Below are 288,358 nucleotides of genomic sequence, written 5' to 3'. Positions count from 1 at the left end.
GGTCAACTAGATTAGTTGAGAGAATTCGTTATCGATATTGTTTTGGCACATTTTGCATGTTATAGGATGAGTACAACGAAACACAAGTGCTGAGTAGAGAAAATTTCCGGCTCGATGAGCTCTTTGACCGGCTCGGTAATCGAACCCGATTTCACGACCGTTTTCGAGAGCTAGCCGACCGACATCGCTAACCACCGAGCCACTGGGATCACGTAAGGCCAGAAATAGAACCAAATTAAACCCGGAAGGTCAGAAAATTCAAGAAAATGAAACCCGGGGTTTTTGTTTTAGCCAAGTGGGTTAATGATTGAAATGCTTTGGAAGCCTACATACAACTAATTTTCTGCAAAGACTGTGCCCAATAAACCGGAAGGTCAAGATTCGAAAGTGAATTGTCAGTGCTTCAGCTTTGCTTGCAAAAATACCGAAAATGAGCTCAGAATTAAGAGAGGCCGAAAAACACGAAAAAAGATAATACGAAAATTGAGCATAAATTTTCGCTCGAATTCAAATAACCCTTTGTTGACCTCAGCAAGTCAAAGAGCGCTCTAAAAAGCCAAAATGGGCAGAAAACAGAACAGAAATAGGTTTGGTTTAAACGAAAAATACTTCTAAGCATCTAAAAGAGGCAACTAACATGACGAAGAACGCTTCTAAAAACCACAAAATTACACAACAGGTGAAAAATGTGTCTGTTCAGTATCACCAGAAACGCTCCTAACAGCCAAAAAAGTCCAAAGAGGAATTAATCTCCGGATAGCCAAAGCCGCTACAAGAAAAGGCAAAAGAACAGAGAGCGATCCTAAAATTAACCCAGAATATTAAAATAATTCCAAATAAGCCTCAAATGTTGAAAAAACGCTTCTGAAGGTCAAACAAGGCAAAAAGTATATTCCAAATTGAGTTTAAAATGACAAATAAATATTTCTAAAGTCGCAAAAAACGCAAAAAATTATAATCCCTAATAAAGTTGGCGGAGCCACCCTTTAAAAGCCAGAAAATGAGATTAGAATTACAGGAAAAAAAAAATTTCTAAAGGCCAGATCTATTAAAAGTACATCCAATCTGAGATGAAGAAATTTTGTAATAGGCACAAAATGATCCGAATTTGAGTTTAGATGGCAGATAAAACGCATTTTTAGTCTAAAAGATGAACCCGAAAAGATGAGATAAGGAGGAAATAGTCCTAAAAGTACAATGATTTCAAACTAAGCTCAGAATTGCCGAAATAGTTTCGAAAAACCAGGAAATTCCAAAACGTTGCCGTTTTTTTTCTTTATCATAAAACGTTAACGTTAACGGTAAAAATTTTCAATATTAAAAAAGTTTTAAAAGTAAAACAAAATAGAAGATAAAAACCTAAATTAATCCACCTAGCGGTCAGACTCAGCCTTTCTCATTCAAACTTATTATTTGTGAAGATAGGTTTACATGAACGCTTCAATCCAATAAATGTGTATTCACTTTTTGGGTTCTAAAATAATGATGTTGTAATTGAAGAATAAAATAAGGAATTTGACGTAATGTAAATGCTCAAGAAATAGCGAAATAAAAGAAATGACTCTTAATTTAGAACAATTCAATCACGAGCGATACCTGGAACATTCAAATGGTACAATACCACATTTAAATTATATTGAGGCCACATATATTGATCAAAGCAGGTATAGTTTTAAATAGCCTTTGAATTCCTTTTCTTTCCAAAACTTTTGAACCACATATCAAATTGTTATGAAGTTTGTTATTTGTAAGTTTGAAAAATGACTCGTTTGCATGACACTAGTTATGTTCAAATAAGTCGTGTAATCATTGAGATAATAGACTTTCGTTGTTTTATTAACAATTTAATACATAACGGTTGCTTAGTTCGATTATAATCAAATGAATTGAGAACATATAGGGCAGCCAAACTTTGAAACTACGTGTTAAATCATAATTCATCAGTTAACCCTTAACTAGCCCGTTCATCTGATAATACTTTTGATCAAACCGGTTGTGTACTTTCTGAGATAATGAAGTTTCGTGATTTTCACAATTCGGTACATTACAGACGAAGTTACAGTTCGATTACAGTAAAATTCAATAGGGTGTTATGGGGCAGCTAGAACTTTCATTTGACACTAATTTCGTGAAAATCGGTTCAGCCATCTCTGAGAAAAGTGAGTGAGTTTATGTATTCTTCGAAATATGTTTCTTTTCATAGCTAGATTTCACATTTTTAAACATAACAGGCAAAGTAATAGTCCGATTGCAAAAAAATCAATAGGGTCTTATGGGGTAACTAGACCTTTCATATGACACTGATTCTGTGGAAATCGGTCCAGCCATCTCTGAGAAACATGAGTGAAATTAAACAGTCTTCAGAAGACGTTTCTTTTCATAACTTTTGAACCATATGTTCAATCTAAATGAAATTCAAAAGTTAAGGGTTTTTAAGATAGCCCGTTCATTTGATACCAATTTTATTGAAATCGGTTGTGTGGTTTCTGAGATATTGATGTTTCGTGATTTTTACATTTTTAAACATAACCTCTAAAATCAAAATCCAATTACAATGAAATTTAATAGTGTCTTATGGGGCAACTATTACTTTCATTTGCATATAATTTATTTAAAATCGGTCCAGGCATCTCTGAGAAAAGTGAGTGAAAATAAAAATCTGCACATCTTCATTCACGAGCAATACCGGGAACGTACGAATAGCACAATACCAAATTTAAATTTTGTTGAGGCCATATGTTTTGATCAAAGCAGTTACAGTTTTAAATAGCCTTTGAATTTCGTTTCTTTTCATAACTTTTGAACAACATATCAAATTGCTATGAAATTTCTTACTTGTAAGTTTGAGAGACAACCCGTTCAAATGACATTAGATATGTTCAAATAAGTCGTGTGATCTTTGAGATAATGGACTTTCGTTGATTTTATAATTTAATACATAACGGTTGGAATAAAAATACGATTATAGTCAAATAAAATGGGAATCTATAGGAAAGCCAAACTTTCCATTCTACACTACAGATTGTTGAATTTAGTCCAGCCATTTTTGGGAAAACGAGTGAATCTGAAAAGTCACCGGAACATCTTTTTTTCCACAATTTTTGAACCACGTGTTTAATCACTATGAAATTCATCAATTAACCTTTAACTAGCCCGTTCGTTTGATACCAATATTGTTCAAATCGGCTGTGTACTTTCTGAGATAATGAAGTTTCATGATTTTCATATTTTGATACTTTACAGACAAACTAACTGACCGATTACATTGAAATTCAATGGGGTGTTATGAGGCAGCTAGACCTTTCATTTGACACTAATTTCGTGGAAATCGGTTCAGCCATCTTTGAGAAAAGTGAGTGTGTTCAAGTAGTCTTCGGAATATGATTCTTTTCAAAGCTGGGTTTCACATTTTTAAACATAACAGGCAAAGTAATAGTCCGATTGCAAAAAAAATCAATAAGATTTTATGGGGTAATTAGACCTTTCAAATGACACTGATTTTGTAGAAATCGGTTCAGCCATCTCTGAGAAACATGAGTGAGATTAAACACTCTCCAGAACACGTTTTTTCAAATAACTTCTGAACCACACGTTCAATCTTCATGAAACTCAAAATTTAAGTGTTTTTTTCAGTAGCTCGTTCATTCAAAATCAATTTTGTTAAAATCGGTTGAGTAGTTTCTGAGATAATGATGTTTCGTGTATTTTAACATTTTTAAACATAACCTCTAAACTAAAAATCCGATTGCAATGAAATTCAATAGGGTCTTATGGGGCAACTAGACCTCTCATTTGCAATTAATTTCATGAGGATCGGTCCAGCCATCTCTGAGAAAATCGAGTGAGATTGGGAGAGCGTTCCATATACACACACATACACACACATACACACACATACACACACATACACACACACACACACACACACACACACACACATACAGAAAATGCTCAGCTCGTCAAACTAAGTCGATTGATATACGAGATTCGACCCTTTGGAGCACTTTTATACCTTTGGTTTTTCCAGTGATTGCTATACCTTTCTAGGAGAAAGGCAAAAATCTTAAATGCCGATAGTCAAAATGTCGAAAAGAAGAAAAATATAAAAGAAGAAAATTAAAGGCCAACAACAAAGGTACAGTTGAAGAAATAGCAGTAAGCAGTTAGATAAAGTTTCGATGAACATGAAAAAGGAAGTTCAGCCTGTAGCTAATGGTAACAAACGGAAGACCCCCTCTTGTGTTTGGTCTGAGACAATAGTAACATTCATTGAACCGCGGCAATGCATCGTAGCTGGTTTCGAGGCTTAAAATCGAACATGCAACAACGAGACACGATTTCAGCAAACAATGTTCATTGAAGAGAAAAAGACTTCCACGTCCAGCAGCTCTAAGCATCGTGCATCGAAGCCAAGTCACGAAACATGTGTCAAAACCTATACTGTAAACAAGAAAAAAAAACCATCTCCACTCCAATGCGAACCTTGTCGAATTGCGGAAAAAGGCAGTAGCTAGAGCTACTGCATTCAGGAATGCAATGCAACAGTCTCCGGTTCTGCAAATGACAGAGGGAATGCAATATTCGAATGGAATTCGCCTAACAACAGCGAAAAAAAAAGAAAAGAAAACAACAAAAACCCGCTGGTAGTAGATCGACATCTACGAACCGTCGACGGCCTCGGAATCTGACCCAGTTGAAAGCCGAAGGAAATGCGAGAGTACGCTTCTCGAACAAAAGTTTCCCATTTTCGTCGTCCTGCTGTGCGCTTTCAGCTACTAGCGTTCCGCTTGGAATCGCCGGCTATGGCGAATTAGGAATGGCCATCGGATCGGAGAAAACAACCAAAAAAAAAAAAGCTGAGACAATGGATAGATGTGGGAACGAACGGAAAACTATTTCGCTTTTCCATCCCGGGCCTGGTCGGGCCCGGACTGCCAAAAGTTTCGGGTTTGTTTATTCGAAGCTAGAGTGCTTGAGTTTCCCTGCCTACGTAAATACAGTCCTATCCCTCACTCTCCTCTGGTCCTTTTTGAACAAATAATTTGTGCAAATATAAAAGTGGCTTCCCACGGTTTCCAATTGGTGGAAAGAGGGAAGGGAACACACTTTACTTAATCGAACATGCTGAGGGAAACTGGCAGCTGGTGGAGAATCGTATTTTAAAGGGTGTTCAATCTTTAAGTGGTATTCTGTTTCTTTCGGTGTTCGGTAGCCTTGAGAGCCACTTCGCCACTTGCTAGACAATGACGATGATGGTGTCAGTTCAGTTTCTATTATGATACACCAAAATAAAATGCACCTCACCGAGTCGAACAATTGGGACGAGGATGCTGATGATGATAATGATGGGATGAGAGAAGAAAAAAAATCAACAACAACAATGACGATGCTCTTGAATTGGGAAAAATTGCTGCGGAGCTGGAGGCACCACGGACAGGCAGAAGACGGCCGCACTTTCGAACGAACGAGAGATCATTATGTTCTCGTTATGGTTTCATTACGGCATCAGGAGCCGAGACCCATTATCACTTTTACGCGCTAAACGACGGCGGTGACTGAGTGGGTCGTGCAGTGATTGCGGGAAGTCATAATCATAATCGTTTTGGATGGATGTGAGCTTTTCCTTCGGATGGCATACATTTCCTAAGTGATGGCGTACAAACTGAAACAATTTTTTGCTGGCCGCCTTGCGGAACGTTGGTAACAGGAGCAATTTAAACGAAACATTTGTAACATTCGATACAACAAATGTTCACAAAATTCACAAATCATTTATTATTTTATATTCATTTTGGACAGTGTTAGCTCTTTTAATTTTTATTGATTTTTGCAACTTTTTATCACAACTTTCTTGTTTTTTTTTTCGACACTTTATTTTCAATTTTTTGACTTTCGACTTTAGATCAATTTGTGACTTGTTTCCTGTTTGTATTTTATCTGTGTTCAAGCCTCCGTTTTTCTAGATATTTTCGAGATTGGAAATCTCCTGTCTGTTGTCATTATCTAATGATGTTTATTGCTTTTCAGCTTGTTTGCTTTTTTCTATTTCTATAATGTACATTTTCATATAGTGTCAACATTTGGCTTTTATGTCTTCGACACTATTTTAACCCATCCACTCTACTAACTTTTCGTTTACTTTGTCATTTTTTGACATTCCTTATTATTTTCTATTTTTTTCTGACATTTTCTGACCATCACAGACTATTTTTGATTGTCAAAACATTTTTGATTTGTTGGCCGTTTTTAACCCTTTAGTTATTTCAAATGTTATATGTTGACTTTCGAAATTTGACTTTTGACTTTCGACTTTCGACTTTCAAATTTCGACTTTCGACGTTGGACTATTAACTTTTAGCTTTTGATTTTCAACTTTCAATTTTCAACTTTGTTGCGACTTTCGATTTTCGACTTTCGACTTTCAAATTTCGACTTCCGACGTTGGACTATTAACTTTTAGCTTTTGATTTTCAACTTTCAATTTTCAACTTTGTTGCGACTTTCGATTATCGACTTTTGACTTTCGACTTTCGACTTTGGACGTCCGCCTTTCGACTTTTAACTTTCCACTTTCGACTTTCGACTTTCGACTTTTGACTCTTAATTTTCAACTTTTGAAGTTGAATACTTCCATTTTTCGCCTCTCGACTTTTGACTTTCGAATTCCGACGATCGACTTTCCATTTTTGAGTTTCGACTTTTTACTTTCCACTTTCGATTTCGACTTTCGACTTTTGACTTCCGACTTTTTTATTTCACATAGTTCACTAGTTGTTTTTTGTTGAATGTATATTTTTTTATTTTGTGTTTTTATCTACATATTTTGATTTTTTTACATGACTTTCTTATCCCAAGTAACAATCAACATGCCTCAAAGACTTTGGCTTGTTTTGTTTTCGTTTTATGTTAACTTACATTAAAGTCTTCGATTATAATTTGGTTTTATTCGATAGTCACAAAATATGGTTCGCAAGTATTCTTCACAGCCATCCTATGCCAACCGTCATATGCATGAAGTTGTATGATAGTCCCTCTGAGACCAAATAAAACTAAAAACCTGCAGACTATAATAGTGGCTAAGATAAAACTTGATGATCGTTACTTAGGCAGATGAATACCGTGATAGGCGTATTGGATTTAATATACGCTAAGTTCTGATCAAATTAAGAGAATCAGTTATGATGAAGGATTTTGAGAGCGTTCGAAGGTTTATCCGAAAACAATATGTCACTTTGAATGAAAAAATGCGGAATTATGAAATTCAATCCTAAATCAGCATTTTATTTTACAATATTACCGATACCACAGAGTAGTTTTGAAATTCGAATGATGGATAAAGTTATAGATTAAACAAAATACGACAAATCATGGCATTTATTCAATCATCATTCTAGTTCAGAAGAATTAAATTTTTATTGAATAGTCATTTTCTACAGAATTACGGCGGCGAGCGGTAATTACGATAAAATTTGTATCTTGTTTCACCATAAATATTTCACGGCATGAGCATGAGCATGAGCATGATTAACCGCCCGCGGTTGCTACTCCGTTATTGCCAGATCAGCAGTAATTACACAGAGAACCAATAGATGATGCTTGGGACCAACATGCATCCTCAATGTGTAAAAACTGGTGACCTTAATCTGTTTATTAGACAATACCAGCGCCGGCCGCATCCGAATGCAGGTCAAAGAAGGAGTTTGTATAGGAAAATGTTGACGTGATACTAGCTTTATGGAAGCCGAGAACACCTCTGCACTTCCACGAGAAATCACTGGGATGTTGGAGAAAGGGCAAGGTATACATCAGGGTTCGTTTTGGTAAACGATGCGCTGATTTCGAGCGTCGGGTTCTTCAGAACAACTGTCGGGTCATTACATCTGCCACGATTTTCATAATGCAATTCGAATCAATAAATCGTACGCAAGGATACTGGATCTTTGACCGAATTGAGACAACTTCAAATGATTGGATATCTCCTCGTAAGGTGATCCTCTTTATACCGAAAGCCATTGCGCGTTGGTGATCTAACTGAAGATAATACGGCTTCATGAAAGGTATAAACGCGCAGTCTCTAGGGGTTCGGTCAACCGGATATTTTCTATCTAACAGATCGACTAACGACGTCTCGCGTATTCACTTCGTCTGCTCTAAAAAGAAAACGATCCCGCGAAAAACACACCTGAAAAACGGAATATAAAAATGTTGTGCGCTTATTACGGAAACAAACCATGAGTATCTTTCTTGCCAAACACCGCGATTTTTTACGTATGACGCGCGCGGAGTAGCCTTTGCTACTTGTGGCAACCAGTTATTTGTCAATCCCGAGTACACGTCGGCTGACGTGATTTTTTGGAAGGTATATATCGGGGCTTATTACGGATGTCACCTCACGGTGAGAACGAAGTGAACAAATCTCACGGTGAAAAATGACGCGTGCATCAAATAGGAATCACTGTCACCGTGCCTATTACGGTTTTCATCTCACCGTGAAGTGACTCCCGTAATAAGCCCCATCGCGTTTTCGTTAGTCACGATATTTATCGACCGAACGAAATTTTCGGATAAATGGTCACTGTGAGACATGAACAAGTATCTGGGTAGGTATACCCCGCGAAATCACTTCATTTCGAAAACGTTCATATGAGCGAAACTCTCCTGAGCCGGAAACGCGGCTTACACCGAAGCATTACGCACGACCGCTAATTTCCCTTCTACCGACGCAGACGCTCGGGGATACGACATTTCGATGCGAGTTACCTATTAAATAGAAAAATTGGTAAAGTTTCATGCATACAAAGCCTTAATTATTTAAAAACGCAGATATCCAAATCGACCAGTATACAGTATTAAGTTTATTAACAAAATGCCGAACTAGTCATAGTTGGAACATAGTATATAAACCATCTGCCCAAAAGCTAGAAAAATCGAAAAAGTGAAACATACACACTTAGTTATACAGCTGTGCTTTCATGTAATCACGATTTACAAAACTTTGAAATAGTCAATCAAAAATCAATAATTGTTCAAAAGCTAGGAAAATCTGGAAATGAAGCTTGACGAAATACCCACAAAATTATGTGAAAGTTTAAGTTATTTAAATCTTGAAAATATCAGAAAAGATTCCATAAAACTAGCTTATATTTAATATTTCAAGGAAGATATAAAACAAATCTACTAAAGTTTCGAAAAAGAATCACTCAACCACTGAGCGAAATTATAAAATAAATGTTTTTGTAAATATAAACACAATGCACTTATCTCATACATCGAGTCAGCATTTATGAGCATGAGCATGAGCATGAGCATGATTGACCGCCCGCGGTTGCTACTCCGTTATTGCCAGATCAGCTGTAATTGCACAGAGAACCAACAGATGATGCTTGGGACTAACATTCATCTTCAATGTGTAAAAACTGGTGACCTTAATCTTTATGTTAGGCAATACCAGCGCCGGCCGCATCCGAATGCAGGTCAAAGAAGGAGTGTGTATAGGAATATGTTGACGTGATACTCGCTTTATTGGAAGCCGAGAACACCTCTGCACTTCCACGAGAAATCACTGGGATGTTGGAGAAAAGGTTAAGGTTTGCAGCAGGTTTCGTTTTGGTAAACGATGCGCTGAGTTCGAGTACCGGGTTCATAATAATAAATATCGCACGTACGAGTTCATTATACCTTCCACGGAAGTCATAACGCGATCAATATGTTAGATGAAGTAACACCGCAAAAATAAAGCGCACGCGAGGATACCGGACCTATGACTCAATCAAGACCGACTCAAATATTTGAACATCTGTTTATGTAGCTATTATGCAACTACCGAAACGTATCTCCCATTGATTGATCTCAGCTGACTACACAATGTTACGAAAGCTACAAGAGTTGAGTCCACGTTACCGCCTCGCGACTCCTATCACTTCTTCGTGAAGTGACCCTATTTATATCGAAAATTATAACACGGTTATAACCAATCTGTAGAAAATACGACCTCATGAAAGGTATCGACGCGAAGTCTCTAGATATTCGGTCCTCATACATCGAGTCAGCATTCAGCGCACAAAGCATTCCGTTACTTTTTTTCACCACTCGCACACAAACAATCACACCGTTTCCTTGGTGATTGTGAGCACTTTCGAAGAAGCGCTCCGCCACCGGATGAAGTGGCTGCTTCCAGGAATCATCGTATAATTTTACTGAATCATGTCTGGCACAATGTACATTAACCTTCACACATTTATGATTGCAAGTTCCAGGTCACGTCTTTCCTCACTTGGCTCCAGTTTGCAGCTTTTATTTCAAACTGCATAACAATATTCATAAAACTACACTTTTTCTCTGCAGATGGACAGTCCGAAAACAGTGATAAACGAAAAAGATCCACGCATAACAGCGAATAAAACGGGGATTTCAATTTTTTCAAGTTCTTAGGCACTTTAGCACGAGAAACTGCAAAAAAATTGCGAATTGACACAAAAAAAATCACAAGCGAAATCTTTTTACATTCACTCGCGGTCGCAGCTTTTTCACCATAAATATTTCACGGCATGTGTTTTTACTTGCACGAAAACGATTCAAATGACACTAATAATCAATCATTATAAGAAGAACTAACACATTTCTGTTTTCACGACATTGTCGAAATATAATGTTGGCATTGAGAAATGAAACCAACATAGAATTTATTGTTTCACATTTAATTTGGAGAATATATCTCAGCTAAAATTTCGAGGCCATTCTATGGCAGGCAAATCGACCTGTTAAAAACATCTGGTCCTATGATGGAGCGCATATGAAGTTTTGATGACTGCAATAAACCTGGGCCAACTAGCCATGACACATGTATATAGCTGTTGTTAATAGGTTGTTATAGCCACGTGGTCGCCATTGAAGGTTTTATGTTTTGGTTCTATCTAGCTCTAAAAAACTCAGATATAACCTATTTTGTTACTTGGGTATATTGTTATTTCCTTGTTAATTTTTATTTCTTTCATTTTTGTCCTCAGAGATTCAGTTTCGAGCTTGAATCAATTTGACTATTTTGCAATTTCCTATTTTTCTCTTGTTTTTTTTTATTTCTGCCTTCATGTATATTTTTCGTATGTTGACATGTTGAGCTTCTTTTATATTTCTTCGAATTTTCAATCTTTTCTGATTGGTATGACATGTTTTTACTTTTTTGTTTCCTTTGTGTTTGTTTAATTTAAACTTGTTGATTGCTCCAATTGTTTGATTTTTTCTCTTTTTGATTGATTGTTAATTTTTGACTTGATTTCTAATTTTTTAACCCAAAGCTTTTAGTTCCAAACCTTTGAATTTTGAGTTTTCAACTTTCAACATCTACTTTTACATTTTGACTGGCTTGCCTTTTCCAATTTTTGAATTTCAACTTTTTACCTTTCTCCTAGAAAGGTATAGCAATCACTTGCAAAACCGAAAGTATAAAAGTGCTCCAGAGGGCCGAATGGCATATATCAATCGACGTGTGTGTGTATGTGTGTGTGTGTGTGTGTGTGTATGTGCAGATTTTTATTCTCACTCACTTTTCTCAGAGATGGCTGGACCGATTTTCATGAAATTAATTGCAAATGAAAGGTCTCGTTGTCCCATAAGACCTTATTAAATTTCATTGTAATCGAACTTTTAGTTTAGAGGTTATGTTTAAAAATGTGAAAACCACGAAACAACAATATCTCAGAAACCACACAACCGATTTGAACAAAATTGGTCTCAAAAAAACCCTTAACTTTTGAATTTTATGAAGATTGAATATGTGGTTCAAAAGTTATGAGAAGAAACGTGTTTTGAAGACTACTTATTCTCACTCATGTTTCTCAGAGATGGCTGCACCGATTTTCATAATATCAGTGTCAAATGGAAGGTCTAGTTGCCCCATAAGACCCTATTGTTTTGTTTTGCAATCGGGCTATTACTTTGCCTGTTATGTTTAAAAATGTGAAATCCAGCTATGCAAAGGAACATATTCCGAAGACTACTTGGACTCACTCACTTATCTCAGAGATGGCAGACCCGATTTCCACAAAATTAGTGTCAAATTAATGGTCTAGCTGCCTCAGAAGTCCTTTTTGAATTTTACTGTAATCGAACTGTAACTTCATTTGTAATAGGCCGACTTGTGAAAATCACGAAACTTCATTATCTCAAAAACTACACAACCGATTTGATTATTATTATCAGATGAGCGGGCTAGTTAAGGGTTGACTGATGAATTATGATTTAACACGTAGTTTCAAAGTTTGGCTGCCCTACACGTTCCCATTTCATTTGATTATAATCGAACTTAAGCAACCGTTATGTATTAAATTGTTAATAAAACAACGAAAGTCTATTATCTCAAAGATTACATGACTTATTTGAACATAACTAGTGTCATGCAAACGAGTCATTTCTCAAACTTACAAATAACAAACTTCATAACAATTTGATATGTGGCTCAAAAGTTATGGAAAGAAGAGAAATTCAAAGACTATTTAAAACTATACCTGCTTTGATCGATGTATGTGGCCTCAACATAATTTAAATGTGGTCTCGTACTATTTGAACGTTCCAAATTCATTGATTCCTTGCAATGTGTTTAAAATCTGGAAATGCACGACGAATCGGTCATAGGATATGATCAAAGTCAAATAACAAACCGTTTGAAATGATTGGTTTTATCGAAATGACAATATCCTCAACTTTTGGCTTCTGTACATCGCCTTAATTCTGAATATATTCATATTGAGTGGTATTCTGTCCTTTTCAGCAGACTTTCTGGCATCAATCTGACACGGGAAATACCCATATTGGGAGGTATTTTTGGTTATTTTCCAGAAACTAAAAGTGGTCGTCTTTAAATTCAAAATGGTGTCCAGGGTCAATGTTTGGTTTCTATGCATCTTCTCGATTACGGAAATATCCATATTGAGTATTATTCGGTCATTTCCGACTGTTGCCTATAAGTTGCCATTTAGCAATTCAAAATGGTGCCTGAGGTCAATTGTTAGCTCCTTGCATCATTCTGGTTCCAGAGATACTCAAATTTATTTGTTGAGTATTTGTTTATTTTAGGCTGTTTTTCACAAACCGGAAGTCGCCATCTTGGATTTCAAAATTGTATTTAGGATACTGGTTAAAGAAAAACTCATATTGGGTGATATTTTGTCACTTTGGACTGTTTTTCAGAAGCCGAAAGTCGTCATTTTGGACTTTAAAATTGCCTGTGAAATCAATTTCTGTCATCTGGGCGTAATTCTGGTTCCGAAAACATTCATATTGAATGGTATTTAGTCATTTCCGGCTGTTTGCCAGACACCGGAAGTCACCATCTTAAAATTCAAGATTGTGTCTGTGATCAATTTTTAGCTTCTGTGCATCTTTCTGGTTCCAGAAATACTAATATTTAATGGGAATCGTCCATTTCAGGCTGTTTTCCAGAAACCGGAAGTTGCCATCTTACAATCCAAAATGTTGTCTGAAGTCGATTTGTGGCTCCAGTGCATCATTATGGTTCCGGAAATACCCATATTGGGTAGTATTTGGTCATTTGCCGCTGTTTTTCCGACACCGGAAGTCGCCATCTTGGATTTCATAATGGCATTTGGAGACAATTTCTGGATTTTGAACGGCATACTGGTTAAAGAAAAACTAATATTGGGTGGTATTTGGTCATTTTCAGCTGTTTTCAGAAACCGGAAGTCGCCATCTTAGAATTTAAAATGCTATCTGTGGTCGATTTTAGCTCCTGTGTATTATTCTAGATCCGGATATTATTATATTGGGTGGAAATCGGCCATTTTTGGCTGTTTTCCAGAAACCGGAAGTTGCCATCTTACAATCCAAAATGTTGTCTGAGGTCTATTATGGAACATATCTGTTACCACTAAAAACATTCACCTGTCAATATGGTTCCATTTAGTTGATTAGTTCGCGAGATGTGCAGAAATTTGTGAAGTAACATGTACCTCCAGAAGAGGGAGGGGCGTCAAACCATTATGGACAGATTTGTTACCTCTAAAAACATCCACATACCAAATTTGGTTGTATTTTCTTGATTGGTTCTTGAGCTGTGCGAAATTTGTGTTTCATTTTCATGGGATCCCTCCCTTATAGAAGAGGGAGTCGGGTGTCAAACCATTATGTACATATTTGTTACCACTAAAAACATTTACCTGCCAAATTTTGTTCCATTTGGTTGATTAGTTCTCGAGATGTGCACAAATTTGTGTTTCATCCAACTATTATGGACATATTAGTTACCCCTTAAAACATCCACATGCCAAATTCGGTTTCATTTGCTTGGTTTGTTCTTGAGTTACGCAGAAATTTATGTTTCATTTGTATGGAACCCCTCCCTTCCAGAAGAGGGAGGGGTCTCAAACTATCATAAAAACCTTTATCGGGACCAAAAATCCCTACATTCAAATTTTCACGTCGATCGGTTCGGTAGTTTTCGAGCCTATTTGGATCAAACAGACAGACAGACCGGACTGCATTTTTATATGTAAAGATTACAACATCAATATTTTAGAACCTAAAGAGTGAATATACAATTATTGTATTGAAGCGGTCATGTAAATCTATTTTTACAAATAAAAATTGAATGAGGAAGGCTGGGTCTGACCGCTAGGTGGATTAATTTAGGTTTTTATTTTGATTTTTTGTACATCTTTGATCATTGTTTTTTACCTTCAGCTATTCTTTCAATGCTTGTATTTATTTTGACTTTATGGAAATTCTTTTCACTTTGTTGATTTTACCATTGTTTTTTCTACTTTTTCGTGGTTTAGTACACGTTTTCACTGCTGTTTTGATTTTTTTGATTGTGTCTTTTCTATATGTTTTGACTTGTTTGGACATGATTTCCTTATCTTTTCACTATATTTTACAATTTTCACTCTTTGATTCTTGATTTTAATAATTAGACTTTTTTATTTCGATTGTTGAATTTGGACATTTGACATTTAAGGTTTGACTTTGGGATGTTGATTTCCTACTTACAACTTTCAACTTTTGACTCTTAATTGTTAACTTTTGACTGCCGAGTTTGACTTTTGAATTTTAGCTTTTTGTTTTTGGTTTCTTACTTTCGTCTTTCGAGTTTTGAATCTTGATTGTTGATTCTATTGATAGCATGACCGTTTCGACTTTGGCAGCTTTTATTTTTTTTTACTGCTTTTTAATTTTTACCTTGTGTTTTTTTTATGTTCTTCAACAGATTATTTCTATTCTTATTTGTTTCCTTTTTAAATTTCTACTTGTTTCTGACTATTGTGACGTTTTTTTTTCATTTGTTTCTTTTTTTCGTTTATTTCGACTTTTGGGCAGCTCCGATCAATTTACTTTTTTAAATCTTCCGCTCTAACTAATATCATGATCTTCGGATATTTTCTTTTTGGACTTTTTATATTTTTCGTGACATTTTTGACATATTTTACTCGTTACACTTATTTTGTGGTTTGTTAATGTTTAAAACTTTTTAAACTTTCCAAAATATGTTTAGCTGTTTGACTGAGCAAAGTTTTTTTTGTCTGGATTTGTTTAATTTCATTGTGTTTGTATAATTTGTTTTAACTTTTTCGATGTTGTTTACATTTTTACCCTTGTTTCAAAATACTTGCTTTCACCAATTTTTGACTACCGTTTTTTGCTAACTATTTAAACAACAACAACACACATTTTCAGTTATCTTGATAGTTTTTAGATTTCCGAATAATGATTTTGATTACTTTTCTTCAACTTGTTTGAATTTTTCAGCTCCTATATAATCTTTATATAGTGTTGAAAAAAAATTCTTGTCTTTGACACTCTTTTGATTTCTTTTTTAAATTTTACTACTCGATTCGAAGTTTTTACCTTTTCGACATTTTTAAAACTTTTCAGAGTCTTTTTAATATCCTCTGACTTTCCAAACATTTTCAACATGTAGGATATCAAATAATTCTATATCTTTTCGAACATATTCGGATCCTTATTTTATTGTTTTAGATATTTGAAATTTTTGTATCATTTATGGGCATAGTTTTGCTTGTTGTTGCTTTTGTGATATTTTTGCCTTTGGCATTCCTTATCAACTCTTCACATTAGCAACCAATTCTTACGGGAAGAGACAGAGGACAGGATGTTCAGCGCACTACTGTTTAATTTTTTCCTATTTCCGACGTTTATATTTTTATAAAAAAACATTAACAAATACATTATATATTATACATTTTCGTTCTAATTAGCGAATGACTGGAGAACCGAAAAAGTCATTTTGCTGAAGTTGTAATTAGGAATATGGTTTACAGAGTTTTTGAAAATCTTGAAATTGCCGCAATTATTGACTTTGGGACTTTGGTAATTGAAACAAGAACGTAATCCAAATATCTTCTGAATTTTTGAAATTCAACCATTCGAGCATCAAATTGATTAGCTTACCACGGGAAGATTTATATGCATGGTATTCAGTTAAAATTTTCTTTCAGCGCACTTTTCCATTCACCAACCCATTCATGTCAAAGCTTCCAGATAAAACCAAGTCACATCGTCAGAGGTCACTACAGTAATCTGTTCACCACGAAACCGATATATCTCTACCACTCGGCATGCTCATCAAATCAAGATTTGCTGAACGTTTCGTGTCCCCCAGACGACAATGTCGGTTGCGTATCCAACCGAAGCCACCGAAACCAGCACAAATGACGGACGATTGTCGAACCGAACCGAACCTCACCATCATTAAACCCCACAATGAAATCTGTTTTCGGGGCGAACGCGCAGCAAAAAAAAAAATCGAACAATACAACGAACCAAAATCTGTATCCGTTCCCGTTTCTAGCCCGTTCCTGTTCCCTACTATCACCAATTCGGGAACCCCGGGAGCTGACAGTAATGAACGATAATGGATAAAATATTCATTCTTCGGGGAGGATGGTTTAGCATCGCCACCGTTGCCGGGTTCTGATTTGGAGCATTATTTTTTTTTTATTTTGTTTCGGGAAACCTTTTTCTTCTCCCAGCGGAAAATCCCAGGCACGTGCGAACGACGGTTATTATTGATATTACTATTATTACGTCTCATTACTATTTCGTACCCAAGGGACCTCGTCGCTTCCCCTCCGCTTCTGGCGGGGATGAACCAGGAATCTCGGAATTATAAATGTGCACACACATTTCACGCAATCAAAACGTCGACGCACAACGCCGACGACGATAGCGTACTGAATATTTAAAATTGCCCCCTGCTTTTTGGAGCTGTCTCTGCCAAGGTGAATAATTGCTTTTCTCCTGATTGCCAGCATCTGGTCCCCAACCGACCGACAGAGGACCGGCCAGCCATGAATAATTGGCACAAGCCGCATTTTATATTTGTAATTTTTCCCGCTCGTATTCTCGTTTTGTGGTTTGCTCTCGATGGTTTTCAATTTATGGCTTTTGGTAAGTCGGAATAAAATTTTTATGAGTTTCTTCGCTGTATTTATAGTGGGATTATTTTTCAATTCGAGAATTCAGATTTAAGAAGAAAATTAAAACTGAATCCTGCCTTTTTCACAGTAATTTTATAAGCATCGTTGTTCGTTTCTGATTGACATCACCGGTGAAGACCGAGGAAAAAACGCTAGAATCGAGTTCACCTGAATACGTCAATTTAAATTTAAATTTCGGAAAAAGCAACGACAGACACCCCCTGCAACTCACGCTCTCTCTCTCGCGTGCACAATGACGATTTCTGAAAACTCACCACCTAACAACCAAGATGGAATCCGCCTGCAGGTACGAAATCGGTTTTGTTAAATTCCCGAGCTGCCGACACTGGATCTGACAACCAGTGCACCGCCCTTCGGTTGAACGTCCTGCGGAACAGAACGAAGCCGGGAATGACTCAAATGCAAATTGGCAATGAATTTCTCCGCTTTTCAATACGACTGGTAGTGATAATAGTATCCCTTATTCAGCTTAACGGGCAGCGAAAATTGCAAGTATCTGATGTCAGCGGGACAAGGGAATTCAAATTCAGGACCATGCACGGAGGCTGGCTACAGCAAAAAAAAAAAAAGCGGTGGATCGAATTTCAGCAAAAGAAGACAATTACGGCATCCGATACGTGCTAGTTGGAACTGTGTGTCACAGCTGATAGGAACCAAAAAACGTAGCTACTCTTATCGGAAGCAAGCGAAGGATTTTTTATGCATCATTTCGATTTTTTTTATGTGCAGAACTGTTATGATATTTGTTCGGTACGATGAATTTAGAATTTAGAAAGAAACCCCTTTCCAGCTAATTCATTTTACTGAACTCAAAACAGGTTTAGTTTAGCGGCATCCAACTTATCACCTGGTCGCTTCTAGAGATGAGAACAGGGTGGTTTAGTGTAGAATTGTTCTTTCCATGTGCCGTTTAGAATCACTAAACAGATTTTGTCACAAATATCTTAATCAATATGTGAAGTTTGCCTCAAACTTCTTGTGTAACAATCAACTAAAAATCAATGTAAAAAGTAGCGGCAGCCGAACCATGTTTTACGAGGCTCCACCTTTTTTACAAGTTATGCCATTTCTCTAGTTTCGCAAGATCCAAACAAAATTTATTCCTTATGTTACACGCATGTAGGCAAAAAGAATCTCATTTTGGAAGACGACCAAAGTCTTCTCGTGCCAGATAGCAGAAGACGCATCGCACTCTCAACCACGCAACAGTTCATTACGCTGTTGCGTGTTGCATATTGAAGCTGTGCGGCTAAGGAACAACAATATTCTGTTCGTCCTGACGTTGACTGGTGGCAGACATGAGAATGGAATTCGAAATGCTGCCAAAAAGTTACCCGTCTTTGTTAAGGGGTTTCAACATTTCGTAAGAAGTGTAATGAATCTTCTGCATTTTCAGCAGAACACGCTGAACTTTTGATTGAAATCGGATTAGTTTTGTATATAGAATTCCCTTCGACGACAAAATATCAATTGGAGGAGCAGGGGTCGCTTTCTGTTCCCGTAGTTCACTTTTTTATTATATGTTTTGTCTATACCAGTTTCGTCTGATGCAAAGGGGTTTTATTCTGTATGTGATACGATTGTACGAAAAATGCATTTCATTGAATGTTGGTGACACATTTCGTGCAATCAAAACATCGACACACAACGCCGGCCACGATTGCGTACTGAATATTTAAAATTGACTTCTGGTTTTTAGAACTGTCTTTGCCAAGGTGAATAATTGCTTTTCTCCTCGGATCTGCCGATTTCTGAATGCCAGCATGAAAGTTCATAGCAGGAGGGACAATACTCTCAGCCACGCAACAGTTTATTACACTGTTGTGTGTTGTGTATTGCACTTGTGGGGTGCTACCATTTTCAATTCTACCTTAATTCCCATAACCAAATTACAATGTTCAAACTCGAACAAATTCAGAACAGCGGATTACGCGCCTCTAGAAGTCCAAAAAAAACGAAAAAAGATTGAACTCGAAATGACTATGGAATGTTGCTGAAAACTAAAAAAAGAAAATTAATAGGTTCAAAATGGCCAAGAAAATCAAGGAATAATCCAAACTGAAGTACAAATTATTGTAATGTATGATTAAAAGAGGTCAAATTATTCAAAATTGAATTCATAATGACAAAATGCTTATTTACAATTATTTGGGTTTAAAACGCAAAAAAAAAAACGGTGAAACGCAACAAAAAGTTTTTTTTCCTGAATGTGCGTTCTCACTGCGATCAAAATCGTTGATTTGTTGCGAGATATGTCCGGGAGTCTGCTGTATCCCGCACTTCTGTTATTAGCAATACGGCTATTGGTTATGAGACCAGCTCAGCCTTATTTATTGAATGCCATCTCGAATGTATTAGTAACGATAGTATATAGAGTGTAATACATGAGTCTCTCTGAGAGAGTGAGAAGTAATGATTTTCGGGCTTCGCCTCAACTAAGCCATTTCGTATTCACGACATTTCTCCCCTTTTTAGAAAACGTTTATAATTCAAGCAAACTAAATATTTTTCTATAACATTTGAAAACGCATCGATATTATTTTAAAACTATTGCTAATAAGATTTTTAATCAAATGAAAGCGTTTTTTTAAATCGAGCAGGATAAATCCAACAGATATGCGTTCTTTGACGCCAAAATCATTTAAATGCACGAGCTCATCCTTTGATGAAATAATCGCTACTTAAACTGTTTGAAGCACATTTTTCTTCCTTTTAGTCTTTCCGATCGCCTCTGCTCCTGCATCACTTCTGTACCATCCGACCGCTTTCTCTATGCCGCTTCCGTAGTCGTCGAGTCATCGTCAGGAAATCCCAGAAACTCCTCCTCGGCATCAGAATGACTTCTTTTGACGTTTCTCCTACTCGGTGCCGCTATGTTCTGACGCACGTTAATCATCTCGGGTGGCCTCAATTGCGCGCGGTGCGCACGCACCAACACGTTTCCAACACTGATCTGAAAGATTGTAGGAGAAACTCGTTTTAGAAATTTAGCCTTTACCCATCTGGCAGGATCTCTGGGATTGTTGTTCTTATACCAAATGGTATCTCCTAAAATCAGACCTGAGATTGATCTTTAGAAACTGGTTCGTTATTACTAGTAATATCACAGTTTCTACTATTTGTTTTAACATCATCAATAGAATCGTCAAGTTTCTTCGGTATATAACATCTCTTAGAGTAAATAAATCTAATAAAATCTTTGGTTTAAATGAGAATATCTTTTCTGAGGGAAAAGAGCCATCTTTTGGCAGGCAAGAATTTCTATAATTTATCAGAAACAAATTGATTTGATCTTCTATATCCAACTTCCTTACCTCTTCATCAAAAAGAAATTTTTTTTTAATACGTCTTTTACAATTCTGACTGACCTTTCTGCCTGTAACGCCTCTAAATGTAGTATAGGGTAAGCACGCTGAGCTTTATTAAGAGAGAAAGAAGTGAAACATATTGGTTTTTCTTTGCCATCAACTATATGCGCTATGACTCCCCCCAGTCCATAGCCGGAAGTGTCACTCACTACCACAATCGGCTTTCTTGAATCGTAGAATTCCAGAATATTTGCTTCTAGAAGAGCCTGTTTGCTATTTTTAAACGCCTTATCGCAGTTACTATCCCAAACGAATTTCACATCTTTTTTTAATAACTGATAAAGACTAAACAGTTTGGACGACAGATGAGGAACAAACTTCCCATAATAGTTAACGAGACCTAAATAAGCTTTTAACTCAGTCACATTTGTAGGAGGAACTGTCTCACTAATTGTATTAATCTTGTCTGGACTAGGAAGTAAACCATTCTCAGAAATTATATACTCCAGGTATGGTAGGCTTGAAACAAAAAATTTACATTTGCCCAAGTTCACCTTAATATTGGCTTTTTGTAATCGGTCTAAAACTGCGTAAAGTTTTTAACGACAATTATCCAAATTTTCTCCTGCTATTAAAACGTCATCTAAATACACAGACACACAGTCAAGCCCTGCCAGTACCTGCTCCATCACTTGCTGGAATATTGCTGCGCTCGAAGACGCTCCCTGAGGCAAACGGTTATAAGTATAAAGTCCTTTAATAGTGTTAATTGTCATAAACTTTTTTGATTTTTCCGACAAGGCTAATTGAGTATAAGCACCTTCTAGGTCGAGTGAACAAAAAATCTTGCAACCTGCCAACTTAGCAAACAAATCCTGTGGAACCGGAAGAGGGTATGTGTTTGGAATGATAAGCTTATTTATTGATACCTTGCAATCAATAACTAAACGTATCTCCTGGTTCTTTTTCATCACTACAATTACCGGTGAAGCCCATTCACTTGTTTTTATGGGCGTTATGACTTCCATTTTTTCCAGCATTTCTAAATGTTTTATAACCTTCTCCTGTAATCTGTATGGAACATCATAAGCTCTTTTATTTTTTTTTTATTCTCGCTTGTTTTCCGTCGGTCTATTTCCGCCACTGTTGTGGCCAATTACCGGCGCCCAGGGAGGCGACTCCACACCCAGGTCCCTAACTCACGACCCGTTTATTAACATACCGGCGCCAACGGCTTTACTTCCTCATGCGATGGAAGGCGTGATCCCAGAGATTTTTCGCCTCAGAAAATCTCCCGGTGTCGGCTAGGATTGAATCTAGACCAGTTGGGTTGGTTGTGAGTGGATCACGCCACCTCTACAACCCTGCCATAAACTGACAACCTTTCACCATTTACAACTACCAGCTTTTTGTACACACCTGAATCGGCGTATCGAAAAATTTGTTATATAATTGCTTACCAATGAGAGAAACAGAAAAGCCACTGTCCACCTCCATCTTAAATATGTGATTTTCAATAGACACATCCACCAAACAAGGCTCATTTAAATTTTTTGACGTGGGACACGTCTTTGTTTACTATACTGGGATGCATTCTGTAAAATTGGAAATGAAACGGGCAAATGTTGCGTCAGATTTCAAACGCTAATAACAGCATAACCACATGATGGATAACAATAACCAATATGTTGTTGGATAGATAAAATGTATAACAATTTTGTAATGTGTTAATTATCACTCTTATTTCATTGCTAAGCGGTAAAATTGATAATAATTTCAATAACAAGTTTACGCGAATAATGAACCAATTACATGCGAGCATTCCTAGCACAGACGACGTGAATGGACACCATCCGTTCCCTGTGATATTCCCTGTATCAATTTCGAAATAAAAATTGACAGAGTCTCCCCGTCCCAATAGGTCAATTTATTTTTGCTTCCATGAGCTTAGACTAATATGATGTCTCGAAGGTAAAAGTTTTCCTAAAAGTTTGAAACAATACCCATCCTTGAACAATCTCTAAACCTGCGTGTTAGGTACTGTAGAACCTAATAAAAACTGATGTCTTGAAAGAAAACATGCCAGTAAAAGCAACAGTACCAGTGGAGTATAGAACCGCAGGTCTCTCGTCGTCTAAGATTACATTGGTACTCTTCTATTCGTACTGCAGCAGTACTATTCGTATTGCAGTGGTACACTTTTGTTCGTACATTTCTATTCGTATGCAATTGAGGAAAAACTACAATGCTGCTGTTGATGGTGATTGAAAGTTTATTTCATAAATATGATTGCCATGAATTACTCAACAAGAATTGTAAATTTTTGCAACGGATATTTTTTAAATTTTATCTTCGATATTCACTAAATAATCGTGACCGGATAGTATCGAAAGAGTAAATTCCTAAATATATACATTTATAGAAGATTTATAGAAGAGTAAGAACCTGCTTGTGATTTTTTAGTTTATTTAGTAAGATTCGTACAGAATCTCTTTTTATATTTCAAAATTGTTAGATGATATATTATTATTCTAAGCTTTACCATAATAAACGTATATTTCCTGTCTTCGTAATACAGCGAATGTAGTTGCAGGCAAATGAAAAATTGTCAAGCAAAAAATTAAAATGTAATTGTGGATTTCTACGATTTTTTGCTGGAACTTGTTAGGAATTTTGTTCAAAATATTTTCTTATGTTTTCCAATTGATGAACCTTTGTAAGGGCTTCCATATTATTTTGAAAGTAATATCCATACTATAGATTTGATTTAGTTAGAGTTAAATAAGACAAAACCATTCATTATGATAACGTAAGCATTATTGGATTTGGTTTTTGAGGATATAGAGATAATTCTGACTTTGACGCATTATGAGAAATTCTTGGTGCTTCTTTAACAAGCACGCTATGCTTGTGCCTTGTTAAATAAATATTTTTTTGCACAAAAAGAAAAAATACTAAAGGCATAATATCGCCAAATATAAATGATATTTCTTCGAGTGTTGTTAAATATATTCCAAAAATTGATTTCCAGGGGAGGCTGAAAATAAACACATTGACTCTGTCTGCAGACTCTGTATATTTTGTAACAAAAAATCCCCTAATTACAGTGTTTAGTCCCACGTCACCATTTCATACAACCCTAGGGCTGTATACCTTGTAGTATTTTTTTGAATTTTTTCTATTTTTTTCATCTTACGGTGTATATTTTGACGTAGAATTACGTCTTGCGGCAACATGGCTGCAAATTGCAAAGTCGAGAGCGTCACGAAATTGTTCACTTCCAAACTCTGAGCTCAGTCAGTTTCCGACGGATTTCCTTCATTCGTACGGCAATCGATTGCAAAGTTAGCTATGCGTCCATAACCGACACTAAACGGTTGACCGATCACTGCAGTAAGAGAATGGTTTACTGGAAACTGGTTCGACTTGTAGCAAACAAGGCAGCGGCTGATCTCGGTGTAGCAAGGCTGAGCAGTTGTTGTTCGCCGCCACAACAGCAGACGAACCAACAAAGGAAACTGGCGGACCGCACTGCACTGAAGTACTGAACATGCCCGGACAGTGATTCTGTCCGGATCTGGCGCGGTCACTCTCAGCCGTTTGTTTATTTCTAATTTGTGTAGAGTCATGGGCACTTTTAAGCGCCCCAAAATCATGGAACTAAAGAAGTTCATATTCTTACCTGTGGATTCTTTTTCTAGGTGGTTTCTCGCTCGCTCGACACGCTCACCGCACAGTTGTCTAGAAAGGTAAAAAGTGGTGTCTTCGGAAAAATTGTTTGTACAATTTACGATTTTACCTTACAGAGTAATAGCTTATTTAAGCTTGCATTCTAGGAAAATTTTAAGTGCACCGGAAGTGTAACTCTCAGTAGTCACGACCAGAAGCTAACATGCAGAAATTTGAACTTTTTTGTCCATCCGATCACTGTTGCAAGAACTGGATCAATAGGTAGCAAGCAGAGCTGTCGCAAGTCGTAGCACAGCAGGTGGTGATTTCAAATAGCTCGCAGTCTTCCAAAGCGGACGGACAAACAGAAGAAACCGCGGGCTGCGCACTGGTGATTGTGATTTTACCTTTTACCTATTCTAGATCTATCGACTGTGTGGTAAGCACCGTCATACTTGCATGTTCCCAGGTTTGTGTAAACCAAAACCAACCGCCCTTTTAAGGATGACCACAAGTTGTTATCTCGTCATTATTTGCTAACATCCCACAATAGATAGACGGGTGCTCCAGCATCAGAACAATTCTCCTCGCACTGCAGACGCTGGATTTGGCCTACCGAACCCCATCGCTCCTATTTATCCAATTTGCTGTAAAATTTAACTTTTTCTCGATTCAGTCGAGTGGTCGGACGTTTTACTTTGCAGAAAAGTAGCAAAGTTTGACGGTAAATGCGACAAATGAGAGCGATTAGATGAATATAGGTGCTAAGATGGATATCGGAATTGTTCTCCTACTTGTTCTTGTTCGAAACACTTTAGACTCGTATTTTTTTGTTTGGTTCTTAGGAAATTCGTTTATTATTATTTATTAATTTAATTCATATAATTCAATTCATTTTATTTTGAAAAAAATGTTGCTTTTAAGTCGTTTGAACAATTCAAGATTTTTCCACGAAAACTAAAAGTTTTTCAGGGAAAAATTTGAGATCGCACGGTGTTTAATTTTAACGTCATTGAAAATATAACAGTTAGTTCAATTTTATCTCATCCTCAATTTTTTTATTTTTCTATACATCTAGTAGTGCTGAAAACGGTTTACAAGTTTAAATAAAAAAGCTTGAAACTTCGTGTAAACTTCCCTGTAATCATTTTGTTTTAATATACAAAACTGAATATTTTACAACAACATTTTACATCAGTGGTTTCCAACCGGGGGTCCGCGAGGGTCATCCAAAGGGGCCTTGAAACTCTTAAATTTGGCAAGTACATAAGGTTTCTCTCTAGATACCTCTGTGAGAGCGGATTTTCAATTTTTCTGCGTATTAGGACCACGAAGTGAAACGAATTAGGCATGCAGGACGATATGAGACTGGAAAATCTTCTTATTTTTCAAAATATCTCCCTATGAACCACACTGTGCAAAACGTGACCCAAAAATCTGAAAAGTACAATAAATTTCTCATAGGCTGTTAGTTATTCGATCTTTCCAAACTGTTTCACAAGATTGTACGGAAGAAATGAGTTCGGAAATACATGTTTTTTGGCTTCCCAGCAATATGTTTTACCTCGACTGAGTAATTGGTTGTATTTTTGGCAAGGCTTAAAAACTACCCAAAGATACATAAATTTTCCTTCAAAATTGAGCTTGCTGAATCAAAATAGGATCAAAACTAAGGGAGAAGTTGAGCTAAAAAATAGCGTTGCACCGAATAATAGGGCTGGGAAAAAGTTTTTTTGTGGGAAGTACCGAGTCTTCAGTTTACGGAATGATTCTTTAAACTTGGGCTTTTTAGGGGGGTAATTCACTTTAAGTCAAGTATAATTTGATTTTCATTTTTTCTTATCTTATCATCATGTTTCGTTGAATATTCAGCCAAATATTGTACAGAACATGATGATTAAATGAGAAAAATTAAAAAACCAAATTACTCTTCGGAGCAACTTTACTAAAAATAGTGGTTTTCAAACATGAAAATCATCGAAATTGTCTGATGTAGCAACATTCAACCTACCTACTATTTTACTTCTACTACTAAACCGTCCATTACAACTAGCAGATAGACAACAGAGTTAAATAATACGCACGAGTGACAGAAAATTATACAGCGCTGAGAAGCTAATTTCAACTGGGTTTACATAAGAACATATGGATCGTATTCCCAAACCCATTGCAAGAAATTCGTTGACACTATTGGCATAAACATAATACCAATCAAACAAACCGTTGCATTTTAAGTTTTTGACGTAGGACTACGTCTTTGTTTTCTATACTGGGATGCATTCTGTAAAATAAGAAACGAAACTGGCAAATGTTACATCAGATTTCAAACGATAATAACAGCATAAATAACACGATGGATAACAATAACCAATATATTGTTGGATAGATAAAACGTCTAACAATTTTATAATATGCTAGTCATTATTATTATTTCACTGCTCAACGGTGAAAATAGATAAAAAGTAACAAGAAAATATGCGCGAACAATGGACCAATCACACGCGAGCATTCCTAGCACAGACGATTTGAATGGACACCAACCATTCCCTGCGATATTTTCTGTTTCAATTTAAAAATAAAATGAACAGAGTTTCCCCGTCCCAACAGGTTAATTTAAGTTTGCTTCGAAGGTAAAGATCTTTTAAAAAGTTTTGAAGAAAGCCTTTTACTTGAACAATTTCTAAACCTGCTGTCGAAGCATAATAAAAACTGATGTCTTGAAAGAAAACATGCTGGTAAAAGCAACAATACCGTACAGTATAATATACATATTATGTGAGTAGAGCACCGCTGGTCTCTCGTCGTATATCATTGCAGTGGTATACGACTTCTATTTCCGTGAAATCAAGGGAAAACTGCAATGCTGCTGCATTGATAGTGATTAAAAGTTTATCTTATGAAGTGTTACCTTAGACAAAAAAAAAAACTATTCAACAAGAATTGAGCATTTTTGTAACGGTCATATATTTTTTTGCATTTTATCTTCGATTTTCACTAAATGATCGTGATCGAAAGAGTAGATTTCGGAAAATACGAAATTATAGAAGCTTAAGAGCCAGCGAATGCTTCTGAATATTTGTCGATTCACTAGGATTTATTCAGAATCTTTGTTCACATTTCAATATTGTTGGATGATATATTTTTGTTTTCAACTTAACAAATAATATTCTTACGTTTATTAGCTGTCTTTGTAATACAGTGAATGTAATTATTGGCAAATGAAAAAAATTTGTCAAACAAAAAACAGAAATTAATCATTTCAAACTTTAACTTTCTTATAATTATTGATTGTTATGATTTTCCGCTGGAACTTGGTAATTATTTTGTTCAACATCTTATGTGTCCCTATGAGTGAACATATGTAACGGCTTCGAAATTATTTCCATAATAGAGTTAATTCTGATTCAGACGCATTGCGAGAAATTCTTGGTGCTTCTATAATAACAACGACACGCTTGTGCCTCGTAAATAAATGTTGCTCGCACAAAAAAACACTACATAATATCGTTAAGTGTGGTCGAAGTTCTTTAGATTGTTGTTCAATATATTTTTAAAAAGAAAATTTATGGGGAGGCTGCGTATAAAAAAATAGTTGAACCACAGAACAAGCGAATTGTTGCTGTCTGCAGATTCTGTAACCTTTGTAACTAAAAATCCTTCTAATTACAATGTTTAGTCTCACGTCACCATTTCATACAACCCTAGGGCTGTATATCTTGTAGTATTTTATTATTAATAGACATGCAAACAAATTCACCTGAATCATCCGATGAATCGACCAGGCTCGTAGGCTTCAGCCTTTTAAAAAGCAATTCTATTTTGTTCGTTCCGCTAGAACTTGGTCGGGGCTCGTTTGCAAACCTAATCGTAGGTCTCCTCTGGCTGTTAATGTATTTGAAGCACTTTTTTAAAACATGGCCCGTTTTACCGCAGAAATAGCAAACCATGTTTCTTTTAAACCAAAATATTTGACGCGAATTACTCCGGCTTCTATCTTTGCTTCCACTCAGGCTTCTCTTCTTACCATATCTCCAACCAGATCTACTCCTACTTCTGCTTCTGCTTCTAGATTGCCTATTATTGCGAAAACTATCTCTTCTTCCTAGCCTTGTTTTCACCGAAGCCACTAGATCTTGCTTCCCACCTATCATCCTGGCTCGCGACCCTGCCAGTTCCCAGTTAACCAACATTCTTTCAGCCGAAGCTAAGGTTAAATTCTCTTCTCCTAACATTTTCTGTTGCAAGTTTTTGCCGTACACTCCCATTAAAAGCTTATCCCTTATTGCCGTCTCTTTGAATTCCCCGAATTCGCAAAATTCCGCCTGTAATTTAATTGCTAATACGAAATTTTCCGCAGTGTCGTTCATCCCTTGCACTCTGTTATAAAATTTAAATCTCTGAATTAAATCAGACTCTTTTTTATCGAACCGTTCCTTCAACTTTCTCATAATTTCTGAATACTGTAAGGATGACAAGTCTCGCGCCGGGTACAGCAGCTTTAATTCCTCAAAAACTGCTGGACCACTAAGCGTGATAAACAGGGCTTTTTGGGAATTTTCAGGTACATTATTGTACTGAAAAATAAACCCGAGACGCTCTATGTAATTCGAGAAGGAAGCTCCCGGAACATAAGGTTCAATTGAACCTACGATACTAGATGCCATATCGATAAATCAGTGCTAAGAAAATAAAATGCAGTCAAGAAAAAAGTACTAAAGGATAAGAGAAAATAATCACTCAACAAAACCGCTTTTTTCTTACCACAGGGAAAACTTTGCTCACTTACAAAAATTGAATTTTATCGTTGTTCCTTTGTAACATAAATTAAAAAAAAAAATTATACCACTATAAATATTTTTTTTTAAATTTTAAATTTTTTTCAATGTATTAGCACAACCTTTTAAAATTTTATTTAAATTTAATAATCACTATAATTTTTGCCTTTCTTTTCTCCCCCACGAAAGTTTTAGAATTTACTTTGTCTCATTTAATAAATTTTTGTTTTACTCGCAAAAGCGCAAAACTTCCTTTTATTTCATTTAATAGGCACTTCTCTTGCACCACAATAGCTTTAAAATTTCATTTGATTTATGCGATAGTTTCTTTGTTCTTCACTACAATTGCGCTCACAATCCTTTTGTTTCATAAAATAAAAGCTCTTTTGTTTCACTTAATTGCTCCTTTGTTGCATCTCATAAGGCTCTTTTGTTCCACTTAATTGCTCCTTTGTTTCTTCTCACAAAGCTCTTTTGTTCTCATAAAATTCTTTTCTCTTTAACCTTACACCAAAGACTTTCTTCTCTTTTGTATAAAATCTTGCCTTTGCTTTAAACAGTTTAATTTTCTCTTATAATGCTTTTTTTGTTAAACTTAGTTCCCCCTTCTTAGATGCCAGACCAAATTACTTTTTTATATAAAATCGATTTTACCGCCTTTTTTTTGCAACGTTGAGCACCGTTGCACTTCTAAGGTTAGCAAAAAAACCACTACTACACACAACGCTTGCACTTACGTGGCTTTTCCACCGTAATTCCCAATGGCGTCCGCTGCGTCGTAAATTTTTTCCGCGCCCCGTATCGGCAACCAAAAGCAACAAACTCGAACCTTTGTTCGATGACGTACCGTCGTACTTTTTCACTTCCTAACGCTCGCGAAACCGATAAAAACCACTTTTAAATATAAACTAACCGCGTCATGAACCGAACTTTACCTTCGTCGCCAATTATTATATCGCGCGAACCGTAGCTGAGCTAAGCGGGAACCGAGGTTTTTCGGAACGGGAAACTAAGATGAACTGAATAGGTTAACTGTTAAAAATCTTCTGACGCTGAGACCAGCTCAGCCGTCTTTATTGAATGCCATCTCGAATGTATTAGTAACGATAGTATATAGAGTGTAATACATGAGTCTCTCTGAGAGAGTGAGAAGTAATGATTTTCGGGCTTCGCCTCAGCTAAGCCATTTCGTATTCACGACACCGGCAAGTATCTCCAATTTGAATTCCCTGGAGAAGTTTCTTGTGCGTTTTCATGGCCAGGTGACTTATTTTGTTGTCATTCGCCTGAAGCGGGTTATTGGGGAGCCTGAGAATAAACCCATGCTTAAGTCATTCAAATTCTACAAAGCGGACTGTGTAACCTTGACGCCGCTCCCGAATAGAGCTTAGGATGATGAAAAAAAGTAGGAGGGTGGTATTCAAGACACGACCGCATGACGTTGACTACCGTATTCTTAAAAAAAAAAATATTCCATTGAAGCAAAAATAGTATAGGGAATTGCAACGCTTCTTTTACAAAACTTCTGTAACAAAATTTCGAGGCTCCAAAAGGTACCAGTTTCCGATTATTTTCGTCCAGAATTCCAGCCATTTTAGTATTTTGCAGTAGCCATTTATTACTAACAGCCACCAGCATAACGGGTGAAACCGGCACGAGATGACCGGTACTATTTTGTCTTTCCTCCTTTCAGCTGCTAACACCTAGCGCTGTCGTGAAATTAACATCAACATGAACATGCATTTTTGCAAGGTTTTTTTTCCGCTAGCAACAGCAATTGTAAAACATAAAATTCAACTAACAGCTTCTATTATAAAACTGCGAGGCACCAAAAGGTGCCAGTTGCCGATTTCTTGTTTACTGGTTTCCGTCCAGAATTCCAGCCATTTTAGTACTTTGCAGTAGCCACCAGCATCACGGATCAAACCGGCACGAGATGACCGGTACTATTTTGTTTTTCCTCCGAGCGTCCGTATGTATCCGGTACGGTTTAATAATGAAACTGATGGGGTGAAATGTTCGAACGATACGTTTTATACCAAGGCTTCGTCAGATAAATAGAAAGAGGGATGGGCTACATAGATGATGAAATGGCAGAGACAAATGTTTCTTGAAAGCTGCGCCGGCCGCTGTCGTAATATTAACACCAACACAAACATGCATTTTTGCAAGGTTTTTTTCCGCTAGCAGCAGCATTTGGTAAAACAGAAAATTCAATTAGCCGCTTCTGTACCAAAATTTCGAGGCACCAAAAGGTGCCAGTTGCCGATTATAGTTTCCTGGTTAGTCCGTCCAGAATTCCAGCCATTTAAGTGTTTTGCAGTAGCCATTTACTACTAAAGCCACCAGCATTACGGGTGAAACCGGCACGAGATGACCGGTACTATTTTGTATTTCCTCCTTTCAGCTGCTATCACCTAGCGTCCGCATGTCACTGGTGCGGTTTTGGAATCAGAATGATGGGGCGCCGGCCGCTGTCGTAAAATTAACACCAACAAAAAGATGCATATTTGCAAGGTTTTTTCCGCTAGCAGCAGCATTTTGTAATAAAACAGAAAATTCAATTAGCCGCTTCTGTAACAAAATTTCGAGGCACCAAAAGGGGCCAGGTGCCGAATATATCCATGTTTTTGGTCAGTCCGTCCAGAATTCTTTCAAGATAGCGTCCGTATGTAGCCGGTACGGTTTAGTAATGAAACTGATGGGGTGAAATGTTGTTTAAGTTTATCTGTATTTTTATGCTTTTGTAGGGTATAATACATGTTTTTAAAAGTATAAGTGATTCACATTACTGTTTTCATCTTTGATGTGCGAGTTTTGATTTTTGTTTTACTAAGCTTTCTAATTGTAGAGATTTTGAATTTTAGATTGTCCACTTTGGTGGCGCTTGTTTGAAAGAAAACTACTTAAAACTACTATTTACAGCTTAAAATTACTATTTACAGCTTAGAACTAACTTAACCTACTATGTACAAACCGCTTATTAAAGCGTATTCTGAATGCTGACATTTATGTACAAATTTGGTTTTGGTTTCTGTTATTCTGGCATCTACTTTTGGAGTAACTGCTTCTTGGTGGAGATCTGTGATCCTGGTGTCATAGGGACAATCGAGGATCATCCGTAAAATTCGGTTTCGCGCAATCTGTATTTTGTTCCTGTGAGTTTGTGCACATGACTCCCACACCGGAGCTGCGTAAAAGACCGCGGGGGCAATTATTTGTTTGTAGACTGCCAGTTTGTTTGTTCTTGAGAGGCGAGATCTGCGACAAATTAGCGGGTATAGTGACCGAACCAAAGCTGAGCACTTAACCAGTGTCCTCTCCACTTGCGATCGGAAAAGAAGTTTCTCGTCGAATAGCAGTCCAAGATAGGTAACTTCGGAAGACCACTCAACCCCTGTACCGTTCATAACCACAACGCATGATGGAGGGGGCTTCAGTTTGGGGGATTGTCGATGAAGGAACATTATTGTCTGGGTTTTGGAAGCGTTGATCTTGATTTTCCAGGTGTTAGCATACTCGACAAAGGCGTCTAAGCATCGCTGAAGTTTGTTGGTGATCTCACGAGGCATTCTTCCCTTGACGGCAATTGCAGTGTCATCTGCGAACAGAAAGAGCACGCAGCCATCTCCCAGGGAAGGAATGTCGGAGGTGTAAATGTTGTATAGCAAAGGGCCCAGCAGACTGCCCTGCGGGACCCCTGCTGGGATGGAAAAAGTATTTGATAAACAACCATTCAGCGATACCCTGAACGACCTCTGCCGAAGGTAGCTGCAGATGATTTTCGTCAAATATGATGGAAAGTTGAGGGCACAGAGCTTGTATACCAGACCGTCATGCCAGACATTGTCAAACGCCTTTTCGACGTCCAACAATGCCATGGCTGTGGACTTGGATACAGCCCTGTCCCTTCTGATGTTGTTCATCACCCGCACCAGCTGGTGCGTGGTGGAGTGACCCTTCCTAAACCCAAACTGTTCCGGGAGTAAGATGTTGTTTTCCTCAGCCACCTTCATCATGCGGTTGAGGATCAGTTTTTCAAACAGTTTGCCCAGCGATGAGAGTAGGCTGATCGGACGGTAGCTTGATGCTAACGTCGGATCTTTCCCGGGTTTGCGGATCGGTATGATCTTGGCTATCTTCCAAATGCTTGGATAGTAGTGCAATTCCAAGCATCTGTTGAAGATAGAGCTCAACAACAGGTGAACCCTGTTGCTGAGCTTTTTTAAGACCATATTGAAGACCCCGTCAAACCCAGGAGCCTTCATGTTCTTAGTACTCATCAGCGCTGAGCAAACCTGTTCTGCTGTGATTTTATGTTCTTGAGGAACGGTACAGGGGAAGTTTTCGAGGTCGCGGACGCACTGCTCGACCTGGTCTTCCATTGGACTAGCCATGGTCGAGCCAAGCAAATGCGATGAGGCAATGTGATTGCCTACCGCATTTGCTCTCTCGACCGGTGCAACAAGAAGCCTCTCTCCGACCCTGAGGGGAGGAACTGGTTTGGGGTGCGATTTCAGCACTTTGGCTACTTTCCAGAATGGCCTGGAGCGGTCGTCCAAACTTTGGACTAAGCGTCCGAAATTTTCATTCCGGAGTGAGACCATCCTGGAAGCAATTTGCCTATTCAGATCGGTCACCTCGAGCCTAATGTCCAGATCCCTGGTCCTCTGGAACTGGCGTCTACGCACATTCCGCAATCTAATTAGCAGCCGGGTATGGGAATCAATAGCAAGGAACTTACCCCTCACAGGAACACGTCGCACACACGCCTCGTCGGCCACGTTTATGGCTCGTTGGAGACCCTCCAACGCCTGGTCGATGTTTTCCACGCTGTCGAGTGGCGGCGCCTCGTCGATGTTGTTGTCCACCATTCGAGCAAAGCGCTCCCAGTCGACATGATGGTAATCTTTCCGCAGACAGCTGACAGGAGCAACACCGATCCCCACCTCAGCAACGACAGGTTGGTGGTCTGAGCTCAGATCGTTGAGGGCCACTGGTTTGGAGAGCTCGATGTTGGCCAGGAAGAAGTCCAGGGTTGAAGGGTTCCCCGCTGGGGAGATGAAAGTCGGCTCATCCGGAAACTGCACCGTATAAAACCCATGCAGCGAGTGTTCGAAGAGTTGACGACCGTTCAGATTCTGCCGATAATTTCGCCAAGCCTCGTGCCGAGCATTTAGGTCTCCCCCAACGACGAAGCGGGAGTTGGTCCTGGTGATGGTTGCCAGGTCGTTCTTGAACTGCATTGCTGTACCGTTGCTGATACTACACTGGCGAGGACAGTAGACGACGATGAACCGGATGAACCCGGTAGCTGATTTGACCTCCACACTAAGGGCTTCGATGATGGCGGTGTGGATGTGCGGCAAGATGTTGTATTTCATCCCTTTTCTAACGATGATCGCTATACCACCCCCCCTGGAGTTGGTGCGATCGAGACGGATGATGTTGTGATCCGGCAGCCAAAAACTGTCGCCGGACTTTAGGTGGGTCTCTGTGAGTAGACCCACGTCGATGTTGTACTTGCGGAGAAAGTCAGCAAGCTCAATGTTTTTTGCTCTAATAGAGCAAGCGTTCCAGGTGACGATGGAGATGGGTTTAGGATACATATTGGATAATAAATTTACCGAGCACATGGATTTGCTCGGGCTTGTTGCGACACGCACGAAGGGCATTGGTCATGCTGCTAAAAATTTCTAGCAGCTCATCCGCAGAGTACTTCTCGGACTCAGCGCTCGGTGGTGTTGTTGTGGGTGGACGCCAGTAGCCAGGGGGGGGAGGCGACCGTTGACCGGCTGACCCGCCGGATGGTAAGTGTGGAAGGTCAAGTTGCGTACGCGTACTTGGGTGCCCTGCTTGCTGGGATGAACGCAGAGGAGGAAAATCTTCCGCCCTGAAGACCGGTGGTTTGTCTTTCTTCCTGCTCGGCTGGTTGGTTGACGACGCCTGCTTGCGGATATGTTTGAAGCTCTCCCTTTTCGGGCACTGTCGATCAGAGCTCTGGTGATCACCGCCACAGTTAGCACACTTAAACTGTACCGCACCGGCACCGTCCACAGGGCAATCCGATGTAGAGTGGTCCTTGGCGCAAATGTTGCAACGCGGTTTGATGTTGCAGTTCCGGGTACCGTGACCGAAGTTGAGGCACCTCTGACACTGCGTAACGTCTCGGCGGCCTCCTCGATAGGGCTCCCAACGGATGATAATGGAGAACAGAGAGCGGATGGCTCGCAAAGCGCTCAGTGTAACTGTCCCTTTTGGGAAATGAACCAGAAAGAGGCAGTCCGGGTATTTCCTTTCATTTTCATTTCTGCGTTTGATCGGATAGACAGCAATTGGGGCCAATTTGTACCGATCCTTGATTTCGGCACCGATCAGCTTGGGGTCGAAACCTGGCAAGCCTCTGATGACCACCTTGAAAGGCTTTTCCCCAGGAATGTCGTGGGTGAAGAACTCAGATTTAGAATTTTTCAAAAACTTCGTGGCCTTCTCAAAATCCACCTTCGTGTGGAGCATAACCTTCGTACCGATGCCGCATAACTTATATTCAGCTGCTACGCCCAGCGATGCAAAGTCGCTAATGAGCTTGTTGAGAGGAACGTTTTTCACTACCAGCGGGGGAAGCTTCACTTTCACCGTATTGGGGCTGGCAGAATCCGGAACATCAGTCGGCCCGCCAAAATCTCCAACGTCGCTAGCGTTTGTCACCGTGTCGCAGTCAGCCACACTTTTCGAAGTGCAACTGCTTCCGCCTGGTTTCTTCTTTTACTGCCTACTTCAGCAGCAGAGTTTTGTTTCGCAGGGCTCGAGCCTGCTCTTCTCTTTTTCTTTGACATCACACAGCGATGCAAGCGACGAACTGTCGCACAAAACGGAATAAAATTTTTAACTAACCCGGCTTTTCAGAAATAGAACTGTACTTCTCAACAGTCTGAGAGCGAATGATGATGGTGGGGTGAAATGTTCGAACGGTACGTTTTATACCAAGGCTTCGTCAGATAAATTAAAAGAGGGATGGGCTACGCAAATTATGGAATGGAAGAGACAAATGTTTCTTGAAAGCTGCGCCGGCCGCTGTCATAATATTAACACCAACACAAACATGCATTTTTGCAAGGTTTTTTCCGCTAGCAGCATCATTTGGTAAAACAGAAAATTCAATTTGCCGCTTCTGTAACAAAATTTAGAGGCACCAAAAGGTGCCAGTTGCCGATTATAGTTTCCTGGTTGGTCCGTCCAGAATTCCAGCCATTTAAGTGTTTTGCAGTAGCCATTTACTACTAAAGCCACCAGCATTACGGGTGAAACCGGCACGAGATGACCGGTACTATATTGTATTTCCTCCTTTCAGCTGCTATCACCTAGCGTCCGCATGTCACTGGTGCGGTTTTGGAATCAGAATGATGGGGCGCCGGCCGCTGTCGTAAAATTAACACCAACAAAAAGATGCATATTTGCAAGGTTTTTTCCGCTAGCAGCAGCATAAACATCGGAAACAGAAAGTGACAACAACAATAACAACAAAGTCAGATCGATTGTATCCGTTAGTGTCGACTGTGCTTGGGAAGAGAGGTAGTGATTGGCTGCGCGGTATGATTTAGACAATCGATATTAATTACCAATTTTTCAATAGTGTATCTCAAACAATAGTTTGTTTTTGTTACATAAATTTAACCGTAAAAGAATTTCTGATCGATTGATGCCAAAACCTCGAAAACCTGATTATAGATGACTGCAAAATAAGCGCTCAAAACCTGACCACTTTTCTCTGGTTTTCCCTGGTTGAATTACTAGATTTTTAAATTCAGGGGCCTAACTTCGATATAGACGTTAGTCAACGTCAAAAATTCTGCATGCCAGGAAAAAATATTACCGAAATGAGCTAAAAATAAAAACAAAAAATAGCTAACATTAAGCACATAAAAAAATAAATCAAAATAAACTCAACATAGATTAAACAATGGTCGCAGTAACTTAATCTCGTTCATGAAAAAAGCTCAAATTGGTTAAAAACGATTTCCAAGGCCAAAACTCGAAAATAATTCTCAAACACGTGGCTAAAAGGCCAAAAAAAGCAAAAAACGCATCTAAAGAGTGTTGAGCAAAGATTAAGGATAGAACGCATCAAAAGGGCCAACAAGTGAATCACAAATGAGCTTGAAATTGTCAAAAAAGGATCTTGAAGACTTAAAACTAAATTCCAATTCATTTTCTAAGGGCAAAACAGAAAAAAAACTTCCCAAATTCAGGCTTCGAATGTAATGCAATGCCGTAAAAACGCTGTTGAAGATAGAAAAACAGATTCCAAATTTAGCTAAGAATGGGAAACAAATTCTGCAGAAGAAATAAAGTTACTTAGAATGACAAGAAAATGTGAAATTGAGTTCAGGGCAGCCAAAATCAAATCTCAAATTCAACTCGGATTCCAGAAAATGCTGCTGAGGATCAAAAAAAAAATTTTTTTTTTCTTGATATTTATTGCTTTTTTTTTTTTTTTAAGGGGGGATTTGTTAGTAGCTTAAGTATTTATGATAAATATTAGTAAATAATGAGTATGTGTGTCCAATCACAAATGGTGACTTCTCAACACTGTTAGAAATTTGTAATTTTAATTGTTAGGATTTGTTTGCTTTCGCAATTAGGACTTATCATTCGTAGGGATTTAAACCTACTTGTCAGAAAAGGGGAAGTAAACTTACAACTAACTTAATTGCTAACTGCTAACTATTGGCTATAAAGAGAGCTTATCGTAGCAATTGAGGATTGCAACGATTTTTGTCGAAAATTGTTAATTATTTTATTTGACATAGCTTCTAATGGTTCAAAACCAGTAAGTCTATGTAATTCGAGTGTACCAAACCAAGGAGGACGCTTTAAAATTATTTTCAGAATTTTATTCTGAATCCTTTGGAGCGTTTTCTTCCTTGTTGAACAGCAACTTGACCAGATCGGTACAGCATAAAGCATTGCTGGTCTAAAAATTTGTTTGTAAATCAAAAGTTTGTTCTTTAAACAAAGTTTAGAATTCCTGTTAATAAGAGGATATAAACATTTCGTATATTTGATGCACTTGGCTTGTATACTCTCAATGTGCTCTTTGAAAATAAGTTTTTTATCATAAATTAGTCCCAAGTACTTAACCTTGTCGGACCAACTTAAAATAACCCCATTCATCTTGACAACGTGATTATTGTTTGGCTTGAGGAAAGAAGCCCTAGGCTTATGAGGAAAAATTATCATTTGAGTTTTAGAAGCATTGGGAGAGATTTTCCACTTTTGCAAGTAGGAAGAAAAAATATCTAAACTTTTCTGCAATCGACTGCATATGACACGAAGACTTTTTCCTTTTACGGAAATGCTTGTGTCATCGCAGAACAATGACTTTGTGCATCCTGGAGGCAAATCAGGAAGATCTGAAGTGAATATGTTGTACAGGACTGGACCCAAGACTGAACCTTGAGGTACACCTGCTCTGACAGGAAATCTATCAGATTTTGAATTCTGATAGACAACCTGCAGAGTTCGATCAGTAAGATAATTTTTTAAAATTTTGATTAGGAAAATTGGAAAATTAAAAGTTTGCAATTTCGCAATCAAACCTTTATGCCAAACACTGTCGAATGCTTTTTCTATGACTAAAAGAGCAGCTCCAGTGGAATAACCTTCAGATTTGTTAGCTCGTATCATATTAGTAACTCTGAGCAATTGATGAGTTGTGGAATGCCCATGGCGAAATCCAAACTGTTCATTTGCAAAAATTGAATTTTCGTTGATGTGTGACATCATTCTGTTAAGAATAATTCTCTCAAACAGTTTACTTATTGAAGAAAGCAAACTGATTGGTCGATAACTTGAAACTTCAGCTGGGTTCTTATCCGGTTTTAAAATGGGAGTAATTTTTGCATTTTTCCATAATTTGGGAAAATATGCAATTTTGAAGCAGCAATTGAAAATTTTCACTAAAAATTCCATTGTGCTCTCAGGGAGATGTTTGATTAGTATATTAAAGATTCCATCGTCACCAGGTGCTTTCATATTTTTGAAATTTTTAATAATTGATTTAATCTCATTCAAGTTAGTTTCAATTATTTCTGCAGGTAAAAAATTCTGGGAAGAAATTAAATCAAATTGACGTGTGACTTCATTTTCAATTGGACTCACAAAATTCAAATTTGAGTTATGAACACTCTCAAACTGCTGAGCAAGTCTTTGAGCCTTTTGTTCATTGGATACAAGAAAACGTTCACCATCTTTTAAAACTGGAATAGGCTTTGAAGGTTTCTTAAGAATCTTCGACAGCTTCCAAAATGGTTTTGAATATGGTTTCAATTTTTCAACTTTAGTCTCAAAATTTTGATTTCTCAGAAGAGTAAATCTATGTTTAATCTCTTTCTGTAAATCTTTGTAAATAGTTTTAAAAACAGGGTCACGAGAACGTTGATATTGACGTCTGCGGACATTTTTCAAACGAATTAGAAGTTGAAAATTTTCGTCAATTATTGGTGAATCAAATTTCACTTGAGCCTTTGGAACAGAATAATTCCTGGCATCAACAATTGCACATTTTAATGCTTCCAAAGCGGAATCAATATTCACTTCGTTTTGCAAATCAAGCTCATTATTGAAATTTCTCTCAATATGAGTTTTGTATCTTTCCCAATTAGCCTTGTTATAATTAAAAACAGAGCTCATAGGGTTTAAAACTGATTCATGTGATAAAGAAAAAGTTATTGGAAGATGGTCAGAATCAAAGTCAGCATGTGTGACTACATACATGACTTTGATCTGTTAGCACCAAATCAATTGTTGAAGGGTTTCTTACAGAAGAAAAGTATGTAGGACTATTCGGAGACAAAATAGAATAGTATCCTGAAGAACAACCATTGAATAAAATTTTGCCATTGGAATTACTTTGAGAATTATTCCATGAACGATGTTTAGCGTTAAAATCGCCGATTATGAAAAATTTCGAACGATTTCTGGTGAGTTTTTGTAAATCACCTTTAAAATAATTTTTGTGCTCGCGTGTGCATTGAAATGGTAAATATGCTGCGGCAATAAATAAAATCCCAAGTTCAGTTTGAACTTCAATTCCCAAAGTTTCAATAACTTTCGTCTCAAGATGGGGAAGAGCACGATGTTTGATTCGGCGATGAATAACAATTGCAACTCCACCGCCGGAACCCTGAATCCTATCATATCTATGAACCACGTAATTGGGATCATATTTTAATTTTATGTTAGGTTTCAAAAATGTTTCAGTAATAATTGCAATATGCACATTATTTACTGTTAAAAAATTAAAAAGCTCATTCTCATTGGCCTTCAATGAGCGAGCATTCCAATTTAATATTTTAATTGTTTTATTTAAAATCATTGCTAAATTTTAAATTAGAAACAATTTTAATAGTAAAATTTGTGCCTATTTGAATGGCTTCAAACATTGATTTTGCCTGCAACATGGCGTTCATAAGATCGAACATTGCCTGTTGCAAAAAAGAAAGTTTACCTGCCGTAATAGGCCCCAGGCAGTTGACATTAGAAAAAATATTTTCGGCAGCAATATTAGCTGGAGTGATAGGTGTACAATTATTTTCTAGCGTGTTTTGCTTACCCATATTAACGGTCATTTTCGAACTACCAACACTAGGCGGTATAATGTTCGAACTACCTGTAACCTGTGCATAAGTTAAACGGGTATACAAAGGAGTAGGTAAACTATGCGTCACTGGTACGCTTGGAGAATTTTGTTTTGAAATTTGTTTACCTTGCCTTGCCTTAACAATTGCTAAACGGGCTGGGCATTGATAAAAATTCGACATATGGTTGCCGTTACAATTCGCACAGCGAAAATTTTTACTCTCTTTCACAGGACATGTGTCCTTTTTGTGAGAAGAGTCTCCACAAATGAGGCATTTTTGGTCCATGTTACAAAACTTTGAACCATGGCCATAACGTTGGCAAACACGGCATTGGGTGATATGCTTTTCACCTCCGCCAAACTTTCGATATAATTCCCATTTTACACGCACGTTAAAAAATTTAAGTTATTAACCTCACTGCGGTTAAAATGAATTAAATAATTTACAAGGGAAATTCCAGTTCGCTGACTGTTTTCGCCTCGTGATTTTTGTTTCATCAGAATTACTCAGGGTAGGGGCTATACCAAGTAATTCTGTCAAAGTAATTTTGATCTCATCAACGGTTTGATCGTTGGTGAGACCTTTCAAGACAACCTTGAACGGCTTGGCGTTCTTGGTGTCATATGTAAAAAAATTGTGCATCTTGTCAGTTAAATACTGAACAAGACGATCACGACCCTTTACTGAGTCGGCTAATAAGCGGTATTCACCTCTACGGCCAATTTGACAGGTAACTTTAACGTCAGAAACAAACGTTGAAAGTTCCTTTTTGAATATATTAAATTCAGAAGAAATAGTTACCACAATAGGTGGAACTTTCTCCTTTTTCAAAGATTTTATATTTTGTATAGTTTCATTATTGGTAACTTCCATTTCACCAGCTTCTTGCTCAGGCAAAATATCAAAAGGATTGTCACTACAGACACTCGAAGTGTCAGAAAGAGATGCCTCTCTTTTCCTCCCCGCAGCGATGCGAGGTTTCTTTTTCCGTCCAGCCATTTCAGGTGATACGAAAAAAGTTAAAACAAATGTTAAATTTAAAAGTAGGTAGTCTTGAGAAAGACTGATGGGAAATAACTTATAGGTAGTCTTTAAAAGACACACTGACAAAACACAAACTTTGAAGCTATAGGCAGTCAAAGACCAGTCCACAAGCAACCGAAAAAACGTCTGATCTGTAGGACAGTTCAAGACGCACTGGACTAATATGATATTTATTGCTTAACACTGCTTCGTGGGGTGCTTCAGCTAATAGCTTAAACGTAAATTACAATCGCCGTTACCCGAAATTCTTTTCCAGCTGTTTTTACTTCCAATCCCTAGTCATGTTAGGCTGACAAAAATAAGTCTAAGGTTATAAATCTGTGAAACATAACATTTTACGCTTCATGAATTCGGTTTCAAAATCATAAGCTGGTTATCGGGTACTCCTCATCAAACCGGATTAAAGCTGAGATTTTAGCACAACATTGCCTGTCTTACTAGCTTGCTTAAAGAAAGCAAATAAAAAAAGTAGGAGGGTGGTATTCAAGACACGACCGCATGACGTTGACTACCGTATTCTTAAAAAAAAAAAATATTCCATTGAAGCAAATAGTATAGGGAATTGCAACGCTTCTTTTACAAAACTTCTGTAACAAAATTTCGAGGCTCCAAAAGGTACCAGTTTCCGATTATTTTCGTCCAGAATTCCAGCCATTTGAGTATTTTGCAGTAGCCATTTATTACTAACAGCCACCAGCATAACGGGTGAAACCGGCACGAGATGACCGGTACTATTTTGTCTTTCCTCCTTTCAGCTGCTAACACCTAGCGCTGTCGTGAAATTAACATCAACATGAACATGCATTTTTGCAAGATTTTTTTTTCCGCTAGCAACAGCAATTGTAAAACATAAAATTCAACTAACCGCTTCTATTATAAAACTGCGAGGCACCAAAAGGTGCCAGTTGCCGATTTCTTGTTTACTGGTTTCCGTCCAGAATTCCAGCCATTTTAGTACTTTGCAGTAGCCACCAGCATCACGGATCAAACCGGCACGAGATGACCGGTACTATTTTGTTTTTCCTCCGAGCGTCCGTATGTATCCGGTACGGTTTAATAATGAAACTGATGGGGTGAAATGTTCGAACGGTACGTTTTATACCAAGGCTTCGTCAGATAAATTAAAAGAGGGATGGGCTACGCAAATTATGGAATGGAAGAGACAAATGTTTCTTGAAAGCTGCGCCGGCCGCTGTCATAATATTAACACCAACACAAACATGCATTTTTGCAAGGTTTTTTCCGCTAGCAGCATCATTTGGTAAAACAGAAAATTCAATTTGCCGCTTCTGTAACAAAATTTAGAGGCACCAAAAGGTGCCAGTTGCCGATTACATTGTTGTTTTCTGGTTAATCTACTAAAAGCCACCAGCATAACGGGTGAAACCGGCACGAGATGACCGGTACTATTTTGTATTTCCTCCTTTCAGCTGCTAACACCTAGCGCTGTCGTGAAATTTACATCAACATGAACATGCATTTTTGCAAGGTTTTTTTTCCGCTAGCAACAGCAATTGTAAAACATAAAATTCAACTAACTGCTTCTATTATAAAACTGCGAGGCACCAAAAGGTGCCAGTTGCCGATTTCTTGTTTACTGGTTTCCGTCCAGAATTCCAGCCATTTTAGTACTTTGCAGTAGCCACCAGCATCACGGATCAAACCGGCACGAGATGACCGGTACTATTTTGTTTTTCCTCCGAGCGTCCGTATGTATCCGGTACGGTTTAATAATGAAACTGATGGGGTGAAATGTTCGAACGGTACGTTTTATACCAAGGCTTCGTCAGATAAATTAAAAGAGGGATGGGCTACGCAAATTATGAAATGGAAGAGACAAATGTTTCTTGAAAGCTGCGCCGGCCGCTGTCATAATATTAACACCAACACAAACATGCATTTTTGCAAGGTTTTTTCCGCTAGCAGCATCATTTGGTAAAACAGAAAATTCAATTTGCCGCTTCTGTAACAAAATTTAGAGGCACCAAAAGGTGCCAGTTGCCGATTACATTGTTGTTTTCTGGTTAATCTACTAAAAGCCACCAGCATAACGGGTGAAACCGGCACGAGATGACCGGTACTATTTTGTATTTCCTCCTTTCAGCTGCTAACACCTAGCGCTGTCGTGAAATTAACATCAACATGAACATGCATTTTTGCAAGGTTTTTTTTCCGCTAGCAACAGCAATTGTAAAACATAAAATTCAACTAACCGCTTCTATTATAAAACTGCGAGGCACCAAAAGGTGCCAGTTGCCGATTTCTTGTTTACTGGTTTCCGTCCAGAATTCCAGCCATTTTAGTACTTTGCAGTAGCCACCAGCATCACGGATCAAACCGGCACGAGATGACCGGTACTATTTTGTTTTTCCTCCGAGCGTCCGTATGTATCCGGTACGGTTTAATAATGAAACTGATGGGGTGAAATGTTCGAACGGTACGTTTTATACCAAGGCTTCGTCAGATAAATTAAAAGAGGGATGGGCTACGCAAATTATGAAATGGAAGAGACAAATGTTTCTTGAAAGCTGCGCCGGCCGCTGTCATAATATTAACACCAACACAAACATGCATTTTTGCAAGGTTTTTTCCGCTAGCAGCATCATTTGGTAAAACAGAAAATTCAATTTGCCGCTTCTGTAACAAAATTTAGAGGCACCAAAAGGTGCCAGTTGCCGATTACATTGTTGTTTTCTGGTTAATCTACTAAAAGCCACCAGCATAACGGGTGAAACCGGCACGAGATGACCGGTACTATTTTGTATTTCCTCCTTTCAGCTGCTAACACCTAGCGCTGTCGTGAAATTTACATCAACATGAACATGCATTTTTGCAAGGTTTTTTTTCCGCTAGCAACAGCAATTGTAAAACATAAAATTCAACTAACTGCTTCTATTATAAAACTGCGAGGCACCAAAAGGTGCCAGTTGCCGATTTCTTGTTTACTGGTTTCCGTCCAGAATTCCAGCCATTTTAGTACTTTGCAGTAGCCACCAGCATCACGGATCAAACCGGCACGAGATGACCGGTACTATTTTGTTTTTCCTCCGAGCGTCCGTATGTATCCGGTACGGTTTAATAATGAAACTGATGGGGTGAAATGTTCGAACGGTACGTTTTATACCAAGGCTTCGTCAGATAAATTAAAAGAGGGATGGGCTACGCAAATTATGAAATGGAAGAGACAAATGTTTCTTGAAAGCTGCGCCGGCCGCTGTCATAATATTAACACCAACACAAACATGCATTTTTGCAAGGTTTTTTCCGCTAGCAGCATCATTTGGTAAAACAGAAAATTCAATTTGCCGCTTCTGTAACAAAATTTAGAGGCACCAAAAGGTGCCAGTTGCCGATTACATTGTTGTTTTCTGGTTAATCTACTAAAAGCCACCAGCATAACGGGTGAAACCGGCACGAGATGACCGGTACTATTTTGTATTTCCTCCTTTCAGCTGCTAACACCTAGCGCTGTCGTGAAATTTACATCAACATGAACATGCATTTTTGCAAGGTTTTTTTTCCGCTAGCAACAGCAATTGTAAAACATAAAATTCAACTAACTGCTTCTATTATAAAACTGCGAGGCACCAAAAGGTGCCAGTTGCCGATTTCTTGTTTACTGGTTTCCGTCCAGAATTCCAGCCATTTTAGTACTTTGCAGTAGCCACCAGCATCACGGATCAAACCGGCACGAGATGACCGGTACTATTTTGTTTTTCCTCCGAGCGTCCGTATGTATCCGGTACGGTTTAATAATGAAACTGATGGGGTGAAATGTTCGAACGGTACGTTTTATACCAAGGCTTCGTCAGATAAATTAAAAGAGGGATGGGCTACGCAAATTATGAAATGGAAGAGACAAATGTTTCTTGAAAGCTGCGCCGGCCGCTGTCATAATATTAACACCAACACAAACATGCATTTTTGCAAGGTTTTTTCCGCTAGCAGCATCATTTGGTAAAACAGAAAATTCAATTTGCCGCTTCTGTAACAAAATTTAGAGGCACCAAAAGGTGCCAGTTGCCGATTACATTGTTGTTTTCTGGTTAATCTACTAAAAGCCACCAGCATAACGGGTGAAACCGGCACGAGATGACCGGTACTATTTTGTATTTCCTCCTTTCAGCTGCTAACACCTAGCGCTGTCGTGAAATTTACATCAACATGAACATGCATTTTTGCAAGGTTTTTTTTCCGCTAGCAACAGCAATTGTAAAACATAAAATTCAACTAACTGCTTCTATTATAAAACTGCGAGGCACCAAAAGGTGCCAGTTGCCGATTTCTTGTTTACTGGTTTCCGTCCAGAATTCCAGCCATTTTAGTACTTTGCAGTAGCCACCAGCATCACGGATCAAACCGGCACGAGATGACCGGTACTATTTTGTTTTTCCTCCGAGCGTCCGTATGTATCCGGTACGGTTTAATAATGAAACTGATGGGGTGAAATGTTCGAACGGTACGTTTTATACCAAGGCTTCGTCAGATAAATTAAAAGAGGGATGGGCTACGCAAATTATGAAATGGAAGAGACAAATGTTTCTTGAAAGCTGCGCCGGCCGCTGTCATAATATTAACACCAACACAAACATGCATTTTTGCAAGGTTTTTTCCGCTAGCAGCATCATTTGGTAAAACAGAAAATTCAATTTGCCGCTTCTGTAACAAAATTTAGAGGCACCAAAAGGTGCCAGTTGCCGATTACATTGTTGTTTTCTGGTTAATCTACTAAAAGCCACCAGCATAACGGGTGAAACCGGCACGAGATGACCGGTACTATTTTGTATTTCCTCCTTTCAGCTGCTAACACCTAGCGCTGTCGTGAAATTTACATCAACATGAACATGCATTTTTGCAAGGTTTTTTTTCCGCTAGCAACAGCAATTGTAAAACATAAAATTCAACTAACCGCTTCTATTATAAAACTGCGAGGCACCAAAAGGTGCCAGTTGCCGATTTCTTGTTTACTGGTTTCCGTCCAGAATTCCAGCCATTTTAGTACTTTGCAGTAGCCACCAGCATCACGGATCAAACCGGCACGAGATGACCGGTACTATTTTGTTTTTCCTCCTTTTAGCTGCTAACACCGAGCGTCCGTATGTATCCGGTACGGTTTAATAATGAAACTGATGGGGTGAAATGTTCGAACGATACGTTTTATACCAAGGCTTCGTCAGATAAATAGAAAGAGGGATGGGCTACATAGATGATGAAATGGCAGAGACAAATGTTTCTTGAAAGCTGCGCCGGCCGCTGTCGTAATATTAACACCAACACAAACATGCATTTTTGCAAGGTTTTTTTCCGCTAGCAGCATCATTTGGTAAAACAGAAAATTCAATTAGCCGCTTCTGTACCAAAATTTCGAGGCACCAAAAGGTGCCAGTTGCCGATTATAGTTTCCTGGTTAGTCCGTCCAGAATTCCAGCCATTTAAGTGTTTTGCAGTAGCCATTTACTACTAAAGCCACCAGCATTACGGGTGAAACCGGCACGAGATGACCGGTACTATTTTGTATTTCCTCCTTTCAGCTGCTATCACCTAGCGTCCGCATGTCACTGGTGCGGTTTTGGAATCAGAATGATGGGGTGCCGGCCGCTGTCGTAAAATTAACACCAACAAAAAGATGCATATTTGCAAGGTTTTTTCCGCTAGCAGCAGCATAAACATCGGAAACAGAAAGTGACAACAACAATAACAACAAAGTCAGATCGATTGTATCCGTTAGTGTCGACTGTGCTTGGGAAGAGAGGTAGTGATTGGCTGCGCGGTATGATTTAGACAATCGATATTAATTACCAATTTTTCAATAGTGTATCTCAAACAATAGTTTGTTTTTGTTACATAAATTTAACCGTAAAAGAATTTCTGATCGATTGATGCCAAAACCTCGAAAACCTGATTATAGATGACTGCAAAATAAGCGCTCAAAACCTGACCACTTTTCTCTGGTTTTCCCTGGTTGAATTACTAGATTTTTAAATTCAGGGGCCTAACTTCGATATAGACGTTAGTCAACGTCAAAATACTACCTAATGATAGCCTAATGTAACGAATAGCAATCAAACATTAAAACCTTCCAGCAGCCAAGCTGGCGAAGAAAAACAGAAAGACAATTTTCCAAGACATACAAGACGTGCCAATTACCGCAACAAAAACATCACGCCATTCGGTGTTTACTTTTCTAGGACTTTTTCCCAGCATGAGAGATTGGTTGAATAATAATCATAACTTCGACGGTGGAGAGAGGAAAGCACGGGGAGAAATTCAATTCAAGCCCAATCGATTTAATCCCATCTGCCTTTCCCGAGTTCCCAGAGTGGATCTGCAGATATTAATTTTCTGCTAACCTCCTCCTATATTTATGTACTCTAGATACTCACACACAGAGCAAGCTGCTAGCATCCAATGTTTTTCCCGAGAGCGAATCAATACTGGCTTCTGCTGTTTGTTTGTAATGCGCCATCCTAAGCCTAAGCAAATCTCAGCTGCTTGAAGCTTTTCCCAGGCAGTTACTGGCTGGAAGGTGGATGAGGGCAAGCAAATAGCTAGCCCTCGTGCTTTCACTTTGAATAATTAAAGGCTCAACTTCTACCCCCTCACACACACACTTACAGAAAATGCAATGAAACATACTTTTGTGCAGATGCAGCAGATTTTCTTTCTCTGCCAGTGTGGAAATGGAACACAAAGGTGGTGGAGAATTGTGTGTTTACGAATGGAAATGCGTAAGATGAGGAAAAGATCTGCTGCTGCTCCGGCTGCTTCGGGACATACGGGTTCCGACTTACGTCTTTCGAAAAACATGAAAGCTATCTGTTTAGTCAACGCAAACAGTTGCTTTCCGCTTACGTGTACTCCGACTTCCCGGCTGCCGGATGTTTCACCGATTCCGGACGGTTATTCCGGGTCATATGTTACCAACAGTTGGAGAGCCTGCAGCACTGCAGCTTAATCCTGTCGGAGGCGGGAAAGGGGGGAAAGCAAAAGCATAGAAACGTAGAAGGTTCCGTATAGTAAATCAAATTAGGTCTCGCCAGGCTTAGAGATCATCATCTTTAAATAAATGTGAGCTGAGCAAGGAATCTTCTTATCTGTAACTCACCCGATGTGTGTCTGTCACTGGAAACCGAAAAGGTTTTGTTTACAGTGGAGAGTATGCACGGAAAGAAGAGTGATTTTGCGCCAGGTGTGCCGGAGGAGATACTGAAAGCAGGGCGAAAAATAACACAGAAAAAAGGAGAGACGGAACGGAACGTTCCTGTTAGAGTTAGACTTTGTAGAATTGAAACCGATCCTAAGCATCCTCATCCTCATCATCATCATCATCATCAGATTCAGATCTTGTTTGTTGCACGAAAAGTGAAGAAATATTTGCACGAGCAAAATAATGACAATTTCGTAGGAATCTGCATGCTTTTTTTTCGTTTATTTTCGTATACGACATTTAGTCCGTTTGAAGCTGTTTTTTGTTTCATTTTCTTATTTTGTTTGTATGAAGCGAACAGAACAGATTGAATCGTATTAAAGTACCGAGAAATATTAATTGAAAAGATCCAAAACGACGGTACACGACAGATTGACGTCACCCACGTAATGTTGAGGGATTTGATTTGACGTCTTTCTCTAACATGTCAAGATCATCATTTTTTCTTTTGTGTTTTCAAACAAAGCTTCTTTTCGCGAACATATGTTGAATCCTCGAGGTTATCTAAAAGTAATTAAGAGATCTAATTTCAAATTCAACGAATATGTTAAGACAATTTAAGAGTTTCGATGTCATTGAAACATTTTTAGACATTTCTAGGATGTTCCGAGACATAAAAAAAATTGGGATCGGGGACATAGTTGAAACAATATTAAAACAGGCTCAAGACATTTTAAAATATTTTTGTTATTTTTGTATATTTTTGCAGTTTTAATTTTTCTGAAAATTTAGATTGCTTCTTTTTCACTCCAAACCATCAAAATTGAGTAAATTTTCTATCAAGAGTGCAATTTTTAACCAAATGTTATGCTTAGTTGTTCGTTTCGAGTTCCCGAACCCCATAAAAAATGAACCGAATTTTGCTTTCTGCCGGGTGCACAAATAAACCTACAATATTCAAACTGACAAATGATCACATTTGTTTGACAAAGTATAACTTTCCAAACGCTACGGGGACCGTCAATAACGAGCCGAAAAATCGTTTGAATAATCAGTGCTTGCCGTATCCCCGGGATCCGACGTGGGAGTGAAACACCCACGAAGAAGGGAGCGGAGGCGGACTGATATCACAAAATTGGTAAAATAAACACATTTCTCCTGTATTGTGCCTCACTCACTCCTTCTGCGATGAGGTGGAATCAGCTTGATTCCTAGTTTGTTCATCTAATTGATGGCGTTTGAGTTGCACTCCAGTGTGTTTGTGGCAGCTTTTTTGTTGCCCCTGGGACCGGGAGCTAATTTATTCAGTGCTTCTGTGGCTGATACCCCACACCGCCGCCAGTAGCGTCTGAAGATGGGTGATGCTAAGTGGGTTGTTGATTAAAATTTCAACATGTTGAAACTGACAGTCGAGATAAGCTAATGCTAACAAAATGCTAAATTCATAGCTTGGTAGCGTGTTGAATGGGTGGAAAATTATACTATTATTATAGTTCCATGTTTTCGGTTGGTAACGAAAACTTTAGCAATTATTCCATAAATCTTCACCCTAACTTTCACTGTAATCTGTCGCTTTGATCAAACCATAACATATTATTTCTTTTCCGCCAATTTACAACCGACTAACTTTTCTTAGTTCCATTAATTAACAAGAGCAAATGTTGTGCTTGCGTACGGAATTTATATTGCGCTGTTGTCTGACTTCTAACACCCCCTTTCGAAGCTCCCCCAAAAAACTATTGCTTACATTGCACACTTTGTAGAATAAATACCATATTTATACTTTCAATAAAAGCATAAACAAGACGCAAGATAACAGCGCACAGGCAAGAGATTACCAACAACTGATATGATGAACTTTTCCTTTCGCATTCGACACTCGAGCTGGAGCGTAGCGACATGAGGGAAAATCGAAGTGAATCGACGCCAGAAGATATGTCCTCTTTCCGCCTTAAAACGAGCACTCCGTCTTTTGGCTCGCTGCCTATTTTTGTCCTAAACACACGCGAAACGATGCTTTTTCCAATGCCAAAGGCACCGTTTAGTGATGCGAATGCAGATTAGACCCCTGAGTTGCACATGCAGCTGAAACTAAACTTGATCATCCCTTCGAAGCGCCTTTAAAAAACCCCACTATCGGAAACGTACAAAAGAAGCTCGGGGCTGCACGGGTGTGGACTGCCAGCTGAAAATTGAACAATGATGGTATTAGCGAAGAAACGGAAGCAGTAAATCAAGAAACGATAAAGCAGCTCCCGCCCAGTCCGCACGTTGTTCGCGCTCAATAAATGTGCAACATTGTCTACCACCCCCCCCCCCCCATCGAAAACTCCCGAACAGCAAGAAGACGAACGAAGCATTCAGCTGTGCTAGCGTTTATTTTTCATTCACATCGTTGTCCCAGGCAGGCTCCGGGTAGCGAGAGCAGCGTGTGGAAAGTTTTCCACTCTATTGGCAGAAAGCTCGACTTGTGTACGACTTGTGAAAAGCAGAGCAGAACGGTCCCAAAGCGACATGAGCGACTCGCACATATTTGCAGCTAATGAAGATCTTTATCGAATTGTGGCAGCTAATGTTGCGACTTCTGTCGGATAGGGATGAGGTACCGGTTGCACTGACTGTCACTGATAGCAGCAGCGGCTACGGTATCCTGAAGCATTCGAGCAATTTCCGTAATTATCAGAGTGAGTATTTTATAATGCGGATCTGGCGTCTCCATCGACTTTGTGACAATGAAGACGGATGGTTCTTTTGGAATCCAGAGCAGATTCTCTAGCGTTCAAAATCTAGGGCAATACCATGCGATCCGGTGATTATCTATCTGATCAAGGGCAAGAAGCGAGGAAAATGTGTGAGAAGTATGGCTATAAGGGGCATGAAGGTACAAGGAAAAATATTTGCATAATTAAACCGAAACTGACGAAAACATTTTAAATGAGAAAAATTGAAATTTAGCTCAAATTAGCAAACAAAAGTGTTTTTAAATACCAACAGAATTGTTTTCAACTTGAGCTCAAAACGACGCAAAACGCTTCTAAAGGCTTCTAAACAAAAAGTTCAACTCAGAATAGCTTGAAGACACTCTTGCAGACCAGACGTGGCCTTTTGAACTAAGCCTAGACTGGCGAAATGTTCAGAGGATAAAAAATCATCCCAAATTGGCTTGAAGTTACGAAAAACGCTTCTAAAGGCTACAAAAAAAAACCGGGAAAATGGTTCGAAGTGTGGCGAACAAATGGTAGGTCTTATCCTGAGATCACTAACTCGACCTTCTCTCTAGATCACTGGTTCAGTGCCACTCCGTCAATCATCTAAACTGAGTCACCCGCCACTAGATCTGTCACGTTCTTAAACCACGAGCATCTCCGTGTGATAGTGAGTGCTTCTTTAGCCACCTGCACCAGAACTTATCGGTGATGTACTTGACCAACTTCCAACTGCTTCGGAGCGCTGAACGACTGTCCAGCTGTTCGGTGGCCAGAAAAGTTACCCAGTCAAATATAGTTAGGTCTCAATGCCTCCTGATTCCTGATTTCCACGCAAAATTATCCACAAAGCCACCTGGAGATCGGCTGACCACCGAACAACAAATCAAATTAGCCACGTTCTCACTGATGGTCGGTTTTCTTGAACACCATAAACATACGCTCCCTTCGGGATACGGATACAGACTCAGTCCACCATCCAGTAGCACTCAAAACTATCTACGTTATTTCACACATGACATAATCGTCCTCCTCGGCCGAGTATCCGGCAGTTGCACAACCCGCAGGATACCGAGAATTACGTACGCTTTCTTGACGAGGCTCTACCTTTCACGGAAGAACTATGTACTTCAGTCTTCGACGATGGATGAGTCAAGCTACGCTCGGCCATCGGAGAGGCCATAACCGCGGGTCTAGGTGTGGTAATGACAAATCGACAAATTATTTGACGGGGAATGCCAGCAAGTGATGAAGAGGAAAAAACTAGCTTTTCAAGCATCGTCACAAGAGAAAATGCGGCCTAATGTCGATGAGCTCGAAATGAGTTTGAAATATCTATCCTCCGGTCTACTTAAACGTTTTTAGTAAAGTACTATTTTATAATAGCATGCGGGCTGTGATTCAACAAAATGACACTTGTTAACAGATCGCGGTATCGAACAAGACTGACTCTTCGTTTATTCCTTTCTCTTTACGTGCCTCGAGAGATTAAGATCAAATCGCTATAAATTAAGAGAAGGGTTCAACCCTTTATGCCGAATATCAGAATAAATAACAGAGTTGACCACGATTCTGAGAAGAAAGAAACGCCAGCAGAAGCTCAGAGATCGTGAAGAGCTGGAGCAACTGTTTCAGGCAAATGACACGCATAAGTTTTACGAGAAGGTAAACGAATTCGGACAATACCGTAAGGCTGCAAACCAAGCCCAGATATGTGTAGGAGCGAGGAAGGAATTCTGATCACAAGCGAGTGCGAGGTGGTCGACAGGTGGAAGCAGTTTTTCGATTGGCATCTCAATACAAAGAAGGTTTAGGTGAGAATACTTTCAAGACATGTTTCAGAGTAATTCTGCCGATGATAAATTGAATCCGAATAAAAATCTTTTAAATTTTATCACTAATTCAATGGATGCGCATCTGCGCTCCGATTACGGTGGATGAAATCAAAGAAACTTTAAAAATTTGTAATCAGAAACAATCACCAGGTCAAAATAATTTGATATACAAATTTTATTTGAAGCATTTTGATGTACTAAAAGAAGATTTGTGTAAATTGTTGAATGGATACATCTATTCCACCTAAAGAGTTTACTGAAGGAGTTGTTATTCTGATTCCTAAAAAAGAAAATTTTACGCTCATTGAAAATTATCGTCTAATTACATTGTTTAATTCCGATCACAAATTTATTTTTTTTTCTTCATCTATAATTTATTTGACACGGCACAAATACAATTTAATGTTTAACGGCGCCAATTATATCTGGTAGCTTACTTTCTAAAGTATCATAATAACTCAAAGCAAATTTTGTATCCTCGCTGCCGACTACGAGCTGAAACTAAATCTAACTTAAAGCTAGAATGTTTTGCATTAAAAGCACTGATTTGTTGTTTGATGGTTTTCCATCGCCATAGGTAAGCAGCATATTGAATATGTTCCGCTGCTGGGCCAAGATATTACGGACTGGCATATTGGGTTGTCTCCCTCGGGACCTGAGAGTATCGTGCGGGTCTGACTGCCGGATCCGGGGTCTTAACGTGTTCTTGTCGTTTGGTTGGATGTAGGCGGAAGGGAATAGGATTAAACTGGGGCGTGGATGGATTTCAGGAAAACGTATATAAGGGACATGTAGGATAGGTCACGGCTCGCCAAGACATCACGAACAAGAACAGCCGGCTGCCTACTTTCGGCCTGCGGGGAAGCTATTAATTTAGATCTGGCGTTACGGTGAACAGGGCATGACCAAAGAACGTGCTCTATGTCGTGATAACCTTCACCACAGACACAGATACCGCTTTCTCCGAGCTCAATGCAACGGAGATGCGCGTCAAATCTTTAGTGGTTGGACATAAGCCGAGACATCACGCAAATGAAATCCCGACCTACATTCAACCCCTTGAACCACGGGTTCGTCGACACCTTGGGGATTATGGAATGTAACCACCTTCCCAATTCCCCTTTGGTCCAAGCACTTTGCCAACTGATGATCGTATTCTGACGTACAAGTGCGAAAAAATCATTAAAAGCAATTGGTCTTTCATAAATATCACCGTTTGTTGCGCCCACCTTAGCCAAAGAGTCCGCTTTCTCATTGCCCGGTATCGAGCAGTGAGAAGGGACCCACGCTAAGGTAATCTGAAACGATTTTTCGGATAAAGCACTCAGATGTTCCCGTATTTTCCCCAGGAAATACGGAGAGTGCATAACATCTTTCATCGATCGGAGAGCCTCAATGGAACTGAGACTGTCCGTAAAGATGAAATAATGGTTCGTGGGCATTTTTTCGATAATCCCTAGGGTGTACTTAATTGCAGCCAATTCTGCGACGTTAACAGAAGCAGGATTATCGAGCTTATGGGAGACGGTTAAATTGTTATTGAAAATACCGAAGCCAGTGGATGCATCAAGAAGTGATCCGTCAGTGTAGAACATATTGTTGCAGTTGATGTTTCGATATTTATTGGAAAAAATTTTGGGGATCTGCTGCACGCGTAAATGATCCGGGATTCCACGAGTTTCTTCTATCATGGATGTATCGAAAAACACAGTAGAATCAGAAGTATTTGATAAGTCGACACGATTTCGAATATTCGAAGAAGGGTTAATATTTTGGGACATGTGATGGAAATACAATGTCATAAAACGGGTTTGAGAATTAAGTTCGATTAACTTATCAAAATTTTCAATCACGGGACGGTTCAAAACCTCACATTTGATTAGAATACGAGAAGACAGGCTCCAGAAGCGGTTTTACAATGGTAGAGCTCCAGCTAAGACCTCCAAACTCATCGTATGGGTCGACTGCATGCAACCTAAGGCGATACGCAAACAACGATATTGTATTCGCTCCAGTTTGATCAGATGTGTGTTTGCTGCGGAGCGGAAGCAGAAACACCCGTATTCAATAACAGACAATATCGTTGTTTGGTAAAGCCTTATAAGGTCTCCTGGATGGGCTCCCCACCATTGTCCGGTTATTGTACGAAGAAAACTCACTCTTTGTTGACATTTTTTCATCAGATACCTCACGTGACAACCCCAGGTGCCTTTAGAGTCGAACCAGACACCAAGATATTTGTGTACCAAAACCTGAGAAATCGTTTTACCCATTAATTGTGTTTGAAGCTGAGCAGGTTCATGCTTCCTAGAAAAAACTACTATCTCAGTCTTCTCCGGAGAGAATTCGATATCTAGCTGTAAAGCCCAAGCAGACAAATTGTCCAAGGTATCTTGCAATGGTCCTTGCAAATCGGCAGCTTTGGCTCCTGTAACAGAGATTACACTGTCGTCTGCAAGTTGTCTTATCGTGCATGAATTTGCCAGACATTCGTCGATGTCATTTACATAAAAGTTGTAAGAAGGGGGCTTAAAGATGAGCCCTGGGGAAGACCCATGTAGCTAATGCGAAAAGTTGCCAAATCGCCGTGCGTAAAATGCATGTGCTTTTCGGACAACAAATTGTGCAAAAAATTGTTCAAAATTGGAGAAAATCCTTGTCGGTGAAGTTTACCCGAAAGAATGTCAATAGAAACGGAATCAAAAGCCCCCTTAATGTCCAAGAACGCAGACGCCATTTTTCTTTGCGAGCATACGCCAGCTGAATATCTGTTGAAAGCAACGCAAGACAATCATTCGTCCCACGGCGGAAGCCAAATTGAGTATCTGATAGTAGACCATTTGATTCGACCCAATGGTCTAAACGACGGAGTATCATTTTCTCCATCAATTTCCGGATACAGGATAGCATTGCAATCGGCCTATAAGAGTTGTGATCAGAAGCTGGTTTTCCCGGTTTTTGGATGGCGATCACCTTCACTTGCCTCCAATCCTGCGGTACAATGTTTTGCTCCAGGAACTTATTGAACAAGTTCAACAAGCGCCTCTTGGCATTGCCGGGTAGATTCTTCAACAAGTTGAATTTGATTCTATCTAACCCAGGCGCGTTATTGTTACAGGACAGAAGGGCAACTGAAAATGCTGCCATCGTGAAAGGTGATTCTATCGCGTCGTGGCCCGGAGACGTATCGCGAACAAAGTTTTGCGCAGGAACAGAGTCCGGATATACTTTCCTGGCAAAATCAAATATCCACCGACTTGAAGACTCCTCGCTTCGTTGACCGTTATACGATTTCGCATTCTTCGGGCTGTGTTCCAAAGAGTGCTCATCGATGTCTCCCTCGACGTTTCGTTTACGAACCGGCGCCAATATCCACGTTTCTTTGCTCGGACCAAGCTTTTGAACTTAGTCTCAAGCTCCAAATACCGCTTAAAGTCGTCGGGTTGGCCTTTCACCCAAAAGAAGGCCTTAAACGCGTCGGATTTTTCCGTGTAGATCGGAGCAGTCTTTGTCCCACCACGGAGTTGGAGGCCGCTCTTTGATCGTTACGCCGGGATATTTCTTCGTTTGGGCTTGCAACGCGGCGTCGAGAATCAAGCCCGCGAGGAGGTTGTATTCTTCAAGTGGTGGGTGATGTTGAATCGACTCGACAGCTTCTGAAATCATTTATAATTTCCAATCGATACAATCGATATAATTTCCAATCGATGTTCCGTGTGAGGTCATACGGAATATCAACTGATCGCGTGCGAGTTGAACCATTATCAATTGAAATTTGAATAGGCAAATGATCGTTACCGTGGGGATCGAGGACTACCTTCCATATGCAATCCAACCGTAGCGATGTTGAACATAAAGATAAATCTAAAGCACTAGGGCGCGCTGGAGGTTTCGGAACGCGTGTCATATCCCCGTTGTTTAATATTGTCATGTCGAAGTCGTCGCAGAGGTTCTAGATCAAAGAGGAACGGTTACCATTAGAAGGGGAACCCCAAGCCACGCCGTGAGAGTTAAAATCTCCCAAAATCAAACGTGGTGAGGGAAGAAGTTCTATTAAATCAAAGAGCAGCCGTTGCCCAACCTGTGCTCTGGGAGGAATATATATTGAGGCAATACAAAGCTCTTTACCTTGTATTGTCATTTGACATGCGACAGCTTCACGCCTGGGACCGTGGGGAGGTTAATACGATAGGAGGAATAGCACTTCTTAATCCCTAGAAGTACTCCTCCGTAAGGGGTGTCTCGGTCGAGGCGAATTATATTAAAATCATGGAAGCCAAGATCTACATTTGAAGTGAGCCAAGTTTCACAGAGGGAAAATGCATCGCATTTATGCTTATTAATCCAAACTTTAAATGAATCAATTTTGGGGATGATACTTCTACAATTCCACTGTAAAATAGAGATAGAATCCTTCATCTCAGCCGATGAATTAGCCATTGAAGGATACGATCGCTGCAAGGAGGGGCCATTTAGCAGTCAACTGCTTCAAAAACGTTTTAACTGTTGGTAGAAATGCCAGCAGAAGACTTTAAAGAGGATCAGTTATGTTGGAATTTTCAAAAATCCAGTCCACAATATCTGAAAACATCAGCAGTCCAGATTCTGGCTGAATCTTGGACGAAAAAGAAGGAACAGTTGGGTTTTTTTGAGTTCCTGGAAGTGCCGGAAACTCCTTACTTGAATTCAGTTTTGCCAATCCCGGAGGAGTTTGCTTCGGATTTTCTACAGCACTTTTTTGTTTCTTAGTATCAGTCACTTCAGATGGAGACCTTCTCTGTCCTTTCCTAGGAAGTAGAGGTGGGAAAAATGGTTCACTATAGTGAGCGGATCAGAGCGGTTCCGCTCACTAAGATGAACTAGTTCTTTTTAATAGCTCACTCGCTCTTTTCGTTCCTACATAATTTTTGGTTTTTATCAGTGTAGCTAATTATCAGACACCGCAAGCGAGAGCCAGGTGAAAGCTTTACACCCGATTTGCCAAGCGCAATGTCGCGCGCAAAATTACAATAGAACTCCCAGAAACAAGCTGCAACCAAACGTCTGCCCTGATATGCATGACTTGCATTTTTCATCACCCAGCCACCAGCCAGCCGCAAGAGCATGCAAAAAAAAACAACTTGCAACAGTCCATACAGGTACACGGGTTGACTAACGCCGAGTACGCACACGAATGGATGTGGAACGAAAAGAACAAAAGAACTGATTCACTGATCTGGCAATCCGCTCGCAGGCTGATCAAAAGATTCAGTTCTTTGAAAGAGCGAAATCTTTCGCTCTCAGAAGAACTGGTTCTTCCGATGACTCTTTTGTTCAGCTCGCAGGCAATCCGCTCGCGATCAGAAGATTTCGATCTTTCAAAGAACTGATTTTCTGATCAGCTTGGGAGCGGGTTGTCTGCATAGATTCAAAAGATCAGTGAACCAGTTCTTTCGCTTTTTTCGTTCCACTTTTCGTTTGCGTCCCGGCGTTAGCCAGCCCGTGTGCTGTGTTTGAACTGTGGCAAGTAGATTTTATTTTTTATTCCCGCGGCGGGTGGATGGTTATGCATAGGAGAGCAGGCAGCCGGCGGTAGCTATTTTCTGGGAGTTCTATTGCAGTGTCGCACGCCGCTTTGCGCTTGGGGTGTAAAACATTCATATGGCTCTCGCTTGCGGTGTCTAATCAACAAAATCGGCTTCAGCTTTTTGCTTGAAGTAAGGGGTGAGTTACCGCTCTTTAAAAAAGAGCGATAGATCACTCACTCACTTTGAAGAACCAGCTCTTTAGATCAGTTCGTGAGCGGATTGCCCACCTCTACTAGGAAGCCTAGGAGAAGAAAGGTTTTTCCTCTTCCTAGATTTCCCGGGTTCAACAAAAGAAGATTCCCCAACTGAATCGTCAGAATCAGACTCATCGGATGGCAAGACCTCGAAGAGATTCGGGGAAACCAGTTTGGTGGCAGCGGCCTATTTGAGCATTTCTGCGAAAGTGCGCTTAGAGCGCTCTTTCAGAGACCGCTTGATCTTGTCTTGGCGCTGCTTGTACGCGGGACATGCAGACAGCTCATGCGGAGTCTGCCCACAATAAAGGCACTATTCAGCACCCTTATTACAGGCGTCATCCGCATGTTGCTCTCCGCACTTGCCACAACGTGCTTTATTGCCACAGTGGGAGGCCGTATGGCCCAACTGTTTGCACTTGAGGCAATTCATTACCCGCGGTACAAACAAGCGCACGGGCAGACGCAGCTTGTCCACGAGCACATAGCTCGGCAGAGCAGACCCGGCGAAAGTCACGCGAAAAGAGTCTGAAGGGGTGTAAGTTTTTACACCCTTGTCGAGCGATACTGAATGTAATTGCTTACATTCAAGTATCTTGGCAGGTTCAAGGCTAGAATCCTTGAAAAGGCCTTTTCCAGCCTTCAACAGGTCCTCGACAGTCAGACTCGATTCGCTGACCACACCGTCAATCTCAACTACGCGAGCTGGAATGTACACGTGGTACTCCCGCATGAAGAGCTCACAAGCAGCAATCTCGTTTGCTTGCTTGAGGTCGGACACCAAAACACGCAGCTTATTCGGGCGTACTTTGGTAATTTCAGTTACGGCTGTAAACCGTGCCAGATCTTTACATATTTGCATTGTGTTCAATGCTTTCACTTTCGGCCGGAAAAATACAGCCCCAATACCAACTTTGCCCTCCGGATACTGCTTAAGCCGATGGGTAGCTTCCTGCGGGGTTCCATACTTAACCCTTGGAACTTTGTATCCGGGAGGGCTAGGCGGTAGAACGAGCGGGTTTTCATCCCCGCGATCGTCGTCCATGTTGGACGCGTAAGCCACACACGCAAAATGCCAATCAACAAATAATATTGTACAAAAAAAACCAAGAGAAAAAAAACTACTTATCTTCTGCAGCCGCTCTCCACCGCAATCAGCGCACGGGCGATGCCAATCTCCAGTCCTTCACACAAGAGTCCGGTAGCAAAAGCTGCAGCCGCTCCAGCCACACAGCAGCACTAGTACAGCCAAACAGCAGTACGCCGGGTACTGGATCTCTCGCAGTAGCGACACAACGTACAGTCTGTGGCGTACGGTAGCAATAGGCGATGATGCGTTCCTTTGTCTTCAATAGACGACGGCAACGAGCAGCAGTGCACACGCAATACAATGCATGGTGACCTTGAAGGCGATTAACTGGTCGGCACTATCGAGATCGAAATGAAATTGCGAGCGAACACGACGAGAGCACAACTCGGAATGGACTAAACATGACTTGAAAATGATTAACAAAAATCTCAGTTATGTCTCAAAAGCGGTTCAAAATAGTTACAGTTCTATCTACAAATGATTTAATAACGTTTAAATAATTTTGCAAATTACTATTTACAATTAGGTTCAGTTATTACCTATCATAGAGAAAGCCTCCTCCAATTCCATAAGAAAACACCTTCATTGTCCTGAGACCTTCCACAGTTATCACAAGCAAATTCAAATTTACTCAAGAAGCCACGATTAGATAAATTCTTTCCGAGGCATTGAACCGATGCTTTTTCTCCTCTGCAATAACAACAACAACAACAACAACAACAACAGTTTGACAAATCCTTGCCAGAGATTTACCACCGCAATCCCCATCCCTTCCTTAACGCTCGATTGCTGCGCGAACTTGAGCGACGCGTAAGCCGAGCTATGGGAACTTAATTGGGTGTCAAAGATCCAGGAACGCCGTCACTCACCGTAGCTGCGCTATTCTTTCTGCTTCTGCCCCACAAATCCGGAGCATCCATTCTGGTGTGGTGGCGTTGTGAAAACGTGGCAGATAAAATATTTGAGGGATTTTCTGCTCTTCGGATTTCCGGCTCCGATGGCGTCGCCGTCGTCCTCTTCGAATCAGGGCAATTTAATTTGCAATTTATTCTCTCTGTCAATACCAAGCAACACCCACCCACCCACACGCGCCTTTCGGCCCAGGGAGTGGGATTTCTTCTTCTGGTAAGTGCACCGTAAAGCGTAAGACAGACGGACAGACAGACAGACAGACAGACAACCAGGTGCGACAGGTAGTACTAGAATGGGGATTTCAGATTTTCCCGCCATCGGAGCCAACGTTTCAGGGTTTTTGGAGCGCATGCTCCAGCGAACGCTGAGGATTGGACTTGCATGCAAGTTCGCCGTCGCTGCCGTCGTTTGTCGGTTCGAGTTTAGCCAGTAAAACACCGCACTTCAGTCGCTCGTCAAGTCGCTTCGGTTGTGGTCGAGTGTCGCGTTTTGCCTTGTCTTCTGGGGGTTTTCGGATAGAGTGGAGGATTTTTTTCTGCTTGTGATTGAGGTGTTTTTTTTTATTTTGTCTTTCCGAATGGGGTTGTTGCATTAGCTGCAGGTGCTACATAAGAGGCGAGGGTGGAAGAAAAAGAAGAAACGGAAGAAAGCAAGGCTGTGCATGGGATGATTACAGCCCCCGAAAAGTGTGCGCGCGTGTGTGACGGTGTGAAAGCTCGGTCTAGTTTTTTGTTAGGGGGTGATAATGGTAATGGATAGAAGTTTACAATAGAGGCGAGAACACACACCGGGAGGCAAAACTAATCAGTGAGGATGACCGTTATCTGATACACTCTAGCTGATGAAAAGATTACTGTCTGTTTGGGTAGTATCGAAGGGAGAGAATAAGAAGAAGAAAAAAAGCGTGAAGTTGAAATTGAAAAGTTTACCCGTGCGTTGCTAATTCGGGATTTGTGATTGTTCGCCGCCGAGGATCAACACTGGCAGCGACGTGAGAAGAAAGTTTTTTGCCTGATTATCCGTGCAGAGCGTCTTCGGTGGCTCTGATGTGCCACAAGGCAAGGCGCTAGTGAAGATTGATGGTGTGTGGGTGGTGCTCGGATGGATCACATTCTGCTCGGTAAAAATACGGCCCGGACCTGAGAGGAGAAGGAAACATCGCACGACAAAAGTAAGCATTCTAAATGGAGGAAAACTATAAAATACACATCTTTAGTGGTGGTTCGCGAAGGGAAGCCAGAGTGCTTCCGTTTCGTATGAGCCCCGGGACACACGTTTCGCGTTGGTTGCGCGTTGGTTGGTTGGTGACTCTCAGGTGGCACGGCCAGAAGGAAGCGAAACATTTGGTTTGATTTGTGTTTGCCATTTATTCCGGGAACTTTTGGTTCGTGCTGTGGCCGTTGATGAAATGAAACATATGTTTGATTTCTTCTTCTGGCTTGGCAGTGGTCAGTACTGCTGGAGTAAGTTACACAGAAACGACAAAACTCCGTTGGATATTCCTAGGATGTATGGATGTACATAAATAATCAATGATCTTTGTTTGCTCCTGCATGGTATAGAGCTTGATTCATTTCAAGGAAATAAGTCTGGTTAGCTTTCTGCATTGGTTCCGATTTCTGTGAAACGGTTAGTGTTAAATATTTCAGCAAACGTAATCTTTACTAAGTCATGTGGATGTGATGTGGTAAAAGCCTCGTGACATAATTCCATGTGTGTGAACATTAAGCAGTCTTAGTCTGGTTTTAGAGCTAACATCGTTTAATTTTTTATATTCTTTACTAAGGTTATCGAGTCCAGATTGCATATTCTATTATTTGCTGAGAATATTTCACATTAAATTCAAACATTAATTGATTCGCCCAAATCCGCTAGAAAAACAGAAACCCCTTATATCCAAATCTGTAAGGCTTAACATTTTTCGACTGTTTCAAAAATTGTTTTCGTCGTTTACGCTTTCTCATCACTAACTTTATGAAAAAATGAGTTCAGAAGGAATAGGCTTAGATAACTAACGGAGCTACTACAATTGATAAAGCATGCCTTTAACCAGCGGTTCTCAACCTTTTGTTGTTTGCGTACCCCTTTGCAATATTTTTCAAATTGAATTTTGGAATGTTCTCGTAGAGTGGGAGAAAGTAGTGGTAGTCCAGTTCGGGTTTTAAATTGAACTATAGTACGTGTAATGTGTTTTGAGAGCGAGTTTGAACAACAGGTGAAGTATAATTAAGAAAAATTGCTTTGTCCGCCATTACTGAATTTTCTTTCGCGAAGGATTTACGTACCCCAGGTACTCTGCGTATCCCAGGTTGAGAACCGCTGTCCTGGACCAACAAGTGTTTTTTTTCGCTTTAGATCCTGTGAGTTTACCAGTTGATCCATTCCGTATTTCGCAACTATGTCAGATTGCACACATAAAAATTTCAGTCATCTCTGGAGTACCCCAGGGTTCTCATTTGGGTTCGTTTCTATTCCATTGATATGGAAATGGCATTTTACTTTATTCCTTATTTGAAAATTTAATATACCAATTATTTCAGACAAACTGAACTATTTATGAAAGTTAGCAATCCTAGCGACACCAAAAATATCCAAAAAGAAACAAACTCATTGTACACTTGGTGCTACGAGAAACTACTAAAATTCTATACGAAAATTTATGGAAAATGTCTTGGAAATGTTCCGAACATGTTTGAAAAGTCAGACGTAGTTTAGTGCCTCAACATTTTTTCGATAATATTTTAAAAATCTTTCCAAGATATTTATAAACATATTGAAAAAATGTTTTAAACCCGTTTTTAACATGTTTAACAAAATTTTCAAAATGTTTCAACAGAGACATGAAATAAGTGTTAGAATAACACGTCTCAATAATGTCTCATTTCTTGATTGAGAAATTATTGAGACGTTTTCAGTCATCTCTTGAATTGTTTTTAACATAACTCCAGCATTCAAAATTTCGCAGAATTGCTACGAAAAATGTTCGAAAATAGTTAGAGAAGGCGTTGGATATGTTTCTAAATCTTTTAAACAGTTTATTTGTGTTTAAGAAATTTTCCAATAATGTCTCGTTGTCTCGAAAATGTTAAGAATATTTTGCCCGAAAATGTAATTGAAAACGTCTCGTCTCAGTAATGCCTCAAAATGTCTTGAAACTTTTCTCGTAATTTCTTGAAATATTTTTAAGAAAAATCCAACTTTCTTATATGGCTCCAGAAAGTGTTCAAAAACGACTAGGAAAGGCTAAAAATACTTTGGAAGATAATTTAAATAAACTGCGAAAATGTTTCCCACATTTTTAAATGAATAGTTTTTTAAAAATATCCCCACAATATTTCAACATTGAACTTAAAGTGTCTGAGAAGCAGGGCTCAACATTTTCGAAACAAAACAATGAAACTGATTATTCCGCGCTGTCATTTCGATTCGAACAGTTTCATTTTCATTTGATTCCTTCCGGCCGCTGTATCGTATCATTTCTTCCTCTCTTCCCCGTCTGTTGTTCATCGGATCGTTTCAAATGAAACTGACACATTCTCTGCGAAGCTACACCAACAAACCAATTTTTGAAATGCATATTTCAGCAATGTAAATATTTTTCCTAGATTCTATAGTGTTTGAACCTTCCAAAAACGTAAATGTCAAATTTATAGTGTTTAAGAAACTGTAGAAAACTAATTGCAAGTTCAAGTAAAATTAACAAAAAACAAGCGTTTTTGGCTACATATTTTTTAAATGGCTACAAATGATCAGGAGTATGTATTAATGATACATTTTTTATGCTATATGACTGTGAAATAAGTGCTTTATTTGATGCCTAAAGGGTTTTGAAGTGAAATTTCAAATATGTCGATCTTAGGCCAATATAAAAACAGGGGTAATTTAGCGTTGTAACGTCACGAAAAAAGTACAGCTTTTTACTTCATGGAAACTCCTTACATTTAATCAAAGTAATATTTCGTTTTCTCTTTATACTCAAAAATACCTTTAATTTGATACTAAAAGATCGCAGCTAGGTTGAATACAACTTGAGTTACAACCGGGTTTAGTTTGCGTTGCAACGCCACGAAATTTTTTCTCCCCTTATATAACATTCGTCTATTTTTAAAAACATACTTGATGCGTCTAAATTAGTTCACGTTACATATGTCATAAAACAGAGAATAAATTTTGTAAAATGGATAAATGTTTTTAATTATTAAACTGTGGGTCATCCATGAGTAACGTTACATTCTAAAAAATTCTAATATTATTCTATTATATTACATTACAATGCATTGCGTGAGGGGGGATTGAAAATTGTCAACTTCCGCGTTACGTAACATGCGAATGTTCCCTAAGAGAAAAACTACTGACGCAATGTAACCGTATCAATGAAATGAATACTCCGTCCGCATCGCTCAAGCCAATCTTCCGAATGTGATGGTTATCGCAATTACGAGACGTGACATCACCACATTTAACGATGAGAAGAACATTTTTGAACGACGATATGGTGTTGATATCGTGGAATAAGCCAGCTATTTATTTTTGGGGCAAGGCTAGATGAAAAATCTTGAGCGGCAAAAATGCACTCGAATTTTCTTGAATAAGTAGTGTTAGTTTTAAATAATCAAGGAAATATTACGGGAGTGAAAAAAGCTAAAAAGCGGCATTTTTGTGATATTATTATATATTTTGAAATGTTTCTTGTATTTATTGGAATTAAGGACACATTTGTAAACTTGTTTTTAATAAAAATGCTGAATAAACTGCTAACGTACTCAGACATTGTGAAAAAACTACAATAAAAATAAATTTAATATGTTTTACACATGATGTCATATAAGACACTTTTGAGAATATTTATGATACATATGTCACTCATGAAAAGAATTGATTTGATCATAACTCACATTCCTTCACTGAAAATCTCCAAGTTTAAGTTTGGTTCTGCATGCCCAAACATTAAACGACAAAGTAAATTTGCTACGTAGTTTATGGATAACCCCACAAACCAAGTGCATAAAGTAGAATTAGAAATATATAAAATCATATATTGAACTATTTCATATGAAAATGTCTAAGAAATATGTGATAAATAATGGATATCGACTGATTCATATTTTCGTGACGTTACAACGGAGTGAGAATAGAATAGTCAAAACGTTGTAACGTCACGGTAGAATGTGTCAACTGATGACTATCTCAATTGACGGAGAATTCATTCATTCTCTTCAGCGTTTCAATTGAAACTAGCACCGCATTGCGTCGTTTGATGATAGTTTTCCAATACCGCAAGCCGCAGGTAAAACGGCAATGGCATCCAATAAATACGTCATGCAAATTCCGATCAATATTTCGGATTTTTTTTTTGATCATTGGCGCTGCGTAACCGCGCTGTGTCTCCGTTTCATAATGTCACGGTTTTCTTTTCTCCCTCGTCCATATATTTACGTGAAGTACTGTACTGCCTATAATCGCTTATTTGTAACATTTGCAAAATTGGTTATTCGAGCAAATCGCACTCTTATATTTTGACCTTTAATGCATTGTTCCTAATATATTCTAGCAAATAGACACTTTAACTAAACTTAGTATCATGAAGAAAGCACTTTTTTACACTATGTATACATTGGATATTACTTTTGAAGTCAAATTGGTTGAAATTTTTGCAATGATACATTTATGCCGTCACTTTCAAGCTACTTTTGGAATATATCACAGGGAAAACGAAGTTTTTCATGTATTCAACAAGCATGAGCTGAACATCAGAAACGGATCACCGGTGGTTGGTTACCGGACCAGAATAACTTCCGAGTTCCAAAGGATGCAGATGTGGATTTGGATGGAAACTTTTTTGACAAAAGAGTTAAGTAGTGTGACATTTATGCGGTTATTTACGCTATGTGACAAAACAACTCGGTATTTTTTACGACTTTTTTCAAACAAACATAAGCATATTTTTCCAGATGTAAAAAGTACATCCTATTCTGAGCATTTCCTAATAAAAAGCACGAAATCCATAAAATGTCGAATGTTACAATTCTGCGATTACAGGCAGTGTATGGAAGCCCCCTGTCACCGTTAGCGCTCATTGTCTTTTTCGATTGAGAATCGTCATGTGAGAGTGACGGTGATATTTTTTTCTTTCAATTGAAACTCATTTGTACCATTTTCTAGCCCTTCAGTTGTCAAAATCAAAGCAAGAGCTTCCGAGTAGCTTTCATGTGACTCATGAAGAGCTTGAGAATGATAAAAAAGCATTTCAATTGAAAGCGACGGGTCAAAGCGTCATTATAACCTGATAATTGTCAATTGAGAATGACTTTGTAAGGCTCTGCTGAGTAGTGTATTGAAAAGGTTTCGAAATCGTTTCAGAAATGTTACAATAATGTCTCGTTGCATCAAAAATGTTTTATAACAAGGGATTGAAAACGTCTTAGTAATACCTCGAAAAATGTTGATATTTTTTAGTCATGTCTAAAAAATTTTCAACACTAACCTTCAAAATTTAACAGACTAGCACTGAAAAGTTATTAAATGGTCGGCGTGCGACTAGACCGAACCAAGCGCCAAAAACATTATTTCGAGTAATCGGCGATCGGCGAAGTTTAACCACCTCGTATGTATCCTGCAAGCTGCCTAGAGAAAATTTGTTATAATATCATTATAAACTGTTCAAATGATTTCGTTTTTTCATGGAAGATAGATTATAAAATCGAACACCCGCTGGTGTTGAAAACTCAATTTTTTAAAAAATGGCGCTTGGTCCGGTCTGGTCGCACGCCGACCAAATATGTTTCAAAACTGTTACGAAAACATTTTGAGCAAATTTTTGAAAAATTTAAAAGAAATGTCTCCAAAACATTTCGATAATCTCCTAAAATTATTTCAAGAATGTTTTATGAAAAATAATAGTAGGAGGGTGGTATTCAAGACACGACCGCATGACGTTGACTACCGTATTCTTATATTCCATTAAAACAAACAGTAGAGGGAATTGCAACGCTACTTTTACAAAACTTCGAGGCATCAAAAGGTGTCAGTTGCCGATTATTCTTGTTTACTGGTAAGTCCGTCGAGAATTCAGCCATTTTAGTATTTTGCAGTAGCCATGTACTCTAACAGCCACCGGCATTACGGGTGAAACTGGCACGAGATGACCGATACTATTTTGTCGTTCCTCCTTTCAGCTGCTAACACCTAGCGTCCGTATGTAACCGGTACGGTTTAGTAATTAAACTGATGGGGTGAAATGTTCGAACGGTACCTTTTATACCAAGGCTTCGTCAGTTAGTTAGAAAGAAGGAGTGGCTAAGTAGATAATGAAATGACAAGGAACGTAAATAAGTATCGGAAACAGAAAGTGACAACAACAATAACAACAAAGTCAGATCGATTGTATCCGTTAGTGTCGACTGTACTTGGGAAGAGAGGTAGTGATTGGCTGCGCGGTATGATTTAGACAATCGATATTAATTACCAATTTTTCAATAGTGTATCTCAAACAATAGTTTGTTTTTGTTACATAAATTTAACCGTGAAAGAATTTCTGATCGATTGATGCCAAAACCTCGAAACCTGATAAGAAATGACTGAAAAATGAGCGCTCAAAACCAGACCACTTTTCCCTGGTTTTCCCTGGTTGAATTACTAGATTTTTAAATTCAGGTTCCTAACTTCGATATAGACGTTAGTCAACGTCAAAATCAAAAAGTCCTAAAAACCGTCTCAGTTATACCACAGAGTATCTTGATCAAAAACTTTAGATTTTTGAATTGCGAAGAAGAAAATCGCAAGATTGTTCCAAAGATTTTTCACTTTAAGGCAATACAAATGATTGAAAACCTCTCAGTAATGTCTCGAAAGTTTCCCAATAATTTCTTGATATATCTTCAACATAACCTCCAGTCTTCGAAATTTTTCAAAATGGCTGCAAAAAGTTTCCAAAACAATTTGAAAATGCCAAAAATGCTTCAGACATGTTTCTAAAACGATACGAAAATGTTTTGAACGATTTTGAATAAGCATATTTCGAGAATGCATCAAAATCGTCTCTATAATGTTTTAACAGGGTACTAAAAATGTCTGAGAGGTGTACTGCAAAGGTTCAGACAAGGTCTTAGAAATGTTTCAAAAATGTTCTGGTTATGTTGCATAAAAGAGAAGGAACGAACGTCTCAGTAATGCCTTAAGTCTTGAAAATTTTTTTGTCATGTTTTCAAATATCTACAATAAACCTCTTACTCTCAAAATGTCTTAAAATAGATCCAAAAGTATTGAAAATTACTAGGAAACGCCAAAATCGCTTTAGAATATGTTTCATAAAAGCTACAAAAATGTTTCTAACAATTTTTAATAGAAATATTTCAAAAATCCTCCAAAAATGTTTGAAATTAGCCTTCAAAATTATGCAAACTGGATGCCAAAAGATTTTAAAAATGTTTCAGATATGTCTCAAAAATGTTGCAAAATTTTTTTGAACAGTTCCTAATATTTTTTTAAATGTCTCCAGAATGGTCTAAAGACGGTCTAAACATATTTTTAATATCTCCCAATAGTTAGAAATATGTCTCGAATATGTTTTATAAAGAATCGAAACTTTCAGAAAAACCTTAAAATGTCTCAGTAATGTCTCTAAATCTTTAGAAATTTTCAAATTGTTTCCCAATTAAAATATATTCATAAATGACTTTAATATACTTAAAATATTTCAAAAGTGTCTTGAAAATAATGTCCCAAAATTGCTGCAACTAGAATGTTTTAAAAAAACGTTTCGAAATTGTTTCAATGATGTTTCAAACATATCTGTAAAATTTTGAAACCATCTCAAAAATGTCAGAAAATTCCATAAAATCAACTCAGAAAAGTCATTTATGTGAAACCAAATGTTCAGAATTAACTTCTAAATCGTTTCTAAAATGACTCAAAAAAATGTTCCGAAAAGCTCACAAAAATGTTTCAACGATGTCTTATAATGTCTCAAAAAGTTCGGAAACCCAAACAGTCCCTAATATTTCACAAGAATGTGCTACAAATATCATAATCAATTTGCCAAACATGTGATCCGAGAAATATTTGGAACATTTAAAATTTTTTCGAACCATTTTTGAATTACACTGGTAGACCGAAGTTTTTTCCCCTAGAGCTCAAATTGAAACAGCATAAATATGGATGTCCCTATCAATAATAAGTTTTTCAATAAGTTTTTAAAACATTGAGACATTTTTTTAGCTTTGGCAAGATATTTTCGGAACTTTGAATGAAATTTTATGTCTTTTTCGAAGACATTTTAGAAACAATTCGGAGGCTGTGGTAAAACAAATTAGTACTTTAGTTAGTAGTATTAGTACTCGCAGCAATTTTGAAACACATATTAGACAGTTTAGTCGTTCATTAGATATAATTTAACCATTTTTGGACATTTTTGCAAATATTTATGCAAATAAGGTTTTTTGAGACATTGTTTAAACATTTTAAAGACTTTTATGAATCTTTTTTGTTGAAACTGTTTTACAACATCTGGTCACTTCTTTGAAACATCATACATATTTTTAAAAGGAAATATATTTGTGAGAAGTCGTCAAATCAGTTTTTAGATATTTTTGGGATATTGTTTCATTTTCAACACATTTTTGCTTAAGTAAGACCTGTTGAAATAGTTTAGATATTCTTGAGATATTCTTGTGATAATTTTGAAACATTACCGAACAGTTTTATAGAAATTTTCGGTATATTCTTAAGAGCTATTTTAAAAATATTTTCAAAATATTTTTAAGTCAAAGGTAAAAAATATTGAAACGTGTTTGAGACATTGTTGAAACATTATTGAGATGTTTTTGAGACATTTTTTATTCTGAGGCTCCGTCCCATCAACTAATTTAATTTTTTCCTTACGCGAAATTCTAGAAAAAAGTCACACACAGTTGAAGCTCTCCAGGCAGTTGAAATTTCCGATATTTGGCAGGGTAATAAACGAGGCTCGGTAAAGAGAAGGCTCTATAAGCACTTACTTCTTTCCTTCCTTAACCGACCGTATGAACGTAGCCGGCGCTGTTATCGACAAAGCAGAAGCTACAGAATTGTTATACATTAAAGACGATAGATTAATCCTAAGTTAGTTATCTTACGGCAGTTCTTTTTGCAACTTCACTAGCTCTATCCCATCACAGAGGAGCAACCACGAAATTGAGAGATTCTTTGAATGTTTTTTTTTAACATTACTGAGACCTCTTCGAGATATTTTCCTTAAATTTAAGGAACATTTTTATTTTGAACTTATTCGAAACTTTTGGAAGATCTTGTCGTTCTTATTTTTGGTTGATATTTTTGGAATCGTTTTGTAACATTATTGGGACATTTTTGAAAAAAAATGTTCAATACATTTTGGAATATTTCAACACATTTTGAAATATTTTTCTTTTCTGAGACATTTTTGCAACATTATTAAGATTTTTTTGAAAGCTTTCAAGCGTTAAACGTTTTTGTAACTTATGCATAACTTATTCGAAACACTGTTGAAACTATTTTGAGGCTATATTTGAGCATTGTTTATATATTAGTAAAGATTATGAGATATATTCAAAACATGATTGGCTCATTTTTGATCATTTTAATGACATTTTCGTTATTCTTGCAGACTCTTGATATTTTGAAAATGTTGAAACCTTTCCGAGACCTTTATGATATTTGCTGTCTTTTTATTAAAAGTCTTAAGCTTCTTAAAGAAACTTTGAACGTGTTTTGAGACGATGTTGGAACAGGTTTTAAACATTTTTAACCTTTCTTGGTTATTTTTGAGACATTCCGGGGACAGTTTAGATATGTATATTTGAACCATTTTCAGGCATTGGAGACATTGCTGGATTTTGTTTGAGGTTTTTTTGAAACCTCCATGAGAACTTTTTAAAACACATTTGAAACACTTTTATTATTTTCACTTTAGGTTTGAAACGCTTTTCAAACATGTTTCATAGTTTTGCCATATTTTGAAAAAAAAAAATCATGCAGTTTTGAAACACAATTTTGAGTCTTTTATAAATCATTGAAAAACATATTCAGAGCAGTTTTGACATTTTCGAGACGATCTTGAAATACATTTATAGTATTTTGGAGCCACTGCTTTTTACATTTCTCTACATTTCAAATGAGCTACGCAGTTTTGGTTTGATGTTACGTTTACGGGCACACCATTTCCTTTTGCTATCTTCCTATGCTACTATCAGTGATTATTGCTGCTGCTGCTACGGGAATCAAATCTAAAAGAAAGATCCAATTAGGCGGTTGGTGCATGTTTAACTACCTTTTTGAGAACCGCTCCTTACCCACTATTGTAGTGGGAGAAAGAGTAATAGGCATGTGAGCAGATTTAGAATTTGTTTTGTTATGTGATATTTTTTGTGTAATTTGTCTAATATAACTATTATATCATTTATCCACGAAGTCGTACTTGAAATGCAAATAACTAATTTTATAAAAAGCATGAATTGTTTGCATTGGTGTAAATCATGAAAATGTGAACAATTTTGGCTCAACTATGGAAGTTTCTCATTAGTTGAAATCTTACGTAAAAACGTTTCGTGAGATGCTTTGGAATATTAGGCTAGCGTGGTTCTAAGACTGCGGTGTTTTATGATTATGTATACTGACTGCAATACTTACATGAGATTAACATCACGCTCTACTCTTAGATGAAAACTAGATAGAAACTGACCAGAATCATGTTGTGATACCTACAGGTGTGCCCATAAAAATTGTGTGGAAAAAAGTTGAAAATCCATTAAAAGTGAAAATTGATGGAATTGGTGGTAGAACTTATATAAATTTAGCGGATGAAAAATAATCTGCAAATTTTGCTCCAATATGAAGGGATATGCGAGTAACTTGTGATATCTGCAACATGGGAAATTGCAGTTAAGATTTTTTTCTGGAAAAGGATCTGCTTCATCGTTTCATAATAATCTTATAAACATAAGGGTGTCCCAAAAAAAAAATCGATGTTGAAAAAGTCAAGGTGCTCAGCCCCAAATTGAAAGATAATGTTATTTATAGCATTTTTGTAGAACATTTCGACTTTCTAAAAAATTGTTTTCAGGTTGCCCAAACGTGATTAATGAAAAAATTACGTTTTTAAGCTACAAACCTACTTTTTGGCACTTTTTTCAATTCTGTTCGATTCCTACATTTTTTCGTACATTTTTTTATTTTTGTGGGGTCATTTTTGAATATTTTTCCTGGTTTGGTTTAGCATTGTATTCAGTTTTTTGACTCCCAGAGCCTATTAAACATCACAAAAAAATTAATTTTTCTAATAATTTTTAGATAAAACCCTTCAAAACACAAATAGAACAAATTTTTGAGCAAAAACTGAAATTTTCATTGCGAAGCGGAATTTACCACGAAAATTTACATAAAAAAAGATACTTGATATCTTATCGGGGAGCTGAGATATTGGCATTTTTCTATGTGATGGAAAACTATGCATTTCAACAAATATGTAAACAACTGTTTAATTTTGGGAGATGTAAAATAACAATGTTCAGGAAACAAATGCATTTTCGGATGGCTGATAACTTAGTAGAAGGTTTCAAAATTTGTTAAAATTTGCGAAAAAGGAAAGTTTCTTGTTTTAGGATAACCTGAAACTTTATCGAAGACACCTTGCGTCTATCTTATTCTGATTAAAAAGTAAATTTTTTATCTCACTTATTGGGGGATTGATCACCCTTCATTCTACATTATAAGATGCATTTTTGAATATCCTGAAACTTCTCCGAACATACCTAAGGGCTACAATCAACATTTGAATCACTATTTAGAAAATTATACGCACAAACGGCAAAATAAAACACTGGGCAATGGAGATATTGAGTTTTAGTGGCATTTTTGACGAAATGCATAGTTTTCCATCACATATAGAAACGCCGATATCTCAGCCCCATGATAAGATATCAAGGATCTTTTTTCATGTAAATTTTCGTCTTGAGTTCCGCTTTGCAGCAAAAATTTCAGTTTTTGATCAAAAAATATTTTATATGTGTTTTGATGGGTTTTATCTGAAAATTATAAAGAAAATTCACTTTTTTGTGATGTTCAGTGGGCTCTGTGAATCAAATAGTTGAATGCGATGCTGAACCAAACCATGCAAAATATTCAAAAACAACCCCACAAAACTAAAAAAATATATGGAAAAATTTAGGAATTGAACAGATTTGAAAAAAATGCAAAAGAGTGGTTTTGTACCTTGAAAAAGTCAGTTATTCATAAATCACGTTTGGGCAACCTTTTTTTTTTTTTTTTAAAGGTGGCGGGGAAATCTGCAAACAGACACCTGAGAAGAGAACTCAGGGTGTGGGGATGAGACTAGGGGAGAGATGCTGGGGTAGTTACACTCGCCCAGACACCTACTGATCCCTGTCCCGACCCACTAAAACCCCTCCAGTCTCCAGCCCTGGTCTTCCCGGAACGACGGTTAAGTATTACGTCGGGGAGTGGCTTTTGTGCGTGATGCACCCTCTTTACTCTTATAACCTCCTAGCTAACTACCTGGAGACTGGTAATTAGCTACCACTGGCATGTTGGTGGTTGACCCGCCACACACGTTGCAGCTCCAGAACAATCTGAGAGGCGGCCGCACAGACCGCGTTCCAGATGTCCGGGTCGTCGCACATCCTCCGGACTAGATTGTCCGGAGTAGTGCCAGGCCCGCTCACAGCCATCATGTTGCTCCTCGCTCTTGCGAAACGGGGGCATACGAAGAAGACATGCTCAGCAGTCTCCTCCTCCTCCACGCACTCGGGACACATGGGGGACACCGCGTGTCCGAACCTGTGCAGATATTGCCTGAAAAAACCATGGCCTGACAGGATTTGTGTCAGGTGGAAGTTCACTTCACCATGTCGTCTCCCGACCCAGCCGGATATCTCCGGTATGAGTCGGTGCGTCCATCTGCCCTTTGTGGAGTTGGACCATTCCCGCTGCCAGCGGAGCATCGAGAATGACCTTCTGGTACCTCGTATGCCCCTTGTGTCACGTTGGTCGAAACACTCTCTGTCCTCCTTGATGGCGATGCTGATAGGAAACATGCCGGACAAGACACAGATTGCATCGTATGACACCGTACGATACGCACTCGCAACTCTCAGGCACATGAGCCTGTAGGTACTTTCCAGTTTACCACGGTAACTGTTAGTACCTAGCGCTCTGGACCACACTGGCCCACCATACCTAAGTATGGACGAAACCACGCTGGCAAGAAGTCTTCGCTTGCTGCCATAAACCGCTGGGCTATTGGACATCATACGAGATAGTGGTGCAATAGCCGATGAGGCCCTCTTACAGGCATAGTCGACGTGACTCCCGAACGTGAGCTTGTCGTCCACCATAACCCCCAAGAGCTTCAGGGATCGCTTCGAGGCGATGGTGCAGTCTCCGACTCTGACCACCGCCTGTTGCTCCGATTTACGGTTGTTTACAACCGTGACCTCCGTCTTATGATGCGCGAGCTCCAGTTTCCTGGAGCGCATCCAGTTCTCGACCTTGCGTATACAGTGCGCGGCCGTCAACTCGACCTCCTCGATAGACTCGCCGTAAACCTCCAGCGTTATGTCGTCTGCAAAGCCGACGATCACAACCCCTACAGGGAACTTGAGTTTCAACACTCCGTCATACATGACATTCCACAACACCGGGCCCAGGATAGAACCTTGCGGAACTCCTGCGGTAATTGGGACGCACTTCTGACCCTCCTCCGTGTCGTAAATAAGTACTCGATTCTGGAAATAATTTTCCAGAATCTTGTACAGCGACACCGGTACATGGATGCTCCTGAGCGCGAGCGCTATGGAGTCCCAACTGGCACTATTGAACGCATTCTTCACGTCGAGCGTGACGATTGCGCAGTAGCGTATTCCCCTTCTCTTGCGCTGGATTGCTACCTCCGCCGTCTTGATGACGGAAGAGATTGCGTCCAGCGTGGACCTGCCCTTCCGGAAGCCGAACTGGTTACTTGCCAGACCGTGTACACCCTCCCTGTACCTCACCAGTCTGTTGAGGATGATCCTCTCAAGCACCTTGCCCGCGGTGTCCAGCAGGCAGATAGGCCTATATGCCGGCGGTTTCCCAGCCCTCGGCAATAAGACCAGTCTCTGCCGCTTCCACCTGTCCGGAAAGAGACAGTCATCCAGGCACCTCTGCATGACTGCCCTGAACAGCCCGGGGGCCGTTTTTATCGCCAGCCTGATCGCCAGGTTAGGGATACCATCCGTTCCCGGTGCCTTGCTCACCTTTAGGGATCTGACGATCACGATGAGTTCCTCATTCGTAACCCTTGCCTCCTCCCCTGCCTCGACACGGCTGTCGTCGCTCACGGATTGGATGCTCGGAAGGTTGGCCGACCATCTCTGGTCTATGTCTGAGATACTGGAACGTCGGACGTGAGACTCGACTGCCGGAGGCCAAGGACTTGGCTCGTGGCGTGGAAAGAGTCCCTCGATGATACGCTCCAGCATCGCTGGTGATCGCTCTGCAGGCGCCAGCGCGCCTTTAGTCTTGGCCATTACGATCCTGTAGGCGTCACCCCACGGATTTGTATTGGCACTCGCACATAGCCTATCGAAGCAGGCCCTCTTGCTGGCCTTTATCGCACTCTTTAGCATCGATCTTGCCGAACTGAATACTGCGCGGCGCTCTGTCCTCTCTTCTTCGTTTCGCGCACGCTGCATCCTCCGTCTTGCACGGAGGCACGCACTGCGAAGGTCGGCTATTGCGTCCGTCCACCAGTAAACCGGTGGCTTTCCATTCCTAGGTTGGCGAGTCCTAGGCATGGTGGCGTCGCACGCCCGCGATAGCATAGCAACTAGTTGGTCAGCAGTCGGGCGGAGCCAACTGCCCCCCTCGCGCTCCCTTCTTATTGCCTCTTCGAATACCTCGGCATCAAAGGGCGATGTCTTCCACCCGCGAACGGTCGGAGTGTTGGCTCTACCCGTCGCTTGCCGCCTCTCGTTGTTGTCTACACTATAAAAGACCGCCTGGTGGTCGCTATTAGTGTAGCCATCGTCTACCCTCCAGTTCTTGATCAGTCCTGGGCTGGAGAACGTCACGTCGATGATCGACTCCGCACCATTTCTGCTAAATGTACTTTTGTTCCCAACGTTGGCCAGATTTAGGTTGAGCTTTGCAAAAGCCCCCAACAGGATCTGGCCCCTCTGGTTCGTGAAGCGACTTCCCCACTCAACAGCCCAAGCGTTAAAGTCGCCCGCCACCACCAACGGCGTTAGGCCCGTTAGCTCCATGGATAGGAGGTCGACCATCTGGGTGAACCTTTCGGTAGACCAACGTGGCGGAGCATAGCAACTGCAGTAGTACACTCCGTTTACCTTAGCAACTACGTACCCTTCTTCTGAGGTTGAGACAACCTCCTGAGCCGGGAACTTGCTCGTCGTACATATGGCCGCCAAACTGGACTTATCCGCAACCCAGTTACCGTTTCCGGGAGGGATGCGGTAGGGATCCGATATGACAGCGATGTCCGACAACGACTCAGTGGCTGCTTGGTGTAGCAGCTGCTGAGCCGCGAAGCAATGGTTCAGGTTCAGTTGCGTCACCCTTACGCCCGTGGTTTCGCAGCCGGCTTACCGGCTGGGCACCTGGGGCCTCCCATAAAGTGTTTGGCGTCCCGTTTCCCGGAACATACCATGCACTTGCAGGTCCAGGACTTATGTCCGCCCTCGAAGCACCGGAAGCAAATGTCTGGTTGCTGTAGTATGCCCAGAGGACATACAGACCAGCCGACCTTCAACTTGCCCTCTTTCAGGGCAAGGTTAGCGTCCGCCGACGGTAGTCGGAAGGTAGCTATCTGGGTGTCCGCCGGACCTTTGCGGAGGCGGATTGACTCCTCAGCCACCTCCACCCCGCACTTCGCTTTGAGGGCTTGTGCAATGTCGCACCCCTCAGTGATTTCGTCCAGGTTTTTAAGCTGGAGAGTCACTTCTGAGGTGAGTGCCCGCACTTGCACCTCCTTCCCTAGGACCTTTTCAGCTACCGTTTTGTAGGTAGCCCCCTTGTTCTTGGCGTCCTTCCGGAGCTCAAGTATCATCTCGCCAGTGCGAGATCGGCGGATACTCCGCACATCCGCCCCCAGATCCTTGAGCTGGGTTTCCCCCCTCATCTTCTTCAAGACTTCTGAGTACTTCGACCCATCCGCCTTGAGTATGAGGGCATCACCCCTACTCCGCGCCTTTTTGACCTTTTTTGGTCCTCTGGCCGCTCCGCCATCATGTCGCGTCGCACCTTCCCGACGCTTCCTACCCTCTACGGTAGTCCAAGGGTTGCCCGTAGCCTCCACCTGTGCCTTTTCCGCGGTGGACCTTGAACCGGTTGGCGTGTGTTCCCGTGGGAGTAGCACGACCAATCGTTTTTTGGTGTTCCCGGGGGCCGTTTCCCCCGGGGACTGCCTCGTTCGCTTAGCGACCTGCCCCGTGGAGCAGACCGACGCGAACGAGGGGGCGTCTGTCTGCACCTCTTTAGATGCAGTCGCCCTCCCGGTCCTGGCCGCTTTCTCGGCCGCCTTCACCCGAGCTACGAGTTCTTCGTGCTCCTTTCTAGCATCATCAATGGTGCTCCGAAGCAGGAGGAGGCTCTGCTTCAGGTCGCCAGCGATGTTTCGCCTGTCGCGAAGAACTCGATTATGGCATCGAGTTGTTCAGACAGCGCCGCCACTCTTGGCCGCGTGTCCATACACCTTTCGACGGCCTTGACTAGCAAGGGACCGTCTACCGAGATGTCTGGTGTGGACACCGACGGATTCGCCGTTTTTCAACCTCCAGACTTCGCCGCATCCGTCTCCGCCTTCTTCTGCGGAGACCGCTGGATGCCACCTCGTGCGAAGGGATTTGGTAACCCCTCCGCACCCGTCTCTTTTGTTTTTGAGTTCAACATTTTTGTTTATTGGGTCCCCCTACCAGCCGCTATCCTTATCCATAATGGAGTAGTCGCCTAAATGGTCCCAAGGTAGTCTATGCCGGAGCAGTGAGGCCATGGCTAGGGGCGGCTGCCATAGCGCCTTATGGGCAACTATGACACCCCCGACCGGCGCAAGTCAGGAAAAGACATCTGATCCTACTCCTGCCGGGTTCCCACCAGGCAATGGACTCGGAACGTACTGGAAGGCCTGCCAGGTTTTACGGGACGGAGACCCCTGCACCGGTTGTAATCTCGCCGTTTCAAGCCGTTATCACACGACATTACTAAGGGAGCTCGGCGCAGGTGCCAGCCCAAAATCATGGTACGAAAACGAAATCCGACTCTTATCCTATAGTGATGCGACCAGTTGCCGTAATTGGGAACATTACTGGCATCAGTCCCAATGGGCGGTATAGTGCATTTGGGTGGTGGGAGCGGCACTACTCGCTCCGTCGGAGCTGCTTCCGGCCAGTGTGGCTTTTGCGAGAATTCAGCGGCCCAGTGCCTGAATCTCGCCACGACCTAGGCTAGCTCCCGCTGATGGTCCGGGCCTGCTTGCTAGCAGTGAGCACTTCCGTGGCCTTCGGTAATCGCCAATTACCGACCCGTGGTGGCATTCAGCTCTGCCAAAAACGACCTTTTAGAAAGTCGAAATGTTCTACAAAAATGCTATAAATAACAATATCTTTCAATTTAGGGCTGAGCATCTTGATATTTTCAACATCGATTTTTTTGGGACAGCCTAATAAACATATAAAATGTCTGCAAATTGAATTAATCTTTCCCATTTTTGATATTCTTTGTGAGCAAAACACTCTCATTAGTTTGAGAAGACGAAATAATATTAGCTCATCAAGGCTGCTTCAGCACTGAGCCGTCAATAAAGTACACAACAAATTGTATCATTCGGAAGAGCATTCGCTACGAGGTTAAAGAAAACCTTTCGAATTTATCTTTCCGGTACAGGCTTCACTCGTACAGGCGATGGAGATTTTCTAAGCGCACAAAACTAGAGGCGAAATTATTCAACCGAACGTGGCTCAGTTCCAAACCGAGAAAATTCGGACCCCCCGCCGTGTCGGTCCGAGTATCCCCGGTCGTTTCAAGTCCCCCAAGGCCGGCGAAGAGGGAGATTCCAACAAGCAGCCATAAATCTCCTGTTTATGTTGTACGCCAGACTGCCGACGATGGCGCTGCGCTACTTCGGGGTGGATCGCAAACGAGCGCTCGTTTGCCGTTTTTGTTGGATCTTCTGTGTCGAACCACCCCATTCATCATCCTCGTCAGCCTTCCTTCCGCCCCACAGGGGGTACGTTACTCGTTTGAGCTCGTGTGTGTGTGTGATGCATGCGTAGTGCTTATCAAACAAAAGCTGCAGGATTGTTGATGTTTTGAACGTGAAGCTTTCGGAACGAACGGAAGGTTGGAAACAAATTTCCCTGTCATTCATGGGGGCTTACATATGTACGTACATACGTACTAAAAAGCAGTCGCTAATAGTTAGTGAGTCTATTTGTATGCTATGAAACAAATCGGTCTATGTCTTTGCTGTTCTGAATTATGAGATTGCTCGTTTTTTTTTGTTGCAGTTGAATTAAATTAAGCCAGAAAGTTGTTTGGCGGGAGGCTGATGAAAGAATTTAATATTTCGAGTTTAATTAATTGTTGACTATCATGCTGTTTGCCTGTCGGCTATCGGGAACCAGTTTGTGTTTTTATCATCTCTAAGCAAAATTATATTCAAGCTACAAAGAGTGGCTTGTTTTTACCTATTGTATGACACACTAATGTAACGACGGAGAGTCATGCGCTATAATGTTTATTTGTCGCTTGATGCAGGCTTCGTTTTGAAAAGCATTCCCTCGCGAGACAGTCAGTCAGACAGTCGTGTTATAAGATTCAGGCATATAATTGGTTTGTTTCAAATCAACATTTTTAGGTTTATTTTGCCTCTCAGCTGGTCTCGAGTTCGGTTGCTGGTCCAACAAGCCAATCGTTGTATGTTCCAATCCCGGCTCGGAAGCACAGTGTACACTCCCAGCAGTTGTCAGTGATGTCTGTAGTTTTTATTAAAACACCAGGTCGAGTTCCGATTGTGGAATGTAGCACTACCAAGGAGAAGGAGTAGAAGAATTGGTTTATTTGAGTTTTTTTCATTAATGATTTTACCATTTTCTGTGTTGCTCATTTCTACATTGTCTCTGTGCCATAAGTTTGTGTCACTATTTCTGAGCCATTTGAAAAAAAAAAATCATACAATCTGTGTATTGTTTCTTTTAAATTTTCTATCGTGTGTTTACCATTTCGGTTTCGATTTAAAATTTGTTTGCCTTTTTATTATTTTTGTTTCAATTTTATGATATTTTTGTTCTATTTTTCAACCAATTGCGAAAATTTTTGTGTCATTTTATCTCATTTTTCGTGTTTATCCAGTTTTGTAACAATGTTCTAATATTTTCACATTCCATAATTTTTGTACAATTTGTTAAATATTTGTTATAATTATCATATCGTCGGTTTCGTGCAACACTGGCACAACTCAAAATTTTGTCGCAATTTTCAAACGCGTTTATCTCGAAACTATGATTTTTGAGTTGTGCCATTGTTGCACGAAACGACGATATATGTGAAGTTGTTATATAACAGTAGGGGCGTTCGTTTCATGGAAGCAGATGTTATGGTAGGGTTGTCGAATTCGAGTTCAGGAAACAGCAGAGACGATTTGTCAGAAAAGGATGATTCCACGCTCGTTCAGGGGAAGATGAAACGAATCCAATCAGCCGATAGCAGTATAAATGAGTTTCTTAGCAGCTCAGAAAAAGTTCCTGAGCCACCGTATCAAGACGTTCTAAAAGTTACAAACGGAAAATTAACGGTATACTCCAAATCCTCGAACGTGATCTACATGTAGCAACCGGAACCGAGAATTTACGAACATACTGTTACTGTACGCTGAATTAGTTATTGGTTTGCTGTACATTGCCGTTAACACTTCTCCAAATACCGCCAATAGCGAATCTATGTTGGGACGAAAGATGAGCTCTTCATCACAAGCAGATCGGATAGAAGCTAAGCGGATTCTGTGCATATGAAGCACACTGGGATCCAAGAGTTAGTTCTGACCATCAATGCAGATCAATGCAGAGATGCAAGGGACCTATTCTAGCTAGGAGGTGGCCCCTTATACTGGAGTTCGAAGACCTTAAAAAAAGGTTCAGTGGATTTTACGAATTCTTAGATTTTCTTGTACCAGCCAATTAACCGATTACGATTTTTGAGGACAATCAGTCCTGCATCAAGTAACTTAGCTCACCTACTGTTAAACGCAGATCTAAGTATGTCGAGACTCGAGAAATGAAGACCAATGGAGGAATTCGAGCGATTCACTGGATGTACACACGAATACCATCGAAGAAGAGTGTTGAAGTAGGCGATGGTGATTAGTTTTTATTACTGAACTAGCTGACCCGGCAAACTTCGTACCGCCGCCTTGAGTTTTATTGACTGTTGTATTGCAAAAACTGAAATATCTAACTGCTGCTAAAAAACATACCTGCGATATGTTTCGGCTCTGATTTGTTTTTATTTTTTCTTTTTTCAATCCTGCGCTCGTAAAATTCTACGTTTTTATTTCATTGAACATTATGAAGCACCTTTCAACCATAATCAAATCATTTCAATACATTTCTGAAAATAAACAGTCATTCTTTTAAATATTCTGAAGGAAATTATTAAATTATTTTTTCAATTCTTCAAAAGCTTGGCTTAATGCAAATATAGTAATACCCTTCTGCCTGGCCAATCTCACTGGAACAGATTTTATAAAGAAAACTTCAGAATTCTAAATAATTCAAGCTTAAAATTCGGAATATACGAAACATGTGAAAGTGATCAAGGCGGTCCTAGCCACTAAATTCTATATAATCCACAATGTCGGGGTCAGGGTCACGTGAATAAGCGACATAAAGCTGTCCATGTGAAAAGCATGAACTCTGTCCTTGGGTTTTATCAATAGTCATCGCGAATGCGTGGCGCACGAGAAATTGCAGACGTTTAAAATTTAACGGTAAATCGGTAGGAGTAACGCGGGTAAGATACGCGGGATTATTACGACTTCTCCTTTGTAGTTTCCTGTCAGAATTGTCGCTTCAAGGACATTTGCCATCAGGTAGTGGCAGCAATGTATCTGTTCGGTGGTGAATTTGACCTTGAATCTGTTGTATTTGAAAATATTTGATTAGAATTTTTCTCTCAATTGAGTGTTTAAGTTACTATACTTTATTTTTCTTTTGTTCAAGACTCGCTTGAAGACTATGGGAACTAAGTGTGTAACTGACGGTGTCGAACGTCGGCGCATTTCGAGCTCGTCTTGTTCTTAACCGATCAACTTCCTTCGGGACTCGTATATTTCCTGACTTTCTAATATTCTATCTTCAGTGTTGCGAAGCCTGACACTTTTATTGACCTGCTACTACTCGTGTCTTAACTCGCAAAACTGGAACAAAAACAACGAATTTAATTTTAATTCAACGGCATGTTAAGTATTTGAACATTCGACTTACAACAATTTCATCGGAACAAAAAACACTTCGACCACAGCAGAAATTTGTCAAAGTCAACTGGAAGATATGCAAGAATAAGTTTGACCATGTAGATTAGGAATCATTCATTTCATAAACCTTAGCGGCACCTTCGTTAGGAAGCATTCCCACTACATGTGGAAGAAAATTAATCGAAACCAACTGAAACCAGCATGAATACTTCTCAGAATTCTTGCAAAAACACTTTATTATTTTTAATCTATTATGTTTATTACGTACCGACAGTGTCTTCTTCTTTCTTGAAAAACAGTCACAACACAAATTAACAGAAACCGACGTTGAATTTAAGTGGCACCAACAGAAACCAATACGAAAATCGCATAGAACTATTCCATAGAATATTTAAAAAATGAAGGCTATCGTTTAAGTACGCCCCGGTGATGAAAACTTGTTTCGAATTTTTCCGATCAAAGGTAACAAAAAATCGTTATTCACTAAAACTTACAGAAAATCTCTCAGAATCTCAGAAGGGCGGGAAATATCAAGGGTTGGATTTTAACGTTTTATAACTTTTCCAGTTGATTTTCGTCATTGCCATGGCATAGTGACAATATGATTTTTTTTGGGTATCTTTTTTTTTCAAACATACATGATACCAATTGTTTTTCACGTGACCATGTGACATAAAGCTGTTTATGCGAGAATATGCATGTTTTAGGTTTAACGCCACCAGTTATTTGACGTTTGAAATTAAATGGTAAATTGGTAGGTACACGGAGCTTCGAAATTTTCACTTCAATGACATCTTCAATTTCATCTGCTTTTTGAGGCAGATCTGCTGCCTAAGCACAGTGCAATTGACACTTCGCAACATTATAGTTTTCAATTCAACATTCAACAATTAATTGTAAATCCAGAGATTTGTAGGAATGCAATAGTGCCTTTTTAACGAAACATGAACAGAAATCAATGTTTTTTGAGATGCAAAAACTACACGTTTCTTTTACCAGCTAACAGAATCATTGCAGCATGAGCAAATGTCAATGATCTAAGTCAGTGTGCATTTTAGAGAAAATTGAACAGATTGATTAGATCCGAGCAATGGTAAATTAAATCATCGCACATGTAGTGTTATTCTTGTTCTTTCTTTTCATTTATCAGATAAATAAAACGATTATATGCAACTTTGCTTTAATAAGCCAGAAATTTAATTTACATTATCAAGTATATGCCCTTGAACAAAATCAAAGCCACGTTGAGAGTATTCACATGCATGTCGAGTTTGCTGCTACCAAGCTATAGCGCTTTTGCATCGAAAAGGTGTAGTAGGCAGCGAAAACGAACATCACCTAATACGTGAATCAATAACAGGTGCTTGTTTACTCAACGACGACGCCTCAATAACGACGCCACAACAACTTGTCTACCGGTCATAGCCTACAATCATAGTAATCTAATGACGTTGTTCTTGGAGTAAAAGGCGGGAAAAACCGAAAATATATTTCATTTTTTTTTCTAACTTTATCAGTTGATTATTGTTATTTTTATGGCCTATTAACTCGTCGAAGATGAAGATAAAACAAACACAAAAAGAATCATTCAAATCTTTTCTTATTTTTTTTAATAGATAAGTTCGGACTAGCTAATAAAGAGAAAATTTGTTCATTACCGTTCTGAATCTCAGATTGTGTAGACTTTTTGATTTAATCGTTTTTATTCCTTTTTCTTTTATTTGATTGATTTTTTTTCCATTGTTTATATTTAATACGTCATTATTTTGACGTAGAATAACGTCTCACAGCAACATGGGGATAATAATGAAAAACTAAAAACATCAAGAGCGCCACAAAAAATGTCCAATTCCGAATGCTTAAAACTCAGTCAGTTTCCAACTGATTTCCTTCATTCGTACAGTAATTGATTGGAAAATTACCTGTGCGTTCACCAAAATGCGTAAAATTGTGATTATGCCCGACTTACTAATAAACTATTGAAAAATGGAGAGGCTTGTTAAACGCATATTTCAACCAATCAGAGATAGAAACAACATCAGGCAAACTCCCAGTGTCAGTCTAAATCGAATTAAACAACCAATCACTACCTTTCTTCTCTAGCACAGCCGACACTGCAGCATACAAACAATTTTTTGTTGTTGTTTTACTCGATCGAGTGAACAACGACACGCCCACCGAAGGTATAACTTTCAGTAGTCACGTATAAGAGCTGGCATGTAGAAATTCAGTCTTCATTAAATAACTGATCACTGCAACAAGGGGACTAACAAAAGAAACAGCGGATCACTCACTGGAGATTGTAAATCACTTTCCACAGTGCTAGATTTTGAATCTCCCATCTGTGTGGGAAGTATTGTAATACAGGAATGGTCCTTTTAGTGACGACCACATATTTTCAATCGAAGTAGTAAAAATGAGTTTTCCACATCTAAGTTAGCTAGCTCTTTGTGATGCTTTTTCAGGGTCGGCTACCGACTGTTGGGGGACTCATGCAACCCAACGGCTCACCGTCAGCGAAGCGGAACGACCAAGAAATGATTAGTTAAAAGTTACTGGCCCTTTATGAAAAACTATGAAATGCATGCTATATACTATTGATTACGGATCATTGAGACAGCGATAAACGTTGAACGTTGGGGCCCATTGATGAACGATGCGCTGCAGGAGAGGATAGGGACATACTTTGGTGACACGCGTTCCGGAAGGTGTCGATGGTTCTGAAGAATCGCACGGTTCACATTTTACATTTAACTTCAAACAACCCACACATTCGGTACTCTTCCATTTGAGAGAATATCCGGTAACAGAGTGCGCTAGTAGTCATGTGTTGTTACTGTCAAAAAACGGGGTGTTATTTACTGCTATGAGCTGTTAATCGTCATATTGAGAAAATACAGCGCCCGTAATAGGGTCGCAGTAAGTTTACAAAACGAATGACGAAAAAACTGTCACAAAATTAGCATATCGTAGTTTTCGTTCAAAGCTTTGACAACTCCTAATTCATAGTTTCGAGAAAAAACGAGTTTAAATATTCAAAACTTTGCACTCTTATTAAACCTATTTAGATTTATTGAGTATTAATATTTTTGAAGACACTTAAAAGGCAAACATTAAAATCGAATTTCAATGCGTGCGAATAAATAATATCCTTTTGTAGTGTTGTGGAAAAAAATGAGTTTTACCACTATCCGCAATGTTTTGACGAGTGGCAGAAAAATTTTACCTACTGAACAATCAAATGGTTTTGCGGCGCTAAGGTGATTTGCAATAGTGACATCCGGCAATTTTGTTTGATTTTTCGTCATTACAAATTGCCTTCTGCGTGGGATGATTCGCGTTCTGTTGTGATCTCGACAGCATTTCCTATCATTTTCAGCTACTAAGTATTCCATGACAGCTAGCAGATATACGAGCGCTCCAGTTTCAGAGCATTGCGTTGCAGACGATGAATCCGGTTTACCTAGAATTGAGGCCCGGTACTACTGAGAAAAACAAGATTTCATCTTTGATATCTTTACCGCAATCAGACCATACCGTCCGTATGGTACTGTCTTAGAAATAGATATGGTATTGAAATTTTGGTTTACTACTTTTTGTAGCAGGGTTTGGAGAGAAAAAACTCAGAGAAGGAGGAGCTACGTAGACGACAAAATGGAAAAGATAAAAATAAACCCTCAGAAGAAAAGCTAGAGTACAAAGCGCGAGTGGCAGACACTTTTTACCTACTGTACAATCAAAGGATTCAATTTCTCTTCATTGGTTGCCATTTGCATGACGTGTGGGATAATGCTCGTTTTCTTATAATTTTTACATGCTACCAAATGGCCCAATCACAGAGTTCTATTTTAAATTTGGTCGCATATAGTAAGAAAGAAGGACGTTTAAAGCCACTAATCGCTTGGAATAAATATAGAAAATATGTTCCATAATTTGCAAAATTCGATATTACTCAAAGGACGTGTTTGTGTCCTTGTGAGAAAGCTCTTTAGCTTTTCTGACAACAGCAGACACTCATTCAATTGTAGCTTTAAGATAGTTTAACAGATTTGGGTGTAAGATATAAAATATGTTTAACACTCTCTTGTAGGTTTAACTATAGAGTTTATTACTTTTGCCATTTTTGTTTTATTTATGTATTCATTCCTTTGCCTGCCAAACAGACCCAAGCCTTGGTGTGGCTTTTGCTGTACGCAACAGTTGTCTCCATTCCATTCGGTTCATGGCTGCAGTTCGCCAGCTCTGCAGTCTGCGTTGGGTCCGTAGGTCGTCTTCCACCTGATCTATGCACCTTGCATCTGATCCGTGACGACGCGGGCACCCATGAATCTTGGTTTGGCCCCACGAACTGCTTCGTAAATGGTGATGATCGACGACAGAATATTTGAGAGAGTACCTTGTAGGTGGCGTTCAGCTGATTGTTTGCTCGATAATTGCAGAACCCCAGCTTGTCGCCCTTTTAGTTGTTTACTCCAGCAGCTTTATTGTTTATCAGCCGACCAATCTCCTCCTTCCGATTAGGTCGAGAATTGGGCGTTCGAGAATAGTACAGACTGTCTTGGAAGCACTGGTGGGAAGGTGACGTCTTCAGGTGCATTACGGCTTTGCAGCCACAGAACCCTACAAACTATCCGCTGATTAAGTAACTTTCGTTAACGCTAACCAGTGTCTGTGGGTTTTCGAAGCGATTGAAGATGGTTCTTGTGCATACGGGACGTTCTGGCCGAAATATCGGACTAGGATTTCCTCGAAGTGACAGTTTGACGATGGTTTTGCAGTACTGTCCTGACGTGAGATGACAAAGTGACGTAAGTGCCATTTTTTCGAATATGGGCTTTTCATGCCAATTTGTTCATTATTCTTAGACCTATCTTTTGGTATCTTCCTTTTCGTTTTACTTATTCGTACGTTGCATATAATCAGAAAAAACAAAGTGACGTTGGCACCCATTTCAATACAAAAGTGACGAGAAATTCATTTGTTTTTTGGCCGTACTGAGAAAACTGACCACTTGGACTCATGACATGATACAAACCTCGTTTGGAGGCGTCATAGATTTTTTCTTTGCTTTGTCGGTTTTTGGTTTTCCAGAGAAGCAGGTACAGTAACTCTTTTTGTCCTTCAAAAAGTGTATTCCTCCACACGACCAGCACGGAGCAATTCTCGCTGAAACCGTCCCACTGGTGACATGAGGTCTTTCAAAAAGGATGTTTTTATGTCTAAATGATTGAAAGTAGCGTAAAAATGGGAAAACCACTTTGGTTAGTTCATATTGATGGACCCCTCGGGCACAAATCGGTTAAACTTGTATTTGTCATTGAACCCCCTGCAACCAACCCATCGTTTTCAAGAGGAATGATAGAGCTTTCATTTGAAGTAGAAAAAAATTGGCCGCCATCTTGGATCTCGCCGCCAACTTGGATTTTACCAGAAAAATGTGTTTTTGAGCAAGTTCGCAACCACTGATTTTAAATTTGATATCACCATTGGAAAGCTGAGGAAAAATGCTTTAAGACACATTCAAAATATTAGGCGAGCATTGATGTTATCTTGTCATTCTGGTCACTTTTCAAAATCGAGCTTCAAACAGTTCAACGCATGTCGCGCCTCCAATATCAAATTAACGCAATATACTGAGCCTTTGGTGTGCGTATGATGTAGACAGTCAATATTCCTAGTTCACAGGTAGTAAGTGCACCCACGCACCGTAATTTTTGAATAGCCTTTAATTAATTGGCTGAATTTCGTTATGTAGCAAATGTACCCTTTCCTTCGATAAGTATTTGCTAGGGATCAAAAAAGTGATGATTCTACTCTTACTTTATTTACGCTGGCATACGCAAATCTTCTCCAGATTATCCGGGGTATACTTGATTCATACTATACCTTGGTATACCATACCTAAGTTTGTTGATAGTAGCTTAATGCATGAAAACAACAGTATATAACAGTAGCGAAAACTAAAACACGCGAAAACTGTCCTCCATACAGGAAACCAAACTTTGTCCTAGCAAAAAAATCGTAGAGCTTAATCACAAATTACGTTAGGAGCCATCCACATACCACGTGGACAGATTTTTAATGATTTTGACCCCCCCTCCCTCTCCGTGGAAAACTGCCCCTATATACTGGGGTCTTTTTTTACGCGGGTTATTTTTATGCGGTTTTTTTTATACACGACTTTTTTTACGCGATTTTTAACAATAACGCGGATTATTTTTACGCGGTTTTTTGAAATAACGCGGATTATTTCTACACGATTTGATCAATCATATGGTTCATGACAATAAGATATTTTGTTTAATTAATCTAAATAATACATATTTTTAATATATTTGCTGTTATTATCAAAAAATAGGCAATTTCCGTTGATTCGGTAAGAAGAAACAAAAATACATTAATAATTGTGCAACGATACGAATCAGGGTCGTTGCGATTTACTTCCTTTTAAGAAACGAAAGCTTAAACATGTAGCAAAATTATTATAAAAAAGTTATTGTCATGTTCTTCAATAAATTTTCATTTTAGAATCACTAAAACTTATTTTGTGTGTTTCGTTACCAAACATTTTTCATGTTTATATTTACTCACGTGCCATTATCTTCAATCGGATCTTATTATTGAATGAAGTTTTTTTACGCGATTTTTTAAAATTACGCGGTTTTTTATACGCGGATTTTTTCAACGCGGTACAACCAACCGCGTAAAAAAAGACCCCAGTGTAATTCCAATTGTATGGACCGTGGACATTAGCCAACCCCCCCTCTTCCCAAAAGCTGTCCACGTGGTATGTGGATGGCCCCTTACACTCAAGGAGGAGCGAGGGCGTGAACAAATAAACAATGTAAATGCAGTGAAAAGTGATCAAAGATTCGATTTTTTGCTTTACGTAATTCGTGAACAGACCCAAAGTCACACAGGCATTGGGCCATCCACATTCCACGTGGACAACTTTAGGAGGGGGTCTGTGTGATGTCCACGGTCCATACAAAATTTGAAGAATTTATATGAGAAGTTGTGGGAAAGGGAAAGGGGGGGGGGGTGTAACAAAATCTTTGAAAATCTGTCCACAATGAACATGGATGGCCCCTAATATACACTACACACAGAAACACACCACAGGCTCAGCATATTGCGTTTATTTGATATTGGCCGCGCGTCATGCGTTGAATTGTTTGAAGCTCGATTTTGAAAAGTAACCAGAATGACAAGGTAAACTCAATGCTCACCTAATGTTTTGAATGTATCTTGAAGCATTTTCCTGATATCAAATTTAAAATCAGTGGTTGCGAACTTGCTCAAAAACACATTTTTCTGATAAAATTCAAGATGCCGCGAGATCCAAGTTGGCGGCCAATTTTTTTCTACTTCAAATGAAAGCTCTATCATTCCTCTTGAAAACGAAGTGTTGGTTACAGGGGGTTCAATGACAAATTCAAGAGAAATAAATCAATAAAATGGTCAAGAATTGCTCAAAAATCAATTTTTGTAAAAACCGTTTAACCGATTTGTGCCCGAGGGGTCCATCAATATGAACTAGCCAAAGTGGTTTTCCCATTTTTACTTTCAATCATTTAGACATAAAAATATCCTTTTTGAAAGACCTCATGTCACCAGTGGGACGGTTTCAGCGAGAATTGCTCACGGCAAACGGGGCTGATCTGCGCTGGTTTCACTACACGCAGCAGTTGTTGACGGTTGTTCTACCAACACGGTGTCCTTTTTGAGGATTGTCAGGGTTCTGCGGTTCTCCACGATCATTGCCAATGTTATCTCCAACTATTCATTCAGCTTCGATCAGCCGCGTCCAAATAACAAAGTCCGTCAAGACTTGAGTCTTGGATAGATAGGTCACTTTAAAGTCTATACAAGCGTGGCTCACTGGCATTGTTGATGAAAGACCAAGATGAGGAAGGTCAGAACAGCATTGAATTCATTAGCACTATCGACAGAACTATACCTGGTTCTTTGATAGTGGTTCTACGTCAATCTTGCGGTCGTGGCTTTGCACACAACCCTTTGAATTTCTAGTTATTAATACCGATTATGTATTTCTTTTCAATTCTTTAACATTTTTCTCCACTTCATAATTGGTACAATTTTTTATGTTTGAAATTTTTTTTCAGTGTTTCTTTTGCCGCAATTTTTTACAGAAAACGCCCCGTTGTAGGAAGTGGCGCTCTCTTGCAAACAAGCAAATTTCCAAGAATTGAAATCTGCACTAATGATCCTCGCACACAACACCGGGGAAATGTTTCATTTCCTTTTCCTAGCCATAACGACCGAACGACAAATTTACTGCACTTGAAATGAACCATTAAACTTGTTATTGAGCATTATTCCTATCCCCAAACTACTTTAGGGCGGGACGACGCCGGCGATTGGAAAGCGAAATCGAGCCATCAAAACATTCCATAAAACAAGCTCGATTACCGATCGGGAGAAGAACAAAAAAAAACAACTTACTATCTCAGCTCAGGCAGACTATTATGGACCACTTGTAAGTCCCTCTAGGTGGTCATAAATTTCGAAACATCGTCATCATGGTGCAGAAATTATGGCGTGCTTCCGGCTGGGAATAGTTTGGTCGAAAAGAGGAAAGAACGAGATGAAAGAAAAGGGCAAAAGAGGCACGAAGCTGCGATAACGGAAACCATTCTTCAACCTCGTTTTGCTCTCACACTACTGTTCCTCTTTTGACTCGACTCGAGGACTCTCGAAATAGCAACGGAAGCCAATTTATTCGTAAATGTCATTCTTCCAGGGTGACACTCGGAGGTAAAACGCTTTGCTAGGACTAAAAATGCATATCATTATGACTAGTCGCACATTTTACCCCCGATCGACTCTCATTATTGCTCTAGTTATTGTTCTTTTGCTCCCCAGGGAAAAAACAATTGAATACGAAACTATTATCCTCTCTCTCTCTCTCTCTGTTTCAACACCATCGTAACCCTTTGCCCCTCTTGAGTGAGTGGGTGAGGCACTGAAGTTGAACTTCGTTTTCTCAAGGAAAGGAGCAGAAAACAACGGAAAATAAATTCAAGTCGGAGTCGGTTGGTACCGAAAAATCGATTTGAATTCCATTTCAGTCCAGTTTTATTGGTTTCGTCGTGTGACTTTATGACTACTTGCTGAATTTGAGAAGCAATTCTTAGCCGTTCAGAAGATGGTTTTGACCTTTTTCTTCTCGCTTCTCGGTGGGTGGTAAAGTTGTAAAACAGATAAAAAATAGGCAATAAAATAGCGAAAGGGGTGAACAAATTGTATTGACAGGCTGATAATTTTACGAGCTCATAAATATTAGCAGAACCGCATTCCGAGTCACGCCGGTAAAGGTAAAACCCAAACTGAGCTACAGTTCGGGCTGTTTCGAGAAAACATCTTTGTGATAACTGGAAAGTAATTGATGACGATGGGCGGACGGGTTTAATTAACATAGTTTCAAAATTTGTTTCCAACCTGAATGAATATTTATACAGTTTGACCTTTTTTTTGCGCTTTGTTGTTGTTGAGTGGGTTAAAATGGTCTATTTCTGGGTCTTGTTCGGAAGCTACCCGATCTGGGCTATCGGTTACGGGTTGGGTTTTGCTACCGATAGGCGGTTGCCATAAATTGGCGGACGAATTTCAATCCGTTCGACAATTTGCAGTTGTGGTTTGCGAAATTACCATAATTAATTGCAAATGAAAAAGTCATCGTTGTGCTTCATCTTCCGGCATTAAACCGTTGCCTTGCCCCGGGTTGAGCTCTCTCTCTTTCTCTCTTGCTCTCGTTTCGGTGAAGGTCACACGCCCGGCCCCGGGGTGATGAAAGCAACCGGAGCCTGCTCTGAATGGGTCATAAATTAGACGCCCATCGAATCCGAGGGTGGTTACCGGTAAGCACCGGAGAAGAACCTTTAAAGTATTATTAGTTTGCGAACGCTTACCGCGAACTCTTGTTTTGCGGGGTGGATTTTCCTCGCAGTGGAGGTAACAGACGAGAAAATTTGCCGCGAGTTCTTTGTCAGGTCCAAGCAAAACTTTATATTTACTTGAAAATTATTTAACCAGTCATCCATACGAATTGAGTTTGAGATGTTTTTGGTGGTAAAAATGCTTACATTTAATTGATTGTCATACAGTTCTTGAAAGTCGGGCCCTCCAAGATAGAGCAGCTTTGCTAATTTCTCGGATTGATCCACAACTCTCACTGCACTGAAATAACATCCCAGCTGCCTCTTCCATTTCTCTCATTCTGCCGCCATCCGACTGTCTTCAATATTCATATCAAACTGTCGAACTGATCGAAACGTTTCCATGTTAGTCGTATTCCTGTACGAAATTTAAAAATTCGGTTTTTTAAAACCAAAGAATATTTAATTTAATTTTCGACGAATGTTCTTGCGTCATATTGTTAATTATTATTATTTCGCTAGACCAACGTAGCTCTGTATGAACGATTTTATCAATAAACTTAATTTGGCCTTATCTGAGCCAGCAGCTCACGATATTTCTGCCCATACTATAACTTTGGAAGGAACCATCAGTTCACATTTCGTATCTTACACATTGTAGACTCCAAACCATCAGTGTTGGAGTGTTTTTTCTTATTCTTGCCATTGAGAACCGGTTTATAATATTCTAGATTAAAACTGAGCATTGCTCAGAATATACTCAAGGCTCTCTAAAGCAAAATAATAATCATAATCGTGAAGTAGAACTCCTCCTTTTATCTTAATAATCCATATTTCTTTCCTTTTTTACACACATTAAAACAACTGATTCCGTTTGCCACTCGCAGTCCTATTTTCCAAACTTTCTTTATGGTAACCCCAATATTGCTGCAAAATATCCTCCGTTTTGTCCCGATGCTTTTTTATCTTGCCCAGCATCCTACAACTTCATTTACAACAACTGAATTTGTTCGGTTCGATTGCTCCCTCCTTTCTCCCTTTCGATCCACTGCGCAAATATAAGGAGAGTCTGACAAAAATCTGCAAAAACTATGGAAAATCTGGAAATATCTGGTAATCAACAAAAATCTGCACATCTGGTTTCCCTGCGTATTCGTCTCACACTCAATAGTTATTCTTTATTTGACAGCTCACTCTAACCCTGAACTCATCATGCAATCATCTCTGCAACTGAATTTACTCTATCCTATTCATGACACGTCTCACTAAAGTTAGGCAAAATTGATAGTTTGTACTCTACAGTAGAGTAGCGGCAGTAAGTTATTCTAGGACTCTTCATAGAATTACTTGCTGCATGTTGCAGCACAGAGTTTAAATACCAAGGTAAATCCAAATTCATATTCTCACGGGCATAAAGAAAGTACCTAGATGGCGTCCTTGACAGCATACGAACCAATAATTTTCGGATCGCGAACCTCCTGCCAATGCCTAATGAAACATATCCAGTTAAGAACGTAAATAAAAACAGAGCTACATTATTTAGGAGAAATTAGTACAACTAAAGTTTGAAATACAAATTGAAAAATCTCAAATGGTTGTCAGAAAACATACGAAAAACCGTATAAATAAAATGTAAGACAAATTGCAAAATATGGAGTAACACATAAAAGAATGGCTACACCATTCCTTCGCAAAGGGGAAAAGTGTAGTAAGAGAGTGGGATTTATTTTCAAAAATGTTTGCAGAATTAATTTTCCCAGGCAAAAAGACCTCCTCCTTTGGGTTCACTCTTTGGTTTGTTTAGCTATATCAGTTTTCTATATCATCTGAAAGATCTGCATTTTCTTAGTAAAACGTGATTTAAATTTTTTTTCTATCGTTGTCCTTCGCTTTTTGAATCAAGATTTTAAACTGCTCGAAATCGCTACAATGACAGTTCGCCCATATACCAATTGTAGCGATTTGGAGCGAATTTTATTTCTTCATTTAAAAATCGAAGGATAATGATATAAAGTCCGTACCATATGAAAAATTAGCTAAATGGCGCAAAGTGTCTAAAGATTTTCAACCTTGAATTTCGATATACGTAAAAAAATAATCATGCGTCAAATTGGCACCCGATTTACAAATGTTTGAAATTACAACTTTTTCTTTATGAATTATCAATAAATGGTCATTACGATGTTAACACATCGATAAATAAGAAAAACAAGAATTCAGAATTCGAAATTTCTTTATTGATTGAGAAAAAACGAGAACAAAAATGACGCAGTGTCAGACGAAAAGAGCGCAACATTGCTGAAAGCGAGTGGTGAAATTGACGCAGACTCTCTTTCCAGGGTTAAGTAAAACATATTCCTATACACCGGATTCTCTTTTTGCACGGTCTTTTTACACGGATTTTTCTACACGCCTTTTTTGCACGGTTTCTTCAAATGACACGGGTTTTCTTAATATGCTTATTTTGCATGTGAAGCATCCACCGTGCAAAAAAAATGCATTTGATTTTTTTTTTTTTGCATGGACACGAAATTCTTTTTGAACGCCTTTTTTGCACGGTTTTTCGAAATAACACGTTTTTTTTTTGCAAAAAATGAATCGGGTGTATTCAATAAAAAATACAAAGAAAGCGAAAATATGCAATTTCAATGTTAGGTTGCTCAAGGATAGAATTGTATTACTTATTTCGAGTTTCACTATACACAGGTAATAAATGCGAGCCTGATCCAACAAACAATTAAACAAAACTGAAAAAAAAAGAAATATTTTATTTAGAACTATTTAGGATAAACGAAGTGAAAAATACAAGTTGTATACTCCAAAATGTTCATCAGAAAACAAACATAAAATATTAGAAAGCATACAATTAGCATAAAAACCAAATTGTAAAAGATTCTTGGTGTAACACATAAAAGAATAGCTACACCATTCTTCCGAAAAAGGGAAAGATGTAGTATTAGGGTGAAACTTATTTTCAAATTTTTTTACAGGATTCTTTCTCTCGTGCATAAATCGTTCAAAAATGTTTGCAGGATTCAAAAAATTAGCATCTAAAAAATTGGTCACTTATCAAAGTGAATGCTGATCCAACTTACCCTTCCTTACTAACAAATCCTCCTTCCTGTGGCCTTTGTGAAGATGCAGAGTTTAACACGGTCTCCAAATAGCAAGGGTCACGCGAACATCCCTTCCCTTTTCCTACCTGATTGCAAGGACGTGACCGGCTTTAAGTATTAAGTCACTAAAACTTGTACATTGAGAATGGTCGGTCACTCCCAGCCCATTCAGTTGGTTTACTGTGCAATTTTACTGATTCGCATCAATCACGGAGTGCAACCATTGATATGTGCAAGTTAAGCTAAGCTAAGAGTAAAATTCAAATCTTTCATCAGAACAAGAAAAATGCAGTCGACTGATAAGTGTTTTCATTCGCCCCATCATGGGGCGAACAGAAACATGCAGCATTTATTTCAATCGAACAATAGAATATTCATTCATCAAAAAGGTAGTTACACCTTTGATAGTGGTAGCCTAGACCCATGTTGTAAAGCTTTTATATTTATACTAGTTGGCCCGTAGTGGCTAGCCACTTTCAAATGCATTTTGAACTATTAAAAGATAGTATTTATTCTAAAATGAAATTTTTATTTTTTGAAAAATCGAGTTGAAGTTAAAGATGTAAATATGACACTATCGACAATTCGATGCAGATGGCCAGCGCTGGTGTAAAACTTAATTATTTATCTAAACTGCGATAAATCTTTCGTTTAGTAGATCATGGATTGATTGCTTACTCGAAAACGTATCTGCTTCTCGCTTCTTATACGGATCCACTGCACAGCTGTTTTCTCCAATATCTAAAGACTTTTTCTCCACTATTTGATTATTTTCGAAAAATTGTTTTCTAACGATTTAATTTATTTTTAAATTTCATAACTTGAATAATAGTTCATTTTCTCAATTATTCAATGTTACATATGTTATATTCAAACTAAACTTACAAAATTACTAAAAATGAATGTGATTGAAAAAAAAAAAAAAACAATTTACAAAAAACATTGCTCATGAAAAAATACTGGATTACTCAAAAAAACATTCACACATGCAAAAGTTTGTCTCTGCAATTTGTTATTAACAAAAGCCAAGCTTGGAACAACGAAGTACTGTCCGCTTTTAATCATTGTTGAATAGTTCAAATCCCTCTCTAATACCCCGATATTCTTTCACACATGATAAATGACGCGCATGAAACATCTGTCATCTGCGTTCAATCACAGAAACCTTTTATAGTGTTGCGTACCAACATAACAAACCTCATCCCATCACCACCACCTTTGTCTACTTCTTTGTTTTCGTCTTCTTCTATATAAGCAAACCAATATTATTTGATAAAAAATAAAAAAAGTTGGCTTACTGTAGCGCATTTGCAGGATAGTAGATAAACCTATGTTTAATTTTTAAAACTTTAAAAATTTTATGTCGATATATCAAAATATCTTAAATCAAAACTGCTGATCAGATTTTATAAATGTTCAAAAATAATGGCCAATAGCCTCACCCGATCCCGGCGCAGAGAAATCAGTTTTTACCGCAAAAAATGAACTTCAAACTTTTATTACTCATCAACTATAAACATTATTAACACAAACTGTATTGCTAATTTAATATCAATCTGTACCTTACTGAATAATTTCATCGTGAGAATTTTCAAGTATAATTGTTGAACTTGAATCAAAGTTTGAATGTCACTCGTCGGAAATAGGTTTATCTTATACTCTATGTTTTTTTGAAACAGCTAAAATTTTCACGTATTAGCAAAATAATTATCCCTGTCTCCGTACATCTTGAACGTCGTAGTATACTTTATAAATTAATTTGGGGTACAATATGTGCAGCATGTCTTGTGTAGGTTGAATGTCTTTTCTATTTTTAAAAATATCGAAAAAAATTATATTGCTTTATCTTTGAGTACAACTTCTTGAGAACATTTTTGTAAATTTTGTTACAGCTTTGAGTAATAGGGAAAAAGTTGAATAGATTTCAAGTGCGGCTTGTCACGCGCCATGAGCTAAACTTGAAACTCGATATGGGGCCATCCACATACCACGTGGACAGCTTTGGGGGGGTTGGGTAATGTCCACGGCCCATAAAATTTTTTTTTAGAATTTATATGGGCAGTTTTCCACGGAGGGGGAGGGGGGGGGGTCAAAATCGTTAAAAATCTGTCCACGTGGTATGTGGATGGCCCCTATGATGTTTTGCATAAAATTTAGCTTTAGCTTCAGCGAGTAACAGCCGGTTTTTTTCCTTTTTTTATAAATGTTCGTTATTAACGTCTTCGGTCGTAATTGATATTTTTAATAAACAACCAACTTTTTGCTATCGAATAACTGTACTATTGAAAAATTACAATTTCAATGCATATTAAAATTGCTACACACTTTAAAAAAACCAAACTGCTTATTTTCTCGAGCAAAAAGGTTTATAATCCCCATTATTTTCTTGACTTTTTCATAGTCTATCCTCAATAAACTACAACAGGTACTGCCTTATTTCATCACTTGACAGCCTAATTTTGATGGTAATGCCATGACATTACAGAAATTATTGATCTATGAAATAACGTTCATAATCAACCGACAGTGGTTTGGCTAACTTTAGATTTCTTTATTACGTTTTTGGCGGTTTTTGTCGATGCACCTGCATCAGAACCTATAGCCATGTGCTAATTTAACACGTGTGCCGAATATTAGTTAAGACGCAGTTAGCTTTGATTTCCTTACGACTGACTTCATACCAGGCGAGAGGAGGTGAGTGGAGGACTAAAAGCAAAGGCAACTTGTAGTCAGAACAGGAGTGTTTGGGTTGCTACCCACAAAAAATAACAAACTTTAGTGTACCTCAGCTTCAAAGTTTGCTTGGGAAAAAGGCAATTTGAGTAACTTTCGTTTGTCGTGCGCGTGACTGAAAGACAAGCAAACTATATATATTCCGATATCGGTGTTTTGGCACTATCAAGTTATGTATGCGTTATATATTTAAATAATAATATTTAAAGTTAATATCATTAATTTTGATAATAATTGCACAAGTCTTACAAAAATGAATTTTTGTTACTATTGTTCAGTATTTCCAGGGATCGTGTGAGCTAAATAAAGTTGTCTTATTTTTAATATCTCTGTAAAATAATTGCTTTACCTTTGGCCTTACCGGAATGCATTGTGCAGTATAGATTATATTTTGGCTGTCTTCCATTTTGGAACAAAATAACAAAAAAATATTTCGAATCTGAATTGTTTAACCAAATTCGTTATGTTTGATAGCTAATGTACATATTATATTATTCTGTGTGTGTGATTTGGACGTTTGTGAACTAGAATCAGAACATGAGACTAAAAAATACTGTGAACATTTCGACTCCAAAGTGAGTTTGGGTCCAGAAAACAACCAAGAAGATGTGCGCATACGTTTTTAGGATACAAAAGGATTTTGTTAAGAAGAATCATTTACATTCAATATAATTTGTGGTAGTATGACGTTTGCCGGGTCGGCTTTATAGTATACAATGTAGTATAATATTATAATTGCTATTAAAATTAAGCCTTCTCTAACGATGTGCTCAAAGTTCACATCAAATTACTACAAACCAGCTGCATTCCCTGTCTGTGTGTATCTGGCCTGCAATAAGATCCCGACTGAGTCGACAAGCAAAGCTGTTGAGTTCACAGCTTTGCGATGGGCTCATAATCCTGCCGGGTGCGCAACAAAGTTGTCACTCCGTTCGAATAGTGGCCTCCACGATAACCCGGGGCGCGAGTGCTTCGAGTGCTTCGTGTTTGAATCGACATTTTACCGAGGAAAACAATGCGCAATAAATTTCCCGCCGTTTACACATCACCAGAATTCTAGGAGTGGAGGGGAGGGGAGACAGAAAAAAAAAGAAACACTGCACATCCCATAAATCCACTTCCAGGCGTGGTGCGATGCTCCAATTATTCGCTACTATCCTATCCTAGGCCAGGGGGCCACACAATGGTCGAAAAGCGCACAAAAACCCATCACTAATCACCTCCCCATCTGAGTCTGCTGGTTGCGCTTCGGGCGATACGAGCAAATAAAACACTCGCACTAATCACTTTTCCAAACATATTTTATTCATTTGTCACAATGCCAGAGCGCCCACGGCCGAACCAACTAACGAATAAACGAACGAACGAACGAACAGAACGGACAAACGGACGGACGGACCTTCGCAGGGATTTGCTGCGCCGTACGAAAGCCCTGCAGTTCTCGTCATTACCGTCTAACTAGATTGGATACGCACAGGAACGCAAAACCGGGTCTGCATTGTTTGGTTCTCTCAAGCGCGCGCCCCGGTGGCGGTAAACCGGAACGAATAGTTAAGGATCATCACCTAGAACGACGCACCTACCACGAGACGCGATGATGGCAGAACTGCACAGCTGGTATTAGACCGGAAGACCCACCAAAAATTTCGCGACCGTCGTTATCCAAACACCATTCGGAATCCGTTAGTGTGCCATTTGTCCTTTGTGCAGCCGTTCAGCGCTAGCGATGACAAAACTCTCTCCTTCTCAGTAATTCCCAATCGGTTTCGATTCTCGGGTGGAAAAATGGAATGATAGGTGCTTATCCAGCATATGAAAAGCGACGCTCGATTGGCTTCCCGTTCAACCAAGCGCGTGCTTTCCCACAGGATAATAGACTCAGATGTTTTATGCTATATGGGAGAAAAAAAGTGTATCACTTTTTCAAGCACCTACACTCTTGTCAATGTGAGGGGATTTTTTTCCCTCTCTATTGTTATTTTATATTGCTATCAAATACCGGGATCAACTCTGCCAACTGGCAGTTATCCAGCAACAAATCGTGGCCGCGCAACTGGAATATGCAGCATAATATTTGTTCAAACACGTGTCACATCTATCATGCTGTCACTCTTCGGATCTATGAGCCTTGGTCGGGTCTATGGCTGATAGGGCTGTGCGAGATGTCAAATCATTTTGCATAATTTTTGAAAGTTTAAAGTCGTATACTATTCCAATGAAATGACAACAACAAACTTTTCATATGGTTAGAAATTGTCAGAATTTTGTCTAAATCTCGCACAGCCTTCCCGGGTAACCCACGAGTTGAGCCTTAGACTGAATGGAAATGAGAAAAACGAACACACTTCCCACCATTGGAGCGGAAAACTAGTGGCTCTAAACCAGCAGGCTCACCATTTAATAGTCCCTCTGATGGATAGTCAGGATGCCTGAAATTTTGTCATTTTTAACAACCGCTATTAATTATCGTTTGGCCCAACACGTGTGAGTGCGTCACCGTCGCTTCGCGACGCTTAGACTCGTGTCAACACACGATCGACCATAAAACGCGTGGTCCGTCGACTGTTGCTGCTGTCGCTGCTAAATTATTCATATTAATATTGCCGGCCGTAAAGTCGTTTAATTATTCAATTACTCTAATTGTGTAGAATTTTGTCTTAAACACCGACTGACACAAGTCAGAGCGTCGGTCGTCATTGCGAGATAGAATAGAAAAAAAAAATTAAAAATAAAATAACGAGAAGCTTGTGCGACTGTGGAGTATCTTTCAACTGCGCTAAATTGGCACTAATTGAGTTCAACGTCAAGGTTGTGGGACAGAGATTTGGCCGGGAAGTTCCGAGCTGATCCAATTAGTGCAATTTTTGACTAATTTAGCCCATAGACTAGAATTGGGCTGCTCGTTTTACGCTTGACGTTCAGTTTTGTGCTTGCCAGTGCTCTCTTTTCTGGGTCGCGCGCTGAGACTGCCAATTACGCATTTGTTGCTGTTAGCGGCGGTGGGAGTGGAAAATTGGATTTAATCTTTAGTTTCGTAGAGCTAGCAGATTGAAGAGCGTTTCATATTTTTCGAAACGGGGACATTCTGGGTTGATTATTTATTATTAAACTGGATGTTTCAGTCTTGAAAGGGGATTAATTTTTTCAAGCGCCTAATGATTACTTAAAACTACTCCATTCTACAATTGATTTAGAAATCATAGTACCCAGCCTAACATATAAATAAGTAAAGCCGGATAAAAATTAAAATCCTGCGTAAAATAATAGGCCAAAACAGTTCTAAATAAGGTTCAGTGTTCCTGAATTAAGCTTAAATGCTCGTGAAACTACAGGTTAGAAACATTTTTCAAATGAGAAATAATCTCAAGTTATGTCTAAAATCGCTTGCGATCGATTCAGAAAACAAACATAAACAAAATCCGAAATTTTTATAAAAATCAGAATTACACCTATGAATTGAAACCTATAGAAAAAAAAAACTAAATTCAAGGATAAAATTATTGAAACACGACTTCAATGTCGATCAGCAAATAATTTCAAATCAAGCTTAATATCACTGAAAACGGAAGTTGTGTAGAATAGAATAAGCTTCAAAATGTTACTTTATTGTTGAGCCTGTTAAAAATATTAAAATCCGGCATAGGTTTTTGAATTCCCGGAAAACGTTTTTGAAAATCAGATAGGCTGAAATAGAAATTAGTTCTGACAAAAAAAATCACAGGAGGGTTGTGTGCAAAGCCACGACCGCAAGGATGAAGTAGAATACTTTTACAAGAAAACCCGGCTGCTTGCGTGTCAGTCATTTTTTAATTTGTTGTTCAATTCAATATCGGATAAGATACCGATCACATCTTGGCGTTATCACTGACAGTGCGAATAAAGTATTCCTTGTGATAGAATAAACAGTGAGAAGCTGATTTAACAATCAAAACTAGACGGCTCATGTGTTGTCAAAATGAGGCAACCTTTCATTGAATGCATTTATTAGTGCCCGCTATCGCACAGAGACTGCATTTCACTGAAGTGCCTCACTGCATCAGCTGCTATCGATGCTAAACCCGCTGCAACTGCTACGCTATTCGTAGCCATGCTAATGTTTTGGCCGCTATACGCTGCTATTGGTAACCGCTGTCCCTGCATCAGCTGGCCCAGCTGTTACCGATGCTGAGATTCGCTGCAACTAGTGCACTATCCATTGTCATGCCACAGCTGTGGCCGCTATCCGCCTGGTATCCACTGCACTGTTACTGCTGCTGCGAGGGGAAGACTGCTGTTGTCGCTGTCTAGACTGTTATGAGCGGCTTCTTTTTTTTGATTGATTTATTTTTCGCGTAATTTTTCAAAAGGACCCAAGTAACAATGAGAGATTCTCTCCTCTCACACTTTGTTTCGTTAATTATGTTGTCATTAAAAATATTTTCCCACCTTTTCCCCCTCAATCGAGAGATTGTAATACTGTCTTGCTTATTATGCATTGAGTGTTATGAAATATGGAAAAAATAACATAGTTAAAGAGAAAGTAAACAAAGAGAGTCTCTCAATGTTAGATAGGTCATTTTGAAAAATTACGCGAGATTTCTTTAGAAGGGACTTTAACCCTAAACGGTCATTCGTCCCTTATGAGCGGCTTCGACTGAAACAGGCTCTTATATAGGGATGAAAACCTATCGATAGTAGTAAGAAATCATCGATAACTATCGATAGCCGTTTCAGTCGATATTTCCCATCCTTACTCTTATACAGACGAATAGCAAATTTAAAATGGCAAGGTCTATGATTCTGTCGACCATGCTTGGGAAGTAATCATATTAACGACTAATCAGATCAGTCAAATTTCGCGCTTCAACAAAGATTGACCATTCTCAGTAATATAGATGCTTGTCATGATTTGGACTTGATAATTTTTGAATTTTAATTATGCGACAATTTTTTTATGCTGATAATGAAAGCTTTTCGGATGTTGTGCTCATGACTGAAGGAAAAGATAATTCAGTACGTTCTGAGACACGGAGATGAAACCAAATATATATCTGTTCCAAATTTCTTAAAAGTGTAAATTTATTTAAAAGAAAATATTAACTCTTCAATTAGGTTTTTATTTCATCCTGAAAAGGACAATTTGTTGTTTAATTCAATGTCTGATAAGATGCCGATCAAATCTTCGCGTTATCACTGGCAGTGCAAATAAAGTATTCCTTGGGGGGAAATAAACACTGAAAAGCTTTCCAGAACGTTCTTTTCATTGGATGCATTTGCTAGTGTGCCTGCTATCGCTCAGAGACAGCATTTCACTAAAATGCCACACTGCATCAGCTGGCCCTGCTTATATTGATGCTGAGACCAACGTCAACCGCTGCACTATCCCCGTTGCCACCGTAGTGGACGCTTCCGTTGCCATTGGTATCCGCTGCCCTGCATCACCTGGTCCTGCTATCGATGCTGAGACGCGCTCCGCTATCCGTTGCCATACCACAGCTGTGGCCGTTGTCCGCTGCACTGCTACTGCTGCTGCTAAGGGAGGACTGCTGTTGTTGCAGTCTAGAATTATAATGAGCGACTTCGGGTGAAAAAGGCTCTTATATAGGCCAAATAGCACATTTCAAATGGCAAGGTCTATGGTTCTGTCGATCATGCTTGGGAAGCAATCATATAACGACCAACCAGAGGCCGAAGGTTTTGTTTTGACAAGGCTTGACTATTTTCAATAGTTCAATAGTTTGAAAAATAAAATTACAATTATCTGCATTTGGGAAGAATCTTAGAAGATTTTCCAATCTATTGCTGCAAGAACGAAGGAAATCCATCGAATACTAACCGATTTATTAGCTTTCGAAATTGGACATATTTTTAATTTTTTTCGGATTTAGATTTTCATTTCACATCCCTATGTAGCCGAACTTCCTGAGAGAGTATTCTACTTCAAAACTGTTGAAAAATTAATTAAGCAGAAAGGGCTTAAACAAGGGCACATTCAAATATTTAAAATATACAAAAAAGCGTAAAAGTCACGAAAAAGCTTAAACTTATGTAACAAACAAGCTTTAAAGCCAGTACAAGGCAAAAAAAAGTATGAAAAAGTTGAAAATATGTATACAATATCTCAACGCGCTAAGAAGTACCATAATAAAAGAAAAAAAGAAAGTCAAACAAATTAAATGTGAAGAAATGATATTTCAACTATTTTGCAAAAAACGCAAAAAAAGACAAAAACACTACACAACAAGAGTAGCAAAGGAATGAGAAACACAAAAGGTCATTGGCAGAGAGCAAAAATCTTGATACCGATACTCAAATTGACAAAAAAACAATTGACAAGACAAAACCGATACTCAAATACACAAAACAAAAATTAAATACATTATGCAAAAGACACACAAAGCAATAAAAGTGGAATAGATTTTTTTCGTACCGTAGGTCGAGGTGGGATTGTGCCATACAAACTCAACGTTTTTCAACCATCCTATGGCGATCACAAGACCAATTTTTCTTGAATAAGTTTCTTAGAATACTCAACCAAGAAAGACTAGTCTCCTGATCCGGAATAAATGGCTGACAAGTCACGGGTTGGATGACTCAATCTCACTCCCACTGTCCCAATCTCACCCCGGTTGACGATACTTTCCTAAAATTCCAAAGTTTTGATATCCTTAAATCCAAAATGTCGAAAATTTCTTGAAATAAATATTTATTACATCAAAATTCGACTCACCAAAAAGTGCTCGTAAGACAAGAAAAGGTCAACTGAAAATGATACCAAATTAAGTTCGTACACTCGAAAATACTTTGACAAGACATAGTACAAAATTATCCAAACGAGTTCAGAACAAGACAAGCAGGCAAGGAATTCAGAATATTCAACCGAATGGTTTATTTTTTAAAGCAGGAAAAAAACAGAAAAAAACACAAAAATTGTTTTAAATAAACTGGGGGTTGATTCACGGCCTATTACTCTCATCCCGTATCCGACAATTCTCATAAAAGCTGGTATTTGGGTATCTTTGGCTGCCGCTACCGCACAAAGGCAACTTTTTACTAAAGAAAATTCCGCGGCTTGTACAGTTGACCCGCTACTACTTTGTTAGGGCCATCCTAGTCGCCATTTGCTAGTAAAATGATTGGTTTGAGTAAAGCATGATTCTTATATGGCCTCAAAAGGCACTCTTTGGGTCCGGTTAAACAGGTATACAATTCTGTCGATCGATCTAGGGAAAGCAAGCATTGAGTGTCCAATAGAGTGCCAATAAAAATCGATTTTTCGAATATTTAGCGGTAGGGCTCAAAAGTTTCGTCTTCTCGAATAGTCCCTATGGCAAATTTCAGCTCGATCGGACATCGGGTACACGTGCCTCAAGGCGGTCAAAGTTTCACGAAAAATACCGATGAAAAAAGCACAGGTAGTGATAATTTTAGTGTTCGCCGAAAAAAAGTTTCGAAAACACAAAAAAACATGAAAAAAGTACAATCACTTCAGGAACCAAACAGGAATGAAAACATACAACATCAATTTAGTATGTCAAAAATGTGATGAGAAAATCATGACTATACTCCAGTAGGTACAAGATTAAAGAAGAGCATAGAAATCAACCAGAATCAGAAGAACATAAAACTTTCCAATGGTGTAAAAAACGTAAAGAATATACCGAGTAAAAGATACCAAATACAAAACCACTGGGCAACAAAGGTTCTGTGCGAACCAAAATTCACAATCGCCATAGAATGCTCAACGAACCCAGAAAAGATTTAAAAATAACAATGCTTAATAAGGCACTGATGTTGTTCAAAACGGTTGAAAACGTCAAACCATCACTTATGAATAAGATATCAAAAATGCTTATTTAGTAAAAATTTGTCAAAACAGATCGAAAATGTCAACAAAGTTCTCCAAAACTCCCATTGCCACATAATTAGCACCGATGCATCGGTAAACCATCCACTGAAAACCGTTCGCCATCATTCCACTTATAACTTCACTCCAGGCTGGCTCCGTACCAAGGCTCAACTACGAAGCGTGGCCCGAGGGCTGGCAGGCAAAGAGAAAATTGTGTACAATCTCGATAAGGGCGACAAGAACTAATAAAAGCACGATTAAAGGCAGGCCAATCTGCAAGACTTGCCACCTCCACTCTTCATCCAGTATGTATGTATGTGAAGCTGTCAGGTATGAAGTCGGCTCGATTACGGTGGCAAATCATGCACTCGAAATTAGGGTCGCACGGAGCTTGGAATCCAGAAACAGCAAGCCAGCAGTACGATGCCTGTTGCCTGTTCCAGTCGGGCGTATTTTCCGGGTGTATGGGCAAACAGAAGATGAAAGTTCGATGCTTTACTAGCTCTACGACCGGAACGGTCGGAGCCACTGACGACGAATAACGAATGGCCTTCCCAGCCAACACAAAACAGAGGCAGCAGCAGCAGCATGTGCTTCATGTGCTGATATCGACGACTTGTACGGAGAAAATGTCGTTCGAAGCGATTTTCGGTTTTCGATAACCGACCTGGTTAACGTATCTTGTTTAGCAAAGGCAAATTTATCGATGGCAGTGATGTGGCTTTGCGCTTACAGCGAGACTTGGGTTTATTTATGACTTCACTGCCGGCGTCTTTGGTGGTTTCTTGCAGAACTGTCAGATAAGCAGGTCATGTAGTTTGTTTGAAAATTAATCTCCGGCATCCGGAATGTTCCCCAAGGGAGCCGGCTGGGGTTCGTTCGAAGGGTTCACGGTGAATGCTATTTGTTTTGATTATCGAATTGTATTATAATATGAACCCAAAACTTAGGCTTTTTGCTAAGTGTACCACAAATTGGAAAATTAAAAATTATCTCCCTGTCAGACATCGGACACAAGCCGGGACTCTAAATTTTTAAATCAACCGGTTGGCCTCGGGAAAACTTCACAGCGTGAAGGCAAGCAGTGTCGGCACGGTTTCAGTGTAAGTGTCATAAGAAATAACCTGCTGGGGTTCATTTCATGCTTAATCAAAACCGCCATATTGCATGAAATTACTCTACATGTATTCGATATATCGATTCGTGCCGTTTTCGGCCTTGTACTTTGGGGTTTGTTTTTCGCACACACAATATATGAGAGCGCAAGATGGTAAACATTATTCTTACATACGTAAACATATTTATACCAATTCCAGCGAAAACCGGTTAACTAAACGAGTTCCATTTTGCCTCTTTTTGTCTGCTCTCTAGGTCCCACCAGCAAACCCTGCCGTTGAAGCGAAAAACGGACACCGCTTTTGTGTGGGAGTGGGAGTGTTTGTGTTTGTGTTTGTGTTTGTGTGCCAGTGTGAGTGGGTTGTGTGAAAATCGTCAAATTCCCCCCGCCGGATAGAGGCATATAGCAGGCGGCAAAATGTGCGTTCCGGTGTTTTACCACAGCAAGCTGTGAGTTTGAAAAAAAAGTGAAACGAAAAAAAACTGCTTCTGTTTTGCGAGACCTGAGGGGCGGCGGAAATGAAAGTGAAGCAACCCCGCCGGAAAAGGATGTTTCACGCGGTTGACGTTGCTGACCGAGGGGCTGCTCGGGTGTGATCGCGGGACCCGCGTAAACGGATCGAACAGTAGAGCAGCACAAACGCAAAAGGGGCCGGAGAGAAGAAAAGGTGACCAGGGACGGCCCGAAAATGCTAATCAAGGCCAACGCTTGGATTTATGTGCTCCAGCTTGTGGTGATGAAAGGTAAGTTTTACTTTCTCCCCCCACATGTGTCAAAGGATTTAGAAATTTTCGCCAGTCCACCAGCGGGGAAGGAAAATTAATTTACAAATCGGTTAATTATGTGAGCGGGACGTGGCGAACCGTTAGCTCTGCCGTAAAGTTGGTCGTTTTGCCGCTACTGCCAACGTTAGATAAATATAAAGTCGAGAAGCCCCCTTCGGCAAATTTGTTCAGCGGGCTGACTCAACAGACAGACAGACACACAACAAGTGTAAGTTTCTGCTGATTACATTTTCACCCAAACTGCCTTCCGCTCGGGAGCTTCCGTGAGGATCAAATCGACAGACATGACGGACCGAATAGTTCACGCCGGAATCTTGTTTGTACGTAGCCTTTCTCGCGCAGCCAACCGAAGCGAGGCGTCGTAATTGAGGTTATAGTTTTCGGGGATAGTAATTTATATCCCCGAGGCTGGAGAAGGGGGAAAACTATAGGCGGCTGGCTTTTTTCGCACGATGGGTGTGAGTGGGGTCGGATTGAATCTGCCACCGGCATTTGCCGGGGATTGTTGGGTATTTTGGACCTGTGTATTGCGAAGGTGGAAACCGGTTTTCTGAAATTTAAATTTGTTCTGGTTGTTTGGAATTGGGTACGGTTTGTGATCAATATCTGAACCAGATAAGTCCAATCTAATCAAGTCAGTTGCCTGTTTTGTTCAGCGATTAGTTGGAAAACATTACAGTATATTTGATTGGAAAACTCTGACACAAACATATTACACCTAATGGTAACACAGTTGTGTTTTTAACATGAATACGGCAGCCTCATTTCAAATTCGTGAAATGTCATTTTAACAAATTGTAAATTGATTGAGTCAGTTCGCTAAAGGTATATTCTTGTCGACCCAATATCAATCTTAGAAAATCGGCTTCGCAGAAGGAGTACTTGGAACACTTGGGTATATTTAGGCAGAGAAATTCAGTAGAACTTTTCGGCATAAACAGAACAACAACGATCTCCAAGGTATGCTTGCATCGTCTTTAAATAGCGAAAATAGAAGAGGACCCAAGTTACTGCCTTAAGTCACATCAGAACAGACAAACAGGGATTTGGGCATCGAAATGGAGAGCATTCCAAGCCAGAGTTTTCTCAAAATAAATTCCGAATTTTAGACTTGTAATTCGTGTCACATACAAGAAGGCAAAAAAAATGGAAATAGTTTTAATTTTATTTTAATCCACATTGCTTATTTAACAGTTACAGGTGTATAGTCAGTAGGGTGTCCCAAAAAAAATCGATGTTGAAAAAGTCAAGGTGCTCAGCCCTAAATTGAAAGATAATGTTATTTATAGCATTTTTGTAGAACATTTCGACTTTCTAAAAAATTGTTTTTAGGTTGCCCAAACGTGATTTATGAAAAAATGACTTTTTTCAGCTACAAATCCACTATTTTGCACTTGTTTCCGTTCTGTTCGATTCCTAAATTTTTCTACATATATTTTTATTTTTGTGGAGTTGTTTTTGAACATTTTGCATGATTCAGTTCAGCATTGCATTCAGTTTTTTGACTCCCACCCTAGTAACAATATGGGTTTTATCAAAGTTTTATAGCGCCTAATACAGCCAAAACAGCGCTATGAAACTTTGATAAAACCAGTTTTGTTACTTGGGCAGAGCCCATTGAACATTACAAAAAAATTAATTTTTCTAATAATTTTTAGATAAAACCCTACAAAACACAAATAAAAAAAAATTTTGATCAAGAACTGAAACTTTCATTGCAAAGCGGGATTTACGACGAAAGTTTACATGCAAAGAGATACTTGATATCTTATCGGGGAGCTGAGATATTGGCATTTTATATGTGATGGAAAATTATGCATTTTAACAAATATGTTAAATAACTGTTTTATTTTGAGAGATAAAAAATAATAATGTTCAGAAAACAAATGCATTTTTAGATGGCTGATAACTTAGTAGAAGGTTTAAAAATTCGAAAAAATTTGCGAAAAAAGTTGAAACGGAAATTGGAATTTTTAGTGCCTTCTATTTGAAAACTCAATGTTGCTCGTAATAAATAAGAGATGGAAACATGATGTCTTCGGTGAACTTTCTTGTTTTAATATAACCTAAAACTTTGTCGAAGACACCATGCGTCTATCTTATTCTGATTGAAAAGTAAATTTTTTATCTCACTCATAGGTGGACTTATCACCCATCTTTCTGCATTTTTAAATATCCTGAAACTCCTCCGAACATACCTTATGGCTATAAACATCATTTGAATCACTATTATGAAATTATACGCACAAACGGCAAAATAAAACACTGCGCAATGGAGATATTGAGCTTGAGTGGTATTTTTGACAATATGCATAGTTTTCCATCACATGTAAAACGCCAATATCTCAGCCCCCCGATAAGATATCAAGGATCTTTTTACATGTAAATTTTCGTCTTGAATCCCGCTTTGCAGTAAAAATTTCAGTTCTAGATCAAAAAAATTTTTTATATGTGTTTTGAAGGGTTTTATCTGAAAATTATGAGAAAAATTCACTATTTTGTGATGTTTGCAAAAGAGTGGGTTTGTAACTGAAAAAAGTAATTTTTTCATAAATCACGTTTGGGCAACCTGAAAACAATTTTTTAGAAAGTCGAAATGTTCTACAAAAATGCCATAAATAACATTATCTTTCAATTTAGGGCTGAGCACCTTGACTTTTTCAACATCGATTTTTTTTTGAGACAGCCTAATAGTCAGTTATTCAGCTGGGAAATAGACAAGAAAACTGACTTGTAGACTCGAAAGCGTACAGCCGAGCGTAAGCTAATCGATAGTTTGCTGACGTATAGAAGATTTTTTTCGTTAAGTATTGTGTTCCATTTTTCACCCGTCTGATTCCAACTGACATTTTTTTATTTACTCGTTGTATTTGACCAAACTGTTTTTTCATTCAGTAACCTTTAATTTGCTACCTTTCATATTTGATTGCTTACCTTTAGTTAGCGGTAGAGTAAAACGCTCACGCAAAAAAAAAGACACCATGGGAGTTATGCTATTCCTGGATGCTGGAACAAATGGGAAAGATATTGAAATATACCTCATCAGCTCTCCCTTCCTTCTCCTTGTGTCCTCCCTTTTACCAAACCCAGTACCACATGTGTGGGAAGTACGGGTGAAAACTTACCCATATACTCGTAAGGTTCCTACGTTGTTTTTTTCACTTTTTTCCGGCTCATGAAGAAGTCGATCATTGAAATAGGTAAATGGTAAATAACTTGAAGCAAACGCGATTGCTAGCTCCGAGTTCTTCACAAGAAAGTGTTGCGTGAAAATCGCTGCCAAGGATGTGGAGATCGACAATGTGTTTATCGAGGGGAATCCCATAGTCGATGACACTTTGGGGTGGGCTGTTTTAAAAACCCCATGATGAAAAATGTATATATACTGGATTGCATACAAATGCATGTTTCATCCATCGAAGAAGGGAAGAAGGAATTCCACACTTCGCATTTTTAGCGGGTAACATTTGGCCTTTAGAAGGGTTTTTCGATTATTCTGAGCTTAATTTGGAATCATTTCCTTTTTTGACCTTTTCTTGCCTTCAAAAGCACTTTTCGGCCATTCTGAGCTTAATTTGAGATTATTTTATATTTCGACCTTCTCTAGCCTTTCAGCGATTCTGAGCTTAATTTTGGATCATTTTCTATTTCGGCCTTATCTGGCCTTTGGAAGCATTTTTTGGCAATTCTGAACCTAATTTGGGATCATTTTCTACTTGGCCTTTTCGGGCTTTTCTTTTTTAAAAGCACTCTTCGGTGATTCTGAGCTCAATTTTGGATTATTTCTTTTTTGGCCTTTTCTGGCCTTTGGGAACAGTTTTCAGCGATTCTGAGCTCAATTTTCTATTTTAGCTTTTTCTGGCCTTTAGGAGCACTTTTCAGCGATTCTGAGCTCAATTTGTGATCATTTTCTATTCTGGCCTTTAGAAGCACTTTTCGGTGATTCTGAGCTCAATTTGGGATCATTTTCTCTTTAGGCTTTTAAAATGCGTTTTCGGCGATTCTGAGCCAAATATGGGATCATGTTCTTTTTAGGCCTTTTCTGGCCTTAAGAAGCCGTTTTCGGCGATTCTGAGTTTAATTTAGGATCATTTTTTAAAGGCCTCTTCTGGCCTTTAAAGGTGTTTTCGGCGATTCTGAGCCTAATTTGGGATCATGTTCTTTTTAGGCCTTTTCTGGCTTCTAGAGGGCGTTTTCGGCGATTCTGAGCTTAAGTTGGGATAATTTTCGTTTTTGGCTTTTTCTGGCTTTTAGAAGGCGTCTTCGGCGATTCTGAGCTTAATTTGGGATCATTTTCTTTTTTTGGCTTTTTCTAGCTTTTAGAAGGCGTTTTCGGCGATTTTGAGCTTAATTTGAGATCATTTTCCTTTGAGGCCTTTTCTGGTCTTGAGCAAGCGTTTTCGGCGATTTTGAGCTTAATTTGGGATCATTTTCTTCTTAGGCCTTTTCTGGCCTTTAGAAGGCGTTTTCTGCGATTCTGAACTTAAGTTGGGATCATTTTCTTTTAAAGCTTTTTCTGGCCTTCAGAAGGCGTTTTCGGCGATTCTGAGCTTAATATGGGATTATTTTCTTTTTAGGCCTTTTCTGGCCTTTAGAAAGCGTTTTCGGCGATTCTGAGGTGAATTTGGGATCATATTCTTTTTTGGCCTTAAGAACGCGTTTTCGTCGATTCTGAGTTCAATTTGGGATAATTTTCTTTTTTGGCCTTTAGAAGGCGTTTTTGGCGATTATGGGCTTAATTTGGGATCATTTTCTTTTAAAGCCTTTTCTGGCCTTTAGAAGGCGTTTACGGCGATTCTGAGCTTAATTTGGGATTATTTTCTTCTAGGCCTTTTCTGGCCTTTAGAAAGCGTTTCCGGCGATTCTGAGGTTAATTTGGGATCATTTTCTCTTTAGGCCTTTTCTGGCCTTTAGAGGGCGTTTTCGACGATTCTGAGCTCAGTTTGGGATCATTTTCTTTTTGGGCCTTTTCTGGCCTTTAGAAGGCGTTTTCGGCGATTCTGATTTTAATTTGGGATTTTTTTCTTTTTAGGCCTTTTCTGGCCTTTAAAAGGCGTTTTCGGCGATTCCAAGGTGAATTTAGAATTATTTTCTTTTTAGGCCTTTTCTGGCCTTTAGAAGGCGTTTTCGGCGATTCTGAGGTGAATTTTGGATCATTTTCTTATTTGGCCTTTTCTGGCCTTAAGAAGGCATTTTCGACGATTCTGAGTTCAATTTGGGATCATTTTCTTATTATGGCTTTTCTGGCCTTTAGAAGGCGTTTTTGGCGATTATGAGCTTAAAGTGGGATCATTTTCTTTTAAAGCCTTTTCTGTCCTTTAGAAGGCGTTTACGGCGATTCTGAGTTCAATTTGGGATTATTTTCTTTTTAGGCCCTTGCTGGCCTTTAGAAGGCGTTGCCGGCGATTCTAAGGTTAATTTGGGGTCATTTTCTTTTTTGGCCTTTAGAAGGCGTTTTCGACGATTCTGAGCTTAATTTGGGATCACTTTCTTTTTGGGCCTTCCTGGCCTTTAGAAGGCGTTTTCGGCGATTCTGATCTCAATTTGGGATTATTTTTTTTGGCCTTTTTTTGGCCCTTAGAAGGCGTCTTCGGTCATTCTGAGCTTAAGTTGGGATCATTTTCTTTTTCGGCCTTTTCTGGCTTTTAAAAGGCGTTTTCGGCGATTCTAAGTTCAATTTGGGATCATTTTCTTTTATGGCCCTTTCTGGCCTTTAGAAGGCTTTTTCAGCGATTCTGAGCTTAAGTTGGGATCATTTTTTTAGGCCTTTTCTGGCCTTTAAAGGCGTTTTCGATGATTATGAGCTCAATTTTCTTTTGAGCCTTTTCTGGCCTTAGGAAGGCGTTTTCAGCGATTCTGAGCTTGATATGAGATCATCTTCTTTTTAGGCCTTTTCTGGCCTTAAGAAGGCGTTTTCGGCGATTCTGAGCTTAATTTGGGATTTATTTTCTTTTTAGGCCTGTTTTGGCCTTTAGAAGGCGTTTACGGCGATTCTGAGCTTAATTTGGGATTTATTTTCTATTTAGGCCTCTTTGGCCTTTAGAAGGCGTTTTCGGCGATTCTGAGCTCAATTTGGGATCATTTTCTTTTTGGGCCTTAAGAAGGCGTTTCCGACGATTCTGAGCTTAATTTGGGATCATTTTCTTTTTGGGCCTTTTCTGGCCTTTAGAAGGCGTTTTCGGCGATTCTGATCTCAATTTGGGATTATTTTCTTCTTAGGCCTTTTTTTGGCCCTTAGAAGGTGTTTTCGGCCATTCTGAGCTTAAGTTGGGATCATTTTCTTTTTCGGCCTTTTCTGGTCTTTAAAAGGCGTTTTCTGCGATTCTGAGCCTAATTTGGGATCATTTTCTTTTATGGCCTTTTCTGGCCTTTAGAAGGCTTTTTCAGCTATTCTGAGCTTAAGTTGGGACCATTTTTTTAGGCCTTTTCTGGCCTTTAAAGGCGTTTCCGATGATTATGAGCTCAATTTTTTTTTAGCCTTTTCTGGCCTTAGGAAGGCGTTTTCGGTGATTCTGAGCTTAAGTTGGGATCACTTCCTTTTTAGGCCTTTTCTGGCCTTAAGAAGGCGTTTACGGCGATTCTGAGCTTAATTTGGGATTTATTTTCTTTTTAGGCCCTTTCTGGCCTTTAGAAGGCGTTTTCGGCGATTCTGAGCTTAATTTGGGATTTATTTTCTTTTTAGGCCTTTTTTGGCCTTTAGAAGGCGTTTTTGGCGATTCTGAGCTTAAATTCCGATCATTTTTTTTAGGCCTTTTCTGGCCCTTAGGAGGCGTCTTCGGCGTTTCTGAGCTTTGGGATCATTACTTTTTTAGGCCTTTTCTGGCCTTTAGAAGGCGTTTTCAGCGATTCTGAGCTCAATTTGGGATCATTTTCTTTTTAGGCCTTTTCTGGCCCTTAGGAGGCGTTTTCGGCGATTCTGAGCTTAATTTGGGATCATTTTTTAGGCCTTTTCTGGCCTTTAGAAGGCGTTTTCGGCGATTCTGAGCTTAAAGTGGGATCTTTTTCTTTATAGGCCTTTTCTGGCTCTCAGGAGGCGTTTTCGGCGATTCTGAGCTTAATTTGGGATTATTTTTTGTGTTCATTTCATTTTCTTATTAGGCCTTTTTTGGCCTTTAGAAGGAGTTTTCGGCGATTCTGAGCTTAATTTGGGATCATTTTCTTTTCAGGCCTTTTCTGGCCCTTAGCGTAGTTAGTTGCTGATTCATCTCTGACTTGTATTCGAAACGTAATAAGTTTATGATCGGTTTGAACCTCCTCAATCGCGTATCCGCGCATTTTCTTCAGGAATATACTTGAGTTAACATTATTCAGTATATGATCAATCTGAGACGACTTTGTCTGACTACACCAAGTTTTTCGCAAAGAATCGTGTGCCATCGTGTTCCTGGCTGCTAATTTATGTGTACGCATGAAAAATTACATTTGCACTCCATTATCGTTCGCTTTGTCGTACCCTGCATATTTTCCGATTAGTTCACCTTCATCTGGACTTAGGTCCATGACTCCTAATTGCGAATTGAAATCACCGCATACCAAAACATCCTTCTTGTTTTCGCATAACATCAATGTGTGTCCTAGATCTGCGTAAAATTTCGCGATTCCCGTATTAGGTGCATGTACATTAATCAAAGTGAATTGAAATCGCTGTTCTCCAATCCCAATTGACAGTCCAACTTTCATTATGTTGTTAGATGTTCTGTCTATATTACTAATGTAAACCCCTCCAAATTTCCTCGTTAGGATGGCTAAACCCCTCTGCTTGTTACCCAGTGCTTTCACGACCTGCCAACGAAAGTTGTCCGTTTTGATACTAGTACATTCAGTGTTCACTTCTTGTAACAAAGCTATTTGTACATTATGTTCCTCCAATATTTTATCAATTGCGTTCCTTTTGTCCACTCTGCAACAACATCTAACATTCCATGATGCAATTCTGAATACGTTGTTCTTCTCTGGGTTTCCTTTATCTTGTTTCCTATATTGAGATCTCTCATTCTCCATTGTGTTATTTACTTCTGTTCTAAACTCTTGGTTGTTGAGTCTTTATCTGGTGCGCACTATGCTTTCCACTTTGCCAACTGTTTCGTCATAACAGATTCGGATTTCCTTTGCAAACGCCGTTCTTGATATTGGGGGAGTCAATTCGATTATTTTTTCTCCCAGTATATTATTTGCCGCTAAAATGTATTTCCAGGTATTTATATCCATTGTATTGAGCAAGACTGGAACAGCATTATCGATTATGCTTTCGGGATTGCGATCTAGGAAAATATCACACTCATACCGAAGTACTTTCGCTTGAAGACCCAATGGGAGCATTGAGTTGTCTCGATACTGATGTCTTATGGCTAGAACATGTGCATCAGGAGTATCTTCAAAGAAAAAACAATTCAGTTTTTCGCCTCTGATGGATCTGATTGATTGAGCTCAAGTTCTCCACTCTAGTTCTCCACTCTTGAATGCTGTTGCATTCGATTATGCTATCATAGTGGTTTTTATTCAGATCATCTGATCCAAATCGGTCATGTTCGTGATAATAAATCCAGCATTCATTATTCCCATCTTCATGTCCGCTCCGATATCTCAGCATTGTATCATTTTGATCAACTATAATATCAGTTTCAAACACGTGTGAGGCAAAAAAGAGCATGCTGCCAACGTTCGCCCTCCATCTCTAATTAGCCAGAACAAAACTGCCACGCGAGCGACAGTTCCGTCCTCCACCGGACCGGACCAGACCGGATGAAAATGATTCGATTGCCCTATTGTCGACTGAATGCAATTATGTTCGATATTAAATTAAAGCTTAGCCAGAGCGCTCAAAAGCTATTATAGCTTTCCTCCCTCGGGTGCTGACCAGCTAGCCACTAGAGCCTAGAGTTTAGGCGGTCCGCTTTCCTTTCCGGTTTTAATGCAGTTTAATCCCTAACCGAGCGAGGGTAGGAGTAAGCGGAAAAGCCGAACGTCCGTCGGTCCTAGCAGCGCATTCGGTTGGCAGAGGGCAGATATGGAAAATTAATGTCTGGCCATTATTGGACCCGTGGAGGTCCCGTACGGGACCTGACCCGAAACATGGTGTTTTTCTGACGATAATTGGCTGTGTTTAGTGCTTAGTCGGGCGTCTTTTGGGGCGCTAAAATTGGGAATTATGTGGGAAATTTTCCCGTTAATTGAACTCTCTGTATGGTGGTTAGTATCAGGGGAGCAATTCACTGTTGTTGGGTTTTTTTGCTAGTTTATTTATTTTACGGACGAGTAAAATCGAGTTTCGTGCTGCTGCTGTTGCTGGACTTTAACTTTTTTGTGTGTTCAATTTGCTAATCAAAACGATCGAAGCCGGCCCTCAGACGGAATCAAATTAGTTGGCTAATTAATTACGTCGTTCGGTCAGGCCCCTCGCCCGAGGCCAGCAGACGATGAATAGGAGAAGTTTTTGGTTCTTTTCGATAATGTGATTGGTCAATGGTTTACCGTGACATGTAGAGTAGAGTCACGGTCGCCATGTGAAAAAAATGGATAAATGTTTAGAAATGCGTCAGTGGAAAATTATCACCAATTAATCACTTCTCCTAATGGCAGCGTGCAACTACTTCCGATTCGTGCTCTTGAAAGCCGAGGACGGGAAAAAACATAACAATTACATGGCACATGTCATGTGTCGGCTTGTTCATCCATGAATCAGACGGTATCGCGGTGCCACCATCTAAAAGCGTATAATTAGCAGAACGTTGAAACTGTGTGTGCGAGGCATAACGACGTAACGAAGGTTCAAGAGCTGCAAGCAAGCAACTCCCCTGGTGGCGAAGTATGAGAGCGTAAAAAAAACTAGCGAATGTACAAAGAGGAAACATTGCTCATATTTTTTTCCCTCTCACCACCGCATCACACTTCCATTTCCGCCCATTAGTGAGTGAAGTGAGAAACAAAATACTTTCACGTTACGTACTCTTCTGCACGCCACGGCAATCAAATCATTTCAACTGAGGGAGGCAGCGATGTGGTGAATTTTATTCTATTTTTTTGTCCCGAGTGAAAGTTGGAAAAAAAGTAGCACTCAGCAAAGACTATCCAACGTCCGATTCAATGACGGTCGGTAAAATAGGTTTAGTTTTCTTTGTACCTCGAACAAATTTGTGACACAGTCGACAGCAGTGTACCAATTCCCATTCAGTCGTACAATGTAGAGTCCTGAAACGATGATTGAATTTGGATGGACGGACGAAGAGAACAGACGAAATCGATGCGCCAAATTAAACCCGTAACGTAATTTAGTCTATCCGAACGCTTTCAGCCCGGGTTCGGACCGTCCACATTGATGTGGAAATGTAGAGAACATCTGTCAGACGAATTTTACTTATCCGATATATAGTACCAAGAAGTGGTTTGTTTCAATTGATTTATTTCTGGCGACCCGAAACCTGTCCGCTCCGGGCCAATGGAATTGGAGCTATACCGGTACATGTGAAACGGTTTTCTGTTTCCAAGGCTGACAACAATACTTGTGTGGAAGAGAGTTGCAAGTTCGAGTAAAATTATTTGAAATTGAATTATTGAATTATTTTATTTCGCTGTGAAGAACGACACTTGAGGCATATTGATTATTTCCCATCTGATATGACAACTTGTGTCGAGTTTACAGTAAACGAATTAAATTATCGCTTCTGCTTCGTGTCTCATCCAATTTTTCTCTCTAGATAACGATAAATCACTGCTTTTGCGATTAATTCCTTAATCGCTTCGACTGATTAGTCAAGTTATCCGCTAATCAGATGCTGGTTGCAAAGTGCCAGCCAATAACAACTAAAAATAGAACCAAACACTTACTTCTAAACTATAATCCGTCTTACCACCGTAAAATCCAATCAAGTTCTAGGCAGCCAAAATCAATTCCTTCCAACTCTTGCGAAAAGACGCCAGCGCAAACGTTAATCCGATTTGGAGGTTCTGCGAAGCTGTGCAAATTTATGAGGCTAAATTTTCCATCAGCAATCGCTTCGTTTGATTCAATTTAAGCGCATTACTACACGAGGAGGCGCTAGCAAGCTGCTGCTAATTATGCGAACGAATGAACGAACACTGTAAGTGTTAGAGTGATAAACGACTAAGCGTCTCCATTAAAGCCCGCCCAGATTCGATGTCGCTTGGTATTACGTAACTTCGTTCCGTACCGGGACAACAGGAATCCAGAGTGGCAGCAGCGCAGATAATTGCCACGCTGGTAATCCAAAAGTTAGTTTACCAATAAAACCGGAAGTAACCCTCGCAATTACGCCCCATTCTCGACCGTCTGGGTCGGTCCCAGCTGCCAGAGGAATTTGTTTGCTGGTGAAAATCTTCGCCACGGAAGATGCTAACGTCAAAAGTTTGCGAAATTTATCTGAGAACGCATATGTGTCCTCTGGTGTGTGTCCATGTCCATACATGAGAGCGAGAGAAGAGAGAGAAAGAAGAAAGGCATGGTGAAAGAGTTTGTGTTTCCGGAATTACAAAAGTTAGTCGGTCAGTCGAGCCACTCGGGGTGCCATTTATGGGTGCCGGGGAATTGCTTGGCTGGATTCGCTCGATTTATGCAATGTGAAGGTGGAAAGGGAAAATTGATTTGTCTTTCCGTGTGCCTGGTGGCTTGGCTGGTGTTGCCTAGTAGGGAACCGAAAATTTGTGCTGGAAGTGCAAATTCAGTTTTACGAAACGATGACCTAATGGATTTCTTGCCCCAACAGCGGAATGATTTACTTAAATAAATGAGAGAAATTTATTAGATTTTTCCCCCACGTCGAGCAGATATTTTTGTTGGGAAAGAAATAAAAGCAAAGTAAGAAAAAAAAACTGAAAAAGTTGTGGTGTTCAGGTGCAGCAACTGGACCTAAACTGTTTCCATAAAGCGGTGATTTATCGCTGGAAATTGATTTCCTTTACGAGCCCCACTGCAAGCTTCCATTAATTTTACACAAGTTTCGCTTGGAAAGCACTTAGAATTGTCCTTGCAGCTGAAGTCGGAATTACTTTGAAAATTTTTCTGAGTTTCTTTTTATACAAATTGTTCAAATTGTCATAAAAGTTGTTGACAGTTTCGTTGCCAGATCAATGTATGTTGACTCAGTCTTAGCGCTGAATAAAGTTTTTCCGATTGATTCATAAAAGTCTCATATGATGAAACAAATGAATGCGTTTTTCAAATTCGCAATTTGAAAAACTTTATCTTGGAACAATGCTTCGGAGATTAAAAAAATCAATAATTAAGTTGTAGCAGCGATAAAAAATTGAAATAGGAGAAACATATTCCACTGAAAGACTATAAATAAATAACTTTAAAAAATGTAAAAATTGGCCTTTAATAATAATGACGATTTCTGCGACCAACCTAACTCAAAAAGCGTCACTCAATATGCAATACAAAAATACGGATCCTTTTGCCTATAGGAAAAAAATACAAAAAGTTTGAACGATGGCGAAGAAGTGGTATGAATTTTTTTTTTGAAGGATTTGCTGTAACTAGTTTTTTTTTTTAAAGAAATCTGTCATGATTTCAATTTTCTGACAACAGTATTCAATCTCTCTCTCAATTAAAAAAAAAATTGTTCCGATTTTTCAATATTTTTTATGCTGTCTCCTACTCAGTGTTGCGAAATTTCGACACAGAAAAATGAAAATGATACAACAGCAGTTTCACTCTCACTCTCTTCAAACTGATGTTGAGTGTCACCCGTGTCAATTATCAGTCAATAATCATGTCAGTGATAAAAATGATATAATTTAATTAACATCGAAATTATTTGATCTGAGTCAATCCATTGCTTGAATTCAATGAAGCAGATTGGCACCTCCATCCTACACCGCATAAACATCACTAGAGCAACATAGCGTGTGCGAAATCACAGAAATGCTGCCAGTCAGCATTACCACTGTCAACTGATTGGAGCTGAAAGCAATTATCACTTTTAGTTCGTTCGTGTTGATACTGATATTCAAAGCTCTCAGTGTCAAAACAGAATCTATCACTGACAGTGAAAATTTGCAACCCTGCTCCTACTATTTGTTTAATTTTTTTCTATTCAAACTTTTCAAGCAATTTTGAACAAAAAATTATCGATTAATTTTTGTTATTGTTTCAATAAAATCTGTAAAGTAAGCAAAAATTAATAGAAAAAATTTCCTCTCTAAAAACTAGAAAAGAGAGAAGAGTAAGGGAAAGAACATGCAGAGTGAACGAGTAAAAAAGGAAAGGAATAATCGAAACGGAGCAAGAAAAAAAACGAAATAGGAAAAATTAATTAAGAGAGATGTAGGTGGGGAAAAAAGAGAGTAAAAGAGATAGGGAGATGAAAAAGAAAAGAAAAGAAAAAAAATACAAATAGAGGAAAAAGCAACAAACTTTGAACAACGGACAAAATATAATTAAAAAAAAAGACAGAAACAAACAAATCTTGAAACATATAAAAACAACATAGGATTGAAAAATAAAAACAATTAGTAGACCAATGTTAAACGATGAGTACATTCAACCAGGGAAAAAAGTGACCAAAATGAGTAAGAAAGATAAAAAATGAAGAGAGATAGGCAAAGAGAAAAAAGTTCAAAATATTTGAAAAAGCTTTGCTCAGTGTCTTAGTAGAATGATAGAAAAAATTAGAAAAAGAATTATAAGTTTCCATTAAACTCTACTAGAAATTTGAGAAATAAATATGGGTCATTCAATACTATCACTATTTTTCGCATGTCTTACGTCTATAAATTATAGAATAAAATAACTACGAAGTTAACAACTTTTTTCGTAAAAATGCTATATCTCGAGATTGGCTCATATTACCCATATTTCCAAAGTGACAGTAGATGAATAATTCTCCCAACTTTGAGCAAAATCTGTGATGGTCGTGTCCAAGTTTGTGCTTTTTCGTGGTCACTTCGTATGAAATGACCCATATTGAAATATCCCATATCCATGCACGGACAAGTAATATTTTCAATATTTACTTCTCGAATTTCTAGTAGAGTTGAATGGAAACTTATACAGTCATGGAGAAAAAAATAAATAAACTTGCAGTGTTGGATAATTTTTCGTATTTGCGCACTGATTTTAATTGTTGTGCGATGTTATGTTGCGACTTTACGATCTGCAGACATTCTTTTTTAAAGAAAAACGGAGAAATAACTGGAGAAATGTCTTTGTCGCTGATTCCAAATTTTTTTGCGTGAGTTAGTGTTTTTAGAGTGGCGAAAAAAATAAATACACTATTGAAATATATGTACAAAACAATTCAAATTAGCTTTATTTCTCTACATATCGTTAGCGAAGTGTCCTTGTACGTTACAAAACTCACTTCCAATATTTTGTGGTTTGACCTGTGTTTTGTAAAACCATATTCAATCTTCGTGGTATGTTTACCACCCGGTTTTCACGAGTAGAAGCTGGACTAGCATTTCACGCTGCCTGTACGACATTCCATAAGTCTGTTTTATTCTTTGGATGATGCTTTGAAACCTAGACATTCCCAATCTTCCATAGAATTTCTAAAGGATTTAAATTAGGAGTCTACGATGGTCAAACTAATAATTTAATTTTTTCGTTTAAAAATCATCTTCGTGTTTTCAGTACTGTATGTTTAGGATCGTTATACTGCATAGAGATCCAGCAAAGTGGCATGTTTTCTTCGACATATGGAAGCAAAATCGACCACCTAGGTACACAGGAAACTTTATTCTACTTCAAAAGCGGCACATTTTGGCAAGAACTGAATTTTCTAAAAAGTTTTTAGATTAGGGTGCAACTAAAGGGCACATCGTGTTTTGGTCGGATGAGTCGAAATTCAACCTTTTTGTTTCAAACGGTCAGCAGCTGGTGAGAATACCGGTGAAAACTGCCTTCAAAGCACAATTAATCACGAAAGTAGTAAAATTTGGAAATGACCACAAAACGGTATACTACTGTTTTCTGATGCTGGTATGAAACCCATTGATTTTATAACATAAACTATGAATATCAACGACTGTGTAGATATTTTACGTAGCGCAATGCTTCCGTATGCCAAAGGAAACATGCTTTTTCGTTGGAGAGTAACGATCCTAAACATACAGCATTGAAAACAAGAAAATGATTTTCAAACGAAAATATAAAATTATTAGTTTGACCAGCGCAGACTTTTAATTTAAATCCTTTAGAAATTCTATGGAAGATTGGGAAAGTCTAGGTTGCAAAGCATCATCCAAAGATTAAAACAGACTTATGGAACGTCGGACAGGCAGTGTGAAATGCTAGTTCAGCTTCTACTCGTGAAAACCTGGTGGTTAGCATACCCGGAAGATTGAATATGGCTTTACAAAACAAAGGACAAGCCAGGAAATTTTGAAAGTGAGTTTTGTAACGTTAAAGGTCACTTTGCTAACGATATGTAGAGAAATGAAGCTAATTTGGATTGTTTTGTATATATATTTCAATAGAGTATTTATTTTTGTTGTCACTTTAAAAACACTAACTCACGCACAAATTTTGGAATCACCGACAAAAAAAAAATCTTCAGTCATTTCTCCGTGCCTCTTTTAAAAAGAGTGTCTGCGGATCATAATGACGTAACATAACATCATACAACAATCAAAATCAGTGCGCAAATACGAAAAATTATCCAACACAAAAAGTGTATTTATTATTTTCTCCATGACTGTATTTCATTTTTCTGATTTCTTGAGTTCAAAATAAGATAACAACAGAATGATGAGGAAAAATATAATGGTTGTAGCAACAACATAAACGGAGCAATATCTATCGATCAGAAAGAGAACAAAAAACATGGTTTTTATTAGTGGCGCTTGAATTGACAGTTGTTGAAAAAAATCACATTACGAACGTCACATTATAAAGCTGAGGCATTAGTCAACAATTGCAAATCAGTAAATCCGTAATGCAAGCAAAAGTTAAAGAGAAAAAATCATTTTTCTAAAAAAGTAAAAATAGGAACCAAAAACAAAGACACTGAAAGAAGAGAATCAGAAAAGAAAAATTAGAAACAAGAAAAAATGAGAAAACGGAAATATAAAGCGGAGGAGTTTAAGAAAAAGGGTAAATGAGGAAAGAAAAAATAAGAAAAATATAAAAGGAGAGCGGAATGAGCAAGGAGAAATGAGAAAAGATGAGTCAGGAAAGAGGCAGGGAGAGAGAAAGAAGAAACAGAAAATAAAAAAAATAAAAAAATTACAAATAGAGGAAAAAGAACAAATAGAACTTTTTATCAACAAATAATAAATAAAAAAAGAATGTAAATAAATTCACAAGATATATTAAAAAAACAGCAAAAGAATGAGGAAAAAGAACAACTGCAAATAAGTTGAAAGAAATAAATCTCGAAAAATCTTTCATTAAGGATGAGTAAATTTGACCAAGAAAGCTGAAAAGGAAAAAAATCAAAAGCAATCATAAAATGAGGAAGAAATGGAGAGACATCAGAAAAGAGAAAAAGAATTGGCCCTTTCCGCTTCTTTGTTTCGATGTGTGAAATCTTCGGAGTTAAAACCGAATAACACTGATCGACAAAAGCAAAAAATGAAAAAAAAACAAACTTTTAAACAACGGAAAAAATAACATTGAAAAAAAGACAGAAACTAACAACCGTGGAACATTGAAAATTGTGAAAAAAAAACGAAGGAATGGAAGGAAGAACAATTAGTAGCAAGACGATAAACGATGAGTAAATTAAATCAAGGAATGTACACAGCAAAAAAGAAAATGTTATCAAAGAAAGATAGGAGAAATGAAGAGAGTTAAAAATAAAATAACAACAGTATGAAGAGAAGAAATAGGAAGGTTGTTACAACGGAAGAAAAGTGGTAATATCGATCGATCAGAAAGGGAATAAAAAACATCGTTTTTTTATTAGCGGCGTTTAAAAAAATAACATTATAAACGTCTTATCGTAAGCGGAGGCATTAGTCAATTATTCCTAAAACATGAAAAAGAGAAACAAAAAACAAGGAAAGTGAAAGAAGAGAATCAGAGAAGAAAAATTTTAAACAGAAAAGAAAAAAAAATGTGAAAAAATAAGGAAGAAGCAATAAGAAAACAGAAATATGTATACAGCAGAAGAGTTGAAGAGAAAGGGTAAATGAGAAAAGCAAACATAAAAAACTTTGAACGGAAAGAGGAATGAGGAAAGTAATTAGTGAAGGAAAGAAAGAGAGGGAATAAAAAATAACAAATGAAAAAAATGAAGAAATTACAGAAAAAAAGGACAGAATTAAGCAAACGTGAAATATAAAAACAGCGAAAAATGAGGAGAAGTGACAATTAGAAAGAAAGCGTGGCAAATTGTTAAAAAACGGTGAGTGAAATTTAATCAAAAAATGTAAAAAACCCAATGACAAAATGACCAAAAAATAATTAAAAAGTAGAGAGAACTAAGCAGAGAGAATAACAATTGGCTGATTTTGTGAAAATTTCGAAATTTTGTGGGAAAATTTCGGAATAGGGTGTTTTAGGGGTATGTATATTATTTTTTCTTTTGATAAGAGATGTCAAAAGAAATACATCTCTACTGATTTTTCTTAATTCAAACTGCAAAACTATTGAAAAAATCGATTTCGAAAAAACAACTGATTTTAAGACATACCCTACCGTCGAGAAATCAGGACTCAGGGAGGCCAGGTCAAATATCTTCACACTCCACAAAACAATGTCTTTTATCATAGGAAATCTGTAAACAGGGGACCGTTTACAAAACTTTCAGTGACACATTAAATCGAGTGCGTTTTATCAACCGACTATTAGGCTTCCACCTATTCACACGCGCTCAAATGTTTTCAATATTAAGACATGTCTTCAATTCTGGCATCCCTGTCATGACACGTAAACCAGGGTTATATTTCCCAAAAGCCAGCAACAGCAATGTCACTCTGTGCACTACTTGCCAGTTAGTGAAAATTTAAAACAAATATAATTTTTCAATTTTAGAATCAAAGAAAACTTGTAGAGATCTAAGACAAATTACGTAATGCCTACTGAAAGGTCGGTTATCGATTAGTATAAAAAAAGCAGGTATTTTTTCAAATTAAAACCCCCATTCAAACCGAATAACTATTTCGGATATTACGACGTAGAACACTGGGAGCGTCCTGGAGCTATGAGAAAATTCGTTGCCGCAAAAATGGTTACAACCTTATCACGGGAGCTCTTTAAAAAAAAAAAAAAGGGTAAAATTCATGAAAGGATACGACAAAGTGATTTTTTTGCACGACAAAGCTCGACTTCATGTTGCACATGTTGAGACGAAACACGATTGACAGGACCGAAATTGGAGAAAAAAAAAGAGGACTGAAGAAAGAGGAAAGAGGAAACAGAATAGAGAAAATATAAAAGAGGAAAGAGGAAAAAGGAAAGAGGAAAGAGGAAAGAGGAAAGAGGAAAGAGGAAAGAGGAAAGAGGAAAGAGGAAAGAGGAAAGAGGAAAGAGGAAAGTGGAAAGAGGAAAGAGGTAAGAGGAAAGAGGAAAGAGGAAAGAGGAAAGAGGAAAGAGGAAAGAGGAAAGAGGAAAGAGGAAAGAGGAAAGAGGAAAGAGGAAAGAGGAAAGAGGAAAGAGGAAAGAGGAAAGAGGAAAGAGGAAAGAGGAAAGAGGAAAGAGGAAAGAGGAAAGAGGAAAGAGGAAAGAGGAAAGAGGAAAGAGGAAAGAGGAAAGAGGAAAGAGGAAAGAGGAAAGAGGAAAGAGGAAAGAGGAAAGAGGAAAGAGGAAAGAGGAAAGAGGAAAGAGGAAAGAGGAAAGAGGAAAGAGGAAAGAGGAAAGAGGAAAGAGGAAAGAGGAAAGAGGAAAGAGGAAAGAGGAAAGAGGAAAAAGGAAAGAGGAAAGAGGAAAGAGGAAAGAGGAAAGAGGAAAGAGGAAAGAGGAAAGAGGAAAGAGGAAAGAGGAAAGAGGAAAGAGGAAAGAGGAAAGGGGAAAGAGGAAAGAGGAAAGAGGAAAGAGGAAAGAGGAAAGAGGAAAGAGGAAAGAGGAAAGAGGAAAGAGGAAAGAGGAAAGAGGAAAGAGGAAAGAGGAAAGAGGAAAGAGGAAAGAGGAAAGAGGAAAGAGGAAAGAGGAAAGAGGAAAGAGGAAAGAGGAAAGAGGAAAGAGGAAAGAGGAAAGAGGAAAGAGGAAAGAGGAAAGAGGAAAGAGGAAAGAGGAAAGAGGAAAGAGGAAAGAGGAAAGAGGATAAACGAAGGGAAAAGAAAAAAGGAGAAAGGGAAAAGGAAAAGATGAAAGAGCATGGAGAATAATACAAACATGGAGCAATAATAGAAACATAAAAAATAGGAAAAGAACAACTAAGCCAAGCAAAACGAAAATAAGCAATAAAAATTCTAAAATATTGTAAATAAAACAAAGATAAATGAACTGAAGGTACACATAATGAAAGAAAGGGTTCAACAAGGAAGAGAAAATCAGTTTCAAACTCAATCAAAAAGTAGAGAAATAACACGACTGAATAAACCCCAGACACAGAAATCAGGAAGAAGATACAAAATTATACAAAAATAGAAACAAATAAAGCGGAAATAAGAATCATAAAATGAAGACGCAAAAGTGATGCAATAAATGAACAAAGAACGAAGAAACGGTGAGAAAAGATAGAAAAAATGAGTAAACTTCACCGTGTCAAGCAAGAAGAGTAAATAAATAAATAATAACGAGTGAACAGAATACGGAAATATATTCCAGGAAGAAAAGTTCAAAGATGATTCTACAGTAGAACTGTAGACAATCAAAATAAAAGATTGAGAAGGTGGATGAAGACGCGAAACAAATGTCAACAGACATGAAATGACTAATGAACAGTTGAAGATATTATTTGAGTTAGATGGAATGAGAGTGAACAACATGAATGAGTAAAGAGTAAAAGTAAACACAGACTAAGAAAACTCTTAGAGAATAGAAAAATGCATGAGAACAGTTGAAATGAAAACTAAAGCTAACAGAAGAAAATTAAGAGAGCAGAATAGAAATAAGAAATGAGAATTGAGATATGATAAATGAGAAATGAGAAATGAGAAATGAGAAATTAGAAATTAGAAATTAGAAATTAGAAATTAGAAATGAGAAATGAGAAATGAGAAGTGAGAAGTGAGAAGTGAGAAGTGAGAAGTGAGAAGTGAGAAGTGAGAAATGAGAAATGAGAAATGAGAAATGAGAAATGGAAATGAGAAATGAGAAATGAGAAATGAGAAATGAGAAATGAGAAATAAGAAATGAGAAAGGAGAAATGAGAAATGAGAAATGAGAAATGAGAAATGAGAAACGAGAAATGAGAAATGAGAAATGAGAAATGAGAAATGAGAAATGAGAAATGAGAAATGAGAAATGAGAAATGAGAAATGAGAAATGAGAAATGAGAAATGAGAAATGAGAAATGAGAGATGAGAGATGAGAGATGAGAAATGGCAAATGAGAAGAAGAAATGTGAAATGAGAAATGGAAAATGTGAAACGAAAAATGAGTTATGAGTTATAAGAAATGAGTAATTAGAAAGAAATGAAAAAAAAGAAACTAGTAATGAGAAACATGAACAAATAAATAAAGCGTGGAAAAACAAGGATGAAAATTTATGTTGAATAAAACGAAAATAAGTCAAAGTTGCGGAAAGGAAAAAAAATTGTAAGAAAATAAACGGTAGAGAAAAGATAAAAGAGGAAACAAACAGACTTGAGCATACTATAGAAGAAAAAATCGTCTGTAACTTCCGCAAAACTCAAAAAAGTGTTCAAAATGTTTTTAGCAAACAATAAATCCCAAATTGTCTTACGCGTTGTGTAAAACTTCTGGATGTTTTTTATCAAAAACTTCAGTTTTAAATAAATGATTCCACTTTGAAAACTTTCATGGCATTAGACAGTCTTAAGTGGTGTACTTCTAGTCAATTAAACCAATTCCCCCGTGATAAGCAGATTCCGGATTCGCCGTAAAACCGTAACCTGATTCCCACATACATTGTGATTCCGGCGTATCAAATTACCCCCAGCTGCACTCACCATTCGTTGAGTTGCCCCGCGCAGTGCGCTCGAATGATTGAAAATTACAGGCAAAGCTGCTGCCCTCAGCCCGGGAAGCAGAACGCTGCTAGGAATGTTGTCGTAATTCACTGCATTGAACGCGAAACGGTGGCAAACAGTCAGCAGGGAAGGCAAACTTTTCCTTTATCCCTTCTCCCCCACCGCAGTTGGTTTTTCAAATGGCAATGACTAGAGAGCGGAGAATTTCTTCAATTGTAAGTCATTTAAATTACAAATTAGACATCTGCTATGACAATGATTTGGCGTTGGCGTGCGCCTGAGAGCGCGTGGCAAAAACCGAGGCGAATCGTGATAATTGGTGACGTTTTTCCGGTAAGAATTTTCATTAAATTAACTTTAATTTGGAAAGTTTTGGGGGAAGCAATATCGGCGAATGTTTCTGTTCCATTAGCAGGCAAAGGATTCTTGACTAGAGTGACATTTTTTAGCCTAAAACTTTTTCCAACAAAAATGGAAGGAAGCAGCGAAGGGAATTTATCGGCTTGTAAGGTGTCCAAATTGATTCCGCACGTTTTCCGGGATACAAAACGGACGATTATTGCACCATCGTTTCTCCCTTATTGCAGCACTCGGTAAGTAATCGCGCCATTTCCACTCCGATTCCATTCCGCAAATTAACTCTCCCCATAAAGTGAGACCTTCAATTACCGTTCATGCCTTGCCTTGCCTAGAGCCACAGCCTAGCGCACGTGAAGATCAAGGAAAAGGCCGTAAAGTAGTAATAAAAGTTGCAACATGGCCGGACTTGTTCGGCCGCAAGAGGCTTCAGAAGGGTTTTTATAGCTCTATCGAGGCGTCTGCCTTCACTTTGCTGTTTTACACCCAAAAGTAAGGATGTACAATATTTCGTGTTCATACAAGTTTTTTTTGTTTTTGTACATAAAATTATTCAAGCTTTGTGAGTAATTTGACACTAATCTGAAACTGTACCAGTTTAACCGAAACAAACTTTTGCGTGTCAACCAAATTGATGACGGTATCGAAACAAAGCACCACTGGGCAGCAAACGGCGGCCAGCGATGGAAGGTTCAATGTTCTACATGACACCGATTCTGATTGGATTTTCTGGGAGGGATGCTTGTCCCTCGGCTTCCCACTCTCCTTGGCCGTGTATTCAATCACCAAATGAACTGAGTTTGCTACCGAAACTGGTGTGCTCAGCCAGCGATGTTCCACTTCATCTCAAACTGAAATGTTTTTTTTTTTTTGCAAAACTTCAAAAAAGCAAGAAAACTGTGTCAGTCTGCCAGCAAAAAGCTGGCATGAAAAGAGAAGCCAGACCAACATCGAAAAAAAAAAAAGAGAAACTTCCGCCGATGGTTCATTTTTGCATTTTCTTGTCACTTTAGTGGAAAAGTTTTCCCCGGGAAAGATAGCTAGAAACGAAGGAAAAAAACGTAAGTAAAGGCGAGGCAAGTTTTCTAACGTCGCCATCGTCGTTGTCTTTAAATTTATGCATGAGGGAGGAGGTGGCTTGTGTTCGCGTTTGCAGATCATCCCCGGCTAGCGTAGTTCAGTCGGAAGGTCTTCAACTTCGTACTTTCAGGCAGAGTTTACGGTATTTTAATGGAGAAATTCTTTGACATGCGAAGCGAAGTTTATTTAGATAAATTTTTATCGATTGTTTTGTGTAGCTTTGCACTACCTTTGCGAAGAATACTGTTAGAAAACTGTTTTCCAATTTTGTCTTTTATTCAAGCTTATGACGCTGGTACTGTCAATTAGTGGAAAGAATTGTTCCGTTGGAATCCAGAAAGTCAAGATGTGCTCTCCTACGACAGTTTTGTTGTTTTCCGTTTAGATAAACAGACAGAAGGATGGCGCTACCTTATGCCGTAACTCTCAGGGCAGTGAACTGAAATGTTACATTGTTTGCTAGTGTAATCAGCCGAAGGCCTATGTTACAAGAGCACTTTAACGGGCAAAAGTTGCTAGTGCCAATTATAATTCTCTCGGAATTCGTACCATATTTGCAAACTTGTAATTGTTTTTCTTTTCTGTAGAGTGAAGCACGAGTTGGCTTGCTGTTTTGCATTCGCCTCAGCAAATTGGCTCATACTTTATGTTGGGGTTTACCTCCGTGGCTTCCGTTTACTGCCACGTGAATGGCCTAACCAGAAGTTGCGATTGTGTGCCAGATGGTTGCTCAAAACAATATTGTCAATTATTTTCCGCTGTGGACCACGCTGAATGCCATGTAACTCAATCTGCTCCTTCGGATGGTCATGGTTGCAGTTCATAAAAATAGCACTTATTTGAAACATTAATTAAAACACTGTATTTTTCCCTTTCCGATTAAACAGTGAATGTGTATTAAATTGTTCTTGAGTTCTATCAGTCTTCCAGAGCCGCTTTCATCAAAGATCGAAATGGGAGTAATGATTGCTGCCGATCCGAAAGTGGTTCAAGGCGAATCGAGTCCAAAGGGCGATGTTTTATGCCAGAAGCGACTCCCGAATGATCCCGATACCGATCCTCATCGATTGGCAGATGAGCAATCTCGCTCTCACGGTGGTAATGACTCTTCACCACTTATCGGCAGTGGGTTCGGTGGACTGTATGGCTGATTCTAACCAGTGATGAAATGTGGAGTGTACTCTGTTGATCTTAAACACTTTATTTCAAATGTGAGCCCTTTTGAAAAGAAATGCCAAAAAATTTCACAAGCCAGGTCTTTTCCCGTGTTCGTGTAATTTCTTACCATTGATCATATATTCGATTTTTTTGGTGTCATTTCTAATTTATAATTTCACAGTTCTTATTTTTCATATCTCATATGAATTTCCCATTTTTTTCATTCCCCATTTCTCATTTCTCATATCTGATTTCTTCGCTTAGAGAGATTAGGGTTAAAATTAATTTAATTCATATACGTTGAAAAATTCCGCGTATAAAAAAAACCGCGTAATTTTAAAAAATCGCGTAAAAAAACTCCATTCAATAATAAGATCCGATTAAAAATAATGGCACGTAAGTAAACATAAACTTGAAAAATGATATAAAAATGGTAATAAAACACACAAAATGAGTTCATAGTGCTTCTAAAATGAAAATTCATCGAAGAACATGACAATAACTTTTTTATAATAATTTTGCCACATGTTTGAGCTTTCGTTCCTTAAACGGAAGTAAATCGCAACGACCCTGACTCGTATCGTTGCACAATTATTGATGTATTTTTGTTTCTTCTTCTCGAATCAACGGAAATTGCCTATTTGATTGATAATAACAGCAAATATATTAAAAATATGTATTATTTAGATTAATAAAACAGAATATCTTATAAAAAAGTACCCCAGTATACAGTCAAATCTGTTTTTGTGCGGCTTTTTTTATGCGATTATATTTTTTTTGTGCGACTGTTTTTGTGCGGCATATGAAAAAGGACCACTTCCGACAACATTTTCAGCCATTTAGTTTTTCCGATTCTTGAAATGAATTCCAACGCATTACAGAAGTGTTGCGTCCAAAAATTACTATTCTAGCCAGTTTTACGTAGGAAAAGTCACGAATTTCTTGCCTACGAAGGAAAGCGGTTGAAAGGATTAGCATGTTTAAAAAAGTTTCGTTTATCAATCCGATGTTTTAAAATTGTTCTCATAGGTATTCTACATCAGAATCAACAACTTTCGAGTTATTTTCAACTGAAAATTTGTTTTATGCGATCCCTATCCATCGCAAAAAAACAGTTTTTTTTTCAATAATGCTGTGGAAATATTGTTTTGTAGCTGCACGTGAAGTTTCAAATGATTTTTTTTTCATGCGATTTTTTTGTGCGGTCCCTATCCCTCGCACAAAAACAGGTTTGACTATATTTGAGACACGAACCTTCAACCGGAAGTAGTGAAATTAAAAAGGTCAACCTTTATACTGCCGTGAGATGACATTGTGACGTAGATCCAAGTGATCAGTTTTTCAGTACGGCCCGAAAACGAAAGAATTCTTCGTCACTTTTGTATGGAAATGTATGCCAACGTATGCCAACTTAGTTTTTTTGATTTTATGCAACGTATGAATAAGTAACAACGAAAAGGAAGATACCGAAAGATAGGTCTTCGAATAATGAACAAATTGGCATGAAAAACTCAAATTCGAGAAAGTGGCACTTACGTCACTTTGTCATCTCACGGCAGTATACTGGACAAATAAAAATAATAATAATATGTAACAATAATTTCTCGTTTTTCATTTCTCATTTCTCGATTCTCATATCTCATTTCTCATTTCTCATTCCTCATTTCTCATTTCTCATTTCTTGTTTCTCATATCTCATATCTCATTTCTCATTTCTCATTTCCCTTTTTTCGTTCCACATTTCTCTTTCCTCATTTTTCATTTATTATGTTTCCTCCCTTCATTTCTCATTTTTCGTTTCTAATTTCACATTTTTCATTTCCCAATTCTTATTCCTCATTTCTTATTTCTCATTTCTCATTTCTTATTTCTCATTTCTCATTCCTCATTTCTCATTTCTCACTTATCATTTCTTATTCCTCATTTCTCATGTTTTCATTTCTCATTTCTCGATTTTTTTTCTCATTACTTCTATGTTTTTTTTATCATTTACTGGTTCCTTTGCTTTTTATTCGCCAAGTTTAGTTTCATCTTAATAATGTTTCAATTTCTCGCGTTCTTTTTGGTTTATTTTCATGCATTTCATTTCTTAGTTCTTTATTCGAACGTCGCATTCGTTTCGTAGTTTTGTTATTTATTATACTTACTACACTACTCTCTATGATTTTTTGTTTTCTCTGTTAGGCAACACTACTTGTTTTCTGTTCCACTTATTTCTTACTTCTCAGATAACTATTTTTCTTCTCTTTTAACTCTCTTCATTTTAAAATTTGTTTGACAGAATTGTTTTTTTTCCTTAACTTCATTTGCCGAATTTTCTTTCTTTTCTCGTTTCTTTTATGCTAATTTATCTTTCGTCATTCGTTTTTCTTCTTAATATTTTGTTCCTCAATCTTACAAAGTCATTTTTTTCACTTCTTAACCGGATTTTCTCTTTCCTCTCTGCTCCATTCCTACCTCCACTGGTTTATATTTTTATTTCATCTGCTGCCCCTATTGAACTTACCTCCTTAAGTTCGTCTGGCATCTTTTCTTTTTCTGTATTATCTGTCTCGCTTAATGTCTTTTTACTTTTTCTTTAATACTCATTGAACTTTCTTCTTTTTCCTTTTCTTATTGTTTTTTTTATATTCCTTTTCTCTCTTTTGTTGTTTGTCATTATGTTTTCTTCTATCATTATTTTTTTCTCATTTTTAACTATTTTCTGTTTTTTTTTCTCCTTATTTCACCGTATATTCACTTTTTTTCTAGTTTTCTCCATTTTTTAATGAGTTTTAACACTTGTTGTGTGTTTTTCTCTTTTGAAAAGCTGTTTATAATTTGCTTTATGATTGGGTATTTGTCCGTTGTCATTTTTGCTGGTCCATTTCAACTACTTTTACTTTTAGTTTTTCTTCTTCTCATTTCACTGTATGTTAAGTTCTTTGTACAGGTTCTGTATTTTTTCTTTCGGTCTTTTCTTTTATTTAACATGTTACCTTATTTAGTTTGTCTGGAAGTTTTTTGCTTCGTTTCTTCCCATACTCACACTTCCTTCTTCTCTTCATATTGTATAACTTTATTTCTTCGGCTTTTCTCGATGAAGGTACTCGTTTTTCCCTACTGTTTCTTTTTTCTCTTTCATATTTCTTCTATCTCATTCCAAAGCTTTTAAGAGTTCCTGATAGTTAATTTTACATTATTCATATTATTTCACATGATTGCTATTTTCACTTTTCTCTACTCTGTGTTCACCATTATCCTTCTAAATATTTTAAATGCATCGTATGTCTTTTTCAGTTTTTTTTTATTTCCTCTATTATACTTTCTCAGGTTTTTCTTCTTCCTTTTCTCCACTTCAACTTCTTATTTTGTTCGTCTCAGTTTTCACTTATTACTTTTCTCTTCAATTTTCGCTACCACTTTTGCTTTACCCTATGTGTTTTTTTGTCTCTTCAGCCACTTTGGTAAATATTATATATATTTTTTGAACTCTTCATGTCATATATTTGTGCTTCTTTTTCTTTTATCTTATCCTTTATTAATCTCACATTTTCATTCCGAGGTTTCCTCATACCTAAATTTCCCTTTCTCATACATGTTTTCTTTTTCAATTTTCGCATTCTAGCCCCAGTTTTTTTTCACGCTTTCCTAGTGATCAATGCTACTCTTTCCTGGTTTGTTATTCATTTCTAGTGTTGGCTTCTCTTTTCCTTTTGTTCATTTTGTATTTTGTTCTTTTTCATTGTTTTTTTTTATTTTTTTACTATTTTTTGTCTGGTTTCCGCTTCCACTGCTCCAGTTATAATTCTGGCACTTTCCTCCTTCACGCATATTTTCTCGTCCTCTGTTCACCTTTTTCTCAGGGGTTTTTCCCTTTTGTACATGTCATGGATATATTGGGTTAGATTCCATATCTCATTCTTCACATTTCTCTCATTTCTCACGTCGCATTTCTCATATCTTGTTCCTTATTCCACCCTTTGAATTAAAAAAGGAAAGCCTTGGTGCTACATTCCGATTCGGAACTTGACCTTCTGTTTATTTATACAAAGACTTCGCAGCCGACTAATTAGTGTACAGGACAATTGCGGGGCTAACGCTACGATCCTACTGACACTAACAGTCTCTCCCGAGCCGAGACTCGAACCTACGACGACTGGCTTGTTAGGCTAGCATCGTACCTCGAGACCATCTGGGAGATCCCTTTGAATTACTAGTTTCATATTTTTTATGAGTCATTCAATATTTCGCACTCCTCATTCTCCTTTCCCTTTTTTATTTCAAATTTGTCCTATTTCTTCTTCCGATACAATTTCTCTTTACTGTTTTCTCATATCTCATTGCTCATTCTTATTTTGATTATTTCTTTCGTTCAGTTTTTTTTTGCTTTAAATTATTGATTAAAATATGGATTTGGCTTTTAATTTTCCTCTGCTGTGTTTTTTTTTCCTTTTTTCATTCAATTTCTTATGACTATTGTTTCCCCTTTTCTATCTATTTTCTGCTTAACTATTTTTTTCGCACGCTCTTCTAGTTATCAATGCTACTCTTAATTCATTTTTAGTGTTGGCTTCTCTTTTCCTTCTGTTTATTTTTCTTTTTTCCTTTATCGTTGTTTTTTATTTTTTTACCATCTTTGTCTGGTTTCTCACAGGTTTTTCCGTTTCCACTGCTCCAGTTATCATTCCGGCACTTTCCTCCTTCATGCATATTTTCTCGGCCTCTTTCCACCTTTTTTCTCAGGGGGTTTCCCTTTTGTACATGTCTTGGTTATGTTGGGTTAGATTTCATAACTCATTCTTTTTGTTTCTCTCATTTCTTACGTTTAATTCCTCATAACTTGTTCCTAATTCCTCCCTTTGAATTACTCGTTTCACCTTTATATGTGTCATTGATTATTTCATACTCCACATTCTCCTTTCATTTTTCTATTTCCGATTTGTTCTCTTCCTTCTTCCGTTTCATTGTCTCTTCTCTGGTTTCTCATATCTCATGTCCATTGCTTATTTCTATTTCGATTATCTCTTTCGTTCAGTTTTTTTTTGATTATTGATTTGGCTTCTTATTTTCCTCTTCTGTATTTATTTTTCTTTTTTGATTCAATTTCTCATCATTATTATTTTCTTTTTTTTCTCTCCATTAGCTGCTCTGCGTTATTTTCTTCCACCTTTCATATGCTCCATAACTCTTTTGAAGTTTTTTCTTATTTCCACTATTCTACTTTCTCAGATTTTCCATTTTTCTTTTTCCACTTCAAACTTCCCATTTTGCTTTTCTTAGTTTTCATTTTTCATACTCTCCTTAAATTTCGTTCCCCTTTTTTGCCTTTCTCTAAGTGTTGTCTTTTATTTTCTTTTCGGCCTCTCTTAAACTGTAATAAATTGCTTTTAACACTTTTAATCATTTCTTCGGTGAGTCATTATTGTTACTCCATTCTGTATCCATTTTTTTCCAATTTTTCACTTTTTACATTCCAATTTCTTGATTACATTTTCTCTCTCCGCTATTCTTTTTACATTTTCATGTTTTCTCATACCCAAATTTTATTCTTACGTTCTAGCCCCAGTTCTTTGTACACTGCTCCAATGACACATTCAACTTTTTCTCGTTTTATTTTTTTTTATTTATTCCTTTCCTCTCTTCTGTTCTTTTTTTATCCTTTGAGTAAGTTTTCTTTTTAATTTTTTTAATTTTTCTTTCCATTTTTTCGTCAGTTTTTCCACTGTTCCATTTATCTTTCTGGCGCTTTCGTTCTTCATATATACTTTCTCATCCTCTCTTCCGCTCTTTCTCAGTAGTCTTTTCCTTTAGTATATGATTATATTCAGATAAATTCCATATCCATTCTCCTTTTCTCATTTCTTATGTTCAATTTCTCATATCTTGTTTCTTGTTTCTCACTTCTTGTTTCTCATTTTTGATTCCGTATCAATCTTTATCGACTTTCTTTTTTCAATTCTGATTTTTTTTCTTTTTTCTCTTCTCTCTTTTTTGATTTGGTTTTTATATTTCCTTTTGATTATTTTTTCATCTCGTTCCCCAAGTGGGTCATTTCTAATTGTTTATTTGTTATAAACTTTTTTCTTAATATTTTTTTCTGAATAACACTCAGGTTGTTTCTCTGATACACTTCTTGTTTGTCACCTTTATTTGTTTGTTTCAAAATGTTGTTCTATTTTCCGCTTCTTTTCTTTCCAACTCCATGTTTACTCTTTCTCTTTTTTCATTTATGTTTTCTTTCCCCTTAGAAACTTCCTTGTAGCTCATATGTCAAATTGTAATATTTTCATTCGTCACTTCTATCATTGTTTTCCTCTCCTCTTTACCATTTACTTAACTGTTTTTCTATTATTTTTGTACAGGTACATTGCGTTCTTCAACTTTTGTTCATAAATGTTACTCCATCTACCGTTCTCATTGAAACTTTTTCCTTTATTCATTTCACTCTTTTTCTTCTTCTTCTTGTTTCTCTATGCTTTTCTTCTATCCCTCTTTTCCTTCTTCTAGTGTTTCTTATTGTTTTAGAATCCAATATTTTTTTCATCTCGCTTTTAATGCTGTTATTTTTTTTATTACATAATTGGTGTCATTTACTCATTCTGAAATAACAACTTTTCATGCTTTCAATCGAGAACTCGCTTTGATTATTCCATTTTGAGTTTTTTCTTTACTCACTCTTTTATTTACTTTCTTAATATTTAATATAACGTTTTATCGTTAAATCACTCTTAATTATTATAAAGATTCTCGCGTCTGATTCTCATATTCCTTTCGTGTTTCGTATTTTCACTAGAATGTTTCAGAATGCTTCGCCGAATCGATCAGCTTTCAAAACAGTGATTTGCGTTGCAGCTCTAAAATTAAGACAAAGGATTTTTATTCCTACTAACCTGGTTTCGAAACCCTGTTCGCTTGAATCGTGGAAACGCTAGACACAGCCTTCTAACCCTCGTCCAGCTAATTAATCAACCGGACACGGGCATATTGGAATCCGTGTCGTAAATCCCATCTTACACCCCGGGCGCCGTTATTAATAGCTGGCATCTCACGGATTGCCTACCGCAAGCTACATCTACCAACCAGGCACCGTGGGCGGGCACAGAGGAGCCACTTTGGGGTAACTTTTCCCTACGGACGTGACGCCCGGTACCGGTCAGACCGAGGTGTTTATCCGCAAGCCCAAGGGGCGGAATAAACAGCAGTGATATACGACTCTGCAGCCGGTGGGGGGAAGGATAGGATTCTTCCAGTCGATTTGTACACAGAGTCAGTGGCCTTCATGTGGTCGGAAACGCGAAGTATTAAACACATATATCAGAACGCGTTCGCGTTCTTCCCTAGGGAAAATGTGTGAATTGTAAAATACCCTGCGTCCTCTCTATCCACCAACCTAGAATTCAAATGGATGTTAATTTCTGGTTTGTTTTTTGGTGACATTTCTCTCCTGTAGGAAAAGCTGTTATTAATCGTTTGTATTTTCTTGTTTGTTGTGTACAAAATAGATATTTTACGAATATTAAAATTTCCTTCTTCTAATCGTATTAGCTTCAATTGTAAAAGTACAAAGAAAAACCTTTCAAAGCTTCCCAGAATTTATCAGAACATCAAATTTTCATCTCATCATCATATTTTATTATGTTCCCCAAACCGTATCAATTTCGCACATAATACCGAAACTCCGATACCCATCCTTCCTCGTATGCACCTTTTTCCACCCTGATCTGTTGTTAAGTGATGAATTGCAAATAACTCTACATAACCTATGTCAGCAAACGTCAGTCTATCCCGTTAGGAAGGATCCCGGTTTCCGGCCGCTATTCGAAGAATTCACTTGAGAAGCTCGCCTGCTAGAGCAGATCTTTTTGAGGGAAAAATGCCCCAAAAATGTAGAGCGAACATCTTTCTTCATAATTATTTTAATTTTTAACATTGTTTGGCAGAAAAAAACATGAATCGATTCAACGAGCGATGTTATTGGGCCTTTCTCATAGTGAAATTTGATGAAAATATTCATATCAAGCAGTGATTACTATACCTATTATTCCGAGAGAAAAGCTAGTAGGGAAAGATCATTAAAAATATTTTATCCGGCAAAGCTCTTTCCGACTTCTAATAGGCAATTATTATGTACCAAAGCGGCTTTCGTCGGCACTTTTCGACTAATTGCTTTTTTTTTCTTCTTTCTCACCTCGGCCAGTATCCTACCACGTGCAGGGACTGGACAGCGTTCACATCCAGGTCCCACAGGCGGTAAGTTTGGGCGGTTCTGCCGTGCTAATCTGCGAGTGTGACCTGCCGGACGAGGACCTGTACTCGGTCAAGTGGTACAAGGGAAAGCACGAGTTTTTCCGCTACACCTCGAAGGAGATTCCATCGATCAAAATCTTCCCGAAGGCGGGAATCAGCGTTAATGTGAGTTTGGGTTAACCTTAGCTCGAAAGTGGTTTGGTGCTGAGAATTCTGTCTCTTTCGCTTGTTTGCAGGTCAACCACTCGAACGCAAGTCACGTTATTTTGTCCAACGTCGAGCCTCCCACCAGTGGGAAGTACAGTTGTGAAATAACGGAGGCGGCACCCTCCTTCCACACTCAGATAGTAACTAGAGAATTGCATGTAGTAGGTAAGTTGCACCTACCCATCTATTTTTTAGTTTCCTCCACTAACGTTTCTGGGTTCCGATAGATTTACCCAAAAGCGATCCGGTGATAGTGGATATGAAGCCGTATTACGGTGCCGATGAGTTTCTGGAGGTTGAATGCATATCAAACGAATCACTGCCAGCGGCTCGGCTCGAATGGCTCATCAATGATCAACCACTGGGCAAGATTCAACCCCCGTCCAGGCTGGAGTTTTTCACCCTACCGGCGAATAGTAGTGCTAGCAGTAGCAGCAACAACAATGGTAGCTTTGAGAGTCATAGCAGTAAGAAACCAACAAAGTCTTTCCTGCACAGAAAAACGGTCCCGAAGCAACCGGTTTCGGAAGACGACGATAGTAACGCATTGCTGCAACAACAGCCACCAAATCACGAGTTTATTGTGCCGGTGGCAGCCGCCATTGTGGCTTCGGCAGCGGCTCTGCAACTGACGGCCAGTACGGCAAGTACGCAGCTCGCGACGGTTGGGTCGTCCCCGACGGCGACACGAAAAGGGTTCACCAGCGGACGCTACGAACGGTCCGTTTCGAGGCTGAAACTGTTGCTCGGACACGAGCACTTCGCCGGAGGGAAGATTCGGGTGAGTAGAAAAAATTGTGATAATTGAGGGATTTCAAGCCAACTAGTCACGTTGGTACCCTTTCAAGTTTCAGTTAAAACTGGGCACCCCAATTTTTCGACGTTTTACTCAACAATACTAGGACACATTCTGTGGAAATCAAAATATGTAAGCGTGTCAAATTTCAGATACTAATAGCGCTTATGCTCCTGTACGGAATGTAACAATAGATGTTTCATTTAAATGCTACCCACTTGGAAGAGCATAGCTAAAAAATTACAAAACTCTACCAACGGGAGTTACAAACATGTTTTGATACGATTTAGTACAATTTTTTTCATATGCTTCTGAAAACAAAATTGAAGCTGAAGTTGTTTTGGAACAAGTATAACAATTGTTTCTATCAAAAGCTTTCCAACAATGGTTGTTGTTGTCCTTTTCTATATGATATCTTATTTTGCTAGAGAGCTCATACGTTAGTAACAGAGTTTGATATAGGTTTCATACTAGCAGAATCATTTTTGGTATAACTTCTGTTATTTCAACACTTTGAAAACACAATTTGAAAGGTTTTTCTCAAAACAAACTAACAGCTTCTATTACTTTTTTGTTTAGCCTTTCTGATCGGGTATGTCCAAACATTTTATAACATAATGAAAAATGTTGAGGAATATTTTCATGGTCGAATATATATTCCAAGTATCGCATTGTGCAGGCATGTCATCAGCTCAATTTAAGTGCACGAAAAGTTAATTTGACTTTCACACTGAGGAGAATGCCTGCAGCCTAGACACATTTTTTCAAGTTTAAATGTAATGAAGAAGGTTGTAATTTCCTCCTCTCATTAACTTCGCCTCTGATTCAGTAAAGTTAATACCACGGGAATATACCTCCTATTTGAGAACTCACGTACACAGATTAACACGAGGATTAAGTTTGATGTTTAAGAGCTTACAACAAACGAATTCACTTTGCTATATCCCTCTTCTTCTCCACATTAATAAGTTAGATGTAAATTTTAAGTTATTGAAACGTATACGCTACTACTATAATCGGTTGAGAAATTTTAGAATGAATAAAGGTTGACATCTCCTGCCTTTCCTTTGAACTCTGCTTAAATCCTATTGTTTGTAATCTGAAATCGGCTTAACTATTCAGGAAATATGACCAAAATAGTGCCAAAACTCAAAACTCATTAAAGGACCATGATTTGATTTTAGACCAAATGATTTTAGATTAATTGTAACCACATAATGTGCCTAGGTAGTTACTCACCAAATACGTCCCGGTGTTCAGTTTTTTTCAACTAAACCGAATTCCGTCATGCGACCCTTTTTTACTGGATTTTCCTGGAGAGCTAGTTCTCCAACCTAAACCTTATCAGTTACTCAAAATGTAATTCTGTAGGGGTGCATTCAAGCAGGTTTTTATCAGTTATCTCAAGCATTGAACGTTGAACGAATTTCGAAATAAAAGCTGAAAGTCGATTTATTCTCCGGTATAATATTAATTTTTACTACGCACTCAGATGTTATTGCCGAGAACTCAACAGCTGATAAACTCAGTGAAATGTTCTACAAGTTTTCGGCAGAATTTTCAAGAACTTCGGCAAACGAAATTTTATTTAATTTAATGATTTACGGTAGATCGACATATTTGCTGAATGTTTGTCGGTATATATTTCTGACATTTGTTGAAAATTTCGCCGAGCTCCATCAGCTGCTTTGAAGTTTGCCGTTAAGTTAAGTGTGTAGGATGTATTACGTAAGTAAAGTAATATTTATGAGCTTTGAAGTAAACTGAAGGGAAACAGGGGAACTGCTCCATTATCCATCTCAGCCCATATATTCATCTAATATAACATGAAAACACAATTGTAAACAGGAGAAAAATGCATATTTTCTAACTAAACCAATCTGCTAATCCATGGAATAGATTCTTCTTAATTCACTCTAGATTTCTCATAAAGTAGAATCCTCAAAAACTCACTTAAAAGCTCTAAATTTGATATTATAGTCGGGAATCTGCACTCGAAAATTTATTCAATTCAATCACCTACCTCAGAAAACAAAATCCGCGCATTGTTCTATACGGCTATAACGGGACTCGTACAACTGCCAACCAAAGTTTTTTTCATCACTAGCGGACCACTTTTTATTTTAATCACTAAACAAAATCACTCACTACACGAAGAATACTTCAATCTTTGAAATGTTCACTTCAACTTTCCAAAAACCAACTTGAATCAGCAGAAATATATGAGATGAATTTCTAAATTTCAACTGCATGTATTTTCATCTGTTTTCACTGCGTTGAAAAAAAATCAGAAGTTTCCAAATCAGTTTCTATTGATCCGAAAAAATCATACTGAAAATGTTGAATTATTCCGACATAATTGACATAAATCGACAGCACTACAATGGTTACCTAGATTACCAATTTTGCGCGTAAACAACTACAGCGGATACCTAGGTAACCTGCTACGCAGGCTGCGGCTACGTTCATTCTTGATAATGTGATTTATTCATGATTAACAGTGTGATGAATATGGGGACGTCGTTGGATGAATAATTGAGCAGTGATTCATGTTTTGAGATGGATATGGAAGCGTTGTAAAAAATGGTTTGTTCAACAAAATTAAGGATAAATCTAACTAAGTTGACTAAATATACAATGCTGAACGATTCCATAAGAGCACGTAAGCGTATTTTGTTTATTTGTTCAATGATTTCGTGAAAATTTGGTGTTTAATCCGTGCATGCTTCGTGAATATCGGCTTAATGACATGAATAATGGAGCAGTTCCCTACTATTCTGAAAAAAAAAATCACACTAAACATTCTGTTCTCTATGTTGTTTATATTCGAAACAACCGTTTGTGGAACACGTGTTCCATGGCTACTACGATTGAGTAAAGCGCATGAACTTCATGCTATCAGAAAAACTTTTGTGAAAATATGTTCTTGTTCTCTTAAACTGGATGAAAAAGTATTTATCGCTAGTTTTCGCTAAGCCAAACCTACACCATTTTGAAGCTTATGAATTTACCTTTCGAATGAAACCTATTGCATACCGGGCTATCATGGGCAACTAAAGTTTCAAGGTATATTAAACCGGCAATATGTGTATCAGACAACTATTAAGCACAATACACAAACCTCTAGCTGTTTGGAAGTTTTCGAAATCAGCCCAGCGCACAGTGGTTCGAATTGTATAGCAAGGCCGGTCATAAATCATTTTTGTACAGTACTGCTCTTGAAAACTACTGAAATCGACAGAATTAGGTTTTCTTCGACTATAACAAACTTTTCTGGGACTGCCATCATCCAACTTGTTTCAATTTTTTGGCATTGCCATTATTATGCCGGCATCATAGGATCTAGGGAAACGCATAATCGAATATAGGGAAAAGTTTGACCATTGAATTTCAAAATACGGCAGCTTTCAAAAGTTTTGCCTTCTCGAAAAAAGTCCTTATGCAAAATTTAAGCATAAACTGATTTCGTTAAGTGAACCCTCAAAGCGATCAAAGTTTGATTCTTCTTCTTTTACGTTATTTTCCTTGAATAACTTCAAACAAATTTGATATTTTTTCAGGAACCTCCCGTATTTCAACACCAAATATCATAATTCAAATTAAGATAAATGTTTAAGAATAAATTCGTAAAATTGAGCTGAATGTACTACCACCCTTCCAAGAAACTATGTAAAAAGTATGAAACTCAAACGAAAAAGTAACCATGTTTAGCCGCTTGTCTTCGACTAACGGTCTTAAATCTTTCGTTTGGTGGCAATTTGGCGATAGTATCTCGCGCGGAACATATTTTAAAGTTTACATGAAATTATTTTAAAGTTTACATGAAATTAGTGGTGCTCTCTGACTTTATTACTACGTTCCCTCTTACGACTAATTATGATTACAGTTTAGCACATACCTATCCAAACAACACCACAATAGCAAAACAAACCTGTTTTCTGAAGGCTTATGATGAAAATAAACAGATGAAGCAACTGAATTTGTTCTACAGTGGATATGTACACAATGTAAATAACACGTTTGTTTAAGTTGATTTTGCAAGTGTCAAACACCTTCCCTTATACTTACCAAACAGTCCCAAGCCGTGGTGTAGCCTTTGCTGTACGTAAGAGTCGTCTCCATTCCACTCGGTCCATGGCTGCAGTTCGCCAGCTCTGCAGTCTGCGTAGGGTCCGCAGGTCGTCTTCCACCTGATCGATCCACCTTGCCCGCTGTGCACCTCTCCGTCTCGTCCCTGACGGATTGGTTTCAAGAACCATCTTTACCGGGCTGTAGTCTGACATCCTTACAACATGCCCAGCCCACCGCAGCCTGCCTATCTTAGCGGTGTGGACGACAAATGGCTCCCCAAGCAGCTCCTGCAGTACGTGGTTCATTCGCCTTCTCCACACTCCGTTTTCTATCTGCAGTTCATCGAAAATGGTACGCAGCACCTTCCGCTCGAACACCGCAAAGGCGCGTTGGTCCTCCACAAGCATAGTCCATGTCTCATGCCCGTAGAGGACTACCGGTCTGATCAGCGTCTTGTAGATGGTTAACTTGGTGCGGCGGCGAATTCTACTCGATCGAAGCGTCCTCCGGAGACCAAAGTATGCACGATTTCCTGCAATAATGCGCCGTTGAATTTCTCTGCTGGTATCGTTGTCGGCAGTTACCAGTGAGCCCAGATACACGAACTCATCAACCACCTCGATTTCATCACCACCAATTTGAACTCGAGGTGGGAGGTTAGCACTGTCTTCTCGTGAACCCCTTCCTTTCATGTACTTCGTCTTCGATGCATTGATGACCAGTCCAATCCGTTTGGCTTCAGCCTTTAGTCCGATGTACGTATCCGCCATCTTCACAAAGGTCCGAGCCACAATGTCAATATCGTCGGCGAAACCAAACAGTTGAACCGACTTTTGGAATATCGTGCCACTCGTGTTAATCCCCGCTCTTCTAATGACACCTTCTAGGGCAATGTTAAATAGTAGGCACGAGAGCCCATCACCTTGCCTTAGACCTCTTCGGGTTTCGAAGGGGCTCGAGAGTGCCCCCGAAACTCGAACTACACACATCACTCGATCCATCGTCGCTTTGACCAACCGCGTCAGTTTGTCCCGATCGATCGGAAGGAAGATCGGGGGCTGGAATTCTGATGTCTTCTGCTCGTGCACCAAGATCAATTGCCATACCGTCCTCGCGCTCTACTGCATCGCCGTTTAGATGCTCATCGAAGTGCTGCCTCCACCTTTCGATCACCTCACACTCGTCTGTTAGGAGGTTGCCGTCCAAGCTCCTGCACATATCGACTTGCGGCACAAAGCCTTTGCGGGAGCTGTTCAGCTTCTCGTGGAACTTCCGAGTGTCGTTAGCTTGGTACGGCTCTTCCATCGCTACGCGATCTTGGTCCTCGAGCTGGCGCTTCTTCCTTCGGAGGACTGAGTTTTGGCTGTTCCGTGCCTGTCGGTATCGTTCCACGTTCGCTCTCGTACGGTGTTGCAGCATTCTCGCCCGTGCTGCATTCGCCGTCAAACCAGTCATTTCTATGATTCGGGGCCCTTGTACCTAGTAGCGCTACAGCAGTGCTACCTATGGCGGATCGGATGCTCCTCCAGCCATCTTCAAGGGTAGCTGCGCCAAGCTGCTCTTTCGTAGGTAGCACTGCCTCCAGCTGCTGCGCGTATTCCTGTGCAGCCTCGGCGTCCCGCAGCTGCTCAATATTTGGTCGCGGCGTTCGACTTCGGCGGGTGTTATACACCGTCGATAGTTTTGAGCGCATGCACATAGCTACTAGGTAGTGGTCCGAATCTATATTCGCACTGCGGTAGGTGCGAACGTTGATGATGTCGGAGAAGAACCTGCCGTCGATTAGAACGTGGTCGATTTGGTTCTCTGTCTGTTGGTCGGGTGATCTTCAGGTGGATTTGTGGATACCTTTGCGGGGGAAGAAGGTACTTCGGACTACCATACCACGGGAGGCCGCAAAGTTTACGCACCGATGGCCGTTATCATTAGACATGGCATGCAGGCTATCTGGTCCGATTACCGTTCGGTACATTGCCTCCCGTCCTACCTTAGCATTCAAGTCCCCAATAACGATCTTCACGTCCCGTCGCGGGCAGCTATCGTAGACCTGGTCCAGCTGCGCGTAGAACGATTCCTTCTCGTCTTCGGGTCTTCCTTCATGTGGGCAGTGCACGTTGATGATGCTGTAGTTGAAGAACATGCCCTTTATCCTCAACTTTCACATCCTTGCGTGGATCGGCTGCCACCCTATCACGCGTTGGCGCATCTTACCCAGTACTATGAAACCGGTTCACAGCTCGCTGGTGGTACCACAACTCTGGTAGAAAGTAGCCGCCCGGTGCCCGCTTCTCCATACCTTCTGTCCTGTCCAACAAAGCTCCTGCAGCGCTACGACTTCGAAGTTGCGTGGATGTAGCTCGTCATAGATTATCCTGTCGCATCCTGGAAAGCAGAGCGATTTGCAGTTCCATGTCCCAAGTTTCCAATCGTAGTCCTTATTTCGTTGCCTAGGTCTATGCCGATTGTTCCGATCCGTATTATCTCTTACGTTGTTTGTAACATGTTGTTTTCTGGGGCGGCTCGTTGGGCCTTCCCCAACCCCCTGTCTCTCCAGGGGTCCATCGTGTCAGCTCTGTTTAGAGTCCCACGCTGCCACCAGGACGTTGATCAGCCGCTCCTAACATGGAGATCAGACGCTGTTTTGAGCCGCACCATCTTGGTGAATAGACGCTCGGTTTGGCGAGGCATTTCCTCCACCGCCGGAATATGGTTTACGCGCCAATGATCGCGTCGCACCTTCTCACTTAGCTATTGTCGGATGACAACATTGCCCAGGCAGCACCAACCATGTTTCAACCGGCAGTCTAGTGTAATCATATGACTCGTGAAGGTGTGAGAAGGTGTGGAACTTGTGAGGGCCGAAGCAATGTTTGACGCTCCTTCCAGGTTGTCAACTCACCATTTGATGCCCCACCTTCCCTTATCTCGTACTCAAATGTAAACTGTTCATAAAATAGGCCAACAAAAATAGCTTTTCTGCATTCTCAGGTTTATAACATTTTTTTTTCTATTTTTGGCCTACATGGGCGAACCACTGTGCAGTGGCTTCTAATAAGTGAGAATTTTGGTTCATTTTTTTCCAGTGTGCATCGCCTTGCCAAAGTCGATGGTATGCATCAACTACTATAGCTTCTACAAACCCAATGATGATCGACTCAGCGATTTAGGAATTATCAAAGATTGACATCGCTCACCCTCATACCCATCCATACTACGCCATCAACATAGGAAGAGTCTAAAACTACATAGTAACGTCGGAAGAATACGCCTTATACTAAAAGAATTTTGTATTCAAAGTTGTGCGGTTATCGTGAAATACGTTTTCATGTTTACGGAGTACAAATTGACCCCCCCCCCCCTTTTTGACGCTAGTGAGATACAGCAAAACTAATATTTTAGTGTTACTCTTTGTACTCGAAAATTTCTATGTGCAAAATTTCATGGCAATCAGCGGCAATCAAATGTTATTTATCATTTTATCATATTTTGACGTAGAATTACGTTTCATGGCAACATTCTGGGATGCAAGCGCAAGTTGAGACACCGAAATTCACGAAAATTGTCCAATTTCGAATGCTTAAAACTCAGTCTGCTTCTAACGGATTTCTCTGCAGTAACCGTTTGGAAAATTTGCGAAGCGTCCACCAATTTTCCCTTTTTTTTTTCGATTCTCTAGATTTTTAATAAAAATTAAAAAAAATCTCACTGACCGAACTCTGCAGTTTGTCTAACAGAATTCAAAATCTGATAGATTTCCTGTCAGAGCAAGTGTGCTTCGAGGTTCAGTCTTTACTCCAGTCCTGTATTACATATTTACTCAACTGCCGTTCTTCGCATAGTTGTCCCATGTTACTTCCGGTCGATTTTCGTTATTTATCACCAATAAGACTATTTACATGTATATTTAAAAAAAAACTTTTAAAAATAACATTGTTTGTTCCACTAGATTTTTTCTATTCTAATTCATCCCACTAACCACTAATTCCCATAATTACAATTTGGGAAGTGCAACAGAGCACTAAAGACTTTTCCTAACAACGTTTGGCTACATTACGGGTTCCAGAAATTTGGTATCGAAACTTAAACCTTGTTTGCTGGTTTGTAACCTGAATCCTTTTCCTTTTCGAGCAAATAAGAAGATAAACGCATAAGATTCATACTAATTGGAAGTTGTAAGAACTGTCTTTTGTGTGTAGAACTGTCTTTTGGTGAAAGCCCAGCAACGTTCAAATATGATAGCAATGGGTGATCTAAAAAAACAATTCTTCTTTGTAATGGTGAGTCATTTGATACTTATTCAATTAACCCGTAAAGACCCGGGACGGAACTTTTTTTTAGAAAATGGTCGTTCTCAGCGATGCTGCGGCCGATTTGAGTAAACTCGGAATATTATTCAAGGGGAATAGTTGTTCTAAGTTTTAGTAAGGGTGCCACCCCTCTGAACCCCTCCCAGTTTATGTGAGACCCAAATATGTCTGTGCCTTTTTTTATTTTTTCCTACTGATTGAACAAACGCATGGATTTATCATACGTATCAAATGTCCTTTGCATCAAATCATGTCGAGTAGATGAAATACGATTAACAAAAGTAAATTTTGAAGTTACAAAATTATTTCAGTGCAAAATCACATAACTACGTATTTTCATAGAAAGTCAAAAAAGATGTTCTACTGAGGGAGATTGTAGCTGTGTCCTTCAAGTTTTCTACTCTACATTTTTAGAATTAGGTCTTCTAAGTCCAAATATGTTAAAAGATTCATTCTAGCATATACAGATTTTGAGGAAAACAAGTTTGAATTCACTAAAGTACGAATTTTCATGGAAATTCGATTTTCTCAGTCTCTCACAGTAGGTTTCTATTTTGTTTTTCCATTTTTCGACTTTGCATTTTTAGAAAAAGGTCTCCTGAATTCAAATATGGCGAAAGATTTATTCTAGCATGAACAGATTTTGAGAAATACAAGTTTGAATTCACTAAAGTACGAATTTTCATGGAAATTCGATTTTCTCAGTCTCTCACAGTAGGTTTCTATTTTGTTTTTCCATTTTTCAACTTTGCATTTCTAGAAAAAGGTCTTCTGAATTCAAATATGGCGAAAGATTTATTCTAGCATGAACAGATTTTGAGAAAAACATGTTTGAATTCACTAAAGTACGAATTTTCATGGAAATTCGATTTTCTCAGTCTCTCACAGTAGGTTTCTATTTTGTTTTTTCCATTTTTCAACTTTGCTTTTCTAGAAAAAGGTCTCCTGAATTCAAATATGGCGAAAGATTTATTCTAGCATGAACAGATTTTGAGAAAAACAAGTTTGAATTCACTAAAGTACGAATTTTCATGGAAATTCGATTTTCTCAGTCTCTCACAGTAGGTTTCTATATTGTTTTTCCATTTTTCAACTTTGCATTTCTAGAAAAAGGTCTCCTGAATTCAAATATGGCGAAAGTTTTATTCTAGCATGAACAGATTTTGAGAAAAACAAGTTTGAATTCACTAAAGTACGAATTTTCATGGAAATTCGATTTTCTCAGTCTCTCACAGTAGGTTTCTATTTTGTTTTTCCATTTTTCAACTTTCCATTTTTAGAAAAAGGTCTCCTGAATTCAAATATGGCGAAAGATTTATTCTAGCATGAACAGATTTTGAGTGAAACATGGTTAAAATTATCAAAGTATGTACGTCTTAGACAAGTAATTATATCTGTATCTAACTAGATACCAGCAACTCGGTTTCAAAGTTTTGGTTTATAGCATAGAGCAGAATTCGTATATTTATAAACCATACGGAATCTCGGGTTGGTTTAGAAATATACGAACTGAAAAAAAATTAAAGCCTTTCAAGTTTTAAAACAAAAAAAAAAGAGTCACGTGGCTTGTGATTAGTCTTTAGAGTAAATAAAGCGGACGATAGAGTTTTTTTTTTGTTTTCTTGGACAATTTATACGGAGACTACGGTCGGAACTACGAATAACTAACCAAACCAACGAAGATAAAAAAAATCGATGTGAGCACTGGCACCGCAAAACGTTTGTGTTAGTGTGTACCTTAGTGTACCTTAGTGAGTTCAAACTCGTTTTTCTCAAAATCAGTTCATGCTAGAATAAATCTTTCGCCATATTTGGATTCAGGAGACCTTTTATAAAAATGCAAAGTTAAAAAATGGAAAAATAAAACAAAAATCTACTGTGAGAGACTGAGAAAATCAAATTTCCATGAAAATTCGTACTTTAGTGAATTCAAACTTGTTTTTCTCAAAATCTGTTCATGCTAGAATAAATCTTTCGCCATATTTGAATTCAGGAGACCTTTTTCTAAAAATGGAAAGTTGAAAAATGGAAAAACAAAATAGAAACCTACTGTGAGAGACTGAGAAAATCGAATTTCCATGAAAACTCGTACTTTAGTGAATTCAAACTTGTTTTTCTCAAAATCTGTTCATGCTAGAATAAATCTTTCGCCATATTTGAATTCAGGAGACCTTTTTCTAAAAATGCAAAGTCGAAAAATGGAAAAACAAAATAGAAACCTACTGTGAGAGACTGAGAAAATCGAATTTCCATGAAAATTCGTACTTTAGTGAATTCAAACTTGTTTTCCTCAAAATCTGTATATGCTAGAATGAATCTTTTAACATATTTGAATTCAGGAGACCTTTTTCTAGAAACGCAAAGTTGAAAAATGGAGAAACAAAATAGAAACTTACTGTGAGAGACTGAGAAAATCGAATTTCCATGAAAATTCGTACTTTAGTGAATTCAAACTTGTTTTTCTCAAAATCTGTTCATGCTAGAATAAATCTTTTGCCATATTTGAATTCAGGAGACCTTTTTCTAAAAATGCAAAGTTGAAAAATGGAAAAACAAAATAGAAACCTACTGTGAGAGACTGAGAAAATCGAATTTCCATGAAAATTCGTACTTTAGTGAATTCAAACTTGTTTTCCTCAAAATCTGTTTATGCTAGAATGAATCTTTTAACATATTTGGACTTAGAAGACCTAATTCTAAAAATGTAGAGTAAAAAACTTGAAGGACACAGCTACAATCTCCCTCAGTAGAACATCTTTTTTGACTTTCTATGAAAATACGTAGTTATGTGATTTTGCACTGAAATAATTTGGTAACTTCAAAATTTACTTTTGTTAATCGTATTTCATCTACTCGACATGATTTGATGCAAAGGACATTTGTTACGTATGATAAATCCATGCGTTTGTTCAATCAGTAGGAAAAAATAAAAAAAGGCACAGACATATTTGGGTCTCACATAAACTGGGAGGGGTTCAGAGGGGTGGCACCCTTACTAAAACTGAGAGCAACTATTCCCCTTGAATAATATTCCGATATTACTCAAATCGGCCGCAGCATCGCTGAGAACGACCATTTTCTAAAAAAAAGTTCCGTCCCGGGTCTTTACGGGTTAACCTAACTTCCATTTGACTATCACCACTGGTGTATAAAGACAACAAGATTAGCATGATCATTTTCGTGGAAGATTAAACAACCTTGTATCTCCAGTACGAACTTTGTATTGGGAAACATCAAATGCACGTGGTGGGATTGATATGCGTAGAAATTACCTATTGGAAGGCAGATTTCTCGGCATTATTGTCCCAGATCAACTAGATTTATTGAAAACAGTCTATTGCAAGGTAAAACTGGTTAGAAACGCACAATTACATTTGTCACATTGACACAATTCCTAAATGTATTGTAAAACTTTAACATCGTTTTTCTCGTTTGCATGATTTGGAACATGGGACAAACATGCGTAAAACGGCAGTTAAGCTCTTCCTGATTTACCCCTAGGATGCACAAAGTCACTGTTCTGCGGTGACATAAGCATTTCCGTTAAAGAAAAAAAAGTCTTCGTGTCATTTGCAGACGATTATTTTTTTTTCCTATTTACAAAGAAGAAAAATTCCTTCAATGCTTCCAAAAGTCAATTGATAATTTTTCTTCATAAGCCTCGAGCTCATTTTCTTACATCAAACAGTGATTATTGTTATCATGATGAATAGGGTTATTTTAAATTGGTCTGACAAGGTACTTGGGGCTAATTTACGATAAAAACCTATTTTCAAAAAGCACATTGAGAGTATACAAGCAAAGTGCATTAAATATACGAGATGTTTATATCCTCTCTTTAATGAAAATTCTAAACTTTGTTTAAAGAATAAACTTTTCATTAGCAAACAAATTTATATACCAGCAATGTTTCATGCTGTACCGATCTGGTCAAGTTGTTGTGTAACATGAAATACAAGCGCTTTCAAAGATTCATAATAAAATTCTAAAAATGATTTGTCTTGATACATTTGAATTACATATACTTACCGGTGTTGCAACATTTGAAGCTATATCAAATAAAATTATTAGGTACTAATTTTCGACAAAAATCGTTAGCAATTAAGTTAGCTGTAAATTCATTTTCCTTTTTTTACAAGTAGGTTCAAATCCTTACGAATGATAAGTCCTAATTACGAAAGCAAACAAATCCTAACAATTAAAATTACAAATTTCTTACAGTGTTGAGAAGTCACCATTTGTGATTGGCCACATGAACATATTATTCATTAAAAATTATTATGAATACCTAAGCTACTAACAAACTCCCTAATTAAAAAAAATAGTAAAACGTCCACCAATCCACATGAGTGAGCGACCGGAAGTTCAATCAGTATGAGTGCGCTCCTCAGAACTACTTTGAATGGCCTTATTGAAGAGATAATGGTCATTGAGTTTTTCTACATTAGAGTGTCATTGAAAGTCGATTTTTCGAATATCGTTTAGCGGTAGGGCTCAAAAATTTCGACTTCTCGAAAAAAGTCCCCATGCAAAATTTCAGCTCGATCAGAAATCGAGAACATGTACCTCGATGCGGTCAAAGTTTCAACTTTTTGATCGATGAAAATAACGCACAGGTAGTGGCATGCATGAAACGTCGAGATGTGGTGTTAGCTTGAAAAAAAATTTCTCAAAAAAATCGAGTTTCTGGGACTGAAATATTCATCACAATAGTATTGTAACGTATCCTATATCACGCTACGACACTACTAGCACATTTTATGCGATATTTCATTAGGGTGGCTCAGTCGTTTTTCATTAGGTTGGTCTTTTTTGTCAAAATTTTGAGAAAATACGGAAAAACCGAATGGAATATTGAAGACAGTAGTATCTGTTGATGGCTGATAAGCTGTTAACAACGAAGAGTTTTAGGCGCCTCTTAACCTTGCCCAGGTAGTGGTCCGAATCGACGTTAGCGCTTCTATAGGATACGACGTTGATGATGTCTGAGAAGTACTGATAATCAATCAGAACGTGGTCGATCTGAGTTTTTTTCTAATTTGGTGACCTTCAAGTGTACCTGTGTAGGAGGCTGTACTGAAAGCTACGCTACGCACGATACGATACGATACTACGCACGACCATGTTTTTGGAGACGGCAAAGTCGATAAGTCTTAGACCCGTTTCATTGGTCAGCTGGTGTACGCTGAACCTTCCAATCACCCACCAACCACCAGTTTTCTCATCTCGCCCAACACAATAAAAACTGTCCCCAGCTCATGCGTGTTGTCACAGCTCTGGTAGATGACATTACCATCCTCGAACGTACGTACCATTGAGCCCTTCGCTGGAAGTTCCAGCACACCTCCTCAACCTCAAACTATTTATTTATTTAACATCACCATCTTCGACAAAATATCGCACAGACTGTTCTTATTCTATAGAATTCTAAGAACTAAACTTATCTACTAGTGCGGTCTTTAAAAACATTCCTAGACATGTTGAAATCAAATTTGTCGTACACATCGTTGAACGAGCGAATACATCTCTCCAAGGGATTGTTGTATCCATAGTTGGTTCTGTGGTAGCGGGTAGCCAGAAGAGTATAGTTACGGAAACGACGAGGAGGGACATTTATAGGCATTAGCTCGAGTAACGCAGGGCAATCAATTACTCCTTGAAGCACATCAAAAACGAAGAGACGCTGCGCTTTATCACGTCTGACTGACAGCGATTCCAAACATATAAGCTGACATCTATCAGGGTAAGGGGGGAGCTCCACTGGGTCGCTCCAAGGGAGTGACCGTAAAGCAAACCGTACAAATTTCTTCTGCACGCGTTCAACTGCGAGGTTTTGTCCTAGGCAGTGCGGGGACCAAACAGGCGAAGCGTACTCCAGAATGCTGCGGACCAACGTGCAGTAGAGTGACTTAATAGCAAAAATGTCCGTGAATTCAGAAGCGTGACGACGAATAAATCCCAGAACAGATAAAGCTTTGGCAGTCATAATCCCGATATGATCGCAGATAGACGAGACACGTTGGAGCGCTTCAGCTCCTATACTGTACCGGTGATAAACTGGATTGGTAGAGCGTGTAAATGATATAATTTTGCATTTAGATCGTTGACACGCATTCCGTTATCATCGCACCAAATCAGCAAAATGTTGATGTCCTCCTGAAGGGCAGTGTGGTCATCCGTAGACGCAACTACACGAAATATTTTCAGGTCATCGGCGAAAGAGAGTTTGAAAGAGGATATGAGTAGGTATAGATCATTCACATAGATGTTGAATAACAGCGGTCCAAGAACACTACCCTGGGGCACGTCAGACGTGATACAAAATGAGCGGGATCGAGCTGAGTTTACTACAACATATGAGGTGCGGCCAGATAAATATGACAAAATCCAGTCCAAAATCCATTCTGGAAAGCCAATATGCTTCATTTTTTCGATGATATGGTAGTGAGGGACGGTATCGAATGCTTTCGCAAAATCAACGTACACCGCGTCGATTTGCCTCCTCATTTCCATTTCCCGTGATAGTGTGGTAACATAGCACATCAAGTTTGTTGTAGTTGACCGATGTCTCCTAAAACCGTGCTGGCTGTCGGAGATGAGAGGTGCTGATGCCGTATATAGCACGTTGTGCACAAGTTTCTCGAAGACTTTGCCCAAACAACATAAAATGGAAACACCACGGTAGTTTGTTACTCGATTTACGTTGCCGGACTTGTAAATTGGAATGACAGATGCAGTTTTCCAGATTTCCGGGAACGTCCTTTCACGTAGCGATCGGTTGAACAATGATGTAATTGGATCTGACAGTTCTGCACAGCATTTTTTCAGGAACAGCGGTGGAATGCCATCAGTTCCGGGTCCTTTTTTGAGTCGAGGTTATCGATGGCAATCCTCACTTCGTCTGATGTAAACTGGATGCACGGGAGGTTGATGTCTTGCGATGGAATGTGGGCGAAACGGTTGTGACGTGGTACTGGTGATGACTTACGGAAAACACTTTCGAAGTAAAGAGCGAAAAGGTTTGCTGCTTCCAAATTAGAGCTGGACTGAACATCGTTAAGATTTACGTTGGATGGAATACGAGAAGATGATTTACGCTTTTTCACGAAATCCCAAAACCGTGAGGGATCCTGTTTTACACTAGCCTGGATTTTTGATATATAATTTTCGTGAGTGGCCTGTAGAACTGTTTTATACAAAGCTTCAACATCGTGCAGTTTTAGTCTGTCGCTGTCAGATTTCGTTAGGAAGAAACAGTGGCGTGCTTTTTTAGTTTGTTTCGCAAAAGACGAAGCTCAGGGGTCCACCAGGGTTGGTTGAAGGTAGAATCGAACAATCGTTTTTTCCGTGGAACGAAATCGTTACAAACTACGTAGAGCTGGTCATAGAAGGAAGTTAAAGCGCTGTCAACTGAATCGGTTTGCAGTACAGAATCCCAGTTAATTTCATTGAACGCCAGTTTCACCTGATCGTAATCACACGCCTTGAAGTCGAAATTGAAATTGTCTAAACAGTCGTCAAGCATGATCCAGTTGTCAGGGCTTACGTCAATCAGTAAAACAAATGGCGTGTGCAGGGGATCAAGCCGTGACAGTGGCGTGGGCGGTTCAATTAAGTCCAGGTGCTCTGGTGAGTTTGTGAATGCGAGGTCGAGAAGATTTCCATTAATGTTAGCGAAACAATTGACTTGATGGAAACCACATGAGAACATCGTGTCAAGAAGAAATTTTTCATGATCGGTAGAGATATTCGAGGGGATGTAGCCGTTCACCTCGTCGTCAGATTGCCATCTCAAATTAGGAAGATTAAAGTCACCCAACGTCAATACGATATCGGTTACAGAAGCGCGGCTTAAAAGATTCTTGGCTGCGTAAGCATGAGTCAAGTACATGTCAGAAGGCATTTTGGGAGCAATGTAAATAGCGATTATGTAGAGCGAACAATGTACCGACTTTATGCAAACCGCGACCTGCTCAAGACACGAACAATTCGTCAGAGAGATCAACTCGCAACGAAGATGATTTTTTACCGCAATCAAAACGCCTCCACCGTCTTCTTTCTCACTGGTTAATGAGCTACGGTCACAGCGGAACAATGTGTAATCCGAAGTTATTTCATTATTGTCGATGCTTTCTCGCAGCCAAGTTTCTGTAAAAACGAGCACGTCGTAATCGCAGCTAGTGAGCATTAAACGCAACTTGGCAATTTTTGTTCGTAACCCTCTTACGTTCTGATAGTACACTGTTAGATTCTGTGTCTTACCAGACCTCGAGTTGGAGAGCTTGCTGGAGGAACATGCTGCTGCGGCGATGATGTCTGTGGAACGGCAACTTGACGATGAGTGAGGCTGAGCTGACGGTGCACTGCTGTAATCGATAAATGTTACCGGAGAGGAATTGCTCAAATTGCATGCATACTTGCCTGCGGAGATGAGTTGGAAAACCTCCTCTCCAAATTCGCACACAGGAACGGGATGACTGCTGGCCGCTGGCTGGAAGTGCGCGACTGTGACGAGAGGATTGGGGGCATCCATAAGGCTTACAGGCATGCATCCCGATGTTGAGAAAGAAATTGGCTGCGGTTGGTCGGCAATCGATGTACTAGTGGTGTAATAATTCAGCAATCCATAGTGGGCGTGATCGGGGAAGAAGAAGCCTGATGCAGTAGCAGAGGGGCCGCAAGCGCGTTGGTTGATGTTGGGGGGGTGAAATTTTACGGTTCCGTAGTTTTCGAATTCGCGAAACAGAAGTCCTTCAGGCCATGTTTCGTGGTCCAGAGCTTTCTGCTTGAGCGATGCGTCCAATCCAATTTTGAATGATACGAATGAAAGTGATTCGATGGCTTTACCTTTTGGTACAAGCTTTACCACCACTGGATTTTTTTCGATATTAAGGTAGCCTCAACAGTAACATCCGGACGAATCCGTGAGAGATAAAGCCAGAATCTTTGTTCTGCTTCGTTTTTGCAAACGGGTACCGAAATAACGTTATCAAGCGGCTTCTTACTACCCACGCGACACGCTTCCAATGCGCGCGCATTGGTTTCTAAAACACGAGGACGTTTTACACCTCTACGATGATCGATTGTGGGCCATCGAGGACTAGCTGCTGGTGACGAGTGCGTGGGTGGTTTTGAGTGCAGTTGTTTGATTTCCGAGCGTAGTTCAGTAATTGCAGACGTAAACGAAGTAAGTGGTGATTTTTCATCGGCTTGGCACGAAATAGCACGAAAATGGGAGTTTGTAAATAGTTCTGCGCAACCATCACACATCCAGAAAAGATTTTTCTTACTTGAAGTTAGATACGATTGCATCGCACGTGTTACTCCAGAGCATTCGTTTAAGTGGAAAAAACCTCCACAGTAGCCGCGGCAGATAACAATGTCAATGCCAATGATAGTTAATGAACATTTTTTGCATTGCTTCGTCATCGTACGCCTAGGTGTAGACTTCCAGCGGTACTCACAAGTATTACAGTCGGAAGAAAGCTCGCACGATCCAAAATCAAGCAGTATAGGTTTGCAATATTTGTCGGTAGATGTCGCTTCAGCTGAAGAAATCGGCGTGGAGAGTAGTAGCCCTTTGTTAATTACCAAGAACAATAAAAATCCATACACTCGCGAAATATATAATTTGGCACGACGGAGTGGCGCACAATGTCACAATTGCTTAGAAAATCACACACGATATTAATTGTTCACGGGATACCAAAACCATCAATGTATTTCACAAATTACACGAAATATCGAATTAAATAATACGACCGAGAAAAACTGCGATGTAAACAACGAGCAGTGTTGTCAGAACTCAAACGAAGGGTACGTGGTTGCCAAGGGAACGGAGTGTTCTACTGCAGTTGCTATGCTCCGCCACGTTTATCTACCGAAAGGTCCACTCAGATGGTCGACCAGCTATCCATGGAGCTAACGGGCCTAACGCCGTTGGTAGTGACGGATGACTTCAACGCTTGGGATGTTGAGTGGGGAAGTCGTTCTACGAACCGGAGGGAACAGATCCTGTTGGAGGCTTTGGCAAAGTTCAACTTAGATCTGGCCATTGGGACCAAATGAACATTTAGTAGAAATGGAGCGGAGTCGATCATGGATGTGACGTTCTCCAGCCCAGGACTGATCACGAACTGGAGGGTAGACGATGGCTACACCAATAGCGACCACCAGTCGGTTTTCTATAGTGTAGAAAACAACGCGAGGCGGCAAGTAACGGGTAGAACCAACACTCACACCGTTCGCGGGTGTAAGACATCGCACTAGTTGCCATACTATCGCGGGCGTGCGACGCCACCATGCCTAGAACCCGCCAACCTTGGAATGGGAAGCCACCGGTTTACTGGTGGACTGATGCGATAGCGGACCTCCGCAGTGCGTGCCTCCGTGCAAGACGGAGGATGCAGCGTGCGCAAACAGACGAACAGAGGATTGAGCGCCGCGCAGCACTCGGTTCTGCAAGGTCGGCACCAAAGAGTGCGATTAAGGCAAGCAAGAGGGCCTGCTTCGATAGGCTATGCACGAGTGCCAATACGAGCCCGTGGGGTAACGCCTATAGGATCGTAATGGCCAAGACCAACGGCACGCTGGCGCCTGCAGAGCAATCACCAGCGATGCTGGAGCGTACCATCGGGGGACTCTTTCCACGCCACGAGCCTAGTCCTTGGCCTCCGGCAGTCGAGTCTCACGTTCAACGTTCCAGTATCTCAGACACAGATGGTGGACCAACCTGTCGAAATTATGCATCGTACGGTTAAATGGCAGTATATTAATTGAAACCAGCGAATTGTTTCTTGTTTTCGTCAAAAAAATCACTTGATTTTGTATTTTTTTGAGAAGAAGGTGGCCGCGAAATTACCGCGAATTTTGAATATTTTTCATTTTGTCACCCGCGAATTTTGAATTTTTTTGCCGAAAATTACCACTGTCTCTAACTCTAATTGAATATGTTGGCATCGATCGGTGTAGGGCGGGAGATTATTTGGATCGTTCCACGGGAGATCGCGTAAAGCAAACTGTAAGAACTTTTTTGTAACCGCTCTATTTTGAAAATCTGTGTCATTTGGAACGGGCACCAAACAGGAGAGGCGTACTTCAGAATACTGCGCACTAACGAGCAACATAGAATTTTGAGAGCATAAATATCAGTAAAATTGGAGGTATGGCGGCGAATAAATCCCAACACAGAAAATGCTTTTGCGGTGATGATTTCAATGTGTTCGTTAAATTTAAGTTTTGAATCAATTGTGACTCCCGGGTCACAGATGGATTGTACTCGGTCGAGACACTCAGAACCCAGTAAATATCGATTTTCAACTGGATCGTTGCAGCGAGTGGATAAAATTTTGCATTTTTTGCAATTAACACGCATGCCGTTGTTATCGCACCGAATCATCAGAATATTCAGATCTTCTTGCAATGCCCCACAGTCTGCCATGGATGAGATGGCACGGAAGAATTTCAAATCATCAGCGAAAGATAGTTTTCTAGACGAGATCAGTGCATACAGATCATTAACGAATATGTTGAATAATAGGGGCCCGAGCACGCTGCCTTGAGGTACACCGGATGCAATGTGGAAAATGTAAGAGTTGGCAGAGTTAACCAATACGTACGCAGAACGATTTGTTAGGAATGAGAATAACCACTCCATGATCCATTCTGGGAAACCCATCCGCCTCATCTTAGCAATTATTAAAACATGTGGCACAGTGTCGAAGGCCTTTGCAAAATCTATGTACACAGAGTCACCTTCGCGTTTTGCTTCAACTTCTCTGGATAGGGTAGTTACGTAGCACATCAGATTCGTCGTCGTTGATCGGTGTTTCATGAAACCATGCTGGAACTCAGATAAGAATGGTGACACAGCACTGTATAGCACGTTGTGAACCAATTTTTTTAAAACTTTGCTCAGACAGCTAAGTATGGAAATTCCGCGATAGTTAGTTACACAGTTGCGGTTTCCAGACTTATAAACACGAATAATGTACGCTGATTTCCAATCCGTTGGGAAGACTCGATCTCTTAGCGAGCTATTGAAAATTAGGGCAATTGGTGACGCGAGAGCAACAGCACAGTTTTTCAGTGGTAGTGGGGGTATCTCGTCGACGCCTGGTCGTTTATTGACATCTAAATGTTCCAGAGACTTTCGTACGTTGTTCGCGAAAAACTGGATGGTGGGCAGATTCAGGTCATACACTGGTACGTGAGCGAATGCATTATAGTTTTGAAATGGTGACACTTTGCTAAACACGTTTTCGAAAAAGGCCGCGAAGAGATTGGCGGTTGTACTGCTAGTCCGAGCTTCCACAGTCGAGATTCATAATATTCGGAATACGGTTGTTTGAATTTTGCTGTCTGATGAAGTCCCAAAATCGTTTGGGATTTTGCTTAATGCTCAACTGGATTTTGGCGAGTCAACGTAGGTAGATGTTAGCAGAGCTTTGTATGTCACCTTTACTTCATACAGATTGATGCGATCTCGGTCTGACTCTGAGAGAAAAAGCGTTTCCGGGTCTTCCTGAGAATATTACGAAGAATGCGCAGCTCGTTAGTCCACCATGGATTTTTTTGAATTAGTGTTGAATATTCGTCTTTTCTTTGCCACAATATCGCTAAGAATCCTCTGAAGTTCACTGTAAAATCTTGGAAGCAAGTCAACGACAGAGCCAATACCCAGTACAGTCTCTCAGTTGATGTCTGTAAGTGCGTCGTTTATTGACTCAAAGTCACATGTCCGATAGTCATACATCAGGCAATCGTCCTCATCGTCTAAAGAGATGGGTGTAGCATTACCCTCGTCAATCAATAGAATGAAAGGTGCGTGATGAGTATCAACTGGAAGCAACGGAATCGGAGGCAAAACGAGGTCGAGACAATCTGGCTGGTTGACGAAGGCGAGATCCAGGAGTCTGCCGTTTGAATTAAGAAAGTGATTAACCTGCCTCAAACCGGTTGCGAAGAGAGTTTCCGTGAGATTGCACTCCTGATCGGAAGATGCATTAGAAGGAACATATCCGTTGATTTCATCGTCAAATTGCCAACATAGGGCGGGAAGGTTGAAGCCTCCAATAGAAAGAACGATGTCAGCATACGGCGAGCGATCCAAAATTGTTTGCATAGCACTTGCGTGTGCCGAATATAGTTCTTGAGCAGAGTTGGGCGGGAGGTAAATGGCTGCCACTTGCTCGAGCTGGTCACAGTCACTCAATGACACGGAGCTGCAACTAAGGTGACTTTTGACGGCTATCAGCACGCCGCCCCCTCGAGAGTGAACACTAGTCGCTTCATTGCGATCACAGCGAAAGAGAGTATAATTGGACGATATTTCTGCACTGTCGATAACGGCGTTGAGCCACGTTTTCGTGCGAACAATCACGTCGTAATCGCTGCTACTTAACAGTAACCGCAGTTGAGCGATCTTGGTGCGCAAACCTCTCACATTCTGGCAGTACACAGGTATACAGTGACCCGGAGCTTTTTCTGCCGCAACGGACGACGGTTGAGTGCTGGAAACATTGTGAATTACGGTGGGCGTATCGTGGTTCGTAGTTAATGCGTACTTGCCTGCGTTGACGGTTTGGAAGACACCTTCTCCGTTCTCGAGCCGAGGACCAGGATGGCTGTAGGTCGCTGGCAGGAATAACTCGACTGTGCCGAGGGGATTAGGGTCTTCCATAAGGCTTGCAGGCGTGCATTCCGGGAATGACTGATTCCAAATGGTGTGTAGATGGTGTGGCGTAGATATTGATGTTGCAGAAAAAGTAGAAGGTTATATCTGACACACAACCGCATAATTGACGTAGGACTACTCCGAGTAATCGTTCATTGACACACAACACAGTGAGCAAGAGGAAAGAAAACTAGAATTACCACATCTTTGATTTTTACATGCTCAAATCATTGATTTTAATTTCTTCACAGCTCTATTTTCATTAGGTTTCATTGCAACGACATATCCAGCACAAAGCTTCTCCCTACCCTCACCCAGCGAATGACAATACTGACTCGTTCTTGTCTTGTTAAAAATGAATGAGTCAGCTGTGCTACAGGATATTGGAAGTGATTGACATTACAAGTGATATTTTCTGATGCGAAAACATGCAGCTAAGGAAATGAAAGAAAAATCAAACCGGGCGGAGCTTATTAGTTGCCAGTGTGCGAGTATAAAAGGAAAAAAATCGTCCGCGCGTTCAGTCATTTCGCATTTTGAGCTAGACCTGTGCGCGTCGCGGTCGCAGCATTTCTGTTTGCAGTTAGCGGACTCCCGATGTTCCTGTTTGCACAACTTTAACACGCAGTTCACAAACAGTCTTTTTCAAGACTTTTATTAAATTTATAAAGAAAGTTAATTCAATTTTACTTAACGATGGGAATTTCGAGAATGGACAGTGAATAATAACAGGTTCGTTTTGCTTCAGAAACGGTGCGCCAGCTTGTTTCAACCGGCAGCAATTGTTAGTTGTAATGTTAGACCAAAATCGAATTTCATGGCTATTAGTGTTTTAAAATCGTTTATGGGGGTTCTGACGAGCAGTGGCAAGCCGTCATAAATCAAAACTTAAATTGAATTCATTTGTCCCGCCGCAGATTGCTTGAGATAATTTCTCATTGCGTGTGATTACGGGAACATATGCAGCTAAGGAAATGAAAGAAAAATTAAACCGGGCGGAGCTTATCAGTTGCCAGTGTGCGAGTATAAAAGGAAAAGAACCGTCCGCGCGTTCAGTCATTTTGGAGTCCGATTCTCTGTCGAACCGTTGTGCGGTGCAGACGCTCTTTGTGCTCGTAAAGTTTTCTTATATTCGGTCTTTATTCTCGTGTTCGTTGCGGAGTATCCCGCGTTGGCTGGCATTGAGAGGTCGGCTCTCTCTCCTTCCGAGGAGGAAATGCAGTGTGAACAAGTGGAACAGTCTATTTCCACACAACCATCTAAAAAGCAGAAGGTGATGGGTCGCCTAAAACAGGGATCGGATGCATCCACATCCACAGAAGACAAATCCAAACGTGCTCGCAAGCAGCCTGGTTCAAAGAATTCCAACGAAACGCTGCTACAAAGCAACCCGTTCTCTGTTCTTTCCGTTAATGAACAAACCGACTCAGCTCCGGTTCAAATTCGGGAGAAGGTGCCTCCGCTGTTTGTAAAAACAACTGAAATCGGCATGCTGCGAGATGAGCTCGCCCGAATGCAGATCTACCCTCTGTTTAAGCTCTGCAGTACGGGCATCAAAATTATGTGCTCGTCACTCTTGGATTACGGCAAAGTCAAACAGGAGTTAACTGCTGGTGAATTCTAATTCTATACACATGACATCCCCAGTAGCAAACCCCTGAAAGTGATCATTCGAGGTCTCAATTGCCTGCTGGAAACCGAGCTCAGGAAGGAACTGGAACGCCTACACCTTCAGCCTCAGCGAATTTTCACCATTGTGAGAAAGGACCAAACTGGTGAATACCGTGACCAGCTGTACCTGGTGCATTTTGCAAAGGGTTCCACTACTCTGGCTGCACTTCGTCAAATTCGTGCCCTCTTCAGTCTCGTCGTTGAGTGGGAACCATATCGTCCTCGTCATCGTGATGTCACCCAGTGTCTGAATTGTCTTGGATTTGGACATGGTACCATAAATTGCAACATGAACGCCCGCTGCGACAAATGTGCCGGCAATCACGTCACCACCGTTTGCGAATCGGACACGGTAGTTAAATGTGCAAACTGTGGGCAGCAACATCAGGGTAGCGATCGAAGTTGCCCAAAGAGAGCTGAGTTCATCAAGATCCGGAAGGATGCTGCCAAAAAGAAGCAAACTGGTAGGAAGAGGGCTCCTGCTTTTAATGAAGAAAATTTTCCGCGACTGCGCCATGTGGTTCCAAATCTTACACCACTCCCGCTGAATAACAAACCACCGTCTGGTACATCGTCGGTACATGACCGATTGAGAGCTGCTGCTGAATCTATTCCGCCCCCCTTGTCATCACAACCTCCTCCCGGATTGACAGGAGCCTGGGCCATTCCACCAAACCACCGTGCAGATGAATCTAACCTTTACTCACCAGAGGTTATCCAGGAGTTCTCAATGAACCTTTTCCAACGCCTAATGACTTGTAGGTGCAAACAGGACCAGATCCACGCTGCCATCTCGGTGGTGTCTGAATTCCTCGGCAAATATGGGCCATAAACCTTACCTAAACTTCTTAAATTGGAACGCTCGATCCATCAAGAGCAAAATCTACGAGCTTGGTGAGTTCTTCAAAACTAACGACATCGATATCTGCTTCCTGACAGAAACCCATCTGAAGCCTGATGTTTCGAGCTTCTTCCCGAACCATCGCCTACTTCGTCTAGACCGCACTAACTCTTCAGGTGGAGGAGTGGCTATTGCCGTACGGAATGGCATCCAGTTCAAGCTGCTTCCTTCCCTCCAGCTCAAACTCATCGAAGCAATCGGCATCGAAATCAACACCAACAGTGGCCCTCTTACTTGCATCACGGTATACTGTCCGAGGCAAACCCGCGTCCGAGATGGCTCTGACGTAACTCTCAAGTACGACATCATAAAGCTGACGAGGAGACACGGCAACTACCTCATCGCCGGTGACATCAATGCCAAACACGAAGTGTGGGGCAACACGCGCCGCAATCGGAACGGAATCGTCCTGATGGACGACTTTCAACATGGTCACTACAACATCCTGGCTCCTACAAGTTCCACATACTTCAGCAAAGGCAGTTTCTCGACCCTTGACATCTTTATCACCAATGTATTCAACAACATCGGGCATCCAACCGTACTCGAGGAACTGAGCTCCGACCATTATCCGGTGCTGTTAAGTATCGGTTCTGGAGTCGAGGTTCACCAGCAAAATCGTCGGGACTACCACCATGTCGACTGGCCGGCATTCGGACGGAGTGTCGATCTACATGTCAACTTTAATCGGCCGATCGAGACTACCGAAGACATTGATGGGGCTGTCGAAGAGATCCAAGCTGCCGTTCATTTGGCCCAGGAAGAAAACATCAGACATATTCCGGTTAACCGTAAGTCTTTAGATTTTGATCCCACCACTAACAAATTGGTCAGGCTTAGAAATATCTTTCGGAGGCAATACCAAAGAACTGGTCAACGAGATAAGAAAATTTCGTCTGATAATCTCACTAAAATAATTAGAGCTAGAGTTGATGAGTTGCGTAACCGTAACTTCTCCAAATTAGTCAGCGGTCTAGACAATTACTCCAAACCCTTCTGGAAACTTACCAAAGTGCTTAAAAACAAACCCAAACCAATCCCTCCTCTCTCCTCTGATGGTAGACAACTTTTAACACCAGCTGAAAAGTCAAATGCCCTTGGAAATCACTTCCTAAGCTCTCACCAACTAGGCAATAGGGTTATAAGTCCTCTCGAAGACATCGTGTCTAACACCCTACACACAGTTCAACAGTCTGCAATCATCTTTCCGGAAGAGCAGAGAGTGACGGCGAACGAGGTCAAAAACACAATCAAACAAACTAAAAACATGAAGGCGCCTGGCTTTGATGCAATATTCAACATCGAGCTAAAGCATTTAAGCGACTCACTGTACCAACATCTTGCATCCATCTTCAACAGATGCTTTGAACTTGGATACTTTCCACGTTGTTGGAAAATAGCAAAGGTAATTCCCATACTAAAGCCCGGTAAAGATCCGACTTCGCCCAAAAGCTATCGCCCTCCTTTCTGCTCTATCCAAGCTATTCGAAAAGCTCATACAACCCCGGCTGCTGGATTTTGCTGATTCCCACAACATATTCCTTAACGAACAGTTTGGATTCCGCAAGGGCCACTCCACCGTTCACCAACTTGTGCGTGTTGCAGACATCGTCAGGCGGAATAAAGCCGTCGCTAAAACATCTGCCATGGCATTGCTGGACGTCGAAAAGGCGTTCGACAATGTCTGGCAGGATGGCCTGGTCTGTAAGCTGCAGAGATTCAATTTTCCAATCTTCCTGGTGAAAATTATACAGGACTATCTATCGGCCAGAACATTCCAGGTCAGCCACAACACCATCAGCTCTGACACTTTTGCAATTGGTGCCGGGGTTCCCCAAGGAAGTATCCTTGGCCCTATCCTATTCAATATCTTCACATCAGACATCCCTGATCTACCTGGTGGAGGTAAACTATCACTTTTTGCCGATGATACCGCACTCATTTACAAGGGTCGCGTGATCAGGGCTCTAGTAAGAAAACTTCAACAAGGCCTGGATGCCCTGGCCGAATACTTCAACAGTTAGAGAATTTGTATCAATGCGGCAAATACCTAGGCTATCATTTTCCCCCACTCCAAATCTACACGACTAGTTCCGGCTGATGATGTCAAGGTTCGGTTAGGAGGCTCTACTATCGACTGGTCTAAAGAAGTGGCCTATTTAGGACTTACCTTAGACAGTAAACTTATCTTTAGATCCCAAGTAGACAAAACTTCAACAAAATGCAACCTGCTAATTAAACAACTGTACCCTCTTATCAACCGAAAATCAAAATTGAATATTAAGAATAAGCTTGCTATCTTTAAACAAATTTTTAGACCTATAATTGAATACGGTCTCCCAGTTTGGGAAACCTGCGCTCAAACACACAAAACCAAACTACAGAGAATACAAAACAAGATCCTCAAACTTATTTTGAATCTCCCTCGTTGGACTGTCTCTGACATTGTGCACGAAACAGCAGAAGTAGATATTCTTGATGTTAGGTTTCAGAAGGTTGTTCAGGCTTTCCGCCAGAGAACATCTCAATCCCAACATGCAATAATCCGCAACCTAGTTTCCCAGTGATCCTCATCCAACTTCCAATAAATAAAATTGCTTGTAACTAACCTCGAGTAAACCGCGAGTAAACGGCTCAACTCAAAACTAACACTACCATCAGAGCCTCCTCAGAATGTAAATATGTAAATATTGTAAATAGGTTTAGTTAGGTTAAGTTTGTTCTCAAAACATACCAGTGGCAAAGTTCACATAAATCTAAATATATAACTAAATGTAAACAACAAAGAAATGATACACATAAACTAAAGATGCACAGCAGTTCGCTAAATCACTTGAAATGTAAAACAAATGTATACAAACGTAAATAACTGAAATAAAAATAATTTTATTCGTAAAAAAAAATATTTCGCGCGTTCAGTCATTTCGCATTTTGAGCTAGACCTGTGCGCGTCGCGGTCGCAGCATTTCTGTTTGGAGCTAGTGGAACGCTGGATGTTCCTGTTCGGATAAGACAACGAACTCTAATCATTTGACTAATTCTAGCGCTAACACTGGAGACGGAGAAAAATAGTTGTGATGAAAGTGATGGGCTGTCGAAAGGCTACTCTGCCGTTCCAATCATAGTAGTCCCATGTTCTACACAAAACTTATGCACGCTGGGACAACTATGCTTGGAAGGGCAGTACTTGTAGTAAACAAATTTGCTGCAGCGAAGGAATCTGCCGAAGCCCAGCACACAACTTTATCAAGCAGTTCAGAAACAGTCTTTTTCAAGACTTTTGAAAAATGTATAGGAATAGTTAATTCAATTTCATCCAACCAAGGATATTCATACTTTTTCGAAGCTGTATTTTAAATGGAATAGTTGTTTAAAATGTCCGAAAGCGTAACAAAAAATCAATCACGACGTGGCATTTCAAGAATCAATTTTACGTTTACATGCGCCATGGTTTGTGTCTACTCATGAAGTCTGTGCCAGGCATGCGCGCACGTGATTGGTTCATTGTAGGGGAAATTCGATCTTGAAAGTTTTCACTAATTTTCACTGTTGAACAATTAAGTAATAATGATCACTGAAGTATCACAAAAATGTCCATCATTTTATCAATCCAACGACATATTGATCATTGTAATCCATCATGTGGTTACACAAGTATTACCGTTTGAAATCTTTCATTCCGGCGTTACACCTTGGTTTTTAGTTTTCTCAGAATGTATCTCAATATAGTGCGGTTAGACGTAGTCCTACGTCAAAAACTCTCGGAGTTGGGGCACGATCATTGAAAAGCGGATGACTAGAACGGTCGCGAGTATCAGGTACAAAAACATCAGAGGAATGATGATACTTGCCTGGTGTAGTGAGATGGAAGACCCTGTCACCGACCCCAAACACAGGACCGGAACGGCTGTTGAACGAGGACTGGACAGGCGCGACTGCGGTGGGGGGATCAAGGGCTTCCAAAATACTAGTACGAGTGCGTTCTGAATGATTTAGCTCAGTCCCTCCATAGGTGTTACAGGAGACGATACCTGGGATAGCAAAAGTGGTGTCGTTGGTTTTTTGGTTCTTGGTTTTGGCTAAAGATGACATTGACTCCACAGAAACATCCGGCCGAATCCTCGCCAGAATCTTAAATCGGTATAAATGGTAGGAGAAGCTACGACGATATTGTCCAAAGTCCGTTTACTACCAACAGTGCAGTTGTCCGAAGAACGCGGGATCAAATCAGTTTCGCGGGGTCTCTTAAAGGCCCTTTGCTTATCTACTGTAGGCCAACGATTTCGCAGTGACGGGTGAAGGTCTGAGGTCTACGACGAGTCTATCGATGAGGTCGAGTTGACGGCCGCGCACTGTATACGCAAGGCCGAAGACTGGATGCACTCCAGGGTACTGGAGTTAGCGCAACATTAGACGGAGGTCACGGTTGTGAATAACCGCAAATCAGAGCAACAGGCGATGGTCAGAGTCGGAAACTGCACCATCACCTCAAAGCTATCTTTGAAGCTATTGAGGGTTATGATTGGCGATAAGCTCACATTTAAGAGTCACGTCAACTATGCTTGCAAGAGGGCTTCAGTGGCTCAGCGGTGAATGGCAGCAAGCGTAAACTTCTTGCCAGCGTGGTATCGTCCATACTCAGGTATAGGGGCCCAGTGTGGTCCAAGGGCTAGTTATCAACAGTTAACGTGGTAAACTGAAAAGTACCTACAGGCTCATGTGCCTGAGCGTTGCGAGTGCGTTTCGCACAGTGTCGTACGCCGCAATCTGCGTCCTGTCCGTCATGATGCCTATCAACATAGCCATTCGGGAGGACGTAGAATACTTTGACCAACGTGACACAAGGGGCATACGAGGTACCAAAAGATCATTATCGATTATCAAATGGCAGCAAGAATGATCCAACTCCACAGAGGGTAGATAGACGCACCGACTTATCCGGTGGTATCCAGATGGGTCGAGAGGAGTCATAAATAAATAGATAAAAGTACACCTCATGCAGGGCTACGACGTTGAACCTGCGGAATTTCAATACTTTGGAGAACACTCATGAGTTACTCGTATCCCAGTTGCTACTGCGTGGAGATAAGCGGCTAAAGACCATATTTGGGATGTATTTTATTCCTGTAGGTGCACTTGGCACCGATGGTACGCATTATTAAAAATTGCTACTGATCAGGAATGGGAGCGACCTAGCTTTAATTGATAACTGCCCGCCCATGCGATGGGTATCGTAAACGTCAAAATATTGAAAACCCAACTATAAGAAGATAAATCAATATCAACCGTGTCACTTCGCATTGTACATCAATGATGTAACCAAGCAGCATATGACGCAAAATACTGAATCAAAGTTGGTATTTCTACGTTTGGGTTTCAGCTACTTGTTTGAAAAAAAAAAAAAAGTTATCACAAAATATTAAAAAAAAGCTATACAAAATGCTCACCCGTCCGAAAAAAATATTCTGTGCATAATTTTCGATTTAATTATCTGATTATTTGATCTCCTGATATTTTTCGGCATTATTTTATGACATTTTTTGTCAATTTTTCGATATTGTTCCCAGTGTATTTATATATTTTGTCATATTTTTATACTTTGCGACTTAAGTTGACAATTTTTCACATTTACCTTGAATATTTTTAGACATTTCAATTTTTTGGCTTATGTTTCGATATATTTTTATTGTTTGATTAACGTTCGACATCATTCCATTTTTTAAATTTTGCAGCATGGATTCTGCGTTTTTTTTTAGTTCTTCAACTTATTTTTGTACTGATATTTTGGTTATATTTTCAATAAATTGATTTTTAATTTTCGATTTGTTTTGAAAGATATTTGAACATTGTTCTGCACTTGTAATAAATTATTTTTCTTCCTCTAATATCATTGCCATTGTTTTGATATTGTTTGGTTTGTTCAAATTTATGTTGAGATTTTTATTGAGTGGATTGACCCTCTGACATTTGTTCATTTTTTATCTTTTATCCCGTTTCCCGTTTTCATGTTATCTTTGGTAAACTTTTAGCGACTGTTTAACTACTTTTTATATTTATTGTCTTTTGCTCAATTATCTATACCATTTAAAATATTCATTCAAGTTTTATTGACACTTGTTTTGTGAATTAGTCAATATTTGATGTTTTTGACAATTGTTGACACTTTTTTTTTGAAATTTTGGCGTTTTTTGACATGTTGTTCATATTTTCGGCATCAGTTTGACATTATTCAAATATATAAAAATTCGGGTTGATGATTTTACATGATTTGGTAGGGTTGGACAAAAGTTGAGCCAGTTTTCTGATACAAAATTTTAAACCACAGGAAGGAACCACTGTTGTATGTTTTTCCAGGGATTGAAGCGATTTCCTCAATCCTCAAATTGTTTGATCTCTTTTAAGACTACGAATTTAGACTACATATATATATGATCGATTTTAGTAGAAAGTGTATTGAAGCGTACCCCAGGTTGAGAACCGCTGATCTAATGTGTAGAAATGCATTATTGGTTTTTTTTTTGTTGAATTGCAGCAGGCTAAGTTGCTTGAATTACCGATATCACCAAACTCACAAAGTGTTAACTGAAATCTGAAAGAGTGATGTCAACTCCAGTGACGAGTTTGGTTAAAATCACTCTCTTCCAAAAAAAGACACTCCACACAAAAGTTATAGCTTTCACTCATTTCCGACGGGTTTCGATTTTCGTCTCTCATACATTTTTATCACACGAAAACATCACACTCAAACCAAGCCACATCAAGCGCCGGCTACGGCTTCGAATTCACTGACAGGCGTGGCATATCCGTCCGTTCGTCCGTCCGTGTGTGTGTATGTTTGTTTTCCTGTGGGAAATTGAAATTTTGGATTATTCACCAGCAAAGGTTCTAAGCGGTGGCAGCTTGAGAGAGCGAAAAAAATCACAAATCTAACAACACCCTGCTTGTGGCTGGCTGCTGTCATTGTATTTCGAAGCAAGTGGCGACGACGCCAAACTGTCATCGCCGTGACGCGTTGGGTTGACACCGTCACTCTAAGAGCGACCTAGTTTGATGGTTGTCCCGGGGGGGAAGAAGATGAAAAATCGCGGTTGAATAACGAGCCGATTTTCGCTAAATCAACCGCGGTTAGTTGTGTTGATACTTCTACCAAGCGGGTCGATTTTAATGACCAATTAGTGACTCGGGCTAGCAGGCGAGCTTTTTCGTTGGAATCGCCGAATAACGCTTCAAGCTAAAACCTTGAATTGAGTTCTATTCGAAATTTGCAATTTCGTAGTCCAAGTGATTTTACACAAAATACAATCCGCCTCCATCAAATGAGGACCTTCCAATGGAGGCGGATGATTATTCATGAAGAATGAAATTGAATTAAAAAAACAGAAGCTCGAGGGTGTAGAATTGAAAATATTTATTTAATGTTTTCATACCATTTATCCGATGACGCAGCCTAATCGCATGAGCAAAAAAAAAAAAACCATATCACTTCCGACCGTGCAGAATTGAGTTGATCAACCCAACCCTACCGGATTATCGTGTTGATATCCGTGGGGATTGTTCTTTTATTTCCAACCTATTTGCGTAATGCGTGATCGGGTGACCGCAGAGCTCAGAAAAACATCACACATGAGCGGATACAATAAAGCACACCGGTTTATCGCACACCGAAAATCACATCCAAAGTACAGTTTTATTGCGTGTGTGCATTGTTGCGTTCGTCCGTGCAGTTGCAGCCAGAGCTAAGCTCTGTACTCGCGAATTGGATTTGCTTTTATAACCACTAGTTATTCCCATCCTTCGTTATTCAGTAACAAATTCTTTCTCGAGTTCCTTCGCTGAAAGCGACGGATGAAAGTACGATGAATTCCAATAACCTCAAAAGAAGGGTGGGGTAAAAAGAGAAACAACGAGGTTGCAAATAAAATAATAATAGTGAATGCACCCGTCACCGTCAAGGGAAGCATAAAAGTTCAATATGTGTGTTGTTTCGAAGTGAGTTTTCAGTTCTCGCGTCGTTCGGCAAAGCCGGCGAAAAGTCCCAATTCACAGAAACATGTTAAAACAAAACCCAATCCAATGTGTGTATGCATGTATGTTCGCTTCCTGCCCTACCTCCCCATCCCCTAACCCAAAGGGGTGGGAGGGTTGAAAACAAATTTCGTTTGTTTGCAACAACGGTGAAATGCCGGTGCTACGAGAAAAGAGGTAAAGTTTTTTTTTGTGCCCCACATTGCCGCAAATGTTATGCGAATAATAAAACTGACTGCCGTATTGAAAAAGGGTTGGGGTTTTTTTTTGGCTCGTTTCAAACAAAATTCGAATGGTGTGCCAAATTCGTTGGCATGTTTGTTCGGGGATTACAGTTCCGGTGATGAATGATGGAATGGAATGGAAAACAAAAAAAACTGAGAGGGAAGGGTAATTTACGTACAAATGGTTTCCACAACGTTGAGGCAGAGAGGATTGATGGCATTATCCTGACGCGAGCATTGTTCTCGCACTTACGTCGTAATTAAACGAAAACGAATAAAAATACCCAATCCTTTGGGTTTGATATTTTCCAATGAATGAAGGTAAAACAAATTGAGATTCGAATAATTTTGTTGGAAAACATTCCCACGCCGGCGGATGCAAATGGAATCCATAAACATGGTAATGTAAATAAACTGCAGTTGGATAAATACACTCTCAACCAGGAAAAACAGATAAAAACTTCTACTAGAATTGCCATTATGTTAACAATTGGATCTCCTAAGCCAAAAGCAAATTTCAGAATAGTAATAAAAAAATTGGAAAAATGTTTAGAAAGAAAAAAATTAAACCCTTTTCATATCGAAAAAATAAAATTCATACCTTCAGTAGAATAATATAGATATTCAGCTTGCAGAGCTTCAATTGGGAAGCGAAGATCTTCTTCGCATCATGATCGAGAAAGTTGGTTGGTATATTCCGATGTTTTAAGTGCAGGTCACAACAGCAATCGAACGAAAAATAAAACCCCTCTTCCGGGAAGCAATCGTCGTCGTGTTGAATAGCAATCGAGCGCGCCCAAAGTTCAAGAGCACGAATTCTACGAAAGCTACGTGATAAATTGACTTTTAAAAGGTTTTACGATACTGGTAACGAAGCGTGCAGTTTTATCTTTCGAGAGTGGCGTTTTAAATTTAAATGCCAAGCTGCTACAGCAACAGTTTTGAAGGGAAAAACCAACTTCAAGTGGATTTCGTTCGTCATCATTAGCTTTCCGACTTGCGCGTGGACTGATCGATCTCGGTCGCTAATGAAGCTTGCCTCATTAGGCAGAATTACGCTCCCTGTCGATTTGGTGTCGTTTGTTTTTCGTTAGATTTCCCTAAAGACGGGTACGGGCGACGATTAATTCCGTAACCACCATAATAAGCACTAATCACACGCACATAAACTTTTTATCATTATAATGACGGTGACGACGATGGTGATGATGATGACGGTTTAATACCATTTTTTTTTTCTTCGCTTTCCTCTTCCGCAGGTTACATGCACCGCCCGGGTATTCGATCTGTACGAACGGACGGCCCTGCAGGTGGCCGATGAGAACTATCCCCAGGTGCGGGTGCTCTCCAACAGCGACAACGGAGTGCACTTTTCCTTCATGAGCGATAAGGACGACGGTAAGTGCTCGAGCAGTCGCAATCGCAGTCCGAAATCGGACGGTGATTTATGAGCTGGTGAAATCCGGGATGCGATGTCATGCTGGGATCGATTTTGTCCTTTCTTTTGAATTGGGTTAGAGCTGCTCCGTAGAAAACGCACTTTACGTTTTATTTGAACCATGAATGTCCAAAGGAGAAATTTATTTTGTTTTTGATCTTTCTTTTTCCAAAAAAAAACTTCAATTCGAATTCCACGGTCTATTGGCGCATATTAAAGAAAATTGAAGTTCTAACTTGCTTTTTTATGTTTGAAGCATTTTTCCAGGTGAAGAATTTCTAAAACGAAATAAGTTTGAACATGGGAGTGTATGAAAAAATAGGCAGTTGCCAAGTTTCTCAGGAGTTGAAGGAAAGGAGATGAAAATGAAATTGATTTTACATGGAAAGTAATCTAGGATTCATCGATGAATCGGTCATCAACGGATACAATTGTAGCGAGAAGAGGCCATTTTACAGTTCACTGTTATAACTGTAGGTTAAATTACCAACAGAAGGTTTGTAAAATCCAATCCACGATATTTGAGAAATTCGGTCCAGGCTGTTGGAAAAAATTACCATTTGGAATTTTTGATGTCTCCGGACGAGAATACAAACGAGCCAATCCCGGAATGGTTCGCTTCAGGTTTTCGATACATACTTAAATTTTATCTTGGGATATCTTCATTCCTTTTCTAGTAATCAGCGAAAAAAGTTTTTGACGTTGGACTAACGTCTATCTAGAAGTAAGGCTGAATATGAAACTCCAGTAATTCAAACATGGAAAAAATTATCAACGTTTGAGTGCTTGTGTATCAGAGATATGTTATCAAACTATCGAGGGTTTGGCATCAGCTAATCAAAAATTTCATTTACGGTTGAGTTTTTGTAACAATAACAATTGGAAAATAACATAGATTATCTTAATCCTATCGAGAAATCAGTCTCTACTTCTTTTCTCCAGCACAGCCGACACTAAAAGATATACCGGATCTAACTCTGTAAACGATTTGCTGTAGTTATTTTACTCGCTCTAGTGCACACGCCATGCTTACCGAATATTCACTCTCAGTAGTCACGTATAAAAGCTTGCAGAAATTCAGTCCTCATTGTAGAACCGATTACTGCAGCGAGAGGACGGTTACTCTTACCCTTACCGGAATCTGGCTCGTTCCACAGTCGGCAGAGCAGCTTATTTTGGCACAGCAAGACTGAGAAGGCGACTTATTCGATGGCAGTGCTCCACAGCAGACCAACAGGCGGACTGCATAGCATTGCTGAACATGTCGGACATGTTGGTAATATTGTTCGGGTATGTTACGTTGAGTCTTCTTTGAGCGGTCTTTTTCTGTATGGACCCCCATTGCGACCAGTAGTTTTTTGGTCTTCCGTGGCATTGTCCGGACGTTTTTTCTGTTCGCATATTTTGGTTTTTTATCTTTTTGCATTGTTACTTATTGAGCAGTAACCCACTCCGTGCTTTTGTCTTCTCCTTCAGACTTTGTAATCTACTAGTAACCTTAGCGACCTTATCATATCCTCCTGCAAGCTATCACTCTAACGTGCCATAGTCTATGATATTATCGAAGATTTAAACCGGGGGTTATTAAGTCTGGGGGGAAGTTTCGTGTGGAAGAGCTTGAGAATAAACCAAACCTAAATTCTATTTGCCAACGGATGGACCACCTGTTTGTCAAAGCGCACTCTGTAACTTTGCCGTTACGAAGCTGCTGCCAATAGCTATGAGTGTGCCGGTAGCACGTGTTAATGATGGTTGTTGTTTTGTTTGCTTGCCTGTAGTGTGTGCGCAGAATATCGAGTCAACGGTAAATGGCAAATGAATCAAGAATGAGCGATAACAACTACGCAAAAAGTGTTCAATTGAGTTATTGCTTTTTTTGTAGTTATTAAAATTATCGTAATTTCCTAAAATGCATGAAGTCATACACTGGGCTGAAGCTAACCGAGCTCGAGTTTTATCCGTTTTATGTCGAACTATTTCCAATCTGAAAATGTTCACTGCAATCATTCTGATCTTCAATTAAAAATAATTTCGGTGAGTCTGCTGAGAAAGGAGAACCGTAGCGAATGTAGTAAATTAATTTTATTTTGGTATTAAAGGTTTTCTCCATTCGAATATGAAAATAGAAAAGAGGAAGGATATCTACTTCCTGGTGCTTCCTAGGCTCCCCAATATGGCTTAGAAATACCGCTAGAAATACCGGTGAATCCTCAGAATCAAATTCATAAGAAGACATGGTGTCATGCGCTTGTACGAGGGCTTGAGAGAAATTCAAGCAGTATCTCCTAACACAAAAGGCACTTTTTATCTCATTTCTCGTTGACATACATTACATAACATAACATTTAAATGTTTCGATTTGGGCCGGAAAAACACTACCCATGGCCCAGGCGTTTTTTTCGAATATTGCTTAACTTTCTGGTTTTGAAGTATTTTATTGAGGGATTCTTCAAAAGACGAGTTTATTTTGATTTGTTAAGATGCGTGAAACGTTAGCGCAAGCGTTAAACAAAATTCATCTGTACAGCTGGAGCAGTCCACGCCGAACGAAGCAGGAACCGACGAAAGCGAATAGCACACTCTATCGATGTAAACGCCAGTCGACACCAAACAACACTTCTCAGGCTGATAAGAAAGGCACTCGCTTACACCACGCAGAGTAATGTGTGCCCGTAATCATGCAGTAGCCGATTGTCGAAATGACGTAAAAATGCAACTCATGGGGCTTCAGCAATTGAAAGTAAATATCTACGGATTAGATTTATGACATAGAGCGGGGGCCTAGTGTGGTTGGTAACGTCTCTGCCAATCACGCTCGACGCCTGGGTTCGAATCCCACCGCCGACATAGGTGTCGATGGTTGTGGGGTGGCGTGATCCACTCACAACCAACCTAACTGGTCTAGATTCAATCCTAGCCGACACCGGAAGATTTTCTAAGGCGAAAAATCTCTGGGATCACGCCTTCCATCGCATGAGGAAGTAAAGCCGTTGGCGCCGGTCCGTTAATAAACGGGTCGTGAGTTAGGGTCCTGGGTGTTGAGTCGCCTCCCTGGGCGTCGGTGATTGGCCACAACAGTGGCGGAACTAGACCGACGGAAAATAAGCGAGAATAAAAAAAAAAAAATAGATTTATGACAAATTACCGAATTTAAAAAACACTTTGCCGATATAGAAAATAAGATTCTGCTGTCAGGCCTCAACATCGTCGAATGAAGCACCAAAAGGAGAACACGCAACCCCTTCGACTCACTCGCTGCTACTGAAACTTCGCAAGCTCAGTTCGGCTGGTGCTTGCCGAAGACAAGATAAACACTCTTCATATCCCACACGACTGTTGCATGTGTAATCTTTTGCGCTCTGCTTTGCCTTCCGTCTTTCGGATGAAGTTAAAAACAACTTCAACTGACGAAAATATTGCTTAAAATGAATTTCTACAATCGTCGTCGTCGTCGTCGTCTTCATTATCGGATTGAAGCGACTATAGTCAGCTTCAATGAAATCGTCACTTGGATGGATCAGGGTAAATTACTTCGGACAAACAGAGCGTTGATGCTGCTGCTGCGTCTTAGGCCGTGGACATACTGGCGTGGCTTGCGTTGCACAGATGGTTCGCCTTGCTGTGGGTTAATGTACAGCCCTAAGTAGAGCTGTACATTAACCAGCGATAAGGCGAGTCACCTTCACAGCGCAGACCGTGCCAGTATGTCCATGGCCTTAGACATATAGGAGCAGGAATAAGGGCTAGGAAAATTAAACTTTTAAGCTGATTTATGCGATTTGTAACATATTACATATTATTTGAATGTTAACGGGACGGGACGTAATGTAAATAACACGTGCAAAAAGACATGTAATATGTAACGTGTAACATATAATGTATAATGTGTAACATGTAATGTGTAACATGTAGCGTGTAACATGTAGCGTGTAACATGTTCCACGCAACGATTTGCAAAGCCTGCAACCAAATACATCAATCACAGCACCCAACATGCTTGTCCTTACCTCACAGTTCAAAGCGAAGAAAATACCTTGCTTCGGTTCATCGTCATCATGCAGTTAACGATAAATTTCAAATCGTCAATTGTAGCAAAATTTGCTCGAATCTGCTTTCTTCGTTGCTGCCTTGAAGCCTCAGTTCTAGCAGTTCAATCTGAACCGACGATACAAATACGCCGAATAAGAAACGACGAAACAAAAGGTACCGAGTAAAAGACGATTGTTTTGTGCTCAGTGAGAGGGAGAGCGAACAAAATGAAGTTGATATCAGGTCGGTTAAAGACGGAGTTGAGTTGCGTCATCGTCGCTTGACGATGCACTCATGAAGGTGAAGATTAAAGGGCCTGTCTGCTGTAATGTCCACGATCCATACAAATTGTTTACAATTTATATGGGCAGTCCACGGTCCACGAAGGGGAAGAGAAGGGGGTGGGAGGTAAAAATCGTTAAAAACTGTCCACGTTGAATGTGGATGTCCCCATAGTTCATACGCAAACCTCAACCTTGACAGAAATCTTATCAACCGCTACTACAACCAACTACCACCAGACCGTGTGCTTCTTGCTGCAGCGAATAATAAATTTTCTCGATCCCCACCTGATCTCCAGCATATCTCTTTTCAACGAGGCGAAGAATAATGAGTCGTCATCACCTTTCATGCCTACCGTTTCAATGCGCCCGCTCAACCTAACGACTCCCGCGACCCCTTCAGCCGTATCATATCCTTACCATTTGGCTGGCAGCCACAACCATAACAATAACAAGAATTTTAGATCAACAAGTTTCCCGTGTGATGGATGTTATTGTAAGCATTCGTGTTTTCAAAATCAGTGACGCTTCGAGAAAGAAAAAACAACGCCAGTAGTCAATGAAGTTTGAATTTATGCTCAAAATTTCAACAGGATGCGCAGTGCACTCAAAATTAATCACATTAATAACAGAATAAGTGGATGTTCATACTCAATCATCCTAGCAATGGAAACGAACTGGAACGACGATAATTAAAGTGAAGAAGTTTTCAACAGTTCCTTTAATGTGTTCAGGAGCGACCGTGATTTATCACTATCTGATAAGAAACCAGGTGGAGGAGTGCTTGTGGCTGTTGGGGTTCAACATGATTCTGAGCAAATCATAACCCAGAAACATGTCGAATTTGAAGATGTCTGGGTTAAAGTTTTATTGAAGGGTGGAATCCATATTTTTGTATCTGTTTACATTCCACCCCACTTTGCCAAAAAGCAATCATATGAAAATTTTTTAAGGACGGTAGAATTGCGGAATGATGAGTCCAACACTATCTCAAAAATTCATATGTATGGAGATTCCAATCAAAATGATGCTGGTTTTATTGTAAATGATGACAATGAAACGCTTCTACTTCCTATAGTAGGAGAAAACGAAACTCTGCAATTTATTTTTGACGGATTTAGTCAACTTGGATTACATCAGGTTAACTCAATCCGGATGCCCTATGAAAAAATGAAAAATTTCATACAGCAATTAGGAACTCGCTAATGATTGATACCGAGGGATCACGACCCTCTGATCATGAGCCTGAATATAAATATGATTTCACTAAAGCAAATTTTGAACTAATCAATCGTAAATTAACTGACATCGACTGGCAATCACTTCTAAAAAATGAAACAGATATGAACAAAGCGGTTGATAATTTTTTATCATCACTGTACAGTGTTATAGACTCAACTGTACCAAAATCAAAAAAGAAAATGGCTGGTTCAAAAGATCCCATTTGGTTTACCAGCGAAATTAAAAATTCAAAGAATAGTAAACAGAAAGCTTATAAACTCACAGAAAAACTGAAGACCAAGGAAATTTGGACAAATATTTGAACATATGTGATGAACTGAATACTAAAATATCTATAGCGTATGAGAACTACAACACAAGGGAAGCAAATAACATTAAATCAGACCCAAAACAAAACTTCCCATCTCGCATGCAGTATGAAGACTTCGCCAGTACTGGCTCAAAGCAAATCTGCAAAAAAAAAAGAGCGACGAAGTCGGGGACTTTGAGTATTTCTCACACTTGCATGAACAAATAAATAACGTATCTGTTAAACAAATAACTGTTCAAGAAATCTTCGCAACACTAAAAGAACTGGACGCTTCACAAGGTTCAGGTCCAGATGGAATTCCACCCTCACTTATGAAAAATCCTGCTCCTGCTTTCGTAAAACCCTTGTTTGGGCTTTTCATCTTATCCCTTACGTCCGGACAATTTCCATCAGTCGGGAAATTTTTTTTCATATACCGATTTTTATGTCAGGTAAGATATCTCCCAGATGGTCTCGTGGTACGATGCTGGCCTAACAAGCCAGTCGTCGTTGGTTCGAGTCTCGACTCGAGAGAGTCTGTTAGTGTCAGTAGGATCGTAGCGCTTGCCCCGCAATTGTCATGTACACTAAACAGTCGGCTGCGAAGTCTGTGTATAAATAAACAGAAGGTCAAGTTCCGATACGGGATGTAGCACCAAGGCTTTGCTTTTAAGAGATCTGATATCAAAAAATAACGTGGCATTGCAATGATACCATGTATTCCCAAACTTTTTGAAGCTATCGTAAACCAAAAAATATTTAATCAGGTAATAAGCCGCATAACGTGCAACCAACATGGTTTTTACAAAGGAAGGTCTACGACTACCAACTTGCTTGAATTTGTTGATTTCTCTCTTGCGTCTATGGACAGAGGTAACTTCGTGGAAACTCTATACACGGATTTTAGTGAAGCTTTTGACAGAGTAGATATTTCCATGCTGATGTTCAAATTAAAAAAACTGGGATTTGAGTCAGACCTACTTAGATGGATTGAATCTTATTTAACGAATAGGACACAAACGGTTAGGTTTAAGGGACACCTTTCTGTACCAGTAAAAGTGACATCTGGAGTTCCACAAGGCCCCCATTTAGGCTCCTTGCTCTTCATTTTATTTGTTAATGACGTTACCCTTGTGTTGAATCGTCTCAAAGTCTTGATATATGCCGACGACATGAAATTGTACATGGAAATAAAACACAAATCAGACATCCAACATTTATAACAAGAGGTTGACATTTTATACATTTGGTGTAAAAAAAGTCTTTTTGATCTCAACGTAAAAAAATGTAATATTATATCCTACACAAGGAAAAGAAATCCTGGGCATTCCAGTTGCACTTGGACATCAGGTTGTAGAAAGGTGTTATCAAGTTAGAGATTTGGGAGTAACTATGGATTCTAAGTTAACATTCATTGATCACTACAGTACGATCATCAATAGAGCCAACAGTAAGCTAAGTTTTATAAAAAGGTTCAGTTATCATTTCGTAGACCCGTACACTATAAAAACTCTTTTTGTTACATATGTTAGATCTATTTTCGAGAACTGTAGTGTTGTTTGGTCGCCTTATCAAGACGTCCATTCCAAAAGAATCGAATCTGTACAAAAACAGTTTTTGTTATATGCACTAAGAAAACTAGGTTGGAATTCATTTCCTCTTCCTTGTTATGAATCGCGTTGCATGCTTATTAATATAGAAACGCTTGAAAAAAAAGAGAAATTGCTTCGGTAACTCTTGTCAACGATTTAGTTTCACAACGCATAAGTTCGGAAAATTTGCTAGGAAAACTCAACTTTTATGCTCCTACACGCTCATTAAGAACGCGAAAAGTTTTTGTATTAAATTCTTATAGAACAGAATATGCCATGGTATTGATTTACCGATGTCACGAAATGCTCTTAGAAAAAATTGAACACTAGAATCACATAACTACATTTGTGATGTTAGCATTAGTTTTTAAGATTTAGTCTACTATGATTGACGTAAATAAATAAAAATTTGCGTATTTTATAAAATTAACATCGAAAAACAAATGGGGTCGAATGGTTGTTCAGGAGTGTTTCTGTTAATCGCCGTAATGTGATGATCCTTTTTCTAGCCAAAACACATACCTTCCATCGGCATGGTTTTTGTGTAGAATAGGAATCTAAATTTAGTTCAAACTTTCGTTCTGGTTCACAGGCGTCATCCACAAATTACGTAAGGATTTTTTTCGAAATTTTAGACCCCCCCTCCCTATAATAAGGCTTAGTAAGATTTTGCATTACCCCCCTCCCCCCATGAATCTTATATAAGATTTTCTTTTCTAGGAAAAAAAATGTTAATGAAGTAGTTTGACTAAAATTTTTCTACATATGGTGTATTCGTGAAGAAATAAAAAACAATTTAACCAATTCAGGCAATTTCATGTTGAAATTAATAAAACTGAAAATGAAGTGAACGAGGTAAAATACATAATCATTCAGCTAAGGTGATTTCACGCTTACCCGAGGTTCAACTGTTAAGATTTCAGCGAGAAATAGTTCAACTAATTTTATTTTTTTAGGTTTTGTTTGTATTTGAATTTTTTCAATCTTACGTAAGATTTTCTCGAACCCCCTTCTTCCCCTCGTAAGTATTCGTAAGTAATTTGGATACTCCCCCGTTCCCCAGAAACTCTTCCTTTTTTGTCAAATATTTTGGTCAGTCTTCCACTATTTACACACACAAATTTTTTGTTAAAATTTTTGTCCAGTACAGTTAGAACTGTACAATGCAATTGCACAAGGCTCTTTAGTTAAACGCCGTTTTGAACAGAACTCAGCATGCATGAAAAAGGGAGTTCAATAAGGAATAGCACCTTTTAATCTCTAGGAGTGTTGGGCATGGAAGTTGGGATCTAAGTTTGAAGCGAGCCATGTTTCACAGAAAAAAAATGCAACGCATTTGTACCTATTAATCAAAACTTTACATGATCCAATTTTGGGGATGATACCTCTGCAATTCCATTGTAAAACAAAGAATCCTTCTCATTAGCCGATGAACCAGCCAAAGATATGATCGTTGTACGAAAAGGCCATTAAACGGTCAGCTGGTCGGAAAGAGTTTGAACTCTAGGTTAAAAACGCCAGTAGAAGACAGCCAGCAGCAGGCACCAATTATGCTGTCATTTTTTTAAATCCAATTTTCCCTTCAAACACTGGAAACTCCTTGCCAAAATTCAGTTCGGATTTTCAACAGCACTCTTTGTATTCGTGCTGTCTGACATACCAGATGGGGATCTCCTCTGTTCTTTCCTGGGAAGCTCAAGGAATGGCATGTTTTTGTTCTCTTCTTAGGCTCCGCAGGTTGAACAAAGGATGGTTTCCCAACTAAATCGACAGTATCAGACACATTGGACGTGAAGACATCATAGAGGGTTAAGGAAACCAGTTTGGTGGTAGCGGCTTCTTTCAGCATTTTTGCAAAAGTGCGCTTTAAGCGCTCTTTCAGAGACCGTTTAATCTTCTCTTTGCCCTCTTTGTACGCGGGTTACAGTAGAGGCACTTTTCAGCACCTTTACCACAGACATCATAAACATATTACTCTCCGCTTGTGTCACAACCTACTTTACTGCCGCAGTGGGCAGAGCAAATCCGGCGAAAGTAATGCAGTAAGTTGAATGCAATCGCTTGCAATCCAGTATCTCAACCGACTGAAGGTTAGAATTCTTGAAATGGCCTGGAATCAATATTGTCCTTTCACAAAAAAAGGATGCAAGTTATTTTCAAGAAAAATAAGAAGCTGCATCCGCAACTGACATATATCGCAAACACTAGTAAAAACATACACTCTCAGCAGGGGATAGGAAAAAAGTTCGCAATTGAAATACAAGAATCCGAATAAATTTTATCCAATAGACCATTTTACGAACTGGCAGATGTCACGGAACCTGCTGATGTTGATGGTGCTTTTTCGTGCATCATTACAGCGGTCCCATCCGAGAACGCAAATTTTCTGCGGGCCACTAAATTATTATTATTGTGATCGTTATCTTTCGTGAACCTGTTTTATTCAGTTCTCGTTGGAATTTTTTTTTAGTTAGTAATCGTGAGTCGCATACTTTTAATAGCACGTATCGCAACAGTGGTAACGAGGTGTTACTGAAGTTAATCATCATAACCATGCGTGGTATCAGGTTTCTGACAAAATAAGACAATATATAAAACAGTGTAATGATAACCATTGTTCATTTCAGAATTTGTTATTAATTCATTCCAATTTAATGTTGTTATCAAAATTATATGTGTGAACACGAAATCGTATCTGACTTTGTTATTTGTATCTCGTGTTGACAGAGTTTTGTCATTTTTCAGTTGTGATCTTCTGATCGAAAGCTGATTGCTACGCAGCCTGTTGGGAAAAACGAATCTGTCCCACGACTAGGTTATTTGGCGGAGTTGGTGTACAATAAAGAAGCGGTAATATATTCGACACAAGGTTTTCGCGATACACCGATCTGTGTAACAGGGATGCCAGCTTCCGACGACGGTACAAGTACTTTTAAGTAACTAAGAGAAGCGAAGACTATCTTGCTTACTCTAGCAAGGTGAATAGGTTCTTCGTTGATTCCAAACTGGCAGAATTAACGGAGCAGCAGCTCAAATGTTTATCTCTTGGGTGCGGCTTTAAGTCGAAACAAGATGCTGAGCTGCTGAGAATCTCACCCTCCAGCAATTTGTACAGTAGTGTAACAGCCTGATAATCCTCACACAGGACACCGTCCGGGTGCAAAATGCGTAATCGGTAAACTGCGTTGCCAACATCAACGACTCGAAGTCCAATCATCGATAATAATAGCTAAAATGTGCTTTCGCTGTCAAATCTAACTTTACTTGATCTTATTGACACTAACAGTTTCTCCGTCGGAAATCTAACATACGACGACTGGTTTGTTAGACCAGACCAGTACCTTGAAACCATGGAATCTGAAACAAATGGTTGAGCTTGGCAGGTTTAACATGTATTCGCTATAGTTATTGCTCATCTATTTTCTTTAATGCATCTTATAGCATATTTTCTCAGCTGTCCAATGGTGGTGTCAAATTAGAAATCGGTGGTTGTGATGTTACTCAAAAACATGCCATTTTTTCTACTTTATATGAAAGCTCTATTATTCCACTTTAAAACGACGTGCTGGTTTCAAGAGAAAGAGATCTATAAAAGATGTAGAGTCACTCAAAATATAATTTGTTTGAAACCTGTGTGACCTCTCGATGCCCAAGGATTCCATCCATATGAACTAGTCAAAGTGATTTTATCATTTTTTCACTACTTTCAATCATTTAAACACAAATATATCCTTATTTAAGTTCATAACACACGGTACAAAATGGCGAACTGGTAGACGCTCCCTGCCCACTTCCAAATGGCTAAACAAATCAGAACCGGCGAAGGTCGCCCAGAATAAATCTGATGGAGTATACTTTTTGTTCCCCCCAATCGAGGACACCAAGTGCAATCGCTTGCAATCAAGTATCTTTACTGGATAAATACTGGATTCTTAAATCGGTCAGAACCAACATTCAACTAGTCCTCGATAGTCGAACCAGCTTCCGTGACGATATTGTCGATCTATACAATGCGAGCAGGGACGTATACACGAATGTCGCGTAAAAAGCTGGCTGAAAACAATAGCCCTTGCTTCTTTGAGATTGGACACCGTCACCCGCAATTGGTTTGGACGAACCTTGGAGATGAATACTGCTGTGCCAGCTTCTTCAAAATTCATATACACAGTGCGAAAATCGCGTAAATTTACGTTTGTTTACATGCATATAAAAGGAGTATTGGAAACCACGTAATATTTAGTGTTGCATTATTTCCAATTGCAGAAAAAAATGCGAAAATGTTCAAACGTAAGTATTGGGTTAGTTTGTGTATCTAATGACCTGTTTTGTTGGACAGTGTATTTGTGTACATTTACTTCTAAGTGCTGCAACCAGTCTTTGTATACTCATCGTGTGTAACAACCGAAGCACGTTGAAAAAAAAAAGGATTAATTGCTTTTTCGCGCGCATTTGCTTCCAATACAACAGAGAGACTTTTTCGATTGCAACTGAGAAAATGTAGCTGGCGCACATTTAACCGCCTACTATCGCTCAATTGATAAGCGCACATTCTGGCTGGTTTTAAACTTTACTGGCTGTTTCTCTCGTAACCTATTCTGTAGCAGTAAAATTGAGTATATCGGCTTTCCAGTCATCTGCTTATCAAAACGAAAATTTATTTTCTACTTCCGACGTTTCGATTTAATATAAAATCTTTTTCAAGGATTCTACAAATATACAAGTTGTTACAAAAATTCAATAATCAGAGAACAGTCACTTACAGAAAGGATATCGTTTTTTGTCTAATAGCTTTATGTTTTGAGCATCAACGGTCAAAGATTTAATTGTGGCTAGTATTCGTTTACTGTAACCGGGTTGTGAGGACAAAAGTTTATAAATATAGGGCAAATTTTTTTAGAAAAAGTATTACCGTTTTTGCATTTGAAATAAAATAAACTTGAACTAAAAAATATTCAAATTGTTAAATTCTAGTTCGGTGAGCTGGTTTGGTGAGATGAACTGTGTGAAAACCACAGTATACTGATGTGGATTATAATTCTGATCTATTGCCTATTTTGGTCTTTAGTGTGTGTAATATCCCTGCGTAAGTCGAACTAAGACAATCGACATCAGTGCGTTTGTTTACGGTATGCTCGGTGTTCATGATGTGACAAACTTCGAGAATAGGAAGTGCAGACGGTCGGCGATGATGGTCCAGAATTATTGTTTTTTCCAGGTTAAACCGGTGATTGCTGTCTATGCTGTGTTGAAGAAGTGCTGTTTTCTCCTTCAGGTGTGCTATTTCGTGAGTTTTGGTGTCTCTAGTGTGTTCCTGGTTTAGGAGTTGTTCCAGTTTGTTAATGTTCGAGCGGTGGTTGCTAAGCCTTTTCTTGAGCTGTGTTGTCGTTAGCCCTACATAAGAGGCCTCACAATTGCCACACGGAATACGATAAATCACTTTGTGTTGGTTTTCAGCTGCTAATTTGTCTTTCATATTTGTGAACATAGCTCCTACCGTGCGTTCGTTCCGTGTTGCTAAAGTGGTGTTTGGCAAATCTGTTCGAAACAGCTTTGTTAGTCTACTGCAAAGATTCTGAACATAAATCAGTGGCTTATATGTTTTGGGCGAATCTTGCGAGTGTGGTTGGTGGATTGGTAATGATCGTTCGTTGATTCTGTTGGTATAACGGTTTCTCAAATGGGTGGGATAGTGGTTAATTTTCAGATGTCTATCGATGATTGTTTTAACTTCCTTTGGTGATAAATTAGTGCTAAAATCTTTCACACGTCGCATAAAGTTAGTGACAACATTATTTTTCATGTGCAATGGGTGGGTAGAGAAATAATCTAAAAACCGTCCTGATGCCATCGGTTTGGCATACCATTCGGTTTTAACGGTCTGATCAGGCTGTCGAATTAAAACCATATCCAGAAACGGGAGTCTCTTGTTGTTCTTGATTTCGCAGGTGAATTGAATGTTGCTGTTGTACTCGTTGAATGTGGAAAGAACGTCGTTCACTTTGTCCTTCGGAAGGGCCAGGCATAAGTCGTCAACGTATTTCCTCAAGACAGGAATCGGAAAACCCAGTTTAGCAATAACGGAGTCTAAAAGCGCTTCCATGACTAAATCGGCAACAGTGGGGGACAAAGGTATATTTGTAGAATCCTTGAAAAAGATTTTATATTAAATCGAAACGTCGGAAGTAGAAAATAAATTTTCGTTTTGATGAGCAGATGACTGGAAAGCCGATATATTCAATTTTACTAAAGCAATTATCAGTCGTGAGTTGTTGAATCTCTATTTCTAACCGTCCTCTGCTACGCATGACGCCATTGTAGCGTTTACGTAAAACTCTGCGCTGTGCTCACTGTGCTATGCTTACTGATTTTTTTTATCATCGCAGTGTTAAACTGTGACAAATTTAGCCCAGAACCAGTTAATTTACTCAACTTTGGCTTTGGCTTTGTTTAGTCACATTCCACGTTCCCTATGCGCAGAAATGCCGCTCAATTAGGTTGTGCTTTTATGTTTGCTCATCACAGTGCCAACACACTTAAAATTTATTGCCGGGTCTCGGTAATTTATTGCCGAGAACGGCACCACTGAGTGCTCGGTTTGAAGAAAAACGACAGCTGTCACATTTTTTTGTAAATCTCGGATTTCGGATATTTTGTGCCGAAATTTATTTAAATTTACAAAAAGAACGTGACAGCTGTCGTTATTTTTTTAACCGAGCACTCAGTAGTGCCGTTCGCGGCAATAAATTATCGAGACCCGGCAATAAATTTTGAGTGTGTACTTAAAAACTGATGTAATGCAATTTTTGCGTTGATAAATGCACAAAGATGAGTAACTGGACAAGACTGGCTGCAACAGGATTTCGAAATCAATTTATAGAGAATTTTTTCCAGAACTCCAGAGCTAAAGTGAAACGCCACTTGATCACGGGGCGTATGAAAGAGCTACGAGTGACGCATCCGAAAAAATTGTTTTCCTTACTGAAAAAAAAAACTCTTTTCTTTGACGAAAAGCTGTTCAGTATTGATATTGTGCCCAACAGCCGCCTGGACCGGAGAAAGTAAAGTTTAAGCTCCAAACCAAACATCTGGCTGGTGTAATGATATTGTTATGTTATGCTACAACAAGATGGAGCGCCATGTTATACGTCTAATCGGACCCAACACTGGCTGATGGAAAATTTGAAATGTTGGCCGAAAGATTTGTGGCCCCCTAACAGCCCGGACCTCAACTCGTTGAATTATTCGATTTGGGCGTATGTTGAGGCAAGAACCTACAAAACATCTCACCCTACTGTAAACATCCCACAGTCTAACATAGCACGCACATGGCGGTCGATGCCTGAGGACTACGTTTGAAAGGTGTGTTCTAGCTTTCGGCGTCATCTCGAGGATTTCATTGCTAAAGTTGGAAGACGCTTCCAGTTAATTTGTTAAATAGAACCTTATACAGATATCTTAAATTAAAAATGTCAACATTATTCCGTAAAAGTACTTCAAATAATATTTGAGAGGAGTACCATAAATTTTTGCAATTCCACACTCCACACTCTGCATTTTTACCTACAAAAATATATCACTTACCGTACAAAATTTACATGGTTCCATACAATCCTGTAATGTGCATTATTCACTATGTAAAATTGTGTATGTTTTTTACTCCATGTGCTAAAAACCCTTATGTATTTTCATTCGTATTAGTTGTAAATTTCGTTTTTTGGAACTGTGTAACTTTTAAAGGTTTCTATTTGGGCCGGAAAAACACAACCCATGGCCCTGACGATATATTCAGGTATTGCTAGATTCTCGGGTCGTGCTAAGACGCCTTCAAAGTGCGCCGAGTCTTCAGAGACCACGAATCCACGGCGAGCAATTACTGTACTCTGTGGCCTTATGACTCGCTTCCGAGGCGACCAGTTTGAGTAAGGCACATTTGTGTTTTGTCAGGACGTCATCGAGCATGCCAATGCACTCATTTGCATGTTATTGCATAGGTAGCTAAGGGTTTCTCAGGAATTTGGAAACATGCGTGATTGATCAGTTTAACACTTTAGTTGTACTAAAGTGTATTACTTAGAAAAAATAATGAAACATTCTGAGCATCATTAGGAGGAGTTGTTTGATGATACTGGTATGAGGGGTTTATTTTCTGTCAAATAGGGAACCAACCTTGCATATAAAAAATTGGTCTGAGCATGGTACATTTTCGGACTTACCCGATTATGATACAAAACCCTTCAAATAACTGAAAAACGCACATAAAAAGCAGAAGAGGAAAAAGAGACATCATCAGTTAGGTTGAATGCGTCTCGATGAATTGCAAAACGATAAGACCAGCAAACAGCATAACAAAAAAAAAATTAAAGTTAGAAAAAAATCCTAAATTGAGCTCAAAATTACAATTCTGAAAACATGAAAAGACTGAAACAGAATAAATCACAATTTTAGCGCGTTTGAAACCTCGTCTTTGAATATAACACACAATTGTTTGGGTTAAATAGAGAAATTTTACAATATATATGATAAATTTACGCTGGCTGCTAATCAAATTTAAATATAGCTAAGTTACTGGCGAAACTAAAAATTTCATATAAATATCAAAGTGGATTGAAATTAAGTAGATAAAATCATAGGAAAAGACTCTAACCTTTTATATATATATACTTATGTAAGTTCTTTCATTCTAAGGTTTTTAAAAAACACTTGGATTCTTAACACATTGATTTTTACTAAGTATTTTAAACTACTCACGTCCTAAGACGAGAACAACCTCTACACACTACAAACGTTTCACTGGAACTAAAGCTCCTGAAAAATTAATATAAGTTCCCTACTCATCGATGGATTGGATTAATGCTGCGTAAGGATTGTTGGCTCCGCTCTACTGCCGTCGCTGCTGTCGTTGTCGTCGTTGCTGCTACCAGCTCGGTTCTGCTGCGTCAGGGGTATCAGGGGTACAACGTCCGTTGGTGGAGTTGTCGATGTCGCCGTGTTGCTATGCTGGAGTCGTTCTGGATGCCGGTCGTTCACTTGCTGCGTCAGGAATGTCGGGCGTCCAGTTGTTGCATCAGAAATGCCATGTGCAAGGATTTGCTGTGTCAGGAATGGTGCGTCCGGTGTTGGTGTACAGTAATGTCCATAACTATATATCACCCAATTACGCCCTCGAATCGTAAAAATAAGCATTTAAAGAGCGTTAAGTTTTTGAATCCCATGTTCAAGCCAAACCATGGACGGGAAAGACCCAAATCAACGTTCAAGGTAGTTGAATTAAATTTAATTGATCGCAGAAACGAAAAAAATGCAAAAATAACGAAGAACTGAAATAGAAAATGATTCCAAAGTTGGTTTCAATCGTTTTTAAGTGATTCTCATGTCAGAACAGGACGCAGAAGAAAACGAAACGAACACAAAAAATATATACATCGTAAAACACGAATAACAATCTAGTTTTTTATTATCAAAAAAAAAAAGAGCCCGAAATGACGTCCCGTTCTTTTATTCAGCTTGTTAAGTTTTTTCAAAAAACACGAGCTCACTTGGGAAATATTGTAGTCAGAAACAAACAGAAGCGGGTAACAGTAATATCATTCAATATCTATGGATATTATTGCGGGGAAAATGTGTCTCATGGTTGCCTTAATTCTATTCACGGATCATTTCCTTGCATTATCAAAAAAGTAACTTGAGACACGAAAATCCAAAGAGTTTTGCATAAGTTTCCAATCGACAGCCTTCTCTTAGCATCTAAATTTGCAGCACCGCTTCTTTCACAACTGAGCTCCGAGTGACAATTTATTCAAATTCCATGAATAAAAAATTCACCGGCGAATTCGGTTCCAACCGGACTCTCGACACGCCTGTCGAATTGGCACTGATTACAGCAGCTTTGGTCCCATAAAATAGCAAATACACACCGTGGAAAGGTGCCGCCGGTATCGAATTACTAATTCAGTGCGGCACTGCCGCAACACGAGTGCCACCCAAACTGCAGTGGTGTCCCAACATGAATAAAAATTCAATTTCACTACACCATTTCTCGCATCACTAGCAGCTCTTCTCCAATCCCCTGCTCACAAACGCATCGATTTTGCCCGAAATCAAAGGTAATCAGGATTTTTTTCTTTCCTATTTTTTTCCAGTATCCTCCTCAGCAGCATCGCTCCGACGGCACTCACTGTGGTCTACGATCGGTTCCGTTGCGCTTTCCGGGTGGCTGCCCACTGGGACGATCGGTGAAAGCAAAATCCAAGATACGGGTCAAATCGACATCGTCGTCAAGCTGCTGGTGCTGGCTGCAATCACCATCACTGCTGCTTCCATCGCTCTCCTACTAGCGTCGTCGTTGTCCCACTGGAGTTGCGTCCAACCGTCGTCGTCGCGGTTGGACGGTCGCACGAAACGAGCAATTTTCTAGTCTCAGTGGTAGTCCGAAATGTAATCGAAAAAAAAAACTGGAAAAAGAAAGCGGTCTCGAAGGTAACTGAGTGCTGTACATAGAGTTTCGGATTTTTGGTTATCCACTGAGCGCTGCGCTGCTTTCGATGGAGCCCCGCTACGTATCCCGCTTCGCTTTCACTCTGTTTCCCGAAATTAAGCATAGATAAAACATAAAAAAGCAGAAGATATATGCTCACTGTTGCAGGAAAAACGAGCCACGTTTCGATGTTTATGGCCAGTTGGAGGAAGAAGCGAAAGAAAAAAAAATGTATACCAATCGATTGTTGGTGGATATGAAGACGCGTGATGGTTTGTGATCCCAAACTAAGCAAGGGAAAATATTTCATTTTAGTTTACTGTAAAAAGTTTAGCATATAAACTATTGGTTTTTTGTACCCCCTCAGACTCTGTCTAACACGGTTGCTAACTGTAAACATTCTATGGTATAAGTCAAGTAAAACTAGCTAATAGAAAAGACAATTAGAACAATACAATCTGCGCTGGCATGAGTGGAGACGCAATGGTGTCTAGTAAGAAAATAAAGTATTGAAAAAGTAATATTTAAAGGAAAACCTGAGGACTGAGCGGGAAGTTGGTTGTACAGGACAAAAGAAAACACATTCCGTAAATACATTCACAGACACAGAAAGAAAATGCTATCCAACAAATCCAACAGTTCCAAACACGTTTCGCTAAAATCGGATTAAGCTGACATATACACAAAGCAGAACAGTTAATTGTTGTGAGATGAACAAAAGTAAAAAAATAAAAAACAAGCAGATGGTACAGTAAAATACTTTGCTGCTGTTACGAAGAAGAGTGAGAGAAAATTAAAAAGACCGGCAAGATGTGAAGCGGAGAGAATTTCATGTGTTGTATATTATTTGAGAAAGTCTATTGAAGAATAAAAATATAAAATTTATTTTGGCTCGTTTTTGCGTAAGCTTCGAAAAGTAGTCCCTTGGGTGGTTTTGTACTGTGAGTGAAAAAGTGAGTGGGTGGAAATGTTATTACGAAAAACTTTGACTTCTTCACAGGATCATGGGAAACTCGGATGAAGATTTGATGGCAAGTTTTTAGCATTTCGTTTTACGGTTTTAGAAACCCATTTGTTTAACTTAGAAACTAGGGTCAAGGGTTTAATAGATCTGATTTCTGATCAAAATAAAAAAACAAAAAAGAAAATATTAATCCCAAGTTTTGTTTTGTTTTCTGTAGTTAGATTTTGATTACTAACCGTCAATTTTGGATTCTCATTTTAAAAATCAAAATTTAAGTTTTCTCCATTTAATGCATTGCACATTCGGTTATAGTTTCTCGATTTCGGTTGTGGTTTTCTTCGGTAGGTTTTAGCATAAAACTTCTGCAGGAAACCTGCCGACGACGTGCATTACCCTATTGGATATTCGATTTGCGTTTCATTGCTCATGGCATTTTTTTTTTAATTTTGATTTCTGTGTTAACAGTTTAAATTTTTGGGCTTCGTGCCTATTCCTCCTCTTTCTCTATCCTTAGTATTGCTTCTATTAGAACATAAAATTGTTATGGTTTTTCTTTTACTTTGAAACCTGTTTTTCTCTCATTTTTGGTACATGTTTCATACATTTCGTGTTTCATTCTATTTCAGTTTCTTTATTTGCACTAGTAAATTTTTATATTTGTTTCTTTTATTGTTATACGACTCTCAAGCATATTTTTTGTGTTCTCATAAATTTTTTTCATTATTTCTTGTTTTAGCATTCCTTTTTGTTTCATAGTTGCTTTCATCTGTTTTCTTTATTTTATTTTTTCTTAAATGATTTGTTTTGTGTTTTGGGCATGCTCTATCTTCAATTCTTCACTTATACTTATCCTTTTTTTGCTCATCAAACCTCATAAATGTCACAAGTGGATTGATCTCAAACTCTCCTATATTTTTTTTTTTTCGTTTTGGTTGTTTAATTCGGTTTTTGATATTTTTTATGAGCTCTCCACTGTGTTTCCATTTTCATAGTTTCTAATTTTCTGTTTGTTTATATTATGTATCTGATTTTACATATTTTTGAAGATCTTTTAATTTAGTTCCCAGTTTATCCGTGTAGGACATCTGCCCATTATTATTATGATCATTTACTTCAACTTAATTCTCATCAATCCTTTCTATTTACCAGTATCACTTAATTTTAAATAATTTAAATTTTGATTGTGTGTTGTTTTATATATATCCTTTTATTTTTTGTTTATTCTTCTGTATCTATTTTACTCTCTCGTCTCTACTGGGTAACTTCTGTATGCATCTTCGCGATATTTATACAATATTTTTCTTCATACTATAGTATTCCCTTGTCTTAGTTTTTTTTTCTCAGTTCAGGTTATGCTCTTCTTCTAAACTTTGTTTGTTTCTCTACGTTTTTTGTTTCAACTTTTTATCATTTTTAATTTAATATAATTTTACTTAATAATTTATTCTGCAACTTCTTCTATGTCTATTTTCTATTTTAATGTTTTCTTCAGGTCTTCATCTTCGATTTTCTCAGTCGTGTTTTGCAGCTTTTATCTTATTTATTGCTCTATTCTTGTACTGTTACTCCAATTTCCGTTTTTTGTTCATAGGGGAACCGCTTCTATATTCATCTCTTCACTCTTATTTTCCCAATTTATCGTCAAATTTTACTATTTTCTCCCAAGCAAAACTTCCAATTACTTGACTGAATTGGAATGTAAAATGAACATTTCTTATATCTAAAAATAGAATATCTTGAAAATAAATTGGACAAATAAGAGCGATTAGATGAATAAAGGAGCGGTTCCCAAGATATGCAAATTTGATATCTTCTTCACTATTTCAACCGTTTTATTGTACGCTGTTCGATGTTACACATTTCCTTTGTTTTGTTGTTTTGAATTTGTACTTGTTCTGAAGCAATATGAAATGAGAAATGAGGAATGAAAACTAAGGAATGAGTAATGAGAAACGAGAAATAAGAAATGAAAGATGAGTTATAAGAAGTGGGAAATAAGAAATGAGAAATGAGAATGAAAAATAAGGAATAAGAAATGAAAGGTGAGAAATGAGTAATTAGGAAAAAGATATGGATTACAAGTAATGAGAAATGAGCGATGAGAAATGAAGAACGTGAAATGAGTGGAAATAATAAATAAAAATGAGATTTGAGAAAAAAAAATGAGGAATGAGATATGAGAAATAAGAAACTAGCAATAAGAGATGAGAAATGAGGAACGAGAAATGAGGACGAAAAATGAGTGACAAATAATTATAAATAAGATATGAGTTAAGAGAAACGAGAAATGAAACAAAAAAAGAGTAACAAGTAGAGAGAAATGAGAAAAGAGAAATGAGTGATGACAAATTAGTGATGAGATATGAAAAATGATGAATGATAGATGAGATATAAGATATGAGAAATGAGCAATAAGAAAAAAGATATGAGAAATGAAAAATGAAAAATTAAAAATGAGCATTACGAAACAAGAAATGATATGAGAAACGAGCAATGAGCGATGAGATATGAGGAACGAAAATAAAGGACAAGTAATGATATATGAGTGGTGAGAAATGATAAATGAGAAATGAAATATGAGATGCGATTTATCAGAAATAAGAAATGAGATATGAGATATGAGTTATAAGAAATGAGGGATAAGTAATAAAAAATACGAAATGATGAATAAAAAATTGAGAAATGAGAAATGATCAATGAGAGATGAGAGATGAGAGATGAGGAACGAGAAATTAGGTTGAAAAATGAGTGAAAAGTAATGCGAATTGAGAGATGTGAAATGAGTGATGCGAAATGAGAAATGAGGAATGAGAAAAAAGAGATGAGGAATGGAATATGAGAAATAAGAAGGGAGGAAAATGATATGAAAAGTGAGAAACGAATAATAAAAAATGAGAAATGAGGTACGAGAAATTAGGAACAAGAAATGAGTAACAAGTAATGAAAAATGAGAGATGAGAAATGAGATATAATATATGAGTTAAGAGAAACGAAAAATGAGGAATGTGAAAAAAGTATGAGAAGTGTGGTGTGAGAAAAAGAAATGAGGAATTAGACATGGGTAATGAGTACGAGAAACGAGCAATGAGGAACGGAAAGTTAGGATCAAGAAATAAGTGACAAGTTATGAGGAATGGGAGATGAGAAATCAAAACGAGAAATGAGTGATTAGAAAAAAGGAAATGAGAAATAAGAAATGAGCAATGAGAGATGAGAAATAAGGAACGAGAGTTCAGGAACGAGCAATGAGAAATAAGAAATGAGTGATAAGATATGAGAAATGAGAAATGATAAATGAGAGATTAGATATGGGTTATAAGAAACGAGAAATGAGAAATGAGGAAAAATTACATTAGAAAAGAATAATGAGCAATACGAAATACAATAAAATGATAAATGAGAAACAAGAAATCAGAAAAGATCAGACATGAGGAACGACCAATAAGCGACAAGTAATGAGAAATGAGTGATGAGAAAAGATACATAAGATACATGAGTTATGAGAAATGCGAAATGAAAAAAAAATGTGAGGAAAGTGGTATGAGTTATGAGAAATGAAACATGAGCACTGAATAATAGAAAATGAGAAATGATAAATGAGATATGTGAAATTAGAAATTCGAAACAAGTAATGAGAGTTGAGAAATGAGGTACGAGAAATTAGGAACAAGAAATGAGTAACAAGTAATAATAAATATGAGATGAGAAATGATGAATGAGAAATTAGAGATGAGATATGAGTTATGAGAAATGAGAAATGAGGAATGAGAATAAAGATGTGAGAATAGAGAAATGAGATGTGAGAAAAAGAAATAAGGAACGAAAAAAGAGAAATGAGTACAAGAAACAAGCAATGAGAGATGAAAAATGAGGATCTGAAAATTAGGATCAAGAAATGAGTGAAGAGTTACAAGAAATGAGAAATGATAAATTTAGGAAGAAGGAATGTGAAAAGTAACATGTAATGATAAATGAGAAATGAGAAATGAGTGATGAGAAATGAGTTACAATATATAAAAAATGATGAATGAGAAATGAGCGATAGAATATGATTTGAAATATGAGTTGTGAGAAATGAGATATAAGAAATGCCAAAAAATAGATTTAAGAAAATTAAAAATGAGTAATGATAAATGAAAAACGAGCAATAAGAGATCTGGTATGAGAAATGAGGAATAAGTGACAAGTAATGAGAAATGATAAATGAGAAATGAAGAATGAGCAATAAGCAATTAGGAATAAGAAATAAGAAATGAAGAATGTATCACAAAATTATTTCGGAAATGGTACCAGAGTTTTCTCAAAACTGTTTTAAACTAGTTTAATAGTCGATTCAAACTAGATTTACAAATATTATCAAATTGACTCTTATTCCTCTCAGTATTGTCCCCAAACTCATATCTAATATTTCTCCAATTTTTCTCACAACTGTTCTTGAATTATTTTAGAATTGTTTCCAAACTGTATTCAAACTGTTCCGATTTTTTTTGCAATATCGAGTTGTTATAAATTTTCCTAGAAATTGTCGACATTCGTGATTTTCGGTTGAATCGTTTCTGTGGCATCAATATCAAAATTGTTACAATCTTGATTCACAGTTATCTTAAAATTGCTCCAAAACTTTTCAAAAATAACGATGGTTTTGATTTGCCTTAAACATTGTTGAAGCTTGCCTTCGAAAGTTTCTCAATATTTTTAAACATGTTCAAATATTGTTTTAAAAAGCCTTGAGTTATATGATGTTATTACAGATGGGAAAATACAGAAAAATAATTAGGGGGATACGAATGGAGTGAGAAAAATTATTTGAAAAAAGTGGAAAAACAGGGAGCAGTATGAAAAATAGAAAACACAAAAAATATTGAATTAAACAAACAAGAAAACAAGAAATATATTAGATAATAAGTTAATCTAAAAATGGGAGCATAAAATTACCTTACAATAAATATTTTCGATAAGACTATCATGAAGAAAGGGATAGAAAATGAGATATTACGAATTATAAGAGAATGAATAAATAACAAAAATATTGCAGAGAAGAAAACGTGAAAGGAATTACAATAATAGAAATCCAGAGGAAATAATTGTATAATAAATTAATAGAGAAAGAACCACGAGAAAATGAGTGACAAAAAAGTTTTGACAAAAGAATAGGAAAAGCATTAAAAATAAATAAAACAAAAACGGTATGAGGAGTGAATGTCAAACAAACAGAAATGAAAAAGATGGACAAAACCAGTACTGAAAAATTACTACAGAAAAAAAAGAGGGATATATAGGAATATGATTAGAAAATAATCTCGATAGAAAACCACAGACATTAATGAGGAATGAGAGAAAGAGGAAAAATAGTTTAAAAGAGTGGGAAAAATAGAAGAAATCGGAAATAGAAGACACTGCACAAGAGAGGAAGGAATACGAGGAGAAAAAAGAAAAAAATAGTAAAAGAATAAATGGAAAATAAAAAATTAAGAAATAGTGAAAACAACCAAAAACAAGAGAAAAATATTGCCAGGAAATTAATAAAGATTAATGAAAGAAAAAAAAACTGAATAAATTGTGAAATTGGCCAAATTATTACTAGAAATCAAACGAAATTATTATCCTTTAATTAAATGATTCATATCTTTACATATCATCTCTTTGATGTTTTAATTTCACATATGTGTCGAAGTTTAATGTTTCTATATATTCTCCTCAATTTTCTTTTGATTTTTCATCTATAGAATGCGTCGAAAATAATAAAATATCAACTAGAGTAAAAGGATATAAAAAGTTTATAAAAACCAAAACGTTGAGAAGTTAAAAAACCAGAAAAACTAAAGCACAAACTGGACCAAAACTAAGGAACCGAAAAGGAAAAAAAGAAAGATAAAATGTTCATGTTCTGATCCGTGATCAAAACAAACTCTCTAGAGGCAGTGATTTTAACAAAAAGAGATTTCTACAATCAGATTTCAGCATTTGAGTACATTTAGCATAATTTGTTCGATAAGTACTGTCATTGTCTTTGCTCTCCAGATCCTATTATATTGCCATTAAAATATAACAACAATCGATTCGAATCATATCTCAAAGCGACAAAATGTTATCCGAGTGCACAAGCAGCTCTACAACAGAGAGACAGACCGATAAGTCCTTTACGTCAGCAGCAGCAATAGCAGCGGGCTTCCTATCGATATCCTGCTGTGGATTGAAAAAGGTATGTTCGCTCGAAAAGGTCTTCCTTCAAGTGCTAGGCAGAATGACTGGCGGCGGCTCTGGTTTATGTCCGTTCAATCGTCCGTCCATCCTTCGTCCGTCGATGTGGTCGGTAACCAATTGGCCGCATGGAATCAATTGAAAATATATGCTAGCAGGAAAGGATTCTTATTGTTGCAATTGATTGGAAGAATGCTATTTGTGAGCACGGGGAGCGGGGGTTCTTTGTGTGGAATGTTAGTCGCCACTTGGGCTATCGTTCACAGAGAAATTCAATGCAGGTTGATGAGTGACGACGATTGAAAGCTGAAGGGAAATAATAAGTTTCTTCCGTTCTGTTCTTTATGTCGGTGAAATGAGTAAAAAGGTTAGTTGAAGCAGTGTATTGATCTTAGTTGAATCAATTTGATGAATCTGAGGAATCAAATTCCAAATAATCAGACATTTTTACACAGTTTCCAGCTGAAATGAATTTATCAGGACGTTGTGTGTTCATGAGTTTCTGTCAATTATCGTTGAATTGGTTTGTCTATAAATAATGAACAAATGCTGTTCACCGTTTTTTATTCATCATTTCTATCTGAAATATCAAAGAAAGCTATTCATTTTTAAAGAACGGGTGCTTATTTTCGTCTAGAAACACATTTATAAAAAAAGAGTTTTCTCGCCCATCGTTCCTTCTAATGGATAAATGAAATCAAATTGGCACTCAAAAAGAAGCCGGTTCCCCAAAACTGCTGCCGCGCTGCTGTTGCACAGCTCATTGTAACTCGCCCAACACGGAGGCAAACCCCTCTCAAAACTTTTTTTTTTTTATTCTCGCTTATTTTCCGTCGGTCTATTTCCGCCACTGTTGTGGCCAATTACCGACGCCCAGGGAGGCGACTCCACACCCAGGTCCCTAACCCCCGTTTATTAACGGACCGGCGCCAACGGCTTTACTTCCTCATGCGATGGAAGGCGTGATCCCAGAGATTTTCGCCTCAGAAAAACTCCCGGTGTCGGCTAGGATTGAATCTAGACCAGTTGGGTTGGTTGTGAGTGGATCACGCCACCTCACAACCATCGACACCTATGTCGGCGGTGGGATTCGAACCCAGGCGTCGAACGTGGTTGGCGGAGACGTTACCAACCACACTAGGCCCCCGCTCCGCCTGTCAAAACTCTCGATAACAGTTTCAAGCAGCTGCCCCGGAAAATCTCCCCGAAAAGTTCGAAAAACAATTTGAATTTTTGATCAAGTTCGATTCAATTCCATCTGCTACTACGTGGGTAGTAGCTGTCGAAAAATTCCCTGTAAATGGACTCGATTTGTCGACAGAGAAGCAACAACAAAAAAAGAGTAAAACAGTCTCCGAATGTTTGAACGTTGAAAGCTCCCTTTCCTCCGTCTTCGGCTTCCATACGAGTACACCAACAGCAGCAGCATGTGTGGTGCAGTCGCTTTCGAATGCAATGTAAATTCTTTGACAGCTGAGCTGTTTTTCCAACCTCCTGGACTTGTTTCAACTCTGCCAATAGTGGTCGACAAACCGCCAGCCAGATAGTCGGTACTTTACGGTAAAGCAGTTTTACTCTTGATATTTTTGAACATTATTTCCAATCATTAAACCTTAAGTTATTGATTTTTTTGTAAATTTTCAATTTATGAACAGTAGACTCATTTTGAATTAACGTGTAGTCAAAAAGCGAGGCAAACTTTTACCCGTAAAATACGTTGTTACTTCCTGTGTTATTGGAAATTTCTCCTGAGAATTTGGTTAACATGCTTTCTGGAGCAGTGGCTATAATAAGACAAAGAGTTGCAAAGTACCTGACCTGAAGTAGCCCTGTTTGGAATCCTTTTTATCGATTCGGAAATGAAGAAATAGAGAAACTAACAGTCTATCGAATGGGAGAGAATTGCACCGCCCCCGAAAAGGTTATTATTTCTTGCGAATATGGAAAACTGATGTGAGTTGGCTTGTTCGTGGAGTCCATTCCTTATGACCATGGCCGTGCTCAGGAATTTCGTTTAATTTTAGTTAGGTTTCAATGTCAAATTTAATTTGGCAACCAAAAAATAAATGTGGTAAAAAATAAACGCCCAAAAGAAAACTGTAGAGACCAGAAAAAAGCTTAACAATTTTTAGTTAACGGAGAAGTCAATAATTTAAAAAGTATTGAAAGCTTCAGTATTTTAAAACTGAAGAAATAAAAAGTCGTGCAAATGAATCCTAGCTGAAGTATCTTAACCTTAATTTAGCAGTACTAATTTAAAAATTCCGACGAGAGCTTTAGCCAATTTTAGTTAGTGGTGTGATTTTCAATCGAACCAAATTTTCAATCGAACCAAGCTAGATGAAGCAATTCGTGTAAAAGGTTTCATAGACTAATGAAATGCACTCAAATCCACCCCTATTACCACTATTCAGCGAGTAGTGGAACGATTTTACGGCATCTACCTCTACTTCCTGTTTTTTTTTAATCTTTTTTTTTCTTGTTCACCTATTTTTTCTCACTGTATTCGCGTCTCCTAGAATATTTTTCAACAACTTTTGATGATTCAACAATGTTTTAGGTAAATTGAAACCATCGTAAAAAAATTTTGTCGCATTTTAGAAAAGTTTTTGAGCAATTTAGAAAAAAACTTTGAAACAAGATTTTTACTAATTCGATATTGACGAAATAGGAGCGATTTGAACAAAAATAAAGAATGTCAACAATTTCAAGGAAAATTTATGTCAACACAATTTTGAGATAATTCTAGAACAGTTTTGAGGTAAATTATAGAAATATCTAATTTAAGTTTGGGGACAATATTGAGAGGAATAAAAGTCCTTTCAATGTTTTCAAATCCAGTTTGAAACAACGTTGAAACTATTTTCAAACAGTTTTGAGATAACTCTGGGACCATTTTCGAAATAATTTTATGATAATTCTGCATTTATGGTTTCTCACTCTTAATTTCTTATTTTTTATTTCTCGTATCTCATATCTCATATCTCACCCCTCATTTCTTTTTTTTCTTGTGCCATTTCTCTTTTCCTATTTCTCATTTCTCATTACTCATTCCTCATTTCTCACGCATCATTTCTCATCACTTGTCCCTTATTCCTCATTTCTTATATCAGATCTCTTATTACTCGTTTTTCATTTATCATTTCGTAATTCGTATTACCCTTTTTTATTTCTTATATCTTTTTTCTGAATTCTCATTTCTCATGAATCATAAATCATATTTCATCACTCATTTCTCATTACTTGCTGCTCATTCCTTTTTCCTCAATTTATCATTTTACATTTTTTATCACTCATTTCTCGTTCTCATTCTCCTTATAACTTGACACTCATTTTTCGTTCCTCATTTCTCATCTTTCAATGCTTGTTTCTCGTACTCATTTCTCTTTTTTCATAACTCATTCCTCATTTCTTTATTTTCATTCCTCATTTCTGATTTCTCTTATCTTTTTTTCTCTTATTTCTCTTATCTTATCTTCTTTTTCGTTTCTTTTAACTCATATCACATATCTCATCTCTTATTTCTCATTTATCATTTCTCATCTCATATTTTTAATAACAAGTTACGCATTTCTTGTTCCTAATATCTCAATCCTCATTTCTCATCTCTCTTTGCTTGTTTTTAAATTTCTCATATCTCATTTATCATTTATCATTTCTCATTTCTATTTTTCAGTGCTCATTCCTCATTTTTCATAACTCATACCTCATTCTTAATATCTTTTCTCTCATTTTTCATAACTTATATATCATTCATCATTTCTCATCACTCTTTTCTCATTACTTTTCGTTTAATTCTCGTTTCCCGTATCTGATCTCTCATTGCTCGTTTCTCATTTATCATTTCTTATTTCGTATTGCTCATTTACCTTTTTTAATATATTTTTCCTCATCTCTCATTTCTCGTTTCTCAAAACCCATAACTCATATCTAATCTCTCATTTCTCATATCTTACAACTCATTTCTTATCACTTATTTCTTATTTTTCATATCTGACTATTTTTTTTCACAACAATCTCATAACTTGTTCCTAGACAATCGTTTCTCACTTCTCATTTCTTATTTCTCATCTCTCATTGCTCATTTATTACTTCTCATCGATCATTTCTTATTTCCTATTTCTCATTTCTCATATCTCACTCCTTCTTTTCTCATTCCTTATTTCTCGTTTCGCATAACTCATATCTCATACTTCATTTCTCATTTCTCATTTCCTATTTCTAATCACTTATTTCTCGTCCTGATTTCTCATCTTCCATTTCTTATAACTTGTCACTCATTTCTTGATCCTTTTTTTCCGTTCCACATTTCTCATCTCTCATATTTATTTCTCATATATCATTCCTCATTTCTTTTTTCACACTTCTCATTTCACATACTTTTTTCTCGTTTCTCTTATCTCATATCTCACATCTTATTTCTCATATCTCATTACTCATTTCTCATTGCTTGTTGCTAATTTCTCGTTCCTCGTTTCTCATCTCTTATTACTTGTTTCTCATTTCTCATACCTCACTTCTCATATCACATTCTTCATCTCTTTTTTCTCATTCCTCATTTCCCGTTTCTTATATCTCATATCTCATTTCTCATTGCGCATCACTCATTTCTCATCTCTCAATTCTCATTAGAGTGAGTGACAACATTTTTCGTCCTATTTTCTCGTTCCTTATTTCTCATTTCTCTTTTTTTCCATTTATCATGTATCATTTATCATTTCTCATTTCTATTTTTCAGAGCTCATTCCTCATTTTTCATAACTCATTCCTCATTCTTCATATCTTTTCTCTCATTTCTCATAACTTATATCTCATTCATCATTTCTCATCACTCATCTTTCATTACTTTTCGTTCAATTCTCGTTCCCCGTATCTGATCTCTCAATGCTCGTTTCTCATTTATCATTTCTTATTTCGTATTGCTCATTTACCTTTTCTCATTTATTTATTCTCATTTTTCATTTCTCGTTTTTCAAAACCCATAACTCATATTTAATCTCTCATTTCTCATATCTTACAACTCATTTCTCATCACTTATTTCTTATTTTTCATATCTGATTACTTTTTTCACAACAATCTCATTACTTGTTCCTAGACTCTCGTTCCTCATTTCTCATCTCTCATTGCTCGTTTCTCATACTCATTTCTCATATACCATTCCTCATTTGTTTTTTCACACTTCTCATTTCACATACTTTTTTCTCATTTCTCATTACTTGTTTCTCTTAACTCATATCTCACATCTCATTTCTCATATTTCATTACTCATTTCTCATTGCTTGTTGCTCATTTCTCGTTCCTCGTTTCTCATCTTTTATTACTTGTTTCTCATTTCTCATACCTCAGTCCTCGTTTCTTTATTCTCACAGCTCGTTTCTCATATCTTATTTTTCATCTCTTTTTTCTCATTCCTCATTTCTCGTTTCTTATATCTCATATCTCATTTCTCATTGCGAAACACTCATTTCTCATCTCTCAATTTTCATTATTTGTCACTCATTTTTCGTCCTAATTTCTCGTTCCTCATTTCTCATTTCTCATTTTTTCCATTTATCATGCATCGTTTCTTTATTTTTGTTGCTAATTCCTGATTTCTCATAACTCATATCTCATTCCTCATTTCTTATTTATCGTCTCTCTCACTCATTTCTCATTTCTTGTCGCTTATTTTCGTTTCTCATATCTCATTTTTCATTGCTCGTTTCTCATTCATTATTTCTAATTTCGCAATGCTTATTTTTCATTGCAAATATCTTTTTTTTCATTTCTCAAAACTCCATAACTCATATCTCATATCTCATCTGTCATTTATCATTTCTCATTTGCTCATTGCTCATTTTTCATTTATCGTTTTTGCATATCTCATTCCTCTTTTTTTCTCACTTTTCATTTCCCTATCGTCATATCTCTTTTCTCATTCCTCATTTCTTGTTTCTCATAACTCATATATAACTTCTCGTCACTCATTACTCATCACTCAACACTTATTTGGCATCCTAATTTCTCGTTTCTCATTTCTCATCTCTTTTTGCTCGTTTCTTATTTCCCAAATCTTATTTATCATTCTTCATATCTTTTTTCTCATTTTTCATTCTAATAACTCATATCTCATTTATCAATTCTCATCACCCATTTCTCGTATTCTTTCTTATTTCTCAATTGACAAGTAAAATCATTTTTCGTTTCTCATCTCTCATCTCTTATTGCTCGTTTCTCATTTCTTATTTGTTTTTCCTCATTTTTTATTTCTCATAACTCATAGCTCATATTTCAATTTTTTTTCAACATTTCTAATTTCTCATCACTAATTCATTGGTCATCTCTCATTTCTCATTCCTTACCTTTTATTTCTCATTTCTCATGTTTTAGTTTTCATACCACATTTCTCGTTTCTCATATCTTATCTTTCATTTCTCATTTCCTTTATCTCGTTTTTCTTTCCTCATTTCACATTTCTCCAGAAGTAAAAAAAGAAGAAGTACAAATTAAAAACAACGAAATGAAAGAAAAGTTAAGCATGGAAGAGGATATAATAATATAATGGTTTAAATAGTGAAGAAAATATTCAATATGTACCCCGCTTCTTTATTCATCACATCGCTTTTATTTGTATAACTTATCTTCAAAATATTCTATTAACCTCCCGATTCATTTTTGTTTGGGAGAAAATAGTTAAATTGGACGGTAAATTAGACAAATAAGAGTTATGAGATGAATACAGAAGCGGTTCTCCTAATAAAAAAACGAGAATTGGAGTAACAGTGCAAGAATGGAGCAAAAAATAAGATAAAAGCTGCAAAACACGACTGAGAAAAACGGAAATGAAGAACTGAAAAAAAAAACATTACTATAAAAAATAGACACAGAAGTAGTTGCAGAACAAATAAATAAGCAACAAAATACCAGAAAAAGTGAAATAACATTAAATGAAAAAAATGATGAAGAGTTGAGCTAATTTTTATTTATAGACTCTCTCGCGAATGTGGGTTCCGATTATTCCACTGAATAATCGCCGCTAGACTGGCACCCTGAAATATTGCATTTCTAATGTAAAATTGGTCAATAAATCGATTGATGATGGTTTCATTTTGTGCAGGGCACGAAAAATTGTCTGTTTTGCCCCTTTTCACCCTATTTTTGCGTATTTTTGGAAAAATTGACCTTTTCCCGTGCCCTGCACAGGATGAAACTATCACCAATCGGTTTACTAACCAATTTTACATAAGAAAAAAAATGGAACAAGATATGCAAAAATGAAAAATGAGAAACGAGCAATGAAACATGAGAAATGAGAAACGAGAAATTAGGATCGAGAAATGAGTGACAAGAAAAGAAAAATTTTCATTTAATTGATAAAAACATGAGTACGAGGAATGAGTGATTCCAAAAGAGAAATGATAAATGAGAGATGAGATATGAGATATTAGTTATGGAGTTATGAGAAATGAGAAAAAAGATATTTGAAATGAAAAATAAGCATTGCGAAAAAAGAAATATTGAATGAGAAACGAGCAATTAAAAGTGAGATATGAGGAACGAAAAAAAAAAACAAGTAATGGGAAATGAGTAAGAGAGATGATAAATAAGAAATGAGATATGAGATACGATGTATGAGATATGAAAAATGAGAGAAAATAAATGAGGAATGAGATATGAGTAATGAGAAATCAGGAATTAGCAACAAAAAAATAAGAAATGATACATGATAAATGGAAAAAATTAGAAATGAGAAATGAGGAACGAGAAATCAAGACGAAAATGTTGTCACTCACTCTAATGAGAATTGAGAGATGAGATGCGAAATTAGAAATGAGATATGAGACATAAGAAACGAGAAATGAGGAATGAGAAAAAAGAGATGAGGAATGAGATATGAGAAATGAGATGTGAGAATAAAGAAACGAGGAATGAGATATGAGAAATGAGAAACAAGTAATAAGAGATGAGAAACGAGGAACGAGAAATGAGCAACAAGCAATGAGAAATAAGTAATGAGATATGAGAAATAAAATTTCAGGTTGCCAGCCCAGCGGTTTCTAAGTAGTGAGAATTTGGGTCCATTTTTTCCCAGTGTGCAATGGTGAGCTTCATCGACAACTGGCATCGTGAACGACATAGAGAACCGACACTAACAACACGGGTCACGCAATATGATGCAATAGAATGCACAAGAAAACCGCGATGAAAGTTGTGGCAGGTTTACCAACCGGAACTGTGCGAACACCCCTCACGCAAGAAGAACTTGCGTATGAACGTAGGGTAGCGAATCTGAAGAAGTTTTTCTTTGACAAGAAGTATTTGATAATCCTGTCGCTACCGTATGAGCTAATACAGCTTATTTTGAGGAATTTGGGCACGCAAATTCGGAGATGGTTATTCGTTATTAAGACAGCTGATAGATGCATACTGTGTAAGGTGGATAAGTGTTTCCGAGATCGTTGAAGATGTTTTTCTTGCCAATGGATCGCGTTACATCTAATCTACAACCCTTCAACTCCGTAAACGTCAATTATCTGAAGTCGATGAAAATAGTGATCGGACGTCGAAAAGAGAATCGTTAACTGGTCGGCTTGAAGAGGTGCACAGTAAAAGCAAATAAAAATTCTGATTAGCATCTTGTAATACCGTATTATGGGACAGAAAACCTTCTCGATGGACCAATTCCACACCGTTGTCACCCAAGTCGAAGCCGTGTTAAATTCTCGCTTTCTATCACAGATGTCTGACCTACCAGACGACTTCAATGTCATAACACTTAGTAATTCTTAACCGGGGAGTCATCAATCATCTTTAACATAGAAAAAATCGCTGTTGGAATTTTGGGCACGGTAGTCGCTGGATTACGTCAGCCAATCACACCAGCGCTCAAAATGGGAAGTTCCTCCGCTTGATCTGCAGCTGGGATAAATGGGATTCGTAAAAGTAAACTCTCCACCGCACCAGTGGACTCTAAGGCGCAACGTCGAGACAATTCCGAAAAAAAAAATTTACAAAAAGATCATATACCTATATTAAAAAGTTTTCAAGTGAATGCAAAAAAGTTTGTGATCTGAATTTACAACTTAAGCGACAAAAGGGAGTTGCATGATATAACGCTGAAATTTCGGTCCGACCTATTACAGATGTTACCGGCCAGTTTTCCAATTCTTGCCAGGATTTACCGCAATTCATGTCAGAGCCCAGGCCGGGATCGCACCGCAAACAATTTTCCATCTGTGACAACCAGATCATCGGATATATAAATATAGCAGTATGGGTATACATATAATGGGAATTTGATTAATATTTTATTTCGCCCGCGTTTCCGCTCGCAATCCATCCACCCGAAGCTATTTATTTATCGGCTGACTGGCTGGCTGGCAGGCAGGCTCATTCGGTAATGACGATGACGTAAGTCGGTTCGAGAGGTTAATTTAGGTTTGACCATACCGCGAGCGCCGAGCCTTTTATTGCCCGCGTTGTGCCATTATTTATTGGCTGCGGCGAATTCCATCACTGTCCGGACAGAATCATATTCATAAATTTCATAATTTAACCGTTAGGCCGGATTAGCTTCCAGCTACAGTTTGCTAATTAACCGATCCCGTAAAAGACCGTCAAAGCCAGGATCGGAAGGGTTTTGCTGGCATCGAAAACCACCATAAGCAAACCACGGCACTGATTGATGTGAATCGATGAATATCCCCCCCGTTTCGGTTTCGGATCGTCTATCAAAACCACACACACACAGACTCATAGACACACACACCGAGGTCAATTGATGGGGCACCGGCAATCGCAGCTTTGATTATTTTTCAATTTCGGATTTTCCACCGATTGTGTGCGTGATCGCCACCGGTCGGTGGCGTCAGTTTCGCGAAATTTCGCTGGAGATTGATTATTTTTCGATGTTTTATTCCGCAGCGCAGCAGCGGGGCAAAGCTGGCCTGGGCCACGCCCTAATGACCGGCGTGGTGTGCACCGAAGCGTGATGAGCATTGATTAGAATTAGGGAGGGGGATTTAGTTTGCATATTTTGAAAGCACGGCGGAAGTGCTAGCGGAAATTGGAAAGTGAAGGTGTGAATTTAAATTTCATTCTAACAAAAAACTCACCAGTTTTGCAACAATTTTGATCAAGGGGGAAACCAAGATTAAATCGAATTGATTTCCACCTAAACGATTTATTAACGTTGAACAAACTTTTGTTGTTATTCTTCGGGGAATTCATGAGGCGCAAGAATAATAGAATTACAACTCATCGTTCTTCGACAGTCAGCAGCTGGCAGTGTGAAGATTTTCTAATACGATTGGAATTCTGAAATTCAGTAAAGTTCATTTGCTCGGAAAAGCTTGTTCATTTGCAGCTTCGCTTACCTTGAGCCGAGCGAGCGAGTGAGGAACTAGGACACCCGTGTCGGGGGGAGGTTGGGAAATCCTTTGATCTGGTGCTCTGTTTTCCATTTGGTTCGATTCAATTGAAACGGGCACCCACACGGGCGGGAATCAAATCAGGCCAACAGGGAAGGGGTTTTGCTTTACGAAACACGGTTAATAATGTAATGTAATGAATAATGCCTCATTTCTTTATTACAGCTTTTCACTTTATAAACTCTCTCTACTCTACTCCGCTTTAACACTGAGGACTAAATAAATTTGAATTCTATTCCTTGGAAGGCACTGAAGCTTGTTACCTTCTAACCCAGTTTATTTACTTGGCTGGGAAATTTTCAGCTGTGCTACGTGCTTCGTTCAGTGTTGGTGTCATCAATCCGTGCAGTTGATAGGGGAGGAAATCACTGAATCAACATTCGCATTTTCTAAATATTTCAAAATCACACTAGCTTTAATATGATTTAGTGCAATTTTGGCTGCTTAGGAGTCTGGAAATAAATTTCATTTGGACTGATTTCCGAAGGAAATCAGTTATACAAATTGCAGTTTCAACTTTCAACAAACATCTATTTTTTCAATAAATATTTTAAATTACAGTTAAATTAAAGGTTACATCACACCGCCAGGCAGTTTAATTCGTGTTTCTGTTTTACGTTTGCTCGCTTCTTAGGAATTTTGATCGCTTACCATCGACAGCGGTGGGTAAATCCCCCCCGGTAAAACCCGGCTGCCCCGAGTGACGTAGGTACTTGCAAACAGAAACCGGCAAGCACAAATCGTTTACTTTTATTGAAGCTTTTCCTTTTGTAAACGAACATTTGTACTTCCGGAAACTGAGGAGCAGCCCGCTGGCAGCAAAACGGTCACGTTTCGAGTTCACTGTCGCTCTCTGTCTCTCACTGGAAATGGACAGATCACTCGTAGCCGATAGAAAGACTGGTTTGAAACGTCAAAAACTATGCGATGGCATTTTCTTGGCTGTAAAACCATATCTCCGAAGCAAGAGTAAAACTTAAATTATTCCCTCTCCACTCTGTTATCTTATTTTTCTCCCCCACTCCCCTTAGACGGGTTCAAAGCGCATAGCAGCAATCAACCGCCGATATTCCGCATATAAGTGTCATGTAAATTTTCCCATATTAATCATATCAACCGTAAACCGCTATCTTGGGACAGTGTGATAAGCGGAAGACGACAAACGACCGCCGCCGCCGCCAGCCAGAAATGAATTGTGCGCTCACACGAAGGCTGGTGCTGGTGTGAAACGTCAAAGTTGTATGTCATGTTTTTCACCGTGACTGAGACCCCTTCTCGTCTTATACCTAGTTCCTGTTGTTGTTTTTCTAATTTATGGCATCATACTCTGTGACACTCCGCTCTGTTCCTCGTGGCTTGCGGTGTCGCACACTGGAGCCCGGAGTTCTGTAGTACACACTCTTGTTCGCTTTCGTTCCGGCGCGGCGGTGACGTGTGCGGGATGATGTTAATTAAATGAGTAACGTAATGACGTAATAACCCGACTTATAATTTGCATGTTATGAACAGCATTGTCACGGATTATTGCCTTCACAGTGAAACGGGGGAAAGTTGCAAATTGTACTGGGTTCTTTTCACAACTTGTTTCAACACCGCGATATTAAATAAATTAAATGTCACAATGTAATAACAAGTTGTGAGTAGAACAAACTGTTTGCAGCTTTAGAGTGTTGAAAAATAAGTGAAATAAGTGGAAGAAATGTGTTGGAAGCTTGTCAAAAAACTTACCATAATGGTTTAAATTGTTTAAAATTGTGTCAGAAAAATTTTGTTCTCAAAAAGTGTTTTATGTTTCGAAACAGTCCGTACAACCGTAGAAAATCTGTTATTTGGTCGGGTGTCAAAATAATTTAGGTGAGCAATTCTCGCTGAAACCAGGCCACTAGGTGCACAAGGTCTTTCGAATTTTATATAGATGCACATATTAGTTAGGAATAGAGAAAAAATGATTATGCCATTTTTGTTTGATTGAATTTGTTGACCCCTCGGTCACCAAGGGGTGAAATAGTTTCTTAAAAAGTAGAAATTATAACAGCTCTTGATGTTTTATTTGACCTATATCTCTGAAATTCTTTATGGAACCTACTACAATTGCACTTTTCTGTAAAGTGGAATGATAGGGCTTTCATTTGGAGTAATCAAAACTTTGGCCGCCATCTTGAATTTTGCCGCCATCTTGGATTATATCAGAAAAATGCGGTTTTGGGCGTGTTCGCAACTACCGATTTTCGATCTGAGACCAGCATTGGAAAGCTGAGAAAAATGATATAAGATGCAAGAAAAAAATTAGGTGAGCATCAGTGTTATCCTACCAATTGAACAAATTTTCCGAACTAAGTTTTAAAATAATCGATGCATTCCGCGCAATTTCGGTCACGCCCTTGTACTCCTTCGTCAGGTCTTTCGAAATCTGCAAAATGTTCAACTGTTTCGATTTCGGTCCCGCCTTTGGCCGAAAATAGACAGTATAGCTGCCCTGGGCTCCGTCTGGGTATAGCCTGGGGCGAGGGGGGACTGAAGAATGAACAGGGAAGGGGGTAACAGAAGGGTCAGGGTCAGAGGGGTTCGGGGATGGTGGCGCGGGAGGCGAGGGATCTACATCCATCGCGCTAAGTCTAGCGCACTAGCGCCGACAAGAACACGTACCTTTTTGCTTCTCCTTTCCAGCAAGGTTGGTTGTCCGAACGTTCGAAGCTGCAGCCGTTACAGTCCACAGCACCAATACAGCAGCACCAAACAGCCACCAGCAGCGAGCCGGGTTTGAAATCACTCTTCACAGCGACACAGCTGCACTGTCAACTGATGGCTTCTTCTTTTTCCTCTTTTGTGTCCACTGCTGTAGCACAATCGGCTTACGCACCAGCTGGCAATCACGATGCGAAAAAGTTGCACAAAGGCGGGCGACCTTGAACTCGATTAAATTCCACTCGACCAGGCAAACAATGCCAACACTTGCTCACACTTCTTTTGTTTTATATTCTATCGGAGCGATCACCAAACACGTCCGATACTGATGCGTGTTCGGCACAGAATGAGTGCTGTGTAGTTGTAGTTTTTAAAAATAAAAAGAGTCTAGCAGTGGTGAACCGCGGTGCGTTAAAAAAAAAAGTTGAAAGATGTCGTAGAGGAAAAGGCTGATGCCACAGGGGCAATAAAATATCGGTGCTTTGTCGATGTTCTCAGTTTTGTTAAATTCATTTTAAATTTCAGAAACCTATAATCAGTTGACTGTAATAAACATAATAATAAAAACATACATTGGAAGAATGTCATTTTTTTTCAAACATCTCAAACAATACGTGCGAACATCTAAACTAATTTTTGAAGTAGAATATTTCTCTCAGGAATTTCGGCTACATGGAGATGTGAAATGAGAATCAAAAACCGAAAAATGTGAAAAATATGTCCGTTTTCAAATGCTAATAAATCAGTTAGTATTCGATGTATTTCCTTCGTTCTTGCAGTAATAGATTGGAAAATCTTTTAAGATTCTTCCAAAAGAAGATAATTGTAATTTTATTATTCACACTATTGTACTATTGAAAATAGTCAAGCCTTGTCAAAACGAAAAATTCGACCTCTGATTGGTCGTTATATGATTGCTTCTCAAGCACGGTCGACAGAATCATATACCTTGCAATTTAACACATACTATTTGGCCTATATAAGAGCTTGTTTCAGCCGAAACCGCTCATAATAGTTCTAGACAGCGACAACAGCAGTAGTCCTCCTTTAGCAGCAGCACTAGCAGCGATGGCGGAAAGCGGCCACAGCTGTGGCGTAGCAATGGATAGCGCACTAGTTGCAGCGGATCTCAGCATCGATAGCAGCTGATGCAATGAGGCACTTTAGTGAAATGCAGTCTCTGTGCGATAATGGGCGCTAGTAAATGCATTCAATGAAAAGTTGACTCATTTTGACAACCCGTGAGCCGTCTAGTTTTGAGTGTTAAATCATCTTTTCACTGTTTATTTTATCACTAGGAATATTGTATTCACACTGTCAGTGATAACGCAAAGATGTGATCGGCATCTTATCCGATACTAAAATGAACAACAAATTGTCCTTTTCAGGATGAAATAAAAACTTGATTGAAGAGTTAGTATTTTCTAACGAGTTAATTCATATTTTTAAATTTGTAATAGTTATAAATTTTACTTTATCTCCATGTCTCAGAACGTACTGAATTACCTTTTCGTTCAGTCATGAACACGACATCCGAAAAAATTTCATCTCAAAATTTAAAAATTGTCAAGCCCCAACCATGACAAGCAACTTACTATATTATTGAAAATGGTCAATCCTTGTTGAAGCGCAAAATTCGATTGATCTGATTAGTCAACGTTTATTTACCAGAAAAAAATGACTGACACGCTAGCAGCCGGGTTATCTTTCTTGTGAAAGTATTCTACTTCAACCTTGCGGTCGTGGCTTTGCACACAACCCTCCTGTTATTTGAATCTGTCAAAAATACATGCCTTCTCAGATGTATCGAATCAGTATCTGATCAACAGAGAATTCGCTTGCCCATCCTATGCGGTGACGTGTGTTTGGGTCTTGTACGCATCTATTCTCGCCATAATGGTGTTTTCCCAAAGTTCTTCATAAACGTCATTGGTCTTTCCCGACGCTTCGTTAGATTCGTTCACTTCGTTCCGCTGTGAATCGGATTGCTGGTGAGTAACTTTTTCTCGGGTGGCCAAACGTGGTAACTCAGTGAGATACAATAGCAGGAGAAGGAGTAGAGAAGATTTTTTTGGGTGCATTGGCGATTCTTGTATTGCCTCTGGTTGCTCTTCGATCCAAATGCGGCAATTTTGCCTATAACATACCCATTTAACCAGAAATGCGCTTCGTCACTGAACTTCGGTAAAAAAGTGGATTTTCGGCAAGTTGTTCTAAGGCCCAAAAATTCGATTATTTGTAAGCGTTGTTCAGGCGTAAGTCTGTTCATGGTGAAATGGCAAACCAAACTGAGTACATTAGACTTTGACAGCTGTCAGAATTCCCACGTGAACTGTCAAATCTGAATACACGAAAAACCAAATAGCAATGTTGAATTGTTTCCAGAAAATTTGAAATTCTTATAAAAATTACTTTCCCTGCTATTTTCCGTTCTTCCAGAGATTTTCGATGTTTAATTGTTTCATATACATGTTGCCTTTCTAATCCGGTTTCTTTGGTTAAATTAGGTGGTGCCGGCGAAGTTGAAGGCTCGAATTTATCGAACTTATGAATTTGAAAATCAAGACACTGGAATCACATAACGTTCTAAATGAATACGAAAAGATGCGGAAGGCGACGAATGTTTTTTGCTTTTTCTCATACAGCAAACTGTGTACTTTACTTATGTATGCAAACGAGTGTAACAATGTTAATACAATAAATGAGTGCCATTACACTAATACTATTTAAAATGTACAACTTGAAACTTGTTATACCTTTACGTAAATATATATAAGTTAGTCTATTACAAGCCACCGGAGTAATCATTGAATCCGAAAAACCTAAGTCCCCAAAACGGTCTACCTCAGTCCACTCGGTTGTTGGTGTTGCCCGTTTGTTACACGAGTGCGAAGCAAAAGCTATCTGCAAACGGGCTATTGTTAGCCGGAGTTTGATGGTATGAATTTGCTGCTAGGATGTGACACTTTAATCAGTTTAGCGAATTTCATGATCATAAAAAAGGGCTGAATGTTTTTAATATGGTTTGAAATATACAGAAAGTGATAAATTGACATAATTAGGATTTCATAAATATTTGTTTACTGTTTACTTCACGTATTTTTTAAACTTTTTATTGATAAATTTAGTGATTTTTGCCCACATTTATATTTTATCCTCCCGGGTTGAGTTCGATATCATAAATTTTCATGACTGTGGTTTCAGATTGAAATTAATCATGCATGAAATTTCAACTTCAAAAAAAAAAAAAATAATGTATAAAAAATCCGCTATTGCTATTTTCACAAAAGTGACAATTTGCGCAGATTTGCGCTACAGCGGACAGATGAATTTTGAATGTAGTCACAACCGTGGCAAACTGCAGCAACTATACTTTTAAGCTACTCTTCTACAAAAAATCACGTTCATTTAATTTTTTTTGTGTCAGGCTTACTATGACCAAATTTTACAATATCTAATTTAAGAGGTTTGTTTTGCACAATATTTACAACAACTTTTACTTTGCGTCGAAAAAATCCAAGCTATCATTGAAGCTACAGAGCGTTTCACAGTAATGCACTTTTTTCAAGAAAAATGACAGAAAACGTTAGTATGCCAAGCTTTAAAAAGTCATACAAATTCAGATTTCATGATATGGCGCCTAAAATTTTGGATTTAAACACTTGAATTTTATAGCAATAAAGGACTTAGATAAATGAGACTACGGACAAAACTTACTCCAAATTCAGCTCAGTTGAATGTGTCTCATAGAGTTGAAACGAGGTTCCAAAAATCCATTTAAAAACGAAAGAAAACGAAAATAAAAAAATATCTTGCTATATCTGAAAATGAAAAGTTAAAGGGTATGTGCTTGAGTGCACAAGCGTAGGCTTGCCGTGGGACTATGGTGCGTGTAAAGATTTAATTCTGCCATAGCCATAGTATATAACACACACCAACCGTACAAATACCATACGTAATAAGCCAGGAACCTTTCAGAAAAACCCAAATTAATCCACCTAGCGGTGAGACCCAGCCTTTCTCATTCAAACTTATTATATGTAAAAATAGATTTACACGATTTAACAGAAAAAATACTCCTTGAAAATTTCCGCTGGTTTCATTTTTCACTCTAAATAAGGAATTTCAGATAGCCAACAGCACAACTATACCAAACATTCACACACACATATGAGCATACATTAAAACATACATATGCAAATACCATGAAATAAAAATGTTTCAAATACATCACGCGAAAAATCCAGATGACTACTTCTGGTTGCCGGAATACATCCTAAAATGGCCAAATTTCGCCTAATCCGGATATTTCAATGGCGAAGATGCCGACTTTCAGTTTCTGGAAAACAAATTAAGATGACCAAATATCATCTATTATGAGTGTTGCGAAAGCGTTGCACCCAGAGACCAGAAATCAACTTAGGATTTAAATTTCTAGATATGAGGCGAACCAGCCGCAGGCTGAAAACCTCAAAAATACAGACAAAAAAAATTCTAGATACATAGTAGCTTCCGATTTCTGGAAAACAAGCTTAAAGGGACAAACATTACCCAATGTTTTTTAGGATCATTATCCGGGGCTCGCAAGCCGGGAGTAAACTCCATATTTCACTTTGAAACCCGATTTGCAGCTTCCGGTTTAAGGAAAACATACTTAAGTTGTCAAATACATTTAAATGAAGGTATATCCACTCTTTGGGTACTAGAATATTGATGTAATATATAGAGTAATAATTCAGGTATAGTATGTGATATTTAACGTAATATTTCTGCTAAAGAGAAAGTGAAATGATAGAAATGACTTTTAATTTCAACTTCAATCCCAAGCAAGGCCGCAAACATCGAAATAGTACAATACCAAATTTAAATGATGTTGAGGCCACATATTTTGATCGTAGCTATAGTTTTAAACAGACTCTGGGTTACGTATTATTCCATAACTTTTAAACCACTTGCTTAAACATTATGAAATTCATTGTTTAAGGGTTTTAAAGCCCATTAATTTGAATTCAACTATGTTCATAGCTTCTGAGATATAGAAACGATTTTCACATTTTGCCGCAGCGCCAAAACTGAAAGTTTGATTACAATGAAATACAATAGAAACCAAAGCGGCAAATAAACCCTGGTGTCAAATACCAAAATAGGAAGAATCGGTCAGACCATCTCAGAGAAAAATGAGTGCGAAAATAAAAGATGCCCATACACACGTACACACCCGCACCCACACACACATGTACACCTATACATGCATACATGCAGAAAATGCTCGGTTCGTCGAACTGTGTCGAGTAGTATATGACATTCGGCCATTTGGATCACTTTTCTACCTTTTAATTAGCCAGTGATCGTTAGGAGAAAGTCAATAAGTTTACTGTCTTTAAATGATTTCACATTTTTATTAACAACGGACAAAGTTACAATCCGACTACAATGAAATTCAATTGCAATCTATGGGGCAACTAGACCTTTCATTTGACACTAATTTTGTGAAAATCGGTACAGCCATGTCTGAGAAAAATGAGTGAGTTTAAACAACCTCAGGATAACTTTTCTTTACATAACTTTTGAACCATATGTTCAATCATAACGAAATTTAAAAGTTAAGGGTTTTGGAGAAAGCCCAATCACTTGAAACCAGTTTTATTAAAATTGGTTATATGGTTTCTGAGATATCTACTGATCCAAAAACAATTGCTGAGGCTTTGGTCAGTGCAGATAGTGATAAATGGAAGGTGGCTATGCAAGAAGAAATAGCATCTCTTCGTGAAAATGAAACATGGGAGCTAATCCAACTTCCTCCCGGTCGAAAGGCAATAGGGTGCAAATGGATTTATAAACGGAAAGAAGACGAGTCTGGAAAAGTTGTACGATTCAAAGCAAGACTGGTAGCGCAGGGTTTTTCTCAGAAGTTTGGAACCGATTATGATCAAGTGTTTGCCCCTGTAGTCAAGCAAACTACTTCCCGTACCGTTCTTATTTTGGCAAGTCAACAAAATATGCAGGTGAGGCACATAGACATCAAGACAGCCTACCTGTACGGCAAGCTTCAGGAGGAGATTTACATGAAGCAACCGCCAGGGTACACTAGTACGGATCCAAATGCTGTTTGTCGATTGAAACGAAGCCTTTACGGTTTAAAGCAAGCGGCTAGAGTTTGGAATGAACGAATCGATTCAGTACTCCAGGAAAATGGTTTCAAACGTTCTAGTGCAGATTCCTGTTTATATATTCGACGCTCAAAGGGACTGAAAATGTTCGTGCTCATTTACGTTGATGACATTGTTGTTGTTTGCACTAGTCTCAAGGAGTATAAGCTTTTCGTCGAAGTTCTAAGCCGCAAGTTCAAGCTATCCGAGTTGGGAAATCTGAAATATTTCCTTGGAATACATGTTCGGTTGGAAAGTAATGTATATATTCTCAACCAACGGAACTACATACAGAAAGTTCTTGTGCGATTTGGATTGGAACAATGCAAACCCTCAAAAGTTCCAATGGCAACAGGATCTTTACAACAAAAGGAGGAGAATGGTGAAAGTCTTCAGGATCGAGAATCTTTCCAGAGCTTAATTGGGGCTTTGTTGTACATCGCTGTTAACACCCGTCCTGATATAGCTATAGCGACATCTATTCTTGGACGCCGAGTATCGAACCCAACCAATGCGGACTGGATTGAAGCAAAGAAAGTGTTACGCTATTTGAAAGGCACTATAGATCATGAACTACATTTGGGTAGCAACGACACGAAACAAATATTAGAAGGTTTTCTTCCGTTGCATTATCCAGTACTGAAGCCGAATACGTAGCGTTAGCAGAATGTTTGCAAGAGTTGCAGTGGTTAATTAAATTAATGAACGATGTAGGAGAAACACTCGATCTACCAATATTAATTCACGAAGATAATCAAAGCTGTATCGCACTGACTATCGGTGACAGGAATTCACGAAGATCAAAGCATATAGATACAAAATATTGTTTTGTGAAAGATTTAGTGGATACTGGTGTTGTGAATATTCAGTACTGTCCCACAGAACAAATGGAGGCAGATATTCTTACCAAACCGTTAGGAGCAGTTAAGCTTCAACAAATGTGTATTTTAATTGGAGTTAAACCATCTGATGTTGAGGAGGAGTGTTGAGTCCGACCCTGAACCAACATCAATAGTTACTAAAGCAACGTTTCCTAAGAAACGTAATATAATATTTAATCCCAATAAAGAGAAAAATTTGTTCATTAATTATCAGTAGCTTGAAGAGACAACACGTTCATTTCTTGTTCTTCGAAATCCATCACTCAAGTCCAGATACTTGTAACATGTATCACCCTGGGTCCCACAGAGCACTGATTGCCTGTTTTATTGCATAGTCAATGAGTATGGTACAGTTTAATTTCTTATCCAGCCATATACCTTGGAAGCTTTTTTATGTCAAAGAAGATAAAATACACCCAATAAAATATTAGCTCAAATTGTACTTAAAATATTGGAAAAAAATCTCTTCACAGCCCCACCGCTGATATCAATGACCGTCGTTCGATCATCGAGAAAAATTCACTTCTGAATACCTCTCATTCTACCGTTCCGCCTTCCGGGCAGTCCGTTGAGGTTGGTCAGCAAAGAGCCACATTAATGGTTACAGGACTACCTTCCTTCCTTGCACACAGACACACAAACAAAGTACACTTGTTATTCGAGCACGTGGTGAAAGAATAATGTGTTCTGGTATGCCACAGCCACAAACAGACCCCACAAGCAGGTCTTATCATCCTAACCAAGAATAGGTATAGCGTATACGGAAAGGAAGCTGGACGTGAAACTGTTGCTCGAAATTAATCGCCTCTTCGAGCTCGAACGGTTCTTTCTACTTTCTCTTGCCAGTGTTAGTGCCACTGCCGGGGACGCGGAATGATTCCTCGATGGGAAAGCACCGACCGTTGTCGCTGCAAGTAAATATCCATTTATTTTACGTTTTTCAATTATCGCGCTCAAGCACACTGCAAAAGCCCGGCAGTCAGTTTGCTATGTGTGCATCGGAACCGGTCATTAGTCAGTATCCAACTCACTCACCCTCCCCGAGGGGGGGAAGGGTGAGAGCACATGGATGCAACACAATCCGGGTTTCGAATATTTTCCACGGAATTCCAGTTGATCGAGCAGCGAGCGCGGCTCTCTCTGCCCAAAAGTTTTTAATTAGCCTCTCGGATAATTATTCAGTCGCGCGTTGATAATGATGAAGACCGTGATTACCGCTAATTTTCCGGTTAGCTTGACGCCACGCCAGCATGGGTAGGCCAAATGGCGGCTGCAGTGGCGCCATCCGTTCACGGTTCGATTTCAGGTGAAACCCGCGCGACCTGCACAGTCAGTGTGTGTGTGTGTGTATTTGGCTCCCATCGGTTCTGCAACGTAATTCTAGACTGCATGAATGGGTTTTGAGTTGTTTGGATGGAGTTTTTCATGGAGCGATTTCAGGCCAATTCAGCTCGGTTCTTTTTATTACAAGTATAAAAACTTTGCTCAGGTATTGACATCACCAAATTCACAAAGTTTCACTCAAAGTGTTGTTGAGTTTACGTGAAATCACCCCCTATTGTAATTTCTACAATGTCCGGGAACGTGGGTAAAAGTGCGCATTGAATCGTGCTTACTTCAGGAGTCAAATGAAATGCCCATAATTGGCTGTGATTCCATCATTGGTTGGTTGTAATTTTACGTTCCGCAAGGCAATGAAGTTTGATTGAAAAGTAAAAACAGAAAACATTTCAATATAAAAGTTCAACAAGTGTAAAATAGATCTCATTTAGATTACGGTGAAGCATTTTTTCCCCCGGTACTTCTGTTCGTGTTATCTAACCTAATAATGCTTAAATGGCTCTATCATCACTTTTTCATTCGCTGGATTCCACAATATTTACTCCCTGAAGGACGGTTACGCTTGTCTTCCTCCTAGACAAATAACATATTTTCCGCCGCTCGCTACCATCATGAAATACTTGACAAAGCGAACAAAAGTAAATAAGTTTGTGCTGTTTTCGCAACATTCCCGAGAAACTGTGGGTTGTTTACCACACACACGAGCGTGAGTGTGTGGGTGTGTGCAGACAGACAGCGTGAACGTGTGTTTACCAAGTGAGGACACTTTTTAGTTGTCATCATCATCGAGGGTTGACATTCCTGTGAGAATTCAAATCAAATTTTCCGGCAAAAGGAACTCGTTTAGAGTTAATTTGTCACAAAAACGATGACATTAATTCTAGGTGCTTTCTCTTTTCAATCCTTACTTTTTTCGTCCTTCTCAATCACTCTGAATTAATTTAAAAGAAAAAAAACTCAGAAATATTTTCATTTGACATGCTGTACGAAATTCGCCTCTACTATCAGTCAGACTTTCAGCAAAAAATCTCTTTCTTTTGTTCGGTCCGTTTCATACATTTAATCCCGGCATTTCTTGGATAATTTAATATCTTTATAACTTAATTCTTCTCTATCCGCTCGCTCTGTTTCCGCTTGTATATTTTTTCTTTCTTGCTCGCCCCGTCCCGGCCATCGCATCGTTCTGGCATCTTCGCCGCAGCGTTGCGTTAGCCACAATAGATAACAAACCGGCTCCGGGCATATCACCAGCGAAAACGAGCGACGGTCTCTAAGCTTCTTCTTCTTCCACTATTAAGTGCTCCGCACACTCCGGTAGAGCACAATATCCCATTCCCGTTCCGATAGCGGCATCATAGAGCACCGGAGCCGAGCAGGGGTAGAAAAACAGGAATTACGCTGCGGTTGGATGCAGACGTGCTTAAAAATTGGGTTTCTGTTGCTGATTCCGCTGCTTGCAAAATGAGGTTAATGCTGAACTCTTGCAGTCTCATTAAATGGTGACTAATTGCACTCCCGGATGTTTGTCTCATCTGGGGTAATAACAACAAGCTAGAACTGTGTAAAAAGTATTGATGACAGCGCATAAAAAATCGAAGAGATCAGCTAGCAAAAAAAAACTTGTACCAAAAACACAAAACGTAGCATAAAAAGTGAATTCAAACACGAAGAGAATTCTGCTCTGTTTAAAAAAAAATCATCAGGTTTTCGAGGCGTTTGTCATGTTTCACCATTGTTAACATCGTTTTACCGACATTTTATAATGATTCCATATTTTTATTGTTAGGTTATTCATCGTAAGTATTTGGTTCTATTATATTTAACACCGATTTCGGCCAATAAACCGAAAAATAACACGACTTTTTCATATTTTTGAACTTCTTCGGCATTTCATTTATTTTTGCAGGTTTATATACTATGTCCAAATGTTAGTAGTTTTCATTTTTCTTTATTTTGCACGCCGATAAAACCCAGCAATTTCAGATCGCCACACGAAACAAGGCGCCTCCATCGATTGACGAAGAATGTGGACGCATGGTCAATTATGTTCATATATTGCGCCCAACAGTTACAAATGACAAACTAAGCGTCCGCTTGCAAAAAATAGGACATCCCATCGTAAACCATTACCGATGCTAATGATGCTGAGAGTAAAAATCGCTGCGGCCAACCGCCGCCGCATTATCAATATTAATTAATAGCATACAGGGTTTTTACAACTTAATTTATGAATTTGCCAAAATCATTCCCTTTCTCCCTTTCCAACCCTTGTGTGTGTGAGTTTTTTTTTTTGCTGTTTGCTTTGCAATTGCAACTCATAATGGACGGCTAATTGTACGCGTAACCGAGACGCTCACTGAATGACAAAAAAAACCCCGAACGGACATTCATTATCACCAGCGCGGAGAGCCAAACTCGATCGCGAAACAAATGCCTTTCGCGTGAAAAGCGCGTGGTCACACACACACATATACAAACAACCATTTTCACACCCGTGATAAATAATGGGGTGGCTTTCTATTGAAAACAAATTGTTTCGCCGCGATGCCACACCATTCGTTGGTTGGCCTGGAGGAGGAAGAGCAGGGGGAGAAAGTGATAATTAGAACAAATGGCTGCGGAATGGGTTGAACTGTGGCCGCACGGTCAATCGGGAAGGAGGACAAACATCACATCGAACCGCACAAATGGAAATGTTTTAATTATTAATTTAGAAGGCCGCTTTCAGCTGACGAATCAGAAACGAACGAACGGGATGACGAGAGTTGGGCCAATTTGTAAGCCTATCGTTACTGGAAGAGTGAATAGAGAATTTGCTCACCGTTGCCGAGCTCATAATAGTGTTTACAAAATTGGTAATACTAGAGGCTTTGTTGCTTTTAAACAGTATTTGATCCTAGTAATTGTAACAGTTTCGAATTTGAAAGGATTTTATGTCATTCCTATATTTTTTTTAATTCAAGTAGAACCAGTAGCAATCATTAATCACAGTAACCTCCAAGAGGATTTCTGGTGGACTCTTACTATTAACTAAGACGCACAAAAGACGTTTTGAAAAACGCGCTCCTTAACTACTGCTATTGGAAGCTCTGGCGTCGGTGATTGTTCAACTCCGCCTTTGTTCTTTTTTTTGTCTTTCAGTTGAGAGTAGAGATAATTCAGTGCGCCATTTCTGCCGGATCGAATGAACCACCGACGAAGACGAAGTCGACGGTATATTTTAATTAGAATCCAGGCAGCGGGTTTTTAATTGAAAGCTCGGCTGAATTGTGTTTTCTTTAATACTTCTCTGCTTACGCAGTCACCGCACAGTAAACCGATCATCGTCTGCTGCGAGTTCTGCACTGAAGTGTGCACTCTCGGAAGTGAACGTGAAGTTTGAGCAGGCACTTCATTCGCTCGGAAAGTAAGCGAAACTGTGTACACTTCTTCTGCCTTTGTGTTGCAACCGAGCATGCTTACTTTTCGTTCCCAGTAACGTCGAGTGGAATCCAATTGAGAGAGGAAAAAAATGCAAAGTTTACTTAACCCCTTTCAAGCCGGAGATGGAGGTGGAGGCTGGAATTAAAGTGACTAAAAAACAATTACTGTCTAACCTAGTTTCAACCTTTACAACTCGGAATTTCTTAGACACTGGGCATCCTGGCAGATATCCCACAGAGATCCGAACGTCGTTAAACCGTCCGCATGCAGTAATGAGCACGTTTCTTCGATTACAATTACGGAAGCCTGAACAGATTTGCCCCTTCATTAAGCCACCTTAACAAACATATTCGCAGCTGCTAGCTGCAGGCAGACTGAAGCTGCCGGTAACGGACCAAAGTCCAACTGTGCTCTGCACTCTGCACGAGAGCAACTAAACTGTTTCCCATTACCAGCAGCATGAATGCTTCGTATTCATTATCACTAATTTCGCATAAATCCGCCACTATAAAGTCTCATGTTTCTCGTTCTCTAATTCACACACGAGCATTGCGCACCCGCACACACATTCCTTTCTGCACATTCCGATTCGAGGCAGGACGAGGCTCGCAGTGGGTGTAACCTTCCAAAGGTTTCAACTGAATACCGTCAGGCTGAGTGTAGTTGAGAAAGCGGTAGAAGGTCCATCATTATACTTCGACATTCTCTATGAAGCTCATACTGCAAAAATAACCCTAGTATTATTCAAAAGATTAATAACGGTCTGAAAATCAAGCTATAATTATCCATGCATTCGAAAAAAATAGGAGAAATTTATGGAAATTGGTAAATCAAACATGACTTGAAATGGTTTAACTTTTGCTCAAAAGTGACCAACAAATGATACAAATATGAGTGAAAAAGGGGACAAAAAATTCTTAAAAATAAATTTAAAAAATGTTTTCCCCAGCTTTTATGGCCTTTTATCGTTCTAAATTACTACGAAAGGAAAAATCTTAACGTTTTCGTTCTTTCTAATTTACCTCTATTCTTAGGCCATGCGGCCGACGTTATTTCTTTACCATGGGAAATAAGGAGTCAAATACCGTGATAGAATGTAAAAAAATACTATTTTCCGCATAGGAACAAAATGCCAGTTGCGGCAAATGAATTTTCGGGGCAATATTGGACAAGAGACTATTTCAGACCATGTAATGGAAGTTATATCGGGTATCTGAAGTTTTTGGGAACGGATTGAAATTTTTTAATTATTTGTGGGAATGAGGTCGGAACATCTCACCCCACTCAGGAGCCGTAAGCCATCTAGAAGAGATGACTTACACCGATCAGCTGATGGTTTGTTGGCCCATAACTATTTTTTGTTACTGTATGTACACAAAAAAAACGGTCCGATTCATTGTCCCATCTGAAGGTAAGTCAAAATATGTCTTAAAATGGCGAGTAGCAGCAATGTGGTACAAAATATGAGCTTAAAGTAACCTGAAAATGTCTTAAAGGTAGCAAACAAAAATAATTAAATAATTTTAAAAGTCTCAAATGGTCACAAAGCTAGTTTCCAAGTAAATAGAAAAAGTCACAATTATATCTTATTATGAACCAGAAATGAACCAATAAAGCCCAAAATAATTCAAATTCAACCCCGAAATATATTAAAATAACCCGAAAATAATTATGAATGGTAGAAATATTTAACGAAAGCGTTTTAAAAATGACAACAAAATTGCCGTACTATCCAGAATAACTCTAAAATAAATCAAAAATGCCTAGAACAATCTGAAAACAAACCAATAATTGCCCATGAATTTAAAAATGAATTTGGAATAAAATTAAGTTGAAAATTGGTAACTCTGAAAAGACACTAAATACAAAGCATCTCAAATATGACACTTCACAGTTACCCGAAATTGTCATCAAAATGATCCTAATATGGTAAAAACAATAGCCCAAAAGCAGTTCGAAAATTTAGCAAAATATTACAAAACAATCCATAAATAAACAGAAACTTATTTTAAAACGATGTTCGAAAGCTATGATTTCAACAGGGACTTTTGATACCGAAACCAAGTTTCTGTGAATACAGGGAAGAAAAGGCGCCTAAACCTCGTTTAGATTTACTAAATAATCCAAACCAAAAATTGAAATTCTTTTTTGTTATTTCTTCGACACTTTTGCCATGCGGCCTTAATTTACTTATTCGACTTGATTCATGCGGCCGACAGTATCTCTTTACCGTAGAGTAAAGAAAAAGCCCAATTTTGGTGTCGATTGCAATACCCCCCGCTCTATAGGACCCCCCTCTTTATTGCAAAGTCACGCAATTTTCGTTAAAAATCTCCTTATTCTTTTCCTTACAATTCATAGACGTAAGATGTCGGAAAAATACTGATAGACGATTGTTGAAGAAAATAAACCCAGGAATCCAGAAAAAAATATAACTTTAGACCAGAAGTGTTGCCAGCTAAATTATTTTTGTATTTGAAAACTAAATTTCCATTTTTCGGCAAATGCAGCCATTTCTATTTGTTCATGCAAATTCAAAATGTGTCAACGGATGTCTTAAAGGTTTCACCTAAGTGTCCGGTGGTGATATTCCAGGCAATAATTCACACGCGGCACGAGTATTATAAGAAGGCGTTTATTACTCGGACAAACGTAGCTATAATTTATTGCGACCGTTCGCATTCGATGTATAACTGAGACTGACTGAATTGATTCTATCGGGCGCAGTGGAAGTGGATCAAACTATTGTTCTATTGCTTATTCTCTATACTCTGAGACAGAATGATACTGCGCTATTGTGTGAGAGGTATCAGATGTGAAATGAGCAGGGAATTCTAAGGTGATTCTGTGGATCGTGTGGTGGTTCTAAAACCCAAATTATTCATCTGCCGTAACACTATTTTAAATTTGATGATTTCATCGTGTTCCTTGGAAAATTTCACGTAAGAAACAAATAGTTTTAAGTTTCGTAATTAATTTTTCGTAAAATGTTATATCTCGAGATTGGCTCATATTACCACGGGGTGATAAGTGTTTCTTACGTATTTGCCGAAAAAGGTAAATTTAGTTTTCAAATCTATTAACTAAAAATAAGTTGGTGTCTGTATAACGGCGTTTCACTCGAAGTAGAATCAACGGATTTGAATGATTCGTTTTGTGTTTGTTTTGTCTTCATCTTCGACGAGTTAATAGGCCATAAAAATAACAATAATCAACTGATAAAGTTAGAAAAAACATTTTACCAACAGCTCGAGGCTAAGTCTTAGACTACCGAGAGATATTGAAATTTTGTTTTTCACTTTCAACAGGCAATCTTCTTGAAAGACTACCTGTTGAAACGCAAAGTAATAATTTTGTTTTTAACGTTAACGAGTGTTTAGTGAGTAAATTTGGTTTGAGATATTTCTAATTAAATTCTATAGTGAAGTGAAAGTGTAGTGAAGTTTTCCAGTTATGCCTGGAAAAAATAAAAAAGCTCGCTTTGATGCGGCTTCAAGGAAACGTGAGGCATCTCCTCCAAGTGACACTGAAATTTCGACTAACAGGTATGATATTCTTTCTTCTGTTGGGGATCAAGAAATTCAAACTTCTCATACTGAGCATAAAGCCGTTATGAAGAAGGTTAAAGTTCCACCTATTGTGGTATTTGTAGCAAATTTTGAAGCATTTCGATCGGAGCTTTCATCGTTTCTGTCGAATGTGAAAGTTAATTTTCAAATTGGCCGCCAAGGCGAAATTCGTATTTTGGCCGAATCTCTTGATGGCCATAAACATCTTTTACAGTATTTGACTGAAAAGATGTATAAATTTTATTCTTTTGATGCCAAAAACGAGAGACCGTTTAAGGCTGTTTTGAAAGGTCTTTCAAATGACCAAACTATTGAGTAAATTAAAGAATGTTTGTCAGAATCACTTGGATTTGCTCCCAACCAAGTAATTTTGATGAAACGAAAGGCAAATGCCAAAATTATTCAAACTGGAATACACCAGGAAAATTACTTGGTACATTTTGATCGTACCAAAGTAAATAATTTGAAATGTTTGGAAAAAGCACGTGTTTTATTTAACGTGCGAATAAAGTGGGAGAATTTCAAGAGACATGGAGAAATCCATAATCTTACTCAATGTCGGAATTGTCAAGCCTATGGTCATGGAACTCGAAACTGCCATATGGCAGCAAAATGTATGATTTGTGGTGACACTGGTCACACGATAGATATCTGCCCCGTGAAAGAGACCACTATTAGTTTCAAATGTGTAAATTGTGGGGGAAATCACAAAACCATTTAGGCGACTACTCCATTATGGATAAGGATAGCGGCTGGTAGGGGGACCCAATAAACAAAAATGCAGCAAAACAAAACTCTGGAGATGGGGGCAGATGGGTTGGAAAACCCATTTGCGCGAGGTGGCATCCAGCGGTCTCCGCCTAGAAAAGTGGAGACGGATGCAGTGAAGGTCGCCTGCGAAGACGGTAAAGGCAGTACGCCTACCGGATCTACGCAAGACATCGCGGTGGCTGGTCCACAGCTATTAAAGGCGGTCGGAAGACAGCGGGACACGCTACCGAGGGTAGTGGCCCTGTCTGAGCAGCTCGATGCTATAATCGAGTTTGCGAAAAGTCGCAGCAATACAACGAAGTACTTGAAGCAGGCCCTCTACATGCTTCGGTCCTCCATCGATGCTGCGAAAAAGGAGCATGCCGAGCTCGAAATGAAAGCTGCGGCTGCGGAGAAAGAGGAGACGAAGGTGACCGAGCTGGCGACGAAGTCGGTCCAAACGGACGCCAGCACGTTTGCGGCGGTTTGCGCGGCAGGACCAGCTGCCAAACGAACGCGACAGTCCCCGGGAGAGACGGCCCCCGGGGGCACCAAGAAGCGTTTAATCGCAAACAGCCCTCAGACCGGTGTTGGAGTGGCGCAAGCAACGCCCACGGTGGCAGCCAAGGAGCAGAAGGCTCCCGGTAACCCGTGGGTAACGGTTCCGGGAAGGAGTAGGAACCAAAAAGTGGTGGCCAAAAAACCGCACCCGGTTACAAATCCTGCGACGAAGAAAGTTAAAAATAAGGGCGACGCACTCATCCTTAAGACAGAAGAGTCAAAGTACTCGGAAGTCCTTAAGGCAATGAGAGGCGATGCGAAGCTCAAAGATCTGGGGGCAGATGTGCGTAGCATCCGCCGATCCCGCAAGGGAGAAATGATCGTCGAGCTCCGCAAGGAAGCCAGAAACAAGGGCCCAGCCTATCGGGCATTGGCCCAAGAGGCGCTTGGAGATAGAGTGCAGGTTCGGGCACTCACGTCGCAGGTAACCCTACAACTTAAATACCTGGACGAAGTCACCGAGGCATGCGAAGTCGTGGATGCCCTCAAGGAGCAGTGCGAAGTGGTTGTGGCACCAGAGGCAGTTCGACTGCGCAAAGGCCCAGTAGGAACCCAGACCGCCACTGTCAGGCTTCCGTCAGTAGACGCAAACCAGGCGCTAAAGGTAGCGAGGCTCAAAGTGGGCTGGTCAATGTGCCCACTCAGCATCTACCAGCCGCCGGAGGTCTGCTTTCGATGCTTCGAGCAAGGACACAAGTCCTTTAGCTGCAAGGGGCCTGACAGGAGCTCCCTATGCAGGCGGTGCAGTGCTGCAGGCCACAAAAGCAAAGACTGCGGAGAGCCCCCGAAGTGCTTGGCGTGCGCCGGGAAGCGTGACGCAAAGCACATAATGGGAGGCCCGAGGTGCACGGCCGGTAAGCCGACTAGCAAGCCACGGGCGCGAGAGTGACACAGCTAAATTTGAACCACTGCTTCGCGGCTCAGCAACTGCTATACCAAGCAGTCACTGAGTCGTTGTCGGACATCGCCATAATCTCGGACCCCTACCGAATTCCTTCCGGAAACGGTAACTGGATTTCGGACGGGTCCGGTATGGCGGCAATATGGACGACGAGCAGGTTCCCGGTTGAAGAGATAGTGTCAACTTCAAACGAAGGATACGCGGTTGCCAAGGTGAACGGAGTGTACTACTGCAGCTGCTATGCTCCGCCTCGTTGGTCTACCGAGCAGTTCGCAAGGATGATCGACCGAGCCACCGTGGAGCTGATCGGTCTATCACCGTTGGTAGTGGCGGGCGACTTCAACGCATGGGCAACTGAGTGGGGAAGTCGACGCACAAACCAGAGAGGCCGGATCTTGTTGGAGGCTTTGGCGAAGCTCAACATAGATCTGGCCAACGTCGGCTTGAAGAGCACCTTCAGTAGAAACGGCACGGAGTCGATCATCGATGTGACATTCTGTAGTCCAGGATTGATCACGAACTGGAGGGTAGACGATGGCTACACTCATAGCGACCACCTGGCGGTCTGTTATAGCGTAGACTGTAAAACGAGACCGCATGTGGCGAGTAGAATTAACACTCCAGCTCCTCGCGGGTGGAGGATATCACACTTCAACGAAGAGGTATTTGCGGAAGCAATTAGACTAGAACACGAGGCGAGCAGAACTCGTAACCTGAGCGCTGATCAACTTGTTGCATTACTTTCGCGGGCGTGCGACGCCACTATGCCTAGGAACCGCCAGCCTAGGCATGGAAGGCCACCAGTCTACTGGTGGACCGACGCGATAGCGGACCTCCGCAGAGCGTGTCTTCGAGAAGAAGGATTCAACGTGCGCGAACCGACGAAGAAAGGGAAGATCGTCGAGGGGCATTCAGTTCCGCAAAAGCGGCGCTTAAGAGAGCAATAAAAGCTAGTAAACGTGCGTGCTTCGACAGACTGTGCGCTAGTGCCAACACTAACCCGTGGGGTAACGCCTATAGGATGGTGATAGCCAAGACTAAGGGTGCGATGGCGCCCGCAGAAAAATCACCAGCGATGCTTGAGCGGATCATAGAGTGACTCTTTCCACGCCACGAGCCAAATCCTTGGCCTCCGGCTGGCGAGTCACTTCACCGACGTTCCAGTATCTCAAACTCAGACCATAGGTGGTCGGCCAACCTGCCGAACACCCAATATATGAGTGACGGCGTTAGCCGTGCCGAGGCAGAGGAGGCGGAAACGGTTACGAATGAGGAACTCATCGCGATCGCCAACTCCCTGAAGGTGAGCAAGGCACCGGGATTGGATGGGATTCCGAATCTGGCTGTGAAGAAGGCCATCAAAGAGGCCCCCAGACTATTCCGGGAAGTCATGCAGAAGTGCCTGGATGACTGTACATTCCCAGAGAGATGGAAGCGACAGGAGCTGGTCTTATTGCCGAAGACAGGAAAACCACCTGGTGACCCGTCGGCATACAGACCGATATGTCTGCTCGATACGGCGGGTAAGGTGCTCGAGAAGGTTATTCTCAATAGACTGGTTAGGTACACCGAAAGTGCAAACGGTCTGTCGAGTAACCAGTTCGGCTTCCGAAAAGGCAAGTCTACGGTGGATGCTATTCTGTCCGTCACCAAAACAGCAGAGGTAGCACTCCAGCGTAAAAGATGGGGCATTCGTTATTGCGCAATCGTCACGTTGGACGTGAAAAATGCGTTCAATAGTGTTAGCTGGGATTCCATAGCCCACTCGCTTCGGAAACTAGACATTCCGGTATCTTTGTACAGGATTCTGGGAAATTATTTCCAGAATCGTCTGCTAGTTTACAGCACAGACGAGGGTCAAAAATGTGTCCCAATTACCGCAGGGGTTCCACAAGGTTCCATCCTGGACCCGATACTGTGGAATATCATGTACGATGAAGTGCTGAAACTAAAGCTCCCCCAAGGGGTTGTGATCGTTGGGTTTGCGGACGACATCACACTTGAGGTCTACGGCGAGTCGATCGAGGAGGTTGAGTTGACGGCTTCGCACTCTATAAGCGTCGTCGAGACTGGATGCGCTCCAAAAAACTGGAGCTTGCGCATCATAAGACGGAGATTTCAGTTGTCAATAACCGCAAGTCGAAGCAACAGGCGTTGATCAGTGTCGGGAATTGCACCATCGCCTCTAAGCGCTCCCTGAAGCTGCTGGGGGTGATGATCGATGACAAGCTCGCCTTCGGGAGCCATGTCGAATATGCCTGTAAGAGGGCTTGAATGGCTATTGCAGCATTATCTCGCATGATGTCCAATAGCTTAGGCAGCAAGCGGAAACTTCTAGCTAGCGTGACTTCGTCCATACTGAGATACGGCGGGCCAGTGTGGTCCAAAGCACTAGGTACTAGTAAACATCGGGGTAAGTTGGAAAGTACCTACAGGCTCATGAGCCTGAGGGTTGCGAGCGCGTATCGAACTGTGTCATACGACGCAATCTGCGTCCTGTCCGGCATGATGCCTATCAGCATAGCCATTAAGGAGGACGTAGAATGCTTCGATCAACGTGACACAAGGGGCATACGAGGTACCAGAAGATCATTCTCGATGATCAGATGGCAGCAGGAATGGTCCAATTCCGTGAAGGGTAGATGGACGCATCGACTTATTCCGGATGTATCCGGATGGGTCGGGAGGCGCCATGGAGAAGTGAACTTCCATCTGACACAGATTCTGTCAGGCCATGGTTGCTTTAGGCAGTATCTACACAGATTCGGGCATGCGGGGTCCCCCATGTGTCCCGAGTGCGCGGAAGTGGAAGAGACTGCTGAGCATGTCTTCTTCGTGTGCCCTCGTTTTGTGCATGCGCGGAGCGACATGATGGTAGTGAGCGGGCCAGACACCACTCCGGACAACCTAGTTCGGAGGATGTGTAAAGACCCAAACATTTGGAGGGCGGTTTGTACAGCCGCCTCTCAAATAGTTTTAGAATTGCAAAACAGGCGAGAGGTTGACCACCGACACGCCAGTATTAGCTAACGGCCAGTCTCCAGGTTAGTTAGCTAAGTTAGCAAAAAGACCTAAAGAACCAAGAGGGTGCACAGAGCACAAAAGCCGCTCCCCGAAGCAATACCTAGCGGTGGTCCCGGGGAGTATTATGGGCTGGAGACTGAAGAGGTTTTAGTGGGTCCGGTCACTGATTCAAACCAACCCCACACTCCCTGAGGTTGGTCACCTCAGGGGTTTGGATGCAAATTTCCCCTTCACCTGAAACGAAAAAAAAAATATATATATATATATATATATATATATATATATATATATATATATATATATATATATATATATATATATATATATATATATATATATATATATATATATATATATATATATATATATATATATATATATATATATATATATATATATATATATATATATATATATATATATATATAGATATATATAATAGTGTTGAAATGTCACCATTTGTGGCAGAACACACAATATTAATTCTGAATAGATATTAGTACATAAATAAGTCATTACAAACATTCCCCCCCCCTTTTACTAAAATAAAAAAAGTTAGAAAAAATTGAAATATATTTTCGGTTTTCCCGCCTTTTACTCCAAGAACAACGTCATCAGATTACTATGATTGTAGGCTATGACCGGTAGACAAGTTGTTGTAGCGTCGTTATTGAGGCGTCGTAGTTGAGTAAACAAGCACCTGTTATTGATTCACGTATTAGGTGATATTCGTTTTCGCTGCCTACTACACCTTTTCTATGCAAAAGCGCCATAGCGTGGTACCAGCAAACTCAACATGCATGTGAATACTCTCAACGTGGCTTTGATTTTATTCAAGGGCATATACTTGATAATGTAAATTAAATTCCTGGCTTATTTGAGCAAAGTTGCAAATAATCGTTTTATTTATCTGATAAATGAAAAGAAAGAACAAGAATAACACTACATGTGCGATGATTTAATTTACCATTGCTCGGATCTAATCAATCTGTTCAATTTTCTCTAAAATGCACACTGACTGCCAATGATCTAAACATTTGCTCATGCTGCAATGATTCTGTTAGCTGGTAAAAGAAACGTGTAGTTTTTGGTTCTCATAAAACATTGATTTCTGTTCATGTTTCGTTAAATAGGCACTATCGCATTCCTACAAATCTCTGGATTTACAATTAGTTGTTGAACTGAAAACTATAATGTTGCGAAGTGTCAATTGCACTGTGCTTAGGCAGCAGATTTGCCTCAAAAAGCAGGTGAAATATTGATGTCATTGAAGCGAAAATTTCGAAGCTCCGTGTACCTACCAATTTACCATTTAATTTCAAACGTCTGTATGTACCTTCGCGCTTCGCAGTTGCATGATATTCGATAATGCCCAAACCCCTGATAACTGGTGGCATTAAACCTAAAACATGCATATTCTCGCATAAACAGCTTTATGTCACATGTTCAGGTGAAAAACAATTGGAATCATGTATGTTTGAAAAAAAAAAAGGATACCCGAAAAATGGTTGGCCATTAGGTTTTGCGAGAATTTTTGTTGAGGACAAAACCATATTGTCACTATGCCATGGCAATAACGAAAATCAACTGGAAAAGTTATAAAACGTTAAAAACCAACCCTTGATATTTCTCGCCCTTCTGATATTCTGAGAGGTTTTCTGTGAGTTTTAGTGAAAAACGATTTTTTGTTGCCTTTGATCGGAAAAATTCGAAACAAGTTTTCATCACCGGGGCGTACTTAAACGATAGCCTTCATTTTTTTTAAATATTTTAAGGAATAGTTCTATGCGATTTTCGTATTGGTTTCTGTTGATGCCACTTAAATTTAACGTCGGTTTCTGTTAATTTGTGCTGTGACTGTTTGTCAAGAAAGAAGAAAACACTGTCGGTACGTAATAAAAATAATAATGTGTTTTTGCGAGAATTCTGAGGAGTATTCATACTGATTTCAGTTGTTTCGATTAATTTTCTTCCACATGTAGTGGGAATGCTTTCTAACGAAGATGCCGCTAAGGGTATTTTATAAAAGGAATGTTCTCTAATCTACATGATCAAACTGATTCTTGCATATCTTCCAGTTGACTTTGACAAATTTCTGCTGTGGTCGAAGTGTTTTTTGTTCAGATGAAGTTGTTGTAAGTGGAATGTTCAAATACTTAGCATGCCGTTTAATTAAAATTAAATTCGTTGTTTTTGTTCCAGTTTTGCGAATCAAGACACGAGTAGTAGCAGGTCAATAAAAGTGTCAGGCTTCGCAACACTGAAGATAGAATATTAGAAAGTCAGAAAATAGACGAGTCCCAAAGGGAAGTTGATCGGTTAAGAACAAGACGAGCTCGAAATGTGCCGACGTTCGACACCCCATATATCTCAGAATCGTCAGTTACACACTTAGTTTCCATAGTCTTCAAACGAGTCTTGAACAAAAGAAAAAATAAAGTATAATAACTTAAACACTCAATTGAGAGAAAAATGCTAATCAAATATTTTCAAATACAACTACTTTATAGATTCAAGGTCAAATTTACCACCGAACAGATGCAATGCTGCCACGACCCGATGGCAAATGTCCTTGAAGCGACAATTCTGAGTGGAAACTACAAAGGAGAAGTCGTAATAACCCGCGTATCTCGATTACTCCTACCGATTTGCCGTTAAATTTTAAACGTCTGCAATTTCCTGTGCGTCACGCATTTGCGATGACTATTGATAAAACCCAAGGACAGTCACTGAAAATTTGTGGCATAAACTCCGAGTATTCATACTTCTCACATGGACAGCTCTTTGTCGTATATTCACGTGACCCTGACCCCGACATTGTGGATTATATAGAATTTAGTGGCTAGGACCACCTTGACCACTTTCACATGTTTCGTATATTCCGAATTTTAGGCTTGAATTATTTAGAACTCTGAAGTTTTTTATAAACTCTGTTCCAGTGAGATTGGCCAGGCAGAAAGGTATTACTATATTTGCATTAAGCCAAGCTTTTGAATAATTGAAAAAATAATGTAATAATTTCCTTCAGAATATTCAAAAGAATGACTGTTTATTTTCAGAAACGTATTGAAATGATTTGATTATGGTTGAAAGGTGCTTCATAATGTTCAATGAAATAAAAACGTAGAATTTTACGAGCGCGGGATTGAAAAAAAAAACAAAAAATAAATCAGAGCCGAAACATATCGTAGGTATGTTTTTTAGCAGCAGTTCGATATTTCAGTTTTTGCAATACAACAGTCAATAAAACTCAAGGCGGCGGTACGAAGTTTGCCGGGTCAGCTAGTACAAAAATGATTTAGCTGGCAACACTTTTGGTCAAATAATATACTTATTCTGGATTCCTTGGTTTATTTTCTTCAAAAATCGTCCATCAGTATTTTTCCGGCATCTTACATCTATGAATTGTAAGAAAAAGAAAAAAAAGGTTTTTAACAAAAATTGCGTTACCTTGCAATAAAGAGGGGGGTCCTACAGAGCGGGGGGTGTTCCAACCGACCCCAAAATTGAGATTTTTCCAAAGTGACAGTAGATTAATAGTTCTTCCAACTTTGAGCAAAATCTGTGATGGTCGTATCCAAGTTTGTGCTCTTTCGTGGTCACTTTGTATGGAATGACCCATATGGAAAAAATATACTATTATTCCCATATAAACTAAGTGCGTTATGGAGAAGCAAAATGATGCATAGAATGACGTCTGTCTGGCTGTAGGAACGGAATGTAAAGTTTTCACTGAATGCTAGGAAGAAGGCCGGTACACATCCCCCGACTCACGAGTCGTAAGCCATCAAGCAGAAATGACTTACGCTGGTCAGCTGATGGCTTGTTGTCTTTTTGCAGATTGAAGCTACTCATGTACTCTTCGTGAAATGTAGTGAAAGAGAGAAACGGGAGGGGCGAGTCTCGCCTGCAACGGTTCTCATCGGCTGGTGGTGTAATCGTCATCTCGCTCGAGCTTGTCATCAATCGCGCGAACTAGCGTGGTTTTCGTTCGAGGATCATCCTTAAGTGTTAATTTTTTCGTGGAAAGACGGGAAAATTTTTATGATAAAGAGCAACAGGAACGATATTTTCAGATAAAAAGCTTAATCTACCAGAAGTAGAGATACCTAGACACGACTAAACTGTAATGTAAGCATGAGACCTGCCCGGAATATTATTGAGATAGTTGATGAAATAACCTAATATTCTACCAACATATTGTTCCTCTAACACGATATAAATAACAAATCTCGATTTAATGAATAACTAACCAGTAACTTGCATTGAAAATCACGAAAATAGCCAGTTTGGATCTTTTTATATTATTTGAATTATTGAACGTCAAACACATGCCAACACTATCAACTCAAACTATTTTCACTTAAAAACGCATCTTCAGTGAGATATACGAATATAAATTAAAATATCTTATGAAAGGCAGTTGTGATATGATATCTCGTAGTGTAGGAAACGTGGCAGTCTATCTAGTAAATAACACGATGAGATCTCATAATAAAGTTTTGCTATGCTCTCCTGCTCGTGCAGTGCAAATGCTTCTTTCCTGCACTTAGAGGGATGTGAAATCGATACCGCATATGCCTGGTAAAGTTCAATCCTTTGCGGACGCGAAAAATGATCGAAAAAGTTAGAATGATACAAAACCGGACTGAAGCGACTCAAATGTGATACCCAAAGAATACATACATTCAAAGTGGCATAAAATGACTTTACAATTGGGCATATTAAGCAAAAATTTTCCGGAATTAACTCAAAAACAGCGCGAATGGCCTCAAAATGGACTGGAAGAAAAAAAATTGAAATTTGTCCAGAAAAAAGGGAAAATTATTAGAAAATTTTCAAGATGGTTTGCAGATTGATTAAAACATCCTTAATAAGAAAGGAAAATAACGGAAATGGCTTGCAAATAAAAAAAAAACCTAAAATAAATCGAAAGAGATCCATGATAATCTCGAAGCAACCAAACTAAGTGCTTTTTTTAATTGAGTTATCAACACGAGTTGATCTGTACTCCACTGGTCAACACAAGTTTTGCCTGAGAGCTCAAACTGGAAATTATAAAATATTAAAGATGTTAATATGAATGAAAAAAAAAATGAGATTGAAGCACTTTAACCACACCTGTGAATTTTGGTGCCACGAGCAAAGATTTTTTTTCAAAAACTAAAATAAATATTTTCGTGTGCTAACGTACAAACGACAAGCCCAACGAGCATTTACTGTACGGCTTTTTGAAGCACTTCTGAATACACTATGGACTCCAAAATCTTCAGTAATGGTTAAAAAACCTTAATATTTTGAGGGCAACATATTTGACCATACCAAATACAATTTTAAAGCTTGTGTGAGGGGCCATCAACATACCACGTGGACAGTCTTTTAACGATTTTAACCCCCCCCCCCTCTCTGGTGGACAACTGCCCAAATAAATTTTAAAAATTTTGTTGTGTGAACCGTGGACCTCACACAGCCCCCCCCCCCCAAAGCTGTCCACGTGGTATGTGTATGGCCCCTGAGTTAATTTACACGAAATAAACTATTTTTACAAAAATCATTGAAAAACCAACAAGAATACTGATACCAATACACTCGATTGGAGTTAATCAGTTTGATAATTGTTTTAGACTGTTTTTGGGTTTTTAAGCTGTTTTCCAGAAACCGTGAGTCACCATTTTGAACTTCAAAATGGCGTCTGGGGTCGATTTTCGCACTCTAGATATCAACTCGGTTCCGAAAATACCTATTTGGGATGGTGTTTGGTTTTGCTTTCAACTCTGATTGGTCGAAATCTGCATTTAAAGCAGTCTCTTCTTTTCACAATGGTACTATGTCAAACATCATAAAATCGGAACATTTCACATTTAAGTAGACGCTTTGCTAATTTTACAATCGATTGCTGCAAGAATGAAGGAAATCTGTTGTAAACTGATTGAGTTATTAGCATAAGAAGTTAGACAACCTCTTGATGTTTTCGGTATTTCAATTTGCACCTTTATCTCAGAATGTTACTGTCTGTCTGTCTGTCTGTCTGTCTGTCTGTCTGTCTGTCTGTCTGTCTGTCTGTCTGTCTGTCTGTCTGTCTGTCTGTCTGTCTGTCTGTCTGTCTGTCTGTCTGTCTGTCTGTCTGTCTGTCTGTCTGTCTGTCTGTCTGTCTGTCTGTCTGTCTGTCTGTCTGTCTGTCTGTCTGTCTGTCTGTCTGTCTGTCTGTCTGTCTGTCTGTCTGTCTGTCTGTCTGTCTGTCTGTCTGTCTGTCTGTCTGTCTGTCTGTCTGTCTGTCTGTCTGTCTGTCTGTCTGTCTGTCTGTCTGTCTGTCTGTCTGTCTGTCTGTCTGTCTGTCTGTCTGTCTGTCTGTCTGTCTGTCTGTCTGTCTGTCTGTCTGTCTGTCTGTCTGTCTGTCTGTCTGTCTGTCTGTCTGTCTGTCTGTCTGTCTGTCTGTCTGTCTGTCTGTCTGTCTGTCTGTCTGTCTGTCTGTCTGTCTGTCTGTCTGTCTGTCTGTCTGTCTGTCTGTCTGTCTGTCTGTCTGTCTGTCTGTCTGTCTGTCTGTCTGTCTGTCTGTCTGTCTGTCTGTCTGTCTGTCTGTCTGTCTGTCTGTCTGTCTGTCTGTCTGTCTGTCTGTCTGTCTGTCTGTCTGTCTGTCTGTCTGTCTGTCTGTCTGTCTGTCTGTCTGTCTGTCTGTCTGTCTGTCTGTCTGTCTGTCTGTCTGTCTGTCTGTCTGTCTGTCTGTCTGTCTGTCTGTCTGTCTGTCTGTCTGTCTGTCTGTCTGTCTGTCTGTCTGTCTGTCTGTCTGTCTGTCTGTCTGTCTGTCTGTCTGTCTGTCTGTCTGTCTGTCTGTCTGTCTGTCTGTCTGTCTGTCTGTCTGTCTGTCTGTCTGTCTGTCTGTCTGTCTGTCTGTCTGTCTGTCTGTCTGTCTGTCTGTCTGTCTGTCTGTCTGTCTGTCTGTCTGTCTGTCTGTCTGTCTGTCTGTCTGTCTGTCTGTCTGTCTGTCTGTCTGTCTGTCTGTCTGTCTGTCTGTCTGTCTGTCTGTCTGTCTGTCTGTCTGTCTGTCTGTCTGTCTGTCTGTCTGTCTGTCTGTCTGTCTGTCTGTCTGTCTGTCTGTCTGTCTGTCTGTCTGTCTGTCTGTCTGTCTGTCTGTCTGTCTGTCTGTCTGTCTGTCTGTCTGTCTGTCTGTCTGTCTGTCTGTCTGTCTGTCTGTCTGTCTGTCTGTCTGTCTGTCTGTCTGTCTGTCTGTCTGTCTGTCTGTCTGTCTGTCTGTCTGTCTGTCTGTCTGTCTGTCTGTCTGTCTGTCTGTCTGTCTGTCTGTCTGTCTGTCTGTCTATTTCCTAACGTTTCGACATCGATTGATGTCTTCTTGAGGGAAGCTGTAGTTTTCAAGTAATCGGCGTTTTTTAAAAATTTACATTTTATGAACATTAATCACTTATGAATTCCAATTTTGTTATATTTTGAATTCTAAAATTCAATAAGGTATTGGGATTTGGGGTAAATTTGAAAAATCTTGCTGCTGGGAACAGAAGACTTCTTTTTGCTAGATTTTTGCTACCCTGGCAAAAAAAAATCTCAAAAAACCTCAGAAAAACTCGAAAAATCTTGAGAGCTTTGAAAAATTGATCGACCATAACGCATCGTACACAAATTACGTAACGCTAAAAATCTAGATTTCAGACCCCCTCCCCACCCTATGTAACGATAGGTAACGTAGTTCGGGCAAACATCACAGTTACGTATCTACTACCACCCCCCCCCCCCCCCCCCCGCCTAAAAAACTTATAAACTTTTAATAGCTCTAGAGAGCTTATAAAGCATGTAAAAGTAAAGTAAAGTGCGGAAGCTCAAAAAACCCAATACTTTAAAAGTCATAGAAACTTAAAATAACTCAAAACTGAGCAATAGCTTTAAAAAAAATATCTAAAAAATTAAAACAAAACTTGAAAGGTCTAGAAAACTACAAAAAGTCTATAAAGCTCACAAAAAAAAACAAAGCTGAAAATTTTTTTGCTCGTACAATCTTGAGTTAAAAAAAACTCAAAAACTCGAAAGCTCACATTTTTGGTCAAATTGCAAGGAGTTGAAAAATCTTCAAAAAGTCTGAAGACTTTAAAAATCACAAAAGAGCTAAAAACAGTTGAAAAAATTGAACACTCGAAAGCTGTAGAACGTTCTATAAAGTTCAAAAAGATCTCACAAGCTCAAAAAATTCCCAAATTTCAAAAATGCTAAGAACCCTAAAAATGAAAAAAAAAATCGAAAACTTAATAAAAACAAAACTTTCAGGAGTTTGGAAAAGTTTTAACAAAACTTAAAAATGTTCAAAATCTCAAAAAGCTCTTAAATGATTTGAAGAATTCGAGAAAATTGGAGAGATTGTGTATAAAACGCGACCGCGAGGTTAACGTAGAGTTTCGACAGCCTATTTAAAGTCAATGTATTTCTCGCAATAGGTTAGGGAATACACTCGATTGGAGTTAATCAGTTTGATAATTGTTTTAGACTGTTTTTGGGTTTTTAAGCTGTTTTCCAGAAACCGTGAGTCACCATTTTGAACTTCAAAATGGCGTCTGGGGTCGATTTTCGCACTCTAGATATCAACTCGGTTCCGAAAATACCTATTTGGGATGGTGTTTGGTTTTGCTTTCAACTCTGATTGGTCGAAATCTGCATTTAAAGCAGTCTCTTCTTTTCACAATGGTACTATGTCAAACATCATAAAATCGGAACATTTCACATTTAAGTAGACGCTTTGCTAATTTTACAATCGATTGCTGCAAGAATGAAGGAAATCTGTTGTAAACTGATTGAGTTATTAGCATAAGAAGTTAGACAACCTCTTGATGTTTTCGGTATTTCAATTTGCACCTTTATCTCAGAATGTTACCGCAAGACGTAATTATATGTCAAAAATTTACCAACACTCAAATGCTCTGGAGTACTTTGGAGAAAAAAATATTCAAAATGTTCGATTCTAGTTTCTGTAGAAACTTTTTTTTATCTCCAAGATCCTGTTAAAATTTTTTAGAGCTTCTCTGAACTATTTCAAAAAGTAGAACATTTATTGTATCCAACTAAGCAGCTACACAGTATACAAATAAGTTTCATTATCCGATTGCTCAAAGTATTCATGTTACGGATATGAAAGTGTACAAATAATCCAACATTAATTATTGTCGAGACAAACTGGATAACCGACCCTCACAAACTAACGATAATTATGCTAACACTTGACCTTTTTGCAACCCAAACTAATCCCACGTTACGGTTGACAGTAAGGAAGAAGAGGACGCAAAAAAAAATCTCTGGCGAAACTGGACTTTTTAGGGTTTTCATTTCCATTCGCAAGTTAGCCCAATTAGTTCAATTACATGCACACACACACTCGCCCGTGGCGCAGTCCGGGAAAAGTTAGTTTTTCGGAGTTCGTTTTACGGTTTTCCCCAACTCTATCGAATTGTTAATAGCGAGAGCAGCGAGTGGCTCGTACGAACGTTCATACGTATGTCGAGTTATTTTGCAGTCTAATTAGTTCGGAGAACTGTACCCTCAGTCGGGAATCGTCGAGGGGGGTGTCGGTACTGACACCCACGGGTGGCACTTGATCATTCCCCCTGGAGGGGTGTCTTGTTGCTTTTTTTATTAAATTCAACACTAACACCTCTGGATTCGATTTTTAGTTTCTAGTTAAATTTGAATTCTACACTCGTCCAACAATCGTCACTTTCCGAAACGATTAGTAGCCAGCCTGGATACTGTTTGGAATTAGTCACGTTCAGCGCTGGATCGGAAAGGAATGGAATGAAATTAAACTGTTTATGCATGCAAACAGCATCGCATCGGATGTAACGAAGCCACCATCCACAGACTCGATCTCTGTGTTCGCACGTATGAACAATTCTGTTTCGAATTCCCCCAAAAGGATTCCACCCAATCGTGGAATCTCTCTCGTCGTTTGTCGTAAGAACGCGAAGCAAATAGTATCGGTTTTCCGTATGTTGGAATTCAATTTACCACATCCGGTAAATTTCTCTTACCAAAAAACAGTTTCTCGCTGGCAGAAGTAACCAGAAATGAGGGATTCCTTCCCCTAACCATAAATTTCACTCACTGATTTGCGTGATAAAAGATGTGTGATAGTAAAACAAAAGAGACAGAGTATAATAAAAAAATCGAAATGATAGCTACTAAAAACTCCAGCTCTACAACTGCATTTCAACTTGCGGACTGACAATTTTTCCCAGCTATCGGTCCACGTATGCGTCATTCCAAGTTTTATCACAGATAGCAGAGCAAGTCCACCAGCTGAGATTGAGGATGAGTAACACGAATAAAAATTGTCCCCTGGTGTGTGCGCTTCCGGGGACCCCTTTCTAGGAGTGCTATGCCATCACCAATCTGAGCAGCTCCGGAGTGGAAATTCCAACACTCAATTCCAAACTCTCGGGTCGAAACAGAGGAAAAAAAACTGACTACCTGCTGTTCTTATATTTTTGCTCGATGCTGCTAAACAACCTTTTTTCTGCGCAAATGTTCCAGCGACAGCACGGTTGTTTGTAGGGGAGGATTGTACAAAACGCACCAGTTAAGCATTTGTGCGATTTAAAGCGCTTCAAATCATTTCAAAGCGACATTGAACGTGTAGGATGATTGTAGGATCTATTTATTATATGTTTATGACGAAGTTTATTATAAAATACTCGATTTCAATGTCTTTTTTGGTGAAAATTACCATTGCCGTCAAACAAGCCCGTGACCAAAACGCACCACAACAAAGGTCAGTATGCTCCAAAGCAGTAGGCTAATATGCCACTGGCAGAAATCAGCACGCGAAGTGAGAAGCGCTTGAAGTCTCGAAAGTAAAATCAAAAATAATGGAACACGATCTAAGTTGTCAAGCAATCTCCTGCAAGCTCTTCATAGTGCATTCTGCCCCAATTTTAATTTTGATTTTTTTTTTCCTCATCTATTTTTAATTTTGATTGTTTTTAGGTAAAAGTTGACGAAAGTTAGTGAAATAATTTGAAATACTCATAGTATTATAAACTCCAAACGTGTAAAGGTTAGGGGAACCATAGTTTTTTGTGTTTTTCACAAGTCAGTTGATCATAAAAGCTTAAATAAAATTCATGATTAATTACATGTTGGACAGAGCCACAGCCAATTGCCAGTTTTTTGAGTATTTTAGTCATCATGGCACCCTTTTTTATATGAGAACTGTAGATAAGCTGGGTTTTTATGAGAAAAGCGAAGAATTTCTTCATAAAAAGCCACATGTGTTAGTATTTTGGGGAATTAATAGCATGGGCCATCTTACCCAACTGGTGCGTCTTGTACGGTTCTCCCCTATACGGGAAGAAAATTTCCAGATTCGGAAGAGAAAACTTCCATATTATTGCCGGTATTTGCATTGGCCTCATTTTTTTATGATTTCCGGCCGACACAAATGACAAGAACGGGGAAGGAACAGAGAGGTTAGCCGGCTGGTAGAACTTTCGAGTTGGTAATAAACTGGCATGTTTTTGTTTTTCTGCTGGAAGAAAGGCGAGGCAATCACTGTGAAGTTTTAGTTTAATTCAATTATTGTTGGTTGAATTGTTTTTTTTTCTTCTCTGTGTAGACTCGTCACCGCGATCAAAGACATTTGATTTATTGTGATATTGCCCAGGTAGTTTCTGTACTCTGCACTTCATATTATTGGCAGTATCACTATTGAAGTAAATGATACGCTTTTCATTTATATCCGTGCTTGTGTGTGAGTTTTTACCCTTCCGTTTCAAGTATACTGCTCTACTGTACCGAGCTTCTTTCAATCCTTTCATTATCACCAAACGTTCCTTTTTGGCCATATTTATTCTAAGAGGGACTTATTATGTCAAGAGGAAGGAGTCTTATCGAAACCTCGTTTCTCCACCAAAAATATATGCGAAATTTTAGCCGACAACACGGAAAAAGCGATCTAGTTAAATGACGCATTAATTATATGGTTATTTTACTGTCCAAACATGAATTTTTGAACACTTTTTGATGAGCTAATCAAATCTGATCGATTATCGAACAGCTTAATTCCATGCCCACTTATCACAGGCTCTCTGCTTGAGAACAAAAATGCAACTGACAAGTGGCAAGCATAACTTTCGGAAAACTAAGCTTCCCAACTCATAACTCATAAACCTAAAGCCAGGCAAAGCCATCTATCATCTGTTTCCCTCCTCCCGTCGGAGCACCGAGGGCATTTAAACCATAGCACGGTCAACAAATCGGGAAGGATCTTATTGAATTATTGATCGAGATTAGTTCGTGCGCCTGATGGTCACTTCCAATTGTGCCAAGTTTTCATATTTGCATGCCCACCCAAAGACAAACCCTAAATCTGGCTTGCTAACCGCCAGCAGTGTGGTTTTGTCCATTTATCATCCTCCGGCCAGAGCAGCTGGCGCTCGGAGGCACTCGACTTACGTTCGGAATTCTAAACCCACCCAGCATCAGATGTGTGCTTGTGTGAGTACGAAGACCGGCTTCAGTGGTCCATTGGTGGTGCGTCTGTTTGTCCTGTTGCCAGATGCAGCCATGTGTCGTTAATAATATGAACTAAACTTAGTCATGTATCAGTCCGAGCTATACGCAGCAAATCCTGTCGCATTAGAAAACCCGACGGCCAATCAGCGGCCCGTGTGGTGGTCGATGAAATCAGACTTACTTACGAACCCACCGAGTGTTGGTATAATAATCCTACGCTTGAAAGTAGCGCGTAATGGCGTCATCCTGCGGGTTTGCATATAGCTTACCATTTCGGCACAATCGGTGTTGTTCCAGGTCCGTCCAGTTGTGGGATGCATTGTTTCTCGCTGCGTTCGGCTCTCGAACGATGGATGAAGTTGTACAACATCATCAGGGAATTAGGTTAATTGAAAATCTTGTTTGAAACCGACAGGCTGCCCGCTTCTGGATTGCCTTTGGGAGGGGGAAAGGGAGGCAGTAAACTCTCTGATTAAACTCGACTATTGCTAAGGGACTTACTGATTTACCACAAAGGTACGAAATTGATTTACGGACAGCGAGCTGACAATTGTGTAGAGAAAGGCAAAAAATCGAAAATGGAAGAAAATGCTGTGAAATCCTGAATTAGAACCATTGAAAATTTTTAAAAGCATAATGCAGCTAAAAAACTGGGTAAAAACCGGAACAAGTTCCAGCTAAGACCAACTTCCGATAGCGCAGCAAAAGTGTTTAAAAGCATTCCTGCTCGTGTTAACCTTCACGTGTGCACTGGGGTAGAAATACTAGCCTCCGGTGCCTCTCCTGACAGCCCGGAACCACCCGGGACTCGGGAAGTTTCTTCAGCCATCGCGTTCGTTCGTTCGTTTTATGACAGCTTTTACAGCACACTCGGGAAATGGGATAGTATTTTATGTGGGAACACACACACCGAAACACTCATTTGATGTTTGCTTTCGCTAAGCGACGTTGTTAGCTTGTTTGTGGTTAGTACTTTCGAGAACCAACGTCGTCGACGACGACGACGACGCCAATGTCTAAAAAGTTGCACAGCGGAAAAGCACACTTTCCCGAGCACAAAAGCTAGTGAAATGGATGCACTTTACCTCGTCAAATGCACGATTTTCGCTTTGCTCTCGGCTTGTGTTTCAGCGTGACAATGGCCCCCAAAACCCACACGAAACCGTTGTTTATTGAGATTTGCCGTAGGTAATAATAAATCAAATTCAATCATATTGGTTTATGATTTTTTTTTTCCATCGGTTCATAATAAAACAATTTGTCAAATTCCATCCGAAAATTCCCTCCGGCAAGTCTGACATTTTTCCCACGCAAGAATCTTTTCTAGCAACGGGAGGAGGCGGAGGCAGTTCCAATTCCGGGCAGGAAATCCATCACCATCATCGTCATCATCATCTCCGTGTTAGCGACACACGAAACAATCGCACGAGCAAAATCAATTTTCGAGCCGCCCAAAATTGAGTTATTTCGCATCGAGGTTTACTGCGTACGACAACGGAGACACGGTTCCCACACCAAGAACACGCGAACACGCGAAGAGGTTCGCACTCGAGCGGCACGCAGAACCGATCGGAAGAAGGCACGCGGAACAATACTAATCATCAATCAATGACTCTTCTGTGTAGGCTCACGTTCGTTCTCCGGCTCCATCTTTCGAGTTCATCATCCGATGCGGCGTGTATCCAATTGACGGAGTCATTCTTCTTGCGATGTGGCCATTAATCATCTCTTCCACCAGCGGTGTAGAAGGACCAACAGTTGATTTTTGAGAAGTTGGTTTAGACTGTTCAATCGGTGGTTCGACTTGGTAAAACACGGGCAAGTTAGCTAGAATCATAACACTTAAATATCGACTGAAAAGAAAAATTGAGCCTATGTTTCAAAAAAATGCTACAAAAGAAAGAAAAATTTAAACATTAAGTTAGAAGAATTTATATTGGAAATCGGGACAACTTTTGTTTTATGTCTTAACGATTAATAACACAGTGCAACAATTTTTTTGCCTTGGCTTCTATGTATGATTTTTTGATGAAGTTTGATGCAAAAAGTGCCCAAGGCCGCCATTTGGCGGGCTTCAGTCGAAGTTCCGAAAAGCTTCAATTAATACTTGAAAAGTGTTTATAATGGTTTATAGTGATTCTACCGAAGTCCGTTAAGAAATTAATTTGGGCACTAGAGGGTTAAATGGTATAAAATTAAACAAGAGGAACTCTTAGAAAGGGAACATGACTAACTAATCTTTAATTAAACAATGTTCCTATTTGAAACATTTTATCACTAACAATAACATTAAAATTATATTTTATATTCTTTATCAAATATGATGACACATCATAGGTTGACAAAAAACTATACAGAGGCAACTACGAACCTTCAATAATTCATTTCATGATGACTCAAAAGCTCGAATATATCTAAAATTGCAATATATGTACTTAAGTCCCAGTTATAATTCATTACTGAAATTTTGAGTTTATGAATAATGAAAATAATTTTGTCTCGTTAACGGTCAGTCCTACAGTTGTAAAATGTTTGACAACTTCATGTCAATTGATGATATGAACAACTTTCCCGAAGAAACAAAATGGCTAGCACCATTTATTCATAAGATAGATGTCAGCGCCATCTGTAGAAAAAAAAATTAAAGCTGCCTGAATACATTTTTCAAGAAGATGTTTTTTTGCTGTTCAAAATTGGATTTGGTGATGACGATATTTTTTTTTTTTTTTTTTTTTAAAGGTGGCGGGGAAATCTGCAAACAGACACCTGAGAAGAGAACTCAGGGTGTGGGGATGAGACTAGGGGAGAGATGCTGGGATAGTTACACTCGCCCAGACACCTACAGATCCCTGTCCCGACCCACTAAAACCCCTCCAGTCTCCAGCCCTGGTCTTCCCGGAACGACGGTTAAGTATTACGTCGGGGAGTGGCTTTTGTGCGTGATGCACCCTCTTTACTCTTATAACCTCCTAGCTAACTACCTGGAGACTGGTAATTAGCTACCACTGGCGTGTTGGTGGTTGAGCCGCCACACACGTTGCAGCTCCAGAACAATCTGAAAGGCGGCCGCACAGACCGCGTTCCAGATGTCCGGGTCGTCGCACATCCTCCGGACTAGATTGTCCGGAGTAGTGCCAGGCCCGCTCACAGCCATCATGTTGCTCCTCGCTCTTGCGAAACGGGGGCATACGAAGAAGACATGCTCAGCAGTCTCCTCCTCCTCCACGCACTCGGGACACATGGGGGACACCGCGTGTCCGAACCTGTGCAGATATTGCCTGAAACAACCATGGCCTGACAGGATTTGTGTCAGGTGGAAGTTCACTTCACCATGTCGTCTCCCGACCCAGCCGGATATCTCCGGTATGAGTCGGTGCGTCCATCTGCCCTTTGTGGAGTTGGACCATTCCCGCTGCCAGCGGAGCATCGAGAATGACCTTCTGGTACCTCGTATGCCCCTTGTGTCACGTTGGTCGAAACACTCTCTGTCCTCCTTGATGGCGATGCTGATAGGCATCATGCCGGACAAGACACAGATTGCATCGTATCACACCGTACGATACGCACTCGCAACTCTCAGGCACATGAGCCTGTAGGTACTTTCCAGTTTACCACGGTAACTGTTAGTACCTAGCGCTCTGGACCACACTGGCCCACCATACCTAAGTATGGACGAAACCACGCTGGCAAGAAGTCTTCGCTTGCTGCCATAAACCGCTGAGCTATTGGACATCATACGAGATAGTGCTGCAATAGCCGATGAGGCCCTCTTACAGGCATAGTCGACGTGACTCCCAAACGTGAGCTTGTCGTCCACCATAACCCCCAAGAGCTTCAGGGATCGCTTCGAGGTGATGGTGCAGTCTCCGACTCTGACCACCGCCTGTTGCTCCGATTTACGGTTGTTCACAACCGTGACCTCCGTCTTATGATGCGCGAGCTCCAGTTTCCTGGAGCGCATCCAGTCCTCGACCTTGCGTATACAGTGCGCGGCCGTCAACTCGACCTCCTCGATAGACTCGCCGTAAACCTCCAGCGTTATGTCGTCTGCAAAGCCGACGATCACAACCCCTACAGGGAACTTGAGTTTCAACACTCCGTCATACATGACATTCCACAACACCGGGCCCAGGATAGAACCTTGCGGAACTCCTGCGGTAGTTGGGATGCACTTCTGACCCTCTTCCGTGTCGTAAACAAGTACTCGATTCTGGAAATAATTTTCCAGAATCTTGTACAGCGACACCGGTACATGGATGCTCCTGAGCGCGAGCGCTATGGAGTCCCAACTGGCACTATTGAACGCATTCTTCACGTCGAGCGTGACGATTGCGCAGTAGCGTATTCCCCTTCTCTTGCGCTGGATTGCTACCTCCGCCGTCTTGATGACGGAAGAGATTGCGTCCAGCGTGGACCTGCCCTTCCGGAAGCCGAACTGGTTATTTGCCAGACCGTGTACACCCTCCGTGTACCTCACCAGTCTGTTGAGGATGATCCTCTCAAGCACCTTGCCCGCGGTGTCCAGCAGGCAGATAGGCCTATATGCCGATGGATCCCCTGGCGGTTTCCCAGCCTTCGGCAATAAGACCAGTCTCTGCCGCTTCCACCTGTCCGGAAAGAGACAGTCATCCAGGCACCTCTGCATGACTGCCCTGAACAGCCCGGGGGCCGTTTTTATCGCCAGCCTGATCGCCAGGTTAGGGATACCATCCGTTCCCGGTGCCTTGCTCACCTTTAGGGATCCTCATTCGTAACCCTTGCCTCCTCCCCTGCCTCGACACGGCTGTCGTCGCTCACGGATTGGATGCTCGGCAGGTTGGCCGACCATCTCTGGTCTATGTCTGAGATACTGGAACGTCGGACGTGAGACTCGACTGCCGGAGGCCAAGGACTTGGCTCGTGGCGTGGAAAGAGTCCCTCGATGATACGCTCCAGCATCGCTGGTGATCGCTCTGCAGGCGCCAGCGCGCCTTTAGTCTTGGCCATTACGATCCTGTAGGCGTCACCCCACGGATTTGTATTGGCACTCGCACATAGCCTATCGAAGCAGGCCCTCTTGCTGGCCTTTATCGCACTCTTTAGCATCGATCTTGCCGAACTGAATGCTGCGCGGCGCTCTGTCCTCTCTTCTTCGTTTCGCGCACGCTGCATCCTCCGTCTTGCACGGAGGCACGCACTGCGAAGGTCGGCTATCGCGTCCGTCCACCAGTAAACCGGTGGCTTTCCATTCCTAGGTTGGCGAGTCCTAGGCATGGTGGCGTCGCACGCCCGCGATTGCATAGCAACTAGTTGGTCAGCGGTCGGGCGGAGCCAACTGCTCCCCTCGCGCTCCCTTCTCATTGCCTCTTCGGATACCTCGGCATCAAAGTGCGATGTCTTCCACCCGCGAACGGTCGGAGTGTTGGCTCTACCCGTCGCTTGCCGCCTCTCGTTGTTGTCTACACTATAACAGACCGCCTGGTGGTCGCTATTAGTGTAGCCATCGTCTACCCTCTAGTTCTTGATCAGTCCTGGGCTGGAGAACGTCACGTCGATGATCGACTCCGCACCATTTCTGCTAAATGTACTTTTGTTCCCAACGTTGGCCAGATCTAGGTTGAGCTTTGCAAAAGCCCCCAACAGGATCTGGCCCCTCTGGTTCGTGAAGCGACTTCCCCACTCAACAGCCCAAGCGTTGAAGTCGCCCGCCACCACCAACGGCGTTAGGCCCGTTAGCTCCATGGATGATGATGACGATATTTATGCTGCCCCAATAGTGGGGGAATAATGGCAGTCTGGCGAGGCACGCTGAGAAAAACCGCGCTGCTCCTGAGACGAGGTGACCAACCACAGGGCTAGTGCTGCTGCTAAGGAAGGACGACTGCTATTGACAACTTGTCGCTGTCCAGAACTATTATGAGCGGCTTCGCTGCTGCTGAATTGTCTTTTATTTTTGAAATTGTTTACAGAGGTATAATTTATGACAGGATAATTGGTCAGCCCTAAAGGCTCGTCATCTTTGTTCGTAGTAGTGCATTTAGATAGGGTTTTTAAATTATCTTGAAGATTAATTTTACATCTTTGCCTTAATGGCACGGTAAGTTTATGAATTTAAATAAAATTGAATAACCTACCTAACTAATACTAACTTAAAAACTAAATTGACAAAGATCGAATTGCCTCGTGAATTGACCTCTGGCAAGCATCCCTGAATCTAGACAGAATTGACTGTTTGCGCACCAAGAGTGTATCTAGACCGGCTAGTTGGTGGATATCAGAATTACGCGTTGTTGGAGGACTGTTAAGGATCATCCTTAGGATCTTATTTTGGATAACCTGTAATTTATCATGGTGATACTTGGCACAACTCTCCCAGATTGGCAAACCGTATTCTAATACTGGCAGGATAAACATTTTATGGACAGCAAGCTTGTTCTTCAGGGACAGTTTGGATTTTCTGTTTATCAGTGGGTATAGAGATTTAATTAGGATGTTGCCTTTGATTGATGTTTTTTCCACGTGTGATCTGAATATAAGCTTGCTGTCCAGAACCAGGCCGAGGTATCCCACCTATCTCGACCATTCGATGGGTGAATTATTAATTTTAAGCCTGACGTCGTCAGGCGGAACAAGTCGACGTGAGTTTGAGTGGGGAAATAAGATGGCCTGTGTTTTAGCCGCATTGATGCAAATCTTCCAGTTGTTGAAGAAGCCGGATAGAACATCCAGGCCTGCTTGAAGTTTTCTAGTCAGCGAACGGATCACTCGCCCTTTGTACATGATGGCAGTGTCGTCCGCGAACATGGACAGTACACCACCATCCGGAAGGGGAGGAACGTCTGACGTAAAGATGTTAAAGAGGATAGGACCCAAGAGGCTACCCTGGGGGACCCCAGCATCAACATTAAATGTATCAGACTGGGAGTTGTTCAAGCAGACCCTAAATGATCTACCCGACAGATAATTTTTGATGAATTTCACAAGGAAGATCGGGAAGTTGCACCGATGCAGCTTATAAACAAGACCATCGTGCCAGACGTTGTCAAACGCTTTCTCAACGTCCAACAACGCCATGGGAGTTGTTTTGGAAACAGACTTGTTCCGCCTGATAATGTTCGTTACCCGGGTGAGCTGGTGCACAGTGGAGTGCCCCTTCCTGAACCCAAATTGCTCTCTAAGGAAGATGTTGTTTTGATCAGCAAACTCTAGTATACGTCTCAGAATCAGTTTTTCGAATAATTTCGAAATAGATGAAAGGAGGCTAATGGGCCGGTAGCTTTTAGCGTCAGTGGGATCCTTCCCAGGTTTATGGATGGGGATAACTTTGGCGACCTTCCAACGGGACGGGAAGTAGCCAAGTTCCAAGCACTTATTGAAGATCTTTGCGAGGTGATGAAAGAAGTCAACGCTCAAATTTTTCAATTCGAGATTGACCACCCCATCGACACCCGCGGCCTTCATATTTTTACATGATTTGATGGCTGCCATTATCTCGTCTGCAGAAATTATAGTTTCTTCTGGGACAACTAGAGGGGTCACCGCGATTCTGGACATTGTAGCTGCCACATCAGGCTCAAAGGGGCTCACCAGGGAACGACCAAGATTGTGAGAATTTACGAAATGCTGGCCAAGTGCATTAGCTTTTTCAGCTGGTGTTATTAGCTGAACTCGGCCAGCTTGTTGATCAGAATGGAAGAGAGGAGGGACAGGTCTCGGCTTGTTTTTCAGAAGTTTAGTTAATTTCCAGAAGGGGTTTGCACAACCTGGGAGAGAGCGAATATGACTTTCAAAGCTTTTGTTTCTGAGATCCACCAACCGGGCCTTAATGATTTTGTTAAGACGCCAGTACGTTGATAATGGCGCCTAGTTGTGTTACGAAGTCTTATATAAGATTTAGTTAGGCTGTCTAGATTCAGAGTGTTACTCACCAGGTCGGAAGCAGGGATGTGTTGGTCACGGGCTAAGGATAGAGCCTCGTCGATGATCTGCAAGCACTGATCGATGTCGTCCGTCGATTCAAGCTCGATGTTGTAGCGGATGTTGGCGTCGATGAACTACTGGAACCGTGGCCAGTCAGCACGATGGTAGTTGCGACGACGAGCACGAAATCGATTGGCGGAGTAGCCCACTTCGGCCACCACTGGAAAGTGGTCGGAGCTCAGTTCCTGGTAGACGATCGGATTCGAAAGGTTTGCCATGTTGGTGATGAAAAAATCGATGGTCGAGTGGACACCAGAGCGACTCAACCGGGTGGGGGAGTCTGGGCTCAGGATGATGTACGAAGATGCTTGTAGGTCATTGTGGACGACTTTGCCATTTGGATTGCTTCGAGTGTTGCCCCAGGCTTGATGTTTGGCATTGAGGTCACCAGCCAAGATGAAGTTTTGCCGATGTCTGGTAAGCTTGACGAGATCTTGTTTCAGATTAGAGGATGAATCGTTCCTTGAGCTGACTTGCGACGGACAGTAGGCGGCTATGATAATAATAGGGCCGACAGGGGTAGAAGCCTCGACCCCAACCGCTTCGATGACTTTTAAGTTGAAACTGGGCAGCAGCTTACAGCAGATTTTCTTCCTCAACGCGATGGCTACGCCTCCACCCGCTGAGTGGGTACGATCGAGCCGAACAACTCGAAAGTCGGGGAGGTAGATGTTGACGCCAGGTTTTAGATGTGTCTCGGTGATGATAGCTACGTCGATAGTCCGCTCGTTGAGGAAATCAGCGAATTCGATGGCTTTGCTCTTTAACGAGCAAGCGTTCCAGTTAGCGATGTTAATGCATTCACGGGCCATATTTGGTGAGGATGGAAACTGCTGCTTGCAGCTGTTCAGCTCTGGTTTTACAGGTGCGAAGGGCTACGAATGCTTCGGCCAGGAGATGCACGAACTCTTCAGTAGTGAGAAGGGAATCTGCGTTGTTTTCTTCGGCGTCTGTGCGGGTAAACTTCATTCCAGTGGCAGGAGTTGTAAGCCCTGGAAGCCCCGGGGGAGGCGAGAAACGGCTCGATGCTGCGACATCGGCAAACGAGGTTGTAAGCCGATTATTCAGTGGGAGAGGTGGAAGCACTGGGATTGCACGTCGAAATGTGATGACTGGAAAATTTTGTTCGTTATTCACTGGCACTGGGACTTTTCTCCGACCGGGTTGGTTGTTGGTTGAGGCTCTTTTGCGGATCTCAATGAATTCCGCCCGTATTGGGCAGGTACGACTGGTGGCCTTATGATCAGCTCCACAATTTGCGCAGACAGGATCGGCAGTTCCCATCAATTGGCAGGCGTCGGGTGCGTGCGTTTGTCCGCATTTGATGCAGCGGGAGGCCATATGGCAGTTTTTAGTCCCATGTCCAAACAACAGGCAATTGGAACACAATTGTCGTACTAGAACCGGTTTTCGATTTACCCATGTCAGGGTTCACCGTAGCGTCGGTTTCCAACGCGAAAATAAAAACTCACGAACGAACGTACAAAGTGAACGGAGCGGAAATAAACAACTGTACTGCTCAACACGCTAGCAGAGAATGGATGATCATGTATGTTTGTTTGTTTATTATCTGATGAAACTCTTATATAGGCCAAATGATGCATTCCCAATTTACTAGGTCCATAACTCTGCCGACCGTGCTTGGGAAAGCGCGGTATAACGACCAATCAGAGGTCGAATTTTGTGTTTTAACAAGGCTTAAGAGTTTCAATAGTACAATAGTTCGAATGATAAAATTGCAATTTCATGCATTTGGTAGGAATCTTAGAAGAATTTCTAATCGATTGCTGCAAAAACGAAGGAAATCCATCGAAAACTAACCGATTTATTAGCATTTGAAATTTTTCTCACTTTTTCCAGTTTTAGATTTTCATTTTACATCCCTATGTAGCCGAACTTCCTGAGAGAAGTATTCTAATTCAAAATTAAATCTTCAATAATTCATTTGTTGTCCTTATAAGGACAATTGTTCAATTTATCATTGATAGTGAGGACTAAGGCGCACGGTCAACACAATGAGAAAGGTGTTTTCACATTGAAAACTAGACACGGCTTTACTGGAGGAAGTGTTGGCAAATGCATCTACCGCTAATACCACCGCTATCATACGAAAGCGCGTCGTTTCATGTGGGGAATATCAAGAACGAAAAATGACGCGCGTCTAAGCATAACCCGAACTGTTTCGCCGTGCTGCTCCCATTTACCTTTACATCGGCCTCAGGGAAGTATCGGCTGCATCTGCATCTACCGCTGAGGCTGTCACTATACTGCTATTGGTACCAAAAGCTATTACCTCTTCAAATAAGTGTGTTATTTGTTCTCAAAAGAACAATTGTTCAATTCAAAATCGGTTTTACGCAATCGCATCTCTGTGATATTACCGACAATAATATTCTTCTGAACAAACTGATACAACTTTCCCTTTAGGCCTCTGCCATAATAGACGCGAAAAGCGACGCGAACCTATTCGCTCAGCTGTAGGTTAATGTACAGCCATCAGTAGAGCTGCACATTAACCTACGGCCGAGCGAATCGGTTCGCGCCGCTTTTCGCGTCTACTATGGCAGAGGCCTTAGAGAAAGTTGCTGGCTGATGTATTCACTTCATGCAAGCCTGCTGCTGATGCTTCCCGCTACCACACTGAACCAGCATTTTAGTGAAGGGAGTGTCGTTGCATCAGCTGACCCTGCTACTATCGATGCTGATATACCCGCTGCAACAGCTACGCCATGCATAGCCATGCCACAGTTGTGGCCGCTATACGCTGGCCCAACTGCTGAGCAACTGCAACGCTATCCGCAGCCATGCCACAGTTGTGGCCGCCATTGGTACCCGCTGTACCTGCTTCTGCTGGCCCTGCTGCTATCGATGGTGAGATCCGCTGAAACTGCTACGCTTATCCGCAGCCATGCCACAGTTGTGGCCGCTATCTGCTATCGATGGTACCCACTGCTCGCTCCCGCTGCTGCTAAGGGAGGACTGCTGTCGTCGCTGTTCAGAACTATTATGAGCGGCTTCGACTAAAACAGGCTCTTATATAGGGATGAAAATAGGAATAAATTATTTTACGTACGTGGTGGAATGATATAACTTGAAAAATATGTGTGACTTCATTCCAGCTCAGAGCGATCATTTGATAAGCTCCACCTCATTTTTCAGTTTCTAAAGTTTTTCCTCAGTTTCGTAGCACGGATGCACAAAAATGATTTCTTGTGAACATTCTGTCGAGCCGGACCGATGGCACTCTCATTGAAGCATCAAAATAACATGTTTTGTGTCGTGTTGTGCAGCTTGGTTGAAGAAAATGTTCCCGTCCCTATGTCGCATGTAAGCAGATTATTGCGTTCAGTAGATAGTGTATCCAGCGAATAAACACCGATGGTGCTCTCACACACGCAACGGTTTTAACCCGTATCTTATTGCGGTTTGTAACATCAAGCGATTTTGTTTGCTCGCTGTTGCGTGTTACATCATGTTGCAACTTGGCAGCTAGGAGACGACGAAATTCTGTTTATGCTGATTGATTGAATCGACTTCATATTAGCTCTGCATAGTCGAACTAACTGCTTTTGTGAATGCGTTCTAACAGGGCAGTTTATTATTCAATGTCGGTTATGCTGATCGCAGCCTTTGCGCTGCCCCTACAGTGGGGAGTTTACTAAATGAAGTAAAAATTAGACAACATCAACAGAATTTGATTGCATCCCGCACAGAATGTCTGCTTGTGTTGATGTCAGAAAATTATTAACCTTCAATTATTTTTTTATTTGCCTTGAAAAAAGCATGTTGCGGTTCAAAATCGGTAGCTAATTACAACCTTTGAGCTGCCCTAACATTGGGGGAATTAAGATACACGGACAACATGCACTGTGGAAGCTATTTCACATTCAGTAAATTAGACGGGTGCGACAAATTTGAATTGCTAGGATGCAACACAGAATGCTTGCTTGCGTTGACAAAAATTATTAACTTTCAATGACTTGTTTATTTGCCTTCAAAAAGGCATTTTGATTCCCAAAATTGGATTTCCTGATGGCAATCTTCATGCTGCCCCAACACGGGGGGAATAATGGCTGTCTGGCGACACACGCTGAGAAAAACCGCGCTGCTCCTGAGACGTGGTGACCAACCACAAGGCTAGTGCTGCTGCTAAGGAAGGACGACTGCTGTTGTCGCTGTCTAGAACTATTATGAGCGGCTCCGGCTGAAACAGGCTCTTATATAGGCCAAATAGCATGTTTTCAACTGCAAGGTATATGATCCTGTCGACCGTGCTTGGGAAGCAAGCATATAACGACCAAACAGAGGTCGAATTTTTCGTTTTGACAAGGCTTGACTATTTTCAATAGTACAATAGTTTGAATTATAAAATTACAATTATCTTATTTTGGGAAAAATCTTAGAAAATTTTCCAATCTTTTGCTGCAAGAACGAAGGAAATCTATCGAATACTAACCGATTTATTAGCATTTGAAATTGAACATATTTTTCACTTTTTTCGGTTTTAGATTTTCATTTCACATCCCTATGTAGCCGAACTCCCTGAGAGAAGTATTCTACTTCAAAAAAAAACAGATCTTGAATCGGACAAAAACTGAGATCAAAACGGTGATTCTACGAAAACGGTTTTGGTATGGTTCTAGTATGTTTCACAAAACAAAAAATATCGAGTATGTCTGAGCATTATTGCTAATGCCTTGATATCTAAAAGTGATAGTCGAATTTTGTCCTATATCGTGTAAAAAAGTCTCAGGAATCGTATGGTAGGTGTCTGATCCACGTAAAATGTCAGCAGCATATAAATTTTGCCCCGATTCCCCTATTTGGGGCGAAACCGACATGTTGCTGACATTTTACGTAGATTAGACACGTACCAATCGATTTCTGAGACTTTTTTACTCAATATAAAATATTATTTGACCACCACTTTTAGACTTTTTTTCCCGTGTTGGGTATTTTCGTCACTGCGACCAATTTTTTGATATTTTGTGACATGCCACTTTTAGATTCTAGCGCATTACCATATTATTCTGTTTTGTAAAATATACTAAAACCATGCCAAAACCTTTTCCGTAGAATCACCGTTTTGAGCTCAGTTTTTGTCCAATTTAAGATCTGTTTTTTTTTAAAAAGATGGGTAAGAAGATGCTAACATGTGGACAAACCCTTAGAACTTTGATATTTGGTCTTAAAACAAAATGGCGTCTAAAAAACATCGAAATTTTTTTTATTTATTTCTTCAAGCAAATGTAGACTACAGTTATTATAATACAATGTTTTCTTATATTCGATACATTATTTCCAGTAGTTAGTCGTTGTGAAGTAGAATACTTCTCTCAGGAAGTTCGGCTACATAGGGATGTGAAATGAAAATCTAAAACCGAAAAAAGTGAAAAATATGTCCAATTTCAAATGCTAATAAATCGGTTAGTATTCGATGCATTTCATTCGTTCTTGCAGCAATAGATTGGAAAATCTTCTAAGATTCTTTCCAAAATAAGATAACTGTAATTTAATTATTCACACTATTGTACTATTGAAAATAGTCAATCCTTGTCAAAACGAAAAATTCTACCTCTGATTGGTCGTTATATGCTTGCTTCCCAAGCACGGTCGACAGGATCATATACCTTGCAATTGAAAACATGCTATTTGGCCTCTACAAAAGCCTGTTTCAGCCACAGCCGCTCATAATAGTTCTAGACAGCGACAACAGCAGTCGTCCTTCCTTAGCAGCAGCACTAGCCCTGTGGTTGGTCACCACGTCTCAGGAGCAGCGCGGTCCTTCTCAGCGTGTGTCGCCAGACAGCCATTATTCCCCCCGTGTTGGGGCAGCATGAAGATTGCCATCAGGAAATCCAATTTTGGGAATCAAAATGCCTTTTTGAAGGCAAATAAACAAGTCATTGAAAATTAATAATTTTTGTCAACGCAAACAAGCATTCTGTGTTGCATCCTAGCAATTTAAATTTGTCGCACCCGTCTAATTTACTGAATGTGAAATAGCTTCCACAGTGCATGTTGTCCGTGTATCTTAATTCCCCCACTGTTGAGGCAGCTCAAAGGTTGCGATCAGCATAACCGACATTGAATAATAAACTGCCCTGTTAGTACGCATTCACAAAAGCAGTTGTTTCGACTATGCAGAGCTAATATGAAGTCGATTCAATCAATCAGCATTAACAGAATTTCGTCGTCTCCCAGCTGCCAAGTTGCAACATGATGCAACACGCAACAGTGAGCAAACGAAATCGCTTGATGTTACAAACCGCATTAAGATACGGGTTAAAACCGTTGCGTGTGTGACAGCACCATCAGTGTTTATTCGCTGGATACAAAAATCAAATGCGAATTGTGGAATTTGTCTAAAGAACGTTAGGGAATGGAACAACTGAACTGAAACGCGTGGCCTATTTCGTAGCACCCTTCGGCTATAAAAGAGTGTTTCTGGGGAAAATAGCTACATTCATTACTCGGAAGGTGAGCTGGATGGACACGGCACGGCGAAACAGTTCGGGTGTGCTCATAGAGCTGAATGACCCCTCAGGTTAAAGGCTCTATAATAAAAATCAATCAATCAATCAATCAATCGGGTGTGCTTAGACGCGCGTCATTTTTCGTTGTTGATATTATTCCCCACATGAAACGACGCGCTTTCGTACGAGAGCGGCGGTATTAGCGGTAGATGCATTTGCCAACACTTACTCCAGTAAAACCGTGTCTAATTTTCAATGTGAAAACACCTTTCTATTGTGTTGGCCGTGCGCATTAGGCCTCTGCCAGGCTAAACGCGAAAAGCGGCGTGAATCGATTCGCCCGACCGTAGGTTAATGTACAGCCGTAAGTAGAGCTGTGTAAAATCTGTGTTCTACTTCAACCTTGCGGTCGTGGCTTTGCACACAACCCTCCTGTGATTTTTTCCTTATATTTCTGCTATATTTTTCGTTTGCCCTATAGTTCTTCACCGTTGCTATTCGTGTTGTTAAATTTGGTTTGTCGTCTACTCGTTTTACTACAATTGAACAAGTTTCAGTATAGATTTTTATCTATATTTTTTTTTTCAGTATATACGTTTTGTTATTCCTCAATGTTTTTGTATTTACCATTTCAAATTGAATTTCTTTTGATTTAATTTACTGTATTTTGCTTGATAAAATTTAACGATTTCTTTTTCAGTTTTTATATTGCTTTTTTATATTTTTCTTTCTTTTCGTTGTATATTATTTTATTATTTTACTGACGTTGTGTTTCACTTTTGGTTAATTATATTTGTTGTATATTTGTTTGAATGCCCAACATTGCTAGTATGAAATTAAACTTCCTATGTGTGCTTCTTCATTCCTAGCAAAGCTACTGAAAGCTCCCATCGTCCGGAAAAAAAGTAATTCCCTCGTCAGTATAATTTCGGTTCGAAAAATTCCAATCAAAACGAAATTTCACATGACTGACTAACGCCAGAAACTATAATTGAGAAAGCATTCGAACCCCGAAAAAAAACAGCAAATAAATAAATAAACTGTTGAACTTTCTGCAAAATAAAATCAATAAAAAGCCAATGCCGCCGGTGAGCCTCCGGCACTGAACTCGCCTCCGATGAAGCTTATTTGGTGTGGATCGATATTCAATAAACAATTATGCCACTCTCGCTCTCTCTATCTCTCTCTTTCTCTTTCGCTTCCATGCGTCCCTCCGGCGGGGAACTGAAACTGATTCGCGCGCTCCTAACAAAGTAGGATCAAGCTTTAATCGAATTTAGATTTCGAAACCAGACCAGCAGTGTTAGTGTTTGACCTCTGCTTTGTGTGTGGGTTTTTTTGCCATTTCTCCTGTTGTTTTGCAGGTACCATATAATCTGGTAAGCGTAAACAAAACAAAAAAAACAACCTTCCTGCTGCTACTGGTTGTGTGCTGGCTGTGCAAAATTGAAAGATTCGGAAAAAATAATGCACTCTTGTGGCTTTGTGGGGCGGCTGCTGGCAGCGGTACTTTTTTCTTCTCCGGTGGAACGCGGTAAAATTGGAGTCATTGTGGTTTTTCTGTTGGGTGATTTGATTTTGGTTTTGCTACTGCACTACACAAGCTGGAATGTGGATTTGTTGCTAGCTTTTCATGCTTTTCATTGACAATAAATTGCGAACGGCAACGACGTGTGCGGTATCAATAACCTAGATTAGCTGGGAATATTGTTTTTGTTTTTGTGGTTTTGTTTTTCTGCAGAAAATTTAGAGTTGCTATAGTTGTTCGTTCTGTTATACTGCAACAAGAGAGTTTTTGAGCTTTCTGATATTTTGAACTGTGTCACTGACTTGAAACCAAAAACGCTGTTCGCTTCAGTAATTCCGCTGTTCACTAAGTTTCTTGTAAAGCACACAATGCTGAGAACATATTACCATTTGAGCATGCATGTCAAAAGTCTAAACTTCGCACAAAAAAGTCATTTTATGCTCCAGCGAAGGAGCGAGGGAAATTCCATCCAAATATCTTCTATAAATATACTACTTGAGGCACGTTTCTCCCTCTGTCACTGTCTCGGCAGGGTCGGGATGGCAAAACAAAACAAAGAAAACATCGTAAGCCACGAAAAGCCTGCCGTCGCGCACTCCGGGAACTCCGTTCAGGACAAATGGGAAAACGAAAATAATCGTGCGGAAAATAACCATGCTGCTGCTGCTGCTGCTGAGGAAATTGAAACTGCGGTGAATGTTGGTTTCCACAAATATATTTCAAAAAATAGAAGGGGTGGTGGTATAGTTACTAGGAAAGGAAGCATCCTTTTGTTGTTACGGGGCGCTTTTCTTCGGAAATGCTTCCAGCAACAATGGTACTGGCGTCCTTGTCGACAAAGGCGCGTGGAAAAATCCACTCCAATTTGTTTCCCAATGCCCGTCGCCGTCGCCGTCGTTGTCGTCGTGGCACGGTTCCTCCTGGACTTATGTCAGCTTTGGGGCACCACCAACAACAGCAACATATGGAAAACGAATGTAAGTAATGAGCTTTCTGAGGAAGATACAAATTACTCCCTCTTGGCTAACGGCTGGGGCTGTTGACTAGGCCGCAATAAATGGAGGAGGAAGCGATGGGGGAGAAAAAAAAGAGAACAGCAAAGCAAACAATCATCATCCATCAGTGTCGATGAGCCACACGACGGCGTTTCCCTTTTCCTAACGTGACTTCAGGGAAGAAGCTTACTGTAAATTCCTAGGCTATGGCTTTTCGAGTGGCATTTCGACGCTCTGGTGAAAAATGACCGTGGTTTAATGGTTACCATTTCAAGGGCGCTGTTTAGCAAATTCACAACCGTGCATCCGAACGAACGAACGAGATTGCCACTTGACTGGCCCCCGGTGAAAAGTTGAGTGAAAGAGTTTCATCTGGGTTCGACTTGCTTCGACCGACAGAAATCGCCGTAAATCATTCTGTCGAAGGCTGTCTGCCGCAACTGGTGCCAAGGAGCGCTTGTAAATCAGTGTGTGAATTCGCTCGAAAATCACAAAACAATGTCTAAACAAGTGAGTAACACAGTGATTTTTCGAAATGAGGAAGTCATTCTCGCGAAGCTCAAAGTAATGATTTAAATTGTGAGAAATTCTTCATGTCGTGTTATTTATCACTCATGTGTTCAAACAATACTTTGTCTTATTGAAGTGGAATGGACGCCCTTTTCCTTATCTAGTACGCATCGCTAGTTTCCTTTTCACACACAGGCATTCCGAAGCCCTTCGGAAAGGCGGGATATGAGACATTTCCAATCCAACGGAATCCATCCCACTTGGACCGGCGACAATCAGATTCTTTTATCTGTTCGAGCCAGCAGAAGTCTGTCGTTTGTAAACAGCAGTTATCGAATGCCGCTTCACCGTTTGTCGGTCTGTCGTTCCGAACTGAGCACACGCAACAGAACACAATAAAAGCATCGAGTGCATTGGTTCGTCGTTGCTTTGTGAAGCAGCATAACCTACCGTAACAAGATATTTGGACAGAAACAAAGGGGGAACCGAACAACCGTTCTGCTTCAAGATGCACAATCGTAACGGTGGACTGAGTAATTCCTGGTCCGCACCCAAGGCGAAACTTATCTCGAAAGAGACCCGAACAGCTAGGATACGTGTTTTATGTTATCCTTCTCGTTTTCTAGTCTGGTTCAGCATTTTCGTCGACAACCAGGCAGACTAGTGAGAGGCTGAGCATGCTTTCTGGGAAGAATTATGGGGATTTTTCTGTTTAAATAAAACAAGCTCCGAATGCCAAACTGATAAGTCAATTCCGGAAGGGAATTACGAAGCGTAGCAATAATCCCCTAGCACAGGGTTCTGGCTTGGACAAGTGCCAATCAGAACGGAAGCTCATGCCTTATGATTGAAAACATTTACAACCAAACCGATACTGATCTCTGTCAACATGAATCGGCATCCGGCAGATTGAAATCCTGAAAACGCTTCGTACATGAATTGTTCTCTCTAAACAAGCAACATCATATTCCGTTGCGTCTCTCCTGAAGGGGTGAACGTTTTGTGGTCCATATCAACAGGCGGTACATTTCCCGTCTGTGCACAACCATAGGCACAACAGACTGCTCCTCTTTTCTCGTCTAGGCTCGCGGCGAGGGATTTAAAAGAACAGAGCTCCGCTTTGCGGAGCCCTCCGTACAGTACAGTTCTTCACACTTTTTCTATCTCCAGCTAAGAGGGGATAGAGCGTGATGTGTGTGAACAATTTTTCCATTACGGCAATTTTCCACTCAATTGTTCTTTAAACCGACAAACAGAGCAACCTGACTAGGCGAACGACTAGAACTCAGTAGCTTTTTTCCCTTCATACTTCCAGAAAGTCAGAATAGAAATAATTCTAGACGAGTTTTGAAGTTACTAATAAGAGAATCGAATTTCATGATTAGAACAGCAAAATTATGGAACAGTGAATCGTTAAATCATTGAATTTCAAAAGTCTCAAAATCGTAGAACCACAAAAATCTTTACCCTAAAACACCAAATCTCAGAATCTTAAAATATTGAGAAAATCTTTAACTACAAAAATCCCCAAATATTGGGATGCTGAACTTTGTACATCCTGCGATCGTGAATATTTTTGCCAGTGAATCCTTAAGTTCTAAAACTCGAGAATCGTTAGATTCCAAAATTCTTAGATCCTAAATTCTCAAATCCTGAGAATTCTCTAAATGTTAAAAACCTAAAACGTTTAAATCCAAGAATCTTAAAGTCTGAAAATTTTAAAATCATCAAGATCCTGAAATATCAACCAAATCCTTACTTATCACAATAATCCCTAAATCTAAAAATGTTTAATTCGCCAAATTTTGTAAATTCCTTTACTCTTGAGCTTTTAATTCATCAAATCTTTGAATCAATTATCATTATCGTTCATTTCCTCTAAATTCAATCTTTCTATGTTTAAGCCTTTGAGGTTTCCAATCGCAGTATCTCTAAATCTTCGAATTCCTAAATCTTCAAATGTCTGAATCCCTAGATTCTTGGATTCTTCGATCTTGAAGTTTCGAATTCCTAAAATTTTTAATTTATTTTAATATCCAAAAGTGAGTCCATGATCATATCATTTTTACATAGTATCATATTTCCAGTTCGCTTATTTTTCACTTTCCCTACTGCACATACTGTCTGCTTAATGAACTTGAGTCCACGATCTTGAAAATTTTTCAATTCAAAAATATTCAATATCTTAAAGCTACTATTATGTGGTCCCAAAATCCTCAGGTACTAATATATTGAAATCAAAATTATTTCGAAACTAGAAAATGCTCAACATCCAAAAATTTTAAAACATCATAATCCTGGAACCTTCATCCTAAAATCACATCCTAAAATTCCTAAATCTAAAAATCATCCTCAAATACCAAAAACATAATATTTGGATAGTTGAATCAAATCTCAAAACTCTCTTGCAAATGTTGAAATTCTAGAATATTAAATTTCTAGATCGAAAATCTTAAAATTTCTCCAAAAACCTCCAAATCCTAAGTCCTCAAAACTAGTAAATCCAAAAATTTAAAAGCTGTGAACTTCCAAAATTTCTCCATCCAATAATGCATTAATCTTAAGCCCTCAAATCCCTTCGTGATTCTAGGATTGAAAAATTTCAAATTTCGGAATATTCTGGTTCAAGGGTTTTAAGATTGAGGGGATAATCTGAAAACCCTTTCACCTAAGTATCCCAGAAAAATTTATTTTATTAAGATTTAAAATCAAGAAATTTAGAACTATACACTTAGGGAACTTCATTCATCTTAAAATCCCATCTTCAAAATTCTAATATCTTAAATAACTAAAATCGTAAATCGTAAATCCCTAGCTCTAAATCTTTGAATCGTTAAATCCTTGATCGAAACCTATGAAATTTCAAAATCCGGAAAATGTTTTTTTTTTTTTTTATTCTCGCTTATTTTCCGACGGTCTAGTTCCGCCACTGTTGTGGCCAATCACCGACGCCCAGGGAGGCGACTCCACACCCAGGACCCTAACTCACGACCCGTTTATTAACGGACCGGCGCCAACAGCTTTACTTCCTCATGCGATGGAAGGCGTGATCCCAGAGATTTTTCGCCTCAGAAAATCTCCCGGTGTCGGCTAGGATTGAATCTAGACCAGTTGGGTTGGTTGTGCGTGGATCACGCCACCTCACAACCATCGACACCTATGTCGGCGGTGGGATTCGAACCCAGGCGTCGAGCGTGGTTGGCGGAGACGTTACCAACCACACTAGGCCCCGGCTCGACCGGAAAATGTTGTTAGTTTGTTTCTGGCGAGTTAGGATGTAAGGGGGACAACTCTCACTATGAGGTTTGAACTTAAAATGCTTTGTCGAAGCTCGTTCTATTTCCATTCCAAAAATCCAAAAATCTCGAATCCTAGAATCGTTACTAGGGTTTGCAATCCCGGGAACGATTTTCCGGGAATTACTTTTTCCCGAGATTCCCGGATCCCGGGAACAGAAATATTGATTCCCGGGATCCCGGGATTCCCGAGCTGTTCAAAAAATTTCGCAATGTATAATTTAATATTTAATTTAAAATAATTTCCCATACAATTTTGCAATAAAATTTTATATACACTAAGGTCGCTTTTTATACGGTTTTTTACGCGGCTTTTTTTACGCGGACTCCGGAATTTCCGCGGTTTTTTTTACGCGGATTCCGGAATTTACGCGGTACTTTTTTTTGCCCGGATTTCGGTTCCCCTTCACTCGGAATGCAAAATTAACGATGGTTTTTTTTATGCGGATTCCGGAATTAACGCGGTTTTTTTACGCGGTTTTTTTTATGCGGCATGTATCCCCCACGTAAAAAGCGACTTTAGTGTACTATCAAAATACGGAGCCAACATCGTTAAAGTGTATAGCAGCTTTAAGAGGGGCATTATACGAAGTAAATATTTCTTTGAAACGACGGTCAATATTTACTTGCCGAGTATGTACTATCAATTTATTTGCTTCGGTTATTTGTCGAAAATATTTGCTGTCTTATTCAGTAAACAAAAAATTAGGCAAATATTTGCTTCGTCCAATCTCATTCTTTGACAGTTAGTTCTCTACTGAGCGAATAGTGATTTCTTTCTTTGTCATTGATAAAAATTAAATTAGATCGATTAAGAAAATTTGAAACCCGTGAATCATTGCGACCAGAAATATATAATTTAATAATAACTCAGTCAGCGTAATTTGGGTGGAGGCCACGATTTCACACGAAAAATCATCTTTGAGATTAATTATGTATACATTCAAATGCTCTGAAACTAACTTATTTAGAGTCATATTGAACAGATTATTAATTATTCTATCATTTCCTTCCAGTTTGTCTCGGTCTTTCAAAGAAAACTATCGAGAGGCTAAATAACGTTCTAGTTGAACAATCAAAATTCTTACATGGAATTCTACTCTCTAATCAATGGTGATACCGATTACAAAAGGGTTTGTTACGCCAATGAAAACAAGATTGACTATGCAGTTTATTTTTTAAAAATAATTCGCATCGTGTAATGGCACAGTAAATATATTTGATAAATATTAGCGAAGAGGCTCTGATATAAACTTGAATAAGTTTTGTTTTGTAATTCGTTTTTCATACGAATTGATAATGAAATTGGAAACGATTTTCCGATACTTTTTATAATTCAACCTTCATTGAAATATCATTTTTGCTAAGAAATTGTTTCCATCCCCGGTTCCCGGCAATTCCCGGGAAATGAGATTTTTTATTCCCGTTTTCCGGGAAATCAATTTCCGGGAATATTGCAAACCCTAATCGTTACCACTTAAATCCTAATATGTTAAAACTCTCAAGCAGAACAGACCTTCTAAAAATCGTGCCACTCGTGTCGATACCAGCCCTACGTATCACACCTTCCAAAGCGATGTTGAATAGCAAGCACGATAATCCATCACCTTGCCGTAACCCTCTCCGAGATTCGAAGGGACTCGAGAGTGTCCCCGAAACTCGAACTACGTACATCACCCGATCCATCGTCGACTTGACCAACCGTGTCAGTTCATCCGGAAAGCCGTAATCGTGCATAATCTGCCATAGCTGATCTCGAACGATTGTGTCGTGTGCCGATTTAAAGTCGATGAACAAGTGATGTGTGGGCACGTTATACTCACGGCACTTCTGTAGGACCTGCCGTACCGCGAATATTTGGTCCGTGGTGGCGCGGGCCCCGTGGTCCCCGTGGTTCTGTGGTTAGCGATGTCGGTCGGCTAGCTCTCCCACATGGTTGTGATATCGGGTTCGATTCCCGATCGAGTCGAGGATCTTTTCGAGCTGGAAATTTTCTCGACTCAGCACTGGGGCACGGTGTATCGTTGTACTTAACCTACACATGCAAAATTTGCCAAAAAACAATATCGATAACGAATTCTCTCAACTAATCTAGTTGATCGAGACTGCATAAGCCCCCCAGGCTTGCGTGCGATATTGTTGTTGTTGTGGCGCGGGCACCCATAAATCCCGCTTGGTATTGCCCCACGGATTCCCTTGCAAACGGTGATAGTTGACGGCACAGAATTTGAGAGAGTACCTTGTAGGCGGCGTTCAGCAACGTGATTGCGCGGTAGTTGCAGCAATCCAACTTGTCGCCTTTTTTGTAGATGGGGCACACTGTACCCTCCATCCACCCCTCCGGTACTACCTCCTCCTCCCAAATCTTGGCAATAACCCAGTGTAGCGCCTTAGCCAGTGATTCACCACCGTGTTTTAACAGCTCGCTGGGGAGTTGGTCAGCTCCAGCGGCTTTATTGTTTTTCAGACGGCCGATCTCCTCTCTAACCTCCTGGAGGTCAGGGGCTGGGATTCTGTCGTCATCTGCGCGTACACCGAGATCTACTACCACTCCGTCGTCGTCCTCTGCTACATCGCCATTAAGGTGCTCATCGTAGTACTGCTTCCACCTGTCAATCACCTCACACTTGTCCGTAGGAAGGTTGCCGCCCAGGTCCCTGCACATGTCGGCTTGTGGCACATAGCCTTTGCGGGAACAGTTCAGCTTCTCGTAGAACTTTCGTGTGTCTTTCGCACGGAACAGTGCCTCCATCGCCTCGCGATCTCGATCTTCCTCCTGGCGCTTCTTCTTCCGTAAGACCGAGTTTTGCCTGTTCCGTGCGCGTCGGTAGCGCTCCACGTTCGCCCTCGTTTGGTGTTGCAGCATTCTCGCTCGTGCTGCATTCTTCTCTTCCACTAACTGTTTGCACTCGTCGTCAAACCAGTCGTTTCTCCTGTTCGGAGCCATAGTACCAAGCGCCGCTACAGCAGTGCTACCTATGGCTGATCGAATGTCCCTCCAGCCATCTTCAAGAGTAGCTGCGCCAAGCTGCTCTTCCGTTGGTAATGCTGCTTCCAGCTGCTGCGCGTACTCCCGTGCAACCTCGGCGTCCCGTAGTTTCCCGATGTTTGGTCGCGGTGGGCGACTTTGACGCGTGTTTCGTCGAAATTTAAAAAAATCCTTATTCTAATTCCGAATCCATGAATATCAAAATTATTTTCATCTTTCAATCCTTAAACCATGAATTCCTGTATCCTTAATTTAACATTCTAAGTCCAAAAATCCCTAGATCTGAAATCCCTAGTCTCGAAATCCCTAGTCTCGAAATCCTATAATCTCGAAATAACAGCTTGAAATAATATAATTTTTAAATCTCAAGATCTTAAATCATCCAAACCCCAGAATCCCAAAAAAATCATAAAATCGTTAACAATCCTAAATGATTAATATCCCAGAATCTAAAAATCCCAACATGCAAAATTTTTATAATAAAGAAATCTCAAAATTTTGAAACCATAGATTGTATTTAATGGCATTTTAGTTTTTAAACAAAATAATCCTAGAGCTCTAGAATTCTGGATTCCAAAACCTAAAAGTTTTTAAATCTCAAGATCCTAGAATCTTAAGATCTTAAAATCCTAAAACACTATAAAGTCACAGCCCAAAAATTCGTAAGACCTAGGAGCATGAAGTCCTGTAAAAATCGTTGAAAATCTGTCCACGTGGAATGTGGATGGCACCAAAATCCTGAGATCTTGAAACTGTAAATTGAACACTTTGGAATATCAATGTGCTAAAATTTTAAAGTTTGGGTATCCCTGGCAATTTTGAATCTTAGAAACTATAGAATGCTAATACCTGTATTTCAAAATATTTAAATCTCTGTGTGCTCGAATTCTAGCATTCCAAAATCTAAAAATTTTAAAATCCCAGGATCCGAGAATCCTCATATTCCTAAAGAGGCATTCAATGGAAAATAAATAAAAATAAATATTTTTTTCAGGATGACCTTTCCGATTTCGCTGAAACTTTGCACAGTTGTTCCCAGTTGATAAAGAGGTCATTCTACACTAGCAGTTCTTCATGGAGACTAACGACTGCTGTTTAAGAAGGGCCCATCCAAAAATGTGACTGATGAATAAAATATTTTGTATCAGATAAACGACTTGTTTGATTAAAATGGTGTCTTCAGCAAAGTTGTAGGTAATAAAATTGCGATTCTAAAAAAATTATACACCGTAATTTTTTTTTCTGGACCAAACATTCCAAATTGTCACAAAATCTAAAATATCTTAAAAAGTTCCTTTTTTAAAAATCTAACGCGTTGAAGACGACAATATGTACTACTATCTGTCAAATATGGGTGATGGTAAAATAAAAACCAAAAAGTTATGAACGTTTGAATATTCTATCAATTTCACTCAGAACTTATTTTTGAGGATTTTTTTCTGTTGTTGTTATAAATTATCGCCAAGAGCATGATTCAAGTCCAACGCGCTGTTTTTGTGGTGAAATTAACTATTTATTCGATTATACCAGCCATGATATCATACCTACCTATATTATTACCCAACCAAATAGCTGCTATAACTACACGCAAAAGTTTAACTTATTATTCGAACTAAAGTTCTGTTTTTAAAACGCCTTTCACCCATTAACATTCAAGTTCATTAAGAAGACAATGTGTGCAGTAGAGAAAGCAAAAAATAAGCGAACTGGAAATATGATACAGATTTGGACAAATATACCGCATCCCGATGGGACTTGAACCCGCAAATCCGCAATTCCGGAGATAAAGTCATCGCAACTAACTAACGAGCTTCGTATTTGTACGTCATGTCGACTGCATATAGAGAAACTAGCTCTTTCTACGCTTCTTATGTTTCAAACCCGTCTGATAGCGGGAATCGTCGCTGAGTTACGCATATTAGATTTCAATAGGGCCAGTATCAAAATAATTGATTATGTTATAAAAACAGCGCGTTGGATTTGTTTCACGCTCTTAGCGATAGCTTATAGCAATAACAGAAAAAAACACCCAAAACTTTTTTGTTTTTCATTTTACCATCACCAAATTTTGACAAATAATAGTAAATATTGTCGTCTTCAATGTGTAAAAAATTAGATTTTTAAACAAGGTACTTTTTGTGATATTTTAGATTTTGTGACAATTTGGAATATTTGGCTCAGAGAAAAAATATTTTCACAGTATTTTTTTAGAATCGCAATTTTATTACCTACAACTTTGCTGAAGACACCATTTCAATCAAACAAGTCGTTTTTCTGATACAAAATATTTCATTCATCAGCCTCATTTTTGGATAGACCCTTTAGAAACAGCAGTCGTGAGTCTACATGAAGAACTAATAGTATAGAATGACCTCTTTATCAACTGGAAACAACTGTGCAAAGTTTCAGCGAAAACGGAAAGGGTCGATCAGAATCGATTTGCGAAGTAGCGTGGACTTGCTCTAAATCAAATTGACAACAAACTGTTTTTTTGACGTTGGATAACGTCTAACTTTAGTAGGGTGGCATTCCAAAAAATCGAGAATGGAGTGAAAGATAAAATGAAAGATTTCAACTACCGTAAAAGCGGCAAACTTTGATAGCTTTTTTAATATACTCAAATATATGACACTTTAACAAATTTACTCCGGGTTTCGTATTTTTAAAATAAGTACTAGGTATACGACAATGCATGTACAACATCGAAATTCATCAGTATTGTTTCAACTACGTTATTGATTATTTTTTGTAACCTATGACTAGTTTTTCGTTTTCGGGTAACTTTGATAATGCTGGAATAATTAAGGAAAATGTTAGAAAGGTCCACGTTTATGGACCACGTAGACTCATTTTGTTCAGTTTAGGCCTCTCGCATCGTTAGACTTTAGTCCATACAAGCATAAATAAGAAGCATAGACTTTCACCTGAGGTTAGTTCATGATTTTTTAGTTTACAACAGTGTTGCATGAAGAACTCTCAATATGCAAAAGGATTCAATTATATTCGGGTTTTGTATAACCATGTTTATTTGTCTCGATTTATATAATAACTTGCTACGGGTGGTAGAGATATGGTTGCTTGCTACTTCCTGTTGGTTATATTTTTCAACGGACGACGGTTCCGAGTTGCTAGCATCGAACCCTTCTTGGTGGATTTCGCTTCGCCTTTAACTTTCGGAGGGTTCACGACATTGGTATCATCGTCAACTTCTGTTTCAACTTTAATCTTCTTGACCAATAAATGTTGGGCTTGCTGTTCACTAACACTGGAACCTGGCTGAACATAAATCAACCGGCGCTTACGTGGAATGGTTCGTTCCTGCGCTAATCCGAACCGCTCTTTCTTCATCATTATAATCAGCTGTTCTGAAAACGAAGATGTGACTGCAGTTTCTCCGGTTTTAGGCTCATCAGCATTGCCGGAAAGGTTCTTGAGCACTGCCTTCTCATTCAATGGGTAAATTCCAGATGCTCTAAACCCAGCTTTCATATTGGTTTCACTATTCTCCCTAATTTTCACCAAAGACTTCTTCAGAAGTCGAGGAAAGATGTGTTTTGGAATGCCTCCTTTGTTTTGTTTCTTCCCTTCGCTCAATGTATCTTTCCAGGCTTTTTTGAGAGGTCGAAAATAGGCAACATCGAGAGGCTGGCATAGGTGAGTAGCGTTAGGCGGCAGCAGAACAAAGCTGATATTGCTGGCCATGCAGGATTGTAGAACACGGAAGCTTAAATGTGAAGCAACATTATCGCCGATGATAATACGTTTTTTATCGTTACGTAGTCCGTTGAAGTATGGCAGTGCTATCGTGAAGAACCAGTCTTCGAACACCATAGAGTCGAACCAGCCTAATAATGCATTATGATTAAGAAAATGGAATTTATACTTATATTTCACATGTTACCAGATTTTGTGCGGTTGTATCTACAACCATCTGGTCCCCCTTCAGTCCAAGTTGGATACATGTGGAGAGCTGCATAAACGACATACGGTGGCAGCATTTTTCCATTGGCTGCCCCCGCAAACATTACAGAAAACGAGGATTTAGAATGGTCCATTACTGTGTCTACGTGTTTTTGGCCTCTTTGCACTACGACGCGCTTCGATCCCGGATCATCGCTGAAGTTGGTTTCGTCGTAGTTTATGATGTTTTCCGGAGGGACACCATCCACAGTTGTCGCAAGATTGTCGAAATAATTTTTGATCGTCTCAAGACTCACTTTGGCACGATTTCGCTTAATGTTTTGAGACAAGCGCGAAACTAATGTGTGCCTTTTCAGGAATGAGTTGATCCAATCTTTTCCAGGAGTGTTGTTCTTGAATTTGGTCTTCATTTTGTTGTGATCCAGGAATTGCTTGACGAGCTTCTTTATACAATCCGCAGTCAGCGAAAATCCCCAAACGCCAGCGACACGAACGGTATCAGCAAGATCGCATTCTTGTGCATCGGTTAGAATGGTTGGTGAACCAGGTTTCTTGCTGTACAAACCGTGTATTTTATGATACAACGTACCATACGGTATGCTGAAGCTCCGGGAAGCCGCAAATATAGATGACCTTTTCCACTGCACTTCAGCTACAGCTGCCTGTAATTTTTAGGACGTGTAGTCTAAATAGGCCCTTTTCTTGTTTTCACACGACATTTCAGAGGTACAAATGCACTACTATTATCAGAAAGCCAAGAAGAATTTGGAAATCTCGAATTTGCACTACCGGAGGAATTGGTGGTGAATGATTTGTCTATAAACAATGTGTTGGTCGTTATGGTTACGATAGTGTATGGTAGCTCATGCGTTCAAAGGCCGTCTGATTCTAATAAATGGAGCAACCAGAATGAACACACCATGGTCAGATTTTGATCATTTTGGGATACTATTTTCAAAAGTGCAAGTTTAAGGGACACATTCACATTTTTATGAATGGATGTTTGTGAAAAATTTGACACTAATATGTCACTGACTCTAGAAACTTTATTCAAATATTGCTTCTTGGGACAGTTATATAAGAAATATATATGATTGTTTGAGCACCTTATAAGATAGTTCTAAATCAGGAAAACTGTTTTTTTAAGTTTATTGCAAAATGTATCACGCAAACAACACAAAATCCAAACTGTATACAAACAGTAACACCTCAACTATGAAATAGTAGTAGAACAACTATTGTAAATATAAAGTTTCATAGGTAATAGGTAGTTATGCACAGGATATCACGCGCTATCAATGTTACCCGCACTATCAAAGTTTGCCGCGTTTACGGTACTTACAACTTTTTTGCTACTGAACGGATTCCAGTCATTGATATCTCGTTGGATAGAAATCATATTACTCTAGTTTATGAAATCATTTTTCAAACATATTTTCATGGCAAAATAATTAAAATTCACAGCAAACTTGGTTATAATTCAACCAATCACGTATCCGCAATGTTGAAATCTTAATGCCCAGATACACACACGGCGTAATAACGCCTTCTCCATACAAAATAGAAGGCGTGATGGCGATCACGTTTTCTATTTGTGTACCAAAAATAGAAGAAGAAATTGATTCTGATTGGATTACAGTGTGGGAGAACATTAGTCATAATTTCCTAACAATGGAAGATCGATCAATACTGTTTTGCTTTATAAACAATTTGATCCCAACTGGTCAGAAACTCCTAGCTTACAACATTCGAAAGACATCACAACCATGTGTTACATGTGGTGCAATAGACATTCTAGACCACAGACTTAAAGAGTGTAACGGAGCAAGTAAAATTTGGAACTGGGGCTGTCAGGTCATCAGGTCAAGAATTGGTGTGTTAGTTAACGACATTGAAGATATAATTTCCCAGAGAGTATATTTGAAATCCAAACAGCAGAAAGCTGCTTTGTGGTTGACAATACGTGTTATCGCGTTTAACCTAAAGAATCCAGATTCTAGTTTATTTGTATTTAAACGACAGTTAAGAGAATTACGGCGGAATAATCGGCAAATGATTACAAAAGAATTCGGAACATATTTAAATATTTGCTAAATTGTTGAACACGAGGATAGGATAAACCAATCATGTACCTATATATATATTATTAAACTAGCTGACCCGGCAAACTTCGTCCTGCCCATTTTTGTGTTTAATTAAATAATTTTAAACATTCCAAATTCATTGATTCCTTGCGATGTGTTTATAGTCTGCAAATGCCCGTAGAATCGGCCATAGGGTATGATCAAAGTCAAAAGACAAATAATTTGAAATGATTGGATTTTTCGGAATGAAAACATGCTCGACTTTTGGCTTCTGTACATCACTTTTATTCTGAATATATATTAATATTAGGTGGTATTCGATCATTTTCGGCTCTTTTCTGGCATCAATCTGGTTGTTTCCAGAATTTTGGTTGTTTTCCAGAAACTGAAAGTGGTCATCTTTGAATTCAAAATGGTGTCCAGGGTCAATGTTTGATTTCTATGCATCATCTCGATCACGGAAATATCCATATTGAGAATTATTCGGTGATTTTCGGCTGGTTCTCAGAAGTTACCATCTAACAATTCATAATGGTGTCTGAGGTCAATTTCCAGCTCCTTGCATCATTATAGTTCCGGAGATACTCATTGGGTGGTATTTGGTCACTTCAGGCTGTTTTCCAGAAGCCGAAAGTCGTCTACTTGAACTTCAAAATGGCATTTGAAATTAATTTCTGTCCTCTGGGCGTAATTCTGGTTCCGGAAATTTCATATTGAATGGTATTTGGTCATTTTCGGCTGTTTGCTAGACACCGGAAGTCGCCATCTTTAAATTTAAAATGATTTCTGTGATAAATTTTTAGCCTTTGTGCATCATTCTGGTTCCCGAGATACTCATATTCAATAGAAGTCGGCCATTTTAGGTTGATTTCCAGGAACCGGAAGTTGCCAACTTACAATTCAAAATGGTGTCAGAGGTCGATTTGTGGCTCCAGTGCATCATTACGATTCCGGAAATATCCATTTTTTGGTATTTGGTCACTTTCAGCTGTTTTTCAGAAACCGAAAGTCGCAATCTTGGATTTTAGAATAGCATTTGGAGGAAATTTCTGGCCTCTGTCATCCTGAAAGCAAGAAAATGGTCTCAAAAACCTCAACATATCAAATTTGATTGGGTACTCTTCCAGAAGAGAGACGAATGTCAAACTATTATGGACATATTCTTTACCCCTAAAAACATTCACTTGCCAAATTTAGTTCCATTTACTTGATTAGTTTGCGAGATGTGCAAAAATTTGTGTTTCATTTGTATGGAACCTTCCAGAAGAGGGAGAGTTGTCGAACCATTATGAACATTTGGTTGTATTCACTTGATTGGTTCTCGAGCTGTGCAGAAATTTGTGTTTCATTTGTATGGGACCCCTCCCTAAAAATATTCACCTGTCAAATCTGGTTCCAGTTACTTGGTTAGTTTCCGAGATGTGCAGCAATTTGTGTTTCATTTGTATGATACCCCTCCCTTCCAGAAGAGAGAGGGGTCTCGAACTATTTTAGTCACCTTTCTCGGCTCCTGAAACCTCTATATACAAAGTTTCACGCCGATTGGTTTAGTAGTTTCCAAGCCTATATGGATCTAACAGACAGACAGACAAAACTGCATTTTTATATGTTTAGATTTATTTACCTTAAACCTAACCCTAACTTAAAGGGCCGAATTCTGCCCGAATTTGCGACATTCGTTCTCGTAGTTGTTCATTCGCTTCGGAGCGTCGCTGAGGTGTTTGATTTTCGCGGCGAATCGTCAATCTTCTTGCGTTTCGACTGCGTGAACTTATGTTCGATCTCCTGATTGGGGGCAGGGCAGTTTACCTCTCTTAGTTTTATCAATACACACTGCAATCACTGATGTTTTATCACTTGATAGTTCAACCGATTACCGTGACGGTAGCGACCAATCGAGCGCACTTATATTTGCATAAAATTTTCGGTTGCAGCTTTAAGACGAAAATTTCAAAATAATTGCCGAGAGTCACCTGTTTTTAATTGCTGCCATATTATTATTGTTCATTGCGCCTTCTGCGATCTCATTTCTTCGTTGTATGGAAATTCTATTTTCGTGTTTTCTTCCATTTTCCTTTAAATTTTCCTAGTTATCTCGCCGTAACATTTTGCCTTGGACAAAGACGAACACAACAAAACAAAGCCAGCTCAAATCAGACGCTCCGTTGTAAAGTTATGGGCGGTCGCCCATATATGTAACTTTATTTTATATATAAGATGTTATTATAATTAATAAAAAAAAATCAGCAGAGCATATCAAGCTGAGCCCGTATAGGTTGGCTCTCTGTCTGCACCAGCTAAAAGTCAGGATCTCGCATACACAAGTGAAAGAGTGTAAGAAGGAAGTAATATGCCTAATATACGTGAAATGTGACAAGTTGGAATGTGAGAACTACCGAGCGATCACGATTCTCAACGCAGCCTACAAAGTACTCTCCTGAAGCATCTTTCACCGTCCCTCATCACAGGCAAACAGGTTTGTGGTAAGTTATCAAGCCGGTTTTGTGGATAGGTTTTCGACAACGAACCAAATCTTTACGCTGCGGCAGATCCTACAAAAGCGTCGCGAATATCAAGTCCCCATGCTCGACTTGTTCGCTTACGATGCTATCGACCTCATAGAGCTACGAAAACTGCGAAACTAACAAAACTAATCAAGTTGTGCACTGCCGGTAACCGAAAGCCTGTCCCATCTGTGATTTTGTCAATTTTGAGTTAGTATCGGATTTTGACCTACCGTTGAGTGTATTTTCAGATGTATCGATAGCGAATATCAGTTTGTTCAACAAAAGTGGAAATCGATACCAAGTCAAATTGTCCCATTATGAAAAGTAACCGCAAGTCAATTCCGGAGGAAAAATAATTGAAAATCAGTGCTAATTAAAAAAAAAAAACATGCGTAATGCAATAAAATGGATGGGAGGTGGAAAAGAGAAGTTTGATATGACTGTTACTTACTTTTACTTTACTTTCAAGACGACAGACCGATTATCGATCCAGTGCCGAATCCAGAATACGTCGCCATGTCCCTCGGTCTTGGGCTGCTATCCCCCAATCGCCCCTAACACCTATTTCGCGTGCATCCTCGTCGACAACACACATCCAACGAGTGCGGGGTCTACCTCGAAGTCGTCGACCTCTATCGGGATTCCTGCTAAATATAGCTTTCGCTTGACGCTCATCCGGCATTCTCGCTACATGCCCAGCCCACTGAAGCCTGCCGTTTTTTATACGCTTGACTATATCCGCCGATTTGTATGCCTGATACACTTCATGGTTCATGCGTCTGCGCCAAACACCATTTTCTAGTTTGCCGCCAAGGATTGAACGCAAAATCCTACGCTCAAAAACACCAAGAGCTCGCCGATCAGCCTCTTTCAGCGTCCATGATTCATGGCCGTAGAGAGCCACCGGAAGAATCAGTGTTTCATAGAGTGCAAGTTTAGTACGGATTTGCAGACTGCGGGACCTTAGCTGGTTACGTAATTCGTAAAAGGCCCTGTTTGCGGCTGCTATTCGCCTCTTTATCTCACGGCTAACCTCGTTGTCACATGTCACTAATGTTCCCAGGTAAATAAATTCGTCGACTTAAGCTGTGGATCCACCATCCATGGACGAGGTGAAGAAAGCAGTGAAAGAGCTGAGAAACTGCAAGGCAGCTGGGAAGGATGGCATTCCAGCCGAACTCTTCAAAGCCGGGAGCGAACAGCTGTATCGTGCCTTCCATCGGATCATGCTGAGAGTGTGGTCTGATGAAGAATTGCCCTCAGACTGGTTGGAGGGTCTTATATGCCCGATCTACAAAAAAGGCCATCGCCTGGACTGTAGCAATTATCGGGGCATAACACTTCTCAATACCGTGTACAAAATTCTCTCCCGCATCCTGTTCCACAGACTGAGGCCGTTGTCGGAGACCTTTGTTGGCGAGTACCAATGCGGTTTTCGAGGGGGACGCTCCACGACGGACCAAATGTTTACCTTGCGACAAATCCTTGATAAATTTCGAGAATACAACTTGCAGATGCACCATCTGTTCATAGACTTCAGGGCAGCGTACGATTCAGTCAAGAGAAATGAGTTATGGCAGATTATGATTGAACATGGCTTCCCAACAAAGCTGATTAGGCTGATTCGTGCCACCCTTGAAGGGTCTACATCAAGCGTCAGGATAGCCGGTGAGATATCGGACTCGTTCGTGACGTTAGATGGTTTGAAGCAGGGTGACGGGCTGTCGCATTGGAAGGTGCTATACGGAGGGCTGGTGTGCAGAGAAGCGGCACCATCAGGAGGGAAGCTGCGAGATTGGGGCTTGTAATTAACCCTGCCAAAACGAAATACATGGTGGCTGGCAGAGTGCGTGGTAGTCCGTCGGAGGTTGGTGCTGCGGTGGTGCTAGATTAGTCGATATGACTGTTTTTTTTTTTTATTCTCGATTATTTTCCGTCGGTCTATTTCCGCCACTGTTGTGGCCAATCACCGACGCCCAGGGAGGCGACTCCACACCCAAGCCCCTAACTCACGACCCGTTTATTAACGGACCGGCGCCAACGGCTTTACTTCCTCATGCGATGGAAGGCGTGATCCCAGAGATTTTTTGCCTCAGAAAATCTCCCGGTGTCGGCTAGGATTGAATCTAGACCAGTTGGGTTGGTTGTGAGTGGATCACGCCACCTCACAACCCTCGACACCTATGTCGGCGGTGGGATTCGAACCCAGGCGTCGAGCGTGGTTGGCGGAGACGTTACCAACCACACTAGGCCCCCGCTCGATATGACTGTTAAACATTATAAATTATAGAACCTCTAGCATACCTCCAAAGATTCAATTTTATTGGCCATTAAGTGGAATATGTGCTTCTTCCGCTTCTTAGGTTCCTTCGAAATTAATTGATTTTTGACACGCCGAGTGAATGGAGCTAACTTTACTGTTTCTCGGAAAAACGCGGCTTGACCAGAAGCGTCGTAGTTCCAGAATCGATCGTGGATCTGAACTTTGTCATCCTTCCCGATCTAGTTCACGCACTCTAGTGGACATTTTTTTACAGTTGATTACCTTTATGGCATGTGACTTGCGCCTCCTCTTTTCTTGGTTCGCTTCTTCGTAGATCTATCTGGAAAATCGTCAGTTTCTTCATTCGAATCCTCACCGGATGAGCTTACAGCGGTTCCGTACATCATGAGACTTTCCAACGCCGGTTTTTTAAACTGTTTTCATGGATATATACTTCCAAACTGGGAAGGGTTGACGGCTTTTCACGTCAACACGCACCATAGCATCACCATGGCAATGTGACTGACTTGCGGTTACTTTTTTCTTCGGTGTAGAATGTAACGGCAAGTCAGTCCCACTCAAAGTTTTCATCATGAAATCAATGATTTCAGTGGTTTATACAACGTAATTTGTGCACGCTAGTAAGCACACTATATTGTATCATGAATATTGTAAAAATAATTCTTCTTGAATACGTGAAAACTGAGCGTGAATAAAATTTCTTTCGAAGCTGGTTGCTCAATTTCGTATTTTCACAGATGGGATTGACTTGCGGTTACCGGCAGTGCAGTACTGTGTTAAAATTTCAGGTTGGTTATTAAGCCCGTTTGAAATACGCACGGGGCTTCAACCATATGACGATCTCTCCTACCTCCTGTTCAACATTTCGCCTGTAGATTCGAGTGGCAGAGAAGAAGAGTCAAGCTAAATTTCAAAAACCGACCATGTGCATTTTGTTTATGAAGCCAGAAAAATTACCTGTGCAAAATGGGGGATAAGGATACCTCAAATTGTGCGCTTTGTAATTGTGATGTGATTTTTAAACCCACGAAAATCTACTATGGGGGAGTACATGAAAGCGAAATGACTCGAAAATGCATAAAACGTCGAGATCTGGTGTTATCCTGATAAAAAAATTGAGTTAAAAATTGACTTAACGGTATTCTGGGCAACTGAAGGCTAAATATGGAACATTTTAGAATTGGCTTCTAAAATGACTACCAACTTGCTTCAAACCATAAATGAATTATTTTGATATTTAGTACGCATCATAAATTTTATTTTCTTCCTACGGTGGTTCAAAAAACGTTTAAAATGGAATTTATAGTGGGTTATGAGTATACTACTATGATTTCTGGTAGCCAACAAAAACAAAAGTAGCCAACTGACGATATACAAAACCCTAATTAATCTCTATGGACTTGAAATCGTGACGCTGCTCAAGCAGAACATACGCACACTGTCCGGAAAGTGTTGGGGATAATATTTGGTAGAGTACAAACCAAAAGCGGACAGTGCAGTATAAACCAAGAGTTGCAGGTAATAAGGGTGTGGGTTGGCGAAATCTCGAGTTCCACGAAATTTTACGAAATTTATTGAAATTGTGCACACATTTTTTAAATAAGTATCAACAACTTATGATTTTTGAACCTATTTTTCTGCTGTTGTAAACGCGAATTAAGGTCGGGAAAAGCTTCAAAGCTTTAGGCCTTATAAAATTTTGAAAAATCTGGATTTTTTTTTATTTTCCACTCGAATAGAGTTAAAATGTTTCTAAGCCTTCTTTTTAAATATCAATCAATTAAAAAATTCACTTAAAATTTCTAAATTTCGGTCCTTTTTGACGAACTTCGAGAAAAATTTCGTTCAGTTTCGCAAACCTCGAAATCTCGCGAAATTTCGCACAGCCTTAGCAGGTACTACTTGACAAAAATTCTTGATACGGCAATGAAAGACACAGATTGCATAGAGACTAAAAACAGGAGAGCTTGAACTATGATAATCAACAGAAAACATATTAAACATGAATAAAAACAATTGAACTTAAATGCGAAACATTTGATGATAAATAATAATAAAATTTATGAAAATATTAACAGATAGTAAAACATAATGGAGTGAAAGCTTAGAAGAAGTTCGCATCTTATAGGCATTTAAATTGGATAAAATGGAAAAGTTAAAAATATTTGTAAATCAAACCCAAGCGCCTCCGTTGAAATAAGTTGGAACTCTTTAATGGAGGCGCTTGGTTACTGTTATGCTCTTTGGAGACGCATCTGATAACTTAAGGATTATACAATTTCTATCCCCAAAATAAAAATATATACCTCCGTCAAAATTTGATGTAGTGTAATGAGAAATCCAAAAATATGTAAAACGATAGGGACTTTTAGTTTCCAAACCCTCCATAATGATAAAATACGGTTTACCTCTCTTTTAGGACAGTAATTGTTTTCGGATTGATTATTCGGATGATTTAAACTCGAAGGGGAAAAAGCGCAAAGCTGCTGATGATTCAAATACCAACCGACAAAAACGCAAAGTTTCGTTTGAGGATTCAGCGGTGTTTAACCGCGATGCTGTAGAATCCAATGCCAATAACACTCCGGAAGATGGTCTATGACGCTCAGGTAAACGTCATAACAATGTGCAACTACCTATGAACAACCCGATCAGCACCCCACTTCTGCAACCGCTACTCTTTGTCTCTTGTGCCCGTGCTCTCCGCAGCGCAAATCTAGTACGATCATGAAAATGGAACAAACAGTTTTGATTAAGCCAAATGCTGCACAACCTGCCGATGCTACTAAAAGCGACATATGTGAAAAACTTGACCCGGTTGAATTTGCCGTAAAAGAGCTGCAAATGAAAGAGTCTGGTGAAGTGGTTATTCGATGTGAGAATCAGCACCTAGCGTCAAAACTTTTTAAGGCTGCCACTGATCGGTTGTCAGAGAAATACACCGTCAGCACCCCGAAGCCGTTGAAACCGAGACTTAAAATTGTGGGTTTTTCTAAGAGCATGAACGAAGAAAAGCTAGTAGACTGCCTGAAGAAGCAAAACCAAGCGGCCAGTTCGTTGGATATACAAGTCATTTGGATCACCTGTAATGATAAACGAAAATCAAATCAAATGTCTGCCATACTCGAAACCGACGCACGAGAATTGACGTATTAATTAATCTCGAGCGAGTTACCCTGGCATGGGATCGGTGTAAAGTCACGGAGGCGACCGATGTTGGTCGCTGCTTCAACTGCTCGGAATACGGACATAAAGCAGCAGCTTGTGCCAAACCTTCTTGCTGCCCCAAGTGTTCTGGCGATCACAAAATCGACCAATGCAAGGAAGACGCAAAAAAATGTGTTAATTGCCAGCAATTTAATACAAAACGACAGCCGCCCCCTGACGAGCTACTTGATGTCACCTATTCATCGTGGAGCAGTGATTGTCCCATCTACCAGAAGCAACTGACAGCTCGACAGCGCATCGATTTTTCAATATAGCAATTAAATTCCAAAACAGCTGATGATTTCTCGACAGCCGCTTCTAACCAGTGGAAAGATCTGGCTTGTCCAGGTAATACTTTTTAAAATATATGTCCTACCGAAGCTTTCGTGGATACTGCGCCCTCCCTCAATTGTATTCAACTACTCCCGATTAGATTGGACTCGGATTCAAACAGCCCGGTTGATGTCATCTGTACTCACCAATTATCTGAGCAAGCTTGGTCGAAATCGGACACCGATTCTTCCGCAATAACTGGTTGGCCCAGGTAATGCTACACTGACTATAAGTGACCTGCCGAAGCATTAGAAGATACTGCGCCCCGCCTTAGTCGTCTTCAATCATTTCAGACGAACCCGGAGTTAAACTTCACCGTTCACTCTGCTGAAGTTGCTCTGGGCAATCGGACCCTGCCACCAGACGCGATCACTATTCATAAACCAAAGGATCAATCTTTCAGAAAATTAAAAGTCTACTACCAGAACGTCCGTGGTCTGCGCACAAAAATAGATGATTTTCTTCTAGCAGTATCTGAATCATGTTACGATGTCATAGTCTTGACTGAAACATGGCTCGACGATAAGATATATTCTTCTCAATTATTCGGAAATTCTTATGCCGTATACCGAATGGATCGTAACCGCTTTAATAGCACAAAAGCTCGCGGTGGTGGAGTTCTTATTGCTGTGTCAGTTTCACTAAAAACAGTTGCATGGATCGTACTCCCGTAGATAACTCTTTTGAGCATTTATGGGTAACGCTCAAAGTAACTAATCTGAAAATCAGTGTTGGAGTATTATATCTACCCCCACACCGCAAAAATGATTTAACAAGCGTAAACAAGCACATTGATTCAGTCAGAGATATTTTTTCCAACCTAAAAGAACAAGATCATGCGCTTTTATTTGGAGACTATAACCAGCCTGGTTTAGTATGGAACCTCACCACTCGCAATTATCTCACAGTGGATGTTTTTGAGTCACACATCTCTGCTGCATGTTCGACACTACTCGATGGCTTTAGTCAGAATGGTTTGATACAGATTAACCAAATTCTAAACACACAAAGAGGGCTGCTTGACTTAGTACTAATATCGGACTCACTTCTAGGACACTGTCAGATATTTGAAGGCATAGAACCGCTAACTCCAGTAGACCCTGGCCACCCTGTCATTTTAGTTGAAGCTGAACTACCTGTTCCGACCGTTTTCGAACCTTACTCTAACGACACTGTACTGGATTATCACAGAGCTAACTACGTTGCGTTGAACGAAATTTTTCGTCGAATGGACTGGACGTTCCTAGATACTGCAGACAACATTGACGAGGCTGTTGACTTTTTCTCGCAGTTTGTTAACAATGCATTGGTTGAACATGTTCAGTGCGTCTTGAACTGTCCTACAGATCAGACGTTTTTTCGGTTGCTTGTGGACTGGTCTTTGACTGCCTATATCTTCAAAGTTTGTGTTTTGTCAGTGTGTCTTTTAAAGATTACCTGAAAGTTATTTCCCATCAGTCTTTCTCAAGACTACCTACTTTTGAATTTAACATTTGTTTTAACTTTTTTCGTATCACCTGAAATGGCTGGACGGAAAAAGAAACCTCGCATCGCTACGGGGAGGAAAAGAGAGGCATCTCTTTCTGACACATCGAGTGTCTGTAGTGACAATCCTTTTGATATTTTGCCTGAGCAAGAAGCTGGTGAAATGGAAGTTATTAATAATGAAACTATACAAAATATAAAATCTTTAAAAAAGGAGAAAGTTCCACCTATTGTGGTAACTATTTCTTCTGAATTTAATATATTCAAAAAGGAACTTTCAACGTTTGTTTCTGACGTTAAAGTTACCTATCAAATTGGCCGTAGAGGTGAATGCCGCTTATTAGCCGACTCAGTTAAGGGTCGTGATCGTCTTGTTCAGTATTTAACTGACAAGATGTACAAATTTTTTACATATGACACCAAGAACGCCAAGCCGTTCAAGGTTGTCTTGAAAGGTCTCACCAACGATCAAACCGTTGATGAGATCAAACTTACTTTAACAGAATTACTTGGCATAGCCCCTACCCAAGTAATTCTAATGAAACAAAAATCACGAGGCGAAAACAATCAGAGAACTGGAATTTCCCTTGTTAATTATTTAATTCATTTTAACCGCAATGAGGTTAACAACTTAAAATTTTTTGAAAAAGCACAAGCTTTGTATAATGTGCGTGTAAAGTGGGAAATTTATAGGAAGTATGGCGGAGGTGAAAAGCATATCACCCAATGCCGTACTTGCCAACGTTATGGCCATGGTTCCAAATTCTGTAACATGGACCAAAAATGTCTTAATTGTGGAAACTCTTCTCACAAAAAGGACACATATCCTGTGAAAGAGAGTAAAAATTTTCGCTGTGCGAATTGTAACGGCAACCATATGTCAAATTTTTATCAATGCCCAGTCCGTTTAGCAATTGTTAAGGCAAGGCAAGGTAAACAAAATTTAATTTCTCAATTAAAACCAACTTCAAAACAAAATTCTCCAAGCGTACCAGTGACGCATAGTTTACCTACTCCATTGCATACCCGTTTAACTTATGCACAGGTTA

General features: G+C 39.4%; 1 protein-coding gene across 1 annotated transcript; it reads left to right on the top strand.

Annotated features, from left to right (window-relative positions):
* Window positions 1–61,801: 61,801 nt before the first annotated feature.
* LOC129729929 (uncharacterized) lies at window positions 61,802–195,257 on the top strand. The gene is made up of 7 exons (XM_055688850.1): window positions 61,802–62,527; window positions 108,799–109,287; window positions 141,101–141,315; window positions 141,387–141,522; window positions 141,585–142,138; window positions 176,287–176,425; window positions 194,038–195,257. The coding sequence occupies exons 2-7, from the start codon at window positions 109,233–109,235 to the stop codon at window positions 194,310–194,312; spliced, it is 1,374 nt and encodes a 457-aa protein (XP_055544825.1). The 5' UTR covers window positions 61,802–62,527; window positions 108,799–109,232; the 3' UTR covers window positions 194,313–195,257.
* Window positions 195,258–288,358: the final 93,101 nt, after the last annotated feature.

Source organism: Wyeomyia smithii, chromosome 1, assembly GCF_029784165.1.
Source record: "Wyeomyia smithii strain HCP4-BCI-WySm-NY-G18 chromosome 1, ASM2978416v1, whole genome shotgun sequence".
Taxonomy (NCBI): domain Eukaryota; kingdom Metazoa; phylum Arthropoda; class Insecta; order Diptera; family Culicidae; genus Wyeomyia; species Wyeomyia smithii.
Note: the sequence above shows the minus strand (reverse complement) of the source record. Positions and strands in the feature narration are given on the sequence as shown.

Excerpts from the sequence above, each read along its gene's own strand:
- LOC129729929 (XM_055688850.1), top strand. The coding sequence starts at position 109,233 with ATGCTAATCAAGGCCAACGCTTGGATTTATGTGCTCCAGCTTGTGGTG. Across the intron at positions 141,316-141,386 it reads AGGCGGGAATCAGCGTTAAT|GTCAACCACTCGAACGCAAG; the intron begins GTGAGTTTGGGT and ends GCTTGTTTGCAG. Across the intron at positions 141,523-141,584 it reads TAGAGAATTGCATGTAGTAG|ATTTACCCAAAAGCGATCCG; the intron begins GTAAGTTGCACC and ends GGGTTCCGATAG.